Genomic DNA, 287412 nt, shown 5'->3' with positions numbered 1-287412 from the left:
ACGATGGTCGGAGGAGGACCGTGGAGATGTATTGTTGAGCCATTTCACGGATGCCCACCCTACGCTCATATTTTTCTGTCATTTGCATCTTCATTTAGAAGGTAAGCGTCAACTTTTTCCTTATTTCACCACCTGTACCAACCTTTTCTGAAACCAGTGTTGATTTGTCACACAAGAAAATCCGCCGTGCATTCGTCTGCGGTGCTGCCATTGTCGTCGTATTTCGAGCATCTCGTCGGATGTAGAAACAAATGGCGAGTCAAATTTTACGTCGGATGTCGAAAAGTTCGTGTGTCGAAGCGATCGTATGTAGAGGTATCACTGTATATATTTCTCCAAGTTTTATTCATTTTTTTCTTAATGCATTGCCAAAATGTATATGATCGGCAAAAATTATCGGGAATGATTGGAATTGAATTGAGCAAAAAAAAGCAATCGGATCGGGAAATATCGGGATCGGCAGATACTCAAACTAAAACGATCGGGATCGGATCGGGAGCAAAAAAAAACATGATCGGAACAACTCTATTCAGGAGCATAAAATACCATGTGAAGCATAAAATAAACATGCTTTTTTTGTGTCACAGGCACTTCTACTTCTGACAGTAGCCTTTGAAACTGTGCATCGAGCTCTCTTCAGGTCATTGACCATTTCTTACAATATAGTTCTAGGTTGAGCCCTCACTTTACTCATCATAAGTGATGCCCCACGACGAGAGATTTTACATGGAGACCCAGTTCGAGGTAGATTATCATTCATGTTTAGCCTTTTCCATTTTCTAACAATTTCTGCAACTGTAGATTTATTCTCAACAAGCTGCTTTCCAATTGTACCAAAGCCTTTTCCAGCTTTGTGGAGCTAAACAGTTTTCCTCTGGTGTCTTTCGAAAGCTCTCTGGTCTTGCCCATGGTAGCGATTGGATTATGACTGTGGGGTGCATGCGACAATAATGAGCTCAGACGGGTTGTGGGTGGGTGGTTTTAATTTTCATTTCTGGACAATTAATTGGAATAGTTCCTATATTTCCATCCTTAAATATATGAGTTTTTCTTTTTCTTTTTAAAGTATGAAAATTAAACTCCTTATTTGGATGGCCAGAAGCCATTTTAAGGTCCCAGATCCATAATCCTCTGTCACAGTTGATAAACAGTCTAAATTAGATTGTGTTGACTGGAGCAATCTAGCAATAGACACACACGTATGCGGTTTCATCATTCAAGCTTATCACTCAGATAGTTAGAATTACAACAACATGTTTGCTTTGGATATCCCCGGGGGGCTTAGTCTCTTGCGGTATCTTTGGGCTGCCATCGATCGGGCTAGTCACAGAAATCCATACTGAGTGACAATGAATTAGTAATCTGCTGAAGTGTATAGTTGGAGCGTTAATATTTTTTTTTATCAGATGTTGTTTCTTTCAGGCAGCAGAAACCGAAGCCAATTCGTGAATTAAATAAAAGTTGTAAACAACAGAAAGAACAAACTCCTGTTGCACACCAGTGGCTTTTATTGAAATGACCTGAAGGTTTATTGTTTAGTGGCAGTTTAATCAAAACAACTCAAGCTTTTTCTACCACCAAGTTATAAAGTTCCCACTTTAATTTAATCCTACAAATGAATCGCATTACCTCATATACACACTGATTTTCTTTTTAAATACAGCTCTTGCATTGGATCTCATTAGTTTGTGCAGGTGTCTCTAATGGGGTTCTTTTTAATTAAATGGGGGCATTTCTGCAGTCAATTTATGAAACTTGCTCACAACATCAGTAGTCACCTCAGCCAAGCAGCTCCAAAGTTGTGATAAGTTTCGTCGACTTCGCCGCGAGTGGTCGCATTTCATTAACATTCCCAGTTCCCTGGTCGCTCGCCGCATTGCTGCCAGGCTCTTCCAGTGCGTGTGCGTATGTGTCTATGTGTCAGACCTGTTCTGCAATCAGTTTGGATGAGCGCCAAGGGAAATGTAAATCGTCCACGGGGGAGTGGTAGACAGGTGAAAGACAGTATGGATAGCTGATGGATGTGACATGGACGGGTTGCCAAAGTTCTCCAAAGAGGCAAAGTGGTCTATAAGGAATGCTGACAGATGTAGGGCAGGAGAGGAAAAATCGATGGACATACTTGCATTTCCCATATGGTCTCTCTGATCTAGGGTATTTTTACAGTTTTTTTTTTTTTTAGATTTGTTGGTGTATACACACACGAATATTTTCACATTCTTTCTAGTTTTTAGAATGTGAGGGGGGAATGGTCACGTGTGTGCTTACTGCTCTTATAGTAACTATAGTATTTACAGGTAGTCCTCGGTTTACGAACGAGTTCTGTTCCTGCGTTGGCGATGAAACACGGGTTTTTGCATAAATCGGAAATAACCCTTTAAATAACTCAAAACAGCCTCTAAAAAACAATATCCAAAAACATGTATTATACACAGAGGTGGTGAGAGTAGCCAAAACTTTTATTCAAGTAAGAGTAGCGTTACTACAAAATAATATTACTTAAGGTAAAAGTAGTCATCTAAAAATTGTACTCAAGTACAAGTAAAGTTTCAGGTAAAAAGAATACTCAAGTAATAAGTAACATTGTGAGTAACTTTTTTTGTTGTTTTTTTTTTTGTTTTTTGTTTTTTTAAACAATGGTATTTTTTTTCTCTCAGCAAAAACTATATACTATATATATTAGGGCTGTCAAACGATTAAAATTTTTTATCGAGTTAATTACAGCTTAATTAATCGTAATTAATCACAATTAATCGCAATTCAAACCATCTATAAAATATGCCATATTTTTCTGTAAATTATTGTTGGAATAGAAAGATAAGACACAAGTTGGATATATACATTCAACATACGGTACATAGGGACTGTATTTGTTTATTATAACAATAAATCAACAAGAGGGTATTAACATTATTAACATTCTGTTAAAGCGATCCATGGATAGAAAGACTTGTAGTGCTTAAAAGATAAATGTTAGTACAAGTTATAGACATTTTATATTAAAACCCCTCTTAATGTTTTCGTTTTAATAAAATTTGTAAAATTTTCAGTCAAAAAATAAACTAGTAGCCCGCCATTGTTGATGTCAATAATTACTTACACTATGCTCATGGGTACTGAAGCCTATAAAATCAGTCGCACCCAAGCGCCAGCAAAGGGCGACAAAACTCCGAAAAACACAACAAGTACACATTTCACTGTGCTGTCATTTTAATCTGAGCCGGACATTTGTGCGTTAATTGCGACAAATATTTTAACGTGATTAATTTAAAAAATTAATTACCGCCCGTTAACGCGATAATTTTGACAGCCCTAATGTGTATACAGTGGTACCTCTACATACGAATTTAATTCGTTCCAGGACCTTGTTTGTAAGTCGAAATGGTCGTATGTCGAGCAGGATTTTCCCATAGGAATACATTATAATTCCATTAATTCGTTCCAAAGCCTAAAAACATATACTAAATTCTTAATAAATACTGCTGGCACTGTTACAAATGGCAATTAAACATAGAAAAACAAATAAGTTATAAATAAATAATTCAGAATAATATAATAATAAGAAGAATAATTAATAATTATTCCTGTAAATAATGTAACGAATCGGATTCTAATATGGCGGACACTTTTTACTGTCCCTGAACGCACCGCGAAGCTGACGTCTCAGTGAGATAGGTCGGTGCGGTAGAGATAATACTTTCGTTTTCTTGAGAGCAGTCAACTGCTTAAGACAATGGGCGTTTTGTGTTGGATAAGTTCTTAAATAAATGATAAAAACGTGACGAAGCTGGCGATTTCCTTGGCAATGTTACCACAATGATAATTGTCACCTTAACTTATAAATAGTGGCGAACGGTGGTCGGAAGAGGACCACGGAGCTGTATTGTTGAGCCAGTTCAGGGACGCGCACCCCAAGCTCATATTTTTCTATAACTTGCATCTTCATTTCAAAGGTAAGCATCACTTTTTTCCTTGTTTCTCCAACTGTATCAACTTTTTTTGAAAACTGTGTTGATTTCTCACACAAGAAAATCCACCGTGCGTTCGTTTGCCGTGCTGTCATGTCGTTGTATTTCGAGCAACTCGTCGGATGTAGAAACAAATGGCGGCTCAAATTTTACGTCGGATGTCGAAAAGATCGTGTGTCGAAGTGATCGTATGTAGAGGTACCACTGTATATATGTATATACACTCACCAGCCACTTTATTAGGTACACCATGCTTGTAACAGGTTGGACCCCCTTTTGCCTTCAGAATTGCCTCAATTCTTCATGGCATAGATTCAACAAGGTGCTGGAAGCATTCCTCAGAGAGTTTGGTCCATATTGACATGATGGCATCACACAGTTGGTGCAGATTTGTCGGCTGCACATCCATGATGCGAATCTCCAGTTCCACCACATCCCAAAGATGCTCTATTGGATTAAGATCTGGTGACTGTGGAGGCCATTTGAGTAGAGTGAACTCATTGTCATGTTCAAGAAACCAGTCTGAGATGATTCCAGCTTTATGACATGGCACATTATCCTGCTGAAAGTAGCCATCAGAAGTTGGATACATTGTGGTCATAAAGGGATGGACATGGTCAGCAACAATACTCAGGTAGGCTGTGGCGTTCCAGCAATGCTCACTTGGTACCAAGGGGCCCAAAGAGTGCCAAGAAAATATTCCCCACACCATTACACCACCAGCCTGAACCGTTGATACAAGGCATGTTGTTGACGCCAAATTCTGACCCTACCATCCGAATGTGGCAGCAGAAATCGAGACTCATCAGACCAGGCAACGTTTTTCCAATCTTCTATTGTCCAATTTCGATGAGCTTGTGCAAATTGTAGCCTCAGTTTCCTGTTCTTAGCTGAAAGGAGTGGCACCCGGCGTGGTCTTCTGCTGCTGTAGCCCATCTGCCTTATAAAGATTTTTATTTTTAACCGTTTGACAGCCCTAAGTTATATGTTACAATTTTACCAATAAATTCCTATTATTTAAAAAAATGAGTTTTATTTTTGTTTCATATTGCACGCATATACAAAGTTTAGTCACCAATTTGTAAGGGCATATGTCACTATTGGTAAGATCGCCAATGGCCTCAGGTTGACAGGTATGAATTTCCCTCCCACAAAATAAAGCAAAATTGTTTTATTTTTATCTTAAGGAATAGCATTTTAATTTAAAATCACAAACCCTTTCCCATGGGTTGTGTGATAATAACTGCAATGACAAATAAGGATAAAAAACAGCATTTAATATCATTCTACTTTGCAAAGTCACCACTTACGCTACTTTGCAAGAACACAGTCAAACAGCAGGTGAATGTCCTTTTTTTGCTTCGTAACGACAGCCATTCCCGCTGGACTTATCCCCTTCATTGATTCGGCTTCCCTGTCATTTTCAGCCCTGCAAGACATTTGAGATACAAAGGAAGTGCCTGCTTCAGACTCATCGATCGGCTTCCAGCGTGTTTGACAACCGCAGAGGATCACTAAAGACACGGACAGTAATGGGGTGTCCCTGCGCTGCCTTGTTTTATGACAATTTTGATCACTACAAATGAGTGATTGCTTAGTGTATCGTTACGTACATGATGAGCAGTAAAATGTTAATACACTCACTCTTTTACGTGAACATCCACTAATGTAAACCTTTGAAGTCATTAAAAGAAAGTATGTAAAGGTAGGCCATATCCTCTGCAGAGAATATATTTAGCGTGTTGCTTGGAGACAATTAATCATTAAACAAACAAAAAAAGATCTGGAGCAGTAAGGTGTAGAGCACTCTTATGTGCGTACTTGCTGCTTATATAAGCGAGGCTTTGTAAGCAGCATTTTTTAGTGCCACTTTTATGTCATTGACAGTTAACAATAGGCAATTCTCAAAAAAAAAATCAATCACACAATGAGACATCAGCGTCTGCAAGCATAGCTTGGGTGCGCTCAAAATTGAATTGCATTGAATGTCTTGAATTTGAAAAGAAAAAGGGATTTTCATCTCTCTAACTTAGCTTTGAGGCAATTTTAAAGTTGCGCTGATATATTAAAATCATCTTGTCTAACCTCAGAGGTCGCAGTGTAAATCTAATTTTAAAGTCAAATAATAGCTGGCAAAGTGGAACATCACTGTTAACCCCGTGAGCCAGCTTGACCCCGCAGGCGAGCAATTATTGCAGGAACGTCAATAGGAGATACATGATAAACTAGATTATCCCGCTGACTCTTCCTGATTAAGATAACACATCGTGATTATCACTGATGAGGCAAGACACAAGATTCCATCTACAGTTGCTATTTTTGTTTTTGTTTTTTTTTCTTCAGTGAAAGAACGAGAAAATTATGAATGGTTTGAATACGTTTTTAAAATGATTGAAACAGCTTTTAAAGACATTCTAAACTTGTTTGAAAGCAAAAAATAATAATAATAGAATATTGCCGTAGTCCTGATATGTGAATGTGCGATTGTATTTTGTTAACGTTAGTGTGGCAACTATAGAGCTCCAAAAGGGTCAAAATGTAAAAACTAAAAACAACACAAACCTCCTAAAACCACTGTAATGCAGATAAAACTGCTTTTGGCAGAGTTATTCCTATAAAACATACAAACAAAGCAATGGTTTTCATTCAAAATTGTATTTTTTCAATAATTTGCAAAAATAAAAATTAACAAAAGCATGCAGGATCTATTACAATATATAAATAGATTACTAATAAATTCTATACAGAATAGAATAGAATAGAATAGAATAGAATAGAATAGAATAGAATAGAATAGAATAGAATAGCCCTTTATTGTCATTATACAGTTGTACAATGAAATTGTGGAGCATTTCGCTTTGCAGTGCATGATAAATTAAATCTCAAAAGTGACTTGTAAGTATAAAATCTAAATACACAAATATAAAATTTCTTGGTTAAAAGCAAAAGAAACCATGCAGGTAGTATGTTTGTTATATAAATATGGCGAATGTGCGGCTCGTCTTACTACAACAAAGAGCTTTTTGCGTTGAAATTCTTGTGAAAAAATGCTTAACTCCCTGAATTATTTATAGATATCGATGTAAAACAGTCTCAATTCTTGGTTAAAAGCAAACAAAACTGTGCAGGTAGTATTTATGTTACGTAAATATGGCAAATGTGCAACTCGTCTTTAAGTTCATGTGGTGCCGCCTTCCCGCAATGTCCACAGCACAGAGCGTTTAACGTTGAAATTCTTTTGAATAAATGCTGAAATCCCTGAGTTATTTATAGATATGGACATAAAACAGTCTCGATTCTTGGTTAAAAGCAAAAAAAAAAAAAAAAAAAAAAAAAAACGAGCAGTTTGAATTCACTTTACTTAAATCTGCCGAAGAATTATGCTAGTCTGTTAGCTCTTCGTTATGATAAGGGGGCTGCCACAATGGATTTTTCCGTTCAAAATTCTTGTGAATAAATGCTTAAATCACTGAATTCTTGATAGATATGGACGTAAAACAGTCTCGATTCTTGGTTAAAAGCAAAAGAAACTGTGCAGGTCGTATTTATGTTACGTAAATATTGGCGAATGTGCGGCTCGTCTTTAAGTCCACTGTGGCACCACCTTACCACATGTCCATGACAAAGAGCATTTTACCTTGAAATTCTTGTGAATAAATGCTTAAATCCCTGAATTATTTATAGATATGGATGTAAAACAGTCTCGATTCTTGGTTAAAAGCAATTTGAATTTACTTAAATCTGTCGAAGAATTATGCTAGTCTGTTGGCTCTTTGTTATGATAAGGGGGCTTCCACAATGGCTTTTGTCATGTCATGTCATGTCATTTCCTGTTTTATTTTGAAGGCTTCACCCTCCTCGTGTCTGCGTACTTGCCCTTCCTCTGGTCACCTAATCACCTATTGTTTCCACCTGTTCCCCATTACCCCCTGTGTATATATTGCCTTAGTTTCCATTGTCTTGCGCAGAAGAGTCTTTCATCTAAGGTCAGTCACGTCAGCCTCTCGCCATCGTGACTGTATCATGGTTGTTCTGTGCATTATCCTCCATTTGGAGCGCTTTGTTTTTGTAACTTTTGATCCTAGGCAGCTTGACTTTTTCCTCCATCTGGAGCTCTTTATGTTTTTGCCTCATCTCCCTTTTGGAGTGCTTTGGGTTTGAAACATTATATTTGATTCTAGTCATTCTGACTCATTCCTCCGTTGGAGCGCTTTCTGTTTGTACTTTTTCTCATCCCCGCATGTCAGCGGAAGAACCTGTTTTCAAAATAAAAGTTTTTTGCCCGAAACTCCGCAACTGAGTCCACCTCTTCGTCTGACAGCTTTTTCCGTTCAAAATTCTTGTGAATAAATGCTTAAATCACTGAATCCTTTATAGATATGGATGTAAAACTGTCTCAATTCTTTCTTTTTTTTAACCTGTCCTGTTCTGCTGTTTGAAACAGAGAATGGAAGTCTAAGTGCCCGGGTTGTCTGAACAGTTTTAATGTTTCACATTGAGAGTCTGATATACTCCAATTGTGATCATTCAAAATACCTTTTTATTATGACAAAGCAGTGAACAGGAAGGGATTATGTGGGACAGAAGAAAAGCAACACAAGAGAAGAAAACAAACACATACACAAACAACAAGAAATACATAGAACATCTAGACTAATTATTAATATGCTAGTGCCATCGTCAGCGAGATGTATTTCCGGTTTACACCATGTGGGGGCTTATTGGCCAGTGAAAGAGGGGGACGGGGGTGGGGGTGTCTATAAGCTAAGTGATTGAAAGAGTGTACACAAATCAGTTCTGTGATCTAGAACCCAGTAATCATGTAAATCTCTTATGAATGTAAGCCCGTTGGCGACCAACCCTACGCCGCCCATCGCCAATCCCGGCACCAGGACCCCCAATCCGAGCATGCCCTACCGCATCCAGCAGCACGTGAGCCCCACCGGGCGCGCGACAGCCACGCAGACGGGCGCCAACACAGCGCCACGGCCCCTACCCAGCCAGCCCGGGGAAGGAGGGTGGGCGGGGGAGCTTTGGGGGGGGTCAAGCGCAGCCCATCCCTCCTCCCGCCGCCCAGCAAAGGAGCCATCGTCCCCCCCCCGGGATCCAGGGTGGTCCCGCGGGCCACCCGCGCATCCATCAACTGGCCTTCAGGGATGGCAGGAGGGGACGCACCACCAACCCCATGTCTACCCCCCCAAACCAGGGCCACGAGCCACAGCCGCAGTCCCCCGAACCGGCACGGCACGCCACAGGACCCCCAGCGGCCCACCAAGCCCAAGGCAGGGCAGGGCCCCCCGCCGGTGCAGGCAACACCCCGCTGATACACCGGTGCCCAGCCAGCGACCCGCGACGGAGCGCAGGGCGGATGTCCAGTCTCGATTCTTGTTAAAAGAGCAAAACACCAGGCAGTTACGCATCTATTTTAAGAATATATACCGACGAATGACGCCAATGCCGTAGAGGTTCCCATTCTCTCATTGATTTTTTTCACAACGTTTCAAAATGCATGCATGGTACGAAAAATAAAATATTTACCGTGAATCTTCGAAAAAATCACTCCTGTGACAATCCTTCCTGTTTGTATGCGGTACAGCTTTCGTAGTTCTTCCAAGAAAATCCAAGCTTAAATCTGGCTTGGAAAGAGCGTGTGCTGTCGTCGGCTGACTATTACTAAATGAAGCTCGGCGGCTCGGCCCACTATGGTAAGGCGTAACGCAAAGAATGACGAAATGTCTTGTCAATAGGTAAAGAAGTCTATGGTTCAAGGTTATCAAGTGCAACTAGAATTTGTGCAAGAGACGCACTGTTGATTTTTGGGAAAAGTAAAAGTTTTTAGGTGGGTACTCCTAAAAATACAGTACATTAAACAACACTTTTCTGCAATGAGCATATCTGCTGGAGCTCGCGTCATCAAAACTATTCATTAATCCATTCTGAAGTCGTCTTTTGTGCATATGAACGGTAACCCACAGCTCACATGGCTTCTTTTACAGCTCCAAGGTCATAATAATTCAACTGGTTGAAAATTTTCATTTGTAGCATGTGCTGTATGCTAGTGAACGTACTGTGTATGCATAAAAGCCTGGGCTATTTGAAGTTCCACAATATTATTGGTATACTTGATATACTTTACGAACTGTTGATTGGTGTGTTCCAAAAAACACATACAGCTCTATGCAGTCATTTAAGTAACCTAAAACCACAGAACAGTAAAGAGTGTGAAGCAATTTGTTGTTCTATATGTATTTAAAGCGCATATGACACCAAAAAACAGGTTTATTTCGTCTTTCGCACGGCGTTTTATGCTCCTGAATGAAATGGACCGCTTGGATGTGTTTTCCATAGTCAAACGGCTACAGAAAACTGTTGCTGCACCAGGGAGAGGCGTGTGAGCTTTTTTGGGTTTTAAAAGGTTTCCGTTCACCGCAGATCAATGTTCCCTCTAATTTTTCATGTGTCTGAGCAAACACACAAGCTCCCTGAGCACAATGCGGCCCACGGTGAGCAACATCAGATGTGTACCGTATTTTTTGGACTATAAGTCGCACTGGAGAATAAGTCGCCCCAGCCAAAAAATGCGTAATGAAAAGGTAAAAACATATATAAGTCGCACCGGCGTATAAGTCGCATTTTGGGGGGGAATTTATTTGGTAGAATCATCTTGAAAGGCAATTTAGAATAAAATTACAATAGAGAACAACAGGCTGAATAAGTGTACGGTATGCTAACATCACATGGCTCATAAACAATAAACTGAGAACATGCCTGGTATGTTAATGTAACATAGCTGTTTAGAGTTATTCAGATAACGATAGCATAAAGAACATGCTAACAAGCAACAATGATATAATAATGTGTGAATAAGTTCACACATAAATCGGTCCAGAGTATAAGACAGAGGCCAAACTATGAAAAATACTGCGATTTATAGTCTGAAAAATACGGTACATGGCGGCCACACACCAGTATCTCACCTATTAGCATTCTTCTGCCCGTAAATTATCTAGTAGTAACAGCATTTAATGATTACTATCCATAATTTAAAAAATCTTAATTTATTGTCACTAGAATACACACCAATCTGACTTAAATTGAACCTTATTTTTCACGTCTTAATATATAGGACTAGCATTTTGTGTAGGCCTACTGATATGTCACTGCTCTCATCTACTGTCAGTGTATGCCAGGGTGCATTTTTAACACTGCACGTAGTCTCATTCTCCACTATCTCATTGATTGAGTTTACAAATTCAAAGGCATAGTTTTTACTTCGCCAGCTTTCTGGTATACTCACATACTTTGCCATGTGATTGCGGATTTGTTGAACTGACACCAGTGATGCAATCATTTTGATCGCAAGTAAAATACTGTCAATGAGTCCTTCAACTTGCTCTGGGTCAGATTTTGTTTTGTGGGACAGCTCGTTTCTCTTCTGTCGGTCTTTTGCATTCTCCAGCAATTATTTACCAATCCTCTGTATCATCTTGAGTTTTCGTAATTTTCAACAGCTTTCAAATGACTTTTCTGCTGAATATGACACTTGAGATAGTCCCAGCTTCCATTCGGTCCATATTTTTCCCTCTGAAAACTCACTTGGTACTTTTGCTTCGCTGCAAATATCACCCAGTTTCACCGCTTGTACGTCTATTTGCACGTGCTCCGACAGCCACTCTATCTTAAATGAACCACATTTCTTTTTTACTTTGGCTCGGTGAGTGGATGTTTATGGACGGAAATGTAGAAAAGTTCTTCTCAGACACATCCTGCCATGTTAGCTGCACAACAACTGCACACCGCTCTCTATTTACGTCGTCGCCGTGTAGTAAAGCATTGTTTTGCGCCATATACGTGGTGACCAAGTGGCATCTACGCGCTCCTCCGACGTCGGCCGGTTTCTCCGGCGGTACTCTCCAGCTGCTTCCCCGGCGAGCTCTCCTGTCCGTAGCAAGGGAACGAGCTGTAACTTGCTCTCAACCGGGCGGGTTGCCGATCGGCGAAGACAATCGACAACCCCGCCGCTGTGTGGATTGATCCAGGCTAATTTTGTGTGATTTTTCGCTTCGAAAAACGAAAATAAGACTTTGAGAGTCACTCTGTTCGGTTTAGCATGTCGGCTAGCTGTCATGCCTCTTGGTTTGTTTACATTCTCTGAAGCCGGGGCAGGGAAATGACAAAAGCCTGACTAACTACGGTGGCATAAAATATTGTTCGGCGAGTGCGAAAGTAAAGGTGAAGTCGACAGTTTTGACCATTATGGAGTAATTTTGCCATGTCGTACTGAATAAATGCATTTTTATTATTTCATATTCCATTTAGCAGAAGACTGTTATTTGTTATGACTAGAGATGTCAGATCCGATCACGTCATTTTCAAAGTATCGGAATCGGCAAAAAAATATCGGCCATGCCTTTTTTAATATATAATTTTTTTTTTTTTTATTAAATCGTTTTCTAATTGTATTTAACGTTACAAACATAATATGTTACACTCATCCAGAGTCTTTAGTTGAGGCTTAAGGTAGGGTTATCAAATTTATCCCGATAACGGCGGAAATTAATTTTTTTTTTAAATGTATCACGTTTAAATATTTAACGCAATTAATGCATGCGCTGCACGACCCACTCACGCATTGTCGCGCTCAATCTGTAATGGCGCCGTTTTACCTATACAGTATAGAGAAACAAAAGGCAGCGTAAAATGAGTAGAGTGAATTTTGGCAGCCTTTGGAGCCTTTTTTTAATTGGCTAAAGCCTTACTATCCCTCTCCCTACCATTAGAAATATCATGGGAAGCAATGTGGGGAAGCAAGGTAGCAAGTGATCTTTTTCTTAACACCTTAAGTTATTTCCCAATGCAGAGAAGATATCAATTGGTAGCACTACGCACAGTCATGGTTCCACTCCCCATCGTGCATTTGGCATGGCTACAGTATCATTTACTGAAAGCTCAACAAATACACTAGATGGCAATATTTAGTCATAATATACAAAGTCACAAGTCTTTCTATCCGTGGATCCCTCTCACAGAAAGAATGTTAATAATGTAAATGCCATCTTGAGGATTTATTGTCATAATAAACAAATACAGTACTTATGTCCTGTATGTTGAATGTATATATTTGTCTGAGTTTTATTCATTTTTTTCTTAATGCATTGACAAAATGTATATGATTGGGAAAAATTATCGGGAATGATTGGAATTAAATCGGGAGCAAAGATAAGCAATCGGATCGATAATATCGGGATCGGCAGATACGCAAACTAAAAAGATCGGGATCAGATCGGGAGCAAAAAAACGATCGGAACAACCCTAGTCATGACCATACCATTTATCTAGCAATTGAGGAAAAACACTTCGATAAAAAGAATCCTGTAAAAGTATTGGAGTAGAGAGACATTTTGCGGCTCTCTTCGTCGCATTTTCCTTGTTCTGAAGAATTCCCTCTCAATGGGTTGAGTTCTAAATCAGATGAAACCATGACCCTGCCAACGTCATCCTCCTGCTGCGGACGCTAAAACCCTATAATGGTAGGTGTGGCTAAACAGCGGATTAAAAGACTAATTTCTCGTCATTTGCACTTTGCCAAATTTTTGTATAAAGTCAAAGCATCTCAAAATATGATTCAAATTCACATAATAATGCTATTTAAGACTTTTTTTATCCTGCCGTACGCACTTTAAACTCAATCTTTTATTTTTTTGTTGATGCAACATTTACTTTTGATAAATTAGGTAGTATTATTGTCCAACTGTTACTCAATTCATTCGTGTTGATGTCTCGGATAGGTTATTGATATACATTACATATTTGTGTATACATGCGACATGTATACCGGAGGTACTGTAGACATCTACAATGTATTTAGTGTCCACACATACAAAAACATATATTTAGCCTCTTTAACCATCCATCCATTTTCTATAGCGCTTGTGTTCATTAGAGCCAGCTGGGGTGGGCACTTGCTCACCCATAATGACCCTAATGAGGACAAACACTATAGAAAATGGATGGGTGACTAAGTAAATAGAATTAACACTGTTTCGTCAACTAAAGGGTCTAAAAATAACGTGTCTGGATTGATTTTTAGACACTATAATGACTCTTTAGCCTGATTTTAAACGTGAGACTGCAGTGTGTTTCTAATTTAATGAATGTGTGGAAGACCAGCAGCAAATTTAACATTTTTTGTATTTAGTGGCTAGCCTCAAACTCCTGGATTTTTTTTAATTTTTTTTTTTTAGATAAAACATTGTTTTTAATAACGTACTGATTGCAAATATGTCCCTGATGAGTGCTGTAAAATCTGACTACTTTCGACTGAGACACTCATACAGCTTTTTATCATGTAAATTGCCTGACCACCATTTTGTCTGCTCAATGCCGGATGAAAAAGCAATGTAAACTAATCTATTTATGATTATGATATAGTGTGTCGTCTGCTCAGGACTCCAGAATAAAGTCTGTTTGGACTGAGCCAAAGAGCTGAGTGGGTACTGGTTCGGTTACATAAGCACATTTCAGTATGCACGCACACACACACGCACACACACCAACAAACACAACATTGTATGCTTGTGTGTGTTCTTCTGCCTGCAGTCTATCATTAACCTTGACTATCTTTCCACTCTGACCTCTCTGTCCAGAATTGCTTGAATATCCATGTATGGGATTTGGCAGCATGTCCATACAGCTACGATCAGAAATCTAAGAACTGTATTATCAGTTTTCTACTTTGCAGCCCAAAAGGTTAGCGATGTATTGTTTTAAAAAGGTAGTACTGTTTGTCAAAATCTTCCATCAGAATAGGGTCCACATTAGCTCACTGGCTGCCATTGACGGTGCTAGCTGATGTGGCAGCATTAACTGCAATAATGCCGGATTTAGGTGGAAACAGGACAAAAGTTTTAGTGCGTACAAGCAGGCAGAAGTGTCTCAAGAGTAATTTGGTCGAGGATTCAAGGTAATTATTATATAGAATAGCACCATGCATGTACTTTGAAACGTGAAAAAAATTAAATGAATGGGAAAAACTTAGTGTAACTTAAGCTCTAAATATTTAGGTAAAATGAATGAAAACTGCCCTTTTTTTTTTTTTTTTTTTTCAACTTAACTCTTTGTTTTGTGATGGCTGCCATGTTGGTTTTTTGTATCCATACACAATAGCATAACTTTATATTCAAATATTCAAGTCATTTTCGGTCAACTGCCCATTTTTGGGCAAACAAAAATTCGGCTTTTATGCGTTTTATTTAATGTAACATTTATATCTATCTATATAAATTATGAAGATAGCCGGCAAGATGTGCTGAGACAATAGTGACATCGGAATTCAACCTAAATAAGTTGTGATTGTATATAGAAAATGCAAAATTTGCTTTTGTTGAGTAAAATTAAGATGATTCTCCTCGCTTTCCTCAATTATTAAGTTTCTGATGTGAAAATTTAGTGATTTATTAGTTGTTGAAAACTTAATGTCAAACTTAGCCTAATTAAAAAAAAAATTTAACTCGCTAATTCAGGTAAAAACTTGCAGAGACAATCACCTATGTTTTCAGGATCAGTAACAATATTTAACATATCATATGAGTTTTTGCCCGAAATGTATAACAATATAATTTTTTTTTTTTTTTTTAATTAGTGTAATTTTGATATTAAGTTTTGTTATACTTACAGTATTTAAAAAATAATTAATCGGGATTTTATTTGGCAACGACTTTGAATGTTTTGATGCCGCTGCTCATGGAAACTCATATATGCCTAAGGGAGGTACCTGTTTTGATTTTAGGTCTCTAGCGGTTCTGAAAATATTTGTATTTTAGGTTTTTTTAAATAGGCCAACTACGGCACCCCGTTTCCTGTCAACTGATAGTGATGTCTATGATCCAATTCATTTTGACTGGATTGGATGTCTAGCAAAGTCAAGTGGACTGAAGCCTAAGCATTCACAGCCTGTCTTTAGTGTGCATTTACAGGTCACTTCCTGTTCTTTTCAGGGCATTTTCAGATTACCGCCTGTTGTTTTTGAGTCACTTTATATCCATTTTGGGACATTCTTGAGTCACTTAAAATAAAAATTAAAATACAATTCTGCCAGAGAGTGTTTTTGTCAAACAATTGACAGCAGACAATGATCTGCTTGTTAACGTGCATGCTTCCTTCGAGGTGTACAAGTTTGATGGAGATTTGAGCATACAGCATCAAACAAAGGTATTAATAATTAAAGACACAGTTTTGAATTTAGCTTTTATGCCTTACTCAGATGGCCAACATGCACTTGGCTGGGCACAATTTCCCATTAAGGGACTTGGATGATTTTGTGTCATCCATTTAATATCTGCTTGGGCGGCGGGGGACAATAATGGGCACAGGGCACTACTTTATATTGCGTATTCATAGTTTTTCTTTTTTTGCAGTTCCTACAAGTAAACTGAATTAACAGCTGAAATTACAATGGTTCTTTCACTGTAAAAACAGTGTCAAAGTTAAATTCCCCAAATAGTATTAATTTAGAACAAATACAGTCTAAAATCCAGAACCCTCAACAATCTTAAAATGAACCTCGAACTTAAAGACTTGTTCTTTTTTACTAAAATATGTTGTTAGAAAAACATCTATTATTGCCATTGATTTAAAAATCTATAATAATTAGCACGTTTTGACCTACGGAGGGCGCCATGTTTTATGTGCACAATGCACGCTGGACTGATGACGCAGTTGGGCTGGACTGGGAGAACAGCTGTGCTTAGCTAGCAAGGGAAGCTAGTATGACGACTGGCATGATTTTGTTACATTCTGTTGCTGGTCAGATTGTTTTGTTACAGAGCTGTAGGATGAGTTCCCAAGGTCGTACGTGCATCCAATTCCCGCTCATCAGCAGTGTGTATCAACCGATCCTAGGCGGATTGCCAAGATATTGACCTCCTACTATTTGACAGTTTGTATATCCCTTCGTTCCTAATTGCATAATTGCCTTATTTTTCGTTTGTCTGCCTCTCACTGCGGTTTTCTTTTTTTTTTTTTTCTTTTTATTGATCCCGACCTATTGTCAGGGTCCCCTTTTGTGTCTCCCTTTTTGCAATCACGATTTTTTTGTGTGTTCAATATACACTTTAACGCAATCCGTATGTTATTGGTGTCTGCTTGCTGTTTGAAGTGAGCCGCGTTTTCTAATTCCGTGGTCAAGCCAGCGACACTTTCTTTTCAGTGTGAAAGTTCAATCAAATTTACCCGTAAAATGTTTACTTTTTTAAATCAAACTAAGTGTCCTGCATAGATATGTGGCAGTGGCAGGTTCTGATATTTCAAGGCGCCGAAGCTCAAAGTGCGTCTACCTGTGAGTGCCTTGTGGCGGTGGAGGGGCTGAGCAGTAGGGATGGGAATTGATAGGATTTGTACGATTCCGATTCCATCATCAATATTGCTTAATGATTCGATTCTTTATCGATTCTCTTATCGATTCTAATTTGGGGAAAAAGAAGAACAAATGTTTTGATTGGCATCGAGTTTGTTTAATAAGAAGTCACAACCTTACAAATTCACGACGAGGTCAAACGAGGCCCAAAGCCTCAATATCAATTGTGGCAATAAGTGGCAAATGCACAAGAATGTGTAACATTTTACTGAAACATTATTCTAATAGAAATAAAAAATATTGGTATATATTGGCATATAGGTTGTTGTTCTGCCATTGGCAATATGTGTTAAAGCAGGGGTCCCCAAACTGTTTCCTGTGAGGGCCACATAACTTTTAACTGATGAGGGCCCGGGGTCAGTTTGAACAGAACACAGAAAAAGTGTGACGATTGCAGGAGTGCCGAAATGTAAAAAATTATTGTTTTTCAGAAAGCCGCAGTCAAATAACCCTTTCTGGATTCTTCACGGAACAAAAGTAAATAAAATTAAAATAATAATATAGTATAATAATAATAAAACTATTAATCAAATAGATAATAACCAAATAACCCTATCTGAGTTCTTTACAGAAAAAGGCCAGAAAATAAATAACACTACTGAGAAAAAAAAAATTTTCAAAATGCTGTCTGGTATTGTTCAGGGGCCGGACCAAATGTGGGGGCGGGCCGTATCCGGCCCGTGGACCGCAGTTTGGGGACCCCTGTTAAAGTGTATTATTTACCAGTATATTGAAATGCATGCCTTTTAGTTTTTATGGCGCTTTCACGCTCAAGTGGGGGCGCCATTGCGCCTCCTCATGCGAAGAAGAACGCGCTCACGTGAAGAAGAAATGCCGCATCTAAGCGAGTGAGCAAGTTAGTGAGAGAGGGGAAACACTGCTACGAGCCTTCGTTCTTTTTAAATGTTTATCTACAGAGGCAACACCTGTATGTATCATCTTTTGTGTTGTTGTTGTGTGTTTCTACTCGCGATCGGACACTTAAATCCAGTTGTGTAGTGGTTTGAACGATGTGCTAATGCTAGCGAACGCATGTTAACCGTTTTGTTATCACTGTATTAGCAGCTAATCATCACTGATTTACGTTGATGCAAACCTGTTTGTTATTGGGGACGAAATTGATTTGTTTTATTTCTATTTTTAGTTGCACTCTTCAAGTGATGGTTGAATGAAGTCAGCAAATTATACCAACGTCTTCTGTATCCTCATTTGGGAGTTTAGCTAGCTGTATAGCCTGGACTAAGCCTTAGCGTCTCGGTGAGGACAGTGCAGTCGTATTCCCTCCTAATGCAGTTATCTCCACCTTGCAAGACTGCAAGTCGTTTTGTTGTAATTTTTCCTCGAGAAGTGAAGACACACTTTCGAGCGTCACCCTCAACAAGGCATGTGATGATTTGTGAAGATGGACCAAGCAGCGTCAAGTGTTGCCGCCACTGAAATGGTGACGAAAATTATTAAGGAAATCCGGGGCCAAGAAAGGCTCGCTCGCGGGAACCAGGCCAGGGCGGATGAAGACTAACTCACCTGAGCGGATTGCGGCAGAGGTGGGCCTCCATGACTCCCTCGGCTATTCTTTCCTACACAAATCTGACAATCACCCTAATCGACGAACTCACACTGATTGACAACATTACCTAAGTGCTATGGCAAATCAATAACTTTTGGGAAGAAAATTCATGTGGGGGGAAAAAAAAAAAAAAGCTCATGTAATGTAATGTATGCAACTCTACCATGTTTGATTGTGCATCCTTGGCTGCAGGGGGACGGGTGTTGATAAGCATATGCATCTGCCGTCAGCCCTTGTCTTTCTTCGGTTCTTTCTTTCTTCGAGTTAATCATATCACATCTTGCAACTGTCAATGATACTGATGATGATGACAATAAATGAATAAATAAAAAATTAGGAAAGTCTCTGGCTCAACTCAGAACAACGGAGTGAAAATTGAAAAATGCCTCTCGTGGATGTTAATACAACAAGTTAACCAATTTGCTCAATTTGCTGTCAATCAAAAAGAGATTCAGCCTCAGACAGATCATCCAATCATTATGCAGAGAAGCAGAGCCTCCGGGCCAGCGAGCCACACCCACTGGCCATCGACCTCCAGAGACGTACAGCGTCCAGTGGGCGCGAAAAACAAACAAACACAACTTGAGCGTGTTGTAGTGCATAATCCGTCAATGACATGTAAATACAACAGTATGCATTTGATCACTTATTTTTTGACATTTTAGGGAAAGCTGAGCTTCTAGTGTTAGAGCAATCGTCTCTGTTACCTGGTTGCATATTTAATGTATAGAAATTAAACGAGGTGGTGAAGAAGGAGCTGAGCCGAAAGGCAAAACTCTCGATTTACCAGTCGATCAACGTTCCTACCCTTACCTATGGTCACGAGTTGTGGGTCATGACCGAAAGAACAAGATTCCGGATACAAACGCCTGAAATGAGTTACCTCCGCAGGGTGTCCGGGCTCACCCTTAGAGATAGGGTGAGAAGCTTGGTCATCCGGGAGGGACTCGGCGTCGAGCCGCTACTCCTCCGCGTTGAGAGTTGCCAGCTGAGGTGGTTCGGACATACTAGTATGGTGTGAATGCCTCCTAGACGCCTCCCTGGAGAGGTGTTCTGAGCGTGTCCCACCGACGGGAGGCCCGGGGATGACCTTGGACATTCTGGAGAGACGATGTCTCTAGGCTGGCCAGGGAATGCCTTGGGACCCCGCCGGAGGAGCTGGTCGAAGTGGCTGGAGAGAGGGAAGTATGGGCTTCACTGCTAAAGCTGCTGCCCCCGTGACCCGGCCCTGGATTAAGCAGTGGATGGATGGATGGATGGATGGATGGATCAATTAAAAGACTGATTTAACATGCATAAAAATTAAAACTTTGTGCCTGTCACTGCTTCCTAAAATTTCACTTCATCGCAAAAATATACCAGTTCACAGTAAATTATTTCCCGTCCAAGGCTAGGTTCATTCTGCAGGTCTTAATGCACTAATCCAAATTTTTTAGTGTTTTTCCGACTCAAGTGATGCATGACTTGATGGTCTGAACGGAACATGTTGCATAGAAGTGGACCATTTCAAATCCAATCTGGGCCACATTTTTCCAGAATGTGGCGGCGGTCTGAACTGTCAGGTCTCCCAAATCAAAATTCATGAAGCAAACAGCGCCACGCAAGACGGCAGCGATGTAGCTGTTCATTAGTGTTAGCGCCTAGCTTTTACGACACAGGAGTCGGGCTTGACCACAGTCATTAAAAAATAAAATGAAGAGAAGGATAAACCTGATAATGCTCGGTTCCTTACTGTGCGCCAAATGAGCAATATTTCAGTATTGCTTACATGGCAGAGTCGGTGCAAATTGACACACACGCACATAAGGCTTATGTGTGCGTCATGCACGCACAGTGAGTGGTTATTTGTTTTGATGCTTCTGCGCATGCAGGTCAGTTTGCCCAGCGCGTATCGGACAGCGAAATTAGTGTACATGCGTAATACTTGAACGGGCTCGATGGAAAAAAGCAGTCTGAACGGGCACGCCAAAAAAAACCCAGATATGACAAAAAAATCTGAATTGTGCAGTAAGACCTGCAGTATGAACCTAGACTAATTTACTTTTTATGTTTTTACTGATGTCTGTTGCTTTTTTCCTAACTGTACTTTCAGTTTATTTTCTTTAGTTAAATATAACCTGTTTGAGTCATGTAGTCATGTTTTTAGTATCCCAACACGTTTTATCTCCACTGAAAGTTTGCAAAATTCCACAGGTCACATGGTCTGTAGGAAGTTACATCATACCTGTAGGCTATGGGATCTCCAAAAATAAGTTGGTGGTGATGGATTTTGCTATATCGTTAGCCTTACAGCATAAGTGAGATTTATGCATGATGTTACTCTCCTACCACTGCTGCATCATCCTGCCTTACTGTTCAAAAACACTGCCTTCGTCATAAAAATATCAATGTTATTCATTTTTCCAAAATTAAATATATGAATTCTATTTTTGATGTCATTTAAACTTCAAAATGCTTCAAACAGCTTCCGCTACATAACATACTTTTACCACTACTATACATATATAGCCCTAAAATGTAGTACCGTAATTTTTGCACTATAAGGTGCACCTGACTATAAGCCGCCACCCACCAAATTTGACATGAGAACGACATTTGCTCATAGATCAGCCGCACTGGTCTATAAGCCGCAGCTGTCCTCACTGTATTATGGGATCTTTACACCAAAATATATTATATGGTAACACTTTATTTGACAGCGGCATCATACGACTGTCATAAGACCAAATGAACTACCGTGAAGCTTTGAACCAATTGGCTGCGAATCTTCATTGCTTCAAGAAGCTAAATTTGGCCATCAATGCTCTTTTGGGGGAGACAGTCAACCTCTGCTGCCACCTGTTGTCAACACTGTTGTTGTCCAACATGCCTCTTAGCATGCATAGCAGCGCTCCAGATGTAAATAACAATCAAAATTCATGTTCTGTACTAATTATTTCTTCAGTTACTGATCCAGTTGTTTCATTAATTGCTAGTTATGGTATTTGGTAACACTTTCTTTGAGAGTGGCGCCATAAGACTGTCATTAGACAATCATAAATATGACATGACACTGTCATGAGCATTAATAAATGCTTATAACATGTCATTTAGTGTTATTCGGCAAATTATCTTACTTTTGAATGGATGTAAAATATCCGAGCTGTACATAAATGGAGTTAGTGACATAATTTGCCGGATGACACTTAATGACATCTGTCATAAGCATTCAGTTACGCCCATGATAGTGTCATGTCAAAATTATGACGGTCTTATGACGCCACTGTCAAATAAAGTGTTACCTGTTAACCCAAATAAATCAACAAATAAGCCGCACTGGCCTATAAGCCGCAGCTGTCCTCACTGTATTATGGGATATTTACACCAAAAGATATTATCCGGTAACACTTCATTTGACATCGGCATCATACGACTGTCATAAGACCAAATGAACTCCCATGAAGTTTGAACCAATTGGCTGCAAATCTTCATTGCTTCAAGAAGCTTAATTTGGCCATCAATGCTCTTTTGGGGGAGACAGTCAACCTCTGCTGCCACCTGTTGTCAACACTGTTGTTGTCCAACATGCCTCTTAGCATGCATAGCAGCGCTCCAGATGTAACTAACAATCAAAATTCATGTTCTGTACTATTTATTTCTTCAGTTACTGATCCAGTTGTTTCATTAATTGCTAGTTATGGTATTTGGTAACACTTTCTTTGAGAGTGGAGCCATAAGACTGTCATTAGACAATCATAAATATGACATGACACTGTCATGAGCATTAATGAATGCTTATAACAGATGTCACTTAGTGTTATCCGGCAAATTATCTCACTTTTGAATGGATGTAAAAGATCCGAGCTGGACATAAATGGAGGTAGTGTCATAATTTGCCGGATGACACGTAATGACATCTGTCATAAGCATTCAGTTACGCCAATGATAGCGTCATGTCAAAATTATGACGGACTTATGACGCCAATGTCAAATAAAGTTACCTATTAACCCAAATAAATCAACAAATAAGCCGCACTGGACTATAAGCCGCAGGATTCAAAATGAAGGAAAAAATTGGCGGCTTATAGTCCGAAAATTACCGTACATACACACAGAAAGATTAATGCCATGTAAAATGTTGCGTTGGCCACTAAGTGTTCATTCCTAACATTAATGCGTCATTAGCCACAGCAATGGGAACGCAAGCATCATGTGCCACATTAAAGTAACAAATGAGGCTGGAGTTGCGATGGTGTGTAGAAGGTGGTGGTATGACACTGTATCAGCTGTCAAGTGGCTGTCAGCTTATGTAAATGCAAGGGTGAGGCAGCCAGGACAGCACGCTCAGGGAGCTGGAACCGAGAAGAAAAAAAAAAAAAGAGAGAGAGAGAGAGAGAGAGAGAGAGAGAGAGAGAGAGAGAGAGAGAGAGAGAGGAAAACACGTCACAGTTCCAAATCAATCCACATCGATTTCCTGCAGCGACGTGATCTTCCCATAGCCACACAGTGTCAAAGCTACAACACGCACACACACACATTAGGTGTAGCCATTGTCCTCAGTAGGGTCAGAGGTCATGTGGACCCTTGGGTAAGGAATGTAGTTCACTCTGCGTGGACTGGGCACAAACCATTGCGGTGCATGTAGCGACAAACAACTGTCTGCACTCACATGCACACTTATGGACAATTTATTCACCAGGGGTGTCGAACTCCTCAATTTAATGTCAAGGAGGCCAGACCAGAAATATCATAGCGTAATTAATATTGGTATTAAAAAATGTACACTAGTAAAATTTTTGTAATCTTTGAAGGGTTATTTTGCAAAGTTCTCCCAGACTTCTTCGAAAAATTTCCTGCAGTTCAACATCAACACATGTGCACAATACGGCAGTGATCACAGTGACTGAGTTGAAAGTTGATTCGAGGTCATGTTTTGTGTTAAGCGCGTGGTCAATAAATGATTTAAGCGCAAATTTTAAAGCTCGAGTGTAGATCTTTATATCATGCTCACTCAGAAATGTTCATTTTTGTAAAGAAATTGCAAATCCAAATTGATATCTAACAAAAACAGGAAAAATTCAAATAAAAGAACTTGATAGTACTCATAGTAAATGAAAATTAAATAGACTATTGAAATTCTTCATAGAACCTAAGATAAAATACAGTGATCCTTCGTTTTTCTCAGTAAATGGGGACCAGAACCCACTGCTATAAATGAAAAACCACGAAGTAGCACCCCCCCCACAAATTTTTATTCATTTTGAATTTACTTTTTTATCGTGTGTTCAATATATTTATACATATTTAGCATTGGAAAGAGATACATATAAAACAATTTCCCCCCTTTTTCCCCCCAAAGTATAATTAAAAAAAAAAAAAAAAAAAACTTTTATGTACTGGTATATACAGTGCCTTGCAAAAGTATTCGGCCCCCTTGAATCTTGCAACCTTTCGCCACATTTCAGGCTTCAAACATAAAGATATGAAATTTAATTTTTTTGTCAAGAATCAACAACAAGTGGGACACAATCGTGAAGTGGAACAACATTTATTGGATAATTTAAACTTTTTTAACAAATAAAAAACTGAAAAGTGGGGCGTGCAATATTATTCGGCCCCTTTACTTTCAGTGCAGCAAACTCACTCCAGAAGTTCAGTGAGGATCTCTGAATGATCCAATGTTGCCCTAAATGACCAATGATGATAAATAGAATCCACCTGTGTGTAATCAAGTCTCCGTATAAATGCACCTGCTCTGTGATAGTCTCAGGGTTCTGTTTAAAGTGCAGAGAGCATTATGAAAACCAAGGAACCCACCAGGCAGGTCCGAGATACTGTTGTGGAGAAGTTTAAAGCCGTATTTGGATACAAAAAGATTTCCCAAGCTTTAAACATCTCAAGGAGCACTGTGCAAGCCATCATATTGAAATGGAAGGAGCATCAGTCCACTGCAAATCTACCAAGACCCGGCCGTCCTTCCAAACTTTCTTCTCAAACAAGGAGAAAACTGATCAGAGATGCACCCAAGAGGCCCATGATCACTCTGGATGAACTGCAGAGATCTACAGCTGAGGTGGGAGAGTCTGTCCATAGGACAACAATCAGTCGTACACTGCACAAATCTGGCCTTTATGAAAGAGTGGCTAGAAGAAAGCCATTTCTCAAAGATATCCATAAAAAGTCTCGTTTAAAGTTTGCCACAAGCCACCTGGGAGACACATCAAACATGTGGAAGAAGGTGCTCTGGTCAGATGAAACCAAAATTGAACTTTTTGGCCACAATGCAAAACGATATGTTTGGCGTAAAAGCAACATAGCTCATCACCCTGAACACACCATCCCCACTGTCAAACATGGTGGTGGCAGCATCATGGTTTGGGCCTGCTTTTCTTCAGCAGGGACAGGAAAGATGGTTAAAATTGACGGGAAGATGGATGCAGCCAAATACAGGAACATTCTGGAAGAAAACCTGTTGGTATCTGCACAAGACCTGAGACTGGGACGGAGATTTATCTTCCAACAGGACAATGATCCAAAACATAAAGCCAAATCTACAATGGAATGGTTCAAAAATAAACGTATCCAGGTGTTAGAATGGCCAAGTCAAAGTCCAGACCTGAATCCAATCGAGAATCTGTGGAAAGAGCTGAAGACTGCTGTTCACAAACACTCTCCATCCAACCTCACTGAGCTCGAGCTGTTTTGCAAGGAAGAATGGGCAAGAATGTCAGTCTCTCGATGTGCAAAACTGATAGAAACATACCCCAAGCGACTTGCAGCTGTAATTGGAGCAAAAGGTGGCGCTACAAAGTATTAACGCAAGGGGGCCGAAAAATATTGCACGCCCCGCTTTTCAGTTTTTTATTTGTTAAAAAAGTTTAAATTATCCAATAAATTTTGTTCCACTTCACAATTGTGTCCCACTTGTTGTTGATTCTTGACAAAAAATTAAAATTTTATATCTTTATGTTTGAAGCCTGAAATGTGGCGAAAGGTTGCAAGGTTCAAGGGGGCCGAATACTTTTGCAAGGCACTGTATATTTAGACCGGTCCATCGTGTAAAGGTTGTTTTTTCAAAGTTTTTGAAAATTTCTCTTCCACAAGGCTATTTTTGTTCGTCTTTAGGTACAAGACATATGTAAGAAGTTTGGTGCCATTCAGTTCGAAATTACTGTCTGCGCCCAACATAATGGGTTTTCCCTACTGCTTTCCACAATGAACCGAAAAATTGATCTGAAACTAACCAAAATAAACCGCGCATATCTATGTGTGTTTGTAGGCCGTCAAACCGCGTATTTCTCTTTTCATTTTGCGTTGCATTATTGGGAGTTTATTGGTTATCCCTAGGAGCCAGTTGAGATGGCTCGGGCATCTGGTTCGGATGCCTCCTGGACGCCTCCCTGGAGAGGTGTTCCGGGCATGTCCCACCGGCGGGAGGCCCCGGGGACGACCCAGGACATGCTGGAGAGACTATGTCGCTCAGCTGGCCTGGGAATGCCTTGGAATCCCGCCGGAGGAGCTGGCTGAAGTGGCTGGGGAGAGGGAAGTCTGGGCTTCCCTGCTAAAGCTGCTGCCCCCGCGACCCGACCCCGGACTAAGCGGAAGATGATGGATGGATGGATGGATGGATGGATGGATGGATGGATGGATGGATGGATGGATGGATGGATGGATGGATGGAGGTCCAATATATATATATATATATATATATATATATATATATATATATATATATATATAGTTCCGCTCTGAGACCCCCAATTTCAAAATTGTCCGATATGCACGAGTGATACACCATTGGAAAGCTTAAAATTTTGAACAGGAGGGCATTTAAAAAAAAAAATTTTAAACAGCGAAACCCTTACTGGAGGTGAGAGCATGAGCGAGCATAATTAAAGACGCCATGATATTATCACGTACTTACCTTGTTTCGATCCAAAAACTCCATGTAGCAGACATCAAGGAGTGGTTGAGATGTTCTTTTTACTTTACTTTTTTTACTTTTTTTTTTTCCAATTTTTCTTTGTTTGGATTTATTATTTATCATCTAACATATCGGGGAAAATGCGACAGTAACAAAAAAAATACAATTTAGCGATAGTTATGAGGTCATATCCGTGACTTATTTACACACATTTTTTTCATTGTGACGTAATTTGTTTAAAGGTATAAAATGGGCGGGTGAATAATTAAAAATATGCGGGAGACAAATTAAAAATAGTTCGGGGGCTTAATACGCCATGAAACTGCTATGGCAGCATATAGACATATTGTTCAATCAAACACAACAGTTCTTTTGGCTTAAAATGCAGCAGTTTATTTCAAAGATGGGAGCAAGAGCAGAAACTGCTTTTTCAGCTGTGTCTGTATTTTCTGCCATATATAAATGGTTTTGAAGCACTTCAAATGTAATAATTATGTTTTAGACATGTTACTTTCCCACCGAAGTATTTTTAAACAGGAATAACGTAGAAAAATGAACCTTGATCCTTGATTCGAGGTTTTCTGCGTCCTAAGGTATACTGGGGGCGAGTTTCAATAGGCTTCGGCTTCTCCCATCTGCCCTTTTCTTTTCGGGTTGAATTAATTGTAAATAGAGATGTGTTTGTGTCATTTTTGTACTCCTACAGAAATAAAGATGTCGCCGATCGATCGGGTCTGATCACGTCGTTTTCAAAGTATCGGAATCGGCAAAAAAATATCAGACATGCCTTTTTTTAATATATATATATTTTTAATTAAATCGTTTTCTAATTGTATTTAACATTACAGACATAATATGTTACACTCATCCAGAGTCTTTAGTTTAGGCTTAAGGTAGGGTTATCAAATTTATCCCATTTAACGGCGGTAATTAATTTTTTTTTTAATTTATCACGTTAATATATTTAACGCAATTAACGCATGCGCTGCACAACCCACTCACGCATTGTAGCATTCAATCTGTAATGGCGCTGTTTTACCTATATATAGAGCTAAAAGGCAGCGTAAAATGAGTAGAGTGAATTTTGGCAGCCTTTGGAGCCTTTTTTTAATTGGTTAAAGCCTGACAAACCCTCTCCCTACGATTAGAAGTATCGTGGGAAGCAATGTGGGGAAGAAAGGTCGTAATTTTTTCTTGACACCCTATGTTATTTCCCAACGCAGAGAAGATATATCAATTGGTACCACTACGCACAGTCATGGTTGCACTTCCTATCATGCATTTGGGCAGAACAGTTAAATGGCTACAGTATAATGATACTGAAAGCTTAACAAATACACTAGATGGCAATATTTAGTCACAATATACAAAGTCACATTTATCCTTTAAAAATTACAAGTCTTTCTATCTGTGGATCCCTCTCACAGAAAGAATGTTAATAATGTAAATACCATCTTGAGGGTTTATTGTCATAATAAACAAATACAGTATTTATGTACTGTATGTTGAATGTATATGTTCGTCCGAGTTTTATTCATTTTTTTCTTAATGCATTGCCAAAATGTATATGATCGGGAAAAATTATTGAATGATTGGAATTGAATCGGGAGCAAAAAAAAAAAAAAAAAAAGCAATCGGATCAGGAAATATCGGGATCGGCAGATACTCAAACTAAAACGATCGGGATCGGATCGGGAGCAAAAAAACATGATCGGAACAACCCTAATTGGAAACACATATAAATGCTGTATGTTTTTTGGGATTTGTCATGCCTGAAGGGAAGAAAGAAAGAAAGAAAGAAAGAAAGAAAGAAAGAAAGAAAGAAAGAAAGAAAGAAAGAAAGAAAGAAAGAAAGAAAGAAAGAAAGAAAGAAAGAAAGAAAGAAAGAAAGAAAGAAAGAAAGAAGAGAAAGAAAGAAAATGCTTGTCTTTATTAAATGCCGCATTGCGTGAATCCACTCAAATCCGCTCACGCTGCTCACTGACACTATGAGTTGCCACAGCAAATGTTTCACAAGTTAAACATGCAGCGCCTTGAAGCTTCCAAGCGTCTCTGGCAAGATCAAACTTTAACAACTGTCAATCATCGTTAACTTTAAGAAGCAACTCCCAATGCATTACCTGACCAAAAAAAGCGGCAGGAGGGAGAGTGAAAGACTACGTGATCGGGACTGCTTTATAAAATACTGCATTTAATTATTCCTTTTTTTTATTGAAAAAAAAATCAACGATGGACAGAAGGCGCCAAGTTTGAAGCTCAAAGTATTGAGGGATCACCTTAATAGGAAACTCAAGATAACACCTGAATAACAAACAAAGAGTACACTGTGTTACATACAAGCACAAATTATCAAAATTTACAAAGCACAAATGCGGAAAAGATTCATACAGATTCATTTATTTATTTTTTTTTTTTACACATCATCTATATATAGCTTTGTAGAAACCATAAACTAAACACAATAATAAATCTGTATAGTCTTTGACATCACTTTCATGAAAGAACACCAGGAACAAGTAAAATAAATATTTATAAATACTGTATTGAGCGGTCTCCTGCATCTTGAGTACAAACAACGGAGAAGACAAACAAGCATTTGCTACACGCTAAATTTTTCTTATGAGATAAAAAGCACTTGTGTTGGTCACTCAAAAAAAAAAAAGCAAACAAGACAATTTTCCAGAACATCGTATTACAATACATAATTCTCAAATCACTCACATGTAAATACTGCCATCGAAGCTTTTAGTGGTCTTAGTTCACAGTAGCCAACACAATGAAATCGTAGCGTTTTCCCTTTAGCCTTTACAGAAGTGAGAAGGATGCTTGTGTTTTAAGATAGCAGTTGGGCGTTGTCGCTTTGCTTAAGTTGTCAAACGTCAGCTCTGATTGGTAGACATTGCTCTGTCGCTAACACCTAACTGGAGGACATGCGGAACGATAAAAAGAAACTTGTGACTGGAGGGGGCTGCCGCCTGACGTAGAATGTCTTCCGAATCGGGGCGATGACGTGAGCGCGAATGACTCATCGTATTAGCAAGGTGAAACCTGGGGGGCTTCAACATAGAGCCAAAATACACCAGAGAGCAACTCACCATTTCAGACAACATTTATGCGAATGCATACAAACAACAACTGGGAATTCAGAAAATTACTATACAGGGTTGGGTCAAATAATCATTGTGTTGAATTGAGAAGCAAAAGCATTATACTCTATTTGAGAAAACTGGGAAGTAGTTAGATGGCAAATGCTAAATAAATTTTGGACTGAGATAAAGGAGCACAGTAGAAAGCAGGAATAAAAAAGTAGCAGAAGACCACTGATTCATTCTAGACAAATGTGAAGTCAACGATTTCAAACATCCCGAAAAGAAAAAGTGAAAATGAAAGCCACTTGAAATTTGATTTTCTACTTGTGAACCTGAAACCAATCAATGGATAGGTTCAGTCCGCAGGACTTAATGCACGAATCCCGATTTTTTCGGGTTTTTCCAACTCGAGTGAGGCATTAACTTGAGGGTCTGAACGGGACAAGTCGCATATAAGTGGCCCATTTCAAATACAATCTGAGTCACTTTCGTATGTGGTTTAAATCCAATCTGGGCCACATTTTTCCAGAATGTGGCGGTGGTCTGAACTGCCAAGTCTCCCAAATGGGAATTCATGCAGCAATTACATATCTGTCAACCCGAGGCCGTTGGCAATCTTACAAATAGTAATGTATGCCCTTACAAATTGATGACTAATATTGCAACGTTTTATAAAGCGTGCAATATGAAACAAAAATAAAACTCAATTTTTTTAATAATATGAATTTAAAAGAAAGAAAAAACATAGTAACCTTTGCTATGGTTGGAAGTGATTTAATGTTCTGAATCAACCGTTAAAGTTCTTAAAATTGCTCCCGTTTTTGCATTCGTTCCCTTCTGTCTACTTTCGATATGTGAAAGCTTTAAAACTGTTTCATCATCTAAAGATAGATTCAAGTCAAGGTTTTGCCGATTTAGGAGTATTTTAGATGAAAAGTTACTTAGGTTCACTATGAAGGTTCACTACAACAGAGCCTTTCTGAGAAGTCTACTGCTTTAAGATGCCGGTTGTTTACTAACGCTGCCGAGTCTGTCATTTCGCATCTAGTTCTATATGCATATCATATCTAGTGTTGGATCAAGTGGGCCTATATTGTAGGCTGTCGGCTACAGTCAGGAAATATTGGAGCCACCTAGCCTAGCATCGCATTTGTAACAGCATCACAACTCTTCCCTCCTTCCCACTACCGCTCTTCTTTCTCCATGTCTCTGACTTTTCTAGTAATGCATCGTAACGCACATTGTCTTGTTGCCAAAACGGTGATAAAATCCTAAGGGAGAAAAAAAACGTAATGCACGAAAAACGTACAGATTTTGAACGTACGGCGTACACATTTAAAAATCAGGGATCACTTGTACAAATTACGCCGAAACCATACAATTTGACAGGTATGCAATTACGTCAGCAAAGAGCGAGAGCAGCTCTGCACTAGCGTTAGCACCAAGCTTGAAGTCGACTTTTATGCAGGAGGCGGGTTTGACCACAGTCATAAAAAAAAATAATAATAATAATTAAATGAAGAAGAGGAGAAGTCTGATAATGCTCGGTTTTCTTTCCGTGCGCTAAATAAGCAATATTTCATTATTGCTTACACGGCGGAGACAGAGCAAACTGACGCACACACATAAGGCTTATGTGTTTGCATAATGCACACACAGTCGTTCTATCAATCCAAATAAACTTTAATAATCGCCATTTAGTCTTATATTCAATCTCTGGTATTTGGGTAGTCTTTTTGGAAATCAAAATATGATCACCCTGGAGTGACGTACAGCTAGCCTGTGCATTTGTTTTGATGACTCTGCGCATCAGTTTGCTTAGCGCCTGTCGAACTACGAGTTAGTGCACATGCGTAATACTTGAACGGACTCAATGGACAAAGGCAGTCTGAAGGGGCACGCCAGAAAAACAGATAAGACAAAAAATTGTCCATTAAGACCTGCGGTGTGAACCTAGCCAATGTAACTCGAGTTCACTGAGTTATTGGAGTCTGACATGCGACAATTTAAACAACAATGGAACAAAAACCATGATAAATCTTCTGTGGAATTCTTAACAAGAGGAAAATCAGAAATATCCGATTTCCAGCATAGGATAAAAACAGAACAGAATGTCAGTTAAAGTGGAGACCCTCTTTGTGAAGTCATGCAAATCAATATCACAGCTTTACAGTCATCTGACATTCTACATAATGGAAACAATATTATGGTGTTGGTGGAGTTATGGTTATGGTTATGGTGTTATACTTATATAGCGCTTTATACTGCAAAACAAAGATTGAAATACCGTATTGGCCCGAATAAAAGTGAAAAAGTGGGGGTCGTCTTATCTTCGCGGTCTAGACAGTATAGCTATTCACGACGCTAGATGGCGCCAGATCTCATTGAGGCAATGTTTTTGTCATGACAGATCTCAGCTACTCTCAAGTTTAACCAGTTTGCATTATTTTATTGTAATGTTTTTCCTTATTCAGATTTGTTTCAATACTACAGTTTCAGTTAGACTTCATTTTGACGGTTAATGCAGTTATTGCAATTTTGTTGTTTTATCACAATAGATTGGTTTATTTACATTTCAAAAACCAGAAGCCATTCATTTACGAATGGGATTGCACTTTAGTTTACATATTTAAATGTTCAGATATTAAGATTTGAATGAGGCAAAATAACATGCTTTTTCTTTCAAATATATTGCTATAATCATTTGTTTCAGATGTACCGTAATTATTTTCTGAATAAAAAATAATTTGGTGTTCAAAAAGTATTTTTTCAAACTTGAGTCTTGAAAAACAGGGGGTCGTTTTATAATCAGGGCCGTCTTAAATTCGGGCCAATACGGTAGATACTTACTCTAAGTCTGATTCCCTACTATGGATGATAGAAATATATTTGAAATAAGTTTCCTCCAGCCTACATTATCCAATGAAAATAGCCTCACCTAAATATATAAAAATGTTCATCTTTTTTATAGGTTGTACTTTGATTTTGTGTTTCTGAGTTCTTATTCACTTAAAAAACATAAAAGCATTAAGATGCCCTCGACGCTTCTACATTCGCTCGCAGTGATTAGAGCATTAACAGTTCCTCCCGAAATATCCGCAAGCTTTGATTCAGTACGGTGGCGAAACAGTAGGCCCTGTCTTTTAAATATTAACTCCAACGGTGTTAACATCTGGGATGCTCATCAGGGCGACAGAGGCAGTCAAGAGAAAAGCAAGTGAGTGAGTGAGAGCGAGAAGGAGAAGGGAATGTTGTCCGAAGCGCTTTCTCGTCCATCTTGACACACTAAACAGCACACGTGCTCTGATTTTGTCAGACATCACATCCCCCAAAAAGCAAGGAAAGATACATGAAGTAGTGGCACTTGAAACATAATTAGGGCTGTTTGAAATTGAAATGAGCTGACAGCAAATGCCTGCTAATCCATGTTCAGCCAACAGAGCAGCGTGAGAGGAGGACAAGGCAGAGAGGACAATGAGCTGCTTGTGTGCCACATATTGAGCTACAAGCTCCCCACGTTGCCTGTATGGACAGCATTGGATTTTCCAACACGGGAAAATCAAACGCCGCATTCAAGAACAATTGCTTTCTATCGGATCGTCTTTCTCTTCCCCTGATGAGGGCAAGCTTTTCAATGCATACTGACAGATTGTACACCAGCTTGAGCACTCTTCCCCCTCATAGCCAAACATATTTTGATCAGAGAGATGTATTTCCACTTGACTGCAAAAATTAACAATGTCATTATATGAACCTTAACTTTGGTATGCTTTAACGAGTAGGTTTCACCTTGCTTTAATGTTTTTGGTGCTATGTATGATTTTGGTAACAAGCTAATATTATGTTTTAGTACCGCATTGTTCCTCCAGAGGTGCTAGCACTTGCAAGCTAATATTCATCAACTTCAACCATATTAATTCACGCCAAAGTCAAATGTAACCGTGCAAAAATGAAATACAAGTGGTACTATGACCCCAAACTAAGATGTTATTTAGCACCTGTGCAATGAGAAGTTTTGGAAGTTCTCCATATCGTCAGCACTTGAATGTGAGCTGTATTTTAAAACAAACAAAACACGCAAATAAAATAGTTTTGTCTCCTGTGATGACAAAAAAATACAAATTCATGAAATGTCATTAAATGTTATTAAATGTTTCCATGGCAAAAAGTACTCCTATTTGTGATGACCTGGAATAAAAGCTTTTGACTCCCAACGTACACCTCTTTTTGCAGAGGGGTTCTTGGTTTACGACAGAATGAACCTAAAGAGTTTCACGGTAATGTTTGAGGACAATTTGGTATTTGCACAAAGGCATTAGTTGTTTTATTCTGTTGTCAATTGAATTTGTTTCTTTATTGATTTTTGTGTTTTTTATTTTTGCTTAGGCCAGAGGTCAGCAACCCAAAATGTTGAAAGAGCCATATTGGATTTTTAAAAAAGCATAAATATGTCTGGGGCCGCAAAAAATTGGCGCCACATACAAGCCTTATAATGAAGGCAATGCATGCTGTATGTATTTATATTAGCTGTATTAGCCCATTATCAAAATGACTAAGTTGGCTACAAATACATAATGAGCCTTCATGATTACTGTATTATCCACACTACAAGGTGCACCTGAAAGCCTTCAATTTTCTCAAAAGCCGACAGTGCGGCATATGTGCCTTATATATTGATCAATATTGGTTAATCATGGCATGACACTCCATTTAGCTTAGTTCCATCTTGTGAATGCATAACGCAACGCCAACCACCACCACTACTACTACTGATTGCAGTGAGCCCCATACAAGAAAACTGTTTTAAAATAGGCCAATAATTGATGGTGCGCCTCATGCTCCGATGCGCCTTATAGTGCGGAAAATACAGTAAAATTATTATTTTCCCTGCAGTGCATCCTATAGAGCAGGGGATCGGGAACCTGAGCGCATTTGAACGCATTATATGGGAGCAAGAGTGAGGGCATGCTCGCAGAGTTGTGATTGAAATAAATCTTTAGAAAACAACAACGAAAGCTTGACATCGTTACTTCGTATGTTACAATTGTTGCAAATAGAATCAAATAACAAATACAAGCATGGTGTGGCACTGCATATATTATACTGGAAGTGAAAATCGCAACCAGGGAACTTGTAAATAATAGTGGCCGTGACAGGTGGAGCCTCTCGGAGCAGCTGTTTCGTCAGCCTCGTTCTCCTGAAAGTGGCGACAATTTTGACAGGCTAAAAAGTCATGCATGTCAAACTGATTGCGCATCTCTATGACTTGAGGGACAGCGTAGCTCACTTTTGTGGTTTAATTTTCCCCTGCGCATTTTTATATACTCCGGATCCCTCGGCATTGAGTTGGGAGGAGCCAGCCCCGCTTCTGGCTGAGCAGAGATTTAAGACAAGCTCTGTACTCTGTACGTCCATCTCCGTGCAATCCGCAATGGGAGGACCACCAATGGGCACTGAATTGAAGCATATTACCGTATTGGCCCTGATTATAAGACGAGGAAGTTTGAAAAAAGACTTGTTGAACACCAAATTAATTTTTATACAGAAAATAATTACAGTACATCAGAAACAAATGATTATAACAATATATTTGAGAGAAAAAACATGTTATTTTGCCTCATTCAAATCTTATTATCTGAACATTTAAATATGTAAACTAAAGCGCAATCACATTCGTGAATGAATGGCTTCTGGTTTTTGAAATGTAAATAAACCAATCTATTGTGATAAAACAACAAAATTGCAATAACTGCATTAACCATCAAAGTGAAATCTAACTGTAACTGTATTCTTGAAACAAATCTGAATAAGGAACAACATTGCAATAAAATAATGCAAACTGGTTAAACTTGAGAGTAGCTGAGATCTGTCATGACAGAACATCGCTTCTATGATATCTGGCACCATCTAGCGTCTTGAATGGGTATAACGTCTAGACCTCGAACATAAGATGACACCCACTTTTTCAGTCTTATTTCAATGCAAAAAACAACGTCTTATACTCAGGCCAATACGGTATTGCGACGCATGTTTGAAGGTCCAAGAAAAATGTGTGAATGGACCATCAGCTCATCACAGCTTGTTCATGTCAAACGAGCCGGCCGGTTCCATATTTAAAATTACGGGTTGACGGAGAACCAGATGCACTCATCAAAAAAGCCAGATATAGCCCGCAAGACAGGTTCCCGACCTCTGTTACAGAAAATGACGCACCACGGGATTATTCTGTTGTACGATGCTACCCCAAATTTAACTTCATTACAATATTAATGAATTAGAAGAATGTTTTTTGCCCTACTACAGAAACCATATTAAAACTAAAATATATATTTCCCTCCCCTATCTTTCTGCAAATATTAAACATTTTTGAAAACGCTCCAGGGAGCCACTAGGGCAGCACTAAAGAGCTGTATGCAGCTCTAGAGCCGCGGGTTGCTGACCACTGGCTTAGGCCAAATTAGAAGCAATTTTGCTTTGGTTTGGCTTCTTGGTGCAGAAGTGAGTTGCAGCATTTCAATTAGACAAAACTATGTCTGTTGCCATATCTCGGCATCACATCTCGCTTAGTCTTTATCCCACTGCATTATTAAAATTCTAATTTATTAGGCATTTGAATGTCATAGAACCCCATATATCATTCTGTAATCATTTGTCAACCATTATTCATAATGAAGACCGTCTCATCTTACACAGGAGACTACTGAATACTGAATTAAGAAGCCAGTGTCAATTATCGATTGAATGTTGCATGTGGAGTAATGACATATTAAGCGCACTGATTGGTCATTGTCACCATACTGACAACACAGCACGTTTCCAACATTGACACCAAAGCTCAGCACGTCTCCAGGCAAAAGCAATCTAAGAGGTCGAATAGTTCCAAGTTTCGCAAAAAGGTCAGTCGCCTTCACTTTCATTAGGTTGGGTGCACTCTTCCTTCTCTATCATATTACAGGTGTATTGGTTCACTTAGCAGACTTACATTTAATGACTGGTATGAGTAGGTACTGCAGAATGTAAATAAGAGAAACCACGACTAATATTGCATTAAAACAGGGGTCGGCAACCTAAAATGTTGAAAGAGCCATATTGGACTAAGAAAACAAACAAATCTGTCTGGAGCCGCAAAAATAAAAACCTTAAATAAGTCTAATAATGAAGGCAACACATGCTGTATGTATCTGTTTTAGCTATATTAGCCTACTATCAAAATGGATTACTTGGCTAAAATACATAATCAGCCTTCATGATTTAATATTTATTTTCCCTGCAGTGCATCACGTGACTACTCTTTTGTATGATGTCACCTCAAGTTTAACTTCATTACAATATTAATGAATTGTTTCATTGCTTTTATGAAATTATAGAAATTGAAAAAAAAAATCTGATTTTTGATGTCATTTTTATTTTGAGGTTTCGAAAAACAACAAAATGGAACGTGCATAAAATGCCCCTTATCTGGGCATGGTTTTTTTTATCATCTTGGTTTTGTTTTTGAAGCCTGCAAATATGTTTTCTGATATGTTGATGAATGTTTCCTTCATGTACTCACCATCTATGAAAGGTTATCCACGCTTTATTTATCACCCGGTGTATGTACACTATCCACTTGCCCTCACTATCCCCTCGGGGGGGGCTGCGCTTGACAGTGACGTTTTGTTATTCTCGCTATATGATTGGCCGAAGAGTCGAAATAGCCTCTAATAAAATGCCTGTTTAAAAATGGTCCTGTTGTCCTTGAATGCGTTGGCTTAAAAGTGCCTATTTAAAAATGCTTATGTAAAGCGACTGATATATCACACACAGAGAGTATTATTAACAAATGTTAAAGTTATTTAAAAGAGCAAACGTGTGCGCACACATCTGTCTCTCTCGAATGTGGAAAGGCCCTTGGGACATTTTGAGGAGAGAGCCCTGATGCTGCATTCCCCTGTCTTTAAGTAGTGGAAGATTTCCTCATATACAGGAAATCGTCCATTGATACAGAAAAAAAGAACCCAACATTTCGTGCAAGCGTTGTTGTGACCGATGTTTCATTTTTAAACATGCATTTTATGGGGGAGCATTTCAACTTTTCGGCCGATCATATAGCGAGAATAACGGAACGTCACTTGCGTCACTGTCAAGCGCAGTCAAGCGTGTGTCGCAGGCTATGACGTAAATGTTCGTTGACAGAAATGTTGAATTTAATATTTATTCTATACGTTTTTACACCATTGGAAAACGTTAAAAATGTTTGTGTCATTTTTGTACTCCTACAGAAATAAAGATGTCGCCGATCAATCGGGTCCGATCACTTCATTTTCAAAGTATTGGAATCGGCAAAAAAATATCGGACATGCCTTTTTTAGTATACATACTGTGTATATATATATATATATATATATATATATATATATTTTTTTTTTTTTTTTTTTTTTTTAATTAAATCGTTTTCTAATTGTATTTAACAATACAGACAAGATGTCTTACACTCATCCAGAGTCTTTAGTTTTGGCTTAAAGTAGAGCTGTCAAATTTATCGCGTCAACGGCGATAATAACATTAAAATATTGAACGCAATTAACGCATGCGCTGCACTACCCACTCACGCGTATTCACGTTCAATCTATAATGGCATCGTATTACGTATACATAGAGCTAACAAGGGAAGAAAGGTAGTAGTTCATCTTTTTCTTAACACCCTATTTTATTTCCCAACGCTGACAAGATGTACCAATTGGTAACATTACGCACAGTCATGGTTGCACTTCCCATCATTCATTTGGGCAGAAGTTAAATGGCTGCAGTATCATTTACTGAACGCTCATAAAAATCCACTAGATGGCAATATTTAGTCACAATATACAAAGTCACATTATCCTTTAAGAATTACAAGTCTTTCTATCCGTGGATCCCTCTCACAGAAAGAATGTTAATAATGTAAATGTCATCTTGAGGATTTATTGTCATAATAAACAAATACAGTACTTATGTACTGTATGTTGAATGTATATATTCGTCCGAGTTTTATTCATTTTTTTCTTAATGCATTGCCAAAATGTATATGATCAGGAAAAATTATCGGGAATGATTGGAATTGAATCGGGAGCAAAAAAAAAAAAAAGCAATCGGATTGGGAAATATCGGGATCGGCAGATACTCAAACTAAAACGATCGGGATCGGATCGGGAGCAAAAAAAAACATGATCGGAACAACCCTATACAGAAACCATATCAATACAAAAAATAGCAGTATATTTCCCGCAACCATTTTTTTCCATTTTCAAACATTTCAACATAAAGCGCTTTGAGCGCCTTGAAAGGTGGAAAAGCGCTATATAAGTGTAACACCATTTATATAAGTGTAGCACCATTTTTGAAAATGGTCCAGGGAGCCAATAGGGTAGCGCTAAAGAGCCGCATGCGGCTCTCAAAGCACGGGTTGCCGACCCCTGCATTAAGAGAACAAGAAACTAAATGAAGGTAGAGGCTGAACTTTTTTAATGAAAAATAAGGGGTCTGGAAGAGTCTTCTTACTCCGTATGATAAGAAAAGGGATAACAGGGAAGAAGAGGGTCAACAAACCTAAGGGAAGAAATTGTGTTGGAGCCTTCACAATAGCAACTTGGTGCCTTGTGAACATTATCACAGAGATGATACTTGAAAATCCCATCCCAAAAAAGCTCACACACATACTGATAATCTCTAATTGGAGCAATTTGCACGCTTCCGTTCAAATGATTTCTCTGAAAAAATATTCTTTTGATTGACGATAATGTGGTTTCACTTTCTCCTTAAATGTGTGGAGTGACTGATTTATATTGCGTGTCAACAAAATGGCTTACCACAATATCAGTAAGTTTGCAACTGCAATGGAGACAGCTAGCTTCCTGTAGTTCTGAAAAAATCAGTATGTGTGCAGTGCAACCTGTTTTTAGTTCTTGATGTACAGTGAACCCTGCATTTGGATTGAATTTTACGCCCCCAGTGCTGCTTTATATCAAAATATAACTATTTTTCTTGACATTAAGATGGCATCAAAGTGGCATGACAGCAGCAAATACGTGACTTTTTCAGCAAAGAACAAAGAATAGTTTCACACACACAAAAAAAAACACTAATACGTCAATTATTAAATGGCAAATATGCATGAGTTCACTGCACATGACTTTAGTTTTGATGAATAAATTTTCAAAAATAAATAAAATAACATGCTTCGTCAATCAATTACATGTATAGTTACTTGCCCAACAGAGCTAAATTAAAAAACGCACACCGACCCCTAATCTTTTGGCTTCCTGCAAAGGTTCACTATCCAAAGTAAAATACCATATTTGTACTGCAACGAAAACATAATAAGATATCAACTGCATTAAACAACAAATTTTGCTAACGTTTTCTACATTTCCTCTGTTTAAGTTCCATCTGTATTGTACAGGATGTACATGTATGCATCTTAAATATAGAGGTGAAAAAATGCATCCATGTGCATGTGATGGTCTGCGTTCACACGGTATTTTTGCAGTGTGTTTGCCAGGGATAAAGTGCATTTAACTTGGAAACATTCAGGCTTTTTTTACGTATATGTAGACAGTCAGAAGGTCCTGAAGGATGTAACACACTCACTATTTCGCTGTCAGGCAAGATGTCTGTTCCGAGTGTTCAACAGGACATGGCGTTATGCTGTCCGTTCTGCGTTATGGGGGTGATCTTTTCCAAAGAGATTGCCATGTCACTGTCTAAATTCCCCGAGACCGCCGGGTATAGTCTGTCCAAGGCATTGTTTACTACACCTACCTCCATCTCGTCCATGATGCCTCCATCCAGCTTCTGTAATTCCTCTTCCTGACACAGGATGCTGTGGGGCATCACGCACCCCACCGAGTGGTTGCCCTCCTTTGGGATGTGGCTTTTTGGCTGGTACTGGCAGCCGGGGTTGGGAAGGGGCGCGCCGGCGTTGTTGTTGATGCTGAGGATCTCGATGGTGTTGCTGCCAGGGCAGAGACGGTGGCAGCCTAGCAGGATAGAGAAGGCCTTGCGGAAGTCGGCGTTGAAGGCGTAGATGATGGGGTTGAGCGACGAGTTGGCCCAGCCGAACCACACAAACACGTCGAAGGTGGTCGGGCTGATGCAGTGGAAGTCGTTACCATCATCGGAGAGGTTAGTCTCGCAGAAGGGAACCATGCAGTTGAGAATGAAGAAGGGCAACCAGCAGCATACAAACACCCCCATGATGACCGAAAGCGTCTTTAACACTTTGGTTTCTCGCTTAAATGACATTTTGAACGAACTTTCGCTTTCTATGTTGGATGTGTTCCCCATGCTGCTGTGGCGGTTTTTGGCACTCTCTGCCGCCCTCTCTAGGGCGGATATCCTCCTTATCTGTTTTTGGGCGATGCGGTAAATGCGGGTGTACGTGACAATCATGATGGCCACAGGGATGTAGAAGCTGATGAGGGATGAAGATATCGCATAAGACCGGTTGAGGCTGGAGTCGCAGTTGTCAGGGGGCGGCTCACCAGGGTACGTTCCGTTGATTTCGGCGTAGCTGGTGGTCTGAGCTTTGTGCCAGTTCAATTGAACCGGGATGAAAGAGATGAGAACGGACAGCGTCCACGCCACGCTAATCATCAGACACGCCACTCTGGGGGTCATTTTACGCTCGTAGCGGAAGGGACTGGAGATGGCCCAGTAGCGGTCCACGCTGATCACGCAAAGATTCAAGATAGAGGCGGTGGAGCACATGATGTCGAATGCCACCCAAACATTACAAAAGGCGCCGAAGGGCCAGAAACCTACTATCTCTGTTGCAGCCTTCCAAGGCATCACCAGGATGGCAACCAGGAGGTCAGAGATGGCCAAGGAGATGACGAAAAAGTTGGTGACCTTAGAGCGTAGGTGGCGGAACTTGGTGACGGCCACGCACACTAGCGTGTTGCCCAGCAGCGTTGTGAAGATGAGGAGGGAGAGGAAGCATCCTGTCAGAACCCGTTTGGACGAGTCACGCTCAAGCAACAGCTGTTTGCCGTCTTGAACCATTGAGAAATTGTGATCCATTGTTGAAGCAAACCTTATCCAGGGTGGGTGGGAATTTAGGGATCGGGGTGGGGAGGCGTGAGCAGTCACCCCATCACATCCCACCGGCCCGTTACAGTCGCGCCAGGGTCAGATCTCAGGACTGAAAGGTTGGCCATCCCCTATCAGCTTCTCCCGTCACCCGGGTTGACCGTAGGCGCCTGGTCGGAACCGCCATCCTTGCTTTCGCTGTTTAGAAACTTGACAACTATCAGCACTCACCACGCATTGGTCCAATTAGCAGTACATCCATTACATGGTGCATTCAAAAACAGAATAAAAAGCTGTTATTACTCTGCTGTCGACCTTCTGGGAAAGTTTCCCAACCACGTTTACTGCCTGGCTTTGTCACGTTCTGGCCCCCCAGTCCAGTCATTAGCCTTATATAGCACCTAGTCAATAACGGCTATCGACGGCTTTCGCAGTACATTTATCTGATTTGTTTAATGGTACTCCAGGCGTTTCCACTTGACTATATCGGCCCCCAGGATCGAAACCCACTGCTGCTGTCTGTTATATTCTTCAATGTCTTTCACTGCAGATTGGTAAAAGCCAGCCAGTGTTTCCACGTGGGTGACTGTTACAAAAAAAAAGTTAGATACTTATATTAATAAAAATATTAAGTTGAAAGCATCATTGTCAAAGTGTCCAGCTCTCATAATCCTCCATCAAGGTCAATCTCCGATATGACAGTCTTGCTTTTTAAATTTTCCTTGTTGTGCAATCGGTGGGTGTTTGGAAAATCCGTTTCAGGTAAAAAAAAAAAAAAAAAAGTCCATTAAATAAATAAAAATATTTAGGACACTCACGATTTTCTGGCTTGCATTCTTCGGCGTATATTCAGAGTGCGTCTCGCACCCACGCGTTCATGCGCTCCGTGGAAAGTCACTCCTTTCAACGCTCCTATTTATTCCTCCTTCTTCTTACTCTTATATTGTTTGTTTGTTTGTATTTTTGACAAGGTCTTTCTTGCTGTCTTGAGGAGAGCCTAATGAACTGTGGGGGCTCGCCGTGAGGTGCGCGCGTCTCTCTCTCTCTCCTCACTGCCGCACAATTCGACCATCCAAGGGGGCGAGGAGCGGGGAGTGGGGACTGAGTGAGGGGGTGGTGTTAAGGGCAAACCCCACACGAAGGAACCAGTCTAATATATTCAATGTATAGCAGAACTTAGCACCTAAAGTTTAATCATGAAACTGGGGTGAGAAACAGACTACCCAACCATACTTTTATTGGCAGCTTAAAGACATTGTATTAATAAATAAAGGTCATTCTTGCTGTGCGCCTTATAAGTGCTCACATTATAAGTCGCTATTATCTTAATGAATACCTCAAAAGAAGCTGAGACGCTGCAAAGAAGGCGCCTTGGTGGCCTGAAGTGAACCTAAGAAAAAGATGGCTCAATAGCGCCATCGAGTGGACATACAAAATGAGAATAAGGCACCCAATGAAATAAATCAGCTTTTATTTAGCCTCATTCTGCCAGGCTGGAGCTTGTATTAAAAAATACTCGTGTCTTTACGCGTTTTTTTCAGTTTCAAAAGTCACTGTTAAAAAATAGAAACTTTAAGATCAGCAATTAAAATCTTATAGTGTATATTATGTCTTGCAGTAATTGGCTTGTTTTAGGAGTGTCCGAGAAAGACTGCGAGGGAATAACAAGACAATAAATAAAAACATGAACGCAGCAATTGATGCCAAGGATTTTCAATGATTATGCCAAAGGAAATATTCACAAGAATATCAGTTACCGATAAATATCGGCTGATAATGGCAATAATGACGTCAAACAGATGATACTGATTTTTTTTAAAAATCAACAGATAATGCAATCTGATAAGTATATACTGTATTTTCCGCACTATAAGGTGCACCGGATTATAAGGCGCGCCTTCAATGAATGACATATTTTAAAACTTTTTCCATATACCGTATTGGCCCGAATATAAGATGGTGTTTTTTGCATTGAAATAAGACTGAAAAAGAAGAGGTCGTCTTATATTCGTGGTCTAGACATTATACCCATTCACGACGCTAGATGGCGCCAGATATCATTGAAGCGATGTTCTGTCATGACAGATCTCAGCTACTCTCCCCATTCACGACTCTAGATGGCGCCAGATATCATTGAAGCGATGTTCTGTCATGACAGATCTCAGCTACTCTCAAGGAGAGACAGCGAGAACAAAAAGTGGTATTTGCCATGTGGCTTTTTTTTTTTTGCCATGTGGCAAAATGTTTTTGCCATGTGGCATTTTTTTTTTGCCATGTGGCAAAATGTTTTTGCCATGTGGCATTTTCTTTTTTTTTTTTTGCCATGTGGCAATTTTTTTGCCATGTGGCAAATTTTTTTTGCCATGTGGCAATTTTTTTTGCCATGTGGCAAAATGGATTTTGCCATGTGGCATTTATTTGGGGTATGTGGCAAAATGCATTTTGGTTTGTGGGGGGGGGTTAATAAGGCATTTGGTATATGGCATGTAGCAAAAAAAAAAAAAATGCCACATGGCAAAAACATTTTGCCACATGGCAAAAAAAAAATGCCACATGGCAAAAATCACTTTTGGTTTTCGGCCCTGCTGCAAGTTTAACCAGTTTGCATTATTTCATAGCAATTTTTTTCCTTATTCAGATTTGTCATGACAGATCTCAGCTACTCTCCCCATTCACGATGCTAGATGGCACCAGATATCATTGAAGCGATGTTCTGTCATGACAGATCTCAGCTCCTCTCCCCATTCACGACGCTAGATGGCGCCAGATATCATTGAAGCGATGTTCTGTCATCACAGATCTCAGCTACTCTCAAGTTTAACCAGTTTGCATTATTTTATTGCAATGTTTTTCCTTATTCATATTTGTTTCAAGACCACAGTTACAGTTAGACCTCACTTTGATGGTTAATGCAGTTATTGCAATTTTGTTGTTTTATCACAATAGATTGGTTTATTTACATTTCAAAAACCAGAAGCCATTCATTTACGAATGGGATTGCACTTTAGTTTACATATTTAAATGTTCAGATATTAAGATTTGAATGGCGCAAAATAACATGCTTTTTCTCTCAAATATATTGTTATAATCATTTGTTTCAGATGTACTGTTATTATTTTCTGTATAAAAATTAATTTGGTGTTCAAAAAGTCTTTTTACAAACTTGAGTCTTGAAAAAGAGGGGGTCGTCTTATAATCAGGGCCGTCCTATATTCGGGCCAATACAGTATAAGGCGCACCGCATTATAAGGCGCATAGAATAAACGCTACAGTAGAGGCTGGGATTATTTTATGCATCCATTTGACGGTACTGCGCTAAAGAGAATATCAACAAAACAGCAACAAAACAGCAGGGTAAAACATGTAGTGCAACATTGTTAGATGGGTTATAATTGTTCCACTGTTTTGCAGTGTATGCACTGTATTTGACCAGAGCATATATAAAGGCCAAAAACGCCTATGACTATACCTGCTGCTTATGTTGAATTATCAAATATAAAACTATTTATTCAAATTTTGGGGGGAATTTTTTTGTCTTTTTGGTCCCAAAATGTTGATTTATATAATTGGTTAGTGAAGAAAACAACAGTTTGAACATGAGGTTCAAGGTGTCCTGAAAAAAGGAACCAAACCAGCCCATTGTGAAGAATTCTTTCTTTGAAATATAAATGCAATATCAAAGGCATGCAAAATCAGACAAAAAAAGATTTTGTATATTATGATGGAGAGTGTTATTTGTGGTTTTCTTATTATAATAGTGCAATTTTGTAAGCCCGTTTTTGTTTGCAAATTTGTATACATCTGTCACAAAAAAACAAAAATCAATATTGATTCATATATAGGCCTAAGGCGCACCGGATTATAAGGCACACTGTCGGCTTTTGAGAAAATTTAAGGCTTTTGGGTGTGTCTTATAGTGCGGAAAATATGGTACTTGATTTAGCCTCCAAATGTGAGCAATCGAAGCAGTTTTGTCCAATTCTGCACCGCCTCCTCCTCAACAACTCCTCCCTCTGAAGCCCCTGTTGCATGAGTGACGCGTTACCAATTCTGTACCGCCGCCTCAACCCCTCCTTCCTCAGAAGCCCCTGTCGCATGAGTGACGCGACATGGTTGAGGCCAGTTGGATATCGTGGAGGCTCTGTCATCAGCGTGGGTTGATTTTTCCGTGTGTGAAACAAAGGACGCTCTCTCCATCTGCAAACCATGCACTGCAGAAGTTCCACGAGGTGGAACGAAACCGTCCTCATTCAACATCACTAAACTGATCAGCCATTTAAAGCTGCATCACAAAGATTTTTGGAACGAATACGAGGATGCTGCTAGCGCGTAGGCTGAAGCTAATGTAAACAAACACAAACTAAAGTAAATTACGAGGTTTGAGACGATCGGAAACGCTTTTGACGCCACTCGTCTTCAGTTCAACTCATTAAGCACCACGGCCAGACTGAGGCCTGGCGCGGGTGCTCACTATGTGGCTGGACAGACTGAAGAGCACAGGCGGGACAAGATGCCGGGCTCGGTCGGACGAGAGACGTTTTTTACCGAAATGACCCAAGAGCCGGATGAAAAAAATAATGCAGTTTATACGACCACCATTCTTCGTGAAAAACATACCGATCACTTCAGTTTCGCCACGGACATTTGAACAAGTGATGTCAAGTAAGATGATAAAGATTATAGATTAGATTATATTAAAAAAATTCATTCATTCATTTTTCACCTAAATCAAGAAAAAATTGCTTTCAAATAATGTTTTGAACCATAGCTATTCTTGAATAGAGAACATTTCTGACAAACACGTTTTTTAGGATTAAATATAATAATTTATTGCTTAAAATAAGGCTGTTAAGATTAAATATAATAAATTATTACTTAAAATAAGGCTGTTAAGATTATTTTCAGCTAGCTATTTTTCTTGTTTCAAGAAATCTGAGTGAAATATACTTGAATACACTTGGCAGATAATTTCACTTATTTCCAATAGATTAGAATAGAATAGTTTTGAGGAGGTGTGTTTTTGCAGTGTAGTAATGTTATATATAGTATGTTAGGAATGGCTTACTTTTAAAGGCATTTTTGTGCTGTTGGCTTTATCAAGCTTTGAGAGAATTTTATTCATGCTTAAAACACAACCATTATACATTATATTTTGTATGCTTTGTTATGCTTGCATGAGAACATTGTAGCATAGATCATCATTGTTATATTAATCTGTTTGAGTATGCCTTTCCATAGCCTTGACTATTGTAGACTGTATCAAAATATGCCCAAATATGGACTGTTATGTTCCTGTGTTTTCCAATATGTCTTGAATGAATACAAGGGAGGACTGTGGCTTATCAGGCTGAGCTCATCATCTTTCTAGCCAGAGCCGGTGTCCAAGGTCTCAGCTCAAAGATGTTTTTGGATGGAAAAATACCCAGGTTTGTGACATGATGAGTTTCGTTTCTTAGTAAGTTTCGTTTCACGGTGGGCTTCGGCACCGCCCTTTCAACAGTATAAATGTCCAGCCTCTATTGTACTTAATTGTACTTCTGGGTGATCACAGCTCCTGGCTGAATCACATCATTTTGTACCGGAGAGCTCTTGTTCATAAAGCCTTCGAAGCAAAGCAATCCATGGTTGGGGTCGTATTCATTTCTCTTATCGAGCTATCGAGGTAACACTTGTCTTGGAGTTCAAATTGAATTTCCCTGACACAAGCTGTGATCTCCAACTCTCACTGGAGCGGTTTGGAGCCCAGTGTGAAGCGGGTGGGATGAAGGTCAGCACCTCCAAATCTGAGACCAAGGTTATCAGTCGGAAAAGGGTGGCGTGCCCTCTCTGGGTCGGCGATTAGATTCTGCCCCAAGTGGAGGAGTTCAAGTATCTTGTTTACGAGTGAGGGTAGGAAGGAACGGGAGATCGACAAGCGTATCGGTGCAGAGTCTGCAGTGTTGGAGACTCTGTACCAGTCCGTTTTGGTGAAGAAGGAGCTGAGCCAAAAGGCGAAACTCTCGCTTTACCGGTCGATCTACGTTCCTACCCTCACCTATTGTTACAATCTGTAGGTCGTGACCGAAAGAACAAGATCCAGGATAAAAGCAGCTGAAATGGGTTTCCTGCGCAGGGTGTCCCTTAGAGATAGGGGTGAGATGCTCAATCATCTGGGGGGTGGCTCAGGGTCGAGCTGCTACTCCTCATCATGGAGAGGAGCTAGCTGAGGTGGCTCAGGCATCTGGTTCGGATGCCTCCTGGACACCTTTGTGGTGAAGTGTTCGGGGCATGTCCCACCAGTCTTCGCCTATGGTCACGAGCTGTGGGTCGTGACCCAAAGAACAAGATCCCGGATAAAAGCGGCCGAAATTCGGTTCCTCTGCAGGGTGTCTGGGCTCTCCCTTCGCGATAGGGCTGAGGTGGCTCGGGCATCTGGTTCGGATGCCACCTGGATACCTTCCTGGAGAGGTGCTCCTGGCATGTCCCGCCAGTGGGAGGCCCCGGGGACAACCCAGGACACACTGGAGAGACTATGTCTCTCGGTTGGATTGGAAACGAGTTGGGATCCTGCCGAAGAGGCCTATTGAAGTGGCTGGGAAGAGGGAAGTCTGTACTTCCCTGCTAAAGCTGTTGCCCCTGCGACCCGACTCCAGATTAAGCAATGGATGGATGGATGGATGGATGGATGGATGGATGGATGGATGGATGGATGGATGGATGGATGGATGGATGGATGGATGGATGGATGGATGGATGGATGGATGGATGGATGGATGGATGGATGAAAAAATTTCATGGCATACAACTAATTGAAAATTGTCACGAAAAGTGGAGAGAATATATTATTGTCTCAACTATGTGTGTACTCATCATGAAAGCCTGGTGTCTATAGTTGAGCAAAAAACAATAATAATACATTAAAAATGAATAAAAACACTGATTAATTGTTCCTGCTACCATCCAATGAATTTATAATTTAGTTTTAAATTGTTTTGGGGGGAAAGTTTCCGCTACGCCTGTCTGTGAATTTCAGGTTTGGAAAGCACTGTAATGACAAAAAGGTGTCTGCAGGAGCAGTGTTCCATCTATTCCAACAGCTCTTTAGTCGAAGAAGTGGTGAATCTCAACTGGTCATGTCCATTATGAGGACGAGACAGGTAAACATTTTAAATGTCAGTTTAGGAAACATACTCAAATACAACATAGATTTTGTATAGTGCTTAGGTCACAGGAGATAGAAGAAATTCTGAGTTCGCTTCGGTCATAAAGTGAAGTGCACATTTCGTGAGCCTTGCAGCGAGTCACCATTGGTTAGTTAGTTAGTCTAGTCTGTTAATTGATTATTTTGTCATCTAACCTTTGTCTCAGTCTTGTTTGCGTTATTTTGTAAAGAGCAAATTCTTCCAGATTTTCAATCAGAAGTCAGTGGTTTAGGCAAAACCAACACCAATCCACATTCTACTGTTAATTACAAAATAACATAAAAAGCAGGTGTAAAATAGAGGATGCACTCTGCATTCTGTGGACCTTGAAAATCTGTCAAAATGCACTAAAATGGCAGGGAAATGGGGAACTGTGTTTTAAAAACAGCTGGCAGTGAATGAATGTGTACATGTGTGTGTGCCAGTCATTGTGCATCACATTTTAAAACACAGATTCTCCTATTCCTGGCTTTTTGCTTGTGTGCTTCTATGACGTGTCATGATGAGGCACGTGTCGTGAGAAGCTTGTGTGGGTGTGTGCGTGTGTAGTTGACTGTGCGTTGTGAGAGAGTGTAATGCATGTAGACAAGCCAAGTGTAAGAGGCCTGGCAGACACAACGCCCACATTTCCCTGCAGCTCTGAGCCAGGCTATGCGTGCAGCCGCCCAAGTTCAAACCAAGACCACGCTAGACACAAACAGAGCACACACACACACAAGCTGGCTGACACACACACAAGCAGTCATGCAGGGTAATTTATGTCTGCTCCAAAAAGCAAACAAAATAGAACGCGAGTAGAATAGAATAGAGATGTGGATATGTCTTTTTTTTGGGGTGTTTGATTTGATTTGATGTTGACTTTTTAACAATGAATTTGACGCGACAATTAACTTCTGTTACTAATGAATCAAATTTGTCCGAGAATTTGCTGCTTTTCATGTAGACCATTGAAGTGTATCCTCGGGTTCACGTTGATGCCCATAAGAAGCATTTCCTTTCATTAAGGAAGATTTTTGAAGGAATGTTACTGACATAGATATTTAGATTCCAATTGTCATCTGGTCCCTTAAAACTGGAAATAACTGTCATTCTAATCCATTCACATAATTCATTAGGGGTGTGACAAAATATCGAAATGGTGATATATCGTGATACTTTGTATCCCAAAAAGTTATCGATATGCTTCTTTTAAAAGGTGTCAATGTTTTATTAAAAAATAAATTTTAAAAAAAGAGCCATCAAGTTGCTACCAAAATCTTCCACCATAATAGTGTCTCAGTTAACTCTAAGGCTGCCATTGACGGTGCTCGACACCCAATCCGTTTAGACTGGGAAGCCAGAGCATTCACAGTCATCCGGTCCAATTTTCGTGGCATTTACAAGTCACTTGCTGTTCATTTTAGGGCATTTACAGGTCGCTTCCTGTTGAGTTTGAGTCACTGCCTATTCATTTGGGTGATTCCCAGGTCATTTCCTGTTCTGTAACTCAAAATAAACAGGAAGTGACCCATAAAATACCCCAAAATCAACAGGAAGTAACTGAAAATCAACAGCTAAATGACCTTAAATAGCCCAAAATTACCTCGTTGCCTGTCATTGGCTGCCACTGATGGCTATAGACGTTATAGACGGAAGGCGAAGACGCAGACCATTGAATCCGGGCTCCAAAGTGAAAGGATTCGATTGCGGGGGCTTGCTCCTCATCCATATAGACGATAAACACACAGCCGAAGGATGCAAATTGTGTTTTTCTGTTTATTAGTTTCTTGTAGAATATCCTAGAATGATTTCCTGACCAATGTATCGATAGTCATTGTATCGCCATGTCGTCAGATCATCGTTATCGTGAGCTTTCTATCGCAAATCGTATCGTATCGTGAGGTACCAAGAGGTTCCCACTCCTAGTATACAGTGATCCCTCGCTACTTCTCGCTTCAAACTTCTCTTTTTTTCAATTAAAAAAATTAATAAATACGGATGAGCTGTATTGATCCGATCACAAGTCACAGGGACAGTTTATATGGCGACTCTGCGACACCAAAACGGAATGGCCTCGCCTTCATATGGTGTTGGCAAAAACGGAAGGCGAAGACGCAGACCATTGAATCCGGGCTCCAAAGTGAAAGGATTCGATTGCGGGGGCTTGCTCCTCATCCATATCAATGGAAAGCTCCCGCACTGATAACGTCAGCACTCTCACAAATCCCATTGGGCGTGCGCAGCGGTGCTACTAAACATTAAAAACAGCAAATATGGCGGAACGTCAGCTTTAATTTACTGTTTTAATAATATTTTTAATTTAAATATGTTGAATGTTTCCTTTTTTGTGCCTTTTAGAGCAAAAGAAAAATGCCATTGCTTGGCTTGGCCGGGTATGTTGTCTTCCGGGCTGAGGAGGTTGTTGGAGTCAAAGCTTCATTGGTTGTCGCCTTGTAAATCTGCACTGCCCCCTAGGGCCTGGCATGAATACTACATCGTTTTCACGTGGAATGGCATACCGCAAGCAACACGTCACTTTGCTCATTAATATTCATGATGTTAGCAATTGGGGCTTGGCAGGTCAACCTCCTGTTTGTCCCCACAGTAAAGGAATGGAAATACTGTACGAACGAGATGTTTACTGAGCTAAACCTACCAATTCTGTCCAAAAATGGTGTCCCTGATGCCAAATTCACTGTTAAAGATGTGGAAGAACATACAAATGTTCAGTTAAAGACATGGCTTGAATGTTGAGGGCTGAAAATACGGGAAAAAGAGCCGAGCCAACCTAAACTTAGCCTTAGCTTTTTTATCAACACCTTTTTCTCACGCCACTGACAATGACATTCTCCCCAAGAATCTATCCTCTACCACCATATGCCCTGTCTTTCTTATATGTTATATCCTCTGGATGTCTTACATCTCTGACTGTTCTTGGGGGCGATTTACATTGCTTTTTTTGTGTAGCTATCGCAAATGCTACTCGGTGACAGCCAACAGATACCATTTTAATTTTTTTCAGGTCATTCATTGTCAGACAGAAGCAGAAGGGCAAAACGCCACACTAAAAAGTAAGTGAAAATATCGAAATGGCTTACCTCTTCGTATTCTGAAGGACCATGGCCACAAAATGTTTACTACATATAAAATGTGAATGGCTTCACCTTGCTAGTGTTAAACTGGTCTTTTGGATGTCCACGCAAGTTGATCCATTCTTCCAATTTTTTCCTCTGAGTTTTTGGTTTAGGGAACGAATGAAGAAAACATCCTTTATATGTCGTAATGTCTAGAGTTGTTTCTACATCTTCCATATCAGCAGTGTTTGATCAGCATGTTTATTTTTGAAAGATTACCGGAGAAAACAAGTAGAAATATAATGGATTGTATGCGAGGACGTGTGTATAATGTCCGACTTTCACGGTCTAAAAATACCATTCGTGCGGTACGCTACTGCGACATTGTTCGAATGGACACGGAACCATATAAATGCAAATTTGAAATTTTTGTATTCTCGGAGAGTCACCATGTAAACTGCCCCTCACCCTCCCTCTGCTTTTCTTGGTCAGGCAGTGCACTGGAGTTGCATTTTAAAGTTAACAATGATTGACAGACATTAAGGTTTGATCTTGCCAGATATGCATGGAAGCCGAAACTTCAACGCGCCACATGCTTCAATCATAGTTAAGCTTGTTATAAAGTTGCTGTGGCATCTCATTGTGTCTAAGTGAGCGGCTTGAGCAGATTTGAGTGTACTTACTCGATGAAGCATTTGATGAAGACAAGCATTTTTCTATTTTATTCTTGTTTAAAAAATAATTCGGTGGTACAGTAACATGGTTAAAACTTATCATAATTATTACATTTTAAGTGCTTGAAACCATTTATTAAATAAATAAATATATATACAGTATATATATATATATATATATATATATATTTTTTTTTTTTTTTTTTTTTTTAATCTTTTTTAAATTATACTTTGAGAAAAAAGTGGAAACAAAATGTGTCCTATATGTATCTCTTTCCAATGCTAAATTTTAATAAATACATTGAACATGCACTAAAAAAAAAAAAGTTACATCCCAACAATATACCTACCAAATTTCATTCTGATCTGTCCACGAATATTGGAGGAGCAATTTTAGATAGTTTCTTCCACAAGAAGAAGAAGAAAAGAACAAATAAGCGAGAGCTTGATCTTGGACTTGGTCTGAAAAGAATCAATAAGCAACCAGTGACAACGCAATGATAGTTATTTTTTCTCTAGTCAATTGTCTGTGCTGAGCTCACTTCACCCTTAGTAATTTCACACAACGATTCATTCTCTATTCTGCAACTGCGAAGGTATTGAGCTGTCGCGCTGGCATCTGAAACAAGGTGGAAGAGCAAACAATACACAGAGGGATTTCCAAAAATGGAACTGAAAGTGACTTCATCACCAAACCCTCTTACGTGATATTTTTTGTGAATACTGCCTGAGAAATACACATTGAAAGCGTTTGCTATTTGCAATGTTTATTTTTGTCTTACAGCTTGTCAAAAGCATAACCTAAAGTATTAAAACTGCAATGAAACAAAAGATGGATGTAGGAAAACATCTTAAACACCTTAATTCTTGAAGTATGCATTTCTTGTCTGTGCATTGAGGCTCGTGGCGTGCTGGTGTCCATACCAGCTGACTTTGGGCGAAAGGCAAAGTGCAGCCTGAACTGGTTGCCTGTCACTTGCAGGACTTAGATAGGGAAGGACAACCATTCGCACTCACATTTACACCATCAGTGAGCAGCAACTGACTCTATGCTGCCTGCACAGCAAGTCAAAGTACAACTACATTAGTGACTGTCATGCATTAGACAACTTGCAATCAATAATGGAAGAATGAATTCAAAAGTTTATGTTTTGCAGAAAAACCTGAAGTTGTCTGTCAGACAAGTGAACCTAAAAAGAGGATGGATGCTGCAACAAGACAATATCCAAAATACAGAAGTAAATCAACTTCAGAAGAACAAAATACACATTTTGGAGTGGCCAAGTCAAAGTCCAGACTTGAGCCCCATTGAGATGCTGTGGCATGACCAAATACATTGATTCATGCCAGACATCCCACGAATCTGACAGAACTACAGCAGTTTTGTAGAGAAGAATGGGCCAAGATTAGTCCTGATTGATGTGCCAGACTGACCTGCAGCTACAGGAGGGGGGAGGGGCAGCACAAAATATTAAATGTGATGGTTCACTTACTTATTTTTTCCTCCTTCTGTCATTGTTTGCATACTATCCTCATTAAAATATGAAAACCAATAAATGTATAGGTGGTTTTAGTTAAAGCATACACTCTTTTTTCATCCGTGTGATTTTGACAAAGATCAGATTGCATTTGATGGGGATTTTATGCAAAAAATGTGAGAAATTCCAAAAGGTTCAGATACTTTTTCATACCACTACAATAATATCTCCTCTCTGCAGTGTCTTCCTTACAACATCAGCGTGGCTGCCCCCACGGATGACGCAAAAACTCCAGTCAGTTATTCATCCGCCATGCAATAGGTTGCTCAGAAGAAGTCTGACACACTGTGTGCTCTAATTCAGCAGTTAGACTGTATATGCTACACCTGCAAGGTGTCATAACATCTAAGGAAGAAATTGTATCAAAGATTTCTGAATTTGTTGTTCACCAATGAAGAACATCCGATTCTTCCATACAATTTCAACAAATAGCAAAGTACAGCACTTAAGTGTGAATTTTAGGTATACAGTAATCCCTCGCTACTTCACACTTCAAACTTCAGACCATTGAAGATTTATTTTTTTCATCTAGGAAATAAATTTATAAGTGCAGTATTTTATGGAGCTGTTCCGATCCGATTATGTCGTCTCTCACTCTCCCTCCTGCTGCTTTTCTTGGTCAGGCAGTGCACAGGACTTGCTTGTGAACGTTAACGATGATTGACAGGCATTAAGGTTTGATCTTGCCAAAAAAGTTTGGAAGCCGAAACTTCAAGGCGCCGCATGTGTCAATCATCGTTTAGCTTGTTAAACATTTGCTGTGGCAACTCATTGTGTGTAAGTGAGCAGCATGAGCGAATTTGAGTGGACTCACTCAATGAAGCATTTAATAAAGACAAGCCTTTTTCTACGTTATTCTTGTTTTAAACTAATTCGGTGGGACAGTAACATGTTTAAAACCTATCATAATTATTACATTTGAAGTTCTTAAAAAACATTTTTTCAAATATATAATATAATATACATGGGTGCACATAAGTGGACCGCATGCGCGCATGCGTACTGGACGTAGACAAACGCGCTGGCCCTCAATGGCTTCCATACGCTTTTGCGTACTGATGGCTGACCGCTGTATTTGCGGCGGACACGAGAAAATCACTTCTCAAAATGTCAAAGAGGCAGGCCCCACTGAGTAATTATTTCCGTGTTCCCCCACCCCCATCAAAAGACAGACAGACGACAGAGACGTCACCGGAGCTTCCGAAAAAAAACGACTTTTGCTGAAAAATGGCTGCAGGAGGTACCATGGCTAGAAGCAAATGATGCTCGCACGGAAATGTGGTGCAGAATTTGCCGTGAGAATCCCAATGTCGCTGATAAGAGCAGCGCATTTTATGTAGGGTCAAAGAATTTCAGCCATCCAAACTTTGAAAAGCACGAAAAAATAGAGAGCATGTGGCAATTAAGCAAACTATCGATGTCAGACAGGACCCCACTCGCCCTATGGACAAGTGGCGGAATAAAGTTAATGAAGAACAGCGCCATGCATTGACAAACGTGTTTTTGCTCGCATTTCACAAAGCTAAACATGCAAGTTCAATGAGCTCTTATGAGGAGCACTTTTACAAAGGCTTGGAGTTAATGTGGGAGCCGCATAATGCCCTTTATTTTGAATTAATGCTTTTATATTTATTTCTTTACATTTCACTTCAAAGTAATGACAATTTTGTTGTGCCATCTGATGTTAATCAAGTGTTAATTGTTAATATAATTAATTAAAGGTAATTGGCTCTATGATATAATATAATATAATATAATATAATATAATATAATATAATATAATATAATATAAGTGCTTTTTTTTTCTTTAATAATATTTTGGGGGGAAAAGTGAAAAAAACATGTCTTATATGTATGTACTGTATGTAGTATGTATCTCTTTCCAATGCTACATCTGAAAAAATAAATTGAACACACACAAAACAATGTTGTTGTTGTTGTTGTTGTTTTTCGTGGGTGGGGGCACTACTTCGCGGTTTTTCACTTATCGCGGCGGGTTCAGGTCACCATTATCCGCGAAAAACGAGGGATCACTGTATCTTCCCTTCACTCAGTAGTGCATCGACATAGAAGTTTACTTCCAACTTGTTCCTCAAAATATTTAGATTTCTAATCCGATTTTCTCGCTGAAATGAATAGGGAATGACCTTAACCTGTAACCTCTAAATGTAAAACTTTTAAAACGTTTTCAAGATCACACTTTATGACATTGTACTTTATGGAAATATAAAGTATAATAATAACATATTTAAATGGAATGTGAAGAGTTTTGATACATTGTTGCTTCAACATGGGGGAAAATATATTTTTGGTTTATGGGTTCCATAAACATTTTTAAAATACACATAATATTGTGATTAAATCGTTTTCTCATTAATATATGTATACACATGTGGTCAAAGCGTCAAACATTTAGGGTCATTGCACTTCCCATAAACAGAAATCCGACGTTTGTAGGATTAGTTAGTAGTGTATTTAAAATTTTGTAATATTATTTTAGCTTGAGTAAAAATCAGGATTCATACGCCACGCCAGTGGTGGCGGTAATACACTAATACGTTATTTGCCAACCGCCCAAAAAAAAAAAGCACAAGAACAGACGTTGTGCGTGGTGATGTCACCGTAACGTGTACCGTGTCGCGCGAAATCTTGGACTAAACTTTACTGCATAACGTGTCTTGAAAACACATTCCAATGTAAATTAATGTTATCTTTTTCGTTTCGAATGTCTGTCATTCTTGTTATTGCATGTGTTGGTTTAAAGTTTCGTTCATTTTATTTTTGCTAACGTACTGTATGTTAGCTAGCTTATCAAGGAAACTCCTCTCGTGAGTGCCGTTAGCATTTTTAGGAAATTTACTCTACACGCATAAACACAAAATTATGTCCCTAATCATGTCGGCTAGATTTTGCACGTTACTTTGTTAAACCGTACAGAAACAAGGGAAGCCCATATGTCCTCCTTGTAACGTGAAATGTGATGTCTTTTCCTCAAATGACTTTTAAAAACTTAAAATGAAACCAAAATATATATTCACTCTTTTGCACATTTCTAGAAGTTTACGCACTACTCATAAATGTAAGAGCTATTAGGTTAAAGTTGACGACAAACCTGAAACTTTTTACAGTTCAATTTACTGTAAAACTGTACGGTAGTTTGACCTGTAGTTCCAGATATTATATCTTAAAATAACATTTTTAAAACCTTAAAAAAAAAAAAAACATGCACTCTCAAATCCGGAAATGACTATCTTGTACTTTTTTTGTGTCTTGCAGAAAGCAAAAATGTCCAAAATAGACAAGATGAGCATCCTTGGGGTGCGAAGCTTTGGCATTGAGGACAAAGACAAACAAGTAATCGCGTTCTTCTCTCCCCTCACTGTTCTGGTTGGTCCCAATGGAGCTGGCAAAACGGTACGTTGACTGTGGGGAGTGGAGAATCAATTCGACACCTTTGAGCCAAAGTAGATAATATCAATTTTTATTTTTCAGACCATTATTGAGTGCCTTAAGTATGCAACTGCAGGAGAACTTCCCCCGGGTTCTAAAGGAGGTGCTTTTGTCCATGATCCAAAGGTGATTTTTTTTATTGTTGTTATCGCTTTTTAATTCGAAAATAGTGTTGTAACATTTGTAGGGCTAAATTAAACCCGGTAAGTGGAACAACCAAACAACAATAGTAGGATTTTTTTGGGGTTTGTTTTTTTTCTCCTTTCTCAAGCAATTAGTAAATGTAAATATATTTTTGTAAATAACAATGCATATTATTAGATGTTGCTTTTCCTCTTAATAAAATTATATTCATTGCTAGAGCTGTAATGTAATGGTTTGGAGGGCAATGGGTTCCCCTCTTCAGGCTTTCATCATCAGCATGTGATTCCAGGATGCCCACGAGACTGAGGTGCGAGCACAGATTCGACTTCTGTTCTCTGATGTCAATGGCGAGAAAGTCACTATCACCCGTTCCATGTCCTGCACACAGAAGGCAAAGAACTACACATTCAAAAGCTTGGAACAAGTAATTACCCGGATAAAGTAAGTTTTCTTTTTCTTCTTTTTTGAGATATTTTCATATGATTAAGCCTATCTACCTGAATTCACACCTATAAACACATAGAATAGAATAGAATAGAATAGAGTAGAATAGAATAGAATAGAATAGAATAGAATATCCCTTTATTGTCCTTATACAGTTATATAATGAAATTGTGGAGCATCTCCCTTTACGGTGCTGGATAAGTTAATGTTTGAAGTCCTGATTTAAAGGGCCGATACCAAGGGTTCCCAAACTATTCCACATCGGGCGGCTGTGGGTGCTGGATTTCTTTCCAACAAAACAGGACGACACATGTGTACCAATCTGGTGTAATCAGTTGATTGTAGTCAGGTGCGCTTGTTTTAGCAGAAACCTCATTGGTTAAACGGTCTGTGCTCGATCGGTAGGAACAAAAACCAGGACCCATAGGGGTCCTTGAGGACCGGTTTGGGAACCACTGGCCTGATACGCAGTTTGTCACTTTTGTCACGACTGCCACCCCTGGCCCAAAGTGTAACTGCAGCTCGTGCATGTTGCACATGCTTGTAAGAGGACGAACATAACGCAACAAACGTTTGTCCCATAAAATCAACACCAGAAACATAAAAAATCGTTAGTGGCAAGTCGTAAATGGGTTAGAAAAGTGTTTTTGCCAAGAGGAGACTGTGGAGGCTCAGTGAAATGCTGACGCGTGGACGTGTTAAGGTTGCATGGCACGGCCAGACTGTTCTCCCTGTGTTTTTCAAACACTGAGAGAATAGTCTGGGACCCAGCCCATTAACGGCCTCTCGAGCAAGTACATAATCAATCGACAAATCAGATTCGTTTATTTGCGTGACGTATTCTTAACGAGCAACGTCAGTCTTCCGCGTCGGAAGTCGTCTCCACAACAACACAGATGGCGAACAGGAGAGCCGAGAATATGTTCCAATCCACGGTAAAATCAGTTTTAAATTACCAAAAACACATCGACACAAGTCATTGACAACAGTCTGTCTCACGCTAGCCATGTTGAATAAACTCCGTTCTCCTCGTATGTCGTATGTTTACTTCCGCGCGCAAGTCCCTCGTCCCGCCCGTCGCTGATTGGTCCACTCCGCTGTCTGTTTGCTGTGGCTTGCTCCGCCCTGGAAATTTTATCCGCTTAATGGTGGCCAGACTCAATAGCTGGAACAGCGGTGAGTCTGGAGTACCAGGCTAGTGTTTAGGCACGTGTTCGCCCAGAGTTGTTGACCCAAACCACCCAGAAGGGCTTTTTGGAACAATGTTAGTTAAAATGTCAGGGCTCTGCATACTCATTTGGGCATTGATGGAGCATGCATGGAGTAGAACAGTATTTTAACTCTAAAAATCACATATAGTACTTTTAATCTAGCATGGACATTGGGTTTAAATATGAGTGTAATGTGGTTAACAAGTGTGTTTTACCAAATTTAAATATGATTAAAGTGTGTGACTGGGATTAAAGTATAAACATGATTTTTTAATACGTATCTATACCGTATTTGTCGGACTATAATTCGCAGTTTTTTTTTTCATAGTTTGGCTGGGGATGCGATTTATACTCTGGATCGATTTATGTGTGAATTTGTTAACACAGAATTACAGGTAGTCCCTGGGTTAGGAACGAGTTCCGTTACGTTGCTGGCAACGTAACCCGAATTTCCACGTAACTCGGAATTAACCCTGTAAGTACCTTTAAATACCCCCTAAATCTCAAAATAACTATCCAAAAACTTGTATTATACATCATATTAATAAAGTAAAAAATTAAGATTCGGTGTGGTACGTTGTGTTAAATGCCGTTATATTCATTGACTGTTCGGGCTTTACTCACGAGTGAGTCTCCTTGCTGAGAGAAAAGGGCGCTGTAGAAAGAGTAGGGAGGAGAGAGGGGGGGATTATCATGGCCGCTTAGGTCGCCAGCCTCGGCTGTCTCAACGCGAGCCCGCCATCCAAACTCAAAAAAACGGATCAGTACTCGTAAGAGGAGTCAGCGCTAGCGCCGGGGGAGAACCACCAGCATGAGAACAAGGAAGCGGCAGATCTCCCGGCCGAAAGGAACTGTAGGACGGCAGTGATGCTGCTGGGCTGAGGAGGGGAATCCTGACCAGAAAAACGCCAACGGGAACTAGGTAACTGGGGGGGAAAAAACTACTTGAGAGACAAAACGGCGGACGAGACTTCTGCGTCGTAAAGTCGAAATCATGTAAGCCGGGTACTTCGTAACCCAAGGACTAAACCACAAGAGGGTGCTCAAGACCCGTTTTTCACCATACGGTAACTTATAAAAACAACTGAGAAGAAATTGTCTTTCGAGATGTCCGTTCTCTGTGTTGGATTTTATCAAATAAATTTACCCCAAAAATCTGACTTACTACTATACTCCGCTGTGACCCACATGTTTTATCCTCTCCATTGCGCATTTTTTGGCTGGTGCAACTTATTGACTGAAAAATACGGTATATGTTGTAACTGTAGTGAAAATGTTCTTCTACTATTCCGGAGTGACAGTCCATGCTCATATTTTCTTCATTTATCCATTCACAGGGACGGTCAAAAAGTTAGCTTGTCATCTAAGTGTGGCGAGCTAGATCGTGAGATGATTTCTGCACTTGGTGTATCCAAGCCGGTGTTGAATCACGTCATATTCTGCCATCAGGAAGAGTCCAACTGGCCACTTAGTGAGGGCAAAGCGCTCAAAGACAAGTTTGATTCCATCTTTGCTACAACTAAGTAAAGTCAACTCTTTGCACTATTTTGTTCATCTTGTCACTGCCGGTAAAGCTGACATTCTTTTTGCCTCAAGGTATATCAAAGCTCTGGACACGATACGTCAATTGCGTCTCAAGCAGAACAACATGGTTAAAGAGTGTCAGGTGGAGTTGCGTTTCTTGAAGCAGAACAAGGAGAAGGCCCAGCAAATTCGAGAGATTATCGCCAGCAAGGAGGCTCAGCTAATTGCCTCCAAGGATAGCATCCAGCTGATTGATAGCCAGATTGATCCACTGGAGGTGTGTGTACTCAACATTTGATATCCAAATGATAAAATCCTCCCCCCAAAACAGGGTAATTGTTTTTGTTTTTTTTTGTCAGAATCGGCTGACAGATATCGACTTAAATTTGGGCAAGGTGCTGAAGTTGGACAATGACATTAAAGCTTTGGACAGCAGGAAGAAACAGATGGAGGAGGATAACAAGGAGTTGGAGGAAACAATGGAACAGGTGCAATATAATGATGGTTAACACAACTATAACATTTATTTTTGATGCATTACATGCACCGTCAAAATCCATAGATATACTGTGTGTAAATATTGATTCTAAATAGGTACAATGGTACCCCTACATACGAAGGTAATTCGTTCCAGGACCTTGTTTGTAAGTCCAAACGGTCGTATGTCGAGCAGGAATTTCCCATAACAATACATTATAATTCCATTAATTCATTCCACAGCCCAAAAACCTACACTAAATCCCTAATAAATGAATGAATGAATGAAATTTTATTGTCATCATCATCGGTATCATTGACAGTCATTGACAATTACAAAATGTGATATGATTTGCCCGAAGGAACCGAAGAAGAAGACAAAGGCGGACGGGATGAAGCATATGCTTATCAGTTTCCCGTCCCCCATACAACTAAAGACGCACATTCAGACATCGTACATACATCAGATGGCCACAAAACTGTACAATAACACAATCAACAATCTGGGTTTAGTAACTCAGCGTCCAATCAAGATTAATTTCAGGGCGTACAATGTTGACATCGACTTATAGTCCGAAAATTACGGTACATTTCCACACAAACGCACATCGAGGTACCATTTAGCTTAGCAAGGAAAGGTATTAGAACTATTTTTCGAGTGTCCCAGAGCTCGCGAAACCTGGGTAGAAAAAAGCGCATTTATCGAGGTTTCGTCAGCCGTGATTGCGTATATCCGTCTGCCGAAACAGCCTGATAGCACAGATATAAGTACGCCTGCCCCGCGCTCTGAAAATAGAGCAAGGCTCTATTTTGGGCCCTGCCTCTCGCAGCAAATTTATTCAAACTTGCCGTTCCATCCAAGATGGCCGTCCACCACTAACTTTCGCCGAAAAGTCCGATCCAAAATACTGTAATGCCTCGGATGGGGGGAAGAAGGAGAGGAGTCGGTACTGGCTTACCCACTTTATTGTGGCAACATTAATAAAGAAAAACAATAACAAAATAACAGCGGGCTGCCTCGACATGCGACTGCTATCTCTCACTATCTCGCCTGTTCTCCCATTCTTCCTACTCCCTTCTCCCTACGTCACCACTCCGCAGTCCGATCATCTCTTAAGGGGGCCGCGCGTAGATATGGACATTACAATACACAATGAATAGGTTGCCGCTGAACCCTTCAGACTAGACTGCCACTAGTTTGAAACGGCCTTAAAAAAAGAAATTTAAAAAGCATCTCATTTGCAAGGCGTGGCAGTTTTTATTTTGGTGTGGTGGTGCGCCACAATCGTTTAACTGTAGGGGAAACCCTGAATAGATTTTTAGAGTATAGAGTATTTTAGATAAAAATTTACCTTAGGTTCGCTACAACAGTGCCTTCCTGAGAAGTCTGCTGTTTTAAGATGGTGGCTGTTTGCTAACGCAGCCGAGTCTGTGATTTAACATCTAGTTCTATATACATGTGCTAACGCTGCCGAGTCTGTCATTTCGCATCTACTATATACATGTGATATTGTATCTATGAGACGCATCAGACGCTACCACCGGAGCATCATGTGGGCGTAGTTTGTAGCAACGTGGGCGTAATTTGTAGTGGCTGTCGACTGCAGTCAGGTATTATTGGGACATTCTCGAGGCATTTCCTGTTCAGTAACCCAAAATGAACAGGAAATGACCTGAAACGCCCTCAAATTAACTGATTGCCTGGCATTTGCTGCCACAGATGGCCATAGACGTGTAATCCCTTTGATATAGGAGGGATGGCAGCAAATGAATGAATGTTCATTCGCTGCCATCCTGCCAGTTGAAATGGATTGGACATCTACTAGCGACAAACTCATTCCTATTCACCGCAAAAGGATCGGAAAAAAGCTTATTTTTCTGTTTATTAGTTGTGTTGTAGAATATCCTTGAACGAATACTTGACCCATGTATCAATAATTGTTGTATGGTGAGCCTTGTGTCGCAAATATTATTGTTTCAAGAGTTACCCCGAGGTTCCCACCCCGAATTCTCAATACTCTAAATACAGAAACTAATCTATGTGAGCTTGCAGGTGTTCCAGGGTTCAACTGAGCAGCTGCAAGAGCTTTACCAAAACCATCAGAGAACAGTGAGAGAGAAGGAACGTAGGCTGACTGACTGCCAGAAAGAGTTGGAGCGAGCCGGCCGGGAATGTATGAGACTCAACAGGGTCAAGTCTGATCTCCTAGTCGAGCAAGGTACAGAGACACCAATGCTTTGGATCAAAATGTAATTAACGAAATATAAAAACCCAATCTCTCTGTTGCCAGGACGTCTCCAGCTAGAGGCCGACCGCCACACTCAAAACATAAGGAACCGTGACACCCAGGTAGAAGCCCTTTTTGATGAAATACACCTAGTTTTATATCCGAGCTTTAAACGGGCAATGTAATGATTGAAAATAGATTTGGTTGATGAGAATGTCTACCAACTTTACCTTTTTGTTGTCGCAGATACGCTCCTTGTCATCCCATCTGGAGGTGGAGGGTTATGACCGGCCACCTTTCACAACACTTCAGCTCGAGAGCTTTCATCATCATATCGCACAGAGACTTGAGCAGGAAAAAGAGACGCTTGCTCAGGTTATGGTAAGAAAAAGACAGACCACTCAGGCCAGTTGATTGTCAAATTACAGTGGGTATGCTTCCATAAGACAAAATTACTGTTTAGCATTAGAATTAATATTAAAATAGTTCATGTGGTGTCGTAATTATGCTAAATACGATAAGAAGCCAAGTTTTTAAAGAAGATTTATCATCAACTTGCACGTTTTTTTGACGCTAGTATAATTTTGTAGTGTACACATTTATAAGAATCCTATTTTTGAACTAAGTAATTGCTAAAATGTTTAGTTACGAACAAAAACTTACCATTTGTATTTTGATGCATTCTCGGTGTTGTAGAGAATTAATAGGTCTGAAACAGTTTGTTTTTTTTTTTCCACGGAACAGGCCAAAATGAAGTGCACGTTTTTGTTACATCAATAAAAGCACATGAACAGGACGTACTCATATTTACCAATGTGGTAAGGTTTGTCTTTCCCACATCATGTGAAAGCAGTATGACCAAATACACCAGAAAAAAATGTTAGAAGAAGAAGAGGAAGCCCGACTGATTTCCGTGTCAACAAACAATCGTTCTATCCATTTAGACATTGAACTTTAGCGTTATGCCGTGTATTTCTCCTGCTTTTCTACCATCAAGTCTTTCAACATTTTTAAGATCTTTTAATATCTCCAGCAACGTGTTCGTCTCATATACAGATTACAGACATATACACATTTTTATTCCGACCAGGCTTTTATTCCGAATAAACATACCAATTGAGTGCCGAACGCCACCTCTCCTGGCTGTAAATAGGCAGACCTGCAGGAAAAAGAGCAGCAGAAACAACAGTCAATTGACGAGATCAGGGATAAGAAGACTGGTCTGGAGAGGACAGTGGAGCTCAAAAGGGACCTTCAAGGAAAGAAGCAGCAAGAGCTCCGTAATGTCCGTGCTGAGCTACAAAGGTTGGAAGGTTCGTCAGGCAGAATGCAGGAGCTGGAAAACGAGCTGGCCAAAGTTGTGAGTGTATAAATTTTTCAAAGCTATTGTAAAGCATGCTGTGCCTAGCATTCAGTTCAAATACTTCTAATTTTCAGGAGCGTGAGCTGCAGAGCGCCTTACAAACATCCAACATAGAGGAGCTCAAGACGGATGTTGTGGAGCTCCAGAGAGAAAAGGCAGAACTTGACCGCACACAGAGGCAGCTGGACCAAGAAATGGGAATACTCAACATGCACACGACTGCGCGCACACAGATGGAAATGTTAACAAAGGACAAGGTGGAATTTCATACTCGTGTGGGCTTTCTATAATACATGTATGATGTTGTTTCCCGCATCGAACATGGCCTTTTTTGGTCGTGCAGAAAGAGAAAGAGGAGCACGTACGCAAGATCAAGTCGCGTCATAGTGATGATCTGGTGTCACTGCTGGGCCACTTCCCCAACAAAAGAGAACTGGAGGACTGGCTCTATGCTAAGTCAAAGGAAATAAATGGCACCAGGACCAAACTGGCCAAAATCAAGTGAGTTATCAAATTTTAGCAGATCTCGCATATGCAGTGGCACCTACCAAGTCCGAATGACTCAATCAAAAAAAAAAAAAATCATGTTGCGTCTTTGCCGGAGTATTTTTGTTTATGTTGCTTTGCAATTTGCTTTGTGTGTGTGTGTGTGTGTATGTGTGTGTGTGTGCGTTTTTTTGTTTTGTTTTGTTTTTTAATTTGAAATATATTTTACAAAGAAAACCAGTGAGGTTCTTGATTACCACACAACAGAAAATAGAAAACACAGTAAGATTAAAAATATTTCTGTTTACTCAATACAAAGTGAACTATACAACGAAACATCGTCTCCACACCTAAATGAATTCTGCAAAGATTTTTGACCTATCAGCTGTCTTCAGTTTTTTTTCTGTTTGCTGTACCAATCCTTTAGCAAGTTCAATGATCAAATTTGACTCACACCTTTGCCTGTTAGTGAAGGTTTAATATTTGTGTTGCTAGTGTGGTTGAGTTGGGAACAAATTCATTATTTATTAGTAATTTAGGGCTGAAACTAACAATTATTTTTATAATCGATTAATTGGACGATAAACGATCAATCGATTAATCAGACAAAAGTCCTGTTTATTCAAAAAAAAGTGCTGCTGATTGACATTTTTTTCTTTTGGGCAAAGCGCTGATATAAATTGTGTCAATGACTCAACTTGTTTTCTTTAAACAAACTAAACTACAAAATAAGGAGGAGGCAGCCTGTAATGAATCAGTTTACTTTTCCAAAAAGTTGTTCATAAATACAATCAGATTTCAAAGGACACTCTCTTGTATGACAATTTACAGTTTGTGTTGAAAGGAGACTCTAATCTGTTATATGAATGGGTAGATGGTGTTTTTGTCATAAAAAGAAATGAGACAACTTACTATCTAACAATAACTCAAGTGCTAATATGCTTCTCCAAAACACAATACAAGCGGACAATTGAGAAATTAATTAGCATAATCACTAACTAGCTTAGCACTCTGTGCTAAGTAGTAACGTCTCATCAACAAAGAATGCAAACAATACAATTGGCTTTAGAGCTGTCCCGACTAGTCGACATCGTCGACGTCATCGATGACGTAAATCCGTCGATGAGCACAACATCCCGTCGACGGTTAATGAAGGGTTAAAAAAATATATGCGTGGAAAGTTCAGAATGTTTGACGCTCTGTATGCAAGCGGGGAAAGCGGCACAAAGCCAAAAAAGCGCACCAGAGTGTCCAAAACATTGACTTATTTCAAAGAAACAAAGGAGGGAACACTCTTGGGTCCTGTCTCTTCAATGCCAAGCTTGGCTGCACGTCGGCCGTGAATAAACACCCAAAGCGCCGTCACCCAGTTTGTAAGTCAATCTAACTAACTAATGACATGTTCTATTGAAGTTGCTAAGCCTGTCACGATATGCAATGAGTCCATTTATCGCACGGCAAATAAAAATGAGGGCGGTAATTTTCACGGCTGCCTTTTATAGCTGCGCACGTGCGTGCATACATTGGTGCGTTCGTGCTGATGGCATATGAGTCTCGAGTTCCTTTCTCTTATCAACACGCTGTAGAATTAAAGTTCAGACATACAAAATAAGAAAACACATCTTTATTAAACACTGTAACGTTAGCACTGCTACACTGAGGTGAATGGGGGAAAAAGGCAACTTACTTTAGCCTGCTATAAAACTTTGGCAGTCGTCTCGTGAAAGCAAACTTGCGGTTAAAAGGTGACACTTCAGACATGAAAAATCGCTGGTTAACAGCATTTGCAAACGAAAAAAATGACCCAAAAATCTATTATTGACACTACATGCAATGACAAAAAGTGCTTTTTTTGCGGAATGTAAAGCTAAAGTTAGCGGTTTAGCAAATGTACTTCAGGTGAACATTTCAAAATAAAAGCATGTCATGTTCGTCATATAAATAGCGATTTCTGAAGTTAATCCCACATACTTCAGAATTCAGATTCTACACTAAGCCTTTAAAATGACACCCTTTATGAAAAATCTGATTGGCAATGAATAATTATTATAATACTATTATATATAGTACTATGCTATACTATTAATGCTAGGTGTTTTTTTAAGAATTGTTTTGAATCATGTTGGAAAGGCGAAGTCAGTGTTCTGAATCTGTTTACATTCCATTCTTTTGCACTAGTTAATTCTATCAGCATTTGAACTCATTGTTTATTTGTGATTTATTATTGTTATTTACGTGTTTATTTGTACTTTAATAAATAATTTAAGTGTTCCAATATGTTTTTGTGAATTGATAAGCATCAACAAAAATTTCATTGCTAAATTAGTTTAAAAATATATATATATATATATTATTAGATTTGTCGACTAATCGTAAAAATAGTCGGCTGACTAATCGGGAGAAAATTAGTCGTTTGGGACAGCCCTAATTGGCTTCATTTACTCACCTCTGACTGAGGCACAATGAACCTAACAACTCAAAAGATAATCTAACGCTTGACACTTGGTATATTATTGCGTCGGCAACCCAGCAGTTGCAGCAGTGAACTCTCTTGCTTTAATCACTGACGTGTGTGCAGCCTAACACTACACACAAATGAGGACCCAAACAGGACTGCTCATAGCTGCCGGCAAAAAATCTACTATCAAATTAGTAGGGAAACTCATTTTTTAATTGATGAGTTGTTGCAGCCTTATACTTGTTCATTATTTTTGAAATCAGAAGGTATTGTATGCGTGGAGATATGCTTTGCAAAGCATCCCCGCTATTAGTAAAGATTGGATGTCTACCAGAATTAAAGTTCACTTTGAAGGTGCAGTTGTAATATATTTTAGCTTCGTTATTAAACCTTTATAATAATTGGTGCTTTGTGATTTCACAATACAGTAAGGACCTGGCTTCAAGCGAGCAGAATAAGAGCCACATTGCCGCCGAACTGCGTAAAAAGGAGCAGCAGTTGACAAATGACGAAGAGAGATTCTTCAGCGTGTGCGGCAGTCAAGATCTGGAGCAAGACCTTGGCAAAGTGCAGGAGGACCTGGAAAAAATCTCCAAACAAAGAGGTTAGTGTTTGCCCTAATGCTCACATTTTTGCCCCAAAAAATTGAAGTTCAATGAGTCTCTTTCCTTGCTTTTTTAGCCATGCTCGCTGGAGCCACTGCCGTTTACACTCAGTTCATCAGCCAGCTGACAGAGGAGAGGGAACCCTGCTGCCCCGTCTGCCAGCGGACGTTCCCGTCCGAGCCGGACCTGCAGGAGGTAATCAGCGACATGCAGTCCAAACTGCGTCTGGTTCCGGATAAGCTGAAAAACACAGAGCAGGACCTGAAGAAGAAAGAGAGGAGGCGAGATGAGATGTTGACCCTAAGACCAGTCAGGTATAACAACTCAACTCAAATACAAGGCACACTTCTGTTCCTAAAACAGCTCTTTAACCCAAATTTATACAGTGGGGCAAATAAGTATTTAGTCAACCACTAATTGTGAAAGATCTCCCACTTGAAAATTTTAGAGAGCCGTGTAATTGTCAACATGGGTAAACCTCAACCATGAGAGACAGAATGTGGGGAAAAAAAACAATCACATTATTTGATTTTTAAAGAATTTATTTGCAAATCATGGTGGAAAATAAGTATTTGGTCAATACCAAAAGTTCATCTCAATACTTTGTTATGTACCCTTTGTTGGCAATAACGGAGGCCAAATGTTTTCTGTAAGACTTCACAAGCTTTTCACACACTGTTGCTGGTATTTTGGCCCATTCCTCCATGCAGATCTCCTCTAGAGCAGTGATGTTTTGTGGCTGTCATTGGGCAACACGAACTTTCAACTCCCTCCACAGATTTTCTATGGAGTTGAGACTGGCTAGGCCACTCCAGGACCTTGAAATGCTTCTTACGAAGCCACTCCTTTGTTGCCCTGGCTCTGTGTTCATGATCATTGTCATGCAGACAGACCCAGCCACGTCTCATCTTCAATAGGAGTGGGAACCTCTTGGTACCTCATGATACGATACGATTTGCGATACAAAGCTCACGATAACGATGATCTGACGACATGGTGATACAACGATTCTCGATACATTGGTCAGGAAATCATTCTAGGATATTCTACAAACAACTAATTAACAGAAAAACAAGCTTCTAGTACGAATTGGAATTAGTTTATCACTAGTAGACGTCCAATCCATTTGAACTGGGTGGGCCACCCATCCCTCCCACTTCAAACGGATTGAACGTCTATGGCTGTCAGTGGCAGTCAATGCCAGGCGATTAGGTAATTTTGGGCCGTTTAAGGTCTCACTGGAACGGCACCAAACAAAAGTTCCAGCATCATCACCTTGTCCAATGCAGATTTTTGACTCTTGACACCTTTGCAGATTTTTGACTCTTGACACCTTGTCCAATGCAGACTCTTGACAAGGTGATGATGCTTGAACTTTTGTTTGGTGCCGTTCCAGTGAGATTTACAGATGATTACAAGATGATTGCCTGAAGAGACATCAAAATTCCCTCAGTCCTTGATGATATGGGGCTGCATGTCAGGCAAAGGCACTGGGGAGATGGCTGTGGTAAATCTTCAATAAATGCTCCAGTTTACATTACATTACCTTTTTAAAAAAATATCTCGATTCTTGGCAGGAGCATATCGATAACCTTTTGGGATACAAAGTATCACGAGATATCACCATTTCGATATTTTGTCACACCCCTAATCTTCAATGCCCTTGCTGATGGAAGGAGATTTTCACTCCAAATCTCTCGATACATGGCCCCATTCATTCTTTCCTTTACACAGATCAGTCGTCCTGGTCCTTTTGCAGAAAAACAGCCCCAAAGCATGATGTTTCCACCCCCATGCTTCTCAGTGGGTATGGTGTTCTTCGGATGCCATTCAGTATTCTTTCTCCTCCAAACACGAGAACCTGTGTTTCTACCAAAAAGTTCTATTTTGATTTCATCTGACCATAACACATTCTCCCAGTCCTCTTCTGGATCATCCAAATGTTCTCTAGCGAACCGCAGACGGGCCGACGAGTTGTGGACAGGTGTCTTTTATACCGATAATGAGTTGAAACAGGTGCCATTAATACAGGTAACGAGTGGAGCCTCGTTAGACCTCGTTAGAAGTTAGACCTCTTTGACAGCCAGAAATCTTGTTTGTTTGTAGGTGACCAAATACTTATTTTCCACTCTAATTTGGAAATAAATTCTTCAAAAATCAAACATTGTAATTTTCTGTTTTTTTCCACATTCTGTCTGTCATGTTTGAGGTTTACCCATGTTGACAATTACAGGCCTTTCTAATCTTTTCTAGTAGGAGAACTTGCACAATTGGTGGTTGACTTAATACTTATTTGCCCCATTGTACATGCTTTCTATCTACCTTACATTAATTCAGTCATAGATACAGTAGATACTTGTATGGCAAAAAAACAAAATACCTGTAAATACTTATTCTTACGACAGGTGTGCATTGTTAAAAAAAAAAAAAGTAAATTCAAAATTCTCGACCTTTTTTCCACAGGCAGTCCATTGTGCAGTTGCAGGAGAAGGAGTTGCCCGAGCTTAGAAATCGTCTACAGAGTGTGAACAGAGACATTGAGCGACTGAAAGGTGATGCAGAGGAGCAGGAGACTCTGCTTGCGACGTTGATGTCAGAAGAAGAAACCGCCAAGGCCTGTCAGCAGGACATCGCTCTTATGGACAGATTCTTGGTATGGTTCTTCTCTTTGTCTCTAAAGATAAAACTAAGCGACTTCTTTGGCTCGCATTAAAAAAATTCTTCATGCGACAACTGTTTTCTTTGTAGATGGATCTAAAGGAAGTTGAGAGGAAAATAGCTCAGAATGCAGCCAAGCTCCAGGGAGTAGACTTGACCAGAACCATCCAGCAAGTCAGTCAGGAGAAGCAGGAGACGCAGCTCAAGTTAGACACTGGTGAGGCAATGTCAGGCAACTAGTTTCCAAAGTTTAACTGTGCCATGGCACATCTGCTTTGAAATATTTGCACTGTTCTTCTTGTTATTCAATCCCGCACAGCATCCAGCAAAATGGAGCTTAAACGGAAGCTGATCCAAGACCAGCAGGATCAAATTCAGATGTTAAAGAGTAGTGTGAATGAGACCAAAGCGGAGAAACTCCAGCTCAGCAGTGACATGCAGAAGCAGAAGCAGCTGGAGGAGCAGTGTATTGATTTCACCACTGAGATTCAGGGTTTAACCAGGGACATCCGGGTATTTTCATTGTCACGTCTTTGTTTTTTACCTGAATTACAGGCTTACCACAAACTCCGAAAAACTAAATAGGATGTTCTCACCACAACTAGGAGGCTAAAGAACAGCTGTCTCCGTTGTCCTCCACCCTGGATAAAATGCAGTTGGAGAAACAGGAGCTGATGCAACGCAAAAGGGAGAAGCAGGAAGAAGGACAGGAGAAGGTGGACGCATATTAACTCACAAGTCAAACTTGGCTATTCTCTCTGCATGCAATTATGTTCATCTACTTGATGCTTTGTCAATGGCAGATCAACACTATTAAAGAGAAAATAAAGACCATCACCATCTTGGAAAGGGACATCAGCAAGTATCTTGAAGAGGGCAAACATGAATACAAGGAGGTAAGTCATTTATTACTTTAACACTTAACAAATATTTCAGCGAGTGGTGCATTACCCTTTGAAGTGTATTTGCAGCAAAAAGAATCAGAGCTTCAAGAAACCAACACGCTCCTCCATGAGGCTGATCGACACAAAGAAAAGATTAACAAAGAGATGGGAAACATTCGACAGGACATCGACACTCAAAAGGTAAAACATTCAACTCCAGTGTGTAAGAGAGCAGTGTTTGATTGAGTTGATAGACATATTTGACACGGTATTTGTATCTTACTTGGAACACCCCCAAAAAATTGGAATTGCTCAATTGAACAGTCAGGGTGCAACAACCAATTAATTAAATCTTTAATAATCGATTAATAAATATGTTGCCAGTGCACCTATCGAGTATTTTATTAATTGCGTATTCTACTGAAAATTCCATTGAGTAATCGGATAAAACATATCTTTTTAGGTAAAAAGCAATTATAAATATAAACGAGACATTTCACCTAATATTGAACCACATTTGGACAAAGTCTTTTAAGATGTACATTGTTGAAAACACCCAACAATTGCATCTCAGATGTGTTAGAAACAAACACAAATTCACTAATTTCGCTGAAAAAAACCTTTTTTTTTTCTTTTTTTTAAAATCTTATTTCTTACCTAAAAATGTCATTACGCATAATAACACACATCACTTAAAAGCTAGGTGTTTTTCCCCCCAAGTGTTTCAATTGAATTTCCGTTTGTGTCAAGCTATTTTTAAATTTTAGTTAAGTTTTAAATTCTAAATTGTAAGTCCTGATAGCATTTAGAGTTTTTGCAGTGTTCAGAATAAATGTATGATACCTGCTGTGTTGAATAGAGGAGTTCCAAAAAATCGATTTTTACATGCATCGCGACTCGACACGTGACGATTCGATTACGATTCATAAAGGTTAAAAAACGATGACTTTCCCTCATAACTTTATGGCAGCCGCTTGTAGCGGAACGGAATTCAAGAGACGTCTGCCGCCCGGACACCGTACGGACGCACGCACAAAGTTATGATGGATGCTCCCGGTTCCTGGGAGAGAGATTTACTCCTTTTTAAAAGGCTGGATGATAAATTTGTGTATGAGACAGGCAGGACCCGGCGGTCGCGCTTTTGTGAGCAAGTTATTTTTTTTAAAATGAGCGAGAGATAGTTCGTTGCACCTTGTCTTTCAGATGTCCAGAAGTAGTTTTGAGGCATTTCAATTGAAAAATGTCCTGAGTGTGTTGCTAAGACCTGTGTGCGTCTATAAGAGGTGAGTACACGAACCCTCTTGTACTGTTTAGCGCTTAATGTTGCTGTTTTTGAGCTATTAATAGTTAGCGCCAAGCGCTTAGCTAATTAACTAACTCGCTAACGTGAATTTCATATGCAGAACATGTAAATTCATGATTAAGTACAGCGGTAACACTGCAAACAAGCGAAATATTACAGAAATCTGTTGTTGCAAGTGCTGCCTGGGAGCTGACAGGCGTGTGCGCGTGGGTGGGCAGGGAGAGAAGAAAGTGCGCGCGCTGTAATGAGTGTGTATGGCGATGTCCTCGGCAACAAACGGCACAAGTTAAAGGTGATCAAGAGCAGTTGTGATTTCCACCTGTCACTCCAAGAGTTATACAAGGAAGGTAACACTGTGAAAACAAAGTATATTGGTTAAAAGAAGTCTTATTTCTCAAGACACTTTGTTTGTGTCCAAAAATGTGGAATTCATTCCACCAGTGTAAATTTTATTGTATTGTTGAGAGAAATAAGTACTCCCTTTAAAATTGTAAATGTTTTGGCACTTTCTTGTAAAAAAAAAAAAATAAATGAATAAAAAAGCAGCTTAAGGGCAGCTTTTTGTTGTATGGGCATGTTTCCATCGTTCTTGTTGAATCATAAGGATATTTTAAATAAATAATGGACATAAATTTGTTTGGCTACTTTATTAATCATTAATGCACGATGCATCAATAATCGGGTTAACCGTGATCATCGTCAATACAGTGATCATTGTTCAAAAATCGAATCGTAGCACCCTGAATCGCAATCGAATCGAATGGTGGGCTGCCTAAGATGGCACACCCCTAGTGTTGAAGCACATTAGGTACCAGTGCTACCTGGTGTTTTATCCATCAATGACTACTGAGCTAAAATTGAAAGTTAGCTTTACTATGTTTTTATTTTACACCCTCATCACTCTACAGAGCTCTGGTTTTACAGATTAAATAAACCCTGTATGAAAGACACGTTAGCCACACATCGACAGTAGTCATAATTGATAGAAACCTAGCCCTCCGCAGGGCTAACGTTACGTTAGCAAGGTAGTGTAACGGTAATCTTATCTATTCGCGCTACACTAACTTAATTTTACCTTGTCCCGAGTATCGCTCCTCCACTCTCGGAGTAAACACAGTGCCTTCGGTAGAGCTGCAGGGCGCAGCATTGAAGACGTGTTGTAGTGTTATGCAAGCACTGTCTTACAGTGATTACATAAAACAGTGTTCACCTTGGTGTCCAGCTTGAAATGTTCCCACACTTTTGACATTTTCTGCTTTTTCTTGGTGCCTTTCTCTTCGCTTTCGTAGGAGTCTTCGTCGTTACTTCTATGATCATGCATGGTTGAAATCAAATATATCCGCCGCCTCTGTCTCCTTCCTATACCCAGGTGACGTCAGTGCCTTGTGCCGCATTAAAAGTACTCTGGCTGTACGTCATGCTTAGAACTGGCAAAATTCAACGATTCCTCGAGGCGAGGAGGAGAAAATTCCTCGCTCAATTTTTAAATATGAGTTACTTATTCGAGTAATCGTTTCAGCTCTAATGATTGACCCGAGTGCAGCTAAGGCACACGATCGTACTAAAACATCACAAACATGGCAACATTTCAGTTTAGAAGTGGAGCAAAGAATCACCTGCAGTATTTGCAAACTCAACTTTGCTTGGTACATATCATGTAGTCTCATATCATGTAATTTGCGCTATAAAAACACAAACGTGAAACAGGATCAATTAATTGAGCACAGTTAAGCAGGTTGTTGAACACTTCGTGGGTGGGAGTGATGTATCACGTGGATGTATTGAACCGTTTTTTTTTTTTTTTTTTTTTTTTTTTTTTTTTGCATGTTCGGTTCGGTTCACCTGCGTACTGTTTCGATTTTGTTTTATGCATTTTTTTCCTCATAAAATTAATTGTTAGCGCAAGCTAAGCGGAACTGAAGTCCAGTGGCAGTTTCCGCACGGACACCATAAGTGTCATACACTATGTCACGTTTCAAAAACATCACATTTATTCATTAATTATTGTTTTATTAATCATTTAATTCATGCTAGAATGTTTAAGTATAATAAATGTAAGTGAATTTGTAATAATACTGTATATAGTATTTGACTTCAAAAGAAATGTGTTACAATTTATCTTGAAAAATGTTTTTCCAGTTTTGATCAAATGTATGTTGTTTAGTTTAGAAAAAAAAATAATGAGTAATTGACACATTTCATATCAGCACTTTGCTGAAAGAGGAAAAATGTCCATGTGGCCATGGTCATGTTGATAATTGCGATGTTTGTTTACCTCTGTTCTGGTTAATGAGAAAGACGATGAAATGACGATCGGCCGGCCATGATATTTACGTCATCAGCCTTCGCGCTGTGACCGGAATTAACCAGCTCCTTTCATGCATGCCGCATCCCAGTGTAGTTAAGTCAGAAAGCAATAATAAAATATTATTTTTGAAGTAAGTTGATATTCATTTTGTCTTCAATTCTTCAGTGTTACTTAGAACATGCCTGAAACAACTTCAAGTGAAATTATGAAGGTAATTGAAAAAAAGTGAAATTTGTTGTTTCATTAATCGTCCGATTAAGCGATTATGAAAATAATCGTTAGTTGCTGCCGTTTTGAACAGATTTAAAAGGGACTGAACAGTTTGTTCACACTCTCTTAATGCACATGCTCATTCTAGTGTGCACGCATGGGCCACTTGGGGGCAGTATAAACCAGACACAGATTTACTGTACTTGAAATACTTCACAGTGCACTAGTAATTGCAAAAAGTAAATAATATATGCCTTGGCGTATTGTTATAACGTCAACATGTATGTGTTGCTGCACCATTTATTTATTTTTTTCAATTTAACACTGCCACAAATGCCAATTGATAGCTTTGGCGCCTTTGAAAGTTGGCGTTAAACGTCCTAGAATGTCAAGATGTTCAATGCTCCTTTCAAATCAACAGCAAAACACAAAAAGTCCCACAATGAAGTGTATTGTAGTAAAACTATAATGTGTTTTATCTTTTAACTCAGGTACAAGAGCGCTGGTTACAGGACAATTTGACTCTAAGAAAGCGGCTTGAAGAGCTTAGAGAGGTTGTGGCAAAGCGGGAAGCTCTTTGCAAAGACATAGGCAACATGCAAGTGATGCAGCTACGCCAGTAAGATGCATATCACCAAGTAAATCCATGAAAAAGTTGCCATTAATTTCAAGATGCTCACTTTTACCTCATTTTCTGCTTTTGCAGAGAACGTCGTGACACAGAGCGTAAGGTGGACGACCTGAAAACGAACCGCAGTATTGCACTGGGTCGGCAGAAAGGCTTCGAGGAGGAGTTGTTGCATTACAAGTGAGCTTCGTTCGGGTAGCGCGCAAGCGGACTATCCTCATCGCCTTTTTGGAAGTCTTTCGCATTTCTTGTGCAAGGCCTTAACGTCTCTGGATGGCTCGCTTCCAGAAAAGAGCTGCGAGAAGACCAGTACAACAAAGCGGATGAACTCTACAAAAACAAGATGATCGGAATGCGCACGACAGAGCTGGTCGTCAAAGACCTGGATCTTTACTACAAAGCCCTCGATCAGTGAGTGAGACAATGCAGCAAAGAGTAAAAATCAAAGTGAAAGGTTTAGAATTGCCAACCGATAGATGCTATAGATGTTTTCCAAAAATTCTTTCCTAACCATAATACACTGTAAAAAGTTGAGGTTGAATGAATTTTTAAGTTATGCCAACTTGAAATGTAAAATTGGCGCTTACCGTAATTTCTGGACTATTGGGCGCCCCTGATTACAAGCCTCACCCAGTACATTTTTAAAGGAAAAACCATTTTGTACATACATAAGCCTCTCCTGCCCATAAGCCTCGTGTGCCCACTTAGTAACAAGAGAAATTGACAAAGAAATATACAGTTTTCAAAATTTTAATAACACACCTTAACTTTTCGTTCCAAACAGCGCCGGTAAACACAGCAGTTATATAGCAGCGGCACGGAAGTTACATGGCATCAGCATGGCGGTGCAGCACTAATTTTGCTGGTTAATAAAAACATAAAAGTCTTTGTTAGCAATCTTCATCTTCCTCCTGTGCATTCAAACCATGGAAGTCTTCACCCTCAGCGTCCGATATGAAGACTGTCAGATGCACTTCGCAACGCACCTACTCAGTCTCTCCTTCACTGTCGCCTTCAATGTCTCCCATAATGAGGCAAATTCACTCCCAGCCTGTGCCGCCCTCCTCGCGCTTCACGCTGCCAGGCTCCCCCGGCGAACCTGTGCAAAAGCTGCTCTTCGCATGTGGCGAGTCTTGGCAAACGATCTTTCGCCGCTCGTCATCAAAGCTTCCCATACAACTCGGATGGCCAATTTAATTTCTTCTAGCATTTTCCATGATGCAGGTCTGCCAATTCTACTCATGCACAAAGACGAGGGTCCGCCACCTCTATTCATGCACAACGCACAAAGTTAAACTACCGGTAATAGTGCAAACTAGCGTCTTCCTCGACACATATATTCCACGTGTCTCACTCCCACATTCCACGCTCGAGCGCCCCTGGCGGCCGTCAGAAAAATACACAAATTGGCCGCATCATTGCACACGCCGCAGGACCCAAACTGGGGGGAAAAAGTAGCGGCTTGTAGTCCGGAAATTACGGTACATAAATGTAAAGTTGTGTGATTCAGGTTCAAATGCCTCTTGGGTTTCCATTGAATATACTGTATGTATGTATGTGTTTAAGTCCAGATTACTCAAAATATAAATTCAGCTTGCTTCCCACAATTTCAGCTTACTTAAAATTTTGAATTTCGACGATAACATTTTTTCATTTGCAATTAATAGACTCTTTCACACTGATCGGTTACAAGAACAGGCCACACAAAAATCAAGGGAGAGGGCAGTGTGACGATGCTGCTACAGTTTTTGACCCCCAGACGCGACAGTGACAAGTTATTTATGCTGCAGCAGCAATGGCGTATTAGTTATGCTCCAATTTTAGATGCAAAGACAAGAAAATGGAGAACAGAAAAGCCACAGTGTGAATGTTTTCCATTTTGTTGATGTTTCTTGCACTCACATTATCGGTGGAGTTTATTCAGAGAGCCAGGAGATGAGGACTACAGCGGAGGGAGGGGCGGTCTTGGTTGTTTGCTCTACCATTCACATCGTATGGTTCTTGTGAACACCTGAAACTCCCACAAAAGACCCTGCCTGGGATCAGGACCTAAAGTGTTGTTGGAGCTAAGCAGTTCCTTGATTGTGGAAATATGAAATTTTAGCAGAGCTAAGCAGTTCCTTGATTGTGGAAATATGAAATTTTCGCGGTTCTAGCAACTAAACCATCCTATGAACTGCTAAAGGTTCCTGTAGTGTTGTTTTTGTCAGCCCTTTTAAACTTCATCTTAGTCTTTTGGACGATAATACTTATTAGTCTTAGTCATATTTTAGTCATCTCAAAATGTGTTTGTCTTCGTTTAGTTTTTGTTGAAGAAAACTCAAGACTAATTTCATCTAGTTTTAGTCGAACTGTGAGGCGGACGTGTTGACCACTCAGCCAGGGCTACCATGCTGCCACTATAAAACTATAAACTATAATTACAAATTCAACATTCAGCCTTAACAGCTGCTAAATCTCTAGGTGTAGTCTAAAGAAAGTTAATTATAGAGGCGCCAACAGTGACACTGGGTCGGTTATTCGTCATAATGACACAGCAGATAGATTGGTTGAGTCAGCTCTTACATTGATATTATCCAGATCAAAAGCAAGTAAGCCTTGGTTGCTTTCCAAAGGCAGAGAGATGCGTGACCCAGTTACCCTTATTGTGTACTCCACAGCAAAAAACATGATGTGGGATAAGGTTTTTTAAAGCACTTATTCAAATGAAAAGAATAACATCACCTAAAAGTCTGCCTAAACCTGCAGGTTTTTCTTTTCTTCAATTAATCGTAACTCCCAGGAGACACTTAACGAATGAAGGATAACTTTTTAAAATAAATAAATAAACATACGTTCTGTCAAGCAAGCAAATCCGAAAGATTGATAAGGATTGGTTTTCCTACTTCGTCATGACTCTGAGCTTCGTTTGCCGTATATAGGCGTTGGAAGAAATGTGGTTGATTTGCCGCCTGATAATTTGACCACATTAGAGCTTTTCATCAGTTGGTGATTATATTGACCAAACACTTCGGGTAACACAGGAAGACAACATCCAGTTAGCTGCAGTTTTGTCGCCCTTATCAACCTACTTACCGTATATCAGTATGACACAGATTCAAATAACTTGTTTTGGAATACTGTAACCCACAATCATGATTTTTTTAGGGGTGTGTTGCCTCCCACAAATGTAGTAATAATTTTTCTAAGATTTTCCTAATTTCTAGCTAATGGTTAAACATTTGCAAATTTTGCATCATAAATCAAAAATCTGTTAACTGTAGGTTTGCAAAGAATGAGTAAGACACTGCTTCAACAAGACTATCATCTAGAGTTAAAAGTACCCTAAGTTTATATGTTGCTGCTTTAAGATCATTCATTTGTTTTTTTACTTAAAAAGTCATCAAATATAAATGATTGTAGTATTCCTGGTTGATTAAAACACTTATCTTTGGTCCCTCAGAGCCATCATGAGGTTCCACAGTCTGAAGATGGATGAAATCAATAAAATCATCAGAGACTATTGGCGCAGCACCTATCGAGGACAAGGTACTATATTTTACTTTATAGAATACTTTTACATAGTGATCCCAACAAACTTCCTAACTTCACACACAGAACCCAGCAATGTGAAAAATGTCATAATATTCGCATTGAAGGAGAGTTGTGAGAGAAGATTTGTCCACAGTTCAGACATAAGATTTGATTACATTTTTGAACTGTTAGCATTTTTGGGAGCAGACCCTTTAACATTGGTGGAATGTAACGAAGTAAAAGTACTTGGTTACTGTACTTAAGTATTTTTTGTGTAGTACCCAGGTTACGACGTATCCGACTTATGTGATTTCAACTTTAAGACTCCATAGCCTCTTTTTTTTTTTTTTTTAATTTACAGTGGGGCAAATAAGTATTTAGTCAACCGCTAATTGTGCAAGTTCTCCCACTTGAAAATATTACAGAGGCCTGTAATTTTCATCATGGGTAAACCTCAACCATGAGAGACAGAATGTGGGGGAAAAAACAGAATATCACATTGTTTGATTTTTAAAGAATTTATTTGCAAATCATGGTGGAAAATAAGTATTTGGTCAATACCAAAAGTTCATCTCAATACTTTGTTATCTACCCTTTGTTGGCAATAACGGAGGCCAAACATTTTCTGTAACTCTTCACAAGCTTTTCACACACTGTTGCTGGTATTTTGGCCCATTCCTCCATGCAGATCTCCTCTAGAGCAGTGATGTTTTGGGGCTGTCGTTGGGCAACACGGACTTTCAACTCCCTCCACAGATTTTCTATGGGGTTGAGATCTGGAGACTGGCTAGGCCACTCCAGGACCTTGAAATGCTTCTTACGAAGCCACTCCTTTGTTGCCCTGGCTTTGTGTTTGGGATCATTGTCATGCTGAAAGACCCAGCCACGCCTCATCTTCAATTCCCTTGCTGATGGAAGGATATTTTCACTCAAAATCTCTCGATACATGGCCCCATTCATTCTTTCCTTTACACAAATCAGTCGTCCTGGTCCCTTTGCAGAATAACAGCCCCAAAGCATGATGTTTCCACCCCCATGCTTCACAGTGGGTATGGTGTTCTGCGGATGCAATTCAGTATTCTTTCTCCTCCAAACATGAGAACCTGTGTATCTACCAAAAAGTTCTATTTTGGTTTCATCTGACCATAACACATTTTCCCAGTCCTCTTCTGGATCATCCAAATGCTCTCTAGCGAACCGCAGACGGGCCTGGACGTGTACTGGCTTCAGCTGGGGGACACGTCTGGCAGTGCCGGATTTGAGTCCCTGGCGGCGCATTGTGTTACTGATAGTAGCCTTTGTTACTGTGGTCCCAGCTCTCTGTAGGTCATTCAATAGGTCCCCCCGTGTGGTTCTGGGATTTTTGCTCACCATTCTTGTTATCATTTTGACGCCACGGGGTGAGATCTTGCATGGAGCCCCAGATCGAGGGAGATTATCAGTGGTCTTGTATGTCTTCCATTTTCTAATAATTGCTCCCACAGTTGATTTCTTTACACCAAGCAAAGAGTGTAAGAGTTACAGAAAGCGTTTGGCCTCCGTTTTTGCCAACAAAGGGAACATAACAAAGTATTGAGATGAACTTTTGGGATTGACCAAATACTTATTTTCCACCATGATTTGCAAATAAATTCTTTAAAAATCAAACAATGAGATTTTTTTTTTTTTCCCCACATTCTTTCTCTCATGGTTGAGGTTTACCCATGTTGACAATAACAGGCCTGTCTAATCTTTTCAAGTAGGAGAACTTGCACAATTGTTGGTTGACTAAATACTTATTTACCCCACTGTATCTATATGTGTATATATATATATATATATATATATATATATATATATATATATATATTAGGGCTGTCAAACGATTAAAAATTTTTAATCGAGTTAATTGCAGCTCAAAAATTAATTAATCGTAATTAATCACAATTTAAACCATCTATAAAATATGCCTTATTTTTCTGTAAATTATTGTTAGAATGGAAAGATAAGACACAAGATGGATATATACATTCAACATACGGTACATAAGTACTGTATTTGTTTATTATAACAATAAATCAACAAGATGGCATTAACATTATTAACATTCTGTTCAAGCGATCCATGGATAGAGAAAGACTAGTTCTTAAAAGATAAATGTTAGTGCAAGTTATAAAAAATTATATATTAAAACCCCTCTTAATGGTTTCGTTTTAATAAAATTTGTTAAATTTTCAATCAAAAAATAAACTAGTAGCCCGCCATTGTTGTCAATAATTACACAATGCTTATGGGTGCTTAAGCCCATAAAATCAGTCGCACCCAAGCGCCAGCAGAGGGTGACAAAACTCCAAAAAACACAAGTAACAAGTAACATTGCACTGTGCTGTCATTTTAATCTTTTTGAGCGGGGCATGTGCGGTAATTGTGTCAAATATTTTAATTAAAAAAGATAATTACCGCGCGTTAACGCGATAATTTTGACAGCCCTAATTATACACATATATGTATATAATTATACACAGTATATCTTCAATAGCAAATTTTTACATCGGGAGAAAATATTTGCACATTTTAAAGCTATCATTCTCATACTCTCTCCAGACATCGAGTATGTGGAAATCCGCTCAGATATGGATGAGAATTCATCTGCGGGAGTGAAACGAAGGGTTTACAACTATCGAGTAGTTATGGTAAAAGGAGACACCGCTTTGGACATGAGGGGACGCTGCAGTGCTGGCCAGAAGGTAACGTCATTAATCTTGTTTTTTTTTTTTTTTTTTGGTCCAGGCTGTGAATGTTGTGTGCTTTAAGTTTGTTACTGTGTATGCGCACAGGTGCTGGCATCTCTTATTATCCGTCTCGCCTTGGCGGAAACTTTCTGTCTGAACTGCGGGATCCTGACGCTGGATGAGCCCACCACCAACCTGGACAGAGAAAACATTGAGTCGCTTGCACACGCCCTTGTTGAGTAAGTACACGTGTGTAGAAACACACTTGACTTACTCTACAGTATTATTACAGAGGTTATAGTTCCAGAAAGCTTCAGTACAAGGCACCGCATTATTTTCCATCATTATTTTTACAGCGTTATGTACTGTATGTCAATAATCCCACATCCTACATGAATTTTTGGGTCATGTAGGCCAGTGGTCTCCAACCTGGTCCCCAAAGGCCCGCTGTGGGTTGTGGTTTTTGTTCCTGCCGATCCAGCACAGATAGTTGAACCAATCAGGTTTCTGCTCAAACAAGCAGCACCTGACTGCAATCACCTGATTGCACTTGTATAACACCAGATTGGTGAAAAAGTGTACTCATCTTGTTTGGTTGGAATGAAATCCTGCACCCCCAGTGTGCCTTTACAACATTAACATTGGTCCCTGTTGCCTACATGTGTCATGTCCACATATAAGGATGCAAGGTCTTAATTATTATTATGATAATTTATTATTATTAATAATCAATTTTATATATTGTATGAATAAATACAATTATAAATTAATAAAATTGTTATGAAAATAAAGTAATACATTGAAATTTTTTTTTAGGTTTTTTTTTTTTGTTAAAAACTGTAAATTAAAAAAATAAAATATATTTACATTCAAGTTACTGTCAGCACAGGTATACAGTATGCATAATATTCAAAATGTGTTGTGGCAGTTAGTAAAATAAGAATTACTTATTTGTTAAATTTTAAAAAATAATAATAAATGAAAAGAAACATTTACGCCAATAAGCATTAAATCTATTTTTACTCGCCATCAAAATAAATTGGACGTCTAACATCGTTATTGGCAGATAAATTTACCTGATTATTTTACCTTGGAATTAGTGGCCTCCAGTGGTAAATTTTCTTACCGCAACTCACTTTTTTTTCCTTCTCCCCGCACGCATAGAATCATCAAGAGTCGCTCAGGGCAACGCAACTTCCAACTGCTGATCATCACGCACGACGAAGACTTTGTGGAGCTGCTAGGCCGCTCCAGTTACATCGAACACTTCTACCGCATCCGCAAAAACCAAGACCAGAACTCTGAAATCACCAAGTGCAGTATCAGCTCCCTCTCCTCCTATCTGCACTGAGCATGCCACCACAGTTAAACAGAAACTCCCCTTGATGTTCCTAGTTACAAATTTGATCCTCCACTTCTATTTGTGAATACGTTTAAAGTGTTTTCTTCGAAAATAAACAAAGGTTAGTTCATAAGAACAAAAACAAAAAACAGCTTCTAAATTAACCAATTACAGGGAGACGTTAGGTTTACATTTCCATCTCAAAACTTGTGCAAGACAACTAGGCAGCCTTAAAACGTTTTTTTTTTTTTTTTTTTTTTTTTTCGAAATTATTTGATAATGATCAACTGTCAAATATTGTTTTTGTATTTTCCAACTCCTCTGTTGTCAGAACCAGCTCACCCCCCCCCCCCCCCCCCCAAAAAAAAAAAAAAAAACTGCTCAATTTTTATTTTGTTAAGGTTTCTCAATAATGGCTTTGTCCTGCAAGGCGCAATCACTGTGAAATATTCAAAATTTTTCTAGACTATGGACCAAAAATTTTGTTGGAAAAAAAATGTTTTAAAAGTCCCAATCCTAGTGGTCACGTTGAACAAGAGGTCTTCGATTTAAAAAAAAAAAAAAAAGTAATTTAATACGCCAAAAGTTTATCTTTTCTGTGATGACAATGTTATTCCTTTTAAATCTTACAAATTGATAACAAATTGATTTCAGTTCGGTTATTGAGACCCAAAAATATGCTCACCGATCATTTTCTAATCACTTTCACTGACGTGACACTCAATTCAAAGAATTTTGTTGGAAGCATAATCAAACAAATCTTATTTCCTGTGTATTGCAGTGTAACGGCGTCAGTTTTTTGGGGGTGGGGTAAGATGAATATAAGTCTCATGCTTAGGATTGAGGTTTCAAAACAAGCTAATAGCTGCCAATTGAAGCGATTCGTCAATTCAAACACGTTTGAACGAGGTGCAAGTGCAAAATGATGCTGATGATGGTGACTGCATTCCTGCTGATGTCCTCTATGGCCGCTTTGGGCCATCCTGCTCCGACCGCGACAGCCCAACCGCCTGAGCATATTCTGCGACCCCTCTTTGACAGTTTGTCAAATAACAGCATTCCATTACCCACGGTAGGCGACTCATCACTTTTGTATTCATAACTCTATAAAATACAATTGTGATGATGCATAGAATGAAAAATTCTGCTTCTCTCCCACAGATATACGTTGAAAATGTGAGACATCTGGCAGAAGGCGCTGGAAGATGTGGGGTAAGAATGGGTTCAATTTTGTGACTATTCTTAGATGGACACTTTTTTTTTTAACCTTGCTGATCATTTTACCATTTCAGGAGTTCTTTTGCAAAGTTCACAAACTCCTGGGTGACTATCCAGAGGCAAATTGGATTGTGAAACATTTATCGGTGTACATTCATCGCAAAAAAGTAAGGAAAACCAGGAAATTCTCAATTGTCTTTTTTATGTTTAGATAGTTTTAACTGACCATTTTCTCCTGTTACAGTTTAATTGCAAAAGTATGCTACAGGCAGTGCAACCAACCGGCAGCTATTACAAAATGTCCCTACTTAAAGATGATATCGTGCATTGTATCCAATACAATACGCTCCACAGCGACGCAAGGACCACTGCTGCTTCTTCCACAAATGCCAACCGGCCCTCAAAATAAACCAAAAGGTCACTTAAAACATGTTTACATGAATGATGTTTTCCTAAGTAAGTAAGGTTTTTCCCATGCCATCTCCCTATACAAAACGGCTACTGCAGCTAATCAACTTGAACAGTTCTTGACGGCGCTGCAATCCCAAGTCATTGGAATGAATCTATTTATTGTTGACTATTTAAGTGGCATATTTAATGTATTCCAATAAAACAAATTTTAAAATTAAATATTACTGATCACTCGTGATTCATGTTTGATTTTCTTTTTTCAATGGTATTTCACAATTGGACATGGACAGAGAAAGATTTCATTCAAAACAGCAAAGGAAACAACATTAATCATTGCAACTCTATATTGTAAATTCGACTTGTAATTCTTTTTGTAAGACCATTTTTACTACTGAACAGAAAGGCATTTCACCGTTGATACATTCCAGGCCAAATGGGTAAGGATGACAGAAATATTGTCAGATCAAAATTCTGACTCTCAAACATTAGGCTATAACTATAGTCCAGTGTTTTTCAACCTTTTGTGAGTCACGGCACGTTTTTACGTTGGAAAAAATGTCGCGGCACACTACAAACCAAAAATGATCCAAAATTACTTTCTGTACAGTATTTAATTATAAAATAATTTCTCTGTATTTATACTTACTCAGTGTGAAACGATTCATTTTAGATGAACACAAAGCCGATATGCTGGCAAGAATAAATAGCTTTCAGTCTCTCTTTGTTTTTATTTTATATAGCAGTTAAAGAGCATATGACACCAGAAAAAAAGTCTTAAATGGCATTATTATGTGAATTAGAATCATATTTTGAGACGATTCGACTATATACAACAATTTAGCAAAGTGCAGATGACAAGAAATTAGTCTTTTAATCTGCCGGTTAGCCACGCCTACCATTATAGGGCTTTAGCGTCCCCAACAGGTGGATGACGTCAGCGGTAGACTGGGCTCATCGGTTTTACTATTCAGCCCATTGCGGGGGAATTGTTCAGAACGAGGAAAACGAGACGAAGAGAGCCGCAAAATGTCATTGTTTCAGTCTCTCCAATATTTTTACAGGATATTCTTTTTATCCAAGTATTTTCCCCAATTGCTAAATAAATGGCATGGTCAAGACAAATAACAATCTTGTGCTAAATGGAATATGAAATAATAAAAATCCATTTATTCAAGACGACATGGCAAAATTACTACATAATGGTCAAAACTGTCGACTTCACCTTTACTGTCGCACCTCCCGAACGATATTTTATGACACCTAAATCGAACATATGTAATTTCCCTTCCCCGGCTTCGGAGAATGTAAACAAACCAGAAGGAGTGACAGCTAGCCGACATGCTAACCCGAAACGAGGGATGTTTCAAAGTCTTCGAAGTGGAAAATCACACGTAACTAGCCTGGATTATTTGACATGACGACCCGGTTGTCGATTGTCTTCGCGGATCGGCAAAACGCCCGGCGGAGAGCAATTTACAGTTCGTTCCCGGGAGGAGGGTGGCTTGAGTTGTTGTGCAGCTAACGTGCTAACAGCTAACTGCTAACGAGCATGAGGAGAGCTTTTTACATGCCTATCAATGATCAAACGTAAGTAGTCCTTTATTTAAAGGAATTTTGTAGTGTTTACTTTGTAATCACTGTATTCGTATTTGACATAATACAAAACAAGATGTTTACTCACAGTAAATATCCACGGTGAATGGGAACCTTTTGAAACTCCCAAAAGGCGCATACGCCTCTCCCGCACACAGAATGATTTTTCTGCAGCCGTTTGGCTGGCGTGATGCGAAAAATAAACGTATTAATCCGCAAAATCAGCTGAATCCTTCGTCCTCATACACAACAGTACACTGTAGCGTGAAGAGGACATCTTCTACCGTACACGTCACAGCGCCCTCCTCAATGCAAGACCGAAGCCGGAAGTCACTCATTTTCCTGGCGCGGGATTCAAAAAACTAAATATATATAGCGATCGCTTCCACACACATCCAAGCGGTCCATATCATTCAGGAGCATAAAATACCGCGTGTATTATGAAATAAACATGCTTTTTCGTGTCACAGGCACTTTAAGCTTTAAAAGCTCAGAACTATCAGACGGGGGCTTTAGCAATGTCTTTAACTACATCAGGGCCGAGCAGCTCGCTGACGATGGCTTTGTAGGCAGGTACTATTAATGTCTCTGCCACAGTGTAGGACTTTTTGGATACAGCAACAATTTCAGAAACAAGGTAGCGGAGTTTGAGGGCTTCCTCATTTACCTTTGTAGTTTTTCCTTGGGAAAAAAAAAAAAAAAAAAAAGCCTCTTTCTCTGTGTTTTTACAAAAGCGAAGAAAATAGTCCATCGACTTGTTTTCAAGCGATGGAAGTTTCATTTGGAGATGGCGTATAAGCTTGCTGGGTGGCGTATAAGCTTGCTGGGCACCATGGCACTGTTTGAGAGCTGCTTGTGTTGCGTCCAAGAACTGCTCGGATTTCTAGCCATCAGACAACTTTCTGTCATAGGCAGAGTTTGACTTTTGTGGGGGGGGAGGGGCAAAACATGTTGATGAACCCGAAACACAGTGTCAGCAATAAACTTAATTTACAACATATATGCTTCATTAGTAGCTTAGCCCATGCTCGTAAATACATGCATCCCAGCTGTTTGTGTGTGGGTTTGGGTGCGTGTGTGAGCGCCAGCGTTTTTCTGTCTAACCTAGTGGAGAAGTAGACCCCGATTTTTGCGTTTTTTCCAGTCACTCACACCTTAGCGAAACGAATCCTCACCATGGTCAGTTTAAAAATGGTGGCAAACAAAACAGGACACTGCATCCTTTTTGACTGAATATTCCAGGCAAGAATATTTATAATAATTTGTTGAAAATGAACGTTTTTTGTTTCCCATCATATTTTCGGCAAATTCTTAATCAGGCTGCTTAAGACAGCTATGCTTTTGGCCAAGATTGGTGTCCATTGAATATAGTACGCCAAGTGGTGGTCCTGTTGTACAATTAGCATCTTTAGTGGAGGAAACTGAAACTCCGCTCATCATTTTGGCAGTGCTCTCCAGCGTTTCATGGTCCACATCTTCAGTCCTTGGTTCTCACTCAGTAGTTGTTGTCGCTTTTGAAAGCTTAGGTTCGAAAAAATTACTTTTTAATTAAGTCATTATCCATTTTGCCTCTTTTATCCTCAGGTAGTTTCGGCTAAGTACAGCAAATGACCGTCTCTTAGGTGCTAGCCAAATGATCTGTTTGAAAAATTATTTTGACCCATTATAAAAATATTATTTTTGTTCATTTCATTCATTGTCGTTGGTTTTATTGCTTTACAACTTTTATTGACAATTTACCAAAGTCTTAATTTGAAATTCATATACACCGTATTGGAAAGTCAATTACATGCAATGATATATTTCGGCCACCAGCGGTGGGCCCCCCCCCCCCCCCCCCCCTTAATCTCCGCATATGCTTGCTGTCCTCCACAATGTGTTGGAATAGAACGGGGAGGATTGATGGTCGTCACATATGGATAAAATGGAAAGGACACTTTTTTGTATATCGACACTTAATGAGTCAAATCAAATGATGTACAGTAGACTTGCTGGGGTCCATCCACATTGTCGCGGGCAGCCAGGTAGCTGATGGCTAGAAATCAGAGCAGTTCTTGAACGCGACACGAGCAATACCTCGCTCAACTTTCTACCTACTCCTTCCTTCCTACAGCAACGCCGCCCGACGACGTAACAAAAAGCGATATTGGATAATTTCTCGCAGCACACCTGACGATCTCTTACTAGTGTGCCGCAGCCCACCGGTTGAAAAACACTGCTATAGTCTATAGTTAAAGCTTCGGTCCATTCAGTGGTAAACAGTGGCGTATGCTGGTCTTTCAATGAGGAGAAGCTCAAAGTGTGTCCGCATGTGAGTGTTTTGTGACGGTGGGAGGCCTCAGCCGCACCCACTGCTCGGTAGGGAAAGAAACTAGAGTGCCAGAAGTCAGTCTCCAAACACACGCAGCTACAATAGGAAAAAAAACCCTACCAGAAATAAACTCGATTTTTCGCTAGTCATTTTCAACAAAGCAAGTGTCGCTAGGATGATTATGAAAGTCTCCTATTCAACTAAGAACAGCGAAATTATAAATGCGTCCAGCAGTTGTTAATACGACAAGATCACTGATTTGCTCATTTCGCTGTCAATCAATCAGCTTCAGACAGATTACCCAATCATCATGCTGAAAGCAGAGTGTTCGAGCCAGCCGAGCCTGGCCCAATGCCCATAGACCGTCAGAGACGCCGTCCGATGGGCAGGATAGACCCAGCGTTTAGTCAATGACTCATCTTGTTTCATTATAGTGGAACAATGTACTCTCATTGTTTAAAGGACTGCAGTAACGCAAATCAATAAAAAGCAAGCTGCATCGTATCCAGTGATAAGAAGCTAATTCTGAACAAAAGTTGAGCGCATTGTTGCACATATTTGCTCAATGACGTACACACAACAGTATACATTTGATCACTTTTTGACATTTTAGGGGAAGCGGATTTTCCCTTGCAGTCTTAGCATCCGAAGCGATTGCTCTAAGTTTTTTTCTTAGTCCCACAGCCTTTTTTTTTTTTTTTTTTTTTTTTTTTTTTGGTAGTTATAAATAGAATCACTGTTGGCCCTTGTAAACCCCCTCCACCTCCTAAGCTCCAAGAAGTCACTTCCTAGCACTCTCAGAGATAGCAACCACCTATTCTAAATGGCCTCTAGGAGGAGTCCAATCCCTGTTCCTTGATGATAAGCTAATGTAAAGATGCATTATGCCTTGTGCTAAAGTAGTGATAAAACTGTCCACAGTTATGACTCTTCGTCTCTCTGTAATTTAAGGCAAATTGTCCTAAAATGACCCTTAAAAGATGGACATGTCCCACAATCCTAATCAGAAAGGCAATGGAAAATGGATGAGATGTCACTCAAATATCAGTCCAAAAACTTGGAAATTTGTTGCATTTATTTAGCGGTTAAATAAATATAGTAATACAAATATAGTAAATATGGTTTTACATTTTTTACATCAACTGAGAAATCAATAACAAATAAAACCAATGAATTATAAGTAAATACAAGAGCTAGAATTATTTTATTCTCAAAGCAACACTTGGTAACTTCTCAGTTTTGGTCGATTCTAGCGACGCCAGTGGACAAAAGCAGTTGTGTTTTGCCTTGACTGCGTTTCACATGCTCTGCCATCTTTGTAAAATTCAAGCGAAAGCGTTAGCATAGACGTCCGTCTTTATAATGAATGGGGAAAGAGGGAAGTTGACATATCACAATTATTATGAAAATATTCTATAAAGGTTGAACATTTACCTATTGTTGTTTAAATGAACATGATTACATATTTTACTTTTTTTTTTTTCTAAATCCAGTGTCTGAATGAGCCGGCCAACTGCTTAATGACCAAAAAAAAATCAACAAATCATAAACGGTGTCGTCATTCTGGAATTCATGATCACCACAAATCAGGTAGAGTTCTACAGATTTATGTGGGAGTTGCATAGAATCAACAGTGGCAGCTGTTCAATAGAGGGCAGTAGGGCGTCATCATAGATAAACAGAGAGATAAATGGATAGATTGTATCAATGCTTTGGTTTTGCGACGTATCGAAAGAGTTTATGAGCCGAGTAAAGGTTTCGATGACGGCGAAGAGCAATGAAGCTACCCAATAGAAACTTGTTATCTAAACCCATCCCAAAAAATGAACCTTGTTATCTAATTTGTTGGGAAGGAGAAGGCCTCTCTGTCTGTCTCACGTCAAACATGCCCACTAAAGGTAAAATAAGGAAAGCCGGATGTTAAAACGTCACGCACAAGACATGGCTGCATTGCAGAGTGTATGTCAGGCCACCAGTTTTGTTAAATCTTACTTTTAAAAAGTAATTAGTTACAGTTACAAATTACTTCTCCCAAAAAGTAATTGAGTTTGTAACTCCATTACCTCAATGTAAGAGAAATTAGTTACTCGGCAAAGTAACTGAAGTTACTTTTTATGTTCTACACGTTATTTCATGATCTATTCTGTAACGTCTTTCACATCAAATATGTTTATATTACCTGATTGAATTCTTTATTTGAAAAAAAAAAAAACATAGGTCACACTTTTTACATGTTTTTTAAATAAATTTCACTTATATATAAGAGTGTTGTGGCATACAAACTAAAACATTCAAATGCTGTTAGAAAAAAGCATTTTTGTTTTTCCTGTTGTACTGAACCCGCACCGAACTGTGACCCACGCACCGAGGTACGTACTGAACCGTGACTTGTGAGTACCCCTAATATACAGTCATATGGAAAAATTTGAACACCCTATAAAATATTCAGTTCTTAAGAAATGTTCACATATCAATGACTGATCTTGGTTTTCTTCATATCTGGAAGAGAAAGATTTAATTGCAGGTAAACAACAAAAAAATAACATTGTTTTACTCATTAAACCAAATGTATCAACAAAAATGCATATTCAAACTGAAGAAAAAGTTAGGACACCCTACCACCTAATATCTAGTGTTAACCCTTTTGAATGAAATAACTTCAGTGAGACGCTTTTTGTCGCCAGCTACTAGTGTTTAACATCGATATGAAGATGGTTTGCCCCACTCCTCAACGCAGAATACGTTCAGCTGTGAGATGTTTGAGGGGTTTCTTTCATGTACAGCCTGTTTCAACTCACCCCACAGCATCTCAAGGGGATTAAGGTCTGAGCTTTGATTCGGCCATTCCAGGACTCTCCATTTCTTCCTTTTCAGCCAGTCCTTGGATTTACTGGTATGTTTTGGGTCATTGTCATTTTGCAGGGTCCAATTTCGCTTCAGCTTTACTTTCTTCACAGATGTTCTCACATGTTCCTCAAGCACCCACTGATACACTATAGAATTCATGGTGGATTCTATGATGGTGAGTTGGCCTGGTCCTGCCGCAGCAAAGCATTCCAAAACCATGACACTTCAACCTTATGTATGAGGTTCTTTTCCTGGAATGCTGTATTGGGTTTACGCCAAACATGTCCTCTGTTCTGGTGTCCAAATAATTCAGTTTTAGATTCATCTGTCCAAAGAACATTATTCCAGAAGTCCTAGTCTTTGTCTACATTCACTCTGGCTAACTTCAGTCTGGCCTTCATGTTCTTCTTGGAGAGCAAAGGTTTCCTCCTTGCACACCTCCCATGAATGTTAAAATTATGTAGTCTCTTTCTGATTGTAAGGTATGCACTTTCACATCAACAGTAGCAAGAGCCTGCTGTGGGTCCCGTGATGACATTATAGGGTTTTTTTTTCTGGCATCTTGCGGTCTGCTCTTGGGCTGAATTTGCTTGGACGGCCAGACCTGGGCATGTTGGCAGTTGTTTTGAATGTCCTTCTCTTGTAGACTATTTTACGGACAGTGGAATGGCTGACTTTATATCATTTTGAGATATTTTAAAATCCCTTACCAGACTCATAAGCGTCTACAATCTTCTTTCTGAAGGCCTCAGAAAGGTCTTTTGATCTCACCATGGTGTTTACCCTCACTTTTGAAAGTATTCTACGTTGAGGAGTGGGGCAAACTTTCTTCAGGCACAATGTCAAAGACTAGGAGATGGCCACAAAAAGTGTCTCACGGAATTTATTTCAGTCAAAGGGGGTAACACTAGCTATTAGGTGGTAAGGTGTCCTAACATTTTTGTTGATATGTTTGGTTTAATGAGTAAAACAATGTTAATTTTTGTTGTTTATCTGCAATTAAATCACTTTCTTGACCAGAGATAAAGAAACACAAGATCAGACATTGATATGTGAACATTTCTTAATAAAGAAAAAATAAAGAATATATTTTTCAAGAGATGAGGTTCTAAATCTTTACCCTCTCCTATCTTTGCTCTAGTTGTTTTGATTTTTTTTTTTTTGTAATCTCACAAGGTTCTTGAATACGTCATTCAAGAAAAGTTTAGGGCAAGTGACTGATTTTGATGATAAAAAAACATTATTTTATTCTAGCATCTATAGGGACAAAGCCCACTTGGTGATGATAATGCATACTCAACAGGAAAACAGACCATTATTTTCAATTAATCGTACCCACCTGAATGCCACGACCTGTATGTAAAAAAAAACAAAAAAAAGTTACCAGAGAGTTTAAGATGACGCTCGCCACGCCAAATGCTAATGCTAGCGAGAACGCGAAGGCTATGCTAACGCTTCCAGCCACCTAGCATTGCATTTGCAACGGCGTCACAACCCCCTTCCTTCCTCCACCGTCCCGCTCTGCTCTCTCGGTTTCTCCCGCATCATTCACCCAAATTGTAGTAACACGCGCTTTCATATCTTCAGTAACGGTAGCAGCGTTGCAAAGGTTAGAAATGTACCGTATTTTTCGGACTATAAATCGCAGGTTTTTTTCATAGTTTGGCTGGGGTACGACTTATACTCAGGAGCAACTTATGTGTGAAATTATTAACACATTATTATCATTTCACATGTTATTTTGGTGTCTTGAAGTGACACTGACGGGTTGGTAAACTTGTTAGCATGTTCTTTATGCTATAGTTATCTGAATAACTCTTAATAGCTATGTTACATTAACATACCGGCCACATTCGCATTTCGTTGTTCATTCATCATGTAACATTATCATTGGGGTTGGGCATTCATCATGTAACATTATCATTGGGGTTGGGCATCGTTTGAAATTGAACGATTCTGATTCCGATTCCACGTTTCGATTCCGGTTCCAAACGATTCCCGATTCCGATTCTTTTAAGCGGCAGGGTAAAAAAAAAAGGCAGGGTAAAAAAGAATTGCATGGTTTATATTAAACTCTTCTCGACTATTTTTTTTTTTTATTATTATATGAACTTCTCACAGGGCTAATTTTAACTTGTACATAAATATAAGTCTTTGAACTTCAGCAGTTTTTTCCACTCGGCGGTCAGGGCATCGAAACATGGAATCGAAATTTAAAAATTCAAACGATTCCGGGAGTATCGGAGTGATAGAACCGGTTCCAATCGATGCTCGATGCCCAACCATAATTATCATACTGTTCATTTATTCAGCATGTTGTTCTCTATTGTATTTTTCTTTTAAATTGCCTTTCAAGATGACATATCTGTTCTATGTGTTGGATTTTATCAAGTACATTTCTCCCAAAAATGCGACTTACACTCCGGTGCGACTTACATATTTTTTTTCCCTCTTCGTTGGGCATTTTATAGCTGGTGCGACTTATACTCAGGTGCGACTTATAGTCCAAAAAATACGGTAATTAATTAGATCATTCACTACTGAAAAAAATGTATACACTAACACCGTTATTAACAACATTCCAGGCGACTCATTGGCAGTAAACAAAGACATGAGTAATTCAAGCATTTCTGCGACATTTTTGTGGTTGGCCACCGATGATCGGCGCTGTCATGGCAATTACATGTTGACTCTTGAAACAATGGCAGAATATGTACGGTGACCCGGAGGGATCCCCTTTCATGTTTCGATTTTCGCCAGCACGCTTTTGTGATTGGGTCAACAAGCAATTGTTTTTCGTTGCTGAATTCTGTTCTAATTCTTTGCTACTGTTCACATTATGCCATAAAATAGTCCTCTATTGTACATTGATGACGCTTCACGATTGCGCTGCTGCTGTTGCTCAATTATCGAGGTGTGAGTGTCTTCCCAAAACGGGAAGATAACACTGAACAGCCTTCTATCTGGTTTTATCTTATCAAATGTGAGCTAAACCGGTGCGAGCTGGCGAGATGAGGCGCTTGCTCCCTGTGTATTCGACCCAAATCTACAATTGCGTTCACACGTACGCCGAATCAAAGTGTGTCATGCTCGCTTCATCATCTGACCTACTTCTTTCGAAATGATTCAACGTGGAAGCGTTGAACTTTCGCTAAGTCTTCATTTGCCGTTTACTTAATAGGGAAGCTTTTGTTTGTGGGGTGTAAGACTCTGACATTTATGAGTATTTTGTGTGTAAAACAATGGTTGTCATAAAAATGAGCTGCCGTTGACCTATTTCTTACGGAAGTGTAAGAATGTTGGCAAGAAGAAATGTGTGTCCCGAGCCGGGTTGTTTATTAACTAACATGTCATAGCGTCAAATGTTTGAGTCCTCACTCATCACAACAAAACTGAGATACAAAACGAGGCTTGGGGAAAAAAAGTGCCTTGTTGGTAGCTTGAGGGCGATAAAACGTTAACCTCCGGTCAAAAATGGGATCAAGACACATATGAATCTCAAGTCTTTGGTGAACTTTCTAAATGGATTGCAACTGGAATTTTCTGGACATATCAGAAGGTGCGATCCATTCAACGCCATGTAGCCAGAATGGGAATAATCACATTTGTTTTCAAATCCCCAGTCAGTACCAAGTTATTTTGTCTCAGACAAGTCAGAGGTCAAATCCCAGTCTCAAGTTAAATCCGCGTTTAAATGTAGTCTTTGATGAAGAAACTGATGACCGGGCTATGGGTTTATTTTTTAGAAAACATTGTTGTGTCGCAAGTCAGTTCAAGTTACAGTAACCCTCCAGTCCAAGTCAGGTCGCAAGTAGTTTACACTCATCAAGTCACGTCTCTTGAATCATTGTTGTGCTCTTAGAGTTTTTAGTCTTAAAGGGGAAGTTCAAAATTTTTGACATTAGGCTTAATCTTCGAGTTAGTGGGGGTTTAATTAAGCGGTGGAATTGATTTCAACAAATTCCGTGCAGTTAGTTAGTTATTTATTAGTTTCAGGGCTCCGGAGTGGCTATGCTAGTGCAAGTCAATGGACATGTCCTGGCATGTCAATAAAAAATGGCATTAACAGATCTAACATAGTCAAATAAATTCATATGCACGCATGAAAATCACCGATGACCCAGGCAATCAATAGTGTTGCCTATGTTTTCGGGATGGAGTTGTTAAAACTTACCATTGCATGTCAATAACTGTAGTATGAACAGCAACATTTGTAATCCAGCAGCTCTGTAGGTAACAGGCTGCAGAGCGGAGTGATATTTTTCCACTGGTGTCTTTATGTCGTAGCCAGCAGAAAGTATCCACAGTTTGTATTCTTCCTCGTCCTTCATAGGGAATTTGTGGAAACTCATTTGCCCATTTGTTCTGTCCGTTTCAACAGCCTCTAAATGCACCCTTCACAATGTTGCTGTTCTTCAGTCAAGACTTGGTAGACTGATGCTGCATTCGAGGCAGGAGGGAAATCAGAGTTTTCCAACCACCGACCAGGAAAAATATCATTGGAATGTCACTCGAACTGGAAGGTCCTTGTCGCAAAGTCAGGAAAAGAAAGTACCCGGACTAGTTGCTTCAATCAGACGTCACTTGACAAAATGAACTGCCCGTCGAAAAGCAGACTGTCAATAGTAAAACTAAAGAAGGTCGTTTACAGTGTGGTCTATTTCCCTTAGCCGTCATTTTTCCTCCACTATCTGATCGCGTACGAGAAGGCAGATTTGCTGGAGGTCAACATGCCTTTGGCCAAAAAAAAAAAAAAAACCGCTTGGAACGCTTTGAGGTCGCAACTGGTACGATCGGAGTGGTGACTTTCCAATACATAAATTTAAAATGAAGAGTTTGCAGGTAAAATGTTGTCTATAAATGTTGTAAAGCAATAAAACAGAAAACAAAAATGAATGAAATGAACAAAAAATATATAGTTTTATAAGGGGTCAAAATTAATTTTCGAACAGATCATGTGACTAGCTTCTTAGAGACGGTCATTTGCTTTACATACTTAAAACCACCTGAGGACAGAAGAAAAAAGATACATTGTTTTTTTCCTAACCTAAGCTTTCAAAAGCGACAACAACTATTGAGCGAAACCCAAGGATTGAAGATGTGGACAATGACACGCCGGAGAGCACCGCCAAAATGGTGAACGGAGTTTGTTTGTCCACTAAAGACGCTAATTATACAACAGGGCTACAACCGGGGTACCATATTCAAGGGTGTGAGTGACTGGAAATACTTGGATATCTCCGCGGAACCTAATAATCGGCATCTACTTCACAGAATAACCCACGCACACTTAACTGGAATGCCTGTATTTACAAGCATGGGCTAAACTACTAACTGAGCATATATGTTGTAAGTTAATTTTATTACTGACACCGCGTTTCAGGGTCATCAACATGTTTTGCCCCCGCTGCCACAAAAGTCAAACTCCGCCTATGGAGCATAGGTATTTTGAACAACGATCTGCATTTTGAATTTATTTGACTATGTTAGATCTGTTAATATCGTTTTTTTATTGGCATGCCAGGATGGGACCATCGACTAGCGCTAGCTTAGCCACTCCGGAGTCCTGAAATTAATTAATAACAAACAAACTACACGGAATTTGTTGAAATCAACTCCACCGACTAATAAACCCCCGCTAACTCAAAGATTAAGCCTAATGTCAAAAGTTTTGAATTTCTGCTTTAATAAAGAAAGAAAACTAGTGAGATTAAATAATAATCTCACTGCTTATCTGTGTGAATAAATAACACTTCAATACATCTCAGTTCAACTCTGAAGTTCCAGTTCTTTAAAATCGTAATTAAAGTGAACACCTTCGACCTGACAAAGCTACAACCATATTTGACAGTCCACATGTAGTAAGTGTGAGCGTGTTGTTTCCGCGTGGTCAGCCATCGATACCCAAGCTGGACGTTGGATGATCATTACCTAGTGACAGCAATAAAAGCACATGCCCGCCGCTACCAGGTGAAAGGTTCAACCATAAAGCAGTTCTTTTATTTGAAAACTGGCAGAAGCCTCACACCCAGGTGGTAAACCGGGACTGCAGTCACCTCATTGGTCCGCTCTTGTCATCTCCAGAAAGGGTTGGACGCCTGAGCAATAAAAGCACATCCAGATAAGAAATCCGCATCAGAGTAGACGCGGAGCAGAGAACAAGTGGAGGTGTAAACGTGACAAACAACTTGACCAGGAGCGGCCCAAGGAGAACAAGTGGGATCGGAACAAGTCGTGCAGACGACGGAACCAGATAGTCAAACCAAGGAGGGTCTTTGAGAAAACCAAGGAACTGAAGATAAAGTGTCACCATGTCATCTTTTGGCCTGGAGCTTGTGGGCGTGACGGTGGCCGTATTGGGTTGGGTCCTGAGCGTGGTGAGCTGCGCGCTGCCCATGTGGCGGGTATCTGCCTTTATCGGAGCCAACATCGTGACAGCGCAGGTCTACTGGGAAGGTCTGTGGATGAGCTGCGTGTTCCAGAGCACGGGCCAGATGCAGTGCAAGGTCTACGACTCCATGCTGGCACTCCCCCAGGACCTGCAGGCGGCCCGCGCCCTGACCGTGGTCTCCATCATCCTGGGGGTTCTGGCCTTGCTAATCTCCTTGGTAGGTGCCAAATGCACCAACTGCATTGAAGATGAGGGTGTCAAAGCCAAGGTGACCATCACATCAGGCGCCATCTTCATCACGGCGGCGCTAACCCAGCTGGTGCCTGTGTCTTGGTCAGCCAACACTATCGTGGTGGAGTTCTACAGTCCCATCGTCCTGTCGGGACAAAAGATGGAAATCGGAGCTGCACTCTACCTGGGCTGGGCCGCTGCCTCGCTGCTACTCGTCGGGGGTGCCATCCTGTGCTGCAGCTGCCCCCCTCGTGAAGAGAGAGATGGTAGGTACGGAATGCGCCCCCTCAGCCGAGTGGCTTACTCAGCCGGGCCGGCCAGGTCTGTCGCTCAGAATTCCTACAACAGGAAGGACTATGTGTGACTGTAAGGAGATCACTTGGACTCGTTGTTCGTCACTCGTTCTTGTCTGGATGGATACTCATTTTGCCTTTGACTTGGGACCTCTGTTCTTAAAGCTATTGCTTGAAGAGAAGCAAGAAGAACCGGTCAAAACTAGCAAGCTAAAGGACCCATGTGATGTTCTGGACCAATCTGGAGGTCTTAGTATATTTATTTGAGTGATAAGAACATTTGTAACTCCTCTGGTTTCCGTGGTCACAGTGGACATGCAACTTGCCGTTAGCGGTCACCTAGCTTCATGTTGGCATGGAAACCAGGGTGTGTATTCTGACCAACAAAATGAGTCAGAGCATTCCGAATTGAAAAAAATAGTTTAATGATTTCTGTCTCACAATCATTGTTTTGTTTGGAAAAAGATCTGGACTTTGTTTATTCTCATGTTCTTTGTGTTCATGTATTTGTATACCATATGTATCAACTATCATTTTTATTCTGTGACCTTTTCATTTATCCTGAATTCTTGATATTTTTTTGATGTACGTCATTAAGAATTATCCGTTTGACCTCATCAAAGTCCACTGAGTTTATTGTACAAACATTGTATCTTTTATAGTTTTTCTATCTCATCAAGTGATTCTAATTTATTTTGTGCTAATGTCACAAAGTACTCATGTAAAACCCTTTTTATAGTTCGACAATACATGACATTTTATTTACGGAAGTGAAATTGTATTAATGTCAATTCTCGGATGCTTGCATTTCTAGTTGAATAAACATTGTTTGTTTCGACATGGTGTGAATGGACTTCCTCGTGTTTAACATGAAAATGAAGAAAAAACTTTGTCCTGCTTTAAATATTCAAATGCATCAAATGTCAACATCGAATGAAAGATTCGCTCTTTCACCTGGCCTTGATACCGCATGATGATTAGCAAGTCATATCTGTTGGCGTCCATACAGAAACGAGACCAATCTACATGGTTGTGCAGCGTCGTGTGTGCGGAAGGTGTCGCAGTGTAGGCGACCCATCACAGTGCAGTCGTGCGTGTATTGCAACCAGGCTCCTGTTTACACTGGGAGTCGTTATTCCGGTTTGTCCCTTTGGGATTGTTTTCCCAACACGGATGCAACAAAAGACCCCATTGAGTGTATACGAACTGCCGAAAGGGAAGTTTCTGGAATGATCTTGCTGTTGAAAAAGGGAATGAATATGAACAGTTGTGTTGATTTCTGATCATTTCTTTATTCCCTTTCCAGTTCCCTCTCAACCAAGTGTTTGTTGTCTAGACTGATACATCTTCTGAACCACCCCCAACACACACAAGGCAACCCTCCCCCACCGTGTGCACAAGTGCAGGTGTGTGTTTTGTGTTTGGTGCTGAGACAAGGGCGTCGCCCTGGCTCACCTTCTGTATAAAGTGTGTGCGTTTCCGCGGCGCCGCCTCACAACGCCAACCTTTAGCAACTCATCATTCGCCTTCTGCCTCCTGCGCTCCTCGCATCTTTCCGGGACAAAGGAGGCCCCTTGGTGAGTCTCGGCCATGTCGATGGGCACGGAGCTGGTGGGCATATGCCTGGGGGTGCTAGGCTTCCTGATGTCCATCGTGATGTGCGCGCTGCCCATGTGGAAGGTGACAGCATTTGTGGGCGCGAATATCATCACGGCACAGACCATCTGGGAGGGCCTGTGGATGAACTGCGTGACACAGAGCACTGGACAGATGCAGTGCAAGGTGTACGACTCTATGCTGGCACTGCCTCAGGACCTGCAGGCGGCGCGCGCCATGATGATCGTGGCTATTATCCTAGGTGTCCTTGGAGTACTAGTGTCGGTGACGGGCGCCAAGTGTACCAACTGCATCGACGAAGAAGGTGCCAAGGCCCGGGTGATGATTGCTTCTGGCATCCTCTTCATTTTAGCTGGCTTGCTGGTACTCATTCCGGCCTGCTGGACCGCCCACGTGGTGGTGCGCAACTTCTACAATCCCATCCTGACCAACCCTCAGCGGCGCGAGCTGGGTGCCTCGCTTTACATCGGCTGGGGGGCATCCGCCCTGCTGCTGATCGGTGGTGCCATCTTGTGCAGCAGCTGCCCGCCTAAAGAGCAACGTTACAAACCGCCCAGGATGGCATACTCGGCACCACGCAGTAACAACACCGGATATGACCGCAAGGACTACGTGTAAATGTGTCGTCCTAACAAAGGTGTGGCCTGAAGTTGTTTTAACCTTGAAAAGTTGGAACTTACATAAAACGATAAGATCTAAATAGGTCCTTCTGAACAAAAGACAAATTCAAAAACCAATTCTGCTCTCAACTTGTATTATATTTGTATAAAATCTATTTGTTGTGGCATGCATTTCAAGAAATAGAAAATTAAGTACCACCAATATGACTTTATCCGCTTTGTATGTACAATTATTTTTGCCGTCTGTATGTGTAAACGAGTGTGTGTTTTGGAGTTGTGTTACACCAAAACGGTGTTTAAATGTGTTTTAGATTTATTTCTTCCTTAACGTTGATTCACTTTTGTGTATGTGTGTGAGACCGCATTAGGGTGTCCTCACAAAGACTCCGACATGAAGTTAAAATCTTCCTGCTTTACTTTATTGTTCATTCTGTCTTTCCCACGTCTGTGTGTTCGTTTGTGAGGGTGTCATGTTTCACCGAAACTGTTCTAACAACTGTGCTGAAGCGCCTGCTTCTCATTTTACATTTACATTTGCTTCTTCCTTGTGTGTGTGCGTGTGTGTATGTGTGTAATATTTGCTTAGAGATAGACTGAAACTGAAGATGATGTGCGATGGCTGTAGGCTGCTCGCTCACAGTTTCACTGTGGCTGGGTGGGGTCAGCGCAGACTTCATTTTGACAGTGTGATATATTTTAATTATGATTATAATAATATGAATGACTAAAGAAATGTAACTTATTGTGCGAGCACGTTTCATAGAACCATAGCTGTGACGTTTTTTAATGTCAGTGCCACTAAATAGTGTGTGAGAGAGTGGAGATGTTTATTTTTCAAAATACTTGTTTTTTTCTTTAAATGGAATGAGGTGGAGATGAAATGTTTTTGTCAATATTGTGCTTGACTTGTATCATACATTTCAATAAAAGTTGTTCAATAAAATATGTTGTCGATCTTTGCCCAAATAAAAAGTATGAATATGATGACACATATGGTATCCTTCACCGTTTGAGGGACATGGTCACAACAGTGGACAGCTACCGTAATTTTCGGACTATAAGGCGCCGCCTCCCACCAAATTTGACGAGAAAACTGTTCATAGATAAACCACACTGGACTATAAGTTGCAGCTGTCCTCACTGTATTATGGAATATTTACACCAAGGGGGACTATTTTCAAAAACTTAAAATTCAAATATTTTCCAAACCAAAGCCGCTAGCGAGCTAAAACCAAAATAGACATCTCTCTTAGGCATATATGAGTCTTCATGAGCAGCGACATTAAAAAAAAAAAAAAAAAAATTGTCGTTCCCTAATAAAATCCCAAATAATTATTTTAACCTAAAACCCTGACCCAAAACTTAAAATGGCTATAAAATTATCAGATTTGAACCAATTTACTGCAAAGCTTCATTGCTTCAAGAAGCTTCATTTGGCCATCACTGCTCCCTTAGGGGAGACAATCAACCTCTGCTGCCACCTGCTGTCAACACTCTTATCGTCCAACATGCATCCTAGCATGCATTGCAGCGTTACAGATGTAAATGTATAATTGTAAATAATGTTTTTAGAAATCTTTTATTCTTATAACAAGATACTTATAAAGTGATCCCTCGTTTTCCGCAGTTAATAGGGACCAGAACCTGTCGCGGTGAGTGAAAAACCGCGAAGTAGCGCACCCCCCTCCCCCGATTTTTTTTTTTTTTTTTTTTTTTTTTGTGTCAATGTACAGTGGTATGAAAAAGTATCTGAACCTTTTGGAATTTCTCACATTTCTTAATAAAATCGCCATTAAATGTGATCTTTGTCAAAATCACACAGAAGTAAAAACTGTCTGCTTTAACTAAAACCACCCAAATATCTATAGGTTTTCATATTTTAATGACGATAGCATGCAAACAATGACAGAAGGGGGAAAAATAAGTAAGTGAGCCCTCTGCATCAGGAGAGTTAAAGAGCAATTGAAACCAATTTTTAGCAAAAATTTGAATTCAGGTGTGTGCCCATTCACTGATGAGTGGTTTAAAGCTGCCCGGCCCACCATAAAACACACACCTGGTAAAAATTGTCTTGATGAGAAGCATTGCCTGATGTGCATCATGGCTCGGTCAAAAGAGCTGTCTGAAGACCTGCGATCAAAGATTGTTGATTTGTATAAAGCTGGGAAAGGATACAAAATCCTCTCTAAAAGTCTGTATGTTCATCAATCGACAGTCAAAGAAGTTGTCTACAAATGGAGAGAGTTTGGCACTGTTGCTTCTCTCTCATGGAGTGGCCGTCCACCAAAGATGATGCCAAGAGTTCAGCGCAGAATACTCAGAGAGATAAAATAAAAAGAACCCTAGAGTGTCTGCTAAAGACTTACAGAAATCACTGGACAGTCCAGCAAACTACGGCCAAGAATGGTGTTCATACGTCATACGAGGACTTCACGGAGGAAACCACTGCTGTCTAAAAAAAAAAAAATGTTGCTCGTTTGTTCGCAAAAAGGCACTTGGACACTCCACAGAAGTTTTGGCAAAATATTTTGTGGACTGATGAAACCAAATTGTTTAGGAGTAACAAACAACGTCATGTATCGAGGAAAAATCAACACCTCATCCCCACCGTGAAGCATGGTGGAGGGGGCATCATGATTTGGGGCTGTTTTGCTGCCTCAAGGCCTGGATAACATGCAATCATTAATGAAAGAATGAATTCAAACGTTTATCAGGATGTTTTACAGGAAAAACTGAGGCCATTTGTCAGACAATTGAAGCTAAAAAGAGGATGGATGCTGCAACAAGACAATGATCCAAAACACAGATGTAAATCAACTTTAGAATGGTTTCAGAAGAACAAAATACACATTCTAGAGTGCCCAAGTCAAAGTCAACACTAAAGACAGCGATTCATGCCAGAAATCCCAGGAATCTGACTGAACTACAGCAGTTTTGTTGAGAATAGGCCAAGATTATTCCTGATTGATGTGCCAGACTGATCTGATGCTACAGGAAGTGTCTGGTTGAAGTTATTGCTGCCGGGGGGGGGGCACAAAATACTCATTGGGATGGTTTACTGACTTATTTTTCCCCATTCTGTCATTGTTTGCACACTATCATTAAAATAGTAAAATAAAACCTATAAATGTCCGGGTGGTTTTAGTTAAAGCAGAGACTGTTTTTTTCATCAGTGTGATTTTGACAAGCTCAAATCACATTTGATGGTGATTTTATGCAGAAATGTGAGAAATTCCAAAAGGTTCAGATACTTTTTCATACCACTGCATTTTATTCAGATTTAGCATTAGCATGTTTTTTTCACATTTTTCCCTGAGTATAATTAAAAATAAAAGTATATACAGTGATCCCTTGTTTTTCGCAGTTAATGAGGACCAGAACCCACTGCGATAAGTGAAAAACCGTAAAGTAGAGCCCCACAAAAAAAAAAAAAAATGTGTGTTCAATGTATTTATTCAGATTTAGCATTGGAAAGATAAGAAAAAAAATCACTTTTTTCCCCCAAAGTATACTTTGAAAAAATTTTAAATTTTTTGTATATAGAGTATATACATCTTATTAAATGGTTTTTAAGCGCTTCAAATGTAATAATTATGATAAGTTTAAAACATGTTACTGTCCCACCGAATTACTTTTAATGAATAATAATAAGGTAAACCAGTTGTGGCTAAACAATAGCATATGACGGTTAGCAACCGTGTTGCTTTAATGTGGGTAATCCCCCCACCCCACTCGAAATCGTCAGCCCTGACGAGTTCGGTTGGGGGGGCGTCACGCCAGTGAGTGAAAGCAGGGCCAATGTTTATTCTGTATATCCTGGTAGCCTGCCTTTTTTTCTCCTCAGACAAAACTTATTGTCTCTTGTTGCTCTGCCATCTTTACAGAATTCGCACGAAAGCGTTCGCGTCGACTTCCGTTGTATAATGATTAGGGAAAGGGGAAAATGATGTATGTCGTAAAGCAGGGAAAGGGGAAAATGATGTATGTCGTAAAGCAGTCAGCACATTTGTAGTTTTTGTTTTTGTGTGTGTACGTGGCAGTGTTCCTGCCACCCTTCTCAAAGTTAATTAGTGCCGGTGAAAACGATACAGACCCCCTCAAAATATAAAATAAGTCTTATTCAACTAGTTGTCAGTAAACATACTGTCACAAATGTTATGAAAATATTTTATAAAGGTTGAAAAGTTACATGGTGTTGGTTTAAATGGAAAAATGAATGGCCAAAAGGTACACGGACCATGCCACGCTGACTTTATTGTCACTATTTAAAACCAAAAGATGCATTCATTTTTCTTTAGAAATCTTCAGGACATCTTTAAGTCTTGCGAGTTCATGTATCTGTATTGTAAAGTATTCGCAAAGTATGCTTAAAAAAGGAAGAAAATGAATATGAACAACATCCATTAAAGGTGATAAACATCCAGTCCATTGCTGCCACCCTTCCCGGTCAAAGCGGATTGGACGTCTATCGCCATTAATAGCAGCCAATGAGTTGATACGGGCATTTATTGCAAGTGAAGACGTTCGGTGATGATGACCCGGCTACAAAGTCCAACAGCTGATAGAGAAAAACAGCGTAGGTTATCACACGTTTTTGTAACCTCTCTGCCCGCAGCTCGTGAAAAACACTACACTTTGCGTTATTATCATCATCATTATCATCATTATTATTAACCCCTGCCAGGGAGCTTATCTCAATGATATTTGTTGGTCAGCAAAAAAAACAACTCATCACATTTTACAACGTAACACAAGCACACGGAAAATATGAAGGTTGTCATGACTCATTTTTTTGTCTTGAAAGTTCATCTTGTACTTCAGTCAAACTCAATATTAGTTTGCTTCATTTTCATACTGGAAATATGATGGTAATTTTCTTCCAATCTGTCAATGGAAATTAGGTCATAAAGTTAACGGAGTGTTTGCAGTGAAATTTCTTATTAAATGGCATTTAAAACAAATGGAAGTAGTTCAATGTGTGTACTTTCATCTTACGGAAGTGTTTACCATGTGCACCAGAAGTCTGGTGGGACTGTGCCTTGGGCCGTCGTCATGCCGACAGCGTGCTCCATCCTTGCAGACTACGTGTCCCGTAGCAACCAAAGTTTGCGGTTCTCATTGGCTGCCATTGAAGGCGTGAGACTACCAGTGTGTCTTAACTGTGAATGTCTGGCAGCAGGGGCGATACCAGAGGGGCAGTGCCCACCCACGCACACACTCTGCCCACCCAAAGAAAACTGGATGTAGTACTAACGGCAGTCTGGGCACAGCGTATGGTATCCCATTCATATAGTACTGATGTGTTCTAAGTTTTAACCTTTGCGTTGTTATCACCTCTTTCACCTTAAAAAAAAAAAAAAATGAAATGTTGGTTTTGTTCCTAGGGGGCGCTACACACATTTACGCATATTTTTTTCCCTCTACATTTTATCAAAGTTTTCACCAGTGTTCACCTGGCTGTTGAGTTTGGTGAGTTTTGAAGCAATCTGAGGGGGTCAAAGTAGGGCTCAAAGCGTCGGCGGGACAAAGAATGACTGCTAGGGGGCGCTACATAGTGTATTTGGAATTTGTCTTTACAAGGTATGAAAGATTGCACCTGTCTTGACCTGCCTGCCGATTTTGGTGCATTTTTAAGCATTCTAAGGGGGTCAGATTTAGCTCAAAGGGGCTGCGGAACAAATAATAACTATAATAATAATAATAATAAAACCGTGGAACCATATAGATTACCTAAAAAAAACATTGTCACCTGCATGTCCATACTGTTCAGTTATGGATGAGTTCTAAGTCAAATAAAATCAACTCAACTTTTATTTGTTTGGACCAAATCACAACAACAGTTATCTCAAGGAGAAAACAAAACATGTTTTAAGGTGCAGTAGCCCTACACTGGATTTCGACCTACGTGAGCATTTTAACTTTTTTTTTTTTTTTGCCCACACCTGCCATCCTGGTAACACCATTGTCTGGCAGACTGACAGTGAACGATCACGTTTAAACGCTGATAGACGTCCAATCCATTTTGACTGGGAGGACGTCACTCTCATTGCACTGACGTATGAGTAAGAGTATGAAAAATATAGTCATTCATGTGAACTTAAAAAAATGATTCGTCATTAATCAGTCCGGAACATCAAAATCACACATATAACCCTATGCCGACATCTAGAGGTAGAAAAATAAAAAAAAATATTAAAAAAAAAGCAGCAGTACGAGCTATTTTAAACCTCGATATATAAAAAAAAAAAGAATAATTGACGAAAAAATGATTAACTTGCGAAAAACAAGCTAGAGTGTCACTTTTTTCTTGTATTAATTGAAAAATTATTAGAATTTATGGTTGTGAACTTGTGACGGTATGTTTAGGTCCGATTTACAAGTACGTTTTAGCAAATATGTAAACACTACTACTTACTACGGTACGCACTTGACGCACAAGCGTCCTAAGCGATCATCTTTCGTCGCCTGGTGACGTAAGGACGCACAAGCACGTTTCCATCTGGCCGCGCCGCACAAAAGTCGTGCTGAGCAGCGGCCATGTTGGTAGGGGCAAGATTCTCAGTTACATCAAGGCTTACACAGTATAAACTAGTCAAAATCTGCTCATTCTCAACCGAGATCTTTATTTCCAATGCCTTAAAGCATGCTAAGCTTTTAATTTAGAACATACGAAAGAAAATCACAGATATATTTAAAACAGTATTAATAATAATAAAATTCACAGCTCCCATGCTGTGGTTCTATGTACATTTCCTCCAATTGTACGCAGCACCAATATGCATGAAAAGTTTTCGTTTTTGTTGATATACTGTTTGAAAGCCAGTGGAGCGTGACGACGCGTCGCCCCTACTAGATAAACGTCGCAATAGGCACGCCGTCTAGCTAGCGCGTCGTGTCTATTTATCATTCGCGCCCTCCCTTCCAGTCAGTGGCTAGCTTGGCAATTTAGCGACTGTTCCGGGCTGAAAAGGCCCGCATGGAGCTGAGTTGACGCCAAGTTTACGTTTTTGTTTTAGGGAAGCCCCGCTGCAATGACTCCCTTGTGCCACCTGGTCCACGCGACGCAAATGAGCCTTGTTCCTCTTCTTTCTCGGACCTCTTGTCGGCTGCCGCTCGCACGGAGGCTCGCTAGCTCGGCTAGGTTGACCAGCACCAGCAGGTGACTGCTAGCAGCATCGGGTGCAATACAAAAACAAACATTTCCACATAAGATAGACAATGGTCCCTCGTTTTTCGCGGTTAATGGGGACCAGAACACTTCGCGATAAGTGAAAAACCGCGAAGTAGCGCCCCATACCCCCATTTTTTGTGTGTGTGTTCAATGTATTTATTCAGATTTAGCATTGGAAACATTTTTTTTTTTCCACTTTTTTCCTCAAAGTATAATAATAATAATAATTTTAAAAAACGTATGCGTATATATATGTATATTTCAATAAATTGTTTTTAAGCACTTAAAATGTAATGATAAGTTTTGAACATGTTACTGTCCCGACAAATTATTTTTAATCAGAAATAAAGCAGAAAAATGCTTGGCTTTATCAAATGCTTCATTGAGTGAGTCCACTCAAATCCAAAGCTGCTCACTTACACACAAGGAGTGGCCACAGCAACTGTTTAACTAGTTAATAGATGATTGACACATGTGGCACTTTGAAGCTTGGTTCTCTGGCAACATCAACATCTGTCAATCATTGTTAACTTTAATAATTAACTCCAGTGCTCCCACTGCCTGACCAACAACAAGCGGGGAAGGAGGGAGGGAGAGTGAGACTAAGCAATCGGCTCGGGACAGCTCATATTTTTGTTGTTTTTTTTTTTTTAATTGAAAAAAAATCTGCGATGGACTAGAGCAGGGCGGTAAACCGAAAATTTACCGTCACCGAAATTCTTAACGATGACCGACGTAATTTTGACCATGTCGGTAAATTCGGTAAATTAATAAAACAAGAAAATATAGTCTTTTCATCCCGCTTTGATTCTGTTGTTCGTCTATGTTCATTCCCCTTTAAGAAAGCAGTCAATGGGCTTACGTAGAGAGTCACGTGATCATCAAGAAGCCAATCAAACAAAGGCCTGGTAAGCTAACGCTAGCAGCTAACGCTACAAGCAAAACGTGATGGAGTGTGGCTTAAGGGAGGTTCACCAAACTTTCACCCGACATTTAGTAGACTCTTGGTGGCATCCAGACGGACTTTCGCCCGCTGTCCTCCCTTGTTCTCACGATTTCCAGAGATGGTGCTTTCGTGGCTTTCTACTGGTAGCCAGGCTAACGCTAGCTAGCGGCTAACGCTACAAATGAACGTGATGGAGTCGGATAGCGGCTCTAACCTTGTCGAAACGCCTGAACTTAATGAGTGGATTGGGCACGGACAGCATCTAGCAACTACTATGTGGCGTTATTTTGTATCTGTCTGTGTGTGATTCCTCTGATAGCTTTTGTGATGGTAAAGCATTCAGCATAAAGTACAATCCAACGGCAAAATTTATAATGACCGAGAAATGGCCCCAGCTATTTTTATTGTGCGTGCATTTATTAAAAAATGCACTGGGGGGAAAAAAACCCTTAAACCATAAAGTAAACACTTGTATTTAATAATTATGTCACAGCAGCCATTAACAATAAGTTGTCTTTTTGAAGTGTACTGTTCAAGCTGCAAGTCATTTGTGTTACAATTACATGTTTGCACAGGCATATTGATTTTGACAATGTACATTGTTCAAGTCATACACACTGTTATAAATGTTCATACTAGAATTAGGGGTGGGCGATATGGCCTTAAACATGTATCACGATAAATTGAGCAGATTTATCTCGATAACGATAAATGACGATAAATTCGCCCAAGCGTACCGTTATATAATTTGAAAATCTGAATCAATGCATGAAATACAGATTAACTGTTTCTTGTTGATTTATTTACCAGCATTCAATTTCATATACCGTATGTAACAATTGTACATGCAGTCTAAACATTAAGTTTATAAAAATGTATCGTAAGCAATAAGAATTCAAGTATGAACATTTATAACAGCGTGTATGACTTGGTCTTGGTCTTATACTTGTATAGCGCTTTTCCACCTTTCAAGGTGCTCAAAGCGCTTTACACTACATTGCCATCTACCTACTGGTGACGCAGCACCAGGAGCAATGTGGGGTTCAGTATCTTGCTCAAGGATACTTAGGCAAGTTCATCAGGGCAGAGAATCGAACCCACAACCTCTGGGTTGGGGGACAACTACTCTACCACTGAGCCATGCCACCCCACCCCCTTGAACAATGTACATTATCAAAATCAAAATCAATATGCCTGTGCAAACATGTCATTGTAACACAAATGACTTGCAGCTTGAACAGTACACTTCAAAAAGACAACTTATTGTTAATGGCTGCTGTGACATAATTATTAAATACAAGTGTTTACTTTATGGTTTCAGCCCCCCCCCCCCCCCCCCCCCAGTGCATTTTTTAATAAATGCACGCACAAATGAACCCCCAAACAAACAGAGACACACACACACATTAAAGCTATATTGATCTTTTTCAAATGAAACTCTTAAGATTTTATGATAGCAATAATGACACAGAAATAAGCACATACAGAAAAATAGCTGGGGCCATTTCTCGGTCATTGTAAGTTTCGCCGTTGGATTGTACTTTATGCTGAATGCTTTACCATCACAAAAGCTATCAGAGGAATCACACACAGACAGATACAAAATAACGCCACATAGTAGTTGCTAGATGCTGTCCGTGCCCAATCCACTCATTAAGTTCAGGCGTTTCGACAAGGTTAGAGCCGCTATCCGACTCCATCACGTTCATTTGTAGCGTTAGCCGCTAGCTAGCGTTAGCCTGGCTACCAGTAGAAAGCCACGAAAGCACCATCTCTGGAAATCGTGAGAACAAGGGAGGACAGCGGGCGAAAGTCCGTCTGGATGCCACCAAGAGTCTACTAAATGTCGGGTGAAAGTTTGGTGAACCTCCCTTAAGCCACACTCCATCACGTTTTGCTTGTAGCGTTAGCTGCTAGCGTTAGCTTACCAGGCCTTTGTTTGATTGGCTTCTTGATGATCACGTGACTCTCTACGTAAGCCCATTGACTGCTTTCTTAAAGGGGAATGAACATAGACGAACAACAGAATCAAAGCGGGATGAAAAGACTATATTTTCTTGTTTTATTAATTTACCGAATTTACCGACATGGTCAAAATTACGTCGGTCATCGTTAAGAATTTCGGTGACGGTAAATTTTCGGTTTACCGCCCTGCTCTAACTTGAATTCTTATTGCTTACAATACATTTTTATAAACTTAATGTTTAGACTGCATGTACAATTGTTAAATACAGTATATCAAATTGAATGCTGGTAAATAAATCAACAAGAAATAGTTAATCTGTATTTCATGCATTGATTCAGATTTTCAAATTATATAACAGTCCGCTTGGGCGAATTTATCGTCATTTATCGTTATCGAGATAAATCTGCTCAATTTATCGTGATACATGTTTAAGGCCATATCGCCCAGCCCTACGATGGACTGAGGGTGCGAAGTTTCGAGAGATCACTCACTGTATTGTCTTTACACTACTTTAGATTGTCATTCACTACATTTACTTGACATTAATATACAATGTCATTCACAATGTCAAAAAAGTCAATACTGTACAGTTTTAGGTAGACCCAAATACTATATTTATTTTTGCCCGGCAGTGATACTTTTATTTTACTTTGAAAAGGAGGAAAAGCGCTATATAAGTATAACACCATTACCATTACCATTTTAAAACTCCCATTAGTATATTCAGGGGCGCTGGAAGTTACTGACAGCAGGGGTGCTGAGGCACTTTTTAAAAATTTTTCCCATCCAAAATTTGTCATGCTCATGTGTTTTCTCCATACAAGGCACGCACAATGGTAGTACACACACATGCTGGACAGTTTATGTACTACTACTAGGCTACTACAAAGACTGCGTTCTATTTCACCTAGAGTGTGTGTTGGAGTTTTTGTATTGAGAATAAAAGCGCCCCCGCAGCTAGAGGGCGCAATGACACATGAACATATTTGATCATCAAACTGCGCTCTGCACAGCAGCAGCTCAACAGCAAGAAAAAACAATAATATGGCTACAATGCAAGCATGTCTTAGCTATTTAAAGACACCAAAGGACAATCATCTTCATTTTCGACCTTGATTTGAATTTTAGAAAATGTCGCTGTTTTTGTAAAGAAAAAATATGTGCCATGCTAAACGCCTCCTCTGTGTTTGTATATAAATTATATATATATATATGGCGTAAAACACTCAGGTGACTTGAAGTTCCGCTCTGAGACACCCAATTTGGCCAAATTTCAAAAGTGTCCAATATGCATTTGTGATACTTCATTGGAAAGCTGAAAATGTCAATTTTCTGGGGGAAGAAATATTTTGGACTGGAGGGCATTTTTTCTTTTTTTTAAATGTTTTTTTAAACAGCAAAATCCTATCTGGAGGTGAGAGCACGCGAGAGCAGAATTACGGACGCCATGACTTTAACGAGATATTATCGCATACTTAACTTGTTTTGATCCAAAAATCACTGAGTGTCAAGACACATCTGTGAATGGCCACAGCTGGATTTTTGAGGGATTTTATGGGTGAAAAATGGTAATATAACAAGGGTTGCGATGCAGAAATCGCAGACATCAAGAGATCGAGATTTTCTTTTTCATATATTTACCCTCGTAAACTTTTTTTTTTTTTTTTTTTTTAATTTTTAATCTTTGGATCGATTATTTATCATCTAACATATTGGGGAAAATGCGAAAGTAACAAAAAAATACAATTTAGCGATAGTTATTTATGAGGTAGATATACGTGACTTTTTTACAGACGCCATTTTTTTCATTGTGACGTAATTTGTTTAAAATATGCAAGTGAATAATTTTTTAAAGTCTTTTTTTTTTTTTTTTAAACTAAATTTTAGACATCAGTTAATGATTCTAAGATAAAAATGACAGACATTTGGAATAATAAATATGATGACTTACCTTCTTTTTATGGCTAGGTTGAAACAAAAGCGGTTGCGCGACGTCTGTAAACGGGGGTTTCCAGGGTAAAACGGACAAATTAAAAATAGTTCGGGGGCTTAATGCGCCATGAATCTGCTATGGCAGCATATAGACATATTGTTCTATCAAACACAATAGTTCTTTTGGCTTATAATTAGGGTTGGGCATCGAGCATCGTTGGGAACCAGTTCTAACACTCCGATGCTCCGGGAATCGTTCGAATTTTTAGATTTCAATTCCTTGTTTCGATGCCCTGACTACCGAGTGGGAAAAAAATTGCTCTAGTTTAAAGACTGATATTTATATACAAGTTATAATTAGCCCTGTGAGAAGTTCATTTAATTTCAAAAACTGACATAGCCTCTTAAAAGAATCGGAATCGGGAATCGTTTGGAACCGGAATCAAAACATGAATCGGAACCGGAATCGTTCAATTTCAAACGATGCCCAACCCTACTTATAATAAAGCAGTTTCTTTTAAAGAGGAGTGCAAGAGCAGTAACTGCTTTTTCAGTGTTGTCTGTGTTTTCCGACATATATATTTATTATGTATTTATTAGGGCTGTCAAATTTATCGCGTTAACGGGCGGTAATTAATTTTTTTAATTTAATCACATTAAAATATTTGACGCAATTAACGCATGTGCGAAATGACCCGCTCAAACAGATTAATGACAGCACAGTGTCTTGTCCACTTGTGACTTGCATTTGTTTTTTGTTGTTTTGTCGCCCTCTGAGGGCGCTTGGGTGTGACTGATTTTATGGGTTTCAGCATGCTCTGCTGACGTGATTATATGTCGATGCGAACTCATACCAATAGACAGTGCTATACAGACCAGCTAACGTCTGCATCCAGTATTCAGTGGCAGTTCTCGCAGTCTCATCGCACTGTTTGTGTTTTATACATGCATCGCTTGTGAGTTGCATTCTTTCTTTGTATATATTCATGAGAATTGTGCTTTTAATATAACATTTCTATAACTTGTACTAACATTTATCTTTTAGGAACTACAAGTCTTTCCATCCTTGGATCCCTTTAACAGAATGTTAATAATGTTAATGCCATCTTGATTTATTGTTATAATAAACGAATTCAGTACGTATGTTGAATGTATATATCCGTCTTGTGTCTTATCTTTCCATTCCAATAATTTCAGAAAAATATGGCATATTTTAAAGATGGTTTGAATTGCGATTAATTACAATTAATTTTTAAGCTGTGATTAACTCGATTAAAAATTTTAATCGCTTGACAGCCCTAGCATTTATTGTTATCAAAAAAAAAAAGCATGCACCAAAAACATTTTTTTTCTCTCCCCAACACCAGGGGGTGCTGTAGCACCCTCAGCACCCCACTACCTGCATCACTGAGTCTATATGCTAACCATTCAAGCGTAAGAATAATACAAGCCGCATCGCATTTGTTGTTCCAGCACAGTCAACCTGACTTATGACGTGTTCGATGGGAAGAGCGACAGTGGTGCGCCGCTAGTCTTCCTGCACGGCTTGTTTGGAAGCAAGTCCAACTTTCAATCCATAGCCAAATCACTGGTCCAGCGGACTGGTCGTAAGGTGAACGCATACACATATCAACACTGATCGGAATCCTAATCCGTTGTACGCAGTATACACTTCAACGTTTACACGTCCTCATCGTCCTTTTGTCCAGTCAGGTGCTGACCGTTGATGCCCGTAACCACGGCAACAGTCCCCACCACCCTGAGCTGACATACGAGGCAATGAGCGCCGACCTGTTGCAACTTCTCACGCGGTTGCATATCGACAAGTGTGTCCTGATAGGGCACAGCATGGGTGGCAAGACTGCAATGACCACCGCCCTCACTCAGGTCATATCTCATACGCTGATTGTAGGATATTGTGGGTTAAATACTGAAAGGTGTTTCCCTGCTGGCAGCCAGCACTGGTAGAGCGGTTGGTTGTGGTGGACATTAGCCCGGCACAGAGCAATACAACAAGCGACTTCCACTTGTACATTGACGCCATGCGGGACGTCAACGTCCCTAGCGATCTACCGCGCTCCACCGCCAGACGCTCCGCCGAGGACCAGCTGCGTCACCGAGTCAAGGTCAGTCACCTTGTGGGGAGATTCTGTGAATGATTGTGCTAGTGCTGCATCGATTTATCGATTAACTTTAGTAATTCGATTAGAAAAAAGCTTCGAATAAAATTTTGCTGCCTCGAGTATTCGTGTAATTAGAGTGGCGTTATAATGGTTTGTTTTGAAAGTGTTTGCATTTAGTTTGATTGATTTGGGTGGCTACACTGCCCTCAAGTGGCAACAATGAATATAACGTAATTGATTTAAATTGGCTGAATTCAGCTGCCCCCTGTTAAGACCGACATAAGGTATGTTTTTGTTTGAGCGAATATGTTTTTGATGCTTTCGTAATTTTGTTTATAAGCATATTTAGCCAGTTTTTAGTGGGAATGTGTGTTTGAACAATTTGTTTAGAGCATTATAAAACAACGTTAGAGTTATTATAGTATTTAAGTTAGTGGACTTTTGCTATGGTAAGTTAGCCAATTGTTCTTTTGTTGTACTTAGATCCTCATTTATTGTTTTGTATGCTGTAAGCTCAGGCATTTTAATTTATTTTTAAATGAAAGGGCATATCTGCATAGTTTGAAGAAACACTCAGGGAATCTTATTTTGTATTTGCATTTAATGCTTTTTTTGAAAGTACAATATTAGCAAGCCTGTTTTACATCTCCTAAAATTGATTCTGCCACGCACTAAATTATTCGAACTAACCAGTTGATAAGATTAATCGACTAGCTTTTTGTGTCTAGGAACACTCGTTGCGACAGTTCTTGCTCACCAACCTGGTGGAACGCAACGGGCATTACACCTGGAGGGTCAACCTGGACGCCGTCTCGGCGCACCTTAACGACCTTATGAGTTTCCCAAGTTTTGACTCCACCTACCAGGGCCCAACACTCTTTCTGGGCGGAGCTAAATCTGCTTACATCAGGTATAACATCCATCCGGCGACGTACGAACTAGGGGTTGTAACAATGTCGTGTTACGCACCTGCCCCAGCTCCGAAGATTTCCCAAAAATCGAGCGTCTGTTCCCGTGCGCTGACATTCAGTACATACCGGAGGCAGGCCACTGGATTCACGCCGAGAAACCATTGGATTTCATCAGCTCTGTTGTCTCCTTCCTTCGTTCCTAACACCGCCATCAGGTGAGAAGTCAAAATGGCTAACGCATAGACTTCATAATTGTATTGACGGGTCAATTCGGCCAGCCACCGCGCAACGCCTTCAAGCAGGGGGCCCATCCCACAATCCGCCTCAGTTATTCGCAGTCGGTCGCAGGGACACATGAAGTGATTCAACGCCGGATTTAGGATAAAAGTATAAAAGCTGTACTGCATACAAACAGGAAGGATTGTCTCAGTAGTGATTTGTTCGAGGATTCAAGGTAATTATTATAATTTTCGTACCATGTATGCATTTTGAAACGTGGAAAAAACTGGGCGAAATAAGCCGCTATGGCATTTGCATCGCAAATATTTTTCGCAATATTTTTGAGCGCTATATAACACCATAAAATAAATGGTAACTGCCCGGTTCTTTGCTCTTTTAACAAAGAATCAAGACTGATTTACATCAATTTCTATAAAGAATTCAGGGATTTAAGCATTTATTCACAAGAATTTCAAAGTAAAAAGCTCTTTGTTGTGGTAAGCAGCGCCACAGTCACTTAAAGACGAGCAGCACATTCGACATATTTATGTAAAATAAATTATACTGCCCGGTTTTTTTGCTTTTAACCAAGAATTGAGACGGTTTTACGTCCATTTCTATAAAGAATTCAGGGATTAAAGCATTTATTCACAAGAATTTCAACGTAAAAAGCTCTTTGTTGTGGTAAGGCGGCGCCACAGTGACTTGAAGACGAGCAGCACATTAGACATATTTACGTAAAATAAATTACCGTATTGGCCCGAATATAAGACGGTGTTTTTTTGCATTGAAATAAGATTGAAAAAGAGGGGGTCGTTTTATATTCGCGGTCTAGACATTATACCCATTCACGACGCTAGATGATGCCAGATATCATTGAAGCGATGTTCTGTTATGACAGATCTCAGCTACTCTCCCCATTCACGACGCTAGATGGCGCCAGATATCATTGAAGCGATGTTCTGTCATGACAGATCTCAGCTACTAGTTTAACCAGTTTGCATTTTTGTTGTTTTATCACAATAGATTGGTTTATTTACATTTCAAAAACCAGAAGCCGTTCATTTACGAATGTGATTGCACTTTAGTTTACATATTTAAATGTTCAGATATTAAGATTTGAATGAGGCAAAACAACATGCTTTTTCTCTCAAATATATTGTTATAATCATTTGTTTCAGATGTACTGTAATTTTCTGTATAAAAATTAATTTGGTGTTCAAAAAGTCTTTTTTCAAACTTGAGTCTTGAAAAAGAGGGGGTCGTCTTATAATCATGGCCGTCTTATATTCGGGCCACTACTACGGGTATACTGCCCGTTTTTTTGTTTGTTTTTATTTTGCTTTTAACCAAGAATCGAGACTGTTTTAAGTCAATTTCTATAAAGAATTCAGGGATTAAGTTTTTATTCAAAAGAATTTCAACGTACAAAGCTCTTTGTTGTAGTAAGGTGGCGCCACAGTGACTCAAAGACGAGCATCACATTCGACATATTTATGTAAAATAAATGCTACCTGACCTTTTTTTTTTGTTTGTTTTAACCGAGGCCTTGTCCACACGTAGCAGGTTTTTTTTTAAAAAAAAAAACGAGGATTCTGCCCTAATACGTCGGGGAAAAATAATTGTGTCCACACCTGCACGTTTGTGTAGAAAAAAAAAAAGAAAAAAAACTTCCACAGCCAAGCGCTTTCATTCATTTTTAAGTACATTCAAAACAATAAAATAATTGTCCAAAATACCCATTATTCAATAAGAAGCACAGCAAGTTTGTAAAATAAATGGAAGCAAAAAAGCGCCTATTCAATATACTCCAAATGTAAAAATTGGTCTCATTTGTGACGTGAGGACAAAATTTGTCGCGGCCAGTGACGTAAATCTTCGGTTATCAGTAGCCACGTTTACATGCTGACTTTTATTCATACCGATTCAAATCATTCCGAATGGGAATTTCAGATCAGCTGTTTACATGTCACTTCATCTATTCCGATCAAGCGTTTACATGTGTCTGCCTTTATTCCGAAAGGACGTTTGACAACTGCCGTCTGACATGCGCAGATTAATCAAAACAAAGCGTCACATTGCAAAACATGGAGCTCGATCGTCGGAGTGCTGCTTTTTTAACTTTAACCCACTTGTTGTGTTTGTGGGGTCGTATCCGCTTCTGCTGTTTTGCTCTTTTGCCTTGTAGTAGCCGGTTTTCCACCGGTTTCTAATCTGGTCAACGCTCCGGTCTATTCCGGCTTCGTGTAACCTCTCGTGAACTTTTTTAAATAGTTCACTGTTCCTCGTTTTACGCCCGTCAAAGCGAGCAATTATATTCAATTCTTTTAAAGTTTGAATTAAATACAATCTTTCCGCCGGACTCCAATTTGGTGCGCTGTGCTTGGAAGCCATGTTGCAAGTGACGTTACTTACGTCACAGAGTGACGTCACCATGTCAGTACGGAGCATGTGCAGAAAGAACGCAACCAGACACCATTCCGCTTCCCTGTTTACATGATATAATTTTACTTCTAATCGGTTTGGGAAAAGGAATATTCCACCCCGTGAATCGGAATGAAATTCCATTCGGTTTGGGCCTGTTCATTCCGAATGAGGTGTTCATATGGAACACATTTATTCGGTTTGAACAAATATTCCGATTGTAATTGGAATATTTGGCTCCATGTAAACGTGGCAAGTGTCCACATGATGGAACCACAAACGCAGAATTCGCAAATCTTCACCTTCCCCGTCGTTTTTAAGAACCCTGGTTTAAATCTGCATGCGCGTGTGGATTATAGGTCAAACAGTAGAAAAATATCTTCTTTCTGCCAAATACCTTGCTACGTGTGGACAAGGCCCAAGAATCTACTTTTTTATGTCCATATCTTTAAAGAATTGAGGCATTTACACATTTATACACAAGCATTTTCAACGTAAAAAACTCTTGTTTCCACTTGGTCAGCTTTGACGGAGACAGGCCCCCTATTAATCAGCCTGTCAATACCATTATGAACTCAAAATGGCTAATACAGGAATATAAACATAAATGGTCTCGTACAATTACTCTCTCACTTTAACGTTAACAGAGAAGACCCAGCACTCAACACTTCCGGCATTTACTTTGGATGCATCAAGCTCAGTGCTGCTACCCGGCATTTTGTGTTGTAATGTACTACACTGAAGACATGAAGGCCATATAAGGATTTACAGGTACAATTAGCAGTGAAAAACCTGCAGTATAGGATTGCACTGAGAGAACGTTGGAACACTGCAACTACCACACTGCCGTATTTATAGATACTAATACTGTATATACAAGTTGCTTATGCTCTTTGAGGGTTGTGCTATCTGTTGTTTAGTATTCATGAAGTGATGTATGATGCATTTTTTTTCCCGATAGGACTTTCCGCAACTTTTACATCCACATTATTTTCGGGAAGGAAGTCAATTATTCCTCTCTGTAGCATCTGTGATGTAGCACTTGTCTGGCTTTAAAAAGCGGGCATTGAGTTAGTGAGTTAAAAGCAAATTCATCGAACTGACATACAAATATATACTCTCCATGTAAACATATTAGTAGTCTATATAGTATAAATATGAAAGGTGAGTAAATGTTGTGGCTTTATTTACAATCAAAGTTTTAAATCAAAGAAATCCATAATATATTTACCCTGATGTAACATTGTCCTTCTCATGTTGTATACATAATAATGTTCATGTGCCGATGATTAGCCCTCGTTAATAAAAGCCAGTTATTTAAATGATTTCTTCCTAAACGTGGTCGTCGCACATCAGTTGAGTGAAACCACCTGGAAGCCGTCATCGACCCTGAGCTGAGGGGCCTCGGTTGTAGGTTGCCCCCCGGTGTTCCTCCTCCACCTCCAGGTGGACGTCTGGCGGCCGGGCGACAACTGTGGCCGGCCGATAAAGCCCTGGGTAGGACTCTGTGGAGTGGGCGAATCGGGTGAGGCGGGCCCGGGAGCTACCGGGAAGTTGGCGGGACGCTGCACGGGCGCCTTGTTCCTTCTCAGTATGCCCATGCGAGAAGTTTTCTTGGAGTTTTGTTCCAGCTGCTGCTGCAGATGGAGCTGCTGCTGAAGCAAAAGTTGCATGTCCTCCTAAAACGCAGAAAAAGGGGAATTGTAACTTGGGTTGTGACAATATATCGAAAAGATGAATGTATTACGATACTTTGTAGCCCAAAAGATTATGATATGTTTAAGTACCATTGACGTCTAGCGCCGTCATTGGTACTGAACCTAAAGCATTCACAGTCAGTCTTCCTAGTTTTGTGGGCAGTATCAGGTCATATCCTGTTCATTTTAGGGCATTTACAGGTTAACTCCCAGGGGTTAATTTGTGCCGGATCTTGCCCGAACAAGATCCCAGCGTCTCTTAAAGGGACAGTGCATAGTGTCTTGTTTTGAACTTTTTGTTGACAAAGGTATCGAACACAGACGTGCTGACAACTTTGTTTCTTTATTAACACATCGAGCTAACAGCGCGAACACAACTTGTGGCTCTCGAGTCGGCAGGGTGTGCCTGTCTTTCTCACTCCCACATCACGTGACCAAAACAACAGTAACACTGAGTGCACTTCAGGGTGCCTCGGAAAACATATAAGAATATTGCACATAGTTACTGACATTACAGTATAATAATATGCATAAATTCATTCATAGAACAAATCCAAAGATTTGCATGTTGTTCATAAAAATTTAACGTTATTTGAAAGTCGGAGATTTGTTGATACACTGAAAAGCTGGACCAACAAATCACGCCCCTGATATAAAAGAAAAAAAACTTGAAATTTGCGGCATTTGGGGAGCAAGCAACCAGGATCATACGGTATTTCAACATGCCAAAAAGACGGGTGCATTTACTGTCTTTTTTCAAGAAGAAGGAAGATGGTTCAAAACGAGTCGGAAAAGCACAAAGAAAAAAACAAGTCCCACAGCATGGCAAGTGGGCATTAGGGTTTTGCTTTCAGCACCATTTTCTGAAACGAGTCAGAAAAGTACAAAGAAAGAAAAAAAAAAGTCCCACAGCATGGCAAGTGGGCATTAGCGTTTTGTTTTCAGCACCATTTTCTGCGTATGTTCTGGGATTTGTGCCCATCTTGTCATCCCTGCGCTGTCTTATGTACTTTTGAGTTCCGGCACCTTATGATTTACAAATATTAAGCACTGTTAATTCCTGTTGATTTTGGGTCACTTGCTACTCATTTGGAGACATTCTCAAGTCACTTCCTCTTCAGTAATGTAAAATCAACAAGAAGTGGCCCGTAAATGTCCTGAAATGAACAGAATATGACCTGAAAAATTAACTAATTAGCTGCCATTGTGGGAGGGATGGCAATAAATGAAAATTAGTTCATTTGCGTTATCCCTCCCAGTTCAACCGACTGGACGTCTACTAGTGATAAACTTATTCCTATTTACAGCAAAACAATGAAAATTGATTGCATTGCTGAATATTATAGAATGATTTTCTGACCTGTGTATCGATAATTTTTGTATCGCATATCGTGAGATTGTTTGTTATCGTGAGCCTTGTATCTAGGACTGCAGCTATCGATTATATTCGTAATCGAATAATCTATCGGTTAAAATAATAGAGTAATCGGATTACGAACATTTTACGCGTTGTAGAAACAAATTTAAGGGATGTAAAACAAGGGTTTATGCATGCAATAATATTTATTTTGCCTTGCCAAGATTGCACTTTCAATAGAGCATTAAATGCGAATACAAAATCAAATAGCTGAGTGTTTCTTCAAACTGCAGAATTGCACTTACGTTTCACAAGGGCAATAAATGCATTTAAAATTAAACTACCTCAAACAGAATAAAATAAATGAGGATCAAAGTACAACAAAAGAACAATCGGCTAACTTGCATAGCAGAAGTCTGCTAGGTTAAATCCTTTTTTTTTTTTAAACAATGCTCTAACAGATGGCTCCAACACATATTCCCACAAAAAAAATTCTAAATATACTTCTAAACTAAATTACGAATACTGGACATCAACAAACATTAGCTCAAACAAAAACTTAGAACCTTATGTTGACCTTAACGTGAAGCTGGATTCGGCCATGTTACACGAGTTATGTCATATTCACTGTTGCCAGTAGAGGGGAGTGTATTCACTAAAATCAATAAACAGGCATGAAAATGGGTCAGGGATTAAAAAGGTGAGAAGGGTGTGGAGGAAATATGTTCCGGTACACTGTAGGGCTGTCCCAATTGACTAATTTTCTCCGGATTAGTCAGCCAACTATTTTTACGATTAGTCAACTAATTATCTTTCCGCCTTTTTATTATTATTATTTTTTTAACTAACAATGAAACTTTTGATGACGCTTATTAATTCACAAAAACATTTTGGAACGTTTGAATCCTTTATTAAAGTACAAATAAACACATACATAACAACAATTAATCACAAAAAAAACAATGCGGTCAAATGCCGATTGCATTAACCAGTGCAAAAGAATGGAATGTAAACAGATTTGGAACACTGACTTCGCCTTTCCAACATGATTCAAAACAATTCTTTAAAAAAATATCTAGCATTAATATTATAGTATACTACTATAGGCCTATATTGCCAATCAGATTTTTCATAAAGGGTGTCATTTTAAAGCTATTCTTAGTGTAGAATCTAAATTCTGAAGTATGTGGGGTTAACTCCAGAAATGGTTATTTACATGATGAACAAGACGTGCTTTTATTTTGAAATGTTCGCCGGAAGTACGTTCGCTAAACCGCAAGCTAACCATAAGCTTTACACTCCGCAAAAAAAAAAAGCTCTTTTTGTCATTGCATGTGGTGTCAGTAGTCATTTTTATTCTTTTCATTTGCAAATGTTTTTAACCAGCGATTTTTCATTTTTGTAGTGTCACCTTTTAACTGCAAGTTTGCGTTTTGGAGAAGACTATCAATGTTTTATAGCAGGCTAAAGTAGGTTGTCTTTTTTCCCCATTAGCCTTAATGTAGCGATGCTAACGTTTACAGTAGGGCTGTCAAAATTATCGCGTTAACGGGCGGTAATTAATTTTTTAAATTAATCACGTTAAAATATTTGACGCAATTAACGCACATGTCCCGCTCTGACAGATTTAAATGTCAGTAGCGTGAAATGACCACTTGTTAATTGTGTTTTATGGAGTTTTGCCGCCCTCTGCCGGCGCTTGGGTGTGACTGATTTTATAGGCTTTAGCACCCATGAGCATTGTGTAAGTAATTATTGACATCAACAATGGCGGGCTACTAGTTTAATTTTTGATTGAAAATTTTACAAATTTTATGAAAACAAAAACATTAAAAAGGGGTTTTATATAAAATTTCTATAACTTGTACTAACATTTATCTTTTAAAAACTACAAGTCTTTCTATCCATGGATTGCTTTAACAGAATGTTAATAATGTTAATGCCATCTTGTTGATTTATTGTTATAATTAACAAATACAGTCCTTATTTACCGTATGTTGAATATCCATATCCATCTTCTGTCTTATCTCTCCATTCCAACAATTTATTTTACAGAATATATATATAATTTACAGAAAAATATAGCATATTTTATAGATGGTTTGAATTGCAATTAATTGCGATTAATTATGATGAATTAATTTTAAAGCTGTAATTAACTCGATTAAACATTTTAATCGTTTGACAGCCCTAGTTTACAGCGTTTAATATAGATGTGTTTCCTTATTTTGTATGTCTGAACTTTAATTCTAAGGCGTGTTGATGACCAATAAACATCTGAAAGGAACTGTCTCATATGCCTTTAGCACGCACATTAAAACACAGCAGTGAAAATTACCTCCCTCATTTTTATTACCGTGCGATCAGTGGACTCATTGCATATCGCGACAGGCTTAGCAACTTCAATTAAACATGTAGTTAGTTAGTTATATGGATTTACGATGTCTCCTGTCATCTTCCAAAATTGCAACGGGGTGACGGCACTTTAGGTGTTCATTCACGGCTGACGACCAGCCAAGCTTGCCATTGAAGTATGGAGATAGATAGTTGTTTTGCAAGTGATTTTTTTTGTGCTACGGGTGTTTTTTCTTTGCTGCAGGTTATAAATCACCAATTACAACTGTAACGTACAGTAGTAGTAATACAACTTTTGTCTCTAAAAACGCGACACGGGGGTGACAAAACTCGAGCAGTTGTAGTTGCGAACGGAAAAAAAACAACTTGAAGAAAAAAAAATTTACATTGTGTTTTTTTTCATTTTTATTTCACAACGCGAAATTTGGGAATACAGGTTGGTGGTTTTTTTTGTTTTACAAGTTAAAATTTGTCATTTTGCAGGGATTTTTTTTTTTTTTTACAACTAGGTTACAGGTAACTTTTTGGCTCCAAAAACTCGACAAGAATGTGACAAAACTTGTGCACTTGTAATTGGTTAATTTTAACCCGTAGCAAAGAAAAAACATTCGTAGAACAAAAAAACTCCCTTGCAAACAGAAAAAAACAAGTTGTAGAACAATTTATTACATTGCTTTTTGTTTGTTTTTTTTAATTTACAACGCAAAATTTGGGAATACAAGTTAGTTTTTTTTGTTTTACAAGTTTAAATTTGTCAATATTCGGGGAAATTTTTCATTTTACAACTTCACTTCTTTTGGCACTATTCTATCTCCATATTGAAGAGTCAGGACACAACAGTGTCCCCTCCTTTGTTTCATTGAAATAAATCAATGTTTTGGCCACTCTGGTTTGCTTTTTGGGCTTTGTGCCGGTTTCCCCGCTTTCTAATCAAGCGTCCGACATTGAAAAAAAATCTCCCAACCTAGACCCCCACCCCCCCCAAAAATATTTTCTCCTCGGATTCACACAATTCACGTAGGTCACCCTTTTTGACTTCAAAACAGCGAATTTCGCCGAAAAGGTGAGATTTTCATGTCTAAATAAAACTAAATGCAAACACTTTCAAAAAAACATTACAACGCCAATTAAATGAATCCTCAAAGCAGCAAAATTTGATTTGAAGTTTTTTTCTAATCAAATAACTCGAGTTAATTGATTAATTGTTGCAGCACTACTTGTATCGTGAGGTAACCAGAGGTTTCCACACTTATTAGTGACTTCTGACGCGATGGCCAGCTTTCAAATACCCACCTTCCAGGCTTCCAACTCCAGGGACAACTCCAAGCGTTTCTGTGCTGCCTCCAGCAGCTGGTTGTTGAGCAGCATCATCTCCGACTTGCAACGTAGGAGCTCCGTCTCCATGGCCTTCTTCCTGTCCAAACACACGCAAAGTATTAGCCAAACAGGCCCTCAGACGCCAGCCCGCACCCGCCACTAACTTCTCAATCGCATCGTCTCGATCCCTCAGCGCTTGTTGCAGCAGGGCGCCATCCTCTGAAGCGCGTCTTCCCAGCGACTTGGCCTCCTGAACACAGCGCCAGATTTTATATCAAACAATTTTGACATTTTGGCATCGCTAACTGCATGTTCTTTTGTTTCGATTTAAGATCACGAGCAAAAAAAAAAACAGGTTGCGAAAGTTCATCATCTGGAATGAGCATGCCCAAATCACTGAATGTCAAAACTAGGCGTGACCTTGCTGTCACCTAATTGGCAAAATGAACCTTAGACGATCCAACAATTTTGGCATAGCTAACAGCAAGTTCCTTTATTTTTGCTTTTATATCAAGATCAAAAACGTTGCGCAAGTTCCGTCAACTGGAACGAGCCCGCCCAAATCACTGAATGTCAAAACTAGGTGCAACCTTGCTGTCTCCTGATTGGCAAAATGAACCTAAGACTGTTCACAATATAGGTCAATTCCTATTTCTTTGCTAGTATGTCACACACATTAAGAAAAATGTTGGTTTTTGATGCTCAAAATCCAAGAAATTGACCCAAAAAAAAAGCATAACGACTTGAGAACTGTCACTTCACAGACGTATTGTGTTTACCAAAAATCTGAATTGCAATGTGAACGTAAGTTAGTCACCTTTTGGGCGATGCCACTGACGGCCATTTTGCGGGTGATGTCCTGCAGCTGGGATAGGGCAGCATCCAGGCACTTTTCCCCAGGAGGCGGCAGCTCCGGTGGGGGGCCTCCCTGCTGCGCGGGCATCGTCTGCATCAACCTCAAGATGGACAGGATCTCTTCCGTCACCTGCAAACATGCACGTCATTTAAAGGCCAACGTCGCTAACGTGCTAACTAAGCGAAGGGGTTACCCGCTCTCGGTCCTGACTCCATCCGGACCCGTGTCGGCTCTGCTGCAGTTTGTCCACTTGGGCCTTTAGCTTGATGCTGCGTCGACGAGACAGCTCCACCTCACGACGGACTTCCTTTAACTGCAACCGCACAATTTTAGAGAAATTAATGGCGAGCCTATTAAAAGGCAAATTAATGCAACAATAGGAAGAACTTGTTAAACCTAAGTGTCATTGATTGGAGGTAAAAAATGTTTACATTTTTGAAAAATCAAAAATTTCCAAATATGTTGGTATAAAAATTAGAGATCGACCGATATGAGTTTTCCAGGACCGATACAGATTATTTGTAGTTAGAGGGGCCGGTAACCGATTTTTGGAGCTGATATTCAATTGCAGGAAAAGTATAAAAATTGGTGTGAAAAATTGAATAATGCAATCACTGAACTCGATTGAAATGAAATGCCTAAAGCATGTTAATTAAATCACACAAATAGAAAATAATAGCCAACAATAGGGAGTGGCGTGGTTCAATGACAGTTGTTCCCCAACCCAGTTGTTCCTTGTTCGATACTCCACCCTGATGAATGAATGAAATATTTATTGTCATCATAATGGGTATCATTGACAATCATTGACAATTACAAAATGTGATATGATTTGCCCGAAGGAACCGAAGAAGAAGACAAAGGCAGACGGGAGGAAGCATTTGCTTATCAGTTTCCCCGTCCCCCATACAACTAAAGACGCACATTCAGACATGGTACATACATCAGATGGCCACAAACTGTACAATAACACAATCAACAATCTGGGTTTACAATAACTCAGCATCCAGTCAAGCAGCTCGATTAATTTCAGGGACAAGGATCCTGCAATCTGAGACCCAGGTGTTGGCTATTTTCCCAGCTTTCTTGAGTTGACGTGCTTTTCTTGCAATTTCGGCATTTCGGCGAGTCAAGTTGTCATCCAAAAAAATCTTCGACCTTTTCAGGTGGCGGCGCTGGTTAAGCAGAGCAGTCTTGGTCTTGTGGTCTGCCAGCTTCATGAGCACCGTCGCCGGTCGTCTCCCCCCAGATTTGAGCAGAAAGCAGCGACGGATGTCCAGCGGTTCCATGTTTATTCCATACTCTTTCAGATTAGCAGTTGCCAGTTGCGCCACTGTATCACCTGGGCTAGGCGTCAGTTTTAATCAAGAAATGATGAGCTCATTTGCGCGTCGGCACTTGTCGAGATCGTCAGCCAAAATTTCCAGCCTCTTGATGCGAACATCTCTCTCCTCGACCGCCTGCTTGAGTTTCTCGTTTTCAGAGCGAATTAACCGGAGCTCTCTGATGATTTCTTGATTCTGGTTTTGAATCAAGCCAGTCAAGGAGACCTCCAATTTCTGTATGGAGGATTTTATTTCATCCAAGTCTCCAGGTTTCATATTCTTTGGAGCCATACTGGGAGTCGAGCTTGCTGGCCCTGAGTTGGCCCTGAGCGCTTATCGGTTGAGATAAGTTGCTCTTGGGAGCTCAGAGGAGTACGTCTGTTCACAGCTTGAGCTGAATCAAGAATGATGACTTCATCTAGGTATACTTGAGCAAGATACAAAAACCCATTCGTCCTTGTGCTGCTTCACCAGTAGGTAGTGTGAAGCGCTTTGAGGGCCTTAAAAAGGTGGAAACGCGCAATACAAGTGTAACTCCATTTACCATTTAACCAATCAGAGGACGGGGTGAATACTAGTGCAGGAGACAGCAGGGAGAAGCGTGGCTACATCAGAGCCGAAATAACGCATTTTTAAATAGATTTTTTCATATCGGCCGGTTGGATTAAAAAAAAAAAAAAAAAAGGCTGATATACGTAAAATTTCCAATTATCGGCGCCGATTATTGGCCCGGCCGATAATCGACAGTGGTGTGTAGTAACGTGTGACATGTACTCCGTTACATTTACTTGAGTAACTTTTTGAGAAAAGTATACTTCTAAGAGTAGTTTTACTAAGCCATACATTTTACTTTTACTTGAGTACATTTGTGAAGAAAAAAACACTACTCTTACTCTGCTACTTTGGGCTACATAAAAGTCATTCCATTTTTCCTCTTTATTCTTCATCTTTGTATTAGATTTTTTTTTGCCAGCGATGCCAAGAGTAGCTTTACCAATTTCACCAATGAGACGTCGCAACAATATTCATATGACTCCATTATACCAATCAGATGCAAGCTTGCCGTTCTATGATCACGCCAGCCTGTTCAATCACATGGCATCTTTAAAGCACAATAAAAAATTAAGCATTTGACATGGAGCGTTGCCCTCAACATGGTTGAGAGCGCTGATTTTAACCTCACTCCCAGTTTTTATTTGGCTCCGATTGAATGGGGAAAACCGGAGATAGGATCATTTCAATTCCAGAATAGTAACTATGAAGTAACTATTCACTATTCTAACTAGGAACTATTTTGTCCACCAGAGGGCACTCATGCGCTTTGAACTAATAATGCTTCATTTCTGTCATTTTTTTCTCTAGCCGGAATTCAATTTCTTTGGCTTAATGTGGTTATGTAATGGTTTATTGTACAGTATCATTGTAACAATATAGATAACTTTGTGCTAAGGGAAAAAAAAATTGTAAGCAGTAACAATGTTACTCATTACTCGAGTATTCTTTTCAGCAAATACTTTTTTTTATTTGTACTTGAGTACAATTTTTGGATGACAACCTTTACTTGAGTAATATTATTTTGAAGTAACGCTACTCTTACTTGAGTACAATGTTTAGATACTCTATCCACCTCTGATAATCGCTCTAATAAAAGCTGAATAAAAACGTGATGTACCTTTGAAAGACATGATGAGTGATGTAACTCCTTGTTTGCCATTGACGGCAATAGACGTTCAATCCATTTAGACCCTTCCCAGACAAAATGGAATGAACATCTATCACCTTGTCAAGAGTCAAGATTCTGCATTGGACAAGGTGTCAAGAGTCAAGAATCTGCATTGGACAAGGTGATGATGCTGGAACTTTGGTTTGGTGCTGTTCCAGTGAGATTTACAAAGATGACTGCCTGAAGAAAACATCAAAATTCCCTCAGTCCTTGATGATGTGGGGCTGCATGTCAGGCTAAGGCACTGGGGAGATGGCTGTGGTTAAATCTTCAATAAATGCACAAGTTTACGTTGAAATTTGAGACAGCTTTCTTATCCCTTCAATTGGGAATATGTTTGTAATTTTCCAAGATGACAATGCATCATGCCACAGAGCTAGAACTGTTAAATCATTCCTTTGAGAAAGACTCATCCAGTCAATGTCATGGTCAGCAAATAGCCCAGATCTCAACCCTACTGAAAACCTGTGGTGGAAATGGAAAAAAATGGTCCACAGCAAGGCTTCGACCTGCAAGGATGATCTGGCAACTGCGATCAAAGAGACTTGGCACCAAATTGATGAAGAATACTCATCAAGTCCATTCCTCAGAGACTGCAAGAGCTGTCATAAAAGCCAGAGATGGTGCTACTAAATACTAGAGATGTGTTTTGGGTAGGGCTGTCAAAATTATCGCGTTAACGGGCGGTAATTAATATTTTAAAATTAATCACGTTTAAATATTTGGCGCACTTAATGCACATGCCCTGCTCAAACAGATTAAAATGACAGCACAGTGTCATGTCCACTTGTTACTCGTGTTTTTGGGTGTTTTGTCGCCCTCTGCTGGCGCTTGGGTGTGACTTATTTTATTGGTTTCAGCAGCATGTGCATTGTGTAATTATTGACATCAACAATGGCGAGCTACTAGATCAGGTCACTGAGTCAACAACAGCAGTTTTTTTCAAAACTATTATTTCATTATAATCCATATTTGACAAATCTAGCACCTAATAATTACATAAAGTTTTATAGAAAAGTAATTTTTTTATTGTGTTAATGACTGTTGTATTTTATACCTGACTATCCTTGGAAACTGTGTTATTCCTACCAATTGTGCTATTCACCTAGCTGTTCTCCAACTCCAACTAAAGCTTTAACTTTAACCTTGTTAACCTTGACCCGTAAGAATGACTGTGAATGCTCTGGTTTCAAATGAACGAACGTTCCCAGTTGACCCGTAAGAATGACTGTGAATGCTCTGGTTTCAAATGAACGAACATTCCCAGTCTAAATGGATTTGGCGTCATGCACCGTCAGTGCAGCCTTAGAATTAACTGAGACACTATTATGGTGGAAGATTTTGGTAGCAACTTGTTGGTTCCTTTTTATTTTTTTGTTTAGACATTGACGCGTTTTTAAAACGATATCTCGATTCTTGGCAGGAGCATATCGATAACCTTTTGTGATACAAAGTATCACGATATGTCACCATTTCGATATTTTATCACATCCCTACTCTGAATTGAGTTCATGGCGGCAAACGATTTGAGTCCAAAAAAGCTGATGCTACAATTTAGTTTTCTCGTGCCTGTGTTGCTTGTTATGAAGGCATTATGGCCAATTAGAAGGGAGTGTCCCTAATTTACCCCTTTGCTTGGGCCCCGCCTCCTTGCACCATTTGACGTAAGATCTGAGATTTAAATAAATATATATATATATGAAAAAAAATAAAATATGTAGTACCGTGTCATTGACGTGTCCGAGCGTCCTGCGCCTGCCAAGAGGTCTCCCCCCGTTGATAAGGTCGGGCAGTGTCGTGTAGCTCCTCTGGAACGGGGAATTGCGCCCCTCTGAGTTGGGCGACTCGGAGCGCTCCTCCCGCGGGGCCGCGTTGTCCCCTGATGGCATCGGACCAGAGTCGGCATCCTCGCGTACCTCCGTCAGGCTCAGGGCGGTCAGAATGCACCTGTCGGCTGCCCCGGGTCCATCCGTGGTGTTCGGGCCGTCATCTTCCGGGTCCGACAACGAAGCGGGCCGACGCGGCGTCAGTATGGGAGCTCGGGGTTTGGAGCGGATTCTGTTAAGGGAGCAGTAGAGCCGCTCGGTTGAAGTAAAACGCGGACGCAAACGCGAGTTGAGGTCCGAAAAGTTCGCCGAAAAGTCGGGCTCCTCAGGGTACGAGAACACATCCGATGAGTCCATTGTCCTTGAAGAGATGACTAACGAAAAAAACAAAAAGATCGAAGTTGAAGAAGGGAAAGAATGTTTCCAAACTGGTTTTTCCTGCCGCCAAGTGACGCCACGCCAGTCATTTACTCCGACGGTGACGTCATATCCCCAAGCGTTTACTTCCTCATTCTGAACATAAAAAAAAAAAAAAAAAAAAAAACATCTCGAGCACTTTGGCTAGAGAAAAACAATGTGTTTACTTTGCAAGACTCAAATGCAACACAGAAGAGATTTTCACAAGGTTAGCACATTAGAAACTTTTATTTCTTCAATACTTCCTGATGGAAAAGGGCTATATAAGTATAACACCATATCCATATCATCAGGAGTAAATTTTACTGCAAAGAAATGTTCAAGACAGACAAGATTTCTCATAAAAAAAAAAAAACAAAACATTGAAACAAAGAATGTGGAGTATGACCACACACTGCACATACCTAAGAAAATGTAAACAATGTTAAACACGTTTGCCCACTTCCTGCTTTGCCACATTTTCGTCCACCTTTGGCATACGGCTGAATGTCATAGTCGTCCTGAACTACTCATAAGGCTAGGTTCATACCGCAGGTCTTAATGTACAAATCCAATTTTTCCTCATATCTGTTTTTGGCGTGCCTGTTCACACTGCCTTTTTCCATTGAGCCTGTAAATGTAGTACGCATGCATGCGCACTAACTTGCAGTCCGACATGCGCTGAGCAAACTTGAAATATTGTTCATTTGGCGCACAGAAAGAAAACCGAGCATTCTCAGGCTTAAACCACCTCCATTTTACTAGTTTATGACTGCTGTCAAGCCCACCCATAGGCACAATATGTTGAAGACCCCGAAACGCAATGTCGGAAATAAAATTAACTTACAAGAATATTTATAACAATAAGTTGAAAATTAGCATTTGTTGTTTCCCATCATTCTTGAGGGGAATTCTAAAATCAGGCTGCTTAGGCTATACTTTTCGCCAAGATCGTCATCCATTGAAAATGGTATGCCCACCGGTGTCGTGCCAATGTAGTTACCCCAGTCTGGGCGGCACCACTGCACTGTACTGATTTGCTTGATTTCCGTATTTTGGTGATGTAGTTATCTATGAGGTTTTAAAACATGGCACATCCATAAAAAAACAAAACAAAACTTTTTTTTCCTGTTGTATACCGTAACATACGTACTGAACGTTAAAAAAAGCAATGTTTCACTGTTTTACTCGTAGGATGACCTATACAGTAACTGTTCTTACTGTTTTTCAAGTCCTGTATGGAGTTTTTCCAGTTTAGTAAACGTCGATGTCCAAAATATATAACTGTGGTTCTTTTCTGGCTTCAATTAATTGTTTAAGTCCACAACCCTCATACCTAAAGTGTGTGTGCGCACTCCCGCGGCCAGGGGGACAATTTTTGACGGGGGTAACTACATTGGCAAGACACCAGTAATGGCTCTGTTGTACAATTAGCGTTTTTAGTGGGGCAAAATGAAACTCCACATTTTCAATCCTTGGATTTTGCTCAGTAGTTGTTGTCGCTTTTGAAAGAATATGTTTTTAAAAAATTACGTATAGCTTATCCATCTTTCCTTTTCGGTCCTCGGGTGGTTTTGGCTAAGCATACAAATGACCGTCTAAGGTGCTAGTTACATAATCTGTTTGAAAAATAATTTTGACCCATTATAAAAATATCTTTTTTTTGTTCATTTCACTCATTTTTTTTTGTTTTATTGCTTTACAACTTTTATAGACAATATTTTACCAGAAAATGCCTAATTTTAAAATCATATATTGTATAGGAAAGTCAATTACATGCAATGACACTTTTCGGCCACCGGGGGGCCTGGCCCCCCCTGAAAATCCACTTATGAGCCTACCTCCTACCTAAAAGCCGAGATCAAGCTAGGTGCTAACGCTCCATCACTGCCGTGCTGACGTAATTGCTGCATGAATTCCGATTTGGGAGACTTGACAGTTCAGACTGCAGCCACATTCTAGGAAAATGTGGCCCAGATCGGATTTTAACCACATACGAAAGTGACCTAGATTAGATTTGAAATGGTCCAATTTTATGCGACCTGTCCCATTCATACCATTAAGTTAATACCTCACTCGAGTCGGAAAAACACGAATAAATCGGATTTGTGCGTTAAGACCTGCGGTATGAACCTAGCCTAAGTCAACTTTTCAAGTGAGCACCATTTGTTTCATGTGCAACTTGATCACACTTATTTTTTTTTAATCGTCTTAAAACTCACACTTCCTGTAACCCCCGACTACAAATCGGTGCGCGATTTCCTCTCGCGGCTGTCTGAAGCGCACCTGAAGCTCAGGTTGTCGGAGGCTGAGTCCGGGGTGTTTCCCATCCTGCGGGACACATGCTCAATTTTAAATTATTGTCTTCCATTGACGGCGATCGGTTTCCAATCCATTTCAATTAGGGGGGCATAAATTCCACCATCAGTTGACAAGACAGCTCCCACAGACATTGCGCCACGCCTTCCCACAGGGGGCTGACCCAGGCAGAATGTTGAGTTGGCTTTTATTGTGGTAAACTCAGACATGCTGCGTTCTAACACCGAATTTAGGTGGAAATAGGACGAAGGTTTTACTGCATACAAGCAGGCAGGAGTCTCAAGTGATTTGATCGAGGATTCAAGGTAATTATTATTTTAAATAGCACCATGCATGCACTTTGAAACATGAAAAAAAGAAATCAATGGATAAAATTTATGTAACTTTGGTTTGAAATATTTTTGTAAAATGAATCATAACTGCCTGTTTTTTGCTTTTTACCAAGAACCTAGACTGTTTTATGTACATATCTATGCAAATTCAGCGATTTATCGTATTGGCCCAAATATAAGACGGCCCTGATAACAAGACCACCCCCTCTTTTTCAAGACTCAAGTTTGAAAAAAGACTTTTTGAACACCAAATTAATTTCTATACAGAAAATAATTACAGTACATCAAAAAAAAAATTTAAAACAAAATATTTGAGAGAAAAAGCATGCTATTTTGCCTCATTCAAATCTTAATATCTGAACATTTAAATATGTAAACTAAAGTGCAATCACATTCGTAAATTAATGGCTTCTGTTTTTGAAATGTAAATAAACCAATCTATTGTGATAAAACAACAAAATTGCAATAACTGTATTAACCATCAAAGTGAAGTCTAACTAACTGTAGTCTTGAAACAAATCTGAAAAAGGAAAAACACTGCAATAAAATAATGCAAACTTGAGAGTAGCTGAGATCTGTCATGACAGAACATCGCTTCAATGATATCTGGCGCCATCTAGCATCGTGAATGGGGAGAGTAGCTGAGATCTCCCATGACAGAACATATCTTCAATGATATCTGGCGCCATCTAGCGTCGTGAATGGGTATAATGTCTAGACCGCGAATATAAGACGACCCCCTCTTTTTCAATCTTATTTCAATGCAGAAAACATCATCTATTTGGGCCATTTCTCTCAAATATATTGTTATAATCATTTGTTTCGGATGTACTGTAATTATTTTCTGTATAAAAATTAATTTGGTGTTCAAAAAGTCTTTTTTCAAACTTGAGTCTTGAAAAAGAGGGGGTCGTCTTATAATCAGGGACGTCTTATATTCGGGCCAGTACGGTATTAGCTGTTGAAAACTTGCACTAAATTTAAAAAAAAAAGTTACTATTTCGGGCAAAAATGCCTAAGTGAGGTGCCTGGTTTTTTTTTTTAGGTCTCTAGCGGCTTTGGTTTTGAAAATATTTGAAGTTTTTGAAAATAGGCTCCCTACGGATCGGCCCCAAGCCCCGTGAGCCGATGGTGAAGTCTATGGGAGGGGATCACTGCCAACCATTTTATTTCAAATGGATTGGCTTCCTATTGCAGTCGATGGCAGTTAACGAGTTAAAAACATATCTGAAGTAGAACTGATCACCTGGTGCCAACTCGAGCTCTGTGATTGGCCGAGCCATCCGCGGTGTCGATCCAAGAGGCGCCGCGCAACACGAACATCTGTTGGCGGGACGCAAACACACTGGATGTCCACTCCCACGTGTTCCCCAACATGTCCAACAGTCCTGTGACATCATCAGCATCATAGCCACTAGAGGCGGGAACATCTAGGTACCTCACCATATGATTTGCGACAAAAGGCAACAATAAAAATTAACTCACGATATGACGGTACAACAATTACCAATATTTGAGGAAATCATTCTACAATAATGATAGCAATAACCAGAAATATTTCCAGGAGTTTATCACTAGTAGACGTCCGATCCATTAGAAGTGGGAGATGACAGTGAATGAAAATTCGTTGCCATCCATGAGTTAATTTTGGGGCGTTTCAGGTAATTTCCTATTGATTCGGTCACTTCATGTTGATTTTGAGGTATTTACAGGTCACTTTCTGTTGATTTTGTCTTCCTGAACTGTTGGTTTTGGGTTACTGAACAGAGAGTGTGTCACGGATCGCAGGTGGTGTGGACCCAAATGCAGGGAAACAAAAACACAGCAAGGCAGGTGGCGGTGAACTCAAAAAACATTTTAATAATTACTAACAAAAACACAAAGTACAACCAAAAGGACTGGAGATCAAAAAGGCAATGTTCAAACAAAACTTACTTAATCGGAGGGACTGGTACACAAGGGCTTGGACAGGACTTGAAATTGACATTGACAATGACGCAACAAGGAGTGAACAGAAACTTGGGAGTTTATATGCACACACAGAGACAAGGGGTAACGAGACAACGAGGAACAGATGGGTGACACAGGATGACGCAGATTGGAGGATACACAAGGAGCAGGCACAACAGGTGAAATCAATGGGCAATCACAGGGACACACTAGGAGGGAACCAACAAAAACCTAACAGAGTGACCCTGGAATACCCCTAAATAACCAGACAGTGACTCAAAATTAACTGGAAGCGACCTGAAAATGCCCCCAAAACCGGGAAGATTAGCTGTGAATACTCATTCGTTCATTTGCCCCGTCCAGTCAAAATAAAGGTGACGTCCACCACTGTCAGTGGCAACCAATGAGCTAACATGGACAATATTCTAGTGGAAAATTTTGGTAGCGCCCCAGTGGATCCTTTTTAAAATAAAAAAAAAAACGGACACCTTTTTAAAACAATGAATCGATTCTTGGCAGGAGCATATCGATAACCTTTTGGGATACAAAGTATGGACAAATATTGTCACGCCCCTACATCCTTACCGAACTTGTTCTGTGGCGGGAAAGCATCAACTGGCGCGAGTCCATGATACCCGTCCTCCGCCGTGTCGCCATCCGGAAACGGACCCTATGAGGTCACATCTCGTTAGTGCCTCGTTAAACGCCGTGACGACGGCTTGTCTCACCTGCCACAGGTTGCTTCTGTTGGCCTGGAAGCGCTTCCCCCACGGAAAGGTTTCACCTGGAATCAAACAAGGTCAAAAAAGTGTCATTTGAGCGTGCGCATGAGTGTTTGTTACCGGCAAGTCCTCCTCTTGCTGCCCACTCCCACTGCTCCTCGGTAGGCAGCTTTTTCGTCTTCCACGCGCAAAAGGCCCGTGCGTCGTTCCAGCTGACGTGGACCACCGGGAAGTCCAGGCGAGCGCTGATGCCAGAACCGGAACCAGAAGGCTGTGATGGGTGGAACGTGAGTGAACCAATGTCCTGTCATCCCCAAATAACAAAAGCACAAGAAGAGCTGACCTGCCGCCAAAAGGCTCGTTCAACAGGAAGCCACCATGGAGCAGACTGTCAACAAAATAACAGCCTTTGAGCAAACTTCCCCAAAAAGTGTCCATCAGAACGACAAGAGTGTTCCAGTCAGACTTGACCTTAATGGTGTGCGTCACTTTGCTCTTGACGTCATCAGACACGAAATCCTTAAAGACAAAACTCCAACCGAACGTTTCGGCTTCTGTTTTGTACTTTTCAGCTCTCACGAATTCCCTGAAAGAATGAATATGCGTGTTACGGATGTCTCCGATCCAATCACGCATAGACTTCACTATCAGTTGACGGGACACAGGCTCTGGGCCGATCCTTACGGGGCCTATTTTCAAAAACTTAAAATTCAAATATTTTCAAAACCAAATCAGCGAGCGACCTAAACTAAAACAGGCACCTCCCTTAGGCATATACTAGTCCTTCTAAAAAAAATAGCATATTGTGATCAAGTTCATTATTTTCTGTAATGTACTGATAAACATTAGACTTTCATATATTTTAGATTCATTACACACAACTGAAGTAGTTCAAGCCTTTTAATGTTTTACGTAATACTGATGATTTTGGCTAAAAAGTCAAGAAAAAACCAAAATCCCTATCTCAAAAAATTTGCATTTTTCATCTGACCAATACAAAAAAGTGTTTTTTATTACAAAAAAAAAGTCCATCTTCAATTATTTATATCAGCTACACTCTCAATACTTGGTCGGGAATCCTTTTGCAGAAATGACTGCTTCAATGCGGCTTGGCATGGAGGCAATCAGCCTGTGGCACTGCTGAGGTGTTATGGAGGCCCAGGATGCTTCAATCGCGGCCTTAAGCTCATCCACAGTGTTGGGTCTGGTGTCTCTCAACTTCCTCTTCACAATATCCCACAGATTCTCTATGGGGTTCAGGTTAGGAGAGTTGGCAGGCCAATTAAGCAGAGTATTGCCATGGTCAGTAAACCATTTACCAGTGGTTTTGGCACTGTGAGCAGGTGCTAGCTCGTGCTGAAAAATGAAATCTTCATCTCCATAAAGCTTTTCAGCAGATGGAAGCATGAAGTGCTCCAAAATCTCCTGATAGCTAGCTGCATTGACCCTGCCCTTGATAAAACACAGTAGACCAACACCAGCAGCTGACATGGTACCCCAGACCATCACTGACCGTGGGTGCTTGACACTGGACTTCAGGCATTTTGGCTAGGGCTGTCAAAATTATCGCGTTAACGAGCGGTAATTAATTTTTTAAAATTAATCCCGTTAAAATATTTGACGCAATTAACGCACAAATGCCCTGCTCAAACAGATTAAAATGACAGTACAGTGAAAGGTGTACTTGTTGTGTTTTTCGGAGTTTTGCCGCCCTCTGCTGGTGCTTGGGTGCGACTGATTTCATAGGCTTCAGCACCCATGAGCATTGTGTAAGTAATTATTGACATCAACAATGGCGGGCTACTAGTTTTTTTTTTTATTGAAAATTTTACAAATTTTATTAAAACGAAAACATGAAGAGGGGTTTTAATTAGGGCTGTCAAAATTAACGCGTTAATGCGCGGTAATTAATTTTTTTAAATTAATCACGTTAAAATATTTGACGCAATTAACGCACATGTCCCTCTCAGACAGTATTCTGCCTTTTGGTAAGTTTTACAGCAAGGCGTTTTGTGCTGTCTCACAGCGAACTCTTGTGGTCGCTTTGCGACATGGTTTATTTTTTTCTTGCCAGTTCAATATGGCTGCACGACGTCTCTGTTGTGCTTATATGATCCTTGGAAAAGATTTGTCCGTAAGTATGGCTGTCGTAAAGAATGTACATATTATGTTAATAAGCGAAATGTTTTATTTTTTGTATGAGACACTTTTTGTTTATGTTTAGTCAACCTGTATAGCGTGCTAAGCTAACGTTGTTGCTAATGCAATGCTTGTTTACTTTTTTTTTGTAGTTTTACGTAAACGGTCTAAAGAGGACAATGGTTTGAGGCCATTTTATTAATAAATCAGATGAATAAGGAAGAAGTCTGATTATTAAGGCGTCGTTCACTAGCTGTCTAGCTTTGGAAAAAGTAGACGCTTTGGAGTGAGGACAGCATAGACAGATTTAAATGACAGTAGAGTGAAATTCCACTACAGTCCTTATGTACCGTATGGTGAATGTATATATCCATCTTGTGTCTTATCTTTCCATTCCAACAATTTATTTTACAGAATATATATATAATTCACAGAAAAATATGGCATATTTTATAGATGGTTTGAATTGCGATTAATTGCGATTAATTACGATTAATTAATTTTTAAGCTGTAATTAACTCGATTAAAAATTTTAATCGTTTGACAGCCCTAGTTTTAATATAACATTTCTATAACTTGTACTAAAATTTATCTTTTAAGAACTACAAGTCTTTCTATCCATGGATCGCTTTAACAGAATGTTAATGGTAATGCCATCTTGTTGATATATTGTTATAATAAAGAAACACAGTCCTTATGTACCGTATGTTGAATGTATATATCCATCTTGTGTCTTATCTTTCCATTCCAACAATAATTTACAGAAAAATATGGCATATTTTATGGATGGTTTGAATTGTGATTAATTAATTTTCAAGCTGTAATTAACTCGATTAAAAATTTTAATCGTTTGACACCCCTAATTTTGGCATTTCCTTCTCCTCAGTCATCCTCCAAACTCTGGCACCTTGATTTCCGAATGACATGCAAAATTTGCTTTCATCTGAAAAAAGTACTTTGGGCCACTGAGCAATAGACCAGTGCTGCTTCTCTGTAGCCCAGGTCAGGCGCTTCTGCCGCTGTTTCAGGTTCAAAAGTGGCTTGACCTGGGGAATTCGGCACCTGGAGCCCATTTCCAGGTTTCTGCAGGTCCCCCAAGGTCTGGAATCGGCCCTTCTCCCCAATCTTTTTCAGGGTGCGGTCACCTCTTCTCGTGCGTTTCCTGCCACACTTTTTTCTTCCCACAGACTTCCCACTGAGGTGCCTTGATACAGCACTCTGGGAACAGCCTATTCGCTCAGAAATTTCTTTCTGTGTCTTAGCCTCTTGCTCGAATGATGGCCTTCTGGACAGCAGTCAGGTCGGCAGTCTTCCCCATGATTGAGGTTTTGAGTAATGAACCAGGCGGGGAGTTTTTAAAAGCCTCAGGAATCTTTCGCAGGGGTTTTGAGTTATTTCGTTGATTCAGATGATTAGGTTAGTAGCTTCTTTAGAGTACCTTTTCATGATATGCCAATTTTTTGAGATAGGGATTTTTGTTTTTTCTTGACTTTTTTGCCAAAATCATCTATATTAAAACAATAAAAGGCTTGAACTACTTCAGTTGTGTGTAATGAATCTAAAATACATGAAAGTCTAATGTTTATCAGTACATCAAAGAAAATAATGAACTTTATCACAATATGCTTTTTTTTTTTTTTTTTTTTGAAGGACCAGTATATCGTGAATGGAGAGACAGTGTTGAAGTGAATAGCTTTAGAGTTGAAGCTGGGATGTCCAACAGCATGTAGGTTGAACTCAAGCTTCTTGTGCTGGCCAAATTTCATAATTTTGTTGTTTGGACACCAATGTTCTATGTCAATGGAAAAATATGAACAAATTTTATCAACGTTCATGTTAACCCCAATATAAACACAAGTATTGTGTGTATTATAGAAATATAGAAGGTAACCTGAAAGCCTTATTTGTGACGGGCTGTTTGTCCAACAAAAAAGGCAAAAGTTCAATCTCCGTCTCATCTTCTTCCCCACCGGAGCTCATCCTCGTCATCCTCCCTCCGGGAATGGACACCATGACGTCATCGTCATTTGCCGCTGTTAATCGTCAAAAAAAAAACTGTTGTTGATATTTTTTGGGGTCATTTTCTAATTCGGCGAGCAAGTTTTCTTCTCACCTGCCGTCGTCGTCGTGATTAACGACAAGAAAAAAAGGCACACGAAACCTCTAAACCACATTTCCATGATTAAATAACGACCGGGTCACATTATAAATGGCAAAAAATCACGTATTTGGTACTGATGTTCCCAACCCGGGTTCTAAAGTTTGAGTGCATTGAACTAAAGGGTCCGGCAAGAACAAAAAGTAAGTTAGTTTCCGCATACATTAAACCAAAGAACATTCATATGTAGAGAAATATTTCTTATTTTGAATGTTTTATTACTTATAGAAGCAATATTTAATCGTTATTTTCGTCACATAAAGCAGAAACTAACAGTTTGAACCTCGTCGTATTGAGTGCATTGAACAAAATAGCCCGATAAGAAACAAGCGTTTCATTCATTAATCAATGGATGGCTATTCCTTACTTCAAATAGAAATAAATAGAAAGTTAGAAATACATTTTGCTCGTAACGAAACAGTCAAAATGAATAAGAAGTTGGGGGGTGTACATCTGAGGCTGAATAATTGTATATCAAATATTACCGTCATACACATTTTAATGTGCATGAAATTTTACCATATAGAACAGGGGTCCCCAAACTACGGCCCGCAGCCACATTTGGTCCGGCCCCCTGAACAAAAAAAAAAAAAAAATTGTAAAAAAAAAAAAAAATTTTTTTTTTTTTTTTTTCAATAGAGTTATTTATGTCCTGGCTTTTTTCTGTGAAGAACTGAGCAATGGTTATTTGGTTATTATCTATTTAATTAATACAGTATTATTATATTATATTATATTACATGATATTATATTATATTATATTATATTATATTATATTATATTATATTATATTATATTATATTATATTCAGGGGTGCACATAAGTGGTCCGCACATGCGTACTGGACGTAGACAAACGCGCTGGCCCTCAATGGCTTCCATACGCTTTTGCGTACCGATGGCTGACCACTCTATTTGCGGCGGACACGAGAAAATAACTTCTCAAAATGTCGATGAGGCAGGCCACACTGAGTAATTACTTCCGTGTTCCCCCACCCCCGTCAAAAGACAGACAGACGACAGAGACGTCACCGGAGCTACCGAAAAAAAGGACTTTTGCTGAAAAGTGGCTACAGGAGGTACCATGGCTAGAAGCGAATGATGCTCGCACGGAAATGCGGTACAAAATGTGCCATGAGAATCCCAATGTCGCCGATTAGAGCAACGCATTTTATGTAGGGTCAAAGAATTTCAGCCATCCAAACTTTGAAAAGCACGAAAAAAACAGAGAGCATGTGGCAATTAAGCAAACTATCGATGTCAAACAGGACCCCACTCGCCCTATGGACATGTGGCGGAATAGGGCGGAATAAAGGTAATGAACAGCGACATGCACTGACAAACGTGTTTTTGCTCGCATTTTACAAAGCTAAACATGCACGTTCAATGAGGTCTTATGAGGAGGACATCCCACTTTTAAAAAGGCTTGGAGTTAATGTGGGAGCCGCATAATGCCCTTTATTTTGAATTGGTGCTTTTATGTTTATTTCTTTACATTTCACTTCAAAGTAATGGCAATTTTGTTGTGCCAGTTGATGTTAATCAAGCATTAACTGTTAATATAATTAATCAAAGTTAATTGGCTCTAAGTAAAGCTTGTCATAAATTTATCGCATCAGGTGGGTCGGCTCTCAAGCTCAATGAGGACCAAGTCACATCTCCAGGTCCTCCTCTGAGAACCTGGGCAAAAAAATTATGTGCACCCCTGATTATATTATATTATATAATATTATATTATATTAAGGGCTGTCAAAGTTATCGCGTTAACGGGTGGTAATTAATTTTTTTCATTAATCACGTTAAAATATTTGACGCAATTAACGCATATGCCCCGCTCAAACAGATTAAAATGACAGCAGTGTCATGTCCACTTGTTACTTGTGTTTTTTGTCTCCCTCTGCTGGCGCTTGGGTGCGACTGATTTTATGCACCATGAGCATTGTGTAATTCTTGACATCAACAATGGTGAGCTACTAGTTAATTTTTTTGATTGAAAATTTTACCAATTTTATTAAAACGAAAACATTAAGAGGGGTTTTAACATAAAATTTCTATAATTTGTACTAAAATCTATCTTTTAAGAACTACAAGTCTTTCTATCCAGGGATTGCTTTGACAGAATATTAATGTTAATGCCATCTTGTTGATTTATTGTTATAATAAACAAATACAGTACTTATGTACAGTATGTTGAATGTATACTGTATATCCGTCTTGTGTCTTATCTTTCCATTCCAACAATAATTTACAGAAAAATAAGGCATATTTTAGAGATGTTTGAATTGCGATTAATTACGATTAATTTTTAAGCTGTGATTAACTCGCTTAAAAATTTTAATCGTTTGACAGCCCTAATTATATTATATTATATTATATTATACTATATTATATTATATCATTTTTATTTTATTTACTTTGGTTCCGTGAAGAATCCAGAAAGGGTTATTTGATTGTGGCTTTCTGAAAAACAATACATTTTTACATTTAGGCACTCCTGCAATCGTCACACTTTTTCTGTTACAAACTGACCCCGGCCCCTCATCAGAGAAGAGAAGGGTTATGTGGCCCTCACAGGAAAAAGTTTGGGGACCCCTGATATAGAACAACTTTATAGGTAAGTATGCAATTACATTACCAAGTTTGTACAAACACCCCGCTACATTTAGGTTTCCTAATAAGTTATTTTTCTCTTCCATACTTAATAGACCACATTACATACAGTATGTATATATATATATATATGTATATACACACTGTATGTATGTATATATATATATAGAATACGTACATATACAGTGATCCCTCGTTTTTTCGCGGTTAATAGGAACCAGAACCCACCACGATAAGGGAAAAACCGCGAAGTAGCGCCCCCTCCCCTCAAAAAAAAAAAAAAAAAAAAAAAAAAAAAAAAAAAAATGTGTTCAATGTATTTCAGATTTAGCATTGGAAAGGAATACATAAAAGACATGTTTTTTTTTTTCGACTTTTTCCCCCAAAGCATAATTAAAGAAAAAAAAGTATAATTTAAAAATACATGTATTTTAATAAATGTTTTTAAGAACTTCAAATGTAATAATTATGTTTTAAACATGTTGCTGTCCCGCCAAATTATTTTTAGACAAAAATAATGTCATACAAAAATGCTTTTCCTTATTAACTGCTACAGTGAGCGAGTCTACTCAAATCCTCTCACTTACACACAATGAGATGCCACAGCAACTGTTAAACACGTTAAAGAATGATTGACGCATGCGGCGCTTTTGAAATTCGTGACTCTGACAAAATCAAACACAAACATCTGTCAGCATCGTTAACTTTAATAAGCTACTCCAGTGCAGTGCCTGACGAACAAAGAGCAGGGACAGGGAGGGAAGACGCGAGAGTGAGAATACACGATCGGCTCGGGACAGCTCATCTGTATTTTATCATGTTTAATTAAAAAATTAGGTTTGGTGATGATATTTGGTGATGAGTCATCACCAATTGTATCATTACGTCGTTATACAGTATTTGTGCCTTGAATCTGTGGTTTACTAACGTTTATCCGTTAATTCATAATACTTTCTATAATAATTCATTCCAATAACACAGTTGTAATTATTGTATAGGCCCATTTAAGCAAATAAATTGAAAAGAATTCCAAACGGTATCGCTTTTATGCATTAACCTAATATTGGCAGTTAAGTGTGAAGACCGCAGTTTGTTGACGGTTGCTAGGACAACATGGAGTAACATTGTAGGCAAAGGAACTACTTTCTGTGAAAGGTGAAATCAGAAAACGTTCGACAGCAAATTACCTCAAATTATAAACACATTTTATACTGATTTGAATGTTGTGGTCAGTTATATAATCGCAATAGTACACTTCATGCTGTTGTCATTAGTGGTACGAGAATGCTGGTAATAAGTCTGCTTCACCTTGTACCAAGCTGCTGTCCGAACAGTTGTGCATCCCATCCCTGACCTGACGCTGGAGGTCCCACATTCTTCTCCGCTCAGCGCGCTCTCCTCTCCTTCTGAATCTTCCTGTAAGCGAGCTGATGTCGCGGTTCCCACTTTTTGCTCCGGCTGCTCTTCCGGGCTAACTGATGCCAGGGTGCTGGACTATTTCTCCGGCTGTTAGTAGTCCACGCTGGCACCCACTCCAGGTGGCACTGAACCTGACCAGCTGCTGCCACGGTAGCAGCCTCCTGCCCCAGCTTGGCTGGCTGTCCGTGAACCTGGCTTGCTGCTGCGGCGCTAGCCTCCTGCTGCACCCATTAGCATGATTGCTGCAGCTGCCCTCATCCCCGGTTGCTGCTTTTCTGACTCGTTTTGAACCGTCTTCCTTCTTTTTGAAAAAAGACAGTAAATGCAACTGTCTTTTTGGCATGTTGAAATACCGTTTCATCCTGGCTGCTTGCTCCTCAGATGCTGCAAATTTCCAAAGCTTTTTAATTTTTTTTATGTCACACGCGAGGTGCCGGATCTGCCCAACTAAGTCCCGGAACACAGGGAGGCCAAAATCAAGAGGTGCCGGATCCTGTACCAACAGGATCCAGCACAAATTAACCCCTGCGCGATGGACTGAGGGCGCAAAGTTTGAAGTGCGAAGTAGCGAGGGATCACTGTATTCCATTTTAAGAACATGGGATCCAGGTGGCCCATTTTTCGTGATACCGAACACTTATTTTTGACAAGACCTTTGAACTGCTTTGAATATTTCAGAGATGTTGGACATTAAAATTATGTAATGAGGAAAGCAGTCATCATTTCTTCACCAACCACCATGTGGGATTAAAAAAAAAAAAAAAAAAAAAAACTGCAATATTGGAAAGAAAAACTAGCTGGATTTTATTTTTCATTCTTTTCACAGCATGTAATGATTTGTAACTGTATCTCAAACGACATCTAAATGAATTCAAGTCACTGAAAAGCTGCTGAAGAACAGGTTTAATGGGTGCACACACAAGCTGGCGACAGTGCTTCTCTTTTTACAATCAAACAGTATGTGATAAATAAACTAATCCCGGTTGACAAAGTAAAAAAAAAAAAAAAAAAAAAAAAAAGGGGGGGGGGGTTGTGAACTTCTGAGTGCCTTTTGAGTTTGTCAACTTTGACCTTTAACCTCTGAGGGAAGACATTCCAGCGCGCATGATCTCATCCACCAGCAAGATGTTGCTGGCAATCACCGTACTGCAGACACAAAAACAGTTACAAAAATGCTCCACAAAAACGACGCAAAGGAGGCATTTGTTTACCAAGAGTGAAGAAGTTGCTTCTTGACGCTGTAGTTGTCCCACACGCCCGCCTCGCTTGCCACCATCGGCTCCCCTGAAACACCCGGCGTTTGACTTTTTAATTGAAATGTTACAGTGCCCTTACCCAAAAGTATTGTTGCTCACCTGAGCTCAGGTCGACGCCCACCAGTTGCCCACCGGATGCTTTCAACTCTGTCTGCAGCTTCACAAGCGTTTCCTGGGGGTCGTAGCCCGAGTTCTGGGCCAGAACCTGTTTGTGGATTTGGAAAAATTTTGAAACGTTAACTCGACATCTGACCGTACAGCACATGTTCCTGAATTTAAACCTTTTCAGTGCCATTTGCTTATTTTTTTGCCGTGTTTGTTTTGGTCAACTGAATACGCCGGAGAGAAGCGTGAAACTCTCTAGCGGAGAGGTAAAGACCAAAGTTGATATTGCACGTGCACTTTAGGCTGGGGAACGCCACAATGGCAACCTCAGGTGTTCGCCGTGCGACCTCGAAAATTATCAACGTGACGCCACAGTCATCTCATTAAAGGCCAAAAAAATTGTTCATACCTTGATGTCTAAATTTATATTTGACTATTTCATTGACAGCCATAGAAGTCCAATCCAATATGACTGGGGTGGTGGCAACATAATCACTGACAGCCCCCCACCCCCAACTCAAATTGGATTGAACGTCTATCACCACCAATGGCAGCCAATGAGTTGGAAAAATTGGAGAATACATGAGTCCATAAAACATAAATTTGAAAATCTGAGATATAACAATTCATTAAAATAAATAAATAAATAAAAAAATTGCATAATTAAAACTTTTTAAATAGAAATACAAATATTTTGGGATTTTTTTCTCACTTTTGCTGTATTTATCAATGTCATTTTTAATATTTAGTACTTTTTTCCAGGGAGATATATAGACTTCATTCCAACATTGACCCATTAACAAACAAAATAAGCCGGCAAAAAAATTTGGATCCGGCATCTGTGTGTGCAACTGTGGCCGCCGCTGACTGATGGTAGGACCCCAGAAGGACCCTGCAGCAGCTTGAAAGGTATGGAGCTAGATTTGTCTTTGCGGGAAGTGAACATCTGTGTCAAAATTTAAATAATTTTTTTTTTTTTTTTTTTTTGGACGAAAACTTGAATTTTACAAAAACATTTTGAGTAATCGTCCACTAAATCTAGATGACGTCAAACACATTTTGAAATGACTAAAATATGGGTAAGGCGGAAAACAGACAAGACTGAAAAAGCAGTTTCTGCTCTAGCACTCCTCTTTAAAAGAAACTGCTGTATTTTAAGCCAAAACAACTATTGCGTTTGATAGAACAATGTCTATATGCTGCCATAGCAGATTCATGGCGCATGAAGCCCCCAAACTATTTTTAATATGTCCGTTTTACCCTGAAAATCCCCGTTTACAGACGTCGCGCAACCGCTTGTTTCAACCCAGCCATAAAACGAAGGTAATTAATGATATTTATTATTCAATATGTCTGTCGTTTTTAAGCTTAGAATCATTAATTGAAGTCTGTTTCGTTTAAAAAAGAAAAAATGACTTTAAAAAATTATTCACTCAAATATTTTAAACTTTTAAACAAACTATATCACAATGAATAAAATTGCGTCTGTAAAAAAAGTCACGGATATCTACCTCATAACTATCGCTTAATTGTATTTTCTTTGTTACTGTTGCATTTTATCCAATATGTTAGTTGATAAATAATCAATCCACACAAAGAAAAATTGAAAAAAATTTTTTTAAAGGGTAAATATATGAAAAAGAAAATCTCGACCACTCCTTGATGTGTGCGATTTCTGCATCGCGACCCTTGTTATATTGTTTCACCCATAAAATCCCCTAAAAATCCAGCTGTGGCCATTCACAGCTGTGTCTTGACACTCAGTGATACATGCTACATGGAGTTTTTGGATCGAAACAAAGTAAGTACGCGATAATATCTCGTTAAAGTCATGGCGTCTGTAATTCTGCTCTCGCGTGCTCTCACCTCCAGGTAGGGTTTTGCTGTTCAAAAAAAATTTTTTCCCCCCAAAATGCCCTCCTGTTCAAATTTTTTCTTCCCCCAGAATATTGAGATTTTAAGCTTTCCAATGATGTATCACACATGCATATCGGACAATTTTGAAAGTTGGCTAAATTGGGGGTGTCAGAGCGGAACTTCAAGTCACCTGAGTGTTTTCCGCCATAAGTTCCTTCAAATTTTTTCCTCTTCAATCAAAAAAAGGTATTTGGAAACATTTTGCACTTCCAAAAAAAAAAAAAAGACACTTTCATAAATTAAAAAAAAAATAAAAATATATATATGGGGGGCCATTTTACTTTTGCAAATGAATTTTTTCTTTGAAAATATTTTTTTGCATTGAAGCAACTTTTTGGGGGGATTGAATGATTTAGACACAAACGTTCTACCCATATGGCCCAAACAAAAAGGATTGCTTCAATCAAAGAAAACATTTTCAATGAGAAATCAAGTGTTCAAATGCAAATTTTTTAGTCTCGATTATTTTTTTCCACATTCAAAAACTTTTTTTCTATGATTGAAATTCTTTAAGTGATTTTTCTTTTGATAATATTTTTTTGTTTGAAGCAACTTATTTTTTGATTGAATAATAAAGACACAGATATCGTAGCCAAAATGTGGCCTAAACGTATAACATTATCAGTACTCCAATCCAAAAAGTTGTTTCAATAAAAACATAATTGAAAAAAAAAAATCAAAGAAAAGCAGTTTTCAAATGCATTTTTTTTCTTCAAATTTTTGCATTGAAACTTTATTGAAGTGACTTTTTTGATTGAAAATATATTTTGATTGAAGTGACTTTTTTTGATTGAACCGACTTTTTTTTGATTGAATAATAAAGACAAATCTACCTTCATAGAAAGCAGGCTGCAACAGGAAGCTTCAGGCTTGCCTGTTTTGTAAATATAAGATTTTTAAAATCTTGCATAAGGATATTCAATGTTGCTTTAGCCTTTAAAAGGTGTTTACCGAGTGATCCTTACACTCCATAAATGTAACTCCTAGCATTAGCATAGTACATCCTCTTAAACTCTCACTTGTTTACTTCTCATTGTGACGCCCTGGTGAGTTTAATTATTTGAAAATAATGTATAATCATAAAAAGAAGTGCTGCTTTTGTTGGTTTGGTAGCACTAGACCGAATTAATGATTTAAGTCTCAGGTCCATCCATCCATCCATCCATTTTCTCCCGCTAAGCTGAGGTTGGTTCGCAGGGCAGCAGCTTCAGAAGGGAAGCCCAGACTTCCCTCTCCCCAGCCACTTCAGCCAGCAAATCCCATATCGGTCGACCTCTAATTGATACTATTTACTGATGCATTTCTCCAATGCTTTATGTATATTTGCTAAATGAAAATTAAGACAACAAGGGGTTAATGTTGTGTTAAAGTGACACATGGACAATGAGAAGGAAGTCCAGACCTTAGGAATGACGAGGAGGGCGTCAGCAAAGGCCTGCACGCCGAGTTGCGCTCGTCCCTTCACGCTGGCTTTATGCTTGACCAACGCGTCAGCCAACGCCACTTCCAAGGCGCCCGCGCCCGGCACTACGCAACCTGATGACAACCAGGGAGAACGTCAACCACTGCAGTGTGTACACAAAATGGCCACCGCGTGCGGTGTGACGCAACCGACCGTCTTGGATGGCATTCTTTACAGCGCGCAGTCCGTCCCTGACGGCGTCTTTGATCTGCGTCAGCGTGTGCTTATTAGGACCTTTTATGAGCAGCGTCACCGAGCGAGGGTTTTCGCACTTCTCAATGAATGTGAATTTCTCCTCACCCTGAAAATATTTTGTTTTTTTAGAGGATAAAAGAAAACTGCACACAGCTTTATCTACATCAACTCACCAGCGTGTGCTCATACACCAGCCCGGCGTGACCCAAACATTCTGGCGTGAGGTCGTCCACCGAGTTCATGGCAATGCCCCCGCAAGCCAATGTCAGCCTGCCGGTCCACAAACAATGAAATGACCACTGCATTCTTTAGATTCAAAACTCAAAAATAGATTGTTTTGGTCAACTGAATACGCCGGAGAGAAGCGTGATGCTATCCGGCGGAGAGGAAAAGACCAAAGTTGATGTTGCACAAGCTTGTCAGGCCGAGGAACGCCAAGGTGGCGCCCTCGGGTGTTCGCTGTGCTACAGAGCATATGCCGCAAGACAAAATAAATCAAGTTTTCTAAAGCAAACCTTTCCATGTTCCTCCTCTTGGCTCTACGCAGGGCAACAATGCCTTCCTTGGCAAGGGCATCCAGAGAGTAAGGGTCAATACCCTGAAATACAAAGGAAAAAAAAAACAAAAACGTCAGAAATAAGAGCTGTCTTTAATATACCAGGAGTGACAAAATTACATATATACAAGTCAGTAAATTTTCCACTTCAAGATTAATTTACAGTGGTACCCTCTACATACGAAGCTAAATGGTCATATGTCGACCAGGATTTTCCCGTTAGAAAACATTATTATTTCATTAATTCGTTCCACAGCCCGAAAACCTACACTAAATCCTTAAGAATAAATACTACTGGTACTATTGAAAATAGCAATTACACAGAGTAAAACAAATAGATTATGAATAAAAATATAATGAAAGTAATAACAATAATACCGTATTTTTCGGACTATACATCGCACCTGAGTATAAGTCGCACCAGGCAAAAAATGTGCAATGAAAAGGAAAAAAACATAAGTCGCACCGGAGTATAAGTCGCATTTTTTGGGGGAAATTTATTTGATAGAATCCAGCACCAAGAACAGACATGTTATCTTGAAAGGCAATTTCAAATACAATAGAGAACAACAGGCTGAATAGGTGTACGGTATGCTAACATTACATGACGCTAGAAGTTAGACTGGGCCTAAAAAATACAGCCCGACCCGACCGGCCCGCGGGTCTTAATGCCCGATGCGGCCCGAGCCTGATCAATTAACTTGATTTGCTTGCCTGAGCCCGAAAGGAAACCCAAATTATACGTTTTATTTGTAGGGGTGTGACAAAATATCGAAATGGTGATATATCGTGACACTTTGTATCACAAAAGGTTATTTTCCTGCCAAGAATCGAGATATCGTTTTAAAAAGGTGTCAATGTCTATAAAAAAAAAAATAATAAAGTGAACCAACAAGTTTACCAAAATCTTCCACCATAATAGTGTCTCAGTTAACTCTAAGGCTGCATTGACGGTGCACGACACCCAATCTGTTTAGACTGGGGGTTTTCAGGGCATTTACAGGTCAGTTGCGGTTCATTTCGGGCATTCATAGGTCTTTTCCTGTTGAGTTTGAGTCACTGCCTATTCATTTAGGTGATTCCCAGGTCACTTCCTGTTCTGTAACTCCAAATCAACAGGAAGTGACTAGAGCTGGGAATCTTTGGGCACCTAACGATTCGATTACAATTACGATTCGGAGGCTCCAATTCGATTATAAAACGATTACTGATGCACCACCCCCCCCCCTTTTTTTTTTTTTTTTTTTTAAATGTTTTATACATTAGTTCCAAAATTGTTCAAAAATCCTCTCAGGCTAAACCAAACTACGATTTCAGTATCAAGTTAACATATAACAGTAAACAAATATACAAAAAGAACAGTTAATAAAAATCTCCAGTCCCCATTCTGTATCTGCAGCTTTAAACAACATTCAATTAATTTAATGTTGCGAATCAACTGTTACAGTTGTTAAAATTGCTCCCGTTATTCTATAATTTCCCTTCTGTCTACTTTTGTCAAAGTTTTAAAACTATTTCATCATTTAAAGATAGATTCAAGACAAGATTCTGCCGATTTAGGAGTATTTTAGATAAAAAGTTAATTCGGTTCGCTACAACAGAGCCTTCTAGAGAGGTCTACTGCCTTAAGATGGCGGCTGCTTACTTATGCCGGAAAGTGTCATATCGCGTCTCTGTTCAATAATACATGTTCTAATACCGACGTCTTTCATTTTGCATCTAGTTCTACATATATATATGATATCTACTGTAGTCGTATGTTTGTAGCAACTAGCGTTGTTTGTAGCGGCTGTCGGCCGCAGTCAGGTATGATTGTTTTTTTATCTAGCGGCATGAGTTGAACATGATATTTACTCTCGGTCCGTTCCTCATTGCGTCCCAAAGACCGCGCTGACTGTGTTTTACCTCCGCTTTACCTGTTATAATTCAATAATAGGAATTTGGATATTTGTGAATCGTTCTCGAATCTTCCACGGCCGAATCGCGAATAATCTAAGAATCGGAAATTTCGCACGCCTCTAGAAGTGACCCATAAAATACCTCAATAGCAACAAGTAGTAACTGAACATCGACAGGTAAATGACCTTAAATGGCCTAAAATTACCTCACTGCCTGGCATTGGCTACCACTGACGGCCATAGACGTTTAATCCATTTGAAGTGGGAGGGATGGCAGCGAATGAACGAATTCGAATGTTCATTCGCTGCCACCCTCCCATTTCAAAAAGAGTGAAAGAGAACTTTTTACTTTTTTGCTCAGCTGAGGCGGACAGTAGGCATGTTGCGTTGCGCAAGTTCTGAAATAAATGATTAAAACCTGACGAAGCTGGCGATTTTACAATCATAATAATTGTCACCCTAACTTATAAAGCCTAGCAAATGAAGGTCAGAGGACCGTCGAGGTCTTAGACATTCTACCGCCGTATTGTCGAGCCAGGTCATGGCCACGCTCATATTTTTTATCATTTCCATCTTAATTTCAATGGTAAGCCTCACCTTTTTCCTTTTTTCACCACCTGCACTAACATTCTTGGAAACCATGTTGATTTCTCTCACGAGAAAATCCGCCGTGCGTCCGTCTTGCGGGAAAACAAAAATTGCGGGGCTTTCATAAATCGTCGTATTTCGAGCATGTCGTCGGATGTAGAAACTAATGGAGAGTCAAATTTTACGTCTGATGTCGAAAAGATCCTGTGTCGACACGATCGTATGTCGAGGTACCACTGTATATACATTTTTTTTTTAATTTATACATTTATTATAGGTATGTCAATTTTTTAAAAAAAATGTTTATTCATGTCAACATTTGTTTTTTTCTATTTTGAAAATTCATTACACGTTTAACCCTTGCAACCAGGGGTGAAAGTGGCTAGAATTTCTTGCCGAAACTCTCTGATTCCTTCAACCACTGAAATGCAAAGAAAACTGCTTTTGGCATTGTTATTCCTATAAGACATAAAAAAACTGATTTTCATTTAATGATTTGCAAAATAAAACTTAACAAAAACAGCAGTATCCTCAACCCCCATCTTGTAATTTTTCTCTAATTTCATCACATCTAAATGCAAAATTGTAATTTTAACTACGTAAGAACATAGGATGTACATTAAAATTGGCGTTAATGTAAACATTTACTTTGTTTTTTTTAAATAAACATTCACAAGAATCAGTACAAATGACATTATGCACAGTGAAATGGAATATATTTTGAAGGTCGCGCAACCATTTACTTTTTTAAATTTTAAGGAAATGAATAAGTAGTAGTGAGTCCAAAGTGTAAGATGTTCTGAACCTCCCCATTAGAGCAAATTAAATCAAATATAATAAGCCTCCTCAACTCTTTCCTTGATCTTAAAGATTTGATCATTTTTCTGATGCATTGCATTTTTTTTTTTTTTAATCGCATCAATTCAACAAGCTTTCTTTTTTTCTTCGGCCCCGAATCTTATACCGGAACAGCGTTGCGGACCGTTCCGACCAACCCTGCTTGTAATATGTTAGAAATCTACCCATATTTTAGCTAGTGGTTCAAATTTCATCTGTGATTTAACTAAGCTTGAAAATACTAAACCTTTGCAGTTTGTTGTTTTCGATTCAAGGGTAATCTTTGATTTTCCCGTTTTGCGCCAATAAATTGCCTAAATATTTAATTTTGGTACTCGTGACACAATTACAAGCAGCGAGCGTCATGTGCGGTACCTTTTGGTTGATGACAACAAAGGCCTTATCGCCGTCGGCGCACATCCGCTTCTTGAAGGCGACGATCTTGGCGACGCGTTCCATAATATACTTCCTCTCTGCGACCACGAACTTCTCGCGCTCTTCGGCGCTTTTGTAGAAAAAGCCCGAGTTGACCTCAGTCTTCTCGTACTCCAGCGACACGTTGCACGTCAGCACAAAGGCGTCCTCCACCCGCTTCTTCATGTCGGGGTGCCGCGCCCCGTGGTCCAGCACCAGGCCTCGGATCAGTCTGCGAGCAGAAATGAGTAAGAAATAGGGCTGCAGCTATCGATTATTTTAGTAGTCAAATAATCGATGCACTATTTAGTTCAAATAATCGGATAAGGAACGCAAAAAGTTAAAATGCCCGAGATGAGCCTCAAAAGGTATAAAAAAATAAATAAATGAGGATCTAAGTACAACAAAAGAACAATTGGCTGACCTACAGGGTGACCCAAAAAAAAAAGTTTACACTGCCATAATACAACTTAAATGCCATGTTTATTCATCTTAGAATTAGAATTTAATCACAAATTATACATTATTGTAAAGAACATGTACAGTACACTATTTTTCAATGTGTCCTCCCTTAAGTGTCACAACAGCCTCCAGGCGCCTGCGGAACGCTTCTTTATGTAGGATGCTGTCATCTTTTCCCAAGATCTAACAATGGACCTCTCCAAGGCTGCCACAGAGGTTTGTGGCTTCTTACAGGCACCGTCCTCCACAGTTGCCCATATACTATAATCCAGGGGATTGAGATCTGGACTCTGGGGTGGCCACATATCACCTTGTCAATCAACTTTTTGGTCCGCACAGATCGGCACTTCCAGACCCAGGTTTTCGTGAGGCTGTTCCAGTATCTTTCAGCTTCTTTTTAACTTTGTAGACTGCACATCTGGATATTCTCAGATTTGCTGCAATCTCAGTAGGTGTCAGACCGGCACACAGCAATTCAGGTACAGCTGAAGTTTTCTTCATTTTCAGCAGAAGCACAGGAATTGTAGAGACGAGAGATTACCAGCTGCATTGAGTGACCTTAATGAATCACTTAACTCTTTCACTCCCAGCCATTTTCACCAGAGCAAGGCCCTTCGCTCCCGGCCGTTTTTTCTGGATTTTGACTGATTTTGCAAGGCCCACAGAAAATTCTGTTCTATTGCTATATAAACTTTGAACCCACCAAAAGAAAGATTGGACTCTCTTCTTTCAGCAGAAAAAAAAAGTAAGTTTGTATCTTTTTCCATTCTTTAGAAATCAGCATTAGAAAATAGCTTAGTTTGAGCAATTTTCCAATTTCTGATGAAAAAACGGAGAAAATGAGCTTTTTGTAAACGCATACATTTCAAACATAACTTTGACTTTAACAAAGCTGTTTTTTGCATTAGTTACATCCCAAACATCTGAATAATGTTTTCCTTTTACAAAATACTATGAACAACCAGACAAATAGAGCTTTAGATAGAATAGTACCAATTTATTCACACGCAACAACTGAGAGATGACGGTTTGTCGCCGAGATGACGCCGTTGTCGCCACATCAGCTGTGTAAACTTTTCCCTCATCGTTGTCTGTCTCACAAAGATGGATTATTTTTGCATTTCTGCGGGGTCTGCTAGGCGAGCCGCTCCACGGGGGGTTTCACTCGTTTTGCACGATCGTCCAGCGCCTGGTGTCCCAGGCGTCCTCTCGTTGTTTTGTCCGGTCGGAGCGCCGCCTGGGCTCAATCCGCCAGCGCTTTGACAATGCTGGCCAGCCGTTCACTGCTGTTGAATCGGCTTGTCTAGTCTTCCAAAATGCGCTACTGCCCTCCAGTGGCCAGTTTTATTGCTTTAAAATTGGTTTGGAGCGTTTTTCTTTGTTTCTCAGATACAGCGGAAGCTATATATGCTTCTTATAAAAAAAAAACGCAAAAGACTTATGAATACGGTTGTGGGACAGTTGAGCATTTAAAAATAAAACGTATTTATACGGTTCCGGGAGCAAATGAGTTAAGCATGACAACCTATTTAGATATGTTTCAATGGCTTTTAAACAAGCAGTCAACTGAGTGTAAACTTTTTTTTGGGTCACCCTGTACATAGCAAAGTCCGCTAGCTTAAATGGTATAAAATGCTAACTTTTTTTTTTTTTAAAGCAATGCTCTTAACAAATGGTTCAAACACATACTCCCACAAAAAAAGTCTAAACATACCTATAAACTAAATTACAACTGCATTAGAAACAAAAACAGCTTATGTTGGTCTTAACTGGGAGCAGCTGGATTTAGCCATGTGAAATGAGTTATACCATATTCACTGTTACCAAGAGGGCAGGGTATCCACCCAAATTGATAAAACTAAACACTTTCAAAACAAACCATTACAACACCACTTTAAACGAATACTCGAGGGGGCAAAATTTAATTCGAGTCTTTTTTCTAATCAAATTACTCGAGTTAATCGATTAATCGTTGCAGCACTAGTCAGAAACGCCCAACGTATCCCACGCGTCGTTGCCCACTCCAGGCATGAATATTGGTCAGGGGTTAAAAAGGTGAGAAGGGTGTGGAGGAAATACAGTATGTTCCCGTAGGGCTGTCCCAAACAACTAATCTTCTCCCTATTAGTCAGCCGACTATTTTTATGATTAGTCGACTTTTTACTAATTTAGCTATGAAATTTTTGTTGACGCTTATTAATTCACAAAAACACATTCTTTATTGTAAACATGTAAATAATAATTAATCACACATAAACAAAGAGGTCAAATGTTGATAGCATTTACTAGTGCAAAAGAATGCAGTATAAACAGATTCAGAACACTGACTTCGCCTTCCCAACATTATTCAAAACAATTTTGAAAAAAAAAATACCAAGCATTTTTATTATAGTATAGTACTATATAAAAAAGTATTATAAGAATTATAATATTCATTGCCAATCATTTTTCAAAAAGGGTGTTATTTAAAGCTATTCTTAGTGTAAAATCTGAATTCTGTAGTATCACAGTATTTCCATATTATAGTATTAATTCTGAAGTATGCGGGATTAACTCCAGAAATCGTTATTTATAAGAACGTGGCATGCTTTTATTTTGATATGTTCACCGGAAGTCCGTTCGCTAAACCGCTAACAGCTTCACGCTCCGCAAAAAAAGCACATATCGTCATTGCTTGCGGTGTCACTCAATTTTTTTTTCCTTTTCATTTTTTCATATGCAAATGCTGTTAACCAGCGATTTTTTATGTTTGAAGTGTCACCTTTTAACCACAAGTTTGTGTTTCGGACAAGACTGCTAATGTTTTACAGCAGGCTAAAGTAGGTTGTCTTTTTTTCCCCATTAGTCTCAATGTAGCAATGCTAACGTTTACAGTGTTTAATATACACGTGTTTCCTTATTTTGTATGTCTGAACTGTAATTCTACGACGTGTTGATTACCAATAAACATCTGTAAAATGACCTGGAGTCTCATATGTTCTCGACACGCTAAGCCTGAACGATATATGGTTTAAACATCGCCATCGAGATGTGCACATGCGCGATAGTCCCATCGCAAGGACGTGCGCTACTTCGCGGTTTTTCACTTATCGCGGCGGGTTCTGGTCCCGATTAACCGCGAAAAACAATGGAATACTGTACACTGTTGTCATGACGAGTCATCCAAAGTATTTCCAAACAGCTATTCAAGTCATCTAGTAAAAATTTCTTTAAAAAAAAAAGAAAAAATTTATGTCGCAATATATCGCAAACCACCCCCCAAAAATCGCACCAATATTTTTTTCCAATATCGTTCAGGCCTACTACACGCACGCACAAATGTATGTATGCACGCACGCGGTGATAAGCGCAGACGTGAAAATTATCGCCCTCATTTTTATTTACCTTGCGACAAATGGACTCATTGCATATCGCGACAGGCTTAGCAACTTCAATAAAACATGTCATTAGTTAGTTACATGGAATTATGACCCCCCCCCACACCCACAAAAATTTTCTCCTTGGATCCACACAATTCACGTAGGTCACCACTTTTGACTTCAAAACGGCGAATTTTGCCGAAAGGTGAGCAATTTTCATGCATGCACTCACTGTGTGTCGCAGTCAGTCTTGTGTTTCATCTCCATGATCTCCACCATGTACAAGTCGATGGGCTCGTTGGGCTTAGCGATGGTCAGCACGGCATCCACCACTGCCTGGGGATGCATAAAGAAGCACATTGACACGAGGCGACCTATTGTCACGTTACAAAAAAAATTAATAAATAAAAAATAATCTCGCAAACTCATTCAATCGGCACCTCAGTGAGCAAGTCAGCCAGCTCGGCATGGACTTTGGTCCTGAGGGAAGTCCGTGCCACCTCCAGGAGGGTCTCCCTATCCATCTGACGGGTCACTTTGACTTCTTCCAGCACAGCCAGCGCTTTCTCTTTGGCCGACTCGAAGCCCTCTGCCACAATCCTCGGGTGCAGGCCCTGACACACGCCAACTGGTGAACCCAAAGAAACTAATTCCAGCTTGCGTTTGTGTGCGCTACCTCTGAAACGTAGAGGTCAGCCTGCTTGAGCAGCTCGCCGATGATGAGGACGTTGGAGGTGGTCCCGTCACCCGTGATGTCATCCTGGGCGGTGGCCACTTTGGCGATGAGCGAAGCTGTCGGGTGCTGAATTTGCTGAGATAAACATGAAAAATCAGGACTCAAAACACTTGTTTTAGATAGAAAAGCACATTTCAATTTTGATAGGCATTCACAGTTGAAACAGACTGGAAGTATATTGCCGTCACTTAGATAAAAACAACCATCAGTGTGCAATTACCATCTCGTGTAAGAGAACGTTTCCATCTTTAGTCAGCTTGATGTCTCCTGACCCAGAAACCAGCCTGCACAAATCAGCAAAAGCATTAAATTAAGACTTGACATTTCAGCGCATACAGAGATATATTTTAAAATACTTGGCTAGTAATGGTTCAAAGAAATAGAAAAGACGCCGCTTCTGAGAAGATTAGCATTATGCTAACGCAGATCATGACTCTGCAGGTAGAGCAACGTGCGCCGGCACGGAGTTAGCATTTGTTAGCATTAGCTTCACGTGGCCTCAAAAGAATGAACTCGCCAACTAAGTTAATGCTATGCAGAAAGTTACACTCATACTTGACGATTCCGGGATAGAGTGCACAAGCAGAAAGCACAAGAGAAAGAGGCGATACAACACTATGGCTACTTAGCCACTTAGCTTAGCATTATGCACCCGCGTAACACGCGCACAAAGGCCGACCGGACGGTCTTTCGGAACCCACATCTTCATGGTGCCTTTCGGGCCCAAGTTGGTCTTGAGGACGTCCTGGAGTCCCCGGGCGGCGCTTATGTTGACCGCCAGGGCGGCCTGGGCCCTGGCCACCTCCGCCTTCGGGTTTAGAGCTTTGACGGCTGCCATGGCGAAGCACACAACCAGCGAAAGAAAGTCGGAAGCCGAGAGGAAAGGCCCGACAGCGAGAAGGAAGCAGAGAAAGAGACTTCCAGAAGGCGGCACACGTGCTCCATAGAGACGTTCAAGGAACACGTCGAGGCTCGGGAATTCTGGGGTCAACATTGGCTACGTTTTAATGATTAAAATGAAAAAATATATCTTTTTAACCACTTTTATATATTGTTCTATATGTACCAATCTTTCCTTGCCATAACATTAAGAAAATGCAAATAGTTCGCCTTTCTTTCCAATTTTGCTCTGGAATATTTAATCATTGTAAATGCAAAAATGTGACTGCTTATATACTTTGTTAGTTTATACATTGTACATCACATCTTTCTGCATTACCTGTATATGAAGTACTGGCTGATCTAGCCTTAAAGTAGGCTTGTTGTACTATTGCCTTTTGAAGGAAGAGTTTTGGGAATTCTGATCTTCATGGAAGGCCACATGCCACACCCAGAAATTTCGACCAGCGTGACGTCATTTGGGCCGTCACAAACTCCAATCATCGGTTTACTTCCACCTTTTTGGAAAGAATTTTGCAAGTTTATCATCAGGGATTTACAAGTGGACTTCAAACTCAAATGGGAAATGTCATTTTTTGTTTCTATTAAAAAAAAAAAAACCTCTAGAATGAGTTATTTTTAATATTCTCATTTTGTTATTGAAATTATACCTCCACAAATGTAAATTTAGCAAGCTGTTACCTTTTTTCCTCACTTTCATAACAACACTGTGTGCTACACATTAATCTGTTAGAAAAATCAATGAATCTGAAACTGGAAAAAACACTAAATATTTGTTAAAACAAAATTTTTGTTGACAACTGTATGACAGCATTATTCAGTTTTTTTTTTTTTCTATTGTTCGTTAAACAATGTTTGGACTATTTGTACCCCCTGGCATACTTGTATGTTTATTTTTGGTTTATTGGTTTGGTTGATTGTTCACCTTTGTCTCTTTATCATGTTAATAATAAAAATAAAAATCTTCAGTTTATTTCCCTACTGATACTTGCCTTAATTTCATATTTCTAATGACAAAGTACTGAAAGCTTCACCTCATGGTAACAAAAATTTAAGGAAGCATATTGTAAGCATAAGTCACCCTTCATGGTTTATCTTATGTGCTTTGAAATAATACAACAGATGTGTTCATTAGAATTTTAATTTCATTATGTACAACTATATCATTCAGGCAGATTATTCCACAAGATTTTGTACACAGTGACATGATCCTCCACACAGGAAGTGCTGACAGCCCCGCCACCACGCGATTAGCAGCCTAGTCATTGAAGTCACTAAGACTAACAAACCAACATGCTCAAATCACCTTCAGTAAAGACCAAATTCTACTTTTCTGGAAGCTTCAACATGTTCTTCAGAAAAACTAAACACATCCCCACGGAAACCAAACCGGGACTTGTAACCTATTTCTCTGCTGCTTTTGTATGTTCATTGCAAAAACCAATCAAGGTGAATCAGTAAACACTTCTCGGGAAGACGAGAGGGTCTTCCTCCGTGATGACGATGATGCTGACATGTCGTAAGCGCACTCGAAGCAAATTCAAGCACAACATCCTCCCGTCGGCCACCACGGGAGGGGCGTGGCTTACTTTAAGGACGAACTCTTCAAAGGAATCATGACTCGAGATTCCATGTGCTGAATGAGTGGCACTACATAAACCCAGAACAACACACCAGTTAATGAGAGAAAAAAAACAACACGCGTCATCACGGCTTAATTTTTTTTATGTGTCAATTAGATGTGCAACCATTAACCGATTAATCGACAATTAATCGTTTAGCAAATTAATCGACAAATATTTTAATAACTAATCAATCGTTTAACACCATCTTCACCTTGCTCAAACTCTTGAAATGATAACATACATTTAACTTCTCAGTTATAAATATCATATTTCTTCACTATATTTTGCTAAAGCAACACTTGGTAACTTTTCAACCTTTATGAAATATTTTCATAACATTTGTGATATGTCGACTGAAAACCAGTTGAATGACACCTCTTTTATATCTTGAGAGGGTCTGTATCACTTTCACTGGTACCAATTACCTTAGAGAAGGGTGGCAGGAACCCTGCTACACAAAAAACTACAAATGTGCTGAATGATTTACGGCATACTGTACGTCCCATCCCCATTCCCCATTCATTATGAAGACAGAAGTTGATGCAAACTTTTTTGCGCGAATTATGCAAAGATGGCGCAGCAACAAGAGACAAAACGTTTTGTCTGAGGAGGGAAAAAAAAAAAAAGAACAGAAATGTTGTTTAATCCATCTGCAGGCGACCGGGAGATTGATTTTTGATTGATTGATGATTTTACGATACTGCGAGTGTGCGCTGGTCCTCATAGGAAACGCAGTCTTCCTTAAGGCAAAACACTACCGCTTTTGTCCACCGGCTTTGCTAAAATCGACCAAAACTGAAAAGCTACCAAGTGTTTCTTTAAGTCAAAGTAGGACATGAATAAAAATCTGCTTTTATTTTGGAAAACAATTCACATTTTTGCCAATTTTCGGACATCTTACTCTCCAAATTAGCTTCTTAATAAGGCTGCAACAAATAATCGATTAATAAATTAGTTGCCAACAAATTTGATAATTGATACAGTTGTAGGCTGGATGCTGTAATAAAATAGTCCTCCATTTTGACTTCATCGTTACTTACAACATGCCAAAAACAAAACAACTTCAAGGTAAATTATGAAGGTAATTGGGAAAAAGTGACATTTATCCGATTAACTGATTATGAAAATAAGTGTTAGTTGCAGCCCTAGTGTCAATTATACAGCCGTGAAGTTGGGCCCCATCAGATGCAAATTTACATAAAAATGATGTCATTCGTATGTGTTACGTTTGTGCTGTTTTTTTTTTTGTTTGTTTATTTGTGCTGCACAGCTTTTGTAGATACAGTATTCTGCTTTTAATTTTTAATAATGATGTCACGCACCCCACCATTTACTGTAAAATAAACCCAAAGTGGTGCCGGTTGTTTGTACCGCAAAAAATTTCGTTTGTGCTGTTAATCGTTTTTAAGATATTTACAATTCTTTTGTAGGTCAATCTGAGGTCAACCTGGTACGTGTCGGTGTGCAATGAACTAATGAAAATGAGGAGTTGCGTAGCTTAATGTTGACCCACCTGTATAGTAAACAACCTCGTCCCAGCCTTCTCTCTGCCAGGCTGCATTTCGAATGTTTTCCCTGGACTGAAGATCTTTGTAGGCTGAAAAACGATCGGAAAATCAGAATCAAAAGCCCAAACCTGATGAAGCAAAATGGCTTGGCGCTCACCCCATAAGTGGTGAACTTGATACAAACTTCCGATCTGGGAGAAAAAGCCACCCACGGCTTCCTGGTTTTGCTGGCGGATCTCAATGGCGCGCGCCCTGCAGAGACGAGTGCAACGTATGGGTCAGGCGACTGAATTTGAAGGGACGCTTGAATTAATTAGTCCCAGTTCATTAGCGGACACCCCGATCAGCTGCGCCGAGCCCAGACGATGTTTATCGCGACTTTGATTCCAACGACTGCAAACATCCACTTCAGAGTGGGTGGGCAAACTACGGCCCGCGGGCAACACGAAAGGCGAGAGGGGGGCATCAGGGAGGTCTTGCACATCGAGAATTTACATCATCAACAGCAGATAAAATATAGTGAGGAGCAGAAGCGTTTACACCCATTGTGATTTTGCAAGTTCACCCACTTAGAAAATAGGTAGAGGTCTGAAATTTCAATCATAAAAAAAAAAAAAAAATCCGAAACTCATATTGTATGATTTTTCAAGAATTTAGTTGTAATTTACTGGGGTTCATAAGTATTTGTACCCGAGAAAATCAGTGCTAATATTTAGCCTTTGCTTGCAATTACAGAGGTCAGACGCTTTCTGTAATTTTTCACCAGGTTTTCACATACGGAAACAGGGATTTTGGCCTATTCGTCCACACAAATCTTTTGTAGATCTGTCAGGTTTTGGGGCTGTCGTTGAGAAACACAAAGTTTCAGCTCCATCCAAAGATTTTCTATTGCATTGAGGTCTGGAGACTGGCTAGGCCACTCCAGAACCTTGATATGCTTTTTACGAAGCCACTTATTGGTCAGCTTGGCTGTGTGCTTCGGATCATTGTCATGTTGGAAGATCCGGCCACGACTTCAAGTCTCTGACTGAGGGAAAGAGGTTGCGGCTCAAAATCTGACGATACATTTCACCATTCATCCTCTGCTTTATACAGTACAGTCGTCTTGTCCCTGTTGCCGAAAAGCAGCCCCAAAGCATCAGGTTTGCACCTCAATAATTCACAGTGGGGATGGTGTTTTTGGGATTGTACTCATCCTTTTTCCTCCACACACGAAAAGTAAGGTTTGCACCAAAAAAAATTCTACTTTGGTCTCATCTGACCACAGGACTTTCTCCCATGAACCCTCTGCATCATTCAGATGGTCCCTGGCAAACCTCAGATGGGCCTTCACATGTACTGGCTTCAACAGGGGAACCTTCTGAGCAATGCTTGATTTTAAACCATTGCACTATAGTTTTCTACTGACAGTAGCCTTTTAAACTGTGCATCCAGATCTCTACAGGTCATTGACCAGCTCCTGCCGTGTAGTTCTAGGCTGAGCCCTCACCTTTCTCATCATGAGTGATGCCCCACAAGAAGACATTTAACATGGACTCCCAGTCAGAGTTAGATTAACAGTCATGTTTAGCCTTTTCCATTTTCTAACAACTGCTGCAACTGTTGTCTTATTCTCACCAAGCTGCTTTCCAATTGTCCCATAGCCTTTTCCAGCTTTGTGGAGCTCAACAATTTTTTCTCTAGTCTTTCTAAAGCTCTTTCAGACTTCTATTTTTTAAGTAGGTGAACTTGTAAAATCACAAAGGGTGCAAATACTTCTGCTCCTCAGTGTATATCAACTTTTTGAGCTCTTGAAAAACCGCGAAATGCATTTATGCAATTATGTTTCGGTGACAGCCAATGAATTAACATGACGTCATGTGTTGCCAGGCAGTTTTCTGACACTTTGTAGCAATTTTAGCATTGCTAGATTTGTTCTTAAAATGTTTGCAACATGTTCAATTTGCAAAATTAACAATGTGCGCAGGAACTTAAACGTACATTTACCATATTGGGACATATTTTTTTGCCCAACAATTTCAATATGTTTTTTTAGGGGCCCATGTTTGTGCTTTAAAATAAAACTGAGCGCAAAAGTTTGCCCACCCGTTATCAACAAGAATTAACGAGTGCGTGTTTTCCAAATTAATGTCAGTCACGTATCACATGACAATTAAGTAACGTCGACCATGCCGCTTTTTTTTTTTTTTTTTTTTAAAGTCATGCAGAAATTGAGATGCTCTTATAATACCCTTGACTCAAACATCTGCTACAATCTGTAAAAGGCAATAAAAAAGAACATCAAAGTGCTGAATAGTTGCCCAAAAAAGCAACAAGGAAGTCACGAGGACTCACCAGTAGTTGCCCCACTCGATCATGGTGCCGGGCTGCAATGCAAGCAAATACTGGGGTGTGAGCTGACGCGTTCTAGGGTAAGGTGACAAGTCACAAACATTCAGTTACCCTGAGCTGGTATGACCGCAGTTCATAGATGTTGGGCCCTTCGCGGGGCTTGGGTTCATTCCAGAAGCTAAATTCCAGCAGCAGCTGATTCCTGCGAGACAACAACATCTTGCCGCGCTCCCGCCGATACTCGGAAAACATCTGCCGAACACACACACGCAGACAACACAAAAACGTGAACGAAGGAAGTGGACGGACACGAGGGCCGTGTTGGGAATCGCTACGAAGTCGTCACTAGCGAGGTGGCCATTTTCGACCACTGCTGTAATGTGTAGCAAGTAAAAGACAGAGGCGCCACAATTAACGGTCATCAAATAAATACTATAGTAGAGCTGTCCCGACTAGTCGACGTTGTCGACGTCATTGATGATGTAAATGCGTCGATGGGCAAAACATACCGTCGACAGGTAATGACGGGTTAAAAAAAAAAAAAAATTACATGCGGATAAAGTTTAGAATGGCGGGCGCTCGCGATACAAGCGGTTGTTACTGGCACCCCCAAGGGTGCCGCTGTTATTTCGATGTGACCGGCGTTGTCAGGTTGAGCAAAGAGGAAGAAAGTGGGCGAGCGAGCGAGAGAGAGGGAGCGAGATCGGTGAGTTGGAAAAGTGCGCGGGTAGCGCCGAGTTGAGTGGCTTCATACCCCACGTTTTTGTTTTGGTCAATAAAAGTATCCATAAAGAGCCATCGGACGCCTCTCGGTGTTTTTATGCATGCCGCCGCCTTCCTGAGGAGGAAGTCGGACGAACCCAGACGAACCGACGACAACGAGCCAAGTGAATCGCCGGTGAGGAGTTAAAAACACCGCCAATTTCCAAAAAGGGCAGAGTTGGTAACACGTGAAGGCGGCATAAAGCCAAAAAAGCGGACCAGAATAGCCAGAGCCTGGAATTATTTCAAGGAAAATATGGAGGGTGCCGCTTTGTGTACTCTTTGCTAAGCTGAGCTCGCATACCACGGTAGCACGTCGGCTATGAACGAACACTTGAAGCGCCGTCACCCAAGTGTTATTTTCGAAGACAAGAAGAAACAACAAGCTAGCGGATTGTAAGTCCATGCAACTTTCTAACGATTTTTTAAATGGAAGTTGCCTTTATATGCGTCGTATCAACGTGCATTTTTATTTAATAAAATAATTAATATAATTATATATTTTTTTTAATTATCATTAAATTTATTAGGATCATGGAAGCTCCCACTTGGGGAAATTATATACATATATATTCTGTATATACATAATATAATAAAAATATATATGGAAACACCACTGGCCTGCTTACTGTAATCCATGACTGCACTGTTATTTAATATAAAGTTTTACATATACTATACTATCCTATAAAATTAATACTATATATTTATTTTTTGTTAATGTGGGTATGTGTGCCTTTCATTCAAAATAATTGTGGTAATATTTCAGTGTGCCCTCTACTTTATTTATTTTCAGGTTAAAACAAACAAAAGTTTAACAGTTTTTCCCCATCCCCCAAAAATGCGAAATGCACACCAGAAAAAGCAGCTGAACTCACACAAAGTATTCTGAAAATGGTTGTCCGGGACATTGCAATTCATTTTAACATTTAGAAATATATAGACAATGACATACCACAAAAAGAGTAAGAACTGTTGACTCCTGTTAAAGAGGTGAAGTCACATTGTTTCCGTTTACATTTTTTTGCACTAGTTAATGCCAGCAGCATTTGACCTCATTGTTTGTGATTTATTATTGGTATTTATGATATTTATTTATACGTTAATAAAGAATTTAGGTGTTCCAAAATGTTTTTTGTGAATTACTAAGCTTGAACAGAAAAAAATCATTATTACAGTAGTTAAAAAAATAAATAAAAAATTACTAGTCGACTTAGGGCTGGGCGATATGGCCTTAAGTACGTATCACGATAAATTGAGCAGATTTACCTCGATAACGATAAATGACGATAAATTCGCCCAAGCAAACTGTTATATAATTTGAAAATTTGAATCAATGCATGGAATACAAATGAACAGTTTCTCGTTAAATTTATTTACCAGCTTTCAGTTTAACAATTGCACATGCAGTCTAAACATTAAGTATTAAAAAAAAATCTTGTAAACAATAAGAATTCTTGTGTGAACATTTATAACAGCTTGTATGACTTGAAAAATATCATTACTTGAATTTCATTAAATTCATTCCGCATTGTTATACACTAGATAGTGGCATGCGTTTAGATATTTAGAATAGATACAAATACGACACATCCACCTGCCCCCCCAGAAATTATACTTAATTAAAAAATAAAATGTTTCACAAACCTTTCCTTTCTTTTATTCGGCTCAATTATTTACATCTTAGGATTTTGGAAATCCTTACAGTATGCAATAAATAATATTCCTGTTCCCAAGCACTGTGCTTACTGTACTGTAATTTTTACAAAAAATAAACAATACATAGTTACTCCCCGTCATCTAGGACGAGCCACTTACAAGACTAGCACTGTCGTGTATTACAAATACTGCACATCTTCACAGACAAAAGCAATGACACAGGCTTAAAGAGGTCAACTTTAATTGTGTAAATCACACTAAATGACGACACGATCTCCTGGTTGAAATAGACGACATCCACTTAATTCTATTGAAGATATGTAATGCTGAGGCAATTTGTCAACTTTACTTTTAAAAAGAAACGTGCACTGTTTATCCAGTAGATGGGGCTCTTGCAGTGTGTCAAACAGTGATTCAATTTAGGGCAATTGTCTTAAAAGTGGTTCATTCTTTCAGAAAGCCTCGGTTTTTCCATCCCTATCTGGAACCTGTCAAGAGTTTACTTAATGTCGGGTGAAAGTTTGGCGAAGCTAACTTAAGCCCGACTTCATCCCGTTTACTTGTAGCGTTAGCCGCTAGCGTTAGCAGCAGTGTTGTTAATAACGGCGTTACAATATAACGGCGTTACTAACGGCGTTATTTTTTTCAGTAGTGGGTAATGTAATTAATTACTTTTCTCATCTTGGCAACGCCGTTACCGTTACTGAGGACGGAAAGGCATGCGTTACTATATTGGTCGAAAAGTCTGAGGGAGACAGACTCACCGAGACGACAGAGCAGAGCAGGAGTGAGGAGGAGGCAAGAAAGTTGTGACGAGGAGCAAACGCGATGCTAGGTAGCTCCAATAATACATGTTGTAGCCGATAGCCTACAAACTACGCCCGCATGTTATGGTAGATATGGTAGACATGGTAGATATCACATGTACTGTATATAGATATAACTAGATGCAAAATGACAGACATGGCACTGAATGCGTTAGTAGACAGCCGCCATCTTAAAGCAGTAGACTTTAGGACGGCTCTGTTGTAGAGAACCTTCCTAGCGAACCTAAGTAACTTTTTATCTAAAATACTTCTAAATCGGCAAAATCTTGACTTGAATCTATCTTTAAATGATGAAACAGTTTTAAAACTTTCATATGTCGAAAGTAGAGAGAAGGAACTAATGCAATAATGGGAGCAATTTTAACAATTTTTAACAGTTGATTCAGGGTAAAGGGTAATTTAGGGTAAAGAATTGGGCTCGGGCCAATTGTACCAAAAACCTTCACAAAAAAACTTCACATAGTGTGGCCAATGTTTTTTTTTTTTTTTTTCCTTTTGTTTTTTGAGGGAAAAAAAAAAAAAAAGTAATTATCACCAATTACTTTGCCAAGTAACTAATTACTCTTACATTCAGGTAATTGAGTTACTAACGCAATTACTTTTTGGGAGAAGTAATTTGTAACTATAATTAATTACTTTTTTTCAGTAAGATTAACAACACTGGTTAGCAGCTAGCATTAGCCTACCGGGCTTCTGTTTGATTGGCTTCCTGAAAACCATGTGACTCCAAACGTAAGCACACTGTCTGCTTTCTTAAAGGGGAATGAACATAGCCGAACAACACAGAGTCAAAGCGGGATGAAAAGACTATATTTTCTTCTTTTATTAAATTACCGAATTTACCGACATGGTCAAAATTACGTCGGTCATCGTGAAGAATTTCGGTAACGGTAAATTTTCGGTTTACCGCCCTGCTCTAAGTCGACTAATCGTAAAAATAGTCGGCTGACTAATCGGGAGGAAATTAGTCGTTTGGGACAGCCCTATAATATAGTATTGTCATTCATCAAAAATTACATAATTAACTCATTAGCTTTCAATGGCAGGACATACAAATACAGTAAAAATTCCCAACAAAGCCAATGTTCCATTTGTGTAAGAATATAACTTGTCAGCAGGGCCGCTCTTACCTTATTCTGCTTTAGTTTGTTCATAACTTCAGTCAGAGCTGGGTAACCTCCTCGATATCGCCATAAGTGCACTAAAGGCATTCATCAACACAAATATTGAGAAGGAAAAGAAACAAACTTTTTTTTCTGAACTATAGTTTGTAGTGGGGAAAACAAGTTGCAAAGCCGACCTGCCTGGTCTTGTTCTCCGTACCACGTGTTCCATGTTCCAAGCAGCTCGCACGGGTATTCCGGATCAGCATGAATGGAAGGCAACACACTCTCACTTCAAACAAACACATTTCAGAAGGTTATTTAACTTGAAAAAGTGACAAACAAAAATGTAGAACGTTACCAAAGTTGGTTGTAGTCGTCCAGGCACTCTGGCTTGACATTGTGAACTGCAAAAAAGGCGCAAAACATTTTCACAAAACCCTTCCGAGATACTTGGAGATCCATGCGGCGTGGTGATGCTCACACTGGATTTTGTACAGGTTGTCTTCTTCCTTCTTAGCTAGCAGGTGTGAGTGAGCGTCCTTGCGCGGGTCCACCTTTCTCACAAACAGAGACTTGAACCAGCTGTCTTGTAGCCCCGATAAACTCCTGAAACACAAAACAACACAATTCATAGAACGCTGGATGTAAAGCTACACAACTTAAAGCCACTCTATGGAGTTCAGCTGTATTTAACGGTTGAAGTTTAGGATATTCGCATTGAAATTTAAGAAGAGTTTGGTGCTAAAAAGGTACAATTTTGAGTTTGCATTTAAAATATTTTAAAGGGAACCTCGGACTTAAAGACTTGTAGGCTCTAATAAGCCACAATTGTTCTCTTTTACTAAAATACGTTATTAGAAACAGATATATTATTGCCACCGATTTAAAATCTATAATATTTAGTACGATTTGACCTACGAGGGATCCCATGTTTTCCGTGGGCGAAATTGCGGTTGAACTGGACTGGGAGAATAGCTGTGCTAGCTAGCAAGCGAAGCTAGTATGACGACTGGCATGATTTTGTCACATTCTGCTGCTGGTCAGATTGCTTTGTGACTGATGTGGGATGAGTTCCCAACGTCGTACCTACATCCAATTCCAGCTCATCAGCATTGTCTTTAAACCGATCCTAGGCGGCTTGCCGAGATACTGACTTGCTGCTATTTGACAGTTTATATCCCTTCTTTACTTCATTGCATTGTTTTTTTTCATTTCTCTGCCTATCACTGCGATTTTCACACATTTATTTTTTCTCATTGATCACGACCTAAGGTCACAGACCCTTTTTGTGTCTCCCTTTTCGCAATTTTCTGTGTGTTCAATAAACCCTTTTATGCAATCCCTATGTTATTATTGACTGCTTCCATGGTCAAACCAGCCGCACTTTCTTTTCAGTTGCGCTTCCCTGTCAGGTTTTACCACACAGACAGACAACGCATGTGAGTTGCGATTGCTTTATAAAGAAAATCATGACTCTATAGTCCTGTGGTCTACACGCTCGTCTGTCGCACAGGAAACGTGGGTTCGAATCCCGCTGGACACCTTCATACCATTCAGACCTTCAAAATCGCAATATACACTCACCGGCCACATTATTAGGTACACCGTGCTAATAACAGGTTGGACCCCCTTTTGCCTTCAGAACTGCCTCAATTCATCGTGGCATAGATTCAACAAGGTTCTGAAAGCATTCCTCAGAGAGTTTGGTCCACATTGACATGATGGCATCACACAGTTGGTGCAGATTTGTCGGCTGCAAATCCATGATGCGAATCTCCCGTTCCACCACATCCCAAAGATGCTCTATTGGATTGAGATCTGGTGACTGTGGAGGCCATTTGAGTACAGTAAACTCATTGTCATGTTCAAGACACCAGTCTGAGATGATTCCAGCTTTATGACATGACGCGTTATCCTGCTGAAAGTAGCCATCAGAAGTTGGGTACATTGTGGTCATAAAGGGATGGACATGGTCAGCAACAATACTCAGGTAGGCTGTGGCGTTCCAACGATGCTCAATTGGTACCAAGGGGCCCAAAGAGTGCCAAGAAAATATTCCCCACACCATTACACCACCATCACCAGCCTGAACCGTTGATACAAGGCAGGATGGATCCATGCTTTTCTGCTGTTGACGCCAAATTCTGACCCTACCATCCGAATGTCGCAGCAGAACTCGAGACTCATCAGACCAGGCAACGTTTTTCCAATCTTCTACTGTCCAATTTCGATGAGCTTGTGCAAATTGTAGCCTCAGTTTCCTGTTCTTAGCTGAAAGGAGTGGCACCGGGCGTGGTCTTCTGCTGCAGCCCATCTGCCTTAAAGTTCGACGTACTGTGCGTTCAGAGATGCTCTTCTGCCTACCTTGGTTGTAACGGGTGGTTATTTGGGGATGGCATGGCTTAGTGGTAGAGTAGTTGTTCCCCAACCCAGAGGTTATGGGTTCGATTCTCTGCCCTGATGAACTTGCCTAAGTATCCTTGAGCAAGATACTGAACCCCACATTGCTCCTGGTGCTGCGTCACCAGTAGGTAAATGGCGATGTAGTGTGAAGCGCTTTGAGCGCCTTGAAAGGTGGAAAAGCGCTATATAAATATAACACCATTTATTTGAGTCACTGTTGCCTTTCTATCAGCTCAAACCAGTCTGGCCATTCTCCTCTGACCTCTGGCATCAACAAGGCATTTCCGCCCACAGAACTGCCGCTCACTGGATATTTTTTCTTTTTCGGCCCATTCTATGTAAACCCTAGAGATGGCTGTGTGTGAAAATCCCAGTAGATCAGCAGTTTCTGAAATACTCAGACCGGCCCTTCTGGCACCAACAACCATGCCACGTTCAAAGTTACTCAAATCACCTTTCTTCCCCATACTGATGCTCGGTTTGAACTGCAGGAGATTGTCTTAAACCATGTCTACATGCCTAAATGCACTGAGCTGCCGCCATGTGATTGGCTGATTAGAAATTAAGTGTTGTCGAGCAGTTGGACAGGTGTACCTAATAAAGTGGCCGGTGAGTGTATGTATTTATAGAGTACCGTTTAATCCAGGTGAAGGGGGTTTATCTGTGAATGATGAAGATTGCTGCATATAAAAAAGGATACCCAAAGCCACGTCTCTGCACACTTGCTGCTTTATGAAGCAAAGCAAAAGTTAAGTGTTCAAAAAATGATAATCACGCATGTGCACATCCGATGGCGATATGCAACAATATATTGTGCGGGCCTAGTTTATATCTTCGATCTTAATAATATAAACTTTAGGAAAATGGTACAGTACTAGCTCTGTCCATACATACATCCATTTAAAGTACAGGAGTCATTTTGTGCTGCTTGGAGAGTAATTCCTTATTAGGGTTGGTGTTAAAACACTGACTTTAGTTTATTAAGGGGACATCAAAACAAAACTGTACATTCAAATGTGTCTGCGTCCTCCACTAGTCCCAAGAAGTTGACCCTGGAGTTCCTCTAAGCTGCTTTTAGACGTAACCCTTGAAAAATAACTTGAGTAAGAGCAGCATCTCGTCAGCCACTATTCACAAAAAGTTACTTTTCATTTCAGAATTTTGGTCGGCTTGTATGCACATTGCCAGTTACAATAAATCAAGTGCCGTTTGACCACATGTCGAGTTGACACACAAGGAACACTTGTTGACGCGTTAAGTGCAAAAGTGGGTTAACGACGTCACTCGAGCTAGAGGACGTTAGCTTTAGCCACCGAGGCTAGCAGAGTTTGACATTGATGCGGCTTCGCGACGCGAAATAACGCCACAAAAGTTGTCGGTGTGACAGTCGTGACAAAGTTCTTGTAGATTGAGACCAACCTGACGGAAAGATGAAACTGTCGGCTTGTCCTGAGTGTTTGTGGCGATACTTTAACGCTTGCCAGCCACTTAGGCGCCGTGCGTAGGATTACGGCCGCCATTTTGCTTGGGCAAACGTCAACCGACGGAAGCCCGCTGTCACCAAAACACACATTATTACAAAATAATTCAAAACTCTACTTTGGAACTTTCCACACTTTGTATTTAGAAGAGTATCGTGCCAGCGTTACGCATAATAAAAAATAATTTTAAAAAAAACATAATACGACCAAGTCGTTTATATGATTTCATCAAAGACGCAATTTGTGCTGAAACCAATTCTTGTTTTTTGAATGAATACCTTGACCATTATTATTAAATTTTTTTCCCTAACGGGGATCAGAAGCAAGTGGGGCAATCCACATTAAGGAGGCAATCAGCAGTAGATGTGCCCATGATTCATTCATCAAACCCCCCGTAATTTTTATGTTATATAACAAAAAAAAAAAAGAACAACCGACCCGAAAGAAAGAAAAAAAAGCAAAACAAAACAAAACAAAAAAAACAAAATTTGCCCCCCCCCCAAAAAACAAAACAAAAACAAAAAAACCCCGAAAAAAAACCATGACGAAACCCACCTTGACCATTATTAAACTGATGAATCGGATACCAAAAAAACTTTCATTTCCATCTCCACCTCATCCACTGCCATTGACGGCAACAGACGTCCAACCAATTTAATCTTGGATTGATCACTACCAGCTCTCCCAGTTCAAGTGGCTTGTCTGTCAATTGTCGTCAATGGCAGCAAAAACAACAATTTCCAGGTTTACAGCAAACTCACGAATAATGATAGTTATTGGTTTGGGGAGTGAATGTCAGGAAAATCTGCAAAAATGTATTTTTTAGTACAAGCAGCTCTTTGCAAAAAAGTTATACCGAGGAATCACACAAATAAGCAGTCTGCTTCCATGGAAAACAAAAAAAATTTGAAACTTTAGTACTGACAGGGTGAAACACAAATTAAAATAATGGCTCCAAATGATTCATATAGGACATAAACAGTTGTCTATTAATTTAATGTGGTTTTAGTCAAGGACCACTGGATCATACAAACCTTATTGTCATAAATTGGACAGTTTTAACATTCAAACTTAGAAATAGTTCAACTAGTTCAGCTTTTTATTTTTAAATTGGATTGAATTATACTAAGGACTAGTGCTGCAACGATTAATTCGTTAGGGAGAAAAAGAAAGCTTTGAATCACATTTTGCTGTTTCAATTATTCCTTTAATCGCAGTGGCGTTGTGATGGTGTTTTGAAAGTGTTTGCATTTAGTTTGTTTGAATATGACAACTCATTTAACTTGGCTGAATCCAGCTGCTCCCTGTTAAGATCAACATAAGGTACATTTCTGTTTGAGCTAGTTTTTATGCATTCGTGATTTAGTTTACAGGTATTTAGCTGTTTTTAGTGGGAATATGTGTTTGAACGATTTGTTAAGATCATTGTAATTTAAAAAAAAAAAAAAAAGGATTTTATAGCAGTTAGGTTAGCATACTTTTGCTATGCAAGTTAGCCAATTGTTCATTTGTTGTACTTAGATCCTCATTTATTCATACCGTTTGAGGCAAAGCTCAGGTGTTTTAATCTATTTTTAAATGCATTTATTGCTCTCATTAAAAGAAAATGCAATTCTGCATAGTATGAAGAAAAACTCTGAAATTGCACTTTGGATTTGCATTTAATGTTCTTTTGAAAGCACAGTCTTTGAAAGCCTTTTACATTCCCTACAATTTATTCTGCAACACATTAAATGTTCTTAACCAGATTACTCGATTATTTGAACTAACTAGCAAATAGATTCGATTACTGAAATAATCGATAGCTGCAGTAGGAAACATAATTTAAGCCATGAAATATACTTTGCAAAGACACTAAATTAGTGCAGCACGACTTTCTGGTGATTAGCACGTCTGCCTCACAGATTGGAGGTTCTAGGCTAAAAGCCGTGTTCCACCTTCCTGTGTGCAGTCACTGCAGTTGCCATTTGTCTCTATGTTCCCTGCGATTGACTGGCGACGAGTCCAGGCGACACACCCAAATGGATGAATGATCTTACAAATAATAATGTTATTGCAATCCCTCTGCTGAAATGTTCAAGCTTTGCACTTTTTGAGCCAAAGTTTCGCCATCGTCTTTGAGGTCGTCCAACGGCTCCAGGAATTCGGTGCCGGCAACACGCTTCCCTGTCAGCGGATCCACCACGCGGCCCACTTTGTAGACCACCTGCGCCAGCTCGTGTTTGACGTGTTTGGAACGCGGCTCGGGGAGCGCCTTGAGAAGCACCACATCACCCATCTCGCACTGCTGCATGGCGTCGTGGGCAAAGTATGTCTTTCTCCGGTTGTAGTACTGCCAGGAGAGAAAATAAAAATTGAAATATTTCAATGTCAATGACAGAAATAGATTGGACATTTTTTGCAGGCAAAGGTAGCTAATGAGTTTATACGGACCTGTTTGACTTTGTATAATATTCAAAAAGCCTTTGCCTCTCAAATTTATCGTGAACAACCGCGGTTAAACGTAATGAGACTTTTTTTTTTTTAATCTTACTGATGTAGTCTTCAAACTTTTGACTCCATGTGTACTTCAATGAGGTTGAAAAAAATTAAAATATATAGCTATCACTGTCTAATATGGGTATTGTATGTTCCTGTGCGTGTTCACCTTGAGCAGGTAGGGGTCGAGCACAAGCCTTGTGACGCGCACCTTGGCTGTTTTGCACATTTTCGTTCCGATGACTCGGCCGACAATCCACTTGGCGTGGACAGACGCTTGCTTCGCGGCCATTCTTCCAAAAATCCACACTTTTAGCTTGTGCTAAGTAAAGTGCTGCTGTAAATGCAAATGCGGAAAATATTTTTGTCGTCGCGTGAATACAACGGCAATCTTACGGGTTTACTGTGGACAAATGTTGAACTAAAAGGTCACAGACATCTTGAGCGTATTGCTATTTTTCTTCACGGCACCATGCACGGCCACTTTTGATGACGTCAGTACAGCGTAACAAAACGGACAAATGAATAGATTTCGCCAAAACTTAATTTTATTGCCTTTAAAAAAAAGAAATGGCTCTATTATAAATCTGTTATTAAGTTTTAAAAAATCTAAAGGGTCTAAAAACATTTTATTTGTTTTCCAAATGTAATGTTTTTGTTTAAATATTATTTTTATAAAACCCAGGCATATGTTTTACATTTTGTGTTTATGTTTAGCTTACGTATTATTTTTGTATTTTCCTTGTTTTGTTTAAATTTAGGTCGGATTTTGAACTCCTTGTTTATGAAAACACAAGCATATTATCACTATTCATATGAATTCATGATTACAAAATTGAAACTGATGATAAAGCTTTGTCCTTTCCGGTCTATCTTATGTTGTGACTTGCATTTTGTACTAAACGAGATTCCACATCCTTTCCTAATTGTCAAACTTTGGTTGTAGACTTTAAATTTTACACAAATACTCTTAAACTAAAAATTAAGAAAAGTTTTTCTACATTGCAATACCTTAGTAAGCTATCCATACTGTTCTAGCCTTGTGTATCACGTTTGATACACTCAGAATTTCATTATTTTGAGACTAATTTAGAATTTTGAAATAATTAAAAAAAAAAAAAACGATGGATGCAAGTCAACACATGCATCTGCAGGTTCCATGAGAAAAAAAATCTGGATTTAGCTAGGGTTATAGATATTACAGCGCTTATTACACATATTTATTTAGATTTTTCTTTTTTTATAAATTCGAAAAAGTACCATTAAGACCTTATTTTTTAGGTTTTGGGATTCCCTGACAATTGCTTCATGTTGCAGGCATTAAGGGGTTAATATACCCCTAGCGATGCGGAGGAGAGTACATGTTGATATACAGTGAAGAACTTAAGGATTTGAACACCCGCCATTTTTCAAGTTTTCCCACAGAGAAATCATGGGGGGTGGGCTGAAATTTTCATCATAGGTGCATATCCACTGTGGGAGAGATAATCTAAAAAGAAAAATCCAGATATCAAAATGCATGATTTTTAAACTATTTTTTTGTGTGATGCAGCTGCAAATACGTATTTAAACACATGAGAAACCGAATGTTAACATTTTGTACAGTAGCCTTTGTTTGCAAGGGGTCAAATGTTTCCTGTAATTTTTCGCCAGGTTTGCACACACTGCAGGAGGGATCTTGGCCCGCTTCTCCACACAAATGTTCTCTAGATCAGTCAAGTTTCTGGGCTGGAGCTGAGAAATACAGGGTTTGATCTCCCTGCAAAGGTTTTCTATTGGGTTTGGGTCTAGAGACCGGGTAGGCAATGCAAGAACCTTGATATGCTTCTTAAAGAGCCACTCCTTGGTTTTCCTGGCTGTGTGCTTGGGGTCATTGTCATGTTGGAAAACCCAGCCACGACCCATCTTCAATGCGCTACTGAGGGAAGGAAGTTGTTCCCCAAAGATACACAATACAGAACCCTAGTCATCCTCTCTTTAATACAGTACTTGTCCTTTCCCATGTGCAGAAAAACCCCAAAGCATGATGCTACAACCCCCGTGTTTCACAGTAGGGATGGTGTTCTTGGGATAGTACTCATTAGTCTTATTCCTTCAAACCCTGTGAGTGGAATTAAGACCAAAAAGTTTTGCTCTCATCTGACCACAAAACTTGCTCCCATGACTCCTCTGCATCATCCAAATGGTCATAGGCAAACTTAAGATGACCCTTGACATGGGCTGTTTTAAACAGGGAAACCTTTCGGACCATGCATGATTTCAAACCATGACGTCTTAGTGTATTACCAACAGAAACCTTGGAAACTGTGGTCCCAGCTCTTTTGAGGTCAATGACCAACTCCTGTCGTGTCGTTCTGGGCTGATTCCTCACTTTTCTTAGGATCACTGACACCCCACGAAGTGACATCTTACATGGGGCTCCACTCCGATTAAGATTGACCATCATATTTACCTTCTTCCATTTTCTAATGATCGCTCCAACAGTGGACGTTTTTTCACTAACCTGCTTGGTAATTGCCCTGTAGCCCTTTCCAGCCTTGTGGAGGAGTACAATTTTGTTTCTGGTGTTTTTGGACAGCTCTTTGGTTTTGGACATGATACAAGTTTGAGTCCTACTGTTTGAAGAGGGTGGACAGGTGTCTTTATGCTGCTATTGACCTCAAACAAGTGCATCTGATTCAGGATAAAACATGGAGTGGAGGGGGACTTTTAATAGGCGGATTAACAGGTCTTTCCGGGTCAGAATTCTAGCTGATAGATATGTGTTCAAATACTTTTTTGCAGCTGTATCACACAAATAAATTGTTTAAAAAAATCATGCATTGTGATTTCTGGATTTTTCTTCTTAGATTACCTCATTCACAGTGGACATGCACCTACAATGAAAATTTCAGGCCCCTCCATGATGAACAAGCAAAATAGCAGGGTGTTCAAATACCTATTTTCTTCACTGTATGTGCCACCAAAAACTAAATCTGAATTTCGTAACGGAATTTGAATTGCTCAAGTTGAATTTGAAATACTTAAACTGAAAAGTAGAAATATAAAATGGAAAATAGTTTTATTTCAGATGATATAATTCCAAGTAAAGAAAGATTATTCAATGCATGTAACAAACCACAAAAAATGAAATTTATTTATTTCAAGCAACAAAAGGTAGCATGGAAAATAAATGAATGATTTTAGTTGTAGGAAGTCTTTCTTTGACAGCAATAGCCTTCCAATCCATTTGAACTAACTACTAATCCAACTGAACTAAACCCTTCGAGCCCTGCCACTTCAAATGGATGGAATGTTTATCGCCCTAAGTGGTAGCCAGTGAGTTAACAAGTGCGCGTGAATTTGTGATTTTATGACGAAATGCATTGCTAAATTGCTCTGAAAAAAGGCGATATAGCAGATCGAGCAAAAAGAGTGGCTAAATTGGTAATAATGCACAAATGTGAGGTTAGCGGACCGGAAATTGAGAAGAAGAACTTCCTGTTTGGCTCCAAGAATCCAGCAACACACCGAGAGCCAAATGTTTGCCTTTTAAGGCAGCCAGCGCAAAGCCGCTTTCATTTTTTCCCCCTTCTTTCTTTCGATGACTTCACTGCTGGAATCACGTCACCCCCCGCGCGCTCACCCTCTCTTCTTATTATTCTTATTATAACTTTTATCATTATGATCACACATGATTACAATATTTATCCGCCGCTAATCTGGCAGCCGGTGCAAATATTTGCAGAGTGTGTGACATTGCACATGTTTGTCATGTTTCCAACGACAACACGCTTATCACACGTCTGCTCCAATAACAATTTTTGCACCTTTTTTTTTTCTTTGCGGTCATGTTACGAGACGAGCTTAGCGGTGAGCAGCTGCGATTGTTTGTTCAACACATCAAAAAGTGATGAGAACCATAGAAAAAAAATGGTGGAGGGTTTCATGTTCCACTCTTTTTTTTTTTTTTTAATCTGATCGTTCTGGACGGTCGCGCAGTTTTGAAGCCTTGTTTCTGTGAAAAAAAACAACACTGTTGCACTTTGCGCTGATTGGTGGCTGGAAGTCACATGATTTGACTTTGAGGGGGACCGTTCCAGTTGGACTTGACTTAAAGTTACCAAATATGGTTCCTATTAATGTCAGCGTTGTGTGGAGGGAAGAGGCGGGTCTTAACACCAAACAAGAGGAAACACGTGAAGTCAATGTAAGACGAGTGCAGAGAGCTCTAGAACAGAGGGCGATCACATTTGAAAGTTACATCATACGCAACAAGTGCGGCACAGTGGGCAAGCGGCAAGTGCGTCTGCCTCGCAGGCCGTAGCCTCAAGGTTCCAACCTACCTGTGGTGAAATCTAATGAGGATGTCTCTGTTTGATGACATCACCACCAGTGTTGTTAATCTCACTTTTAAAAAGTAATTAAGTTAAAAATTACTTCTCCCAAAAAGTAATTGCATTAGTAACTCAGTTACCTGAATGTAAGAGTAATTAGTTGGTTGGCAAAGTAACTGGTGATAATTTTAATGTTTTTTTTTTTCTCAAAAAAATAAAATAAAATAAACAGGTCACACAATGTGAAGTTTAAAGGGTTTTTGGGACAACTGGCCCTAGCCCAATTCTTTACCCTAAACTCAACTAGACACAGGGGTATTGCAGATATTGCAATAACTAGATAGTAATCTTTGCTATGTGTGGAAGTCATTTAATGTTGTCAATCAACCGTTAAACTGTGTTGTCAGTAACGCGGTACTGTAATCTGAATACTTTTTTCAGTAACGAGTAATCTAACGCGTTCATTTTTCTACACCAGTAATCTGATTAAAGTTAGTTTCCTTAGTGTCTCTGCGTTACTATGTTTTCATTGCCTCATAACGTATGTAGAATGAAGAATATTGTAGTCATGTACAAAGAGCATTTTGAATAGAAAATGCTAAAATAAAAAGTTCCCGGTACGTGTTTCCATGACAACCTCTTAGCTATTTCCTGTTTTGGTCTGGCGTCACGTGTTGTGGGACTGAGGCGGGTGGACATTCGCGCCGAGTATTGAGATGTTGCGAGGGAATGTTGATCTGTGGATATCCATGAATGAAGGTGAGTATTTTTCCTTCATTCTGGAGGGTATCAGCAAAAGGTTGGACCCCCTACATGCGCGGCCATTTCGTAGCTTTGCCGTAGTAACGACGGGCAGTCATCGCTCGAAGTTGGCAAGCTTTGTTTACATCATATGCGTGTTGCACATTTATGCCGTGAGGTGATGTGTTCGTTTAGCATCTGTGGGATGTGTTGTAAGTCTGATTGAGTGTAAAGTGCTTGGTTGCCCCCACGTTTTGTGGCCAAATTGACCGCGTGTGTGTTGAGAGGAGTACTTCCGGGTTGTTAATGTGCACGGCTGCACGCGCATCCGTGCCCGCCACCACCTTTGTGTTTATTGCACTGTACAATCCACTTGTGTGTTGTTGATTATTGTGCCGTCAGTTTGCATTGTTTTACATTGGCACTGATATGCTGTTAACCATAACCCGAAATTCTGAAGTTTTGACAGTAGGCTTAATCTTAGAGTTTGCGGGGTTTAATTGGTCGGTGGAGTTGATTTCAACAAATTACAAGCAGTTTGTCAGATATTTGTTAGTTTCAGGGCTCCGGAGTGGCTAAGCTAGCGCGAAATTCTGATATTCCCCTTTAAATTCAATCATGTCAGTCAATTACATGTGATGACATTTTTCTGTTGTCATTCTTATGTTGAGGCGGCAAAGGGAGAAAAATGGGTAAAAAGTAACTGATAGATTACTTTTAGAGTAACTTACTTTGATAATGAAGTAATCAGTAAAGTAACTAGATTACTTTTTTGAGGTGTAATCAGTAATTAGTAAATAAATTACTTTTTCAAGTAATCTGTGACAACACTGCCGTTAAAGTTGTTAAAATTGCTCCCGTTCTTGCGTTAGTTTCCCTCTGTCTACTTTCGACATGTATGAGTTTTAAAACCGTTTCATCATTTAAAGATAGATTTAAGCCAGGATTTTGCCAATTTAGGAGCATTTTAGATAAAAAAAAGTTACTTAGGTTCACTAGGAAGGTTCTCTACGACAGTGCCTTCTTGATAGGTCTACTGCTTTAAGATGGCGGCTGTTTACTAACGCATCTAGTTCTTTATACATGTTGCTAATGCCGCATCTACTTCTATAATATTTGATATCTACCATAGCATCATGTGGGCGTAGTTTGTAGGCTATCGGCTACAGTCAGGTATTATTTTGCACCTAGCATCGCGTTTGGAACGGCGTCACAATTCCCTTTCCTCCTCCTCACTCCTGCTCTGCTCTCTCGTCTCCGTGAGTCCGTCTCTCTCCGAGTTTTTCTTACGTCATTCAACCAACATAGTAACACATAGTAATGGACGCCTTTCCCGCCTCAGTAATGGTAACGGCGTTGCCAAAATGAGAAAAGTATTAATTACTCACTACTGAAAAAAATAACGCCGTTATGTTCTAACGCCGTTATTAACAACACTGATCACCACAAAAGCAGTGTTAAAAAATAATGCAAAAACTGATGGATTAGTTGCAAGGAGCACCATGTGTCAACCACGTGCTTAACCCTTTATGTGTTATGGGCGTTGAAGCAGGTCAAAGGTAACAATGTGTTAGCACTTTGCAGGAATCCAACATCAAGCAAGGAGGATTGCCAAATATCGGCAAGATGTGACATCATCCGCTGCCAAACGTGACCCCCGACTGTGCTCCCTTTGCGGGTGTCGGGGGGTTCCCGAGGTCCTGCTTAAATCCCCTAGCTATTAGGTGACTGCCGCCAATGTGCTTTGCATTTACTTGCTCGACTCTTTGCTTTTTCTTTGTCTTTGGTGAGCACAAAACACGATGTGATGTCACACGGCGGATGGTCCTTTCAAGCTCACTAGTGACCAGTCAGCACAAACAAAAGAGGACAGGAATGAAAAGCACATTCCGACGTAGGCCCCAAGATACTTGTACATTGGTATGTGGGATGGCTGTCACACAAAGGAAAGAAGAAACTCTGGAGTAGGGCTGCAGCTATCAAATATTTTAGTAATCGAGTATTCGATTGAAAATTCTATTGATTAATCGAGTAATCGGATAAAACATTTTTTAGGTAAAGTGCAATTATAAATACACATGAGAAAATAAGACATTTCCTCTAACATTGAACCATTTTCAGTCATTCAATGTCTTTGTTTCGATGTACATTGTTGAAAACAGCCAGGTAGGATTTTGAGTTTTTGCAGTGTTCAAAATAAATATAGGATACCTGCTGTATTGGAGCACATGAGGAACCAGTGCAACTTGGTGTTTTATCCAGCAATGACTACTGAACTAAAATTGACAGCTTTATTATCTCCGCAGGTGAAGTCTGCACATTGTCCCACATTAAAAGTAGTCCAGGCAAAATTCAACGATTCCTCAAGGCGCATAAAATTACTTGGATCAGTTTTTAAATTCGAGTGACTTGAGTTGCTCGAGTATTCGTTTCAGCTCTACTCTGGAGTATGTTAGCAACTTGTTAAGCGGTCACCATGTTTGTACAACATTGTAAAAAGCAAATATGATCACAACTTTTACCCCCCTTATGGTCTAATCTTACCCTGCCTTCACATGCTCTGGGAAAGATGATCCTTACCACTTGCTAATTGGTAATTACAAGTACGAACTGTTCATGTGCTTCTGTTGCCATAGGTAAAAAAAAAAACAATAGCAGACACAGACTTCATTTTGGTTTGTTGCATGGGCAAAACTGTTTCAATATATCTACTACATCAAGATGAGAATGCATAAAAATGCAAAACGTTAAGTTTTTTTTAACTGAACATTTTCACAATCAGTTAGTTAAAATAAGAGTTTAAAGGGAACCTCGGACTTAAAGACTTGTAGGCTCTAATAAGCCACAATTGTTCTCTTTTACGAAAATATGTCATTAGAAACACATATATTATTGCCATCGATTTAAAAATCTATTATATTTAGTACATGCTTTGACCTACGGAGGGCGCCATGTTTTACGTGCACAATGGATGCTGGGGAGATGACGTGGTTGAGCTGGACTGGGAGAAGAGCTGTGCTAGTGAAGCTAGGATGACAACTGGCATGATTTTGTCACATTCTGTTGCCGGTCAGATTGTTTTGTTCCATAGCTGTGGGATCAGTTCTCAACGTCGTACCATCATCAAATTGCAGCTCATAAGCAGTGTCTTTAAACCGATCCTAGGCAGCTTGCCGAGATATTGACTTGCTGCCATTTGACAATTGTATATCCCTTCCTTGCTAGTTTTTTTTAGTTTGTCTGACTCTCACCGTGGTTTTCCCTCGGGTTTTTTTTATTTTCATATTTTTATTTATCTCGACCTACTGTTACGAACCCTTTTTGTGTCTCCCTTTTCACGATCGCGTGTTTTTTGTGTGTTTAATAAACCCTTTTACGCAATCCCTATGTTATTGTTGTCTGCTTGTTGTATGAAGTGAGCCGCATTTTCGAATTCCATGTTCAAGCCAGCCACACTTTCTTTTCAGTTGTTTCCCTTTCAGGATTTACTGCACAGACAACGCATGTGGGTTGCGATTGCTCTACAAAGAAAATCATGACTAACAACATGCAGAACTATGGTCCTGTAGTCTATGCGCTCATCTGTCGCACGGGAAACGCAGGTTCGAATCCCGCTGGAGACCTTCATTTAATTGCTTTTGCTGCCCATTTTGTGAAATATTGACAGTGCTTTCCTGCTCATCCCTTTTTCGCTCGGGTTCAAACTGGACGGCCAGAACCGACGACATCTACTAGTTAAACTAATTTTTCAAATTTTATAAAAATGAAAACATAAAGAGGGGTTTTAATATCAAGTTATTATAACTCATACTAAAATCTATCTTTTAAGAACCACAAGTTCACTTTCCGTGGTTCCCTTTAAGAGTTATCATGCTGGCATAAAACAAACCCTGCAAATTGACGATACATCTTTTTTTAAAAAAACAAAACAACAACAAGTTATAGTTTCTTACAAATCACAACTACTTGTTCACGTGCCGCCATTTTGAAAAGTGAAAGCTCCACCCATCTTGGAAATATATAATAATAGATAATAATAATAATAAAATTCCAATTCTCCAGTAGGAAATACGACTTGAGGGGGTGTTCACATTCAATTTTCGACTAGACAAGTGGTATTTACTAGGGTTATTCCGATCATGTTTTTTGCTCCCGATCTGATCCCGATCGTTTTAATATGAGTATGTGCCGATCCCGATATTTCCCGATCCAATTTTTTTTTTTTTTTTGCTCCCGATTCAATTCCAATCATTCCCGATAATTTTTCCCGATCATATACATTTTGGCAATGCATTAAGAAAAAAATGAATAAAACTCAGACAAATATATACATTCAACATACAGTACATAAGTACTGAATTTGTTTATTATGACAATAAATCCTCATGATGGCATTTACATTATTAACATTCTTTCTGTGAGAGGGATCCATGGATAGAAAGACTTGTAATTCTTAAAGGATAAATGTGACTTGGTATATTGTGACTAAATATTGCCATCTAGTGTATTTGTTGAGCTTTCAGTAAATGATACTGTAGCCATTTCCCTGTTCTGCCCAAATGCATGATGGGAAGTGCAACCATGACTGTGCGTAGTGGCACCAATTGATATATCTTCTCTGCGTTGGGAAATAACACAGGGTGTTAAGAAAAAAATCAACTACTACCGTTCTTCCCCACATTGCTTCCCACGATATTTGTAATTGTTGCGGAAGGGATTGTAAGGCTTGAGCCAATTAAAAAATGGCTCCAAAGACTGCCAAAATTCGCTCTACTTATTTTACGCTGCCTTTTAGCTCCATATATAGGTAAAACGTCACCATTATAGATTGAACGCGACAATGCGTGAGTGGGTTGTGCAGCGCATGCATTATTTGCGTCAAATATTTTGACATGATAAATTTTTAAAAATTAATTACCGCCGTTAACGTGATAAATTTGAAAGCCCTAGTTTAAGCCAAAACTAAAGACTCTGGATGAGTGTAAGACATTTTGTTTGTAACGTTATATACAATTAGAAAACAATTTAATTAAAATATATATATATATTTAAAAAAGGGGCGGCACGGTGGCTGAGTGGTTAGCACGTCTGCCTCACAGTTCTGAGATCAAGGGTTCAATCCCGGGCTTCGGCCTTCCTGTGTGGAGTTTGCATGTTCTCCCGTGCCTGCGTGGGTTTCCTCCGGGGACTCCGGTTTCCTCCCACATCCCAAAAACATGCATGGTAGGCTGATTGAACACTCTAAATTGTCCGTAGGTATGAGTGTGTGCGTGAATGGTTGTATGTCTCCTTGTGCCCTGTGATTGGCTGGCAACCAGTTCAGGGTGTCCCCTGCCTACTGCCCATAGTTAGCTGGGATAGGCTCCAGCACCTCCGCGACCCTCGTGAGGAAGAAGCGGCATGGAAAATGAATGAATGAATAAAAAAAGGCATGTCCGATATTTTTTTGCCGATTCCGATACTTTGAAAATGACATGATCGGATCCGATCGATCGGGATGCCGATCGATCAGGACATCTTTAGTATTTATCATAAGTCCGACGTCACATGAATGCAGCAATAATCATTATCACGTTTGTGTTTTTAAAAACTTGATTTTCATATTGTGTTTTAAACTAACCATTAATAAGAATCTGTACTGAAAATTTAACATAACTAAAACATAGTTTTACTTACTATTAACATCTGAAGTAAATATCAACACAAAAACTGCATGTTATTAAGAAATAATCATGTTGAACTGCCATATTAGCACACACATTAGCAAGCTACTGCAAAACATCGTGCACACCATCATAGTCACTTCGTCCCATTTACCACATTTTTAATATCTTCACAGTAAATGTTCATAGACGTTACAGAGCGCACACATAACTAATTTCGCCAAACATGTAATAAAGGCGATGTAAAAAATTCCACTGAAAGTCTGTTCACTGTTCAAATAGGCCCTCTTAGTCTACTGACAGGATTAAGGCATTTATTTGCAGGAACATACACCTATACACACAAAAAAAAATCCTATAGTGTGAGCATGTGCATGACTTCATCCAGCATTACTGAGGTGTGTGTGTTCCATCGACGTCCAATCCAGTTTGACTTGGAAGGGTTAGCAACAATTATTCATATATTATACTAGAGCAGTCAGTGGCAGTGAAACCTTGTGCGTCTCAATGATTAGTTCGCCTTCTAAAGATAATTTCCAACATATTATAATGTACATGCATGTTGACGTCATGCTGAGACTTTACAAGCTGGAGAAACTCTGGCTATGCTTTGGATTTTCACTGGCAGCCACAGCACAAAACTAAATATTGTGCAGACAACTCCCCAGCTTTGCCAAATAAGAGCCCACCTCTCTCAAAAAGAGCCCCTCTCACACCCCCACCGGGTCGGGACGACTTACAAAACATCGCATTAAAGTGTTTACACACAAAGTGTGGTCATTTGGTGACATGGCTAGCAGTGTTGTTTGCATGTACGCACGCATAAACTCACTGCTCCTCGTAAGCATATTCTTCAAAATAGAGCTTTACTTGTGACATAAAACGATGCCACGGGAAAAAAAACAGATTTTAAGGATGTGTAACAAAATGTTGAGATATATGTTAAGTCTCTATTGGATTGCTGGAGAGACGAGTTTCTTGACAGAACAAAAATAGCTTCAACAAATGCAACTATGTCAAAGTAAAGCTTTAATTGCTGCCTCTCTGGGAGCTCGTGTGAGCCGGAGAGTGTTTTGCGAAGAGATAAGTCGATGCCAAAACCTACAAAAACGATAACCACAAAAACGATAAGACTTCTTAGATAAATGAAGAAAAGCATTTGTTTCAATTGAAGTCCCGTCAGCTTTGTCACAAATGCGCTCCCTTGTCGTGTTTGTCATTTTCTGTCGCATACGGGTTTGTTATCGAGCGGTTCTCACAGTGCGAGGTGGCGCCAAGACAAACTTCTCGCAATAGCGTGTGGTCGGATGCAAAAAACGTGTGGTCACTAGTTAAGGTTAGATACTACGGAGGGGTCGCTATCTGTACCTGCCTCACAAAAAAGAATAGCTATAGCCGATAGCTGTCAACAAGCTGAAGATTCAAACAGCAAACCCTAAAAATGTAAAACAGACAAACAGTTGCTACCTTCTGTAAATCTTCTGTATGACTCCCTGTCAATATCTACTGTATAAATATTTATTGGTTCTGAGCAGCAGTGAACACTCCAAAACTGACGTAAGAATCCATGAATGAATTTTAGAATTATGTCATTGCTTGTTATTGTTTAGTCTTCCTTTCACACTCGAGTCACTCACCCAACCTGAAGAAGATGAAGAAACACACCTGAGCACTTTTAAAATCAACTACATCTCATATATACTCCTTCATAGCCAATGGGTTGAGGTATACAGTGGAGAAAATAAGTATTTGAACACCCTGCTATTTTGCAAGTTCTCCCACTTAGCAGTCATGGAGGAGTCTGAAATTTTCATTGTAGGTGCATGTCCACTGTTAGAGAGATCATCTCAAAAGAATCAAGGGTTTAACCCTAACCCTAACCCAAGAAATCACAATGCATTTTTAACGATTTATTTGTGTGATACAGCTGAAAATAAGTATTTGAACACCTGTCTATCAGCTAGAATTCTAACCCTGTAAGACCTGTTAGTCCACCTATTACAAGTCTACCTCCACTCCATGTACGTATTATCCTGAATCAGATGCACTTGTTTGAGGTCGATAGCAGCATAAAGACATCTCTCCACCTCATACAATCGGTAAAACTCAAACCTCTAAAATGGTCAAGACCAAAGAGTTGTCCAAAGACACGAGAGACCAAATTGTTCACTTCCACAAGGCTGGAAAGGGCTAGGGAGCCATGGCGTACTGCAAGCAACACGTCACTTTTGCTCATTAATATTCATGACGTTAGCAATTGTGGCTAGGCGGGTCAACCTCCCGTTTGTCCCTAATTGTAAATGAATCGAAATAGGGTACGAAGGACATGTATACTGAGCTAAACCCACCAATTTTGTCCGAAAATGATGTCCCTGGTGCCAAATTCACTGGTAAAATGTGGAAGAACATACAAATGTGCAGTTAAAGAGATGGCTTGAGTGTAAAGGGCTGAAAAAGATGGGAAAAGACTTGAGCCACAGTTAGCTTTTTTATCGATACCTTTTTCTTGTGTGCATTGCCTTACGCCACTGACAATGACATTCTCCTGTTTCAACAATCTATGCTTTACCACCATATGCCCTGTCTTTCTTATATATCATATCCTCTGGTTGTCCTACAGCTGGCATTAAACTGGTCTTTTGGACGTCCGCGCAAGTTGATCCATTCTTCAGATTTTTTCCTCTGGGTTTTTGGTTTCGGGAAACATAAGAAAAAATCCTTCATATGTCGTAATGTCTAGAGTCGTTTCTACAAATTCCATAGCAGCAGTGTTTGATCAGCATGTATTTTTTTGAAAGATTACCGGAGAAAATAGGGAGAAATAACATGGATTGTATGCGACAGCGTGTCCATAACGACCCACTTCCGCGTTACGATAGCGACGTCACGGTCTAAAAATAGCATTCGTGCGGTACGCTATTGCGAAGCATATTGGTGAAAAAAGGTCCACTGTGGGAGCAATCATTAGAAAATAGAAGAAGCTAAACATGACGGTCAACCTCAATCGGAGTGGAGCCCCATGTAAGATATCACCTCGTGGGTTCTCAATGATCCGAAGAAAGATGAGGAATCAGCCCAAAACTACACGACAGGAGTTGGTCAATGACCTGAAAAGCACTGGGACCACCGTTTCCAAGGTTACTGTTGGTAATACATTAAGACGTCATGGTTTGAAATCATGCATGGCACGGAAGGTTCACCTGCTTAAACAAGTACATGTGAAGGCCAATCTTAAGTTTGTCTATGACCATTTGGATGATGCAAATGGGATCAAGTTTTGTGGTCAGATCAGAGTAAAATTGAACTTTTTGGTCATAATTCCAGTAACGTGTTTGGAGGAAGAAAAATGAGTGCTATCTCAAGAACACCATCCCTACTCTGAAGCATGGGGGTGGTAGCATCATGCTTTAGGGCTGTTTTTCTGCGGCTGGGACAGGACAAATTCACTGTATTAAAGAGAGGAAGACTGGGGCCTTGTATTGTGAGATTTGGGGGTACAACCTCCTTCCTTCAGTCAGAGCATTGACAATTGGTCTTGCCGGGGTCTTCCAACATGACAATGACCCAAAGCACACAGCCAGGAAAACCAAGGAGTGGCTCCCAAAGAAGCATAACGACGTTCTAGCACGGCCTAGCCGGTCTCCAGACCTAAACCAAATAGAAAACCTTTGAAAACTCCATGTTTCTCAGCGACAGCTCAGAAACCTGACTGATGGGTGGGCCAAGATTCCTCCTGCAGTGTGTGCAAACCTGCTCAAAATCTCTCTCACAGTTGACATGCACCTACGATGAAAATTTCAGACCCCTCCATGCAAGGGCGTAGGTTTGGTCTCAACATTGGTAGGATTAATAAGACCAAACAGATTGGGTGAACGGTCAGGGCTGCATTTCTCACGAATATGAACCTAATTAATTGATTAGCTAAATGAGCAATGCTAAATAAATCTGTATTGACTTGTATTAGCTTTCATGTGTATTGGCTCAGGTGATACCCTGTTTGATTTGAACCTTTTGTTTTTAAAAACTACCAAAGAAACATTTTATAACTACCAGAATACATGTCTGGATATTATTAGCAAATTTAAATTGCAATATTTGAGCATCACTTAAAGTATATCAACATACACAATAAATGCAAACTTGTTAATAATCTCTTATCTATCAGGAATGCAAAAAAAAAATGTCTTAAGACCACTCAAACTGACTGCCTCAAAAAAAGAAATTAAGTATAACTGAAAAAAACTTGTTAGGGAATAACAAAAATAAATAAAATTGGAGTCTTCCTTCAGGTAAAACACGATTGCTTTTGTCCACAGGCACAGCCAAACTCAACAAAAAATGAAAGCTCCATTGGGCTGAATAAAATAAAAATGAAAATTGAGGAGGAGGGTTAAACCTCAGTTTACTACATTTCTCACAGTTTAACGTTAACAGTAGAAAACATACAGGACAACACTTCTCTAAGCAGCTTCCTACTCGAGTTTTGCAGGTTAGCAGGTCGGACTTTCAGTAGCAAAATTTGTGGTGTGTTCCCCACCTTCACAACCTTGACATCTTTTTAGATTACTCACAGTGGCTGCTGCTGGCCGAAAAAAACGAATATCCTTCATCTTCGAAGGGGGTCGAGGAGGCAGCATTTTGTCGACATGTTTTGTAAGTCATCAAACAATCAAACGTGCGTTTCAGGGAAAAAAATAGACTGGCACATTCAGCAAATGAAAAGGGGTAAATGTAAGTCTGAACATAATGAAAACAATTCACTTAATAATGGTAGGTTCAATTATATCCTTACAGCATATGGGAAGACAATCTAAATTACCTATGTACCTGAACTCAGTATATAATGGAAATCAGGTTGATTAAAAGTTGGTGGGGACAATTTGAGTATCCTAAAAATTTGGTAGTGTTATGTCCCTACCGTCCCTATGCAAACCTACACCCTTGCCTCCATGATTTCTAAGTTGGAGAACTTGCAAAATAGCAGGGTGTTCAAATTCTTATTTTCTTCACTGTATTTGCGAAATATGACATCCCAATCCTAAAATCATGATAAAATTACCAGTTTGACCATTCTTAAGTGTCAGGCAAGTGTGAACTGAGCTATCTTTGTGTCATGTTGTTGCATTTTTGCCTGCAAATGTTGTTGACTTTGTGGCGTTTGTTTGACTTTGGTGCTTATTATTGTTGTTGTTAGCATGTTGCTAAGCTCCCACAGCGTGATGATGTGGTTGCTCAAATAAAGCTTCTTATGGCCGCCATGAATCATGAGACTTTCCAGCATGCGTAATGGCCACCTATCGAATGTCAGCCCGCTTGTAAAGTGCGCCACTTGAGCTCCGTTTCCTGTTGCCGTGAACCCGACGCCGGGTCGCTCGGATTTGATTGACACTTTCAGCACCTGAGCAAATGAATGGACAGACCAATAAACACGTCAACGCTGAGTCACAAAGTGCAAGTGCCGTCACGGCACACATTAGCGAACCCTGAAGAAGCACCCCAGAACCCCCCAAAATTTTAGTACTCTTCCACGAGACCACCACCACAAAAACAATAATGTGAACGACACAAAACAACATGATGACAGGTGACAAAACGAAACATCCAAAACCCATGAAAACACACGAGAACACATGAGAGCAAACGGCAAGAAATGACGACATGCTGTATAACAACACGAAATGATGAGTGACAACAAGACAAGTCTGACAATGTTTCAAAATTTGTGGTCACACGATGACGCATGAAAACATACAATATGTGATTTGTTAAACATTTTTGATGACACATGACGAAATGTAACAACACATGCGAACACGTTTTAATGTCATGGTGTGTGACGATATGTGCACAGGTGTAAAAAACCAATTTCATGACGATATGCTAAAAATACTTTGGACAACAATACGATATTTGGCTGATATTACAAAGTCTGCTATGATTCGATTAGATTGAAGAGTCTTTGACCGACTTAAGGTACTTTCACACTAGACCTTGCTAAAGGTACCGAAACCCACAAGTTTCACAAAGCACATAAGACAATATTTTTCATCAAGACATTTCTTACCAGGTTTTATAGGGGGCAGGGCAGCTTTAAACCACACATCAGTGATTGGGGACACATCTGACTTAAAATGTTTGGTAAAAATTGGCTTCAATTGCTCTTTAAGTCTCCTTAGGCAGAAGGTTCACTTACAGTATTTTTCCCCTCTGTCATTGTTTGCATACTATCTTCATTAAAATATGAAAACCTTTAAATGTTTTTGGTGGTTTTAGTTAAAGCAGAAACTGTTTTTACATCTGTGTGATTTTGACAAAGATCAGATCACATTTGATGGTGATTTTATGAAGAATGAGAGAAATTCCAAAAGGTTCAGATACTTTTTCCTACCACTGTATATATAAATATATATACAATGTATTATTATATTGATCTTTGCTAGTTAATGGGTTAGAGATACTCACTTTCAAACTGCCAAAAAATAAAAAAGCGAAATCAGTGTGTGTTACAGGTGCAAAGTGGGAAAAAGTTGGCACTATGGAATTGTAAGTAAGGAATGTGTCACCCCAACTAAGCCAGCAGACGTTACCTAACGTCTCTGTTAAGAAGCAGGGAACGCCTCCCTTTCTGACTGTACAAGCAGATAACATTGAAGAATGGCAGACCTTAACAAAACCATGCCAACTTAGTATGTGCCACGCATGGAAATATTGGCTTTCAATAATTATCTATCGCATTTTTTGCAAACATTTTTTTTTACTCGCACATCCTTCCCATGACTCATAAGAACCCCCGAATACCTCTGGGGAGTTAGAACAACAGCAATCGAGCAGTCAGCCTTACACAAACACGCAACACAGACATCATCCATCATCATGTCAACACACAACCAGATGCAAAAGTCTTGGGACGCCCATGGAGCCATCAATCCGTCTGTCGAACTGGCCTTACAGCAACGGCAGGGCTCGGTGTAGACATTTCGGACTGATTTGCAATCATTCACTCATTCTTAAGTCCCCAGTCAAAATGCTTTCAGAAAATATTTTTGAATCATGATTTTTAAAACTGTGTCTATTGGTGTTGGTGATGTTTGCCTTTTGGTAATGACATGATTGAAGGAGCATTTTGGCGGGCAGCAGGTGCTTGTCACAAACGGTTTTGAAAGTCAACAAATCATAGAAATACACTGAAGAACAATTTGAAATAATCATTGAGTCTTTAAAACTAAAACTGGCATGCTGAATCCAAGATTGCTTTCAATTTTTCTCCGCAGTTTGCCTGTTTAGCGGTAAATAGTGTTAAATAAGATTTGCAGTGATGTCAGAATCTTTTATTTTTTTCATTGTACACCAAATATGTACTGTATGCACTGTATTTTTGGGCAGACAATGTCGCTAAACAATAGACTGTGACACTATATCGAAAAGGTAAATTTATTGTTAAACTTTGTTGCTTAAAAGGTTATCTATATGCTCCCGCCAAGAATCGATACATCGTTTTAAAAAAGTGTCAATTTTAAAAATGGAAAAATAAAAAATGAACCAAGAGGTTGCCACCAAAATCTTCGATTAGAATAGTGTTTACGTTAGCTTACTGGCTGCCATTGATGGCACTAGAGGTCCTATACATTTTGACTGCAGTGGACGTCTCATGCCGTCAGTAGTACTGAAACTAGAGCATTTACCAGTGTTGCAAACTTGGCGACTTTTTTGCTAAATCTAGCAACGTGTTGCCATCATTCTTTTCCGATTGCACTGTATTGTATTTTTAGCCTATTTAGTTTGGCTATGTCAAAAAAAGTTGAGGTTGGGGTTCATTTATAGATCTAAACATATTTAGGCTGTTATTTTTTTTAACTCACCTTTTGCTTATCCCACAACGTTATTCTTCACTCCTACAGCATCCGTTACAATTACATGCAAATGACCAATTATGCACATGAGGTGATGACGTCATAGCGGCTCCAAGAACAGGCAATGGCTACTCCTTACTGGGGAGTTGGCAACACTGGCATTCACAGGCAGTCTTCCCGGTTTTGTGGGCATTTAAAGGTCACTTCCTGTTCATTTTAGGGCATTTAGAGGTTAATTCCTTTTGATTTTGAGTCACTTCCTATTCATTTGGGGATATTCTCAAGTCACTTCCTGTTCAGTAACCCAAAATCAACAGAAAGTGACCTGTAAATGACCCAAAATCAACTCAAGGTGACCTGTAAATGCCCCCAAATCAACAGGAATTGACCTGTAAATAAACAGGAAATGACCTGAAATGTCTGAAAATTAACTCATGCCTGGCATTGGCTGCCGCTGACTGCCATAGAGGTCCAATCTGTTTGATCTGGGAGGAATGGCAGCGAATGAACGTTTATTTGCTGCCACCCAGAGGTGCGTAGTAACCAGTGTTGTTAATCTTACTTTTAAAAATTAGTTACAAATTACTTCTCCCAAAAAGTAATTGAGTTAGTAACTCAGTTACCTGAATCTAAGAGTAATTAGTTACTTGGCAAAGTAACTGGGGATACCGTTAATTTTTTTTTTCATCCCCCCAAAAAACATAGTAGCCTTTGCTATGTTTGGAAGTCATTTAATGTTGTGAATCAACTGTTAAAGTTGTTAAAATTGCTCCCGTTATTGCATTAGTTCCTTTCTGTCTACTTTCGACACGTGAAAGTTTTAAAACTGTTTCATCATTTAAAGATAGATTCGACGCAAGGTTTTGTCGATTTAGGAGTATTTTAGATCAAAAATTACTTAGGTTCACTGGGAATGTTCTCTACAACACAGCCTTCCTGAGAAGTCTACTGCTTTAAGATGGCGGCTGTTTACCAACGAGGTGAGTCGATTATTTCACATCTAGTTCTCTATACATGTGCTAACGCAACCGTGTCTGTCATTTCGCATTTAGTTATACAGGGTGTCCATAAAGTCTCTTTACCATTTCAAAAATTTAGCAAAATTGCAATTGATTAGATATTTTATTCAGATTTGTTCTATTGTATTCAGCGTTTATTGAAGGTTTTTTTTTTACCTCTTTTAATACACTTCTACATGGGCACCATTAGTTGCACGAAGCACAAATGACTCTTCTGCAAATGTTTACCTTGACCTTTTAACTGAATATGTGGCACCACATTTAAATGACCTTCAACCAAACCTCATTTTTAAGCAAGATGGTGCACCACCACATTGGGGGCTGCATGTTCGTGGGTTCCTCAATCAAATATTTCCAGACAGATGGATTGGAAGGGATGGGCCAATTCCTTGGCCGCCACGTTCACCAGATATCTCTCCCCTGGACTTCTTTCTATGGGGCTATGTTAAAGATACGTATCGTGTATCCAACAAAGATAAGGGAAATTACTGACCTTAAGCGAAAGATTACTGATACCAATGCCACAATTGATGAGGCTATGCTACAGCGAACATGGCAAGAAATCGAGTACCGTCTTGACGTGCTTTGTGCAACTAATGGTGCCCATGTAGAAGTGTATTAAAAGAGGTTAAAAAAAACTTCAATAAACGCTGAATACAATAGAACAAATCTGAATAAAATATATAACCAATTGCATTTTTAATAAATTTTTGAAATGGGAAAGAGACTTTATGGACACCCTGTATATGCATACGATATCTACCTTAGCATCATGTGGGCGTAGTTTGTAGGCTATCGGCTACAGTCAGGTATTATTGGAGCCACCTAGTATCGCGTTTGCAATGGCATCACCACTCCCGCTTTGCTCTCTCTCGTCTCGGTAAGTCCGTATCTCTCCCAGACTTTTCTCGCGTCATTCAACCAGTATAGTAACGCACGTCTTTACGTCCTCAGTAACGGTAACAGCATTCCCAAGATGAGAAAAGTAATTAATTAGATTACTCACTACTGAAAAAAATGACGTTATTAACTCTAACGCCTTTATTAACAACACTGGTAGTAACACGTTACATTTACTTGAGTAACATTTTGAGACAAATGTACTTCAACTTTTTGTTGTTACTTGATTAGATTTGCGAATTTTAAAAAAAAAAACAACTCTTACTCCGCTACAAGAGTCGCTACATTTTTCCTCTTTATTCGACATATTAGATTTTCCTTATTTTTGAAAGAGATGCCAACAGTGGGTCTACCACTTTCACCGATGAGACGTCGCTACACACGATAATCACGACTCCATTATACCAATCAGACATCAGCTTGCCGCTCTTTGATCCAGCCGGCCTGTTCAATCAGGTGGCGTCTTCAAAGCACCGTAAAAAAATAGGTATTTGACATAGCGTGCTTCCGTCAATATGACTCGAAAGCATGGATTTTGACATTCCTCCCAGTTTTTATTTGGTACCGATTGACCACAAAAAAACAGAGATATGGTCCTATTAATTTCATAATAGGAAATATGTCTTCTTCACCAGAGGGCTCTCATGATCTTTGGACGAATGATGTTTCATTTCTGTCAATTTTTTTCTCTTGCCGGAATTTTTTTTTTTTTTTTTTTAAATTCATTTAGCTTATTATGGTTATGTAATATATTATAGTACAGTATAATAATAACAGCTCATATAGATAACTGTGCTGAGGAAAAAAATCCCATTGTTTAAAAAAAAAAAAAAAAAATCAAACATCTTAAGCAGATACTCACAATGCTATTTTCTTGAGTATTCTTTTCACCAAATATTTTTTACTTGTACTTGAGTACATTTTTTGGATAACTACTTTTACCTCTACTTGAGTAACATTATTTTGAAGTAACGCTACTATTTTCTTGAGTATTCTTTTCACCAAATATTTTTTACTTGTACTTGAGTACATTTTTTTGATAACTACTTTTACTTCTACTTGAGTAACATTATTTTGAAGTAACGCTACTCTTACTTGAGTACAATTTTTGGCTACTCTACCCACCTCTGGTTGTACGCGTCTACTAGTGATAACTCATTCCAATTAACAGAAGAAGGATGAAAAGAGCTTGTTTTTCTGTTAGTTGTTTTGTAGAATAATGATTCCCTGACCAATGTATCGATAAGTGTTGTATCACCATATCATGATGTAATCGTTATCGTGAGCCATGTATCGCAAATCGTCTCGTGATCCATTAGATGAGTGACGCCATGAATGTTATGGTCAAGAACATTTGCATTCTTTGCCGTTTTTGTTTTGTCCCTGCATGTGATGTGTGAAGCGCTTTGGCACAGTCGCAACTGTTGTAAAAGCACTAGAGAAGAAAACTTGACTTTTGTGCTCATGCTGTTTTGAGACGGCGACAAACAGCGTCGCAGGATGGAAAGAGAACAAGTGGAAGCAGGTCACTTCCTCCATGGCACCACAAGTTTGTTATTTTCAACCTTTTACGACACAATGAATAGACGCTCTGTGACACTCATGCACGCGCGGGCGGTCGCCATCTTGAAGATGCAGCCGCCGTGTGTATCATGCCACACTTCTGCCGGGACTGCATTGATGCACTTGAACGCGGCAAACACATGTGTGCCCGTATGAACATGCGGCTGACATGTAGACACTGTTGACTGCTGTAGGTGTGACTGCGATGATGTCACACTCACTTAAGGATGTGAGCGCAGTGGAAACCTGCGCTCACACGCGCTAAACACACACATGCATGCGCACACACACAATGTAGTGAGTGCACTAAGTGTGTTTGTGCATGTAAATGCTGGGGCTGCTTGTTAAGTTTTGAATGAAGTCCTTCATTCTTTTGACTTTTTACACAGAAGCTTGACTCACTCACTGCCATTGACGGCGAAAGACGCCCATTCCGTTTGAGCTGGGAGGGCTGGCAGTTCAAATGGATTGGACATTCATCGTCGTAAAGGGGAGTCAAGTATGAATGACTAAACCAACGAGAAAATTAATTCATAAAAATAGCGCAACAAAGTCTAAATGAAATTCTTTTGTTGGCAAAATTTTGCTGAACACAATTGCCTTTTTTCACTAAATACAGTATTCTGAAAAATGCCAAAAATCAAGTTCAGGAGCAAAAATTTTAGACCAAAATGGCGTACAGAAGAATTCGTGACCTCATTTGCTGAATTTCTTCGGCGACATCATTCAAGGAGGTACTCATGACGTCAGAAGGATGTTATGTTTAAGCGCGCACACACATGTACGGGTTAACCATGATGCATATGGTTGGGAGGAAATCTTTTTTTTTGTGATTTCTTTCTTCTCCAGAGCTGGGTGGTGTTTCAGAGGATAACTATGCACTGACATCAACGCGACAGAAGATAGACACAAATGCATCGCACACCAACTTTATACCGCTGTTGAATCAAGTCATGTGACCTCATGTGACCTTGCATCATGGCTCCAGACCGCAATGGCGCCTTTCCCCACAGACACGTTACTAGATCAAATTTTGTTCAATCATTGATCCGTTTGAGACAAATGGGGCACATGCTGGACTGGTCGCCAAACCACATTATATATATGTTCACCATTTTTTAACATATATGATACATATAGCATTACATGCATTTCTTGTGGTAAAACAAATATAACTAAAGTGAGATTGAACACAAGGTTTTAAACATTTTTTTTTACTGCAATGTACAAGTACTACTAGTGTACAAAGGTAGTCAACAAAAGTACTGTACAATTTAGTGTACATAAGTAAGTAGTGAACAAAAATAGTGTACCCAGGTAGTGTACAAAGGTAGTGAAAGAAAGTAGTGTAAAATATAAGTAGTTTACAAATGTAGTTTACCAAGGTAGTGAACAAAAGTAGTGAACATAGGTAGTGTACAAAAGTAGTGTACAAAAGTAGTGTGAAAAGGTATTGAACAAATGTAGTGAAAAAAAGTAGTGTACATAAGTAGTAAACAAAAATAGTGTACCCAGGTAGTGTACAAAGGTAGGGAATGAAAGTAGTGTAAAATATAAGAAGTGTACAAATGTAGTGTACAAGGGTAGTGAAAAAAAGTAGTTTACAAAGTAGCGAAAAAAAAAGTAGTGTACAAAAGTAGTGAACAAAAGTAGTGAAAAACAGTAGTGTATACAATTAGTGTACAGAAGTAGTGTACAAAGGTAGTGAACAAAGGTAGTGTAAAAGGTAGTGTACAAAGGTAGTGAACAAAAGCAGTGTAAAAAGGCAGTGAACAAAAGTAGTGTACAAAGGTAGTGTAAAACAGTAGTGTAAAAAGGTATTGAACAAATGTATTTTACAAAAGTAGCAAAAAATTAGTGTACAAAAGTAGTGAACAACAGTAGTGTATACAAGTAGTGTACAGAACTAAGTAGTGTACAACAGTAGTGTACAAAGGTGGTTTACAAAAGGTAGTGAACAAAGGTAGTGTACAAGGTAGTGAAAAAAACTGTGTAAAAAGGTAGTGTACAAAAGTAGTGTACAAAGGTAGTGTACAACAGTAGTGTATAAAAGTAGTGTACAAAATGAGTGAACAAAGGTAGTGTACACAAGTAGTGTACAAAAGTAAGTGAACAAAAGTAGTGTACACAAGTAGTGTACAAAGGTGGTGTACAAAGGTAATGAATAAATGTAGCGTACAAAAGTAAATAGTGAACAAAAGTAGTGTGCACAAGAAGTGTATAAAGGTAGTGAACAAAAGTAGTTTACAAAAGTTAGCAGTGTACAAAAGTAAGCAGTGTACAAGTAGTGAACAACTCAAATTTTCAAATGTAATTAACGTGGCACGATTCACTATTTGATGCCCCTTGGCTCCATTCTGGGCAGTGGTTTTTGAGATTCCACAAATATTAATTATTAGCCAAACTGTGTTTCTCTCAAGCTGAAAAATGCTCATTGGACTTCCAAACTCATTTTGGCCACAGCGCAAAAATCAAACGTCCCAGACTCAAATTTTTAAATGTAATTACTATAACGTGGTACGATTCACTATATTTGATGCTTCTCAAAGTACTCTGCAACATATTCCCCTTCTACTCTCCTAGTCCTCAATGTGCTATGCAGCAAAGCGGCAACTAAATGTGTGCAGTGTGTGTTTGTTTTCATGAGGTGATCCAATGTGTTTTCTCTGCTTGTCTATCTTGGTGAGCTTCTGCGGTCCAATTAAAGAGCGTGTCCGTCTAGCCGGCCCCGGACCCCCCTGACGGGCACCTCCCTCCCCGTGAAGGCCCGGCGGAAGCTCGGTGGGATAAAACCGGCTCGCGTGGAGCAGGCCAGGACATTTGTGAGCAGGATGGCAGGAGGGACGTTGAGTTTGTACCTCAGAGGCGCCCCCGCCCTCGCCGTGGCCGTGACTGTGCTGGCGTTGTGCGGGCCCACGTTGCAAGGAGGTGAGCATCCGGCACTTGACATTTTTAAAAAAAAAAAGATTGATTTATTGACTGAATTTTTTTCCTTATACATGCAACGCTGTCAACTGTTCTTGCTGCTCCTGACATTGACTTATTAGATTTATTGATGTACAATTTATAATGCCAGTGCTTCTCAAACTTTTCATTCCAAGGTAGCGCCAATAAAAAAAAAAAAAAATGTGTATCCCTCCAACTAGAAGAAGTAAAATAATAGTTGTCAAATAACAGGTGGCTTTAATACTGACATTGCAATATTAAATTGGCTGCCACTTGATGGCTACAGGCATTCTATCCATTTCAACTGGGTCCAATAGAGTCAAAATAGATTGGACGTCTAACGCTGTCAATGCTACTCACACCTTTATAGGGCAAATGACTATTTTGGGTAATTAAAAAAAAAAAAAAAGCCTCATGAAGACTGGGCATCCACATATGTGGACGTCACATCTCAGGCCACAATATTATTATTTGGTAATAAGTATAGTACAAGTGTGGCATCAAAGAGCCAAAATGTGATGTGTGGATGGTAAGTCTTAATTATAACTACAGTATATATATTTATATATTTATGAATATTATTATTATGACTTTTCTTATTTTTTTAAAATGAAGAAATAATATTAAATATTCATAAAATTTATATAAAAATAAAATTAAACTGAGTAAAAACAACTAAACTATGGTTATGGTTTGCAATAATATTCTGAAGTAGAAAATTTATAAATAAAATAGCATTCATAACAATTAATCTTTTAAAGTTTCTTTTTTATCTTTAATTAAAAAATAAAATGAATATTTTAAAAAATCCGTTTAAGAGAGTAATTGCAGTTTTTTTGTTTTTATTTAAGCTAATAATTATATTAATAACTTTTGTTATTAATTTTGTTATAAATTGTTTGTTTGTTTAAGGGTAAATGTGTGCTAATGTAAAGCACTTTGGGCATTCTAACAATGTAGATATATGTGCTATATAAGTGCTCTCCATTTACCATTTAAAATAAATATGGGAAAAAATGAAATATTTGAAAAATAAATAGAATATCTACTAATATCTCAATGCGTAAGCGTGACAGTGACTGCTGTCCAATGCATTTAAACTGGGAGGGACGGTGTGAAAGATCATTAGCTGCTAGCCTCTCCCAGTAATTGGACTTCAGGCACCGTCAATGGCAACGAATGAGTTAACGGGGCAAAAGAGGTATTTTCCAAGTATAAAGTTGATGAGAACAATTTTAAATTATACTTGAATGAAGTCAAAATATTAGATCATGAATAAAAGTTGTAATATTACACCTAAAACTTTGAGTTAAAGCAACACTTTGTAGCTTTTCAGTTTTAGTCGATTTTAGCAACTCCAGTGGACAAAAGCGGTAGCCTTAACCCTTTAATGCCTGCAATATCAAGCATTTGTCAGAGAATCACAAAATATGAAAAATAAGGTCTTAATGAAACCTTTTTTTTTTAATTTGTAAAAAAGAAGCAAAAAAAAATGTGTAAAAAGCGCTCTAATATCTACAGTATAACCCTTGCTGAATCCTGTTTCTTTTTTTCTCATGGAACCTGCAGATGCATGAGTTGCTTGCATCCATTTTTTTTGAGGAAAGATATTTCAAAATTCTGAATTAGTCTCAAAATCATTAAATTCTAACTGTATTAACAAGGACCCGCGCACACCCGCATAGTGTCGTAAAATCATTATGGTCGTCTGCAGATGTATTAAACATTTCTGTTTCCAGCGGCTGTGTGATGGATGAAAATTCATTCATCCTTTTGTAATGAATCCAGTTGTGGCTAAACAACAGCATATGACAGTTAGCAACCGTGCGGCTTAGTGTGGCTAACCCCTCCAACCACACCGGAATTCAAAGCGGTGACGAGTTCGGTTTTTGCTCTCTCACAAAGCCTCTTCTGAAGACGGTACACAAGAACGCCCGCCCGTCTCATCAGACCATAGGACATGGTTCCAGTAATTCATGTGCTTTGTTGACATATCTTTAGCCAACTGTTTGCGGGCTTTCTTGTGTACCGTCTTCAGAAGAGGCTTCCTCCTGGGGTGACAGCCATGCACACTAATTTGATGAAGAGTGCGGTGTGTAGTCTGAGCACTAACAGGCTGACCCCCCACCTCTTCAATCTCTGCAGTAATGCTAACAGCAGTCCTGTAAATAGTCACAAGACATTTTGGAGGGAAAATGACAAGCAGTACTCAATTTGGACATTTAGGGATGTACGTAATTTCTATGGGGTGTACTCACTTTTGTTGCCAAGGGTTTGTATATTAATGGCTATATTTTGAGTTATTTTGAGGGGAAAATAAATTAACTCTTATATAAGCTGCGCACAGACTACTTTTCATTGTGTCAAAGTGTCATTTTGTCAGTGTTGAAAAGAGATACTTAAATATCTGCAGAAATGCGAGGGGTGTACTCACTTTTGTGATACACTGTACATTTTTCTCAATAAGTTACTCAAGTAAACGTAACTGTGTAAATGTATTGCATTACTACCCATCTCTGCCTTTGGATAATCTTGTTTTGGGGTTTTGCCACAGCCCACTTTACTGCTTCAAATTGGCATCACTAAAGCTCTTTCGATTAGATTCCAAGATGAAAGATGAATAAGGAGTATTTTGGAAGCCTTCACATATATTGGGGGGGAGAGGGGGTACTCAAGTGTTAATAGAGATGCGCTTCATTCACACGTGTCATAACTTTGCACATACAATACTCTGGCGACTTCACAACATCCAGGTGTCTATTTTATTGCAACTCTTCCCCTCTTTTTTGGTTTACAAGCTGCTGCAGCTCATTAAAAATTTAGTAAGGAACATATGTGCACGCGCACAATAAAAAAAGACATACACACACACACAATGGTGGCCAAAGATGTATGTTCTTAAAACTAACGTACAGCCATTGCGTTGGGAAATTTGCTGAGCTTAATTAGTTCCTGTTTTCATTCTTCTTTTTTGGGCAAATAAACCGTCATTCTAACAATAGTAGAATGACACCAAAATTAAATTGGAGGCAGGTTAAAAACAAGAAGTGAAACGGTATTGAAATAAACTGCAACAAGTAACTTTTATTTTACTTTTTAAGTGACAACAACTGATATAATCAATTGTATTACAGTAATTGTTGCACTATAAGGCGCACCTGACTATAAGCCGCCACCTACCAAAGTTGACACGAAAGCGACATTTGTTCATCACTGTATTATGGGATATTTAAACCAAAAGATATAATCCGCACTTTATTTGACAGCGGCATCATACGACTGTCATAAGACCAAATGAACCACCCTGAAGCTTTGAACGAATTCGCTGCAAAGCTTCATTGCTTCATTTGGCCATCACTGCTCCCTTGGAGGAGACAGTCAACCTCTGCTGCCAACACTGTTGTGGTCCAACATGCTTCCAAGCATGCATAGCAGTATTAGAGATGTAAATAACAATCAAAGTTCATGTTCTGTGCTAATTATTTCTTCACTTACTGTTCCAGTTGTTTCATTAATTGCTAGCAGTGTTGTTAATAACGGCGTTAGAATATAACGGCATTACTAACGGCGTTATTTTTCCCCGAGTGAGTAATCTAATTAATCACTTTGCTCATCTTGGCAACACCGTTACCGTTACTGAGGCAGGAAAGGCCTGCGTTACTATGCGTCACTATGGCTACGTTCATACTACAGGTCTTAATGCACGAATCCGATTTTTTCGTGTTTTTCCGACTCGAGTGAGACTTTAATTTGACGGTCTGAACGTGACAAGTCGCATAGAACTAGACCATTTCAAATCCGATCTGGGTCACTTTCGTATGTGGTTCAAATCTGATCCGGGCCACATTTTTCCAGACTGTCGCGGTGGTCTGTGCGGTCCAGTCTTTCAAATCGGAATTCATGCAGCAATTACGTCATCAAAAAGCGAGAGAGACGCTACGGTAGCGGTGCAGCTGTGCGTTATTAGCGCCTAGCTTGCCTTGAACACGGCTTTTTAGGAAGGGTCGGACTTGACAACAGTCATTAAAAAAAATAAAAATGCGTTGAGGATAAGCCTGAGAATGATCGGTTTTCTCTCTGCTTTATATGAGCAATATTTCAACATTGCTTGCACGGCCGAGAGTCGGGGCAAACTGCCCGTATGTGTGTGTTACATGTATGCTATCGATCCATATACTTTGAATATAAGCCTAGACGGGGATTATTTATGTCTGTTATTTGTGTCCTCTTTTTAAAAAGCAAAATATGCTATCCCTGGAATGACGGATGACAGCCAGCATGTGTGGTCATTTGTTTTGATGCTTCTGCGTATGCGGGTCGTCTTGGTCAGCGCGTGTCGGACTGCGAATTAGTGCGCATGCGTGATACTTGAACAGTCCCAATGGACAAAGGCAGTCTGAACGGGCACGCCAAAAAAACAGATGTGGCAAAAAATCGGATTCGTGCATTTAGACCTGTAGTATGAACGTAGCCTATGTATGTTGAATGACGCGAGAAAAGTCTGACAGAGACGGACTCACGGAGACGAGAGAGCAGAGCAGGACTGGTGAGGAGGCAAGGGAGTTGTGACGCCGTTGCAAACGCGATGCTAGGTGGCTCCAATAATGCCTGACTGTAGCCGATAGCCCTTAAACTACGCTCACATGATGCTACAGTAGATATCACATATTATAGAACTAGATGCAAATGGCTGACACGGCGGCATTAGCAACATGTATAAAGAACTAGATGCGTTAGTAAACAGCCGCCATCTTACAGCGGCAGACCTATCAGGAAGGCTCTATTATAGAGAACTTTCCTAGCGAACCTAAGTCATTTTTTATCTAAAATGCTTCTAAATCGGCAAAATCTTGACTTAAATCTATCTTTATATGATGAAACAGTTTTAAAACGTACACATGTCGAAAGTAGACAGAAGGGGACTAATGCAATAACGGGAGCTATTTTACCAACTTTAACGGTTGATTCACAACATTAAATGACTTCCAGACATAGAAAAGGTTACTATCTAGTTATCGCAATATCCACAATACCCCTGTGTTTAGTTAAGTTTATGTTAAAGAATTGGTCTAGGGCCAATTGTCCCAAAAACCCTTTAAACTTCACATTGTGTGACCTGTTTTTTTTTATTTTCTAGGAAAAACAAAAAACAAAATTATTACCAGTTACTTTGCCAAGTAACTAATTACTCTTACATTCAGGTAACCCAGTTACCAATGCAGTTATTTTTTAGAAGAAGTAATTTGTAACTGTAAATAATTACTTTTTTTAAAGTAAGATTAACAACACTGATTGCTAGTTATGGTATTTGGTAACACATTATTCGACAGTGACGCCATAAGAAAGACTATCATTAGACAATCATAATTATGACATGACACTGTCATAAGCAATAATAAATGCTTATGGCGGAAAACACTCAGGTGACTTGAAGTTCTGTTCTTAAGACCCCCAATTTGGCCAAATTTTTTTTTTTTTTTTTTTTTTTTAAACAGCAAAACCTTATCTGGAGGTGAGAACATGTGACAGCAGAATTACAGACGCCATGACTTTAACGAGATATTATCGCGTACTTGCCTTGTTTCAATCCAAAAAGCATGTAAAATGTAGCATGTATCACCGAGTGTCAAGACACCGCTGTGAATGGCCACAGCTGGATTTTTTGGGGATTTTATGGGTGAAACATGGTCATATAACAAGGGACGCGATGCAGAAATCGCACACATCAAGGAGTGGTCTAAATGTTCTTCTTCATATCTTTACCCTTTTAAATGTTGTTTTTCAATTTTTCTTTGTTTGGATCAATTATTTATCATCTAACATATTGGAGAAAATGCGATAGTAACAAAAAACACAATTAAGCGATAGTTATGAGGTATATATTTACTTTTTTAGCGACGCCATTTTTTTCATTGTGACGTCATTTGTTTAAAAGTTTAAAATGTGCGAGTGAATAATTTTTTTAAGTTGATGTTTTTTTTTTAAACGAAATATAAGGCATCAATTAATGATTCTAAGCTAAAAATGGCAGACATTTTGAATAATAAATATACTTAATTACCTTGGTTTTATGGCTGGGTTGAAACAAAAGCGGTTGCGCGACGTCTGTAAACAGGGGTTTTCAGGGTAAAACGGACAAATTTAAAATAGTTCGGGGCTTAATGCGCCATGAATCTGCTATTGCAGCATATAGACATATTGTTCTATCAAACACAACAGTTTTTTTGGCTTAAAATACAGCAGCTTCTTTTAAAGAGGAGTGCAAGAGCAGAAACTGCTTTTTCAGTCTTTTCTGTGTTTTCCGCCATATAACAGATGTCATTTAGTGTCATCCCGCAAATGATCTCACTTTTGAATGGATGTAAAAGATCCGAGCTGGACATAAATGGAGTTAGTGACATAATTTGCCGAATGAGACTTACTGACATCTGTCATAAGCATTCAGTAACACCCACGATAGTGTCATGTCATAATTATGACGGTCTTATGACGCCGTTGTCAAATAAAGTGTTACCTATTAACCCAAATAAATCAACAAATAAGCCGCCAGATTCAAAATGAAGGAAAAAAAGTAGCGGCTTATAGTCCGAAAATTATGGTAATAATTGCTTGTAGTAGGTGTGTTGATAATGTCTAGATTTCTGTTTTAGTGGAGTAGTTGGGGTTCAATAGTGTCCTGGAGGGTTTTAGGAATGAGTGGCAATGGGCGTGTACATTAAATGCAACAATGACGTTACAATGCGATTGGTAATCACATTCTCAGGAATCCCTACAGGCTGCCATTTTTTAAACAAACGTACATTTCCTTTTATAGATAACTCTCTATTTATGGACCTCGGATGTCATCCAAAACAGCACAGAACTCTCAATTAACAGCAAAGAGGAAACATGTGTTCTGGATTGGGGTGCTTTCAGCGCTCGGGCCTCTCGGGCTCACTATACACACATGAACACACACACATAAGCAGACGTGCACATAAGCCTTGTCCAGTCTTTGTACTGTATTACAAATTGGTATTAGACAATAAAATGCTTCACACCAAGAAAGCCAATAAGGACTGAGTTATGCATTCTAAAATTTTGAATCATTTGTATATGTTAGTCTTACTGGACTTCCAGAAAATACGTTCTTGATCGAGATTAATAAACCCCAAGTCATCCATGTTGACTCTTAAATGGACTTGGTGTGCAGGTGTGATCCTACCTGCTGGTGGTGGAGGCGGAGTTGGAACTGGACTTAGTGGAGCAGGCACTGGATACGGTCCTGGTGGAAGAGGCACCGGATTTGGTCCTGGGGGTGCTGGCACCGGATTCGGTCCTGGGGGAGCTGGCACCGGATTCGGTCCTGGGGGAGCTGGCACCGGATTAGGTCCTGGGGGAGCTGGCACCGGATTCGGTCCTGGTGGTGCAGGTACCGGAGCAGGAGGTCAGTGGTTTTGATTTAGTTGGGAAAAAAAGGACATTTTTCAATTTTCATTAGTATTGACATTTACTCTGTCTCTAAAGGACAAGGAGGATTCCAGCCTGGCACCTACGGTCCAGGAGTGGGAGGAGCACCTGGAGGTTTCGGAGCTGGTATGAGAAATTCAACTAAAAATATGCTTCCTATTTCACAGGTTTCATTTTTTAATAGTTCAAACCACTTCTTACAGGTGTAAAGCCTCCTAAATCAGGTAAGACTTCACTATCCTGCTTATTCTTTAACTGCAAGTCAGTAATATTATTTACTAGGGTTGTTCCGATCATGTTTTTTTGCTCCCGATCCGATCGTTTTAGTTTGAGTATCTGCTGATCCCGATATTTCCCGATCCAATTGCTTTTTAAAAAAAAATCCCGATTCAATTCCAATCATTCCCGATAATTTTTCCCGATCATATACATTTTGTCAATGCATTAAGAAAAAAAGGAATAAAACTCGGAAGAATATATACATTCAACATACAGTACATAAGTACTGTATTTGTTTATTATGACAATAAATCCTCAAGATGGCATTTACATTATTAACATTCTTTCTGTGAGAGGGATCCACGGATAGAAAGACTTGAAATTCTTAAAGGATAAATGTGACTTTGTATATTGTGACTAAATATTGCCATCTAGTGTATTTGTTGAGCTTTCAGTAAATGATACTGTAGCCATTTAACTGTTCTGCCCGAATGCATGATGGGAAGTGCAACCATGACCGTGCGTAGTGGCACCAATTGATATATCTTCTCTGCGTTGGGAAGTAACATAGGGTGTTAAGAAAAAGATCAACCACTACTGTTCTCCCCACATTGCTTCCCACAATATTTCTAATTGTTGAGAGAGGGATTTTAAGGCTTTAGCCAATTAAGAAGAGGCTCCAAAGACTGCCAAAATTCTCTCTACTCATTTTACGCTGCCTGTTAGCTCTATATATAGGTAAAACGGCGCCATTATAGATTGAACGCGATAATGCGTGAGTGGGTCATGCAGCGCATGCGTTAATTGCATTAAATATTTTAACGTGATTGATTTAAAAAAAAAAAAATTACCGCTGTTTACGCGATAAATTTGATAGCCCTACTTTAAGCCAAAACTAAAGACTCTGGATGAATGTAAAACATTTTGTCTGTAACGTTAAATACAATTAGAAAACGATTTAATTTAAAAAAAAAAAAAAAATATATATATATATATATATATATATATATATATATATATATATATATATATATATATATATATATATTTTTTTTTAAAAGCCATGTCCGATATTTTTTTGCCGATTCCGATACTTTGAAAATGACGTGATCGGACCCAATCGATCGGCATCCCGATCGATCACGACATCTTTATTATTTACTATATACTGTATGTCATCAATCCAATGGACCATTTATTCATACTGTATAAATTGTGATGATGGCAGACAGTAATTTCCAAATTTGACTGAAGGTGGTACCTATGGTGGCCAAGGAGGATTGAATGCAGGTTTTGGACCAGGACAAGCAACTCAAGGAGGTGGTCTGGGTCAAACTGGACTCGTGTCAGGGGGTCTTGGAGGCTATGGAACCGGGCCCCGGGGGACCTCTACCACAGGGTTAGGTCCAGGAAGTCAAGGGGGTGTGGTGGGCGCGCTTGGAGGGAAAGGCACTGGTCAAGGAACTGGAACAGGCCTTGTGCCAGGAGGTTTGTTAACATCTATTCTTTAAATGTATACACATACGGTAAGAAAATCAAGTCTGCTTTTGATTCAGGTGGGTTTGGAGGAAGTTATGGCCAAGCCGGCAGTAGCCAATACCCAGGGCTGGGTGGAACTGGACTCAAACCGCCTAAATCAGGTACTGATCAATAATGTACGTACAAAATGTTCACCTCTTTAAGAAAAGGAATGTGACACTGATTATGGTAACAGGTTACAGCTCAGGTGCAACAGGATTTGGTCCTGGTGGTGCTGGGGTGGGGCCAGGAGGGACAGGATTTGGTCCTGGGGGTGCAGGAGTTGGGCCTGGTGGTGCAGGATTCGGTCCTGGGGGTGCAGGGATCGGGCCTGGGGGTGCAGGGGTCGGGCCTGGGGGTGCAGGAATCAGGCCTGGGGGTGCAGGATTCGGGCCTGGTGGTGTAGGAGTCGGGCCTGGTGGTGCAGGAGTCGGGCCTGGTGGTGCAGGATTGGGGCCTGGGGGTGCAGGAGTGGGGCCTGGGGGGGCAGGGATCGGGCCTGGGGGTAAAGGATTTGGACCAGGGAGTGCAGGATTTGGACCTGGGGGTGCAGGAGTTGGGCCTGGGGGTGCAGGATTTGGACCTGGTGGTGCAGGGATCGGGCCTGGGGGTGCAGGATTTGGACCTGGTGGTGCAGGGATCGGGCCTGGGGGTGCAGGATTTGGACCTGGGGGTGCAGGAGTTGGGCCAGGGGTTGCAGGATTTGGACCTGGTGGTGCAGGGATCGGGCCTGGGGGTGCAGGATTTGGACCAGGTGGTGCTGGAGTTGGGCCTGGCGGTCAAGGAATTGGGCCTGGTGGTGCAGGATCTGGGTTTGGTGGAAAGAGCAGTGGCAAAGCATCAAAACAAGTTCCAGGTAAAGTTTTTTTGAAGAAAATTCACCATTTCACGCCAGTTCATTTATAGCCGAAAAGATATTCAGGCTATGGTTGGTAAAATTGGGCTGCATTCTCATACAGGTGTTGGGGTTCCTGGACTATACCAAGGTGGATTTGTACCAAATCAAGGTTTGTTTGAAATTGGTGCTGTTTGTCTTCTGTGAAATCACTGATACTAAAAGAAAACAACATTTACTTACTTTAGATTTTGCTAGCCGCGGTGTTGTCCCTGGAGTAGCAACTGGAACTGGACTTGGGCAGCAGACAGGTGGGATGTCAAACTAACATATGACACCAGTCAGGAGAGCTTATCTTCACAAATGTAAATGTTGCGATCTTCCTTATAGGTGGTGGGGTTCTCGGCCAAGGTCAAGTCAGTAAGTTAGACCATCTTAAAATTGCAAACAAAAATCGTATTACGACGTTATCCACACAAGGTTATGAGACACGACCAAATCAATTGTTTTTCTCTTAAGACGGTCAAGGAGCGCCGCTGCCAGGGGTTTTTCGTGGGTATCCTCTGATAACACCCAAATCAGGTATCTCTTGTCTGAATTAGAATCATTTTAATCAATAGTTGTTTTTATTAACCTACAATGTTTTTATTTTTTAAACAGGAACAGGGAAGTCAAAAAGTCCAGCTAAAGCAGCAGCCAAGTATGGTAATACAATTTTTTTCCCTTCATGCCACGTTTCACAACACAAGCCTAAAAAAATGCTTATGTTGACCTCAATTTGTCCGCTAGGTGCAGCAGGTGGAGGTGCCCTTGGTCAAGGTGGTGCTGGACTCCCTGGAGGAGGGGCTGGTCTCCCTGGATTTGGAGGTGGAGCTGGAACAGCCGGCGGGCCGGGAGCTGTTCCAGGATTTGGAGGTGGAGTTGGAACAGCCGGCAGGCCAGGAGCTGTTCCAGGATTTGGAGGCGGAGTAGGAACAGCTGGCGGGCCGGGTGCTGTTCCAGGATTTGGAGGTAGAGTTGGAACAGTCGGCGGACCAGGAGCTGTTCCTGGTTATGGAGGTGGAGCTGGGACAGGTACCAAGAGTATTATCTTAGTTTTATTTATAAAGCAAATCATCTTAAATTAATACTGTAAATGTTGTCAAAAAACGTAAACTGGAAAAATCAGACAGTGTTTTGTACCTTAGGTTACAATCCTGGCTCAGGCAAAGCACTCAAATATGGTGAGACATAGTTACCTTAGGTTTGCATCATGCCTAGTTAATGACATTAGATAACCTATATGTTGGCTTAATAAGGACACGCTCCAATAAATTCTATGTCCAGGTCAGCCTAGTGGTGTTGGCACTGGGGCAACTGGCGGCCTCGGTGGACCAGGAGGAAGAACTGGATTTGGCACGGGTGGCCCTGGATATGGCCCAGCTAGTGCTGGCACTGGGACAGGTGGTCTGGGATATGGCCAAGGTGCTGCTGGCACTGGTTTAGGTGGTCCTGGATATGGCCCTGGTACTGCTGGAACTGGGATTGGTGGTGCTGGCACTGGACCAGCAGCAGGAGGTTATGGGCCAGGTACCAGTACAGGACCAGGAAGAGCTGGAACGGGACTTGGAGAAACAGGAACAGGATACGGGGGTATTTATGATTCTGAAATTCTATTTCAATAGCTCAACTTAGTCAGACATTTTTCCAATTACATTTCTTTTGATTTCAGGATATGATGCCAACGCCAAAGCCCGTAAATATGGTAAGAAAAGTCATGTGATTCTAAACATGTCAGCAGTTGCAGATGCATTGTTTGCTTGCAGTTATTACAAGGACATCTCTCGGTAGGTATGTTCAGTGGAGCCCTGGGGAGTCAAGGAATAAGTACTGGAAGAGTTGGACCGGGTGGTGCTAGCACAGGCATTGGACCAGAAGGAGTCAGGCCTGGTGGTGTTGGTACAGGATTTGGACCTGGAGTTGGAACTGGTGGAACTACAGCAGGGTTTGCTCCAGGGGGAGTTGGACTTGGTGTGCAAGGTAAAAGCTATGGACCAGGAGGACCAATTGGACCTGGCGTCACTGGTACAGGTTTTGGACCTGGAAGAGGAGTTTTACCTGGTGGTGCAGGAACTGGCTTCGGACCAGGGGCAGGAACTGGGCCGGGAGGTGCTGCCACTGGATTTGGTCCAGGAGCAGGAGTTGGGCCAGGGGGAGCTGGCACTGGATTTGGACCGGCAGTTGGGCCAGGAGGAGCTGGGTACGGACCAGGAGGTAAGAAAAAGGATAAAGATTCATTAAAATCCAATGACAACTGCAGCATTCTTAGATGTTGATTGGGTTTGTTTTTTCTTCCAGGTTATGCAGGTGCAAAAGCCCGTAAATATGGTAAGAGGAGTACAACTTTCGATACTTCATGACAATTTGAGCTTTTTAGGTTTTTGTTATTCCATGTATGTTTGTGTCATTACGCTGTAGGTGTCGGAGGACTTGGTTTCGCAAATGGAGCAGGTACTAGCCCTGGGGCAGGAGGGTTCCAAGGACCAGGTACTGGACAAGCAGGTGGAGGAGCCGGTACAAGGCTAGGGACCGGTGGACAACCTGTTCCAGGTTTTGGAACTGGGGGAGGACCTGGTAGTTACGGCCCTGGTGTTGCACCTGGAACAGGTTTTGGACCAGGGGGAGGCTATGGTGCAGGGACTGGATATGGACAAGGTTAACAAGACATTATAGACATATGGTAAACTTCTTTTGAAAAAAATTCCAGCTACGGCTGACCTTGCGCATGTACTTCACAGGTTATGGAATGAGTGCAAAAGCTGCTAAATATGGTAAAAAAAATTTTTTTTTTTTTTTTTGTAACTAACCCTGATTGATGATTATGTTTTCGTTCCAGTCCTCTTAAATGATCTGTCATTGGTACAGGTCAAGGTGGGGCTGGTGGTGGAGCACTCGGAGTCGGACAAGGTGGAGTCGGTGGTGGGGTACTTGGAGGTGGAGGCGGACAAAGTGGAGTCGGTGGTGGAGCCCTTGGAGGTGGACAAAGTGGAGTCGGTGGTGGAGCAATTGGAGGCGGACAAGGTGGAGTCGGTGGTGGAGCACTTGGAGGCGGACAAGGTGGAGTCGGTGGTGGAGCACTTGGAGGCGGACAAGGTGGAGTTGGTGGTGGAGTAATTGGAGCTGGACAAGGTGGTAAGATGAGCTTGCTAATATAGTTGTAAAAAAAGTTTGTGAATCCATGTCAACTTCCATCGTTTTCATTTACAGATCATTGGGTTTTTGGATCAGCAAATTCATATCTATATACTAAAAACCTATGAAATGTCGGGGCAAAGTTGGCAAGGTTGATGTGGACCAAAGTGCGACCAGAAAACAGAAGTGAAGGGTTTTTATTGAACAATGGTTCAGGCTGTGGCTGCGGCTGTGAGGGCTTGATGGGTGGTTTTCCTGATGGCAAAAAACAAGAATTACTTAAGAGTTCGTTAGATGACTGTCAAATACCACAAGCGTAGTAGGCCAATGTACCACTGGTGTCTGGCAGAATCATCTGGCACCTGCTTGCTGCCCAGGCCGCTCCTTAAAAGCAGTGTTGATTGTGATGAGCTGCACTGCTGCAGGTGCACTCCCAGGTCTGCCAAGGTTGAGCTCATGCCACATAAAACAGGAAGTGTAACAACAATAAAAGCCAGTAGAGGGGAGTGTGGGCTAGGACCACCACATGAAAAAGTGCTTTTCCTGAAACACAGCATTCTCTCATCACCAAATAAGTCTTTATTTCATCAGTCCACATTACCTTGTTTCAAATGAAGATGACTTATCCAAATGTTCTACTAAATACCTCAAGCAAGCGTGAAGAAAAGGAGTCTTATGAATCACTCTTTCAGCAGCTTCTCCTTGTGCAAAGTGCGTTGAAATGTTAATGATGCACAGTGACACCATTTACAGCAAAAATTATGTCATTCTTTGGTGGTGGTTTGTGGGTTCTTTAACCATTCTCACCATCCTTTGCCTTGGCATCTGATATTTTTCTTGGCTTGCCAATTATGGCCGTAATAAGAACTGTGTTTTTGGTCTTCAATTTCTCAACATTTTCCTCATACTGAAACTGACAGCAGTTCTGAAGTATTACCCTGGCCATCATTTTTTATGTATTAAAATGAAGCTGCTGATCCACACACCGAATAATTTATAAATGAAAATAATGGAAATTGTCAGGATTGCCCAAACCTTTTCATCATTTTTTTTCAATGTCCTTTTGTTTTGCAATTGCTGGAGACACACCATGCTCCTTAACTACATCTTTAGTGACCTCTAGTGCCAAAAGAAAGAGTAGCAGCAGCTTAGAGTTGGATGCAACCATTAAACAGCAACCCACATTAGAGCAGGAATGCATCATTCATTTGAATGCTTTTCAAATATGGCAAACATATCTGGTCGTTTATAAAGGAAAATTGTTTTTTTTTTGTCAGGTTATGGTAAAACTGGATCCAAGGCAGACAAATATGGTAAGCAAGTGGGTGGGTTTTAGGTAATGTACACTGAAACACTTAAAGAAACATGTTTGCTAGTAAATTAAGTATAATTGCTTTGTTATTTGAAGGTCCATCTGGTGGAGTGTCACCAGGCCCAGGAAGCGGGACTGGTGTTCAGTTCAATGGCACCGGTGTGTACTTGAATGGAACAAGCACAGGTGTTGCTACTCGCCCAACAACTAGACCCAGCGGTAAGGTTCTGTAAGTTTAAAAGTACTAGAGATGCACCGAAAATTCAGTGGACGAAATGTAAATAAAAATATGGTTTCAGCTCGAAAGTAGTTATTGAGTAAAATTACAGTACGGAACAAACAGAACGTTGCTTTGGCCCATGCAAAAGCCACAGTATCTTGGCATCTCTCTTCTCGTCCTCTTTGAGCATCTAAAACGAGGTTACCAGGTAATCCTTCCATCTTGGTAAACTTTTATTTGACTCATTTCGTTTCAATGGTCCCTCTGAGAAAAGAATTTCGAAATGATCCCTCCAGTTATCATCTGGAATCTCAAAAAAAAAAAAAAAAAAAAAAAGAACACCAAAATATAATAGAAATGGTCATAACCAGATGTGGGTAGAGTAGCCAAAAAATTGACTCAAGTAAGTGTAGCGTTACTTGAAAATAATATTATTCAAGTAAAAGTACTCCTCCAAAAATGTACTCAAGTACATGTAAAAAGTATCCCATGAAAGGAATACTCAAGCAATGAGTAACTTTGTGAGTAACGTAATTTTCAGACTATAAGACGCAACTTTTTTCCTTCATTTTGAATCCTGTGGCTTATAGTCCAGGGCTTATTTGTTGATTTATTTTGGTTAATAGGCAGCACATCCCTCCTAGCATGCATTTCAGCGCTACAGATGTAAATAACAGTCAAAATTCATGTTCTGTGCTAATTATTTATTCAGTTACTGCTCCAGTTGTTTAATAAATTGCTTATTATGGTATTTGGTAAAACTTTGACAGCGGCGTCATTGACCGTCATAATTATGACATTATAATGGGCATTACTGAATGTTTATGACAGATGTCATTAAGTGTCATTCGGCACTAACTCCATTTATATTCAGCTCGGATCTTTTACATCCATTCAATAGTGAGATCATTTGCCGGATGACACTAGGTGACATCTGCTATAAGCATTCATTAATGCTCATGACAATGTCATAATTATGATTGTCTAATGACAGTCTTGAGGCGCCACTGTCAAAGTGTTACCAAATACTATAATTAGCACAGAACATGAATTTTGATTGTTATTTACATCTGTTGCACTGCAATGCATGCTAGGAGGCATGTTGGACAACAACAGTGTTGACAGCAGGTGGCAGAAGAGGTTGACTGCCTCCCCAAAGGGAGTAGTGATAGCCAAATTAAGCCTCTTGAAGCAATGAAGCCAATTGGTTCAAAGCTTCATAGTGGTTCACGGTGGTGCTTTTGTCAAATAAAGTGTTCCCGGTTAACATATTTTGGTGTAAACATCCCATAATACAGTGGAGACAGCTGCGGCTTATAGTCCAGTGCTGCTTATCTGTGAACAGCTGCAGTTTTCGTGTCTCCTTATGTGGGTGGCGGCTTTTAGTCAGGTGCCGCGCGAAAATTACGGTAACTGCTTAATTTTAAGCCACATTAAGCCAAAGAAGTACAACAACAACAACAAAATCATTGAATTCCGGTGAAAGAGAAAAAAAAAAAACAATAGACAAAAATGAAGCATTATTCATCCAAAGAGCAGGAGTGCCCGTTAGTGGAGAAAATACTTCCTAGTTTAAATAGTGAACAGTTCCTTCATCGTTACTATTATGAAATTAAAAGGATCATATCTCCAGTTTTCCGTGGTCAATTAGCGTCAAATAAAAACAAGGAGCGAGGTTTAAATCCGCAATTCGAGTCATTTTGAGGGTAGCCCTGTACGTATATTAAATACTTCATTTTTTTACGGTGTTTTAAAGGCGCCACGTAATTGAACAGGCTGGCGTGATTATAGAACGGCAACCTTGCATATAACTGGTGTAATGGAGTCATGTGATTATTGTTGCGACATCGCATTTGTGAAATTGGTATAGCTACTCTTGGCATCGCTGGCAAAAAAAAAAAAAAAAAAAAATCTAATATAGTGGGGCAAATAAGTATTTAGTCAACCACTAATTGTGCAAGTTCTCCCACTTGCAAATATTAGAGAGGCCTGTAATTGTCAACATGGGTAAACCTCAACCATGAGAGACAGAATGTGGAGAAAAAAAAAAAAGAAAATCACATTGTTTGATTTTTTAAAGAATTTATTTGCAAATCATGGTGGAAAATAAGTATTTGATCAATACCAAAAGTTAATCTCAATACTTTGTTAGGTACCCTTTGTTGGCAATAACGGAGGCCAAACGTTTTCTGTAATTCTTCACAAGCTTTTCACACACTGTTGCTGGTATTTTGGCCCATTCCTCCATGCAGATTTCCTCTGGAGCAGTGATGTTTTGGGGCTGTCATTGGGCAACACGGGCTCCCAACTCCCTCCACAGATTTTCTATGGGGTTGAGATCTGGAGACTGGCTAGGCCACTCCAGGATCTTGAAATGCTTCTTACGAAGCCACTCCTTTGTTACCCTGGCTGTGTGTTTGGGATCATTGTCACGCTGAAAGACCCACCCACATCTCATCTTCAATGCCCTTGCTGATGGAAGGAGATTTTCACTCAAAATCTCTCGATATATGGCCGCATTCATTCTTTTCCTTTACACAGATCAGCCCTGGTCCCTTTGCAGAAAAACAGCCCCAAAGCATGATGTTCCCACCCCCATGCTTCACAGTGGGTATGATGTTCTTCGGATACAATTCAGTATTCTTTGTCCTCCAAACACAAAAAAAACTGTGTTTCTACCAAAAAGTTCTCCCAGTCCTCATCTGGATCATCCAAATGCTCTTTAGCGAACCGCAGACGGGCCTGGACGTGTACTGGCTTCAGCAGGGGGACACGTCTGGCAGTGCAGGATTTGAGTCCCTGGCGGCGCATTGTGTTACTGATAGTAGCCTTTGTTATTGTGGTCCCAGCTCTCTGTAGGTCATTCACTAGGTCCCCCCGTGTGGTTCTGGGATTTTTGCTCAGCGTTGTTGTTATAATTTTGACGCCACGGGGTGAGATCTTGCATGGAGCCCCAGATCGAGGGAGATTATCAGTGGTCTTGTATGTCTTCCATTTTCTAATAACGGTCCCACAGTTGATTTCTTTACACCAAGCGTTTTACCTATTGATGATTCAGTCTTCCCAGCCTGGTGCAGGTCTACAATTTTGTCTCTGGTGTCCTTCGACAGCTCTTTGGTCTTGGCCATAGCGGAGTTTGGAGTGTAACTGACTGAGATTGTGGACAGATGTCTTTTATACCTATAATGAGTTAAAACAGGTGCCATTAATACAGGTCACGAGTGGAGCCTCGTTAGAAGAAGCTACTGTAGACCTCTTTGACAGCCAGAAATCTTGCTTGTTTGTGGGTGATAAAATACTTCGTTTCCACTCTTATTTGGAAATAAATTCTTTAAAAATCAAACAATGTGATTTTCTGTTTTTTTTTTTCCACATTCTGTCTCTCATGGTTGAGGTTTATCCATGTTGACAATTAAAGGCCTCTCTAATCTTTTCAAGTAGGAGAACTTTCACAATTGGTGGTTGACTAAATACTTACTTGCCCCACTGTATGTAAAATAAAGAGGAAAAATGTAATGACTCTTGTGTAGCCCTAAGTAGCAGAGTAAGAGTAGCGTTTTTTCGTCACACACCTACTCAAGTAAAAAGTATGTGTTAGTGAACCAGTAGCAGAGATAGTACTGGCATTTCGACCATTATATTATTGGGTTTTCAGTTTCTAATTTTCATTTCGGTGCATCCCTAAAAAACAATACTGTACTCTACATGCGGTTAGTCAGTAATCCAAATGTGTGCTGGGTCAGGACGAGGCACTGCACAAGGAACACGGGCGCCACAAGAAGGTATCCTCTACAACTGACACAACACAACCATAATCTGTAGTTGTTCTTCCAGCAACTTTGTGTGACTGTCACATGTTGGTTCTTATTTATCTAGGTGGGACTCGCATTGATGTGGGAAAGGATGGAAAAGACTTTGATGGAGGTGGGTGTACAAAAATATGGACCAAAAAGGAGAGAGAAAATAATCATTCACATATCCTTCAGCAACAAATACATATGATCATCAAATTGCTATTACAATGAAACGCTTGAATTTTAACAATCTGTTCAATTCCAGGTGAGGGTGGTGCTGGCAGTGTGATAGAGGGTTCTGGCTTTGCTGCAGGAGAAGGTGTGTTTAGATCATCTTTTTCATAAAGATATGTACATTGCACTGTAAGGTTGGAAGATCCACAGCCTTCAAACACTACTCAAGAAGAAAGGGTTAATATTTAAGCAAAGTAAAGGATTTAAAACATTTGAACTTGGAAGTTGTTAAATAATGTGATCTATTGGATAAAAGTGTGCACATGAATACATTGCTATTGCAACAGGAGTCAGTGGGGGGGTTGGCGGGAGACCTTTTGGTGCAGGAGTTGATGGAGATGGTCTAAAAGGAACAGGAATTCCCATCCTTGGAAGAAAACCAGGTCAATGTCACACGTCACATATTTATTTAAATAATGTCTGTTGTTTTGTCACATTTTTTATGTTTTTTTCTGAGACAGGTATTGGTGGGACTCCTGCTCCAGGTCAGTAATTACTTTGTAGTTTGCGCTTGTTTGTCATGATTTTCTTTTTCTTATGTGGGCCTTTGCTTGTTTTTTTGTTGCGATGTCCAATGGGATCCTCAGGAGTTGCACCCGGTAAGCTGACATTTTACTTTTGAAAATGTAACAAAAAGACCAAAGTTTGCGTGAAATTAAACAAGATGATTTGTATTTGTCTTTTCTCACTACAGGCGGGGGAGGAGTGGTCCAGCCAACTGGTGAGTGATGACTTTAGAGATTCAACTGTACAACAAGCCTCACCCTAGGCCCCGCGGGCCTCTTGGGGCCCGCGGGGCCTAGGGTGAGGCTTGTTGTCCCTTGCCGGTGGGGTGGACGCCCCCTGGTCGCCGGCGCTTGGTGTGGCGCCTGCTCGGGGTGCGGGGTGGGTGCTCGGTGGGTGGGAGGGGGGTGGGCGGTCGCGGAGGCGCCGTGGGTGTTCTGGGGCGGGGATTGATCGGGGCCCTGACGCTTCTTCCGCCCTGGGGCCGGTGGTTCTGGTGGACGGGGCCACGCCCGCGGGAGCCTGCCTCTTAACTCACGCACTTCTCACTTCGGCACTGTAAATATTTTTCACCCTGGCACTTACATGCTCATACATTTCTCCGGGGAGAGTTGGGACGGGGCTTTACAGTCCCAGCCCGACTCCCCCCTGTTTTTAATGCACCACACACCAAGGTTGTGGGATGGTTGGGACCTGCTGGGGGGGGGGGGGCCTCACGGCTGCCTCCTCACCACAGGCCCCGCCATCCCTGCACCTTTTTTAAATGCACCACACACATCATACTCCACAGGAGAGCTCTGGCAAAGGGCGGTGGGACGGGCGGCTGGACAGAAACTCCATGCTGCGGTCCCACTGCCCCAAGCCAAGCTCTCCTATTTTAATGCATACATTGCACTACCCTCCCCTCACACCCCCATCACGGTGCTGGGTGATGGCTGCCAGTCGGGAACCTGGCAGCCACAGTAATAGGGTGGTAGGTGGGTCCCACACTTTTTCTATATGGCGTGGCTCCCGGGGTGTGGCCTCCCCTCTGCCTCGGCTGCCGGCCGCGGGAGTGGGTTGGGGGGTCGGGTCTCCGATCTTGCGTCGCCCCATGGCAGTCCCTGGGCGTTCTCCTGCCTCCGCCTTCCCCTCTCTTCTCTGGCTGGGCGTCCGCCCTGCGCTCCGTCGCGGGTCGCTGGCTGGGCGCCGGTGTATCAGCGGGGTGTCGCCTGCACCGGCGGGGGACCCTGCCTTGCCTGGGGCTTGGTGGGCCGCTGGGGGTCCCGTGGCGTGCCGTGCCGGTTGGGGGGCTGTGGCTCGTGGTCCGGGTGGGCGGGCGGGGGTGGGTGTAGGCGTGGGGTTGGTGATGCGTCCCCTCCTGCCATCCCTGAAGGCCGGTTGATGGGCGCGCGGGTGGGGGTGACGGTGGCTCCTTTGCTGGGCGGTTGGAGGAGGGATGGGCTGCGCATGGATCCCCCCGCCCCCCCGCCCGCCCTCCCTCCCCGGGCTGGCTGGGTGCGGGCCGTGGCCCTGGGTTGGTGCCCGCGCGGTCTCTCCGCCCGTCTGCGTGGCTGTCGCGCGCCCGGTGGGGCTTGCGTGCTGCTGGATGTGGTAGGGCATGCTCGGGTTGGGGGTTCCGGTGCCGGGATTGGCGATGCGGCGGCGTAGGGTTGGTCGCCAACGGGCTTTCACTCATAAGAGATTCACACGATTACTGGGTTCTAGATCACAGAACTGATTTGTGTACACTCTACCCCTTTCAATCACTTAGTTTATAGTCTTATAGACACCCCCACCCCCATTCTCCTCTTTCACTGGCCAATAGGCCCCCACATGGTGTAAACCGGAAATACATCTCGCTGACGATAGCACCAGCATATTAGTAACTAGTTTAGATGTTCAATGTATTTCTTGTTGTTGTTTGTGTATGTGTTTCTTTTCTTTCTTCTCTTGTATTTCTTTTCTTCTGTCCCCCCATAATCCCTTCCTGTTCGCTGCTTTGTCATAATAAAAAGGTATTTTGAATGATCACAATGGGAGTATGTCAGACTCTCAATGTGAAACATTAAAACTGTTCAGAATCCGGGCACTTAGACTTCCATTCTCTGTGTCAAACAGCTGAACAGGACAGGTTTAAAAAAAAAAAAAAAAAAAAAAAAAAAAGAGATTCAACTGTACTTACAATTAACTTTTAAGAAAACCTAAATGCCACGTTTAACATTTGCAGGTGCAAGTGGGGTCCTACCTGGTGCCCGACCTCTCAGACCACCAGGTCAACCTGCTGTGCCACTTTTGAACATATTATGCTTAACATTTTAATCGTATTCTGTAAAAAAGGTCTGTTGGTTATCCATGCTCAACCAAAAGGAGTCCCGAGAGGTGATACACCTGGTGAAGGAGAAGGAGAAGCAAGTCCTGATAGAGCGACAGATGGCAGAAGTAGGACAGGAGGAAGACGGACTGGAGTAGAAGCTCCAACCAGTGCAGGACCAGTAGGAGGAACTGGATTCGGACCAGGAGGCACATCTACTACCGTAGGAGCAACACCAAAACCATCTAAAGGTGCTGCTTATCAGTTTTCAATCTCTACATTATAGAAACATTTCCAAGTAATCCAATTTTATGGATGTGGTTCTCAATACAGCATATAATCCAGATGGCACCAAAGTTGGAACCTTACCTGGTGGAGTTGGAGGTGGCACCGGGATTGTTGGAGGAGGTCCCGGGCAAATTGGGACCGGACCCGGTGGATTTGGAGGAGGTACAGGAGGATTTGGGACCGGTCCCGGCACAGTTGGAAGGGGTCCAGGAGGAGTTGGTACCGGACCTGGAGTAATTGGAGGAGGCCAAGGAGGAATCGGGACAGGGCCTGGTGGACAAGGAATGGGTGTAACAAAACCTGGCAAAAGTGAGACGCTTATAAACTCTTGGAACCATGTGAAAAATAAAACATTTCTCTAAATTTTGCTCATTTGTCCTAGATTATGGTAGCGGTGGAGCTGGTGTTTTACCAGGTGGAGGTATGGCAAGATAATACAGTGGGGCAAATAAGTATTTAGTCAACCACTAATTGTGCAAGTTCTCCCACTAAAGAAAATATTAGAGAGGCCTGTAATTGCCAACATGGGTAAACCTCAACCTTGAGAGACAGAATGTGGAACCCCCCCCCAGAAAATCACATTGTTTGATTTTTATAGAATGTATTTGCAAATCATGGTGGAAAATAAGTATTTAGTCAATAACAAAAGTTCATCTCATCTCAATACTTTGTTATGTACCCTTTGACGGCAATAACGGAGGCCAAACGTTTTCTGTAACTCTTCACAAGCTTGTCACACACTGCTGCTGGTATTTTGGCCCATTCCTCCATGCAGATTTCCTCTAGAGCAGTGATGTTTTGGGGCTGTCGTTCGGCAACACGGACTTTCAACTCCCTCCTCACCCCGTGACATCAAAATGATAACAAGAACGGTGAGCAAAAATCCCAGAACCACACGGGGGGACCTAGTGAATGACCTACAGAGAGCTGGGACCACAGCAACAAAAGCTACTATCAGTAACACAATGCGCCGCCAGGGACTCAAATCCTGCACTGCCAGACGTGTCCCCCTGCTGAAGGAAGTACACGTCCAGGCCTGTCTGTGGTTCGCTAGAGAGCATTTGGATGATCCAGAAGAGTACTGGGAGAATGTGTTATGGTCAGATGAAACCAAAATAGAACTTTTTGGTAGAAAAACAGGTTCTCGTGTTTGGAGGAAAAATACTGAATTGCACCATACCCACTGTGACGCATGGGGGTGGAAACATCATGCTTTGGGGCTGTTTTTCTGCAAAGGGACCAGGACGACTGATCTATGTAAAGGAAAGAATGAATGGGGCCAGGTATTGAGAGACTTTGAGTGAAAATCTCCTTCCATCAGCAAGGGCATTGAAGATTAGACGTGGCTGGGTCTTTCTGCATGACAATGATCCCAAACACACTGATCTATGTAAAGGAAAGAATGAATGGGGCCAGGTATCGAGAGATTTTGAGTGAAAATCTCCATCAGCAAGGGCATTGAAGATGAGACGTGGCTGGGTCCTTCTGCATGACAATGATCCCAAACACACAGCCAGGGCAACAAAGGAGTGGCTTCGTAAGAAGCATTCCAAGGTCCTGGAGTGGCCTAGCCAGTCTCCAGATCTCAACCCCATAGAAAATCTGTGGAGGGAGTAAAAAGTCTGTTTTGCCCAACGACAGCCCCAAAACATCACTGCTCTAGAGGAGATCTGCATGGAGGAATGGGCCAAAATACCAACAACAGTGTGTGAAAAGCTTATATATTTCACTGTATATTTCATTAGCAGATTAAAATGACAGACAAAAAAGCAGTCTCTCTTCCCTCTCAGGTCTAAACTTTCCAAATGGAGCTGGTGTAGGACAAGGAGGAAAACCAGGAAAAAGTACTTCACTTGAGGAATTTATTTCTTCCTTGTAAAAGAATGTCATCTAATAATCATTTTGTTTTCTGATAAGCATATGGGAATTTTGGAGCAGGAAGCCAAGGTGGGGTTGGGCCTGGTGGATATGGTGTTCCCGGAGGTGTTGGTGCTCGTCCAGGAGGAGTTGGGATTGGGATGGGAGTAGGTGGAGGAGGTCCAGGAGGATTCGGGACAGGGCCTGGTGGAGTAGGAACAGGTCTCACAAAACCTAGAAAAAAATGAGCTGCTTAAAAAGTTATGAGAAATGAAGCCAAAGATGAGAATATTTTATTGACTTTACCCATTATCTACACTACAGGTTATGGGGCTGGTGGAGCTGGAGTTTTACCAGGCGGAGGTATGCCATTTACATGGCACGCTTAAGTGACAGACATTTTGAAAAGTTGCTAACTCTTTCCTCCCTCCCAGGTCAAAGCTTCCCAAATGGAGCTGGTGTAGGACAAGGAGGAAAACCAGGCAAAGGTACTCTTGAATACTATCTTACCTCCTTGAGGAAAAACTATTTTCAAATGAACGGGTTTGTTTTTATTGTCAGCATATGGGAATTTTGGCCAAGGTGTGGGTGGTCCAGGTGGTTTTGCTGGTCCAGGAGGTGTTGGTTCTGGTCCAGGAGGTTTTGGGACAGGAACGGGTGGAATCGGAACTGGGCCTGGTGCTGTTGGAGGAGGTACAGGCCAATATGGAACTGGGCCCGGTGCAGTAGGAGGGGGTCCAGGAGGAGTTGGGACCAGTCCTGGTGGAATAGCGCCTGGTGGAGTAGGATCCGGTCTCACAAAACCTGGGAAAAGTGAGCTACGTCTAAACAAATGAACCATGTGTAAAGTATACATGAAAACTGATCCATGAACTATGTGAAATGTACACAGTGAAGCCAATGTTGCAGAAAGATTTTTACATTTCACCTGTCATTTATCGTAGGTTACGGTGCTGGTGGAGCTGGACTTTTACCAGGTGGAGGTACACCAATTGCACTTGTCTTGCATATTGAAGTGACATTTTTTTAAAAATTCAACTCTTTGCTCCCTCTCAGGTCTACGCTTCCCAAATGGAGCTGGCGTACGACAAGGAGGAAAACCGGGCAAAAGTAATGCACTTGTTTTAAGGGCTTTCTTTCTTCCATAAGGTACAATCAAATCAAATTCTTGTCTTGCTGTCAGCATATGGAACTGTCGCAACAGGCGCCCAAGGTGGGGTTGGACCTGGTGGATATGGTGGTCCTGGAGGTGTTGGGGCTGGTCGCGGAGGCTATGGTACAGGACTCGGAGGTTATGGTGGTGGTCCTGGAAGCTATGGTGCCAAGACAGCAGGCACGGGTGTCAGTGGAACTGGTACTCTTGGAGTTGGAGCCGTCCCTGGAGGTTTGGGAGGAGTGCCGGGTTATGGTGGTGGTATTGGCGGATTGGGGGGATATGGTGGTAAGAAGGCATTTCTGAAAACAAGTTTATGTGTTTGTAATTGTACACGTTTTATTTATGTAATATGTGCTCTTTTTCAGGTTCAAGGTACGGCGCTGGAAAACCATCAAAAAGTAAATTGATCCTGAGCAACATGTATTCCAGCCTCCATTTGAGAACTTTAACAGTACAGTAACATAATTTGTAGGTTATGGAACAGGAGTTGGTGGTATTCTACCTGGTGGCTATGGAACTGGAGCAGGAGGTGCCAGTTTTGGTCCAGGAGGTTTCGGTCCAGGTGGCTTCAGACCTGGAGGCAATGGGCCAGGCACCGTAGGAGGAGTAGGAACACAAGGTGGTGTTGGAACTGGCGCCACTGGCTATGGGCCAGGTGGTGTTACTACAGGACCTGGTGGCTATGGGACTGTTGGAGCAGGTCAAGGACAGGACATCAGGAAGCCCCCGAAATCTGGTATGAAAACAACACTTTACTCGGACATTTGAAATGTAAAGCAAAAACATTTTTTCTCTCTCATTTTATGATAGGCTATGGTTCATCCTCACTAGGTGGAGCTGGTTATGGCACTGGTGGCTTTGGACCAGGGGGTGCCTTCAGACCCGGTGGTGCTGGCATTGGAAATGGCGGCATCGGACCTGGAGGTGGCTTCAGACCAGGAGGTGTCGGCACTGGCTTTGTACCTGGCATTGCTGGCGCTGGTACAGGTGGCTTTGGACCTGGTGGTGGTTTCAGACCAGGCGGTGCAGGGCCTGGAACAGGTGGATTCGCACCAAGTGGTGCTACCAAAGGCATGGCAGGCTTCACACCAGGTGCTGCGGGCATGGGAACTGGTGGAATTGGACCAGGAGGTGCTGGAGTGGGTGGCTTTGGTCCAGGTGGCGCGGCCACAGGAATAGGTGGTTTTGGGCCTAGTGGTGCTAGCGCAGGAACAGGTGGTTTGGGAGCAGGTGGCCAACAGTTTGGCAAAAGAAAACCAATGACACCAGGTAAGCTTGGGTCACATTGTAAATAAAAAAAAAAAAAAAAAACATTTTTGAAGTTTGTAGCAAATGCTAATATTTTAAACTAAATTGCATGCGGTTTTCCCAACAGGGGGTGCTGTTTCCAATGGAATTAGACTTGGTGGCTATGGCCCAGGCGGATATGGCCAAGGGGCAACAGGGACAGGATCTTTTGGCTACGGGCCTGGGGGTGCCAGACTAGGAGGCTATGGTCCAGGAGCTGTTGGAGGTGGAGCTGCAGCAGGTAGCTCTACTGGATATGGACCTGGTGTACTTGGAGCAGGAAAACCTGCTAAATCAGGGTATGGACCATCCCTTGGAGCAGCGGGATATGGGCCAGGTAAACAAACTCAAAGTTGAAGCACATTTCAGAACCTTAAGTTTGGATTTGTTGACTCTGACATGCACACTTGTGCGCTAAAGATAATTGTTGCTGTAGTGCTAATGTTTAATGATCGAGCAATCCACAGTAGTCCAGCTAAAAGCCGACTGTACTTAGTAAGTGGTACTCAGCAGAAATTGTGGGACTCAGTGAGGGGATCAAGGCGAGTTCAGTAATAGTTCAACTCATACTTTCTTAAATAATTCAATGTAAGTTAATGACAAAGAAAATTGATTGACGTTTGATTATCTGTCATGTAAATGAGTGCTTGTCTATTACGTATGGTAGCAGTACCATTAATTGTGCACAAACATATTTTGCCAGCAGGGAGTGGTTTAAACGGCTTTGGTGGAGCAGCTGCTGGAGGCTTTCCTGGTAAGCAAATTGACTAGTTTCATCTTGTCTAATATTGTTTCCTTTATTTTGAATGCTTTCAGAACAAGCAAACGGGGCAACACACCCACAAATCATCATGCAACCATTTTCTCAAAGCCTCCAACATATTCTTGGTTACTCAATACATTTCAGTTATCCATTAAAACAATCAATACTTGAATGATTTAGGATTGTGTGATATAAATGGCCCAACCATACAGTGGGGCAAATAAGTATTTAGTCAACCACTAATTGTGCAAGTTCTCCGACCTGAAAATATTAGAGAGGCCTGTAATTGTCAATATGGGTAAACCTCAACCATGAGACAGAATGTGGGGGAAAAAAACCCAGAAAATCACATTGTTTGATTTTTAAAGAATTTATTTGCAACTCATGGTGGAAAATACGTATTTGGTCAATACCCAAAGTTCATCTCAATACTTTGTTACGTACCCTTTGTTGGCAATAACAGAGTCCAAACATTTTCTGTAACTCTTCACAAGCTTTTCACACACTGTTGCTGGTATTTTGGCCCATTCCTCGATGCAGATCTCCTCTGGAGCAGTGATGTTTTGGGGCTGTCATTGGGCAACACGGACTTTCAACTCCCTCCACAGATTTTCTATGGGGTTGAGATCTGGAGACTGGCTAGGCCACTCCAGGACCTTGAAATGCTTCTTACGAAGCCACTCCTTTGTTGCCCTGGCTGTGCGTTTGGGATCATTGTCATGCTGAAAGACCCAGCCACGTCTCATCTTTAATGCCCTTGCTGATGGAAGGAGATTTTCACTCAAAATCTCTCGACACATGGCCCCATTCATTCTTTCCTTTACACAGATCAGTCGTCCAGGTCCCTTTGCAGAAAAAAAGCCCCAAAGCATGATGTTTCTACCCCCATGCTTCACAGTGGGTATGGTGTTCTTCGGATGCAATTCAGTATTTTTTTCTCCTCCAAACACGAGAACCTGTGTTTCTACCAAAAAGTTCTATTTTGGTTTCATCTGACCATAACACATTCTCCCAGTCCTCTTCTGGATCATCCAAATGCTCTCTAGCAAACCGCAGACGGGCCTGGACGTGTACTTTCTTCAGCAGGGGGACACGTCTGGCAGTGCAGGATTTGAGTCCCTGGCGGCGCATTGTGTTACTGATAGTAGTCTTTGTTACTGTGGTCCCAGCTCTCTGTAGGTCATTCACTAGTTCCCCCCTGTGTGGTTCTGGGATTTTTGCTCACCGTTCTTGTTATCATTCTGACGCCACGGGGTGAGATCATGCATGGAGCCCCATATCGAGGGAGATTATCAGTGGTCCTGTATGTCTTCCATTTCCTAATACTTGCTCCCACAGCTGATTTCTTTACACCAAGCGTTTTACCTATTGCAGATTCAGTCTTCCCAGCCTGGTGCAGGTCTACAATTTTGTCTCTGGTGTCCTTCGACAGCTCTTTGGTCTTGGCCATAGTGACGTTTGGAGTGTGACTGACTGAGTTTGTGGACAGGTGTCTTTCATACCAAGACCGAACTGAGTTAAAGCAGGTGCCATTAATACAGGTAACGAGTGGAGCCTCGTTAGACCTCGTTAGAAGAAGTTAGACCTCTCTGACAGCCAGAAATCTTGCTTGTTTGTAGGTGACCAAATATTTATTTTCCACTCTAATTTGGAAATAAATTCTTTAAAAATGAAACAATGTGATATTCTGTTTTTTTCCCCACATTCTGTCTCTCATGGTTGAGGTTTACCTATGTTGAAAATTACAGGCCTCTCTAATCTTTTCAAGTAGGAGAACTTGCACAATTGGTGGTTGACTAAATACTTATTTGCCCCACTGTAAATGGCTCAACCATATAAAACCAATATTTATCGACCACTTAATTTTTTTGTGATACTTCCTTTCAAAATGGCATACAGCATTGCTAAGAAACAAGAAGTAAGATATTTATTAGCCATAGCTTGACTTTGTCCTTCTTGTTTTGTCTTGTAGGATATGCGGGGGCAGCACAAAAATGTAAGAGATTCCTTGTTGTTGTTGTCATTTGTTTAAACCTAACCTTGCCCTGAAAGACTGGTTTGAAAAACTCATTTGTAACGCTAACCCTTAATTAAAACCGTATTTTCAAGACATAATCCTTTTTTGTGATACTAAGATTTAACCTGGAACATTAACATTAGAAACCCTGTTTAAAGTCCTCATTTAAAGGATCGCCCTAATTTGAAAGCCAAACCTAATTCACCAGCTGTAGCTTCAAGCTGCAATTTGGCTTACTTGCATTTCTATGTTCTGCAGCCCGCGCGCAGATGGCAGCCAAGTACGCAGCCATGCAAAACTTGTTGGGAGCCGGGGCCTACAGAGGTAACCGCCACCCACTTGCTACATTGCCATTCACTGCCAGCCCTCTCGGGTCATAAGGATTTTATCTTTCGCTGTCAATGAGTTAAATAAAATCCTTTTGTATGAAGATGTTTTAGTTGCGTATCCACAGTTCCTTTGCGTGTTGTTCTAGGCGGTGGCTGTCAGGGTAAATACTGCGGCCGAAGAAGGAAGTGAACGAACGCCAGAAAGGAAGTGACCTCATTGCAACAACAGCGGTGCTACACGAATCCCAGACTGAACACATCCTACCTTCCGCCGGAGCTTCGGCACATCCTCTGCACGTCAGCAGTTCGTCATCATCAAGATTTCCACGAACTGAACATAATTCTCACACACAAACGTCGACGCTGAGAAAACAAGACATGTCTCTTTGTAACACGTACACTAAAGTGCACACTGCTGATGCTGCTGTGACCCTTCACCAAGCAAACGCCTCACAGCAGCGTACCTTGGAGGAGGTCGACGTGCTGAAGTCTCGGCCTACTTTTCACACTGCTGATGAGGAACAACATACACCAAATGTGAGCTAACATGATAGCACAATAAATGGGAGGTAATAAATACATCAAGAGCGTCAGGTCCTAACATATCACACACGGTAAATATAAAATAATATATACAGTATTGCATATGACACACTGTAAGGTAATAACAGATCATAGGAAAACACCAGAGGAGCCTTTGTCATACATCATGATTGTACGTGTGTTTTTGTGTGAGTGTTTTCAGTCTATGCTGTATTAATGTTAGTGTGTGTATTAGTCTTAAGTTATAGTGACAAAGAGCAGAAGAAAGTAAGCTTGTTTTCTATTTAGTCAAGTGTCAAAATTGAGGATTTTCATGTGTTATGAGACGGAACTTCCTACATTGTTGATGTATTCCGTTTTGTTTTCATTAGGAGTAAAAGATGTAAATGATTCTCATCTTGCAAGTCAACATGTAACTTTTCTTCATTTTCATGTTCAATACAAGCAAAATGGTACTTTTTTTGTACGCTGTGCTTTTCCATTAAACTAATGATTCATCAATAGACTGTAGCACGGGCGTTATTTTACATGGATGTAATCGACGACAGATACAATTTCACACATACCCTGTTGGCCAAAAGTATTGGCACCCCTGCAATTCTGTCAGATAATGCTCAATTTCTCCTAGAAAATGATTGCATTTACAAATGCTTTGGTAGTAATAGCTTCATTTATTTTGCTTGAAATGAAAAAACAAAAGATAATGGGGGAAAAAAATTAAATCATTATCATTTTACACAAAACTCCAAAAATGGGCCGGACAAAAGTATTGGCACCCATTGAAAAATCATGTGATGCTTCTCTAATTTGTGTAATTAACAGCACCTGTTACCTGTGGCACATAACAGGTGGTGGCAATAACTAAATCACACTTGCAGCTAGTTAAAATTGATTAAAGTTGACTCAACCTCCGTCCTGTGTCCTTGTGTGTACCACATTGAGCATGGAGAAAAGAAAGAAGACCAAATAAATTTCTGAGGCCTTGAGAAGCAAAATTGCGAGGAGGCATGGGCAATATCAAGGCTACAAGTCCATCTCCAAAGACCTGAATTTTCCTGTGTCTACCGTGCGCAGTGTCATCAATAAGTGTAAAGCCCATAGCACTGTGGCAACCCTCCCTAGATGTGGATGGAAAAGAAAAATTGATGAAAGATTTGAACGAAAGATTGTGCGGATGGTGGATAAAGAATATCGACTAACATCCAAACAAGTTCAAGCTGTCCTGCAGTCTGAGGGTACAATAGTGTCAACCCGTACTAGCCGTTGGCATCTGAATGATCTATGGTAGGATACCCAGGAAGACCCCACTTCTGACCCAGAGACATAAAAAAGCCAGGCTGGAGTTTGCCAAAACCTACCCAAGAAAGCCAAAAATGTGTTGGAAGAATGTTCTCTGGTCAGATGAGACAAAAGTAGAGCTTTTTGGGAAAAGGCATCAACATAGAGTTACAGGGAAAAAATGAGGCCTTCAAAGAAAAGAACACGGTCCCCACAGTCAAACATGGCGGAGGTTCCCTGATGTTTTGGGGTTGCTTTGCTAACTCTGGCACTGGACTGCTTGACCGTGTGCATAGCATTATGAAGTCTGAATACTACCAACAAATTTTGCAGCATAATGTAGGGCCCAGTGTGGGAAAGCTGCTCATAGGTCATGGGTCTTCTAGCAGGACAATGACCCAAAACACACTTCAAAAAGCAATAGAAAATGGTTTGAGAGAAAGCACTGGAGACTTCTAAAGTGGCCAGCAATGAATCCACACCTGAATCCCATAGAACACCTGTGGAGAGATCTGAAAATGTCAGTTTGGAGAAGGCACCCTTCAAATCTCAGAGACCTGGACCAAGTTTTAGGCTGAAGGTACCAATACTTATGTCCGGCCCATTTTTGGAGTTTTGTGTAAAATGATAATGTCCCCCCCCTCCCCCAATTCTCTTTTGTTTTTGTTTTTTCATTGCAAACAAAATAAATGAAGAGATTACTACCAAATAATTTGTAATTGCAATCATTTTCTGGAAGAACCTGAGCATTATCTGACAGAATTGCAGGGGTGCCAATACTTTTTGCCAGCAGTGTGCACTCACACACATCCAGGCAGTTGCACGTGACTTTTTGAAAGAAAGCTCCAGATGAGATGACTTTTTGTAAGTGGATCCCGAACAGGACGTAACAGGACCAGGAAGGTGGAGTTTACGTTCTATCCTGGGACGAGTTTGAAAGGAACAGCTACCATCTGCTGTCACTGGCTCGCTTTTTTCTTCCACCCAACTCACATTAGGAGGAAGTCAGCGCACACACACACAGGAAAGCAACCTGTGCGAGCAAGCACAAGATGTTCGACATGAGCGCGTGGAGGCACTTTTTCTCATTCCTTTTCTACCAGTTTTAACAAGGCATCACCACAATGTCTCGGCGGGACCAAAGGTTTCGAAAGGGGATGAAAGGACGGTAAGAGACAGCGTTGTTTGTCAGCTGAGTTTGGCATGTACAACTTAGATTGCTGAAACAATGCAAACATGCCGCAACACACAGACACACTTCCTTACTTCCTGGGTAGTAGTATTGGAGTTTTTTCTTTTTCCTAGAATCAAAGACAACAAAAATGTTCACCTTTTGCGTTTGGTCTAGAACGTTGCCCTGAGAAAAGGAGGGGTTCACTAAAAGACCGCTCTTTACCATGATCACAACATATTACATATGACTTGGTGATTGTGTCAGAGGAAATGAGATGGAGTTTCACAGGAAGTGGCCGCCCACCACGTTTGTCCTGCTTCACAGATAACAGCACTTTCATGTTACACATTGCTATTCTTCTTCTAACAATGTCTGTGTGTATAGAGACAGATTTAAACTGGTGTCTTGAGATACAACTGAGCCCATGTACGCGTTTTTCCAGATATGAGCTGCTATACCTTCACATTTTTTGCTTTAACTTGCAAGCGCTGGTTTGAGATATGAGCGCTGTATATGTGCAGTGAGCTAAAAAAAAAAAAAAAAGGTTTGACGCTGTTGAGTGCAAATTCAACCTGACGTTTCCTCAATAACTGAACAAAGTAAAAGATAATGAAGAGAGATGATGAATTCATATAAAATAGCTCTGACTGTCCCCCTGGTGTGCAGGTGCTGGGATTGCGGTTGCATCCTGTCTCATTGGTACTACGAGCGAGATGGACAACTGTACTGCAAGAAGCACTACTGGCAGCATTACGGAGACAACTGTCATGGCTGCACCGAGACGCTCCAAACGGGGCTTGTTATGGTAGCCTCATCCATTCCCATTTTTAGTTTGTCGCAAAAATTAGATGCAATGTAATCACAAATGAAAAGCCACCACTTATATTTGAAGAGCGCATTCGGCAGATCGACAACATCCGGCCCGAACAAATCTGAAAACACGGTGTAAATTTCAGTGCTTGGCTAAAAGCTTGTTGGTCTTGTAAAGAAAATAAATTCAAGTCCAAAATCCTGAAAGAATCACATCTAGGAGAAAACGCCAAATCTTAGAAATAATCATTTCTTGGGTCAACTCTTAGTAAATTCAACAATTCAAGAATCTATCAACGTCACACTGTACTCAGTAGCAAACCCACTTTATGTGCTGACAGGTCGCTGGGGAGCAGAAGTACCACCCTGAATGCTTCACATGTATGAAGTGTCAAATGTTCATTGGAGACGGAGAGAGCTACACACTTGTGGAACATTCCAAACTCTTCTGGTAAGTCGACACGCTTCCGTCTTTGAGGTCTTTTTGCGTTCCTTTGGTGTGTTGAGATGACGTTTGTGTCGCAGCGGTCAGTGCTTTAGTCAGGGTGCAGCAACATCGCCTTCGTTGCCACCCATCAAGAGCCCCCACACGGTGGCCCTTGTGTCACTTCCTCCTAAGACAGATGGACATCGAGGTCTGACGGTGGCCACTGAACTCAGCCAAGGGAACAGCCCTCTGCTTACCGTGAAAGCGTGAGTTCACCTTCGGTAAACTTCCTTGACTACAGTCTTTTACCTTCATCCTCCTTCCTCAGGTTAGATTCAGGCATCCTCGATCGTGATCTGCTGTCTTCGGTCCACGTTGGAGACAATATCCTGGAAGTCAACGGCATTCCTGTCCACAACGTTTGCCCCAACGAGGTTTCCAATGGATAAATAAACTATCTATGAACAAGAGTTCAGAAAAACTGAATTCCTTGTTTCCTTTAGGTAGATCATGTGATCCAGGACACCAGCAGGCCACTGCAGCTGACCATTGAGCACAATCCACAGTCTAAGAATTCCGGAAACGTACATGAAGACCTGAACTATGTCTGTGAAAAAGTGCCTTCAACACACATGCTCCCAAATCTGGAGGAGGAACCTGAAATGGCGATGGAGACAGTCGAACAGATCAGAACAAGTCTTTCTTCGCCTCAGCACAGAGGAATCACAGGACTGCGATCCAGGAACATCCTGTAATTTTACCTCCTAACTCTTTGTTTCACCAAACCTCTTTTTTTCGCTAAGTCACATTTCACCTCGCAGGCGAAGCTGCAGCATTGAAAAGTCATCCTTGTCGCTCTTATCCCAAAAGAAGGACATGGTACGCTCTGAGTCTCTGCGTGCCGACCCTGGGGATCGAACCCACCGCATCTTCAGGCCTTCAGACCTCATCCATGGAGAAGTGCTTGGTAGGGGCTTCTTCGGACAGGCAATCAAGGTAGTGCCATAATCACGCGAGCGTGACAGAACATTCTGAACAAACTGAGCTGCATATCGCTTTCAAGGTAACACATCAGGAGACAGGGGAGGTGATGGTGATGAAAGAGTTGATTCGTTTTGATGAGGAAACGCATAAGACCTTCCTGAAGGAGGTAAATTTCCCTCGAAAAGCATCTCATCAACGATTCTTCATTGATCTTCCATCTGGTCTAAAGGTGAAAGTGATGCGCTGTCTGGATCATCCCAACGTCCTAAAATTCATTGGACTCTTTTACAAGGACAAGCGCCTCCACTTTGTGTCCGAGTACATCCAAGGAGGAACGCTCAGAGAAACCATCAACAAAATGGTACAGATTTTTGTGATCATACTCTTTGAGCTGGTACATGAACAAAGACAATCAGGCGTTTTTTGTCCTGACTATCTTGTGACTTGCATAGAAGATGTAGTGTCTGTCACAAAGCCTTATGCATTTACCAGGCCTGATATGTTTCATTCAGTTCCAGTTCTATCTGTCTTGTATGGTTAGGAATTGAATATTAGGTGGGATGGCCCACTCGTTCAGAAGGGCACTTAGGCATAGGTGGAGTTTGACTTTTGGGTCAGGGGGGCACAACTTGTTGATGACCCCAAAACGCAGTGTCAGCCGTAAAATTAACTTACATGAATATTTATAATAATAAGTTGAAAATGAGCGTTTTTTGTTTCCTGTCATTCTTGAGGGGAATTCTAAATCAGGCTGCTTAGGACAGCAATACTTTTCGCCAAGATCGTCATCCATTGAATATGGTACGCCCACCAGTGTCGTGCCAATGTAGTTACCCCAGTCAAAAATTGTATCCCCTGGGTGGAGCCATATGGAGGTAGATTTGTGTCTTCATTATTCGATCAAAAAAAATGTGTTTGAATGCAAAAATAAATTTGAAACTCAAAAAAATGCATTTGAAAGCAATTTTTCTTTGAATTTTGGGGGGGATTGAAGTCAATTTTTTTTTTATTGAAGCAACTGATTGAAGTAATGCTGTTTTTCGTTTGGGCCACATTTTGGCTAAGACATTTGTGTCTTTATTATTCAATCCAAAAAAAAGTTGCTTCAAACAAAAAAAATATATATTTTCAAACGAAAAATCACTTCAATCAAAAGAAAAAAAAAAAAAATTCAATCATAGAAAAAAGTTTCTGAATGCAAAAAAATATCTCAGACTCAAATATTTGCATTTGAACATTTGAATTTTTAATGAAAAAAGTTTTGATTTTAGCAATCCTTTTTGTGTAGGGGCCATATTGTGGGTAGGACAATGGTGTCGAAGTCATTAAATCCCCCCCAAAGTTGCTTCAATCCAAAGGGAAAAAAAAAAAAAAATTCAAACAAAGGTAAAAATCATTTGAAAAATAAAATTGCCCTCCCCGAATTTCTTTTTTTTTTTTTAAATGTGCAAAGCAAATGACTGTCTAAGGTGCTAGTCATATGATCTGTTCGAAAAATTATCTTGACCCTTTATAAAAATATCTTTTTTTTTTTTTTTAATTTACTAATTTTTGCTTTTTCCTTTAATGCTTTACAACTTTATATATAGGAAAGTCAATTACAAGCAGTGACACTTTTCGTCCATTGAGGGGGCCTGGCCCCCCCTTACACTCCGCTTATGCACTTAGGCCTTGTTCAGACTGGATGCAAAATCTGATTTTTAGCCCATCCAGATTTAAACTTGATGGCTCTTTTGTAGTCTGAACAGTCACAAGGCACAGAAATCAGAGTTTAACAAGACTGATTAAAATCACAAATGGAAGGTAGTTTTATATCCGATACAAACACAATGCTTCTCAGTCTGAACAGTTCAGATGGGTTTTGACTATCCAAGATGTCACTCTATGCTGGATAACGCCTTCATTGCCCAATGGGTCAATAATGTGGCCCAGTCTGAACAGGTCCAGATCCTATTTTACTAACAATAGTGTGAACAGTCAGACTTTAAAATCGGATTTGAGGATGAATCCGAATGGAATCAGATATGCCTGCAGTCTAAACGCGGCCTTAGACTACAGAGGGGCACTCAAAACATCAACAAGGTAAATATTGTTCCAGACCAAAGTATGGAATGCTTACTTCCATTTCTTTAACCGTGTGTAGTAGTTAAGTGGATCCAGGGATATGTGATGGTGGAAAAATCTCTTAATGCTATTTTTTTCATCTCGATCTTGTTGTTTTAGGACAATGACTTCTCGTGGAATGTCAGAGTGAGTTATGCCAAAGACATTGCAGCTGGAATGGTGAGTCTTTTTGTGCTATAAACAGTCTCCCAAAAAGTGATTTCACTTTATGGAATATCTCTTTATTAGGCCTATTTACACTCCATGAACGTCATCCACAGGGATTTAAACTCACACAACTGCCTGGTTAAAGAGGTAACATCTTGGTTTCAGTTTTACAAGCTAATAGTCATGAAAATTAACGTCTTTGATTATTTTATAAAAAGGCTGGTGCATTCACAGTGAGTTTGTTTTCCTTGTTTAGAATCAGTCTGTTGTGGTGGCTGATTTTGGATTGGCTCGTTTGGTGACCGCAGATAAGAATCGCAGCACAAGTTCATCAATGGATCGGCCCCAAAAGGGAACGTTGACGGAGCTCCGTAAACCGAACCGGAGGAAACGTTACACGGTGGTTGGAAACCCGTACTGGATGGCCCCGGAGATGATCAATGGTGACCCTAAAGAGGGACTCATACGTGAACAACTAGGAAACAGTATAGCTTAACCTGACTGTCATCTTTGCACCTCTCAGGGAAAAGCTACGATGAGCGTGTAGACATATTTTCTTTTGGAATCATGATTTGTGAGGTAGGCAATAAAATTCATAAGCTGCTTGAGCATGCTTCTAAAGACACAAAGATTGCATTAACTCTGGTTTTGCCCTTTTTGACTCGCATCTGGCTCAGTGTATAGTAGGGCTGCCAAAACTGTTTTGTCTTTTGACTAGGGCTGTCAAACGATTAGAATGTTTAATCGAGTCAATCACCGCTTAAAAATTAATTAATCGTAATTAATCGCAATTCAATCCATTTATAATATATGCCATATTTTTCTGTAAATTATTGTTGGAATGGAAAGACACAAGACATATACATTCAACATACTGTACATAAGTTCTGTATTTGTTTATTATAACAATAAATCAACAAAAAGGCATTAACATTATTAACATTGTTAAAGCAATCCATGGATGGAAAGACTTGTCGTTCTTAAAAGATAAATGTTACTGCAAGTTATAGAAATTTTATATTAAAACCCCTGTTAATGTTTTCGTTTTAACAAAATTTGTAAAATTTTCAAACAAAAAATAAACTAGTAGCTCTCCATTGTTGATGTCAATAATTACACAAAGCTCATGGGGCTGAAACCCATAAAATCAGTCGCACCCAAGCGCCAGCAGAGGGCGAAAAAACAAAAAAACACAAGTAACAAATGGACATGACACTGTGCTGTCAGTTTAATCTGTTTGAGCAGGGCATGTGCGTTAAATATTTTAATGTGATTCATTTAAAAAAATTAATTACCGCCCGTTAACGCGATAATTTTGACAGCCCTACTTCAGACATAAAATGTGGGGTACTAACTTTTCTTAAATATATCAGGAACAAGTCCATCTGGAGTGACCAATGTACCATATGTGTAAACTGCTTTATTTTTCAGATCATAGGAAGAGTAAGCGCTGACCCGGACTTCCTTCCTCGGAGTAACGACTTTGGTTTGAATGTGGCTGCTTTCATAGAGCAGCACCAACCCTCACACTGCCCTTTGGCCTTCCTACCTTTGGCTGCCCTCTGCTGTGACCTGGATGCTGATCAAAGGTAACCCTTACCCAACAAGAGCAACATTCAGAATGTACTGTAAACTTTGTGGAACTGTGGCAGGCCTTCCTTCACCAAACTGGAAGAGTGGCTGGAGAACCTGCTGATGCACTTGGACATTGGCTTGCCACTCCTCTCTGAGATGGAGCAGCTCTGCAGAAACTTCTGGCAGGACCGAAAGCACAACTCAGAACTGAATATGTTGTCCACATCTTCACATTCTCATCCAAATCATCAAAATAAAAGCGCAAGCTGCACACCTCAGGAAACAAGCTGGCATTTGAGTCAAGAACTTGCAGAACAAAAACTAAATGACAGTTCGTCGGTGTCAAACATCTGCGAGAGCCAGGGAAATGGACACGATCACTCAAAAGAAACCCAAAGCGAACCAGAACTCTCGCCAGTTGACAGCCTGCCTGCAGGACCACCGAATAGATCCAGAAGGATTTGCAGAGTATTATGGAACAAAACCACACAAGATGACCAATCTTTGCTATGACTGCTCTAGTTTATCTATATGTTAAATCCACATTGGAGGCCAAGTGACACTACATGTCAGGACAAACAGGAGTAAATTACAGTTATATGCATTGATTTTAAATGAAATATTTGTCGTAATATTTCTAACAAGTTTAAATGCCACAACTTTCAACAAGTGCTTTTACTAAGCTGTCAATCCGAAACCTCTTTCATTGTAAGAGAAAACGGGCTGTACATGTAATTAGTTGATGTGTGTACTACTAAATCCAAACTCACTTATTTCATAAGCTAAAAAAAATAGCTCACGACTGGGGTTTCACAAAACAAAAAAACAAAAACAAAAAGATTCAATTACTATACGAGGTAAATGTGGAGATTTAGGTGTCCATTCTATTTGCCTGTGCTTAATGGAATGCTTTTTAAAATTAACGCCATGTTTTTTTTTTAAATAAAATATTCAAATTTCATAATTCAAATGGACCTCTGCTTTATAAACACCGTTATTGTTTTCATGTTCATTTTCACTAAGAGAATGTTATCTTGCAAAACAATAATATACAGTGGTACCTCGACATATGATTGCTTCAAAACACGATCTTTTCGACATCCGACGTGAAATTTGACTCGCCATTTGTTTCTACATCCGAGGACATGCTCAAAATACAACAATTTATGACAGCGTCGCAGTTTGTTTTCCCGCAAGACGGACCCACGACGGATATTCTTGTGGGAGAAATCAACATGGATTCCAACAATGTTAGGGCAGGTGGTGAAAGAAGGTCAAAGGTGAGGCTTACTATTGAAATGAAGATAGAAAAATATGAGCGTGGAGTGCGCATCCGCGAACTGGCTCAACAATACGGCCGTAGATGGTCCATGATCTCTGCGGTCCATCTCCGTTCTCTAGTCTTTATAAGTTAAGGTGACAATTATTATTATTGTAACATCGCCAAAGAAATCGCCAGCTTCCCTAGGTTTTTAATCTTTTATTTCAGAACTTGTGCAACACAACATGCCGACTGTCCGTCGCAGCTGAACATGTAAAGTGAAAGTATAAAGACCAGTGTTGTTAATAACTGCGTTAGAATATAACGGCGTTACTAACGGCGTTATTCTTTTCAGTAGTGAGTATTCTAATTAATTACTTTTCTCATCTTGGCAACGCTGTTACCGTCAGTGAGGATGGAAAGGCGTGCGTTACTATGCGTTGCTATATTGGTTGAATGACGCGATAAAAGTCTGAGGGAGACGGACTCACCGAGACGACAGCGCAGAGCAAGAGTGGGGAGGAGGCAAAAAAGTTGTGACGCCAAGCAAACGTGATGCTAGGTTGCTCCAATAATACCTGACTGTAGCCGATAGCCTACAAACTACGCCCACATGATATGGTAGATATGGTAGACATGGTAGATATCACACATATATAGAACTAGATGCGAAATGACAGACATGGGGGCGTTAGCAACATGTACAGTATAGGAACTAGATGCGTTAGTAAACAGCCGCCATCTTAAAGCAGTAGACTTCTTAGGAAGGCTCTGTTGTAAAGAACCTTCCTAGCGAACCTGAGTAACTTTTTATCTAAAATACTCCTAAATCTGCAAAATTTTGACTTGAATCTATCTTTAAATGATGAAACAGTTTTAAAACTTCCACATGCCAAAAGTAGACAGAAGGGAACCAATGCAATAATGGGAGCAATTTTAACAATTTTTAGCGGTTGATTCAGGGTAAAGGGTAAATTAGGGTAAAGAATTGGGCTAGGGCCAATTTGTTACAGCAAGGTAGGCAAAGTTGATGTGGACCAAAATGCGAGCCGGAAACACATGAAGTGTGAAGTGATATTTATTGCACAAGGGCAAGGTGCTGAGCGGCTGGTGGGTTGAATGGTAAATGGCGGTGGCTGAGGCTGAGGTTCAGGCTGTGGCTGTGGCTGCGAGGGCTTGGAGGGCGGGTGTCCTGATGGCAAAAAACAGAATTAGTTAAGAGTTCTAAGACAGGAATCACAAACTACAGTGTTAGTTGGCCGATGTACCAATGCTGACTGGCAAAATCATCTGGCACCTGCTTGCTGCCCAGGCCGATCCTTATGAGCAGTGTTGATTGTTGATTAGCTGCAGGTGCGCTCCCAGGTGAGCCAAGATTGAAGTGATTCCATACATTAAAAACAGGAAGTGTTATGCCAATAAAAGCCAGCAGAGGGGAGTGTGGGCAAGGACCACCACACAATGGTCCCAAAAACCTTTTACACTTCACATAATGTGACCTAAGTTTTTTTTTTTTTTTTTGAGGAAAAATAAAAAACAAAAAAACATGAAAATTATCACCAGTTACTTTGCCAACTAATTACTCTTACATTCCGGTAACTGAGTTACTAACACAATTACTTTTTGGGAGAAGTAATTTGTAACTATAATTAATTACTTTTTAAAGTAAGATTAACAACACTGATAAAGACCTCCCTCACTCTAATACGTCAGCCACACAAAAATACATCTGCCACATTAGAACCCGATTCGTTACATTATTATAGGTATTATTATTATTATTATTATTATTTTTGTTCCGATTTTTATTCATAATTTATTTGTTTTGCTCTGTAATTGCTATTTGTAATAGTACCAGCAGTATTTATTAAGGATTTAGTGTAGGTTTTCGGGGTGTGGAACAAATTATTGAAAGTATAATGTATTCTTATGGGAAAACCCTGCTCGACATGCGACCGTTTCGACTTACAAACAAGGTCCTGGAACAAATGAACTTCATATGTAGAGGTACCACTGTATTGACTTCATAACATTCGTGTTAATCATTCAACAGTTTTATGCTAGCTTGTACTTGTCTTGGAAAAAAAAAAAAAAGTGACGTCACTCCTAGCGGCTCATGCACACGCACACACACTTAATCCAGTTCAGTGTGTTTTGAGCGTACATGCGTGCCGTTTGTGTGTCCTCAACATGGAGCACATGTCATCACCAGTTCGCTTTCGTAGCAACAATAAAGGTCTGTTGTCTTTTATTTTTCAAATTTAAAAATTTTAAAATTCGTACGACTTTATTTGACCTTCCATCACTTGTTTACACTCGCTTATAAATAGGCTATGGTGTATCTTTACAAGCAGTTTACTTTCTGCTCGGTTCTAATGACCATTCTTACACACTGTTGCACATTTATTTCATAGCCTTTTTATATATTTTATAGTCTATTAAGTGTATGTTTGGGAAAGATATTTCATTTCACGCCGTGCTGATTCAAAGATGCATGATGTATGTATGGATGTATAATCAGCAATACAATTGTGTTTGTATGTATGTGCGCAGCTGCAACTTTGTCAGAAAACGAGGTAAGACAAAAGCATTTGTGCACTAATGCTAGTTTTTTTAGTGTATGTGTGTGTGCTGTAGTCTTAAATCTCCACCCACCCCCATCCGTGTTGGAGAATTAAAAGCGGGATTAAATGGCCGCAAAGCTTTGTGGGTAATGGGAGATGACAGCTAAAAGGAGGCCAGACGATGCCAACCAGGTAACTCCGCCTCTTTTGTTGCAGCTATCGAGTCTTCGCGTGAAGGACGAGGATAGTGTTCCTTTCCCCTTTGCCAGTAGAATCCCGCCAACCGCCTCGCACTCCCTTCCCCCGGCCTGCCCCTCGTCACCGGACCGTTCCTTTGCGCCCGCCACGAGGACGCCCATATGGCAGCGCTCACTGGACTCGCCACTTAGCCCTGCCTCTCGCCCCCGCAGCCCATGGGGACTCTTTGACCCGTATGACTCGCCCGAGGTCAGAACTCAAAATATCGCAATAATAACCTCAGTGGCTGCTATTTAAGTCAATAAATATATGTACTGTATGTAACATTATCAGGATCAGGACAAAGAATACGTCGGCTTTGCCATGTTGCCCAATCAAGTCCATCGAAAAACCGTGAAAAAAGGTTTCACCTTCACGCTGATGGTTGCAGGTCAGTCCGACTCTTCGCATCGGATTCAAATTCATAATCTTCCAGATTCAAAAAATCAAAACGTACAGGCGAAAGCGGCCTGGGCAAGTCGACGCTGATCAACAGCTTGTTCCTCACCGATCTTTACAAAGAGCGAAAGATTCCTAACGCGGAAGGTAAAACCCGGAACTCATCGACAGTCAGACAGTTCAACAGAATGTGAGAATTTCTTCAGAATTATCACAATAATTATTGTGTTCATGTGTGCTGTAGAGCGCATCAGCCAAACAGTCAGCATGGTAAAGCACACCGTGAGCATTGAGGAGAAAGGCGTCAAGCTGAGGCTGAGCATCATTGACACACCGGGTTTCGGCGACGCCGTCAACAACATGCAAAGGTCTTCCATGCATCCGCACGGTTCTCCGCAATAAGAGGCGTGGGTTCTTATTTTGTGTGCTTTGCAGCTGGAAGCACCTGGAGGACTACGTGGAGCAGCAGTTCGATCAGTTCTTCAGGGACGAGAGTGGCCTGAATCGCAGGAACATCCAAGACAACCGCGTTCACTGCTGCCTCTACTTCATCTCGCCTTACGGACACGGGTACCTATTAGTTACGGTAGATCAGGCCCAAAAAATTATCACGATTACGCAAAGAACATCTCTCAATGTCAATATTGGAAACGGCAGACTCAAAATTATAAACATATCAAATGAATAATAAATTAAATAAATTAAATTACGTAATATAAAAAAATATAAATAAATTATCTCAGCAATAAAAATAATGTATCAAAACATTAATGACTCCCGTTTTAAGGTATATAAGGTAATACAATAATATACTGTCCTTTCTGGGATAATAAAGGCACGGTGGATTGTATTTGTAGAAAAGTTGTGTTCTGATTGCGTACACCAGGGGTCAGCAACCTTTTTGGTTTTTCTCGTTCGTCCGTGGGTCCGCATAGAGGTGTGCCGTGGTCCGGTAGTGGACCGCGGTCCACTAATTGAGGACCTCGGCTATAGATGAACTGCATTTCCATCATATTTGATTGATTAAATATGTCATGGCTAATTCATTGACTTCACAATAACTGACATGACACGCGGCGCAGGGCTGATCCGTTGGGGGCCTATTTTCAAAAAGTTAAAATTCAAATATTTTCAAAACCAAAGCTGCTACTGAGCTAAAACCAAAACAGGAACCTACCTTAGCCATATGAGTCTCCATGAGCAGCGGCATCAAAAATTCAAACTCATTCCCTTATAAAATCCCGATTATTTTTTTATATATCAAAACTAATAATGGCTATAAAATTCTCAGATTTTACACTAGATGCACAAAAATACCCAAATGCGGAGCTACTCACCTATATTTTCAGGCTCAATAGCAATATTTAACATATCATATAGGTTTTTGCCCAAAATAGGAACTTAATTTTTCTAAACTTAAGTTTTCAACAGCTAAAAAAAATCACTCAATTTTCACATCAGAAACTTAATATTTGAGGAAAACATGCACAATCAATTATAATATATAAATAGATTATTAATAAATTCTAAATAGAATAGCCTTTTATTGTCATCATACAGTTGTACAATTAAATTGTGGAGCATCTCCCTTTACAGTGCAGGATAGGATGCGTTAAAATCTCAAAAGTGACTTGCAAGTATAAAGTATAAAATCTAAATAAACATAAATATAAAATGCGTATGAGATAGTCCTATAATTCAGGCAGTGCAAATAATTGATGTGGTCTTACCAGAATGTGAGCCTCGTCTTTCAACAAGTCCCTGTTCCTTTCCGTCTCCTTTCTGCCCTCCTCGACTCTGCTCCTTTTCCTGCCGGTCGGCCACTCCAAGGACTTGTTCTTCCTCGCTTCTGAAGTCACATCCTTAGAGAAGTTCGCACCAAAACAGTTGAAGAGAGACCGCTGGGAACTCCAGCATGTGCTCTTGTGCTTCCTGCACAGCGAGATTCCGAAGGACGCCATGTGGGCCATGGGGAGTGATGGCCGCTTGAGGACCGCCGGCCCGTCTCCAGCTCTCCCTTGTCTTCTAGAATATCTCCAGGATGTCGGTTGTGTTCCTCCTTGCCCGTGGTCATGGCGAGGAGCCTCATCCCGGCGACCGTGTTGGCGTTGACGACCGATATGATGAGCCCGACGCTCTGCTACTCGATCGAAGAGCGTGCCAGCACCTTCTGGGTCAACTTATAGCTGGCCTTGACAGACTTTTAGTTCTCCCACATGGCCAGCACCTTCAGGCTCGAAATTCGAGCCGTCCTCATCCTCTCAGGCTCCTAAAAAACATGTTTTAGAAATATTGATGTTTTGATTCATCTTTTTTATAAAGTGAATAATGCTGGCCACTTACTTCAGCCCCAGGTCACCTGGGCAGCACCATACAGCCGTTGTTGTGGAAGCTGCTGTAGATGTTCTTCCAAAGGTGCACGGGGTTAAAGTAGACGAAGATCTGCTTGTTGCCATCGGCGTAAGGGTTCGTGTAGGAGCAGGTGCCCTCGGGGAGCTCAAGGCTGGTGTATTAGCCAGCATTGTTGGTGTGGCCGTCAAAGCTGAACGAGTGGAAACACAAAGAGCTTTTTCCGTTGAAAATTTTTGTGAATAATTGCTTAAATCCGTGTATTTTTTATATATACAGATGTAAAACAGTCTCAATTCTTGGTTAGTTAGCCCTTTAAAGCCTGCAACATGAAGCAACTGTCAGAGAATCCCAAAATTTAAAAAATAAGGTCCTAATGGTACTTTTTTCAAATTTGTAAAAAAAAAAAATCAAAATGAATCTGTGTAATAAGCGCTTTAATAGCTATAACCCTAGCTAAATCCAGATTTTTTTTTCCTCATTGAACCTGCAGATGCATGTGTTAACTTGCATCCATAATTTTTTTAAAAATAAATTTCAAAATTCTAAATTAGAGTCCCAAAATAGTGAAATTCTAAGTGTATTAAATGTGATACATTTGGCTACAAGGGGTTAGTATTTTACGTAAATATTGCGAACTATGAGGCGAGTCAGTTACGACAATTAGCCCTCGCTTTGCGTGAACAAAGAGCGTTTTTCCGTTGAAAATTCTTGTGAATAAATGCTTAAATCACTGAGTTCTTTATAGCTATGCACATAACACAGTCTCGATTCTTGGTTTAAAGCAGAAAACGGGCAGTTGGCAGTTATTTTATGGAAATATTGCCAATGCTGTAACGGCTAAATTCTCCCATTGATTATTTTCACAACGTTTCAAAATGCGTGTATAGTACGAAAAATATAATAATTACTTTGAATCCTGGAACAAATCATTCCGGACACAATCCTTCCTGTTTGTATGCAGTACAGCTTTCGTACTTTTTAAAAAATCTGTCTTAAATCCGGCTTGGGATCGCTGCATATGCGAGAGTTACACTGACTGCCACTGACTGCTAATAAAAGAGGCGGAGTGTTATACAGCCCCCTACGGGAAGGCGTGACGCAGTGAATGGCAAATGTGTCAAGTCATGTATGATGAAGTCTACGGCTAATTACTGAAATCGACCTTCAATTTATTACTTCAATCATAAAATCCCTCAGGCCTAGGTTCAAGCCATTTTATCAGTGAAGTTGAAGCGCTGGAAAGTCATGAGTTCTCATTCGTCATTTGCACAGCCTACGGCCCCTGGACGTGGAGTGCATGCGGGCATTGCACGATAAAGTCAACATTGTTCCTGTTTTGGCCAAAGCAGACTGCCTGACGAGGGAAGAGTTGTGCAGGAAAAAGATCAAGGTAGGTGTTTGCCCGAGACTGAGAAAGTTTTGTTGAGCTGCCCTTTGTAACGTGTTTCATGTCATAGATCCGTGAGGAGCTACGTCGCTTTGGGATCAACATTTACCAGTTCGCCGACTGCGACTCAGATGAAGATGATGACTTCAAGAGGCGCGATCAGCTTCTCAAGGTCACCTTAACCCACCATCCGGTCCATCTGGAACATTCACTAACGACGGATGTGTTGTGTTTGTGTGCAGGACACAGTCCCATTTGCAGTTGTCGGCAGCAACATCCTGGTGGAGAGCAAAGGCCGCAGATTCAAGGGTCGCGTGTACCCCTGGGGTGTGGTTGAAGGTAGTGGTTTTCACAGTGACACGAAGGGTCAAGCCAGAATGGCATGACATTTTGGCTTCAAAAATAATCCTATAAAAAAATAATCCTTCATTTCTCAGGTTTTGTGCAACATATTCATTAATAATGGTTAATAAAATATCACGTATGATTAGCTCAACTTACATGCCAATTGTAAAATTCGTATTACATGATTAATTTTTATATTTACAATTTTTGCGCTGTAGGTGTAGACACCACGTGATTGATCACGCTGGCGTGATCATAGGACTCAAGACTGTTAAACAATATACAGTGGTACCTCTACAGACGAACTGAATTCGTTCCATGACCTTGGTTGCAAGTCGAAATGGTCGTATGTCGAGCAGGATTTTCCCATAATACATTATAATGCAATTGATTTGTTCGACAACCCAAAAAACTGAGCTAAATCCTTCATAAATACTGCAAGTACAATTACAAATCTTAATTACACATAGCAAAACAAATTATAAATACAAATCTGAACAATAATAATAATCGAGAGAGTGAGATGGGTGCAGAAGAGTTTTTACTTTCACTTTTCATGTTCTGTTGTTGTTGTTGGCATTGGCTACGGCGGCCAGTAGCCGTGTTGTGTTGCACAAGTTCTGGAATAAATGATTAAAACCCTGACGAAGCTGGCAACTTCCTTACTAATGTTATAATATTAATAATTGTCACCTTAACCTATAAATGATTAGCTAACGGAGGTCAGAGGAGGGCCGTCTAGATCGTAAACTTATTCCATCATTTCCTTCTTATTTTCAATGGTAAGTTTCAAGCCAAAGTTACAGTATTGTGTAATCCAACATGGCGGCCGTCACGAAACAAAGAGCTTTTTAAGTTGAAAATTCTTGTAAATAAATGCTTAAATTGCACAATTTCTATAGATGTGAACGTAAAACAGTCTAGATCAGGGGTGTCCAAACTTTTTGCAAAGGGGGCCAGATTTGGTGTGGTAAAAATTTGGGGGGCCGACCTTGGCTGACGTCCTTTACGTAGAATAATATATTTAAGCACATTTTAGCAAGCCATTTTGTGTGTCACATTTGCTCTATTTTTTATTAATAATTTCAACAATCTCGCTACTAGCCTTTGTGGCGTTCTCTTTCGACTCTCGGCCTATTGCGAAATACTAATGCTTTAAAATTAAACTAGCTTCAAATTGCTTCAATTTCTCGCTACGTATCTTCCCTGTAATCTTGTCGTACATGTCAGTGTGTCTTGTATGGTAATGTTGCCTCACATTGAACTCTTTAAAAACAGCGACCGTCTCTTTGCAAATGAGGCTGACACAGTTGTTGCGTATTTTAGAAAAGAGATAGTCCAATTTCCACCTATCCTTGAAGTTTCGGCCGTCGCAGTCAACTTTTTTTTTGTTGATTGTCGCCATTTTAGAAAATTGGGAGTAAAGGGTCACACAGGGTAATTTTGCTCAGAGTGCTGCTACCTTTTAGTGGGTAAATGAGGAGCAGCATTTAGTGAGTAAGCTACTTCATATGCTGGTAGCAGTACTGCTGACCAATTTATTAAGTCTGTGCGGGCCAGACGTTATTGATTTTATGACAGAGGCTGGGGGCCAGATGAAATTTGACCACGGGCCGCATTTGGCCCCCGGGCCGGCCTTTGGACATGTCTGGTCTAGATTCTTGGTTAAAAGCAAAAAACAGGCAATGGCGTACCGCAAGCAACACGTCACTTCCGCTCATTAATATTCATGACATTAGCTACCGTTGCTAACCGAGGACAAGCCATCGTTTGTCCCTAATAGGAAATGAATGGAACCCGTGTACGAAGGAGACGTTTACAGCGCTAAACCTACCAATTCTCTCCGAAAATGATGTGCCTGGTGCCAAATTGACTGGCATAGATGTGGAAGAACATAAAAATATTCAGTTAAAGAGATGGCTTTAGTGTGGAAGGCTGAAAAAGACGAAAAAAACGAGCCGACCTAAGCATAGCTTTAGCTTTTTTATCGACGCGACTGACAATGACATTCTCCCGTTTCAACAAGCTATCCTTTACCATCAGCCCTGTCTTTCTTACATATCCTCTGGTTGTCCTACGTCTCTTACCGTTCTTGGGGGTAATTTAGTTAGCTTTGTGTAGCGATCGCAAATGCTACTCAGTGACAGCCAACGAACACTTTTATTTTTTCATTGATAACACATCTTAATCCTATAATTTATTTACACTCCCCCCTTACTAAAGTTGTTTTTATATATATATATATATATATAACAGAAACGGTAACAGTGGCAGTCAGATACCATTATAATTCTTTTCAGGTCATTCATTGTCAGACAGAAGCAGTACGGCACAACGTTACGCTAAAAAAATAAGTTAAAAATATAAAAATGGCTTACCTCATTGTCCTCTGAAAGACCATGCCAACCCAACATAATGTTTACTGTATATGAAACGTGAATGGATTCGCCGAGCTGGTGTTAAAGTCCGCGCAAGTTGATTCGGTCTTCACATTTTTTCCTCCCGAGTTTTTGGTTTCCGGGAACGTATGAAGAAAACATCCTTCATGGTCGTAATGTCTAGAGTCGTTTCTACAAGTTCCAAAAAAGCAATGCGTGATCGGCATGTTGGTTTTTGAAAGATTACCGGCGAAAAGTAGCACTTTTTACGTTGGGTCTATGCGAGGGCGGGTCTATAATGTCCCACTTCGGCTTTACTTCCGTTTTACGATGCGACGTCATGGTCTAAAAATAGCCTGCGTGCGGTACGCCATTATCGTTCATTTTACGTGAATATTTCAAGCCAAAGTAACACTAATTTTATCCATTGATTTTTTTCACATTTTAAACTGCATGCATGGTAATGTAATAATTACCTTGAATCCTCGACCAAATCACTCGAGACACTCCTGCCTGCTTGTAAAACCTTCGTCCTGTTTCCACCTAAATCCAGCGTCAGAACGCAGCGTGTTTGAGTTTATCACAGAGAAAGCCAACTCAACGTCACGCCTGGGTCAGCCCCCTACGGGAAGGCGTGGCCAGGGGTTAATTTGATCTTGCCGGAACAAGATCCGGCACCTCTTGATTTTGGCCTCCCAGTGTTCCGGGACTTATTTGGGCAGATCCGGCACCTCTCGTGCATTTAAAATAATAATATTATAAAAATGTTGGGGGGAAAGAAGGAGAGGAGTCGTTGATGGCTTTCTCCACTTTATTGTGGCAACAATAAACAAAATAATAGCGGACTGCCGCCACATTCGACTGCAAACTTTTGTTTCTTGCTCGTCTCCTCCTTGCTTCCTACTACTCACAACTCTACAGTCGCAATGTCTCTTAAACGGATCGTGCATAGTGTCTGGTTTTGAGCTTTTTGTTGACAACCGTATCGAACACACGACGTGCTGACAACTTTGTTTCTTTATTAACACATGGAGCTAACAGTACGAACACAGCTTGGGGCTCTCGGCAGGCTGTGCCTCTCTATCGCACTCCCGCATCACGTGACCAAAACAACAGTAACGTTGCGTGCACTTCAGGGTGCCTCGGAAAACATATCAGAATATTACACACAGTTAGGGATAGAACAGTTTAAAATAAATATGCATACATTCATTTACACAACAAATCCCAAGAATTGCATGTTGTTTTTAAAATATTAACGTCATCTGAAAGAGTCGGAGATTTGTTGATGCGCTGAAAAGCTGGACCAACAAATCAAGCCCCTGACATAATTAAAAAAAAAAAAAAAAGCGGCATCTGGGGCGCAAGCAGGCAGGATCAAACGGTATTTCAACATGCTAAAAAGACAGTTGCATTTCCTGTCTTTTTTCAAAAAGAAGGGAGATGCTTCAAAACGAGTCAGAAAAGCACAGACAAAAGAAAGAAAAAAAAGAAAAGTCCCGCAGCACAGCAAGTGGTTCGGGTTTTGCGTTTTGTTTTCAGCACCATTTTCTGCATATGTTCCGGCACCTGCCCCCGTGTTGTCATCCCTGCGCTGTCATAAGTACTTTGCGTTCCGGCACCTTATGATTTACCAATTAAGCACTGGGTGTGGCGCAATGTTTGTGGGAGCTATCTTGTCAACTGATGGTGGAGTCAATGGTTGACCAAACGCAACTTCAAAAAGGATAACGTAAAGTGCTCATTTCTCATTAAAAACACATTAATATTAAAAATAACCAATAAAAGCATGGAATATCCCCGACCAAAAACATTGCACTTTATTCTGGTGTTGAGTAAAAATCAGCACAGATTTTTTTTTTTGCCTGACAAAAATAAATGTGGGTCTGAAGGTGTTAAATAAAACAAACAAAACTCATCTTGATGAATTTAATCGCAGAAGTTATAACCTCAAAGTCGATGCGATATCGGTTAATCGTTCAGCTCTAGGTGGGAATGCAATGCTTTCAAAGCGAGGCAAACAATTACTTCCACTCACCTGTGTCGTTGTCCGCATCTGTCTACACACCTGTCCACTATCAAAAGAGCTTTAGTTTCGAAAGAAGTCATCCTTGCACATCTTTTTGAAATGAGGTTTGTTTCCAAAAAATAACATCCCTAATATTTCAGACAAAGCATACATTTCCTCGTCAACATTTTGAAAATCACTAGATTGAAAAAAAAGTGTGCTGCGCCCCTAGTGGTAGGCGTGTGTTTCTACAGCTCCGACGAATCCAACGATTCGAAAATGGTTCAGTAAAACATTCCGAATGCTTTTTATTAAACGGGTAACGACCACGTAACATGATTAAAAGCTCAAAAAAGTGACATTTGCATGCCACGCCCCTTAAAAAAACAACTGATGAGTTCAAGTCTTGTGTTACATGCGATTTCTAGGTTATGCTGACAGGATGTATTTTGTGGGACACGTTTTTTATATTTGGTCTCAGGCCAGTAAATATACTCAGAAACTGCATATTTTATGTGTATTATCTAGAAATTGAAGTGTTGTAAGTCAAATTCTGGATTGACCAATTTACAGAATTGTTTCCATTAGGGTTTTTCTTGAAGAACATTCAACCCGCACTTGTATTAAACTCCTTTTCTTTGGTTTGTTTTAGTGGAGAGTCCAGCCCATTCCGATTTCCTGCTTCTGCGGGATATGCTGGTGAGGACGCACATGCAAGACCTGAAGGATGTGACCCGCGAGAGCCACTACGAGAACTACCGAGCGCACTGCATCCAGAACATGACGCGCATGGTGGTCCGAGAGCGCGAACGGAGGCAGGCGCCGACGACCATCCGCCGATCGGCGTGTGCGCAAAATCCTCAGTCTTCCTGTTTCTTCAGCAGTTTGCGGGAAAAGGCTCGAGAAGCAAGCGACGTGGACGTCCCGCTGCCACTCGCAGCATTCGACGTGGAGAAGGAAAGGCTCATTTTTGAGAAAGACCAGGAGGTGCGCCGCTCAAGCAGTGAGTCTGGGAGGATCCTTGTTGTGGTTTTTGTTGATGTTGGTGTCGATGCTTGCAGCTGAGGAGGATGCATGAGCTTCTGGAGAGGATTCAGGAGCAGATGCACAGCAGCCGCATATGAAGATGAGACGATGTGACGCTTCTCAGAAACATCTGCATATTTTCATTGCCTACTTTTCATTTTGTTTCTACTGCCATCTAGCGGCCGTCGTAGTCGATCATATCTGTTTTGTAAATTATATACTTAATAAATAAAATTTAAAAAGCAGTACAATTTGGGGAATCGGGCAGAGGTGGGAAACGTAGCCAAAAAACTTACTAAGTAAGAGTAGGGGTACTTGTAAATAATATTACTCAAGTAAAAATAAAAGTAGTCATCCAAAAATTTACTCAAGTAAAAAAAGGATTCGTTGAAAAGAACACGAGTAACATTGTGAGTAACAGCTTACAATGCCTGCTTTTTTTTTTTTTTTTTTAAACATACAGTGGTACTTCGACATACGATGTCTTCGACTTCCGACATAAAATGTGACTCGCCATTTGTTTCTACATCAGACGACATTTTCAAAACATGACGATTCATGACTGGGCCGGTTTGTTTTCCCGCAAGACGGACGCATGGCAGATTTTCTTGTGAGAAAATCAACATGGGTTCCAAGAATGATAGTGCAGGTCATGAAAAAAAGGAAAAAGGCAAGGCTTACCATTGAAATGAAGATGGAAATGATAGAAAAATACATGTGCGCGTCCTTGAACTGGCTCGACAATATTGCCATAAAATGTCTACAATCTCGATGGTCCTCCCATGAATGTCGGTCTTTAAAAAATAAGGTGACAATTATTATGATTGTAACATCGCAAAAAAAAAAAAAAAAAACGCCAGCTTTGTCAGGTTTTTAATCATTTATTTCAGAACTTGTGTAACACAACATGCTTACTGTCCCCCGCAGCTGAACATGAAAAGTGAAAGTCCTCTCTCACTGTCACGTCAGCCACTCTGTGCGTTCAGGTACACCACGCAAAACACATTCGCCAGATTAGAACCCGATTTGTTACATTATTACAGGTATTATTATTACTATTATTATTCATAATTTATTTGTTTTGCTCTGTAATTGCTATTTGCAATAGTACCAGCAGTATTTATTAAGAATTTAGTGTAGGTTTTCGAGTTGTAATGTATTCTTGTGGGAAAATCCTGCTCAACATACGACCATTTTGACTTACAAACATGGTCCTGGAACTAATTAACTTCGTATGTAGAGGTAGCACTGTATATATTTTTTTCTTCAGCACAATATCCTTTATATACTGTAGTTATTATACTATAAACTATCACATGACCATATTAGGCCTAAAAGTTGTCACAAAAATAATTGAATTCAGACCACAACACTATGAAACATCGCCCGTCTAAAAAGCATGAGCGCCCTCTAGTAGAGAAAAAAAAAAAAACTTACTTCTGATAGGTATAATGGACGCATGTCGTTTTTGTTGAAACATCTCACTGGTGAAACTGAGCACATGTCTACACCTAGCAGTTTTTTTTTTTTTTTTTTTTTTTTTTTTTTTAAACCAAGGCTCCTGCTCTAATACGTCGGGAAAACATTACATCCACACCAGCATGTTTGTAGAAAAAAATCAAACATTCATTCATTTTTAAAGTACATTCATAACAATGCGTTAAAAATAATTGTCCATAATACACCCATCCTTCGCATGTGTTCTTCAATATGAAGAACTAACTTAGAAGCAAAAAAGCACCTAATTTACTCTAACTGTAAACATTGGGACAAAGTTTGTCGCAGTCAGTGATGTTTCCACTGTTAAATCGTCGGTCATCAGTGTTCACATGATGGTGCCACAAACGCAGAATTTGCACATCTTCACTTTGGGCGCAGTTTTCAAGAACCCTTGTTTAAATGTGCGTGTGAATGATAGGCCAAATCGTAGACAGTTCTTTTTTCCAAATATCCTGCTACGTGTAAACATGGCCAGAGACGGCCATTGTTGGCATCTCTAGAAAGAATAAAGTCAATATGTAGAATAAAGACGAAAAATGTAACGATTCTAGTGTAGCCCAAAGTAGTAGCATAAGAGTAGCGTTTCTTCACAAATCTACTCCAGTAAAAGTAAAAAGTATTGTACTCTTATAAGTACTTTTTTCTCAAAATTATACTCAAATAAATGTAATGGAATCAGACGACAAGAAACGAGGATTGTTGTAAATGTAATAATATTTATTAAGAATTTTCAGATTAATGTCATCATGTTGAGGACCCGCAGTGCTCAGGCCTTATTATATAACTTAACACTTTCACCATAGGGAAAAACAGCCTCCTTTGTATTAATATATAATATCAATATTATATACCGTGAGGGCAAACATCCCAACCCCCCCCCTTTCATCTACATGGTCCCACAAACATGCACCACAATTAAACAAAGCGGTAACAAGAACAAGTCAGACGCTCCACGTGCATCACATTCAGGTTAACAAACAAGAATACGCAACCAATATGGAATCAGAATATTAGACGAGATTACATCGGCGAGAAAACTTTTTGTATCTTAATTGCTCCAAAAAAAGCAAAAATCTAAACTTCTTTCATTGCTTTTCATTCACTCGAGTGTGCGTGTTGTCACAGTGATCAAGAGGTTAAGTCATTGACAGCGATGGATCAATGGCTGTTAATGAGAAAGTGGAGGCGTACGCGCATGCTGCTGCTGTCGTGCAGACACTGGAGATGGGACACAAACTAGCCATGCTCCCACATTGCTAGAGCAACAGTTTTCATTTTAGTTAACCCCCCAAAACATATCCGATCGCCGTACAATAGCTGAAACTCACTCATGTCGACATAGTTCCTTGGCACCAAGATGGTACCAAAACAACACTTGATCCTTTGGCCTGAGGACAATATTGGAGGATTAAGTTAAAAAAAGGAAAATGTAAAAAAAAAAAACACAAAAAAAAAAAACAAAAGAAAAAAAGATGATTTTGTAGTGGACATTGCTTTAACTAAAAGGTAACTTAATATCAAAGATCCAGCGTGTTTTTGTGTTTTGGGTTGGAGAGCTACCCTCTGTGGTCCATCTTGCCTGCAGACCTAAAAAGTCAACATGTGACCGGCAATGACATCACTTCCTCTGAGGGCAGCAGTAGCAACTCCCCGAGAGTGCGTTCAAGCCAGTTTGAGTGTGCCAACTGGGAAAGTGGGCACTGTTACCATGGTAACAGACGCCTGGCCCACCAGTTGGGGGCGGGGTGCCAGCACAGCGGCGGGTTTCCCGAGTGCCGCCGCCTGCTGCTGGCTGGCCGTGGTGGCCACGTTGGCACCAGGCTGGGGAGCAGCCTGCACGTGGTGGGCAAAGGTGTGCGCGATGACGGCGGGCGGAGGCACCGGCACCCCCTGCGGGTACAAGGCGGGCAAGCGGGCTGGGAGGGGCGCTGCGAGGCGGGCCACCGGATGGACCGCGATGCGACCGACGGGCCGGGCGGGACCCGGGGAGGGGGCGATGTGCGGGAGGTGCTTGTGATTGGCCGGCACGGCGTGACTGACAGCCCGAATGACGGATGGGTGGGACGCCGGGGGACGGGGGGCAGCGGTGCAGGCAATGACGCCGGTCGCCGGCAGGGCAGCCGGCGGCAAGGCGACGGGTGGGGGCGCGTGCCAGACTGGCAGTCGTGTAACCGCGGTCGCCTGCGAGACCGGGAGGGGCGCGGGAACGGCGGGGGCCTCCTCTTCGGCGTCCTCCAGATTATCTTCGCCTTCTGCGGAGAACAACATGGTTGTAAGTGGTGCTGCAACGAGTAATCATTAACTCGAGAAATTTGATTTGATAAAAACTTTGAGTCAAATTTTGCTGCTTCGAATATTCGTTTAATTAGAGCTGTGTCATGTTTTGTTTTGAAAGTGTTTGCATTTAGTTTGATTTAGGTGGATGCACTGCCTTCTAGTGGCAACAGTGAATTTTACACAACTCATTTAACATGATTAAATCCAGCTGTTCCCTGTAAAGACCAACATAAGCTAATTTTTTGTTTGAGCTAATATTTTTCTTTATGCATTCTTAATTTAGTTTTTTTGGGAATATGTATTTGACTGATTTGTTAATAGCACTGTAAAAAAACGTTAGAATTTTGTAGTATTTAAGCTAGCGGACTTTTGCTATGCAAGTTAGCCAATTGTTCTTTTGTTGTAGTTAATCCTCATTTATATATTTTTTTTAAATACCATTTGAGGCTAAACTCAGGTATTTTTATTTTTAAATGAAAATGTAATTCTGCATAGGTGGAAGAAACACTCAGGGATTTTGTATTTGCATTTAATGCTTTTTTTGAAAGCAAGCCTTTGCATCTCCCATTTTTTTTCCTGCAACACATTAAATGTTCCTTATCAGATTACTTGACTATTCGAACTAACTAGTTGATAGATGAATCGACTACTGAAATAATCGATAGCTGCAGCCCTAGCTGTAAGGACAATTGACATGTCTAAAATTTGCTGATGATGTAAGGCAAGATGACTCAGCAGTAACATTCTGATGAGTCACCACGTCCAATTTGCTGACTAATAGTTACTATCAACAAGGATCAGCGCAATTCAGGATGACTCAGCAGCTATTTTGACATGTCAGAAAAAGTGACAATGACTCAGCAGAGACATTATGATGAGTCAGCAAGTGAAATTTGCCGATTCACATTGCTAAAGGTCAGCGAAAGTCACAAGTTAGCAATAATCTCATGTCATGTCGGTCAGAGGCTACGTCTACACTAGGACGGATAAGGGCCTTAAACGTGTAATTAGTTGGACTATACGGCATGTCGGCCACACTAGTATGCCTATTATCCGAATTAGTTGTTAGACGGATAACGTAGGCGGGTAATGTTACCCGCCGACTACGCGCTGCCTAATATGGACTGCTGTCGCCGTACAACATTCGGATATTCAGGAAGGGACGTCATGCCTTTGCTGTTTTAATACGTAATGCTGCATGACAGCATGTAAACAATGGAGGCGGAAGATCACGATTTGGCATTCATGCTCCTCTTTTCTTTTCCACACATTTTTCTTGAACCTTCAAACTACGTCTCAATAATATGCTTCAATTCAGTCCCCATTTGGGTCCTTCCATCGTGGATGAGGTGGAGATGAGCGTTTTTTATAGAGCTCGTTTCCAGAGTTGTCTCACATTAGCCAGCTGCGGGGCTGGCCCCTCCCAACTCAATGCCGACAGAACATAAGTACTGTATATAAAAAATGTATAGTGGAAAATTAAACCCCGAAAAGTGACCTGCGTAGTACCCCCAGTCAAAGAGGCGCAAAATCGTTTTTTTTTTCCCCTAAGACATTTCTGCCTGTCAAAACTGTTGCCACTTCCAGGATCGCCATTTTTATGCACAAACAAACAGCCTGGTTGCGGCTTCCAGGAAATATACGCAGCGCCACAACATATGCCTCTATTTGTTATTTTCCATGTGGTGAGAGCGCAACTGAGCATCGATTGTAACATCCCAAGTAATGATCTCAGGCTTTCGTTGTTTTATAAAGATTTATTTCAATCACAACGCGGCTCCTGCTTGTAAAAGCCGAGCGTGCTCTCCCTTCCACTCTCGCTCCTGCATGATGCGTTTGATTGCGATCACGGAAAAAACAGTGATCACAAAATAATGACAGTCTAGAAGGTGTAGTAATTTCGAAATTTGCCACGGGCGAGGAATGAGTTTCCGGTTCAGAGGTAAACTGCGCGGGCGATGACGTAACACATGAGGCTTCTCCTTTTTACGCATGCGTAGTTTGTACAAATGCAGGCGTACCTTGCAGAAGCAGGGGGGCCCTTACACGCACCTTAAACGAACTCTGGACAGGTATAAAAATAGTCGGCAAAATACCCTGGAGAAAATTATCTGTCCTAGTGTAGACTAGGAGTGCAACGGTTTGCGGTTCGAAGCCGAACCGTACAGTTCGCCCTGTACGGTTCAATACGCCTTTATGAACCGCATCTTTTCGGTTTTGCAATTAATTTATTCCGAACGCTTGTGGAATGAATTGGTCGAGCTCTGTGTGCGACGTGAAGCACAGCTGTGGAGAAATTCCCGCCCTGCCGCAAGTAAATGTCCGATCACTGTCAAGCACCTGTGTAATAGAAGCCGAGTAACGCCCTCTCTCGCTTATGAGCGAAGTGAAAGTGAAACAAGAAAGAAAAAAAGCTATGGCGAGCGGAGGAGTGGAGAGACCGAATTTTGAGGAAGCACTGGCTTCTTTCAAATCTGCGGTGTGGCAACATTTCGGTTTCCCTGTGGACTACAGTGCGGTGGGAGAGAAATAGGAGGGAGAGAAAATATTGAAAAAAAAAAAAAGACAATTTGCAAGCATTGCTCATCAGTGCTTGTTCCCTATGCTAATGGCAACACTTATAACATGACTACGGCACCTCAGCCAGCATCACCCACAGATATCACATTCTCAGAGCAGGACAACCCCGGAGATGACACCAGTGAAAACACATGGCGGGCTTCGTTAATTTATTTGCAACGCTTGACCCGTGTTACATTGTTCCTTCGCTGACATATTTCTCCAACAACGTATTCCCTGACGTTTATGAAATGGCACGCAAAGCCATCGAAGATCACTTCGCTAAAGCACATAGTTTCGCCGTGACCACTGATAGTTGGACGTCCCGTGCTACAGAGTGCTACTACCTAACTGTGACGGTCCACTATAATTCATACCTGTCAAGTTGTATGGTCTCGGTGTAATTTGTACAAGTGAGCACTGATTTTTTAATGTGTACGCCGTACGTTACGTTCAAATTCTGTACACTTTTCGTGCATTACGTGTTTTTTCCTCCGTTCGTTAATACGTTGGTTGAATGACGCGAGAAAAGTCAGAGGCACAGAGAGGGAAGAGTGTTTGTTGTGACGCTGTAGCAAACGCGATGCTAAGCTAGGTGGCTCCAATATTTCCTGACTGTAGCCGACAGGCTACAACCTACGCCTAGATATCTCATGCATATAGAACTACATGCGAAATGACAGACTCTGTAGCGTTAGTAAACAGCTGCCATTTTAGAGCAGTAAACTTCTCAGAAAGGCTCTGTTGTAGTGAACCTTCCTAGGGAACCTAATGCCCCTTTCCCACTGAAACTAGTGGGTCAACGCGCGTTTTTCCAAGCCGATGCATCCCACTAGCAATTGGCATTTGGCACCTTTCCTATTGACGAAAAAAGCTGTGTCTTTTTTTTTTTTTTCCCACCCGTCTAACCCCCACCCCTCCTCAGCCATGCGTAAGGTTCGTGACGTCACCACGCTAAGATGCGCTTCGACAAGTGCGACCGAATTCATTCAGTTCAAGGAAATAAACAATGCAAAGCAACATGGAAGCCTCCTTTCCGTTTGTGTTCTCTGTTTTCATGCTTTTCACAGCCCGCAAAATGGTCGAAATGCAGCAAAGGATCAACACTGTGCTTGTGCTGAGGCAACGTAGGCGACGTGAATTTTGGTTGGAAATTGAAAGGAGTCGTGTACGTCACAGAAGGAGGAGAAGAGCCTTTGTTTCATCTGTTATGGCTATTGCTAACGCTGCTACACCGACTGTTCCCCGTATGTGGATCCAGGCTAGAGCACATGTTTTTTGTTTTTTATTATGACGCATTACGTATTAGCCTACGTCACCTTGTAGATTAGGTTGTTGACTGTTGACCCGGGGTTTTGGTTTCACACTGCATGACGATCAGAGCCGAGGTGATTTTAACGTGGGTCGCTTGGCGGGTTGATTGACACGGGTCGAAGCGGGTCGCTGCACCTTTCCCACTGCCACCAAAAGCCGATTGTTAGCGGGTTGACACGGGTTTTTTGGCCAGTGGGAAAGGGGTATTAGTAACTTTTTATCTAAAATACTCCTAAATCAGCAAAATCTTGACTTGAGTCTATCTTTAAATGATGAAACAGTTTGAAAATTTTCACATGTCAAAAGTAGACAGAAGGGAACTAATGCAAAAACGGGAGCAATTTGATCAACTTTAACGGTTGATTCAGAACATTAAATGACCTCCAAACAGAGCAAAGGTTACTATGTTGTTTTATTTTTGAAAAAAAAAAAAAACTTGAAATGTAAACCTGTTACTTTGCCAAGTAACTTTTTTACTACTGTGTGTTTATTTCAGTTGTCAGTCACTAAACTAGCCAAAGAGCTAAGAGGCATTTTAACAGTCGAACATTTTTACATTTTAAGTGTTTATTTTCTTAAAAGCAAAATAAAGGCAGTTTAAAAAATGCAAAAAGCAAACCGAAACCGAACCGTGATCCCAAAACCGAGGTTCAAACCGAACCGTGGGCTAACTGAACCGTTGAACCCCTAGTGTAGACGTAGCCTAAGATATGATGACACGGGGCTGACAGGTCATCAAGCGATGATCTACCACATGTTAGTAACACTGTCGCGCTGAGTCAGCAAGAATGTTGACAAAATGAGCCATGATGATTCAAGAAAAAGGTACAATGACGCAAAATTTTCCAGTGCACATTGACATTTGCAGTCTCACGTGAATCAGCAAACGTAACAGTAACTTGGCATGCGTCGGCAACATACCTGAGGCGGTTGAGGTGGACGCCTGGTCGTCTTCTGGCCGGACGGTCTGTCGGATGACGCGCTCGATTTCCAGAGCGTCCATGCGCTGACTCAGCTCTTTCTTGAGCTCGGCCAAACGCTGCTGCGTGGCGATCTTCTCGCGGGCCAGGCGCTCCATCTCGTGCTCGTACTCCTTCTCCTTCCGCTTCAGCGTCTGCGCCGAACCGCGGCAAACAAAAATCACGCACACGGGCCGATTTTCCACCATCGACTTTTGGGACAGGCAACTTTTTCGCGTGGCCTGTTTTCCCAGAGCCGAAAGCAAATGACATGTACTGTGTGAGAGCGAGGGGTAGCTGGTATTGACCAATCACATGAGTCCTCGGTGTGGCATATGGCCTATTGCTGTAGCAACAATAATAGAACACACCAATAAACCTTTGGGAAATATGCATAGTTTTCCAAAATACAGATTTTTTTTCTTTGAAACATGACTTGCACTTCAAATATGACCTAAAAAGCAACCTTTGATGGGAAATCTGAACTCATTTAATTCCCAAATTTTCCCAGACATTAAAACATCCAAACCAGGTGTCATTGGTAGCACATTTAAGTAATCAATCAATAACAACTAATTATTATTGTATTATGGTCACTATGGAGACCGGTGGATTGAAATTCAGTACCACTGACTGTGATGGACACCGAATCCTTACCTGTATGTATCGCAAAGCGCTGCGAAGGACGCTGAGGTTGGACGTCTTCTTGTCGTCCACGTTAGGGACGTTTTTCTTAAGCTTCTCAAAACATTCCTTCAGGTGAGCGCGTCTGCCAAAAATAGATTTTAAAAAAAAAACACAAAACAAGTGTTATGAGCCTTTTGAGTTGTGGTGACTGAGGAGACTCAAGTGGAAGAACAACACACCTATTCTGCTCCAGCTTGTTGTGGACTTCTCTCGTTCCTGCCCTGAAAAACAGCAACACATTATACTATTTTCATCTTTCTGCTATGAATTGGAATGAGTTTCATCCCTAGTACCGTCAGTACTTTGACCGGCAGTGCCAGCCGATGCTAGGCAATGAGTTAATTTTTGGGCATTTCACGACATTTCCTGTTATCGGTCACTTCTTGTTGATTTTGGGTGATATACACGTCACTTCCTGAGGATTTTGGTTACTGAATAGAAAGCGATTCAAAATCAACAGGACATGGCCTGCAAATGCCCTAAAATGAACAAGAAGTGACCTGTAAATGCCCCCCAAAAATGGCTGTGAATGCTCTGGTGTCGGTGCTTAATGTGAAATCCAGTCAAAATCAATCGGATGTCTAGCACCGTCATGTGAGGTAACATAGACAATATTCTAATTGAAGATTTTGGTAGCAACCTGTTGTTTCCTTTTAATTTTTTTTTAAAGAGTAACACCTTCAAATGGTGTTATACTTGTATAGCGCTTTTCCACCTTTCAAGGCGCTTTACACTACATCGCCATTTACCTACTAGTGACGCAGCACCATCTACCGTGGTATAAAAACGTCAAGGTTTCAAAACCACAAAAACTTTTCGTCATACCGTCCCCAAGGTATTAGCCATTTTTTATTTCTCAAAAAATGCAGGGAGAAATCCCTCGCTTGCAACTGCAAAGCTCAACCCTCCCTCACCAGTTGTTGCTCAGTGTCAGTGAGTCAGCTGTGCAACACGATGGCTGGAGGACGTGAAACTCCTTTTTCCCCCCATCGAACAAAACGAAATTGCTGGTATGGGAAGTTACAGAGGGCCGCAGCTTAGAGGAGGAGGGCCAACCGACGTGTGAAACATGTTTGGAGAGGGTGGCTGCCGAGCCTCCAATTTAATTTTGCATCTATGCAAAATTATATTGGACAGTTAGTAAACACTGTCATGAACATTTCCCATCAGCTACGAGAGTTAACTCCAGTGTGTTTAGTGTGTCTAATAGTGGCAAAACGTGTTTTTTCCCCTCTCTGGCAACTGTCTGTGTTGAGAGAGAGAGTGTATAATGTAAACATAACACGAGTCATACACACGTGCTTTTTAATGGAAAATAGTTCCATTATTTTTGTTCTGATGGTAATAATATTGCACTGCGGGTTTAGGCTGACCTAAAGGACTGCATTTATTGTAAATTTATTTAGAATATTTCAGGAAACTATTAAATTTATCTTAACATTATAGTTATGTTCCAATTTGTTGATATGTTTAGGTTTTTTTTTTTTTAACCCAGATACCTCAAAGTAACACATTTTAGAGCTGCAATTGCAATACCATGATACCGTGAAATCGTGATATTTTGGTTTAAGGTTGTCACATGCACAAGCCTCGTGGGAGCATAATGATAAACTTTTGGCCTATACAAAGCACAGTGGTACCTCGACATACTATCGCATTGATATACGATCTTTTCGACAGACGTAAAATTTGACTCGTCAGTCTTGACATACAACGATTTACCATCGCCATTTCATTGTTTTCTAGCAGGACTGCAGCATGGCAGGTATTTTTTTTTTTTGAGAAAATCAACATGGGTCCTAAGACGGTTGGTAGGTATGTGTGTGTGGGTTGGGGTCGCTTTTACAATTGAAATTAAGACGGCCGGAATTTGTCAACAGTCATGACGGTCATCAAAGTGACAATAAAAACGCATTTTAAAAATCTATTTATTGTTATTCATGTGTTTTACATAACTTCTAATTTAATTTAACGCAAGTTAAATTAGACTGAAACTGCTCACCGAATGCTCCCTCTTGCACCCACACTCGCTGTCTCTTCCACCTCTGTTCGCCACTCTATAAGGTGATGATAAAAATGCTTTTTTTATTACCGATTGATTAGTTACTATTATTTTTATTCCGATTTGTATTTATAATGTATTTGTTTTGCTGTGTGTAATTGCTTTTTTTAAATGTACCTGCAGTATATTTTAAGGATTTATCGTAGGTTTTTTGGGCTGTGGAACGAATTAATCGAATTATAAATGTATTCTTATGGGAAAATCCCGCTCGACATACGACCATTTCAATTTGCAAACTAGGTCCTGGAACGAATTAAATTCATATGTAGAGGTACCACTGTATTGCGATAAATCACCCGTTTGATATAGTGATCCCTCGCTATTTAGCGCTTAAAACTTTGCGTCCTCAGTCCATCGCAGATTTTACAAAAATATTTAATTAAAATAAATAAATACAGATGAGCTGATCCGATCACGTAGTCTTACTCCACCTCCTTCCTTTTTCTTAGGCAGGCAGTGCACTAGAGTTGCTTATTAAAGTTAACGATGACTGACAGATGTCAAGGTTTGATCTTGCTAGAGATGCCTGGAAGCAGAAACTTCAAAGCGCCGCATGCGTCAATCATCGTTTAACTTGTTAAACAGTTGCTGTGGCAACTCAGTTTGTAAGTGAGCAGCTTGAGCGGATTTGATTGGACTCTCAATGAAGCATTTAATAAAGACAAGCATTTTTTTACTTTATTCTTATTTAAAAATTATTCGATGGGACAGAAACATGTTTAAAACTTATTACATTTGAAGTGCTTGAAAACTATTAAAATATATAAACACATTTTTTTTTTTTTTTTTATTAAACATGTCTTAAATGTATCTTTCCAATGCTAAATCTGAATAAATACATTGAACACACAAAAAAACTGGGGGAGTTGGGGGGATGCTACTTTGCAGTTTTTCCACTTATCGCTGCATATTCTGCCCCCCATTAAATGCGAAAAACGAGGGATCACTCTATTGTCACACCCCTAATTGCTACTCTTACCGCTATGTGGCGCTAGCCCACTGGAAATCCAGTAGATAAATGCATACATTTGTTGTGGTTTACTTGTTATTAAATAGCAAAATGTTGAGTCTTTGAAATATGTGCGAGAGAGTTCACTCTGCATGCTTGTGTGAACGCTTCGTTTTATTGTCCGCTTCCTAGTGGTCTCAAACAATCAAAACTTGATGCCTTATTGTTTGTCTATGTAAGTTATAGAGTTGCACACGGACACACTCACTTGTTCAACGGCTAATAAGAGTAAAGAGTTTAAATATTCTAAGAGGATCCAGTCAGCTACTTATGGATGAGAACCTGTATGCAGTTGCAAGTGAAAATGACCAGCTAAAGTTGCGTGAAAAAGGATATTATGGGCATTTTAAACACATTGTCTTGTCAAAGTGTCAAATGGATTGGACGCCTATCAATGTCAGTGGCAGCCAAAGAGTTAAATGCGACAAACTGACCCTCCGGGCCTTCGCTTGCTGTTGGCGCCTCCTCTGGCATCGTCAGGAGTCATCCCGTTGGTCCGGACGTGGGACGTTGGGTCGGGCTGGGGGTGGACCGGCCCGTTTCCACAGACGGGTGGCGGGTACCGAAGATCAACCTGAGGCAGTGAGCGCTCGGCAGCGTCCCCTTTGACTTGCAGGGGGCACGGCGGCCGTGGCGGGGAGCGGGTAGGGCCACTGGCCGGAGGCAGGGGAGCCGGCGTCGCCGTGTTGACCGGCGCCATCGGGATGAGGGTGATGGGCACTTGAAGGGGAGGCGAGGAAGTACAATTGGCTGCCATCGGCTGCAGTGCGGTCGGCTCCGTCTTATTGATGAACGCTTTCACCTTGAATGGCTCCTCTTCTAAAAAGGGGATGGGGTTAGTTGTGACATCATCTTTAAATTAATGCACACATTTATGAAAAGGTAGCTCGGGGGGGTGACTCAAATTGAGCCTGAATGCACGTGACACAAAACTATGAAAGACAGGAAGTGTCAAAATTAAACATATTCCTAAATAGATCATAAAATGAACTTGTTCACATTTGATGGGAAATTGACAAGATAAATTTCATGCTACAGATGGGAACAAGTGCAAAAATTAAATGTTTAAAAAAAAGCAACACTTTGTAAATTTCAGTTTTGGTCGATTTTAGCGATGCCGGTGGACAAAAGCAGTAGTGTTTTGCCTTAAGGAAGATTATGTTTCCCATGAGGACCAGTGCACACCCGCACAGTGTCGTAAAATCATCAATCAATCAATCAAATCAATCAATCAATCAATCAAAAATCAATCTCCCGGTCCCCTGTGGATGGATTAAACAACATTTCTGTTTCCAGCGGCTGTGTGAAGGATTAATAGTAATAAGGTAGGGAATCTGGTTGTGGCTAAACAATCGTATATGATGGTTAGCAACCGTGTGGCTTAGTGTGGCTAACCACCCCACCCACCCGAACTCGTCAACGCTGACGAGTTCAGTTGAGGGGGCGGGGGGTGTGTCACCCTAGCGAGTGAAAGCCAGGCCAATGTTTAATCTGTACATCCTGGTAGCCCGCCTTTCCCCCCCCCTCCTCAGTCAAAACGTTTTGTCTCTTTTGTTGCTCTGCAATCTTCGCAGAATTCACACGAAGCTTTCGGATCAACTTCCATCCTTATAATGACTGAGGAAAGGGAGAAGTGACGTATGCTGTAAAGCAGTCAGCACATTTGTAGTTTTTTTGTGTGGCAGGGTTCCTGCCACCCTCCTCACACTTGGGGGCCGTTTTACATGGTGACTCTCTGAGAAAAAAAAATCATGTTTTCATTTATATGGTTCCGTCTCCATTCGAACAATGTCGCAATTCCGCATGAAAACGATGTTGTATTCATGCCAGGCCCTAGGGGGCAGTGCAGATTTACAAGGCGACAGCAAATGATGCACTTTGACCTCCTCAGCCTGGAAGACAACATGCCCACCCACTCCAAGCAATGGCATTTTCTTCAAAAAGACACAAAAAATGGAAACATTCAACATATTTAAATAAAAAATATTATAAAAACAGTAAATTAAAGCCGACGTTCCGCCATACTTGCTGTTTTTAATGTTTGGTAGCACCCCTGCGCATGCCCAATGTGACGTGTACGAGTGCTGACGTTATTGGCGCGGTCCCGCGCTGCGGGAGCTTTTGATATGCAATCGTAGCAAGCCCCCTTCAAGCCCCCGCAATCGAATTCTTTCAGTTTGGAGGCAGGATTCCAAGGTTTGCGTCTTTGCCACCTTGACACCATACGAACGCGAGGCCACTCCGCAACACAGTCATTGCATCTTTGTGTTGCAGCGTCGCCATGTAAACTGCCTCTTAATTAGTGCCGGTGAAAGCAATACAGATCCCCTCAAGATATAAAAGAGGTGTCATTCAACTAGTTGTCATTCGGCATAATAACACAAATGTTATGAAAATATTTTAGAAAGGTTGAAAAGTTAACTAGTGTTGCTTTAAAATTGACCATCCAAGTTGAAATATGTTAAAATGTAAATATATATATATATATATATATATATATATTAGGGCTGTCAAATGATTAAAATTTTTAATCGAGTTAATTACAGCTTAAAAATTAATTAATCGTAATTAATCGCAATTAATCACAATTCAAACCATCTATAAAATATGCCATATTTTTCTGTAAATTAAATATCTAATCTGTAAAATAAATTGTTGGAAGGTAAAGATAAGACACAAGATGGATATATACATTCAACATACGGTACATAAGGACTGTAGTGGGCATTTCACTCTACTGTCATTTAAATGTGTCTATGCTGTCCTCACTCCGAAGCGTCTACTTTTTCCAAAGCTAGACAGCTAGGGAACGACGCCTTAATAATCAGTCTTCTTCCTTTTTCATCCGATTTATTAATAAAATGGCCTCAAACCATTGTCCTCTTTAGACCGTCGTAAAACTCCCCAAAAAAAAGTACACAAGCATTGCATTAGCAACAACGTTAGCTTAGCACACTACACAGGTTCACTAAACAAAAACAAAAAGCGTCTCATACAAAAAATATAACATTTTGCTTACTAACATAATATGTACATTCTTTACAACAACCATACTTACGGACAAATCTTGTCTAAGGATCATATAAGCACAACATTACAACGAAGGGGTCAGCCCGAGACGTCGTGCAGCCATATTGAACAGGTAAGAAAGCAATAAACCATGTCGCAAAGCGACCACAAGAGTTCGCTGTTAGACAGCACAAAAAGCCTTGCTGTAAAACTTACCAAAAGGCAGAATACTGTCTGAGCGGGACATGTGCGTTAATTGCGTCAAATATTTTAACGTGATTAATTTAAAAAATTAATTACCGCACGTTAACGCGATAATTTTGACAGCCCTAATATATATACATATATATATATATATATATATATATATATATATAAAATACATAACTTGACATACATTTAAATATATAAAAGTTTAAATAGGTAATGCTTAAATAAAAATAAATTGAAGTAAATATAGAGGAGAAAGTCTATTTTATTATTCCTGTAACTCTCCTGTAAAAAAAAAAAAAAAAGATGGCTAACCACTTACAATGACATCACTAGGAAACACACATGTGTTATGCCTGTGTGTGTGTTAAATTCTGAGTTGTCATAGAAACAGCTACCATGTTGGGAACATCCCCAACGTGGGGATTTCGCCGACGCGTTTAGCGGCACATAGCTGGCATCCAACCCACGCACACACGCAATTTAAAGGGCCATATACGTTTTACTTTCACTTCATTTCAATTTATAATCGGTTATAATCGGTGTCGGGTTCAATCGACACATTTTGACTTTAAAATACACCTTTTTATTAACTAAAACGGATTGGACGTCGATCACCGTCAACTGGGTTGATAAGTTAAATTTTGCAAAAAAGCGACAAGATAGTTTAGGTAGACAACGCGCGTGCACGATTCTCTACACGCGCCAGAGTTCAACGTGCACGCGGAAGCCACTTATGTAACGGTGTGCGCTATATATCGGCTTGTGGGGAGTCTGGCCGCTCCCCCCTTCAAGTGTGTGGGCCGTCTCGGTTAGAGCACGTGGTGGAACAAATATTAGGGTGGGGGTCTCACTGTGCCACGTCATCAGGGGCGGAGTCACGTACACCAAATTACCCCCCCTCCGCATTCCTTCCTTCCACGCTAGTACGCGTGATCGTGAACAACAAACAAGAGGCGTGAACGCGAGGAAGCCCCCACCGTGCACGCGCCTGTGTCAAGTTGTTATGTAAAGTGTGTGCGTGCTTGCCGCCGCCCTCTCAAAGTGGGACAAGTGGACTGCGCGCGCGTGCGTGCGACACACTTCGAGCACACATGGCACCACTGACGTCACAAATTCAAGGGGGGGAAAAAAATCTACGAAGAGAAAAAAAAAATATCTGACGGGAATTCCTTGGCGGTGGCAACGAAAAAAAAAGGAAAGCGAAGACTGGACAGGAAGTGGACGTTCCCCTGGTTCCGAGCAAAACCAAACCCAAAACGCGCAAGTAAAGCGGGCAAGAAGCGGGTCGAGTCGGCGTGCTCGTCGCTGGCTTCTTACCGCATGAGAGGCGCCGAGGCTCGGCTTGAAGAGGCTCGACGTGTCGGTCTCGCTCGGCTTGCCATTCCAGGTAGCGGGCGGCCTCCAGCAACGTGTCGATGCTCATCGCGAAGCCAGAAACGAAGCGAGGATTGCGGCCAGGACAGACGAGAGGAAGAGGGGTCAGGCTGAGGGGAGAGCGGGGGGCTGGTCGTCTGGTTTGGATTGGGCGCGCGCACGGTCCGCTCGCCTCCGCGTCCCCGTGGGCTTCTCGCGGGCCGGACCGGACCGGGCCGGGGGTGGTCGGCGTCAAAGTGCGGGAGCAACAAGATGGCGACGCTGCTGGCTCGTCCGACACACAACAAGCTTTGAAGCGTCGCACTCAGGCCACGCCCACATAAACGTCAGCCCCGCCCTTTACTACGGCTCCCGCAAAACGCGGACGACGTCACGTAATTCATCCACTCCACGTCGGGCCACTTTTATGCCCCCTCCACGGGGTCCACTCGAACTCCTTTGCTTCCTTCATCTTGATTGTAAGCGTTGAAAGACGCCGTGGCAAATTTGACGTCACTGAGCGCTCGCCAGAGAATTTGACGGCACGTCCCCGTCCATTTATATAGATTCCAGGTTTTGCAAAATGCCGCATAGTCGACGCGCGTGAGGCCGCCGATTGGCTGCCTCGGAGGCGGCTGGCCAATCCGCGTTGAGAACAACAAGCGTGGTGCTGGGCCACATGGGCGCCCCCCCAACATCGAGCGTATACGTGTGTGTGTATGTGGACGGCGGGGGTGGGGGGGATTTGCATGGCGAGCGCGTGACTTGCCAGCCCCGCCCCCTCATCACGAGGGGCTGTCAGTCAAAGCAAAGAGGGCGGGGACAGTTGCAGTGACGTTAGCTGGATTTGCGTTGAAAATAAAACATTTGAAAAAAAAAAAAACAATTGGAAACACTTTGAGCCTAGCTTTTAAAAATGTCTCTGTCAAAAAGTCTAACGAGTGAGGCCTTAAAGTGTGTAAGGACGAGGAAGAGAAGCACATGACAAGCACGCGAGCTGTAAGGGGGAGGATTCGTGGGCGGGACGAGGCAGTCACCCAGCTGATGACCCACTTCTCAGTGCTGCTGCTGCATCTTATGTGGTCGCGGGAAAGGATATCTACATGGACGAGAGCTTACTTGTTGCTTTGGCTGCGATTGACGGTGATACACGTCCAAATCAGAGATATCCAAACTGTTGCCCGCTGCCCAGTTTTCATTGGTGCGCAGCAAGTAATGAAAATATCACTGAATATGACCCGCACAAGAATCTTGATATCAGCCTACATTCTGCTGCACCACTCGGCTTCAACAATGGGTCTATTCTATTTGCATTTTGAGTGTTTTGGACCAGAATTTGGGCCAAGAAAAAAAGTAAACTCGCATCCTCAGGGACCACCATACAAGGCAAAAGTATCTAAATCCCAGTAACTGTCAAGGTTTTCACATTTTTTTATATGTAAAACTTTTCTCAGCAGCATCTACTTTTTCCAAAGAGGTGCGGGAGTGGCCTCTGCGCAGCGGTTGCCTCAGCGACAGTTGCCAGGAAACCGCAGAGTCCCGAGCGGGCAGGAAATAGGCCGGGGGAGCTTCCATTATTGATGAGGCAACACCACATGCATACGCCGCATTTTCAAAGGCAACTAGAACATGGACCCAAAATCCCTTAAAGTTGAATTAGTGGTTTCTATAAATCGGGGTATTACATCACCAAGTCAGCTTTAAAGGGCAATTGAGGCGTGCACACAATACACAAGTACAATAAAGATAGGCGCAAGATCTATTTACATTTTTTATTTGATGGTGTTGCAAACATGACATCCAGATTGATGGATACACAACTTTTACTGTGTGCGTGTGCCAACAGGCAAAGACTGAATGTGTGTGACAATGCGTGTGTGTGTGTAATATAGCAACCCTCAAGAGAGTTAACAAGGCAGAAAGCGAGCACGGGACAACACGCGCACAAGCAGCAAATGGACGAGCAGTTGTTTTCCTCTGCCGGGGTGAGGGAGGCGCGTGTGCTGGTGGGGTGGGCGGTTTCATTGAAAGATGACATCACACTGTTACAAGCGTACACACACAAACACACATGCTCAACACAGTCACTTTTGAAGGCGCGCAGCCGGACGTGTCGTGTCGATCGTCTCTGACTTTCCGCCCCCCCACCCCTCGCACAAGAAGGCGGGATGGGCGCTAAAGGGGCATGGCCTACGCCAAGAAGTGATTGGCCATGCAAGGACGAGCATGAGCTTCCACTGTGCTGCTGTGTGTTCATCGGAGGACGCGGGTATGCAATAATTTACATAAAAAGGACAATAGTCATCTTAGGGCGGTTAATGGGGAGGTGGGGGTAATAGGAAGGAGGTGTGAAGGGTCTGAAGCGGACTCAGCGACACTGCCACACTTTGACTGTCTGGTCCACGCTGCCCGTCACCACGTAAGGGGCAGTCTTGTGGAAATCTGACAACATAAATAAGAATGAAAAGGTCATTTGATCTTGGCGCAAACTGCTCAAAACTGCATTCTTACCCAGAGAGGTGACAAAGTGCTCGTGAGCGCTGAGCGTCTTGGTACAACGTTTGTTCTTGTAGTCCCAAACGCGCAAAGTCTTGTCGTCGGCACAGCTCAGGATGAAGCCACCGCCGGGGTGCACTAGCACGCCACGAACCCAGTTGTCGTGACCCACCTGCACAACAAACAATGAATGTGCATCTTGACAAAAGTTCACTTTTAACCCTCAGCGGTCACACATGACATTTGTTACATGAATTTTGAGCAATGTGATATTTTTCTTATAAATAACCTTTATTTGAAAGGGTTGCTCAAAGAATCTAAATATGAAAATCAAGAATTTCTTAGAACAAAGCTAAATTTCACAAAAATGCAGTAAAGGCATGTTTGAGATTAAAAATCAATGTGTGGAAAAAAACCTTGTTTTGAAAAATGGTAATTCATTAATTAAAAGTAGAGGTGCAACAATTAATCGACAACAATTTTGATAACCGATTAATCGTTTAGGCCCTTCAAATTAAACTTGTCTAAATTCTTCAAATTATAAAATATATATTACTTCTCAGTTGTAATTATTAGCTTTCTTCATTATATTTTTTAGTCAAAGTAGCACATGAAAAAAAAAAAAATCCGATTTTACTTTGGAAAACAGCAATTCACATTTTTGGCAATTTTTAAACATCTTACTATCTAAACAAGCTTATTAATGAGGCTGCAACAACTAAGTGATTAAAATCGATTAATAAATTAGTAGCCAACGAATCTGATCTTTGCCAGCAGCTATAAGCAGTCTCGTTTGGGTCCTTGTTTGTGTCTAAACAACTTGTTGTGTCTGTGTGCGTGCCAGTGATTACAGCAAGAGAGAAGTTCACTGCTACACTCAGGTTGGGTTGTTGACTCAATAATATTACGAAATGTCGAGAGTAGAGCTGAAACGAATACTCGAGAAACTTGAGTTTAAAAACTGATCCGAGTAAATGGTAAATGGTGTTTTATAATTTTATTCACCTCGAGGAATCGTTTAATTTTGCCAGCTCTAAGCATCACGTTTTGCCCGAACTACTTTTAATGCGGGACAATGAGCTGACGTCATGTGCGTAGAGGAAGAAGCAATAAAAAAAAAAAAAAAAAAAAAAAAAAAACAACACCTTACTGCAGCCAACAGCCGCTACAAACTATGCCGACGTTGCTAAAAATTACCCCCGCATGATGCTAGTGTGGTAGCTGGTAGTTTCCGATGCGTCTCCTAGATATCGCATGAATTTAGGACTAGATGCGAAATGACACTCGGCTGCGTCTGGGCAGCGTTAGTAAACAGCCGCCATCTTTAAGCAGTAGACTTCTCAGCGCTAATAAATATAACCTTACTGTCACTCGCTCACGTAACGTTAGCCCTTCGGAGGGCTAGGTTTCTATTGATTATGACCACTGTCGATGCGTGGCTAACGTGTCTTACAGGCTTTATTTAATCTGTAAAAACACAGCGCTGTAGAGTGATGAGGATGTAAAATTAAAACATAGTAAAGCTAACTGTCAGTTTTAGCTCAGTAGTCATTGCTGACTAAAACACCAAGTAGCACTGGTCCCCAATGTGCTCCAATACAGCAGGTATCATACATTTATTTTGAACACTGCAAAAACTCAAAATCTTATCAGCACTTACAGCTTAGATGAACTTAAAACTTAACTAGAACTTAAATAGCTTGACACAAATGGAAATTCAATTGAAACACGTGGGAAAAACACGTAGCTTTCAAGTGATGTGTGTTATCAAGCGTAATTACATTTTTAGGTAAGATTTTTTTTTTTATTTTTTTTATATAAGGTCTAGAAGTTTTTTTGAGTGAAAGCAGCGAATTTTTTTTCTAGTCACATCTGAGATCCAGTTGTTGGCTGTTTTCAACAATGTACATCGAAAATAAAGACATTGATTGATTGAAAAAGGTTCAATATTGGATTAAATGTCTTTTTTTCTCATGTATATTTACAATTGCTCTTTACCGAAAAAAAAAATAAAAATGTTTTATCCGATTACTCGATAGAATTTTCAGTCGATTACTCGATTACTAAAATATTCGATAGCTGCAGCCCTAGTCCAGAGTTAGATTGTCTTTTGTGTTTTTAGATCCTGTGTGCCTCTGTCAGAGGTGAGTAAATTAAGCCAATTGCATTATTTGTACTCTTTGTTGCTGAGACTTCACTACTGATCACGGAGCGCTAATCTAGTTAGCGATTATGCTAATCAGTGTCCCAAGCATCCGTTTGTTTTGTGTTTTGGAGAAACAAAGGCTACGTTCATACTACAGGTCTTAATGCACGAATCCGATTTTTTCGTGTTTTTCCGACTCGAGTGAGGCATTAACTTGACGGTCTGAACGTGACAAGTCGCATAGAACGGGGCCATTTCAAATCCGATCTGGGTCACTTTCGTATGTGGTCTAAATCCGATCTGGGCCACATTTTCCCAGACTGTCGCGGCAGTCTGTACTGTCCAGTCCCGCAAATCGGATTTAATGCAGCAATTACGTCATCAAATAGCGAGAGAGTCGTTACCGTAGCGATGCACCTGTGCGTTATTAGCGCCTAGCTTGCAGTGAACACGGCTTCTGAGGAAGAGCTGAGCTTGACAACAGTCATAAAAAATAAAAATGGGTTGAGGATAAGCCTGAGAATGCTCAGTTTTCTCTCTGTTCCAAGTGAGCAATATTTCAACATTGCCTCCACGGCCGAGAGTCGGGACAAACTGCCCGTATGTGTGTGTGACGTGCACGGACAGTGTGTGCATGCTATCGATCCATATAAACTTTGAATATAAGCCTAAACGGGGATTATTTATGTCTGTTATTTGTGTCCACCTTTTGAAAAGCAAAATATGATATCCCTGGAATGACGGATGACGTCTGTCATTTGTTTTGATGCTTCTGCGCATACGGGTCTTCTTGCTTAGCGCGTGTCGGACTGCGAATTAGTGCGCATGCGTAATACTTGAACGGTCTCAATGGATAAAGGCAGTCTGAACGGGCACGCCAAAAAAACGGATATGACAAAAAATCGGATTCGTGCATTAAGACCTGTAGTATGAACGTAGCCATATTGGCGCTTGAGTTACTGTTAGATAGTAAAGTTGAAATTTCTATTTAAAGAAACCACACACACACAAGCCCATTCATATAACATTTAAGAGTTTCAACGCAAAGTCCCATTAAAACTGAAAATTGCCATACGAGAGTGTGCTTGTAAAATTGTATTTTGTCTTCATGGTTACTTACAACATGCTCAAAACAACTTCAAGTTAAACTGTGAAGGTACTTAAAAATCGATTGTTCAATTAATTGGCCGATAAATCGATTATAAAAATAATCGTTAGTTGCAGTCTTAATTTAAAGGTTAAAAAAACATTTTTTTCTGAAAAAAAATATTGGAAGTCCAACTAACTATTAAGATTGATGTGAGCATTTTTGTAGTTACCAAAGTCATTATGCAAATCCCGATGCTGACATCCCACATCTTGATGGTTTTGTCTCTGGATCCAGAGAGGAGGAACGGTCCTACCTTGCCGCTCTTCTTATTCTACAATGATACAAGGCGTGATGAACAATGGCGTTAATCCCCCCCCACACACTAAGTGGGCTACCTCTGATCCTGTTGCCTCCAAGATGGTGGGGTGAGCGCTGTCAGGGGCCCAGGCGACACACTCCACCACGTGTTCGTGCTCTCTCAATTCCGCTTTGCACTCTTTGGATGACACGGCCCACACGCGCACCGTCTGGTCGTTGGAGCAGCTGGCGATCAGCGAGCCGTCCTGGTTGGGGCGCACCATTCGAACCCATTCTCGATGGCCTGTGAACGTCTTCACGCAGTATCTGCGCAAACACATGCAGGCGTCAAATGTGTGACGGATCCACAACTTAAACGTGTAAACGAGTCGTACCCGGTGGCCACCTCCCACATCTTGATGGTCTTGTCTCTGGACGCCGACACAATGTGGTCAGCGTTGGGCATGATAGCGACCGACGAGACATTGTGGTCGTGGCCTACGCGGCAATTTAGATTGTCATTAACTTGGCTCTTGGCACTGACCTATGAGCAGTCACTGCTGTGTTTGCCCACCGTGCATGGTCCTGATGCACTCAAAAGCCTGGAAGTCCCAAAGTTTGATGCTCATGTCGGCGGAACACGAAGCCAGCAGCTTGCCGGACTGGTCAAAGGAGATGTCCTGAACAGAGTCTGTGTGGCCCTTCAGGGTCCGCTCAAAATCGCCCGCCTCATAGTCCCACACCTGAGAAGCGCAACGTCAATGCTGTCGTGTGACAAAATCAATAGCAGACTGTAGCGAGGCACCATTTCTAAAAAGCTTGCAAGAATTTTACACTCCAAAAGTAAAGGCACTAAGGTGGGGTATTATTTTTGGAAATTAGGAGTATGCATAAATCCCACATTACTCACATCGTTCGTATACTGCTAAAGATGACTTGGCGCACATTATTTGAGGTACCTTAATGGTGGCGTCCTCGGAGGACGTGACCATGACGGAGAAGACGGGATGGAAGATAACCCTGGTGACGGGGGCGCGGTGCCCACTAAGGGCGTATCTCTCTGGGGGGCGAGGGATCCACTCCTTGGGGTCTCTCTTCTGAGCCACCGGAACTCCATGGGTAATCTCTTCCTTGGCCTCATTCAGCTTGGACTCCAACTCCATTACCTGTGAAGGGCAATGTTCCCAGTCAACACCGGTACATGTTCAACATCAAATGCGTTTTTCACCTTCTTCTGTAATCTGATGACGGATGTCCATTTTTTTTCCAGGAGGCCTGCATACTTTTTGTCCGCATCTTCATTCTGGGCACCAAAAACACATCAGTTTAGGTCCATTTAAAGCATGCAATAGTTCTGAATTCATGCATGAAATAAACTACTTTGACCACTGATTAATGGTTTATTTAGAGCAATCTTAACCATTAGGCTTAAATATTTATTTAGATATTGTTTAGAAAAATATTTTCATTCGAACTTGTGCGTAATAGATTTTAAACTCGCAAGGCATAAATAATTTGGAGAACTTGAGAGTGTCTTACTGACCAAGTTGAAGTCTGCCTCCTTCTTGAAGGTGGAGTACGCGCCGTCATAGCCATTGGAGCGAAGATAGTCGGCGATGGCACGGTTTCTGAGACGCGGCGGTTTTAATTTGCCATGGAAAACGCATTACATACACACAAAAACATTAGGAATATGCTACAATTTTATGCAAAGGATCAAACACACACTTACAGTTCTTCTCGTTGTCTCTGGGACAGCACCATGTTGGCGAGTCTCTCTCCCAGTCAGGGAGCTTAGGTAGGTCGGGTGTGATCAAATAAACAGCAGTAGTGGGAGTCACCACTCAGAGACAGGAAGTAGAGAACGAGTCCCGTTAAGAACACAGGAAGTGGAGCACAAACGCTTTCTCAGCAGTCAGTGCTGATAGCGGCCATCACCTGAACCAAAAAGCAATTGCCAATTAGTTACAAACTCCTATTGAGATATTGCATGCAATTAAAAAAAAAAAAAAATCAAAACCATCATTTCACAATCAGCTATTCATATGATCATCACCTTATCTTCGAATTCAACGCGAGCGAGATTTATCATCAATAAACATTGGGCATGACAACCATCCAATCTTTTGGCAGTTGAAGTTTGAACACCAACAGCGGTTGTAAATACCAACTTCAACCCCTGTCACTATGATCAACCCCATGACCGTTAATGAATAATTTGACTGGGACTTAATCTCTAAACAAGATGCTCGATTAAGAATTTCTCTGATTAGCAGACAATGAATTAACTTATTGCCAGCGATGTCACACATCTCACAACACATGATGTAATGCAGGGCCTGCAAGATGTGAGGTAATCAAATCAGGGACTTCTTGTAGCCTGAAATCAAAAGGCAGCAGCATTTACTGTTTCAGTGTACTAAGACAAATCCAGTTGATTGTGTGATAATGCACAAATGAGCTAACTAGTTTAATTAAAATTGTGAAATCGAAGTGGAACGTGAATATTTCCTCACAGAGTTTATATATTGTGCACCCAAACATTTTCCAATTCTGATTTTCTCATTTTGTTGTTAAGCTACTGAGCTCCCGGTATATAATTTAGAGCCCCACTGAACCCCCCATTCCCCGACACCTACAACAGCTACGCCCTTTTCGCGTGACGTTAGCTTAGCCACTTAGCTACTTGGCTGTCTCCACTTGTAAGCCTTCCAGAACGTTCACCTACCTGGCAAACTCGCGACGGCTGCTGGTAATGCGAACGCCTCGCCTTTTTCAACTTGGAGCTCGTAAAGTAGCCCAATAATGTCAACCGTGAGCTTCTCAGAAGGCCAAATGTCAACTCTGAGCATGACAGAAGCCGCGCAGCAGCAAACAGGGCGTCACTCACTTGCTCGTTAGCCGCCGGCTCTTAACCACACGAGTGACGTCACCTTTCGAGCGCTGCATTTGACGTCAAAATATCAACACGACACCGACGACGTCAACAAGACCTAAACGGTCAAGTCTGCCAGCCGGTAGCTACGCGCGGATTGTCGCCGACGCAGGTTTCCAGGCTAACGTTAGCAGAATGCTAAACTCGTCCGTGTGACTGACGGCCGAAAAACAAAAACAAAATTTCCAACTATCACACGCTCCGCTTTGTTTTTAATAACTTACTTTGCTGCCACAACGTTTACACTTCCGCAAATGTGGAAAAAATCTTTCGAGAGCAGCTAGCCTAGCCTAACTTGCGGCCTCTCCGCCATTTTGAGACAGATGTGAACGAGCGAGCGCGCGCGCACTGCAGGCAGGCAAAAACGTCGAGCCCCCCCCTAAAACCACCCTCCGCGGGGCAAAAGTCAACAGGGCTCGTACTAACCTCACCTGGTCACAAATGTTGACGCTCATGACCTCTTGAAATGCTCGCCAATGTAAAGACGACGTGCATGTTAGACGGGAGCGAGCGTTGTTACACTGCACGCGCACGCCAAGACGGTGGCGCGCACGTCAAGGTGAGCACTCGACTTGTGCGTGAAAGAAAACGGCAACACCCAAAAGTATTACTCATCTCTATATTTCTTATTTCGACTCAACAAGCCTGCTGATATGAGCTGCTTGAGACAAAAATACTCATTACTGATAAATACATTTATAAAAGGGATGTAAGCTTCTCGGGTTTTAAACATAGTGGCTTTAAATATGAGAACCTTGCATTATGAACTTTTCATGAAACAGATTGGCTTATTTTTGTCCTGAGACACGAGTGAATTTTGAATGAGTTTGAATTCACACGCCAGCCGCTAGACGGCAGTAGCATTCTTCATTCATTCATTCGCAATAAATTATGTTTTCGGCAGGAGCATGAGCGTGGTACAGGTGTAGTGAACCTACACAGGCATCTAAACCTAGATGCTAAAAGTCTATCGGCGGCGTGAGAAACCGGCGGCCATCTTAGAGCAGTGAACTAGAGGGCATACGTCAAAGTACAATTGCAAAAATAACTTTAAGGTATTCAATTAATTTGTTGCATGTGACGTTTGTAGAAAAGGCGTTTTAAAATTGAGCAATTTATAGCCATTCCAGAGTAAACGCTCAACACTAGGTTTATCAAAGGGCACTGACACAAAATGTTTGACAAATTACGGTCGTCCCAACTGGCTCACTGTGCGCATTTCGCATCTAGCACTCTGTATAGGATATCCATAGTTGCATGCATGTAAGGGCATCATCTCTGTGCCTAAAATGATGTCACACCCTGTCTGTCTCGACTTCCTATCCCAGTTTCATGCACGTCAGGGTTTTTTGTCCGAGTGCCAGATGCTTAATTCTCTGCTAGCCGGTTGCCACAGTAACACTGCATTCCCACCCTGAGCGCAACATCCTCTTCCCAGGAGGGGAGCCCATCAGGATGCGGATGCTGCCGTGATAACAAGGCCACCATGAGTCATCAACTTCCTTTCTCAGGTTTTCAAAATAAAAGCATTTGAGTACATTATACTTGTAATTACTGGTTGAAAAGAGAAATTTAGTAGTGTATGATTTCAGTTGTGTGGGAGAATATTTTAGTAGTGTCGGAGAACTGTTTGTGATTGCTGGAGAACTTAGCAGTACATGTGAGAGTATTTCCGTTGTATGCGTTTTTCCAGGAGTCCATTTTAAGTGTGGGAGTGAACATTAGAAATACCCTATTACCTAGTATTACAAGTTGAAACAAAGACACATAAAGTTTAGAAAGAAGTGATTTCATTTGAAAATCAACATACAGGAAGTCAGTCAGCATCAAGTCGACCAGCGCATCTCTCAGATTAAAGCCAGTGCAAGAAATCAAGAACTCACTTCTTGCTTGTATAGATCGGTGCAGCCAATCGCCAATCTTTTTTCCGTATCATCTACCAATTGACTAAATCTTGGCAGCTGCAAAGGCTGTCACAAAGCTGTCTCCCCCTCAGCAGCGCCCATGTCCACCCGCCCCTGCAGGCCGCCTTCGTCCACATCCTCCCAATCGTCCGCCTCGCCATCCTGCAGTCTCATTGGTCGGCTCCATCGTAGTAGGCGGTACCGAAGGGGTGCCAAGAAGAGGGCAGGGTCTGGCATAGGACGTGGCCTCTGTGGTGACGTCACTCTTTCCTGAGGGACGCACGCTCGTACCCGCTCTGCCCTCACGCTGGATCTTGTCGGGCGTTGTCCAGCCGAGGGGAAGACAGGTGGTGGCGACCGCTCGGCGCTTTCTCCGTCATCGTCATCATCATCGTCCTCTTCAGTTTCATCTTCTAGGGGTAGGTCGAGCGGGTCCACGTATTCCCTGGCGGTGGCCCCCGCGCATCGCCGCTGGTGCAGCTCGGCACGGGCTGCATTGAGCTGCTGGCAAAGGGCGGCCGTGGCGCCCTTCTGTCGCTGAAGCTCACGATTGAGCATGGTGATTTTGTGGCTGCGACGTTTGAGCTCTTCCAGGAAGTGGCGCTCGTCCTGGCGTAGGTTGCGCCCCAACTCCGACGCCCGGGCCCCTCCAAGGCACAGCTCCCCACGGGCAGCTATCGTCGTGCCGTGCTGCTCCTCGAGTAGGCGTTGCGCAGCCTCGTAGCGTGACGCCAGCTCCGCTTCATATTCTGATACAAAAAAAAAAAAAAAATAGATACATGCCGTCACAGCTCGGGTGAGTGACGTGCCAACATGGTAACTAGAGCTGGGCAACATTAACAGTATATGGGTAGATTGTGGATCACAAGAGATTTACATTAAAAAAAAAAAATCCAGTAACAAATTCACTTGAAGCAAGCACACTTAGCTTCTTTCTGTGCAAGACTGGGGAATAGGCTGATAAATACCATTCATTCCATCTCACCTGAAGATGTTCTGTGTGGGAACTTTGAGTCCAATTCACAACTCAGCTCTGCGCGCACACAAAGACACGGAAAGTTATCAAGTTATCATTACCATTGACAGCGATAGATGTCAGAACGATTGGCACTGGGAGTGTTCCAATATATCAGATGTCTAATATCAGATGTCTATCCCTGTCAATAGCAGGTTACAAATGAAGGCCATCAGAGAAGGCCTTGCTGGCCTTAAAACATTGCATACCATGGCATCTTCTTTTGAGGTTGGTGATCTCCACGTGCAGACCCGCCAGCAGTGTAAGATGCTCGTGCTCGAGGAATACGATTCCCCTTTGCACGCTGGCCACGTGACGCTCCAATCTACTGGCGTCCATGGAGGGAAAACAAGCAGGCAAGTGCACGCGCGTCTGCCTAGCAAGTGAACACAATGTAAGGTCATGTGCATGATGATAAACTGCGGCAGCGCGTGCGTGCGTGGTGGCCTACCGTAGGACGTCCAGCTGCTCCTCCGCAGCCAGACAAAAGAGCCCCGCCTGACGGACGATTAAGCATGTACGTTCTCCTGTGGCCGTGGATGAGCACTTGTCGGACAAAAATAAAATCTCGTCGTCACCTTCTGTGTGGATTCGTTTAAGCGACACAGAACAGCCGCGTGCACAACAAAGCAGTTGGTTGTGTGCGCGTGTTTGGGGGGAGTGACTACTGCCACCTAACGGCGGGAGGCAATTATGCTGTTGTCACCAACTCCAGGTAGTACAGTTACTACAGTACAGTAACACCCTGTATCTCAGCAAATATTTTCATGTACAAGGATTTAATGTAAATATGGAGCAACTTTGTTATTGTCCACTAAAACTAGTTCATTGTGAGCCTCGAAATGTAACGAGGGCCCTGTTGTAAATCAAATGTTTAAAACAATTTAATTAACATTATAAATCAAAACAACTACACTCTATTCTAACATGATTACGTAGTTCTCATCTAAAACGAATTTAACAACAGCGACACATCAGGTAAAGTCCATACTAGTGTGTTCACTGTAAAGGGCTCGTTAGATATTTTGGCGTCATCCGGAAATGTGTTCTGATTTTAGAATGACATCACAGGGAAAAAAAAGTAGAGAAAAAAAACAATGTTTCCGCCCGGTCTCGAACCGGGGACCTTTCGCGTGTTAGGCGAACGTGATAACCACTACACTACGGAAACGCTGTGTGTGACTTGAGTCAATAAGTATATTTTAACAGTCAAATCCAAACGAGCTGAGATTGAACGTGTCTTTTTATTCATTCATTTTCCATGCCGCTTTTCCTCACGAGGGTCGCGGAGGTGCTGGAGCCTATCCCAGCAAACTACGGGCAGTAGGCAGGGGACACCCTGAACTGGTTGCCAGCCAATCGCAGGGCACAAGGAGACATACAACCATTCACGCACACACTCATACCTACGGACAATTTAGAGTGTTCAATCAGCCTACCATGCATGTTTTTGGGATGTGGGAGGAGTTCCCGGAGGAAACCCATGCAGGCACGGGGAGAACATGCAAACTCCACACAGGAAGGCCGAAGGCCGGGATTGAACCCTTGATCTCAGAACTGTGAGGCAGATGTGCTAACCACTAAGCCACCGTGCCGCTGTGTCTTTTTATGGGGCTACATTTTCGTTGCCTGGTACACCAGACTCACCGCTGTTCCAGCTATTGAGTCTGGCCACCATTCAGCTGATACAATTTCCAGGGCTTAGCAAGCCACAGCAAACAGAAAGCGGAGTAGACCAATCAGCGACGGGCAGACGTGACGTTAGTAAAACGACGAGGGCAGGACGGAGGGACTTGCGCGCGGAAGTAAACATACGAGGAGAGCGGAGTTTATTCAACATGGCAAGCGCGAGACAGACTGTTGTCAATGACTCGTGTCGATGTGTTTTTGGTCATTTAAAACTGATTTTACCGTGGATTGGAACATATTCTCGGCTCTCCTGTTCACCATCTGTGTTTTTGTCGGGACGACTTCCGACGCGCAAGAGTGACGTTACTCGTTAAGAACACGTCACGCAAATAAACGAATCTGATTTGTCGATTGATTTTGTACCTGCTCCAGAGGGCGTTAATGGGCTGGTTCCCAGACTTTTTTCTCAGTGTTTGAAAAACACAGGAAGAACAGTCTGGCAGTACCAGGCAAACATTTTCGTGCTTAATTTTCTTGTATTTGGATTAAAGATTGAGTGTGGCTTTTTATGGGGCTACATTTTCGTGCTAAATCACATGGAAAAACAACAAGAGATGAAAAAAAGAAAGTAGTTCTCCCCGTCGGGGAATCGAACCCCGGTCTTCCGCGTGACAGGCGGAGATACTGTCCACTATACTAACGAGGAAGTTGTCATATATAAGTGACATATTGTATTAAATTACTAAGCAATGCTGCAGAACCATTGTAAAGGTTACATTTGGTGCGTACATGTTTAACGGATTATTTGATGGATTAGGTACATACCGTCTCAACATAATGGAAAGACTAAATGAGCAAGGACACGACACATTCTTCTGTCAACATCGTAGCTTTTGTGTGTTCTGTACAAAAACGTCAGTTTTAATGTCTTCTGTAAAAAAAAAGGGATAGCTAAACGGGAATGGGCGTCAAATTGGGAAGCAAAGTTGTATTTCTATAGGGTTGGGAACAGTGTTGTTAATCTTACTGAAAAAAAGTAATTAATTATAGTTACAAATTACTTCTCCCAAAAAGTAATTGCGTTAGTAACTCAATTACTTGAATGTAAGAGTAATTAGTTACTTGGCAAAGTAATTGGTGATAATTACTTTTTTTTTTTCCCTCAAAAAAAAAAAACACAAAAAAAAAAAAAATTGGCCACACTATGTGAAGTTTTTTGTGAAGGTTTTTGGTACAATTGGCCCGAGCCCAATTCTTTACCCTAATTTACCCTTTACCCTGAATCAACTGTTAAAAGTTGTTAAAATTGCTCCCATTATTGCATTTGTTCCCTTCTCTCTACTTTCGACATATGAAAGTTTTAAAACTGTTTCATCATTTAAAGATAGATTCAAGTCAAGATTTTGCCGATTTAGAAGTACAGTGGTACCTCTACATACGAATTTAATTCGTTCCAGGACCTTGTTTGTAAGTCGAAATGGTCGTATGTCGAGCAGGATTTTCCCATAGGAATACATTATAATTCCATTAATTCGTTCCAAAGCCTAAAAACATACACTAAATTCTTAATAAATACTGCTGGCACTGTTACAAATGGCAATTAAACATAGAAAAACAAATAAGTTATAAATAAATAATTCAGAATAATATAATAATAAGAAGAATAATTAATAATTATTCCTGTAAATAATGTAACGAATCGGATTCTAATATGGCGGACACTTTTTACTGTACCTGAACGCACCGCGAAGGTGACGTCTCAGTGAGATAGGTCGGTGCGGTAGAGATAATACTTTCGTTTTCTTGAGAGCGGTCAACTGCTTAAGACAATGGGCGTTTTGTGTTGGATAAGTTCTTAAATAAATGATAAAAACGTGACGAAGCTGGCGATTTCCTTGGCAATGTTACCACAATAATAATTGTCACCTTAACTTATAAATAGTGGCGAACGGTGGTCGGAAGAGGACCATGGAGCTGTATTGTTGAGCCAGTTCAGGGACGCGCACCCCAAGCTCATATTTTTCTATAACTTGCATCTTCATTTCAAAGGTAAGCATCACTTTTTCCCTTGTTTCTCCAACTGTATCAACTTTTTTTGAAAACTGTGTTGATTTCTCACACAAGAAAATCCACCGTGCGTTCGTTTGCAGTGCTGTCATGTCGTCGTATTTCGAGCAACTCGTCGGATGTAGAAACAAATGGCGGCTCAAATTTTACGTCGGATGTCGAAAAGATCGTGTGTCGAAGTGATCGTATGTAGAGGTACCACTGTATTTTAGATAAAAAGTTACTTAGATTCACTAGGAAGGTTCTCTACAACAGAGCCGTCCTAAAAAGTCTACTGCTTTAAGATGGCGGCTGTCTACTAACGCATTTAGTGCCATGCAGTGTTGTTAATTTTACTTTAAAAAAGTAATTAATTACAGTTACAAATTACTTCTCCCAAAAAGTAATTGCTTTAGTAACTCAGTTACCTGAATGTAAGAGTAATTAGTTACTTGGCAAAGTAACTAGTGATATTTTTTTTTTTTCTCCCAAAAAAAAAAAAAAAAAACAGGTCACACAATGTGAAGCTTAAAGGGCTTGGGGGACAATTGGCCCAAGCCCAATTCTTTACCCTCCACTTAACTAGACACAAGGGTATTGCGATAACTAGCTAGTAACCTTTGCTATGTGTGGAAGTCATTTAAAGTTGTGAATCAATAGTTAAAGTTGTTAAAATTT

At 40.6% G+C, this 287412-nt stretch overlaps 16 protein-coding genes and 2 non-coding genes across 24 annotated transcripts; 7 read left to right on the top strand and 11 right to left on the bottom strand.

The window, feature by feature from the left end:
• Positions 1-38356: 38356 nt before the first annotated feature.
• drd1b (dopamine receptor D1b) lies at positions 38357-43027 on the bottom strand. Its single transcript, XM_057821642.1, has one exon. It carries the CDS (start codon positions 41978-41980, stop codon positions 40586-40588), a length of 1395 nt encoding a protein of 464 aa, XP_057677625.1. The 5' UTR covers positions 41981-43027; the 3' UTR covers positions 38357-40585.
• A 13981-nt stretch (positions 43028-57008) lies between these two features.
• Positions 57009-84627, top strand: rad50 (RAD50 homolog, double strand break repair protein). Its single transcript, XM_057820027.1, has 28 exons — positions 57009-57131; positions 57712-57849; positions 57928-58011; positions 58319-58470; positions 61022-61207; positions 61281-61485; positions 61568-61696; positions 63739-63904; positions 63977-64035; positions 64160-64294; positions 65067-65273; positions 65351-65533; positions 65620-65777; positions 68649-68824; positions 68902-69139; positions 71289-71478; positions 71574-71700; positions 71803-71996; positions 72089-72199; positions 72287-72379; positions 72455-72568; positions 76680-76807; positions 76895-76996; positions 77105-77227; positions 80259-80344; positions 82913-83055; positions 83146-83279; positions 84205-84627. Exons 2-28 carry the CDS (start codon positions 57721-57723, stop codon positions 84389-84391), a joined length of 3939 nt encoding a protein of 1312 aa, XP_057676010.1. The 5' UTR covers positions 57009-57131; positions 57712-57720; the 3' UTR covers positions 84392-84627.
• A 14138-nt stretch (positions 84628-98765) lies between these two features.
• On the top strand, positions 98766-102848 carry LOC130906662 (claudin-4-like). The gene is made up of 3 exons (XM_057821196.1): positions 98766-99550; positions 99829-99832; positions 101260-102848. Exons 1-3 carry the CDS (start codon positions 99074-99076, stop codon positions 101910-101912), a joined length of 1134 nt encoding a protein of 377 aa, XP_057677179.1. The 5' UTR covers positions 98766-99073; the 3' UTR covers positions 101913-102848.
• A 5969-nt stretch (positions 102849-108817) lies between these two features.
• On the top strand, positions 108818-121311 carry abhd11 (abhydrolase domain containing 11). The gene is made up of 7 exons (XM_057821142.1): positions 108818-109073; positions 115403-115541; positions 115643-115816; positions 115885-116055; positions 116781-116962; positions 117031-117178; positions 120254-121311. The coding sequence occupies exons 1-6, from the start codon at positions 108946-108948 to the stop codon at positions 117164-117166; spliced, it is 930 nt and encodes a 309-aa protein (XP_057677125.1). The 5' UTR covers positions 108818-108945; the 3' UTR covers positions 117167-117178; positions 120254-121311.
• Positions 117615-132546, bottom strand: bicdl2l (bicaudal-D-related protein 2-like). The gene is made up of 6 exons (XM_057821141.1): positions 131961-132546; positions 127382-127501; positions 127150-127317; positions 126497-126582; positions 126309-126429; positions 117615-121285 (listed from the first exon to the last, which is right to left on the bottom strand). The coding sequence occupies exons 1-6, from the start codon at positions 132417-132419 to the stop codon at positions 120959-120961; spliced, it is 1281 nt and encodes a 426-aa protein (XP_057677124.1). The 5' UTR covers positions 132420-132546; the 3' UTR covers positions 117615-120958.
• An 89-nt stretch (positions 132547-132635) lies between these two features.
• Positions 132636-142269, bottom strand: sumf2 (sulfatase modifying factor 2). Its single transcript, XM_057821143.1, has 9 exons — positions 142034-142269; positions 141812-141953; positions 138253-138367; positions 138125-138169; positions 137902-138052; positions 137788-137843; positions 137645-137729; positions 136356-136497; positions 132636-134789 (listed from the first exon to the last, which is right to left on the bottom strand). Exons 1-9 carry the CDS (start codon positions 142098-142100, stop codon positions 134699-134701), a joined length of 894 nt encoding a protein of 297 aa, XP_057677126.1. The 5' UTR covers positions 142101-142269; the 3' UTR covers positions 132636-134698.
• Positions 142270-146917: 4648 nt separating this feature from the next.
• Positions 146918-160823, bottom strand: cct6a (chaperonin containing TCP1, subunit 6A (zeta 1)). The gene is made up of 13 exons (XM_057821075.1): positions 160593-160823; positions 160112-160175; positions 159832-159966; positions 159596-159769; positions 159388-159491; positions 155296-155566; positions 151557-151639; positions 151215-151311; positions 151000-151147; positions 150787-150920; positions 147462-147567; positions 147318-147390; positions 146918-147252 (listed from the first exon to the last, which is right to left on the bottom strand). Exons 1-13 carry the CDS (start codon positions 160727-160729, stop codon positions 147180-147182), a joined length of 1599 nt encoding a protein of 532 aa, XP_057677058.1. The 5' UTR covers positions 160730-160823; the 3' UTR covers positions 146918-147179.
• A 1079-nt stretch (positions 160824-161902) lies between these two features.
• On the bottom strand, positions 161903-174564 carry LOC130906595 (protein NipSnap homolog 2-like). The gene is made up of 10 exons (XM_057821077.1): positions 174432-174564; positions 171091-171215; positions 170968-171013; positions 170804-170898; positions 170634-170704; positions 166367-166507; positions 166259-166290; positions 164082-164176; positions 163930-164013; positions 161903-162441 (listed from the first exon to the last, which is right to left on the bottom strand). The coding sequence occupies exons 1-10, from the start codon at positions 174530-174532 to the stop codon at positions 162377-162379; spliced, it is 855 nt and encodes a 284-aa protein (XP_057677060.1). The 5' UTR covers positions 174533-174564; the 3' UTR covers positions 161903-162376.
• Positions 174565-175028: 464 nt separating this feature from the next.
• Positions 175029-177458, bottom strand: mrps17 (mitochondrial ribosomal protein S17). The gene is made up of 2 exons (XM_057821262.1): positions 177141-177458; positions 175029-176825 (listed from the first exon to the last, which is right to left on the bottom strand). The coding sequence occupies exons 1-2, from the start codon at positions 177261-177263 to the stop codon at positions 176544-176546; spliced, it is 405 nt and encodes a 134-aa protein (XP_057677245.1). The 5' UTR covers positions 177264-177458; the 3' UTR covers positions 175029-176543.
• Positions 177459-181079: 3621 nt separating this feature from the next.
• Positions 181080-221450, top strand: LOC130906212 (fibroin heavy chain-like). The gene is made up of 31 exons (XM_057820274.1): positions 181080-181273; positions 201746-201951; positions 209162-209395; positions 209476-209544; positions 209622-209642; positions 210892-211125; positions 211194-211277; positions 211352-212011; positions 212115-212162; positions 212239-212301; positions 212381-212410; positions 212510-212572; positions 212651-212695; positions 212780-213064; positions 213178-213213; positions 213317-213622; positions 213702-213734; positions 213821-214243; positions 214328-214357; positions 214448-214684; positions 214768-214800; positions 214895-215161; positions 216439-216474; positions 216570-216692; positions 220437-220475; positions 220570-220617; positions 220753-220806; positions 221009-221104; positions 221183-221206; positions 221309-221320; positions 221416-221450. Exons 1-31 carry the CDS (start codon positions 181080-181082, stop codon positions 221448-221450), a joined length of 4068 nt encoding a protein of 1355 aa, XP_057676257.1.
• A 1962-nt stretch (positions 221451-223412) lies between these two features.
• On the top strand, positions 223413-232223 carry LOC130906211 (spidroin-1-like). Its single transcript, XM_057820273.1, has 20 exons — positions 223413-223479; positions 223575-223769; positions 223852-224115; positions 224189-224227; positions 225597-225650; positions 225724-225885; positions 225988-226026; positions 226098-226151; positions 226225-226476; positions 226608-226646; positions 226720-226773; positions 226847-227104; positions 227185-227217; positions 227292-227555; positions 227630-228088; positions 228195-228443; positions 228810-228860; positions 230842-230865; positions 231145-231210; positions 231362-232223. Exons 1-20 carry the CDS (start codon positions 223413-223415, stop codon positions 231403-231405), a joined length of 2667 nt encoding a protein of 888 aa, XP_057676256.1. The 3' UTR covers positions 231406-232223.
• Positions 232224-234001: 1778 nt separating this feature from the next.
• Positions 234002-241198, top strand: LOC130906481 (LIM domain kinase 1-like). Its single transcript, XM_057820863.1, has 15 exons — positions 234002-234204; positions 234877-235015; positions 235362-235471; positions 235546-235713; positions 235776-235881; positions 235951-236198; positions 236269-236443; positions 236511-236597; positions 236661-236792; positions 238655-238714; positions 238784-238849; positions 238959-239145; positions 239226-239281; positions 240134-240291; positions 240355-241198. Exons 1-15 carry the CDS (start codon positions 234161-234163, stop codon positions 240788-240790), a joined length of 2172 nt encoding a protein of 723 aa, XP_057676846.1. The 5' UTR covers positions 234002-234160; the 3' UTR covers positions 240791-241198.
• Positions 241199-243716: 2518 nt separating this feature from the next.
• On the top strand, positions 243717-255712 carry LOC130906533 (septin-4-like). Of its 3 annotated transcripts, none has more exons than XM_057820971.1 (12): positions 243717-244114; positions 244319-244549; positions 244634-244730; positions 244799-244885; positions 244983-245106; positions 245174-245308; positions 248363-248480; positions 248548-248649; positions 248720-248816; positions 253861-254023; positions 254093-254195; positions 254270-255712. In XM_057820971.1, the coding sequence occupies exons 1-12, from the start codon at positions 244040-244042 to the stop codon at positions 254330-254332; spliced, it is 1395 nt and encodes a 464-aa protein (XP_057676954.1). In that variant the 5' UTR covers positions 243717-244039; the 3' UTR covers positions 254333-255712. The 3 variants fall into 3 exon arrangements, with proteins under 3 accessions (XP_057676954.1, XP_057676953.1, XP_057676955.1); XM_057820970.1 differs by having other exon boundaries at positions 254090-254195; XM_057820972.1 differs by having other exon boundaries at positions 243718-243774; positions 254090-254195.
• Positions 255713-256415: 703 nt separating this feature from the next.
• LOC130906532 (max-binding protein MNT-like) lies at positions 256416-271512 on the bottom strand. Its single transcript, XM_057820968.1, has 6 exons — positions 271141-271512; positions 267036-267420; positions 263710-263751; positions 263501-263612; positions 262806-262998; positions 256416-257986 (listed from the first exon to the last, which is right to left on the bottom strand). The coding sequence occupies exons 1-6, from the start codon at positions 271244-271246 to the stop codon at positions 257397-257399; spliced, it is 1428 nt and encodes a 475-aa protein (XP_057676951.1). The 5' UTR covers positions 271247-271512; the 3' UTR covers positions 256416-257396.
• Positions 271513-272934: 1422 nt separating this feature from the next.
• LOC130906501 (lissencephaly-1 homolog B-like) lies at positions 272935-280712 on the bottom strand. 4 transcript variants are annotated; one of them, XM_057820907.1, is made up of 11 exons: positions 280572-280712; positions 278938-279143; positions 278749-278833; positions 278434-278508; positions 278165-278371; positions 277780-277948; positions 277601-277703; positions 277304-277532; positions 277138-277239; positions 273688-273844; positions 272935-273618 (listed from the first exon to the last, which is right to left on the bottom strand). In XM_057820907.1, the coding sequence occupies exons 2-11, from the start codon at positions 278967-278969 to the stop codon at positions 273545-273547; spliced, it is 1233 nt and encodes a 410-aa protein (XP_057676890.1). In that variant the 5' UTR covers positions 278970-279143; positions 280572-280712; the 3' UTR covers positions 272935-273544. The 4 variants fall into 4 exon arrangements, with proteins under 4 accessions (XP_057676890.1, XP_057676891.1, XP_057676889.1 ...); XM_057820908.1 differs by having other exon boundaries at positions 280567-280686; XM_057820906.1 differs by lacking the exon at positions 280572-280712 and adding an exon at positions 280365-280530.
• Positions 280713-281933: 1221 nt separating this feature from the next.
• Positions 281934-283727, bottom strand: LOC130906761 (coiled-coil domain-containing protein 92-like). 2 transcript variants are annotated; one of them, XM_057821365.1, is made up of 4 exons: positions 283511-283727; positions 283269-283431; positions 283030-283077; positions 281934-282793 (listed from the first exon to the last, which is right to left on the bottom strand). In XM_057821365.1, exons 1-4 carry the CDS (start codon positions 283574-283576, stop codon positions 282114-282116), a joined length of 957 nt encoding a protein of 318 aa, XP_057677348.1. In that variant the 5' UTR covers positions 283577-283727; the 3' UTR covers positions 281934-282113. The 2 variants fall into 2 exon arrangements, with proteins under 2 accessions (XP_057677348.1, XP_057677349.1); XM_057821366.1 differs by having other exon boundaries at positions 281936-282793; positions 283269-283435; positions 283511-283653.
• A 430-nt stretch (positions 283728-284157) lies between these two features.
• trnav-aac (transfer RNA valine (anticodon AAC)) lies at positions 284158-284230 on the bottom strand. Its single transcript has one exon. It is a non-coding gene; the product is annotated as a tRNA-Val (tRNA).
• Positions 284231-285322: 1092 nt separating this feature from the next.
• On the bottom strand, positions 285323-285394 carry trnad-guc (transfer RNA aspartic acid (anticodon GUC)). The gene has a single exon. It is a non-coding gene; the product is annotated as a tRNA-Asp (tRNA).
• Positions 285395-287412: the final 2018 nt, after the last annotated feature.

The sequence above is a fragment of the Corythoichthys intestinalis genome, chromosome 18 (assembly GCF_030265065.1).
Source record: "Corythoichthys intestinalis isolate RoL2023-P3 chromosome 18, ASM3026506v1, whole genome shotgun sequence".
NCBI classification, from domain to species: Eukaryota; Metazoa; Chordata; class Actinopteri; order Syngnathiformes; family Syngnathidae; genus Corythoichthys; species Corythoichthys intestinalis.
This window is presented reverse-complemented; position numbering and strand designations above follow the sequence as displayed.

Excerpts from the sequence above, each read along its gene's own strand:
- drd1b (XM_057821642.1), bottom strand. The coding sequence starts at position 41,980 with ATGGATCACAATTTCTCAATGGTTCAAGACGGCAAACAGCTGTTGCTT.
- rad50 (XM_057820027.1), top strand. The coding sequence starts at position 57,721 with ATGTCCAAAATAGACAAGATGAGCATCCTTGGGGTGCGAAGCTTTGGC. Across the intron at positions 61,486-61,567 it reads GCCAGATTGATCCACTGGAG|AATCGGCTGACAGATATCGA; the intron begins GTGTGTGTACTC and ends TTTTTTTGTCAG. Across the intron at positions 83,280-84,204 it reads CTTGCACACGCCCTTGTTGA|AATCATCAAGAGTCGCTCAG; the intron begins GTAAGTACACGT and ends CCGCACGCATAG.
- LOC130906662 (XM_057821196.1), top strand. The coding sequence starts at position 99,074 with ATGTCATCTTTTGGCCTGGAGCTTGTGGGCGTGACGGTGGCCGTATTG.
- abhd11 (XM_057821142.1), top strand. The coding sequence starts at position 108,946 with ATGACTCCCTTGTGCCACCTGGTCCACGCGACGCAAATGAGCCTTGTT. Across the intron at positions 116,056-116,780 it reads AGCTGCGTCACCGAGTCAAG|GAACACTCGTTGCGACAGTT; the intron begins GTCAGTCACCTT and ends TTTTGTGTCTAG. Across the intron at positions 116,963-117,030 it reads GCTAAATCTGCTTACATCAG|CTCCGAAGATTTCCCAAAAA; the intron begins GTATAACATCCA and ends CACCTGCCCCAG.
- bicdl2l (XM_057821141.1), bottom strand. The coding sequence starts at position 132,419 with ATGGACTCATCGGATGTGTTCTCGTACCCTGAGGAGCCCGACTTTTCG. Across the intron at positions 127,318-127,381 it reads GGAGTCAGGACCGAGAGCGG|GTGACGGAAGAGATCCTGTC; the intron begins GTAACCCCTTCG and ends GCATGTTTGCAG. Across the intron at positions 126,583-127,149 it reads TCAGTGGCATCGCCCAAAAG|GAGGCCAAGTCGCTGGGAAG; the intron begins GTGACTAACTTA and ends CGCTGTGTTCAG.
- sumf2 (XM_057821143.1), bottom strand. The coding sequence starts at position 142,100 with ATGGAAATGTGGTTTAGAGGTTTCGTGTGCCTTTTTTTCTTGTCGTTA. Across the intron at positions 141,954-142,033 it reads AATCACGACGACGACGGCAG|CGGCAAATGACGATGACGTC; the intron begins GTGAGAAGAAAA and ends GACGATTAACAG. Across the intron at positions 136,498-137,644 it reads CCCGCCACAGAACAAGTTCG|GACTGTTGGACATGTTGGGG; the intron begins GTAAGGATGTAG and ends ATGATGTCACAG.
- cct6a (XM_057821075.1), bottom strand. The coding sequence starts at position 160,729 with ATGGCAGCCGTCAAAGCTCTAAACCCGAAGGCGGAGGTGGCCAGGGCC. Across the intron at positions 147,568-150,786 it reads CCCTCCTCGTCATTCCTAAG|GTTCTGGCCCAGAACTCGGG; the intron begins GTCTGGACTTCC and ends ATCCACAAACAG. Across the intron at positions 147,391-147,461 it reads GGGCGTCGACCTGAGCTCAG|GGGAGCCGATGGTGGCAAGC; the intron begins GTGAGCAACAAT and ends CGGGTGTTTCAG.
- LOC130906595 (XM_057821077.1), bottom strand. The coding sequence starts at position 174,532 with ATGGCGGCCGTAATCCTACGCACGGCGCCTAAGTGGCTGGCAAGCGTT. Across the intron at positions 170,899-170,967 it reads GACGACTACAACCAACTTTG|TGAGAGTGTGTTGCCTTCCA; the intron begins GTAACGTTCTAC and ends GTTTGTTTGAAG. Across the intron at positions 162,442-163,929 it reads CGAGGTTGTTTACTATACAG|TGCCACTCATTCAGCACATG; the intron begins GTGGGTCAACAT and ends GGGTTTATGTAG.
- mrps17 (XM_057821262.1), bottom strand. The coding sequence starts at position 177,263 with ATGGCCGCGAAGCAAGCGTCTGTCCACGCCAAGTGGATTGTCGGCCGA. Across the intron at positions 176,826-177,140 it reads TCGACCCCTACCTGCTCAAG|TACTACAACCGGAGAAAGAC; the intron begins GTGAACACGCAC and ends CTCTCCTGGCAG.
- LOC130906212 (XM_057820274.1), top strand. The coding sequence starts at position 181,080 with ATGGTTCCTATTAATGTCAGCGTTGTGTGGAGGGAAGAGGCGGGTCTT. Across the intron at positions 212,163-212,238 it reads TGGATTTGTACCAAATCAAG|ATTTTGCTAGCCGCGGTGTT; the intron begins GTTTGTTTGAAA and ends TACTTACTTTAG. Across the intron at positions 220,618-220,752 it reads TGGAAAAGACTTTGATGGAG|GTGAGGGTGGTGCTGGCAGT; the intron begins GTGGGTGTACAA and ends GTTCAATTCCAG.
- LOC130906211 (XM_057820273.1), top strand. The coding sequence starts at position 223,413 with ATGCCACGTTTAACATTTGCAGGTGCAAGTGGGGTCCTACCTGGTGCC. Across the intron at positions 224,116-224,188 it reads TGTAACAAAACCTGGCAAAA|ATTATGGTAGCGGTGGAGCT; the intron begins GTGAGACGCTTA and ends CATTTGTCCTAG. Across the intron at positions 226,477-226,607 it reads TCTCACAAAACCTGGGAAAA|GTTACGGTGCTGGTGGAGCT; the intron begins GTGAGCTACGTC and ends CATTTATCGTAG.
- LOC130906481 (XM_057820863.1), top strand. The coding sequence starts at position 234,161 with ATGTCTCGGCGGGACCAAAGGTTTCGAAAGGGGATGAAAGGACG. Across the intron at positions 235,714-235,775 it reads CCTCTGCTTACCGTGAAAGC|GTTAGATTCAGGCATCCTCG; the intron begins GTGAGTTCACCT and ends CTCCTTCCTCAG. Across the intron at positions 236,793-238,654 it reads GAGAAACCATCAACAAAATG|GACAATGACTTCTCGTGGAA; the intron begins GTACAGATTTTT and ends TTGTTGTTTTAG.
- LOC130906533 (XM_057820970.1), top strand. The coding sequence starts at position 244,040 with ATGTATGGATGTATAATCAGCAATACAATTGTGTTTGTATGTATGTGC. Across the intron at positions 244,550-244,633 it reads ACCCGTATGACTCGCCCGAG|GATCAGGACAAAGAATACGT; the intron begins GTCAGAACTCAA and ends TAACATTATCAG. Across the intron at positions 245,107-245,173 it reads GCCGTCAACAACATGCAAAG|CTGGAAGCACCTGGAGGACT; the intron begins GTCTTCCATGCA and ends TGTGCTTTGCAG.
- LOC130906532 (XM_057820968.1), bottom strand. The coding sequence starts at position 271,246 with ATGAGCATCGACACGTTGCTGGAGGCCGCCCGCTACCTGGAATGGCAA. Across the intron at positions 267,421-271,140 it reads GCCTCGGCGCCTCTCATGCG|AAGAGGAGCCATTCAAGGTG; the intron begins GTAAGAAGCCAG and ends TCCCCTTTTTAG. Across the intron at positions 262,999-263,500 it reads GCGCTTTGCGATACATACAG|ACGCTGAAGCGGAAGGAGAA; the intron begins GTAAGGATTCGG and ends GGTTCGGCGCAG.
- LOC130906501 (XM_057820907.1), bottom strand. The coding sequence starts at position 278,969 with ATGGTGCTGTCCCAGAGACAACGAGAAGAACT. Across the intron at positions 278,509-278,748 it reads AGGAGGCAGACTTCAACTTG|AATGAAGATGCGGACAAAAA; the intron begins GTCAGTAAGACA and ends TTTGGTGCCCAG. Across the intron at positions 273,845-277,137 it reads GGATTTGCATAATGACTTTG|GTGGGTCACGACAACTGGGT; the intron begins GTAACTACAAAA and ends TTTGTTGTGCAG.
- LOC130906761 (XM_057821365.1), bottom strand. The coding sequence starts at position 283,576 with ATGCTTAATCGTCCGTCAGGCGGGGCTCTTTTGTCTGGCTGCGGAGGA. Across the intron at positions 283,432-283,510 it reads GAGCAGCTGGACGTCCTACG|ACGCGCGTGCACTTGCCTGC; the intron begins GTAGGCCACCAC and ends CTTGCTAGGCAG. Across the intron at positions 282,794-283,029 it reads CCCACACAGAACATCTTCAG|AATATGAAGCGGAGCTGGCG; the intron begins GTGAGATGGAAT and ends TTTTTGTATCAG.